Source organism: Epinephelus fuscoguttatus, linkage group LG1 (genome assembly GCF_011397635.1).
Source record: "Epinephelus fuscoguttatus linkage group LG1, E.fuscoguttatus.final_Chr_v1".
NCBI lineage: Eukaryota > Metazoa > Chordata > Actinopteri > Perciformes > Serranidae > Epinephelus > Epinephelus fuscoguttatus.
The window spans coordinates 18299154-18556403 of NC_064752.1; the positions used below are offsets into that span (position 1 = coordinate 18299154).

The 257250-nt window shown below is 41.3% G+C and overlaps 2 protein-coding genes across 5 annotated transcripts; both read left to right on the top strand.

Annotated features, from left to right (window-relative positions):
* The first annotated feature begins 25509 nt into the window (after positions 1-25509).
* Positions 25510-165835, top strand: LOC125894744 (potassium voltage-gated channel subfamily D member 3-like). 4 transcript variants are annotated; one of them, XM_049586362.1, is made up of 8 exons: positions 25510-25931; positions 26840-28006; positions 137303-137471; positions 151933-152034; positions 155397-155423; positions 161499-161591; positions 164004-164263; positions 164465-165835. In XM_049586362.1, exons 2-8 carry the CDS (start codon positions 26904-26906, stop codon positions 164700-164702), a joined length of 1992 nt encoding a protein of 663 aa, XP_049442319.1. In that variant the 5' UTR covers positions 25510-25931; positions 26840-26903; the 3' UTR covers positions 164703-165835. The 4 variants fall into 4 exon arrangements, with proteins under 4 accessions (XP_049442319.1, XP_049442403.1, XP_049442470.1 ...); XM_049586446.1 differs by having other exon boundaries at positions 137303-137465; XM_049586513.1 differs by lacking the exon at positions 155397-155423.
* A 17443-nt stretch (positions 165836-183278) lies between these two features.
* inka2 (inka box actin regulator 2) lies at positions 183279-204603 on the top strand. The gene is made up of 2 exons (XM_049588166.1): positions 183279-183687; positions 201390-204603. Exons 1-2 carry the CDS (start codon positions 183616-183618, stop codon positions 202620-202622), a joined length of 1305 nt encoding a protein of 434 aa, XP_049444123.1. The 5' UTR covers positions 183279-183615; the 3' UTR covers positions 202623-204603.
* Positions 204604-257250: the final 52647 nt, after the last annotated feature.

Consider the following 257250-nt stretch of genomic DNA (forward strand, 5'->3'; position numbering starts at 1 on the left):
GGTTCTGTGTAAAAATGCAAGGGCAGCTTGAATAAGGGACTTCATAGCAGCCTTATAGCGCAATCTCTGTGCAAAAAGGGCTAGAGTTACATGCACACATGTCCACTGTGGACAATATGACATCAAGGAAACAGAACAGCAAAAGAACAGGGAGGGCACAGCAGAAAAGTTGGACTGTATTAATGGTTTAATTAGTTAATGACTGAACTGATAAATTAATTAACCTTTCAAAAAACAAACAGACATGACTGTTCCATTTTTACCTGAACACGTCACTGGAGTGAGCTTGGAGTTCTTGTTGAGTTTGAAGGCCCAAAGTTTCTGAAGTGTTTCACTTGGCAACATATTTTCTTTGAAGAAACATAACAGAGATACATGATGATACAACACTCAAGGTAGTTATTTGAATTTTTGGTGGTTGTCTTGGTAACTACCAAAAAGTGTCCTACATTACCTGACTTCACCCAATGTTAAATTATAATACATTAGTATGGTTCAGGGTTGTACTGTTATGTCTGGGTAGCATCCTTCAACATGCAATGAACAGGATGCAATAGGAAAAATACTTTTGTGCTTTTACTTATTGCATAACTTTCACTTAAGTATTGGTAGCAAAATATACCTCAAAGTATTTTTTAGCACAATGAAGAAAAAAAAATGGCAATGAACAATGCATTGAATGTTATAAATGTCACCATATAAAACCATCTGATCACTTTTATCTAAATCATTCCAACATTATTAATTATTCCAGCAAAAGCATCCCTTGCATTGATTCCTGGCTTTGTGGGATTACAGTATTATTGACTGCCATCTGGTGGCACAGTCACTGTAAGAGCCAGATTATTGTTGTCTGCAGGGCTATGCGAAGGCTGTGTGCTGTTGGAGAAATGTCAGCGGGTTTCTGAGTTCACCTGGGAAATCAGGAGGTTTACAGACTGTAGACGAAGCCAATATAACAGCCAGCTCCAAACTAAAAGCACTGACAGCTCTCCGAACAGGAACAGTTGGAGGTATTACGGTAACACACCCCGTGCTTCTGAAATCACAGAAACAGACTTCCCACCATTCCTGTCTCTTATTAGCAGCACTCAGGAAAAACACAAAGTTAACTGTGGAGGTCTACCTCTATAGGAGGTGGAGGGGGTGGGGGTACAGCTGTGTTGCTGTTTTTGTTGTTGTTGTCAGCCGCGGGGCACAGAGCTCCAGATGCCATGTGACAAAAATCATATGTGGTATTCACTGTGTTGTAGACCTGAAAATGTAAAGCTGTCAAGGCCTGTAATACATAATAGTTGCCAGTAGAGTGCAACACTCACACAACTCAAGTCAAAGTTACAGAAAGTGGTTTTGACACAAAGTATACATGCAGAGAAAACAGGCTTTTCACCATAACTGTGGATGAACACACCGAGCACTACAGCACTTTTACTGTTACCGGTTGCATGTAATATTGGTGATAAAGATTATTCTACTGATTCACTCTCAGATCATGTCAGATATGATCATCAGCCAAATACTGAAACTGTGATAGAAAAATTTAGTCCCCCTGTTGGAGGAGAACAAAACACACGAGTGCACCCTGGTGTGTTAGACAGCAGTTTTTGCTTGAAGTTACAAGACATACCACCTTGTGTCAGCGCTAAATTGGCACAGTTTGCACAACAGAGAGCCTCCTATCTATGGCTATGCAGCATCTTTGTGCTATGTGATAACCGCATCCCTTTTTTTTCTGCTATCTTGAGGGTATACAGGGAGCAAAGTCAGAGAATTGTCGCTCCTGATAGGCCGCTGGTGCAGGGAGCCTCTTCAGCCCTAATAGAGAGTCTCTATTTCAGGCTCTTCAATTAAGCCACTCTGTTAAGCCTGCTGACTGGCTGCTGTGGAGATCTCTGTCCTCTGAGTCTTTGTCCTGTGTCCTCGTATCCCTTTGCAAAACAATTTACAGGGTTAAGTTTTCCATCTACTTTGGTTAAATGCTGGGGGGAAAAAAATGGGCACAAAGTTCAGCTGCTTCAAATTGTTCAATTTCGAAGGATTGCTACCCAGTGTTTGCCTCTCAAACTATAACATATGTAGAGGTTGGTGGAGAATTGAGTGGGCAAAAAATACTAGTTTTCCTGGAATCATTGAGAAATGAGGTAGAGGCACATTTATTTGACATTTACAATTGCAATTTAATGTAATCCAATAATATAATAGTATAGCTGTTCACATTATGAGTCATTTTCATACACTGGGTACATTTTGCTTTTAATACTTTTGTGATTTCACTTACACTTTCAAGGGGACCTTTATGTGTAATGAGGTATTTTTACATTGTGGTATTGCTGTTTTTACCGTGTAAAGGGTCTTAGAGAATCCATCTCTACTATATTAATATCAGCAAATCCTCCAACCTATTGGACCGCATAGTTCTTTGCTCCTACTTCCCAATATGACCTAGGAGTGATTCCAAAATTAGCCCCCAGATCTAATTTTTGAACCTAACCCAGGTTAGGTTTAGGAAAAGAATTATGGTTTGGCTTAAAATAAGTAACTTTGTTATGTAACTTGCATAAGCAGGCCTAAGTTGCATCACAAACATACTTATTTTAAGCCATGAGTTAAAATAACTCAGCGTTTACTTTTGTATTCACAATGGACTCAAGAAGCATTCTCCTGGTCGAAGTCCTTTGTTTGTTTGACCTAATCTGTACCTGAAACCCAATCTGTTCAGGTCCTGTCTCCTGCTCAATGGGCTGTCCTGAGTCTAACCATTCAAGCTCAATGCCCAAATCCCAACCATCTTGCGTTGAAAAGATCAGGCTTCCAGTACAGCGACTTGACCCATTCTTCCACTCCATGCCCCCAGTAACACTGTCTATCCTTGCTTCCACTTATTGTCCCGTGGCCACTCGTATTGCAGGGAAAAACATCACCTGCAGCCCAAAAAGCATTTTCCTCATAGACCACTACTATAAAAGAGACATCTGTTAGACTGTCAACAACATCGAACTGCAAACAAGGTCACTTATGTTTCTTTTTATTAGGATTTATTGATCCACAGAGGTTTTATATCTGTAAAACTTTCCTTGAGCAACAAAAGCAATTTCAAAATCTGTGGCAACATAACAATGTATAGTCTATAGAGGAAACGTGCAATGCGTCATACTCCGCAAACCACGTCCACTGGGGGAAACTTATTGTGCCCCAACATGCAACTAAGTGCTGAAACGGTTATTACATGCCTGTAGCTTGCTAAAAACATAGATATCAACATGTCAACAGATTATTTGGGACTTCGCGTTTATATTGGTGGTCTATCTCAGCGTCTGCTCTCTTACGTTGCTTATGTTTAACAAATGATCCCACTGACATACTTGGACATTCATAACTATTTGATTGAACCACCAGGTAAGATCATCATTTAGGTTAACAAAGATTAAAACCAGGCCTCACATAGCGTAGTTAGCTTCAATCCCTACAGTACATCTGGCACACTGAGTGTCAGGATCCCACAGTTTCTTAAACATTCCTGCCGATGCCTCACATTTAATTGCTTAAAAGCTCAGTTTTTTGGTTTGGCAGCTCATAAAAACCTGATTTTGGATATCTACCATGCTGATAGTGCATCCAAACACATAGCAGCTTTTAGGTGTTTTTGTGTTGCAGACGTAAATGACAAGGATGCACCTTACACTATACACAATCAATGGAGAGGGATGAACTGTTTTCCCCATGTGCTGGGTCAGGACTTCAAATGCGCTCTGTCTCTATGGGTTGAACGGGAACTCATTGGTGGCTCCAGCTGAAGTATGCGCCAGGTTAGCAGTTCTCATTGGGAGTGCACCATCTTGGGGTCCGGTATCCAAATCTAATAATACATCCATGATTCACCCCGACCACCTGGTCGTGTAGGCTTCACCTCCTCTCTTTATACATCACCTGACTTCTTTCTTGCTTCCATCACAATTACTACGGCCACTAGAGGTCGCCTTATACACCAAACATAAATATGGATCGTAAGCTGTCGATAAATAACCTATGGTATCATTTTTGGGGGGGGCAGTCTCATTAATATTGCTATATTTCGATGGATTTCCTTTTTCTGCTTTGTGTATTTCCTATAAATCATTTCTATTTTTAATATCGATAACAAAATAGTGTAATGCCTCAACCCTGCAGTTGTACAAATCCTGTTCAAAAGACCTACAAGTCAAAATTTTGTTGTGTCAGCACAACTTCTTTTTATTCCTTTGTACTCTTTTTCACACCAATCTTCCCCCACACTTTCTTTCTCATCTCTACTGACATAATTGCTGACTGGGGTGTTTTTGTCAAGTCAATAGTTCATTTTTCCAAAGGTGTCCCAGCTTTCAATGAGTTCCCAAATCCAAGTCTAAACAGAAAAATCAAATTTAGCTCAGCACAGGCAGAGAGCATCATGAAGAAAGTCTTTGACTTTCAAAACAACTACTTGGATGATGAAGAAATTTTTTCCCCAAAGGTCGCGATAAGCTCAGGTGGGGGCTCTGCAGCTGTGTGAAAGTTGTTCAAAGTTCCATCAAAAGAAAATGTTTCAAAAGTTCTCTTAAAACTGCAAAAGCTATATTTAACCCTCAACATCTGGGGCCCCAATCAAGCTTTGAATGAATTTACTACAAAACTTCAATGTCTCCTACTTGTGCCGCATCATTCCCTGCTTAAGTGAAAGTATTCTGGCATTCAGAATGAATACTTCATCTCCGTTTCACACCTGGCGCATCATAGATGCCAGACATAATGTGGAGATGACACACCACGGTGGCACAGACACGATCAGAGGAGGGATGGAGAGAGGGAGCGGTAAATATAGCATCAGAGTCTTGGCAGGAGCCGACGACAATCTAGGACCTAATCTGAGGCAGTTATCAGCATCTGTTGCCTGGCACCCAGTTCTGTGGGGGTTTTAGTTATTCATCTATTGCTCCATATCTGTCACTTTTTTTGCATCTGATTCCCCGTGCAGAGGATGCATTCAAGAGTGTGGGTGGATGTAACCTCTCAATACCCCCCAGTGAGTCAGTCTGTCAGTAATACACACATGGCTACTGTGCTCACCTGATTGCATGTGGAGCTGTGAAAGAGGTTAGGGCTGGGAAATTGATTTGTTTTGCCAGTGGCCATGTTAAATGTAAATTGCTCTAGTGGCTGACCTTGAAGCAGTCCTGATTAGTAATTTGCATATCTCTAGAGTGGTAATGTGTCTTGAAGCAGCAGACGGTGTCACTGTAACCAATGTATTTGTTTTCTAATCATTTGGCAGCATCTGGATGTGGAATTTAATATCGAACAGCGACTTAGTTATTCATGTATTCACTGTATATGAAGGCAAGTTTCTTACTTATATTGCTTTGATGTGAGGCACTGATTGGATCCTAAAAACTGCTGAAAACTTAACAAGTGCTCCCTGTTATCTCAGTTACTCTGTTGACTTCAGTCGTCAGAAGATGAACATGATCTCTGTGAGGATTAACTGAAAAAGACATGACCAGTCTAATTTATGGTTGAGACAACAAGAAGTCTCGGAGCTTAGACAAACTAGAGCCCTGTTAGGTATGAGCTGACAAAAATGGAGCCCACTACAAATCACTGGCTTACAAGAGAACAGAGACAAATGGAGGTTTGCCATGTTAGATGTGATTTATCAGCCCCCCGGGTGACATTTGAATCAACTTTTTTTTTTTTTTTTTTTTGACAAAGGTCTTTTCTCCCCAACTAGACAAACCAACCCCATCAATTTGGATGTCGGTCGCAGTCTGTGTTATCAAGGCTTGTGAGTTATAAATGCAAGAGTGTGTTGATCAGCATGGGGCTCGGAGAGTTTTATCACCCTGTCTGAGCTGAATACACCTCAGCTCATTTTCCTGAAGGTGAGCTGTTTTTGTAAACTATGCAGGGAGAAATACATTGACTGACTCTGATAGCTTCGAGGCACAATGAGGCCAACAGCGTTTGATTTAAGATGTCATTGCGACGAGAAAGGATTGCAATCTTAAACTCAAATACTCCTCAATGCAAGTGGCGTCAAAACCTTGAAATGTGACTTATTGAGTCCTTTATGATGTAGACACAAATGAAAAGGACAATTTCTTTCCCTTATGAAGTCAGCTGAGTGAAAACAAGTTTGCTGGACTCAGTATTTCAGTACTTGACCAGGGTCAGACGTCTCCTCTCTGCAGCTGGCAACAGAGATGGGACCAAATCAGTATTTTGCCAGTCACAAGAAAATCTTAAGTCGTTGCACTCGAATTTTAAGTAAAGACCATAGTCGCAAAGTTTGAGTTTCATGTCCTAAACAAGTCTTCACCAAATGTATTGCCATTTTAACCACAGATTAATATTATAATACATTTACAAAAGTCTTGAATTCTTCTTTCGAAATTTGTATTTGTATTTGTATTTTTGACGTTTTGCATACTCCAATTCAGTTTATGTTGACAACCGTAGTTTTTGTACACAAACAAAACTACCATGTCACCAATGACTCGTGACACCAATGTCACCAGTCATTTAAAGTCCAAGTTGTGTTGCAAGTCTTTTTTGATTTTGTCAAGCTGAGTCTTAAGTAGGGCGGCTCTCTAACAAGTCCACCAAATGTTAGACAACAAGGTCATTAGTTGGCAAGATTTAATTGGTTGCTTAGTTGCAGAAAAAAACAGACGACAACTATAAAACTCTATTAGGAACTGCGCCTTGTCAAAATAAATCAAAACCTGTATGACTGGACCATGTGGGAATTTAATTTGAAAGGACAGACACAGGAAGTGGCCACACTCAGCAGTCAGACAGGAGTCAGGTTACAAACCAATCACAGCTGACAGATATCTTTCCCTTCTTCTGTAAATATTCAGTTTGATAAATACGGAAAAGTTGATCATGTGAGTGCAGGGCTACCCAGAGCTTTACATCTGTCCCACGGATGATAGGTCTACACACTTAAAAACAGCACATGGAAGAAGATCAGCTCTGCACTCAGGATTTCAGCTAAATAGGCTATAGTGCTTGTTAAGGTTGCTTAGCAACCTCAGATGCAACCTGCCGCTGCACTCTTGAAAGCTGGCACAAAAAAGGCACAAAGGCCCATCGCCCGATCTCACATTTTCCAGGTGGATGAGGACGCAGCATGTGTACTGCCCCTAATTTCCAGGGCTGGTACCTGCGGTTATTCCACAGGCTAGTTAATAACATGTCGGGCAGGAAATCCAAAGTGTGGGATCATTTTGAGAAGGTGAAGGACGAACTCAAGGTGATATGTAAACTCATCTTCATTGGTCGACTACAAACATGACGTATCATCTGAAACATGGAAGTAGCTACATGCCCATTAGCCACTTAGCACAATCATTACTGCTTTGCCCACAGCGTCATTAACAGACGGCTCGCTCAGTGTGTGACGTGCACTTGTAGATAAAATATAGGCCTATATTAATGAAGGTTCATTAGTACGGTTTGGTATTTCTCTGTAATGTAGCACAGTGTTAACAATGTTACTGATACTATTCTTTCTCACAGCTTCAACTCAAACCATTGTGTTGCCCCGCCCAAAATATATCATTTGATAATTAAATTAATATTGTAAACATGCAGGCAACTAGTCGACTAATGGCCCTAAATGATGACTATTGGTCGACTAGGAAATTTTTAGTTGGGGGCAGCCCTAGTCTAAAGTCAACAAATCTGTGACTTGAGTCTGACTCGAGGCCAAGTCATGAGGCTCAAGTTCACACATCTGGCTGGCAATATAACATGATCAATAGCACACATACAGAAAACTAATAAAATCATCAAAGGCATAAACATTAGAAGGCGATGTGGCAGTCTGACGATATCATGACTCTCTCTTGCACCCAAATGATACTCAAAGCACTGTCTAAAAACCGCTATTTGAATAAATAATGGCAGAATACAGAACACACATATCTCTGTTGGAAGAGGCGGCCTGTTTATCCAGGCACCCATCCAGGCTAAAAGCACCAGATAGCAAAATTATGAATGGTAATTTAATCACATAATGGCTCCTACACTCTCCAAAAGTCTAATTCCTTGTGTCTGCTCCTCAGTAACAAGTATGCAGTGTGAATTTTAATGACGGGTATTGAGGACAATTGTTTTATTCCATTTTAGACAACTCTGTTCGTGACTGATGGAAAATGATCTCCAACAGATTCAATATAATAACTCAAAGGAGAGCGCATGGATGTGCGTGCCTGATATGAATACTGTTATAAAACTGAATTACATTATCTACTTCATAAGAAATATCTGAGCTATAAGCACTCAAAGGAGGCCCTTTATCATTTCTTCTCCCGCTTTACAATGCACATTTACGTATTTATCTGCACAGCGTATTCAAAGAGACAGCTGATAAGATTTTCTTACTTTTTTTATCTACATATAATGTTATTAACATGAAAAGAGTGCCACCAGAGGTGACAGGTGTTTCATGAGTCCATTCAGTTCTGGTTGTTGATGTAAAGCTTAATAAGAATTCAGCCCATCTGCGACACCCCTCATTCAGCAGCTGTCTGCACAGAAATACAAAATGAATTTTCATATTCAAAATGTTGGTGAAGATTCTCAGTTATCCAGTTTATGGGAATCCAAAGTGCTATATTGGAAGCAACTGGACTTGCTTGAGTTTCTTGAAGACGTTTCATCTCTCATCCAAGAGGCTTCCTCAGTTCTAACAGACTGGTGTGAAGTTGCAGGCTTTAAACCCTGTGTGGGTGTGAGCTCTTACAGACTCCACACCACTCCATTAGAACTGAAGTCATCGCAATGTAAAGTCTATGAGCCGAGCAGGAGAGCAGGAACTCATGAGTGGGGCCAGCAGAAGAAACACCACTGCTCAGATTCAGTGGGCCGTATATCGCGGGAGTCAACCTAGAAGGGAGACACCTTTCTGGCATATCAGCCAGGCGAGCAATTCCACAGCACTGAATAGGCGCCATCTTAGCATCCATTCATTCATTAATTCATTATCCATAACCGCTTATCCTATTAAGGGTCACAGGAAGGCTGGAGCCTATCCCAGCTGACACTACGTGGGAGGCAGGGTACACCCTAGAGAGGTCACCAGACTATCACAGGGCTGACACATAGAGACAGACAACCATTCACACTCACATTCACACCTACGAACAATTTAGAGTCACCAATTAACCTGCATGTCTTTGGACTGTGGGAGGAAGCTGGAGTACCCGGAGAAAACCCACGCTGACATGGGGAGAACATGCAAACTCCGCACAGAAGGGCTCCCCCACCCTGAATTTGAACCATAACAATGCAAACCAGTAAACCAGTGTCTACTTATTATTATACAGTACATCTATGGGCTCCACACACACACCTCATCATTATATCAGGATACGGATGAAGGAGAGATGAATGACATAGACTTATCTCGCACTGCTTTGGAAATGAAAACAAACATTTGCACACTGATATTCAAACACACATCTCTTCCTGTCTCTTTCCCTGTTGCTCCGTTACAATCCACAAACAGTGAAGTGTTTCATATGAACAGTTGGCAAACTAGTCGCCTGAAGTCGCCCCAAATCCCATTTCACTGGATGAACTTTTGTAAAAGCCCCTAACTGCAGGATGAGTCATCAGACATTGAAACTATTTTACCTGGTTTTACAGAAAGAGAAAAGACAGAAATTTTGATGTAAAAATACTCTTGTTATTTGCCAAATATGCCAGAAAATTAGTACCAGAGATAGATGATCAACTGATACAGGGACACAGGAACAAAATTGGGAACATGTATTTTTTATTTCATGTGGACTCCTGATCAGTCACTTTAAAATAGCATGTTCTCTTTAAAGTATATGTTTCTCACCCCTAAGAACATGAAATACACTAAGTACTCCTTTTCGGTTTCCCTCTCACCAATTTTGGCTGTAACCAATCAATAGTCAAAGGATAGATTGCTTTTTGGAGCAGGTGGAAGTCTCCCACAGGACAGAGCGTGGCAGGGTGTTATTCAGCTGGTGCTGTTCTGAAAGCAGGCACTTCTCACTTTCATGTTGAAATGGTGGCGCTATCGATTCACAGACACAAACGGTGAGGGCTTTCAAAGCGTCTCTCCGCCCCCCTCCTGTATCAAAGATCTGTTTGAGGGGATTTGCGAGTGTATTCCTGTAAGAAAACCAAAATCTGAGCAAATACTCCAAGATATCAATGAAGCAATTTTTCCAAGCAACTGTTTAGAGGAGGATGAGCAGCAGGTAGTAAACACTGTCTGAACAGACGACGAACGTTTGTGTGAGACAGAACGATGTATGCGTGTCCAGATGAATTAAGTTTGTTACTGTTGTTTTGAACTCATCAGGGTCCGTGTGCTCAGCGCAATCATGTTGATCTGCAGCTGGACTCGAGTAAACACCATTTGACTTTGCAGGTGAGTAAAGTAATTGTCTCTGTGATGTGAAATCGCAGGCTGTGACTGCTCATATAGTGCAGTGTTTACCTCCAGCTTTGTCATCATCGCTCACCAGACGGATTGATTCGAAGGCCCAATCAGACCGGTTGAAGGAGATTGTTTGTTTATACGTCTCTCTCTCGGCTTTGGGTATTCTCTGCGCCGTGTCCTCTTTCAGTCTTGGAAGAAGGCCACAATTTCTCACTGTGGCAAAGATCCTCAGAATAAGCACCACATTATGTCATTTTCATCAGTTAAAAAAAGAAGATTGGAAACTCTGGGATGACAGACAAATTGCAGAGTGCAGCATTTGGAACAGCTAGGAAGACGAAGGAGGAGAAAAAGTTTCTTTGCACAGATTTGAACTGAGTTTAAAAGAATCCAGGCATCATAGCAGAGGAGGGATAAGACGAGGCTTTAAAAAAAAATCAATCTTATACAGAAATGCCAAGCGTATGTAGGTATTTAGATAAGGTATTTCCCTCATATCACACACATACCACGCCAGGAAGGAAATTGGACACAGCCAAAAATGTCTGAATCCTGCTGCCCAAAAATTTTAAGTACTCAGTCATACTTCGCTCTAATCTAATTGAGTTGGAAATTAAAGCCCCAGAATAAGGTTAGTGACAGAGCTTTTATAAATGAGGTATAATAATAGCCAAAGAAAATTGGATGTAATGATATCATCAAGTCAGTTTTAGGATTACCAAGTCACACGGAAGGTAAAATACCTTGAGACAGAGGAATGTAAAGTGTAATGGTTTCTCTGAGAAACGACAATCAAATGGATGCCAGTAACACAATATGATAACTGTGTGTGTATATGTGTGTGTGAGCCATGTGTATATACATTCATATTTAAATGTGAAAGAATTTACTGCACATAAAAGTCAGAACAGAAATCCTCTTTACCATTAATGCTGCGACTCTTTGATACAGCGAAGTCTTTTATGTATAGTCCGTTGAATAAATTGCTCCATCAGTGATAGAAATGTAACAACTCAGCGGTATGTTGAGTAGACGATGTCCGATACTGCCCTGATCAAAGCAGCAGATTTAAATTGTTTTTGTGTTTATGACTTTTAAAGCCCATCAGGTTCAGAGCATGCATTTAGCTTTGAAGTTAAAATTAACTTTGTCCATGGAAATATCATCTAAATGTCATCACAACATCACACCTTACATCTCCTCGTGTGTGTGTGTGTGTGTGTGTGTGTGTGTGTGTGTGTGAGACCACTGACCCGTGAGTGATTGGCGACAGCGTTCACACCCTGGTGTCCCACTAGTTTCTTGTTTCTTTGATTTTTATGTTCTTTCATTTTTGAGTCTCCCCATCAACCACCCACACACACAAACACACATCTTCTATTTCTGAACCCTCAGCATCCCAGACCTTCAGAAGTGCTGACTGTCTCTTAAAAGTCAGAATGTCCACTGCCTACAAAAGTCATGTTTGTGTGTTGAGATTTCTTATATCTCATATATTTGTTGTTTACGCATCACCTCCTAGAGGACCCCAAAATATAATATTGCATCTGCAACTCAATTATTTGATTTGATTTCACTGTATTATCAGAAGATTTTCTGACATTTGTCTTGCCTCCTAGGACACTGTTTTACATAAATACACTTTAATAGGCCACAAAATAATTTAATCAAACAACAAACTCATACTACAAACACTACACATCACATCACATCACATGTTTTGAAAAATGGATGCAATGCAATTATTTTCAAGTTTCAGTTAATCTCACTTATTTTTTGAATATTAATTGACCATTCAGTTTTTAAAAATGTCTGAAAATAGCCTATGGAAACTTTCCATAGCTCAAATTAACATCCTTACTGTACATAATTAACAATACAAAACTCAGGATTATAATATTTCAAATGATGTAGATGAGCAGTTCATTACACTGGAGAGACTGGACATAGAGACTGTTTTGGCATTTTTGGCCACACTGGGCGTAATGTTAGGGATGGCAAGTCTGTCTGTTGACCAGTCGGCTCCCCACTTTGGTCCAGACTTGATTAACTCAACAACCACTGGATGGATTGCCATGACATTATGTTATAGTGTGATATCCATGGTGCCAAGGATAAATAATGATTACCCTGGAGATCCAGCCTGGTGTCACTCCCAGGGCTCCCAAAAGCAGTGCTTGGGCAGTGGCCCTTGGCGTCAGATACAGACACACAATGGACCCTTTAGCATCTGTATGACATACTTTCAACCAACTTCTCTGGAAGCCCATTTGTGTTATTACCAGATGCTCAGAGCAATGGACGTTAAATAGAGAGTGAGAATGTCTTCTGAGTTGGATGTGTTCAAGTACGAGACCTGCGTTTAGCCTCGTTTCCACCCAGTAGTACGGTGTGGCTCAGTTCAGTTCAGTGCACTTTTTTTTCCGTTTCCACTGTGAAAAGTTGTGGATGGTACCGATGGAACCATTCCTTTATGTCCCCGTTTTTGGTCCCCCCTCTGTTGGGGTACCTAGCACACAGATCTGGTACTACAAGGTGAAGCTGTGAACACTATTGATTGGTCAAGTTTTATTTCATTTTTATTTATTTAGTTTTTTTAACTGTAACTATAAAATGAAAGGATGTTTTGCTGCCTCTTGCAGCAACTGGAGTCTGACAAAAATAATTCACTGGGCCGACTGCCGGCTACTTTTAAGGTGGAACGTTAACTTGTAATGTTACTTAATGCATGAGCTGATGACGTGAATCCATCAGATCAACTTAAATTTCACTTTAACAACTTTGACCATTACTTTAGTTTTTATATGACATACACTTTTAGTAATAAGTGGATCTTCAAGTGTTTATGTATATTTATTTTGGCCGGGTTATGTGAATGGCATATATTCTAATCCTCACTTGAAGAAAAAAAAGTCTCGCCAGCGTCATTCCTGTGGGTTCCAGCAACACTAAACCCCTGAGCTTGCCTTAGAAGGACTAAATGCACAAACCCACCATTTTTAAATATCCCATGGAGAGACTCTCACTGCAGCCTGTTCTATTTTGTTCTGAAAATGTCCACATGCAACCTCGTTCTGTGGACAATAATCGAGGCGCAGACTTCCATCTATGTCACCGGTAATGAGGAAATACAGCGAGTGCTGGATGGAGCAGTGAGTGACAACAACCCCGCCCACATTTAAGACTACTGTTTGCAGTGGAAACCCTAGGGTCTAGGTACCATGTCTGAAGGGTTACTTTTGGTTCCAGACGTACTATACGGAAAGTGTTTGATGGAAACGGGGCTTTTGTGTCCTCTCTGAAACTTGAAGTCAAACGTTGAGTTCATTTTTTCATTTGTCAGTCACACCAGTCATTAGTCACTTACAGTATGACCAGTAGGAATGTGCTCATGTTGAGCGACCCCCTGACTTTTCCTCTGGCATCATCATTGGGTCAAAATTTCAGTTTTACCAGTACTTTGGTTTATGACCAAAGAAAAACCACTGACATTCCCATTTGCCTCAATTGTTCTTTCTGTTGAGTGCTAATTAGCAAATCTTGAACATGGTAAACATGCCAGCTAGTAGTATTGCCACAGTTAGCTCAAAGCACCACTGTGTCTCAGTGCAACCTCACAGAGACGCCACTGTGGCTATAGATCTGTAGTCTTGTTGCTCGTTAAACAAACCAAACATCTGATCAGTTATTAGAATCGTTGCCAATCAAGTTTCTATCATTCTACTAATAGGCTAATCAAGCCATTGTTTCAGCACAGTTTAATTTATTTAGATGTTGTTGTGGATTTCCTCAAACTTGTTCAGCCCGCCTCCCTCGGAGGACAATCTACTGGTTGTCTTGTGTCTGTTTAAAGCTTTGATGTCTCTGAATAACTGTGTAGCAGATAATGATGCAAACCATTATACAGTAACTAGGTCAAGACAGGAGAGACCCAGTTGGGCTTTTACACCCTCCTGTTGTCACATTGCCATCTATCAGAGCAGCATTGTGTTCATGTGTGTGGGGGTGTTGCTCATTTGCATGGGCACAGTACATGCAACTGTAAATAATGTAAGTATGAGAAGAAGAAAAAAACAAATAGAGGAAAACATCTCTGGCTCCCACATCAGATCCAAACTAATCTGTTACAGGATGGAGTTTGTCACATTTCAGCCCACTGAGGTAGATGATTTTGTCAGCCAGGACCTCTATAATTGAAAATATTCATTACTGAATGTAATTTATTACTTTGTCATAAATCAGGCTGGGAGTCCTTGGACCATTCACGGTGCTCATTAGACTTTTAATTAAAATGCTGAACTATGACAACGTTGCTATTTTCTGAAGGGCAATGAAAAAATATAACAGGGAAAGTTCTATCTCTTTTTTTGTATCGTATCACCACAATTGACAGAAATCATCATGTTGACATACGTTACATTTTCTCACATTTAGCCGTAATTACTCAAATTGCAAAGTTGATTTTGTCCTTTAAGTGATATAGCTGAATCATTTAGCACCCTATGTGTTATTACAGCTCAGGTAAATGTGTTTATACTCAGCAAAGGACGCTGTGGTGAGCATCTGAATCACTTATTTATTCATATTTTCTGTACGTTCTGTTCTTTAAAGGCATATGCAAATCTAAAACCTAAATGTAATGCACAGGCAATTATGTAAAAGAAGTCATAAATAAGCAGCTTCCAGAGAGAATCATTTACATTAGAGTGCTGTAACATCACTGCTTTAATGTGTAATTGGTTGGTTTAACACACCTGCATTTCCTGGATCCATTTACTGTTGACAAATGAGTTTTAAAACTCTGCCATAAAGCTTTCTATTCATCATTTCAGCGGCGAGTCTTACGGCAGTGTGTATATATGCTAATTCCTCATTCTACTCCCAGCTGACTTGAATGTGTTCTGCGAGTGTTGCTGGCTGTTATGAATTTCACATAGGATTCAGCGCGGTGTTTATTTGCTCTGCAGCTCAGTGTCCCAGAGTCTAAATCATTTCTCTCTAAGTGGTGGGCTTCCATGAGCAGCTGCTTAAAACAGCAACCAGACTGATGGTGTTGGTCAACACTGCAGTCAATTTGTCTTTTGTCTCCATCTTTGCACATTTTCCCCGCGTCGCCACAACAGGTCGGATCAACAGGATTCCGGCATGTTATGCTGTAGTGTGGTTTGTGTTTTGGATAATGAAGCTCGGGCTTTTTTTGTAAGTGAGTCACAAGATGAGTGCTCAAACACAATCAGTGCTACTGGCTTTCATCTGAACTCATTTATCCACACCCACACCATCTCTTTGGGTCTATAGTCTGTCAGAATGATGGGCTGACTTGCTTTTCCCTCTTTAAGATACACACTTGTGATTTTTCATTCTCACGATGATTCAGACACCACCTTCTTTCTATTAGCTTTCTCCTTTGTTATTCTCCCTGTAGCCTCACTGCTTCTCCAGCTGTTCAGGCTCTGTAATTGTCCAGAGGACACCTGTGGCCCTCATTCCCTCTACTTCCTTTTCTTGACCGCCATGTCCACCTCTTTCTCTATATATAATCTATCTTTCTATCTATATGGTTGCTAAAATGGCATGCATTTGGGACATCTGCCTTCATTCCCTATTGAATATCTATCTTGAATTGCAGCATTAAAGCATATTTTCCTGATGAATGGCTAATGGATAGTGCCTGTACACTGATTCTTAGCAGATAAAGACGAACATCAAACCCAAAGCCTTTTTAAAACATTCCTGCTCATGATGAATGCTCAATAGACCGGGGCTTGGCAGAAACATTACAGGATACTAAACCATTTACAGTCATCATGGGTCACATCGTGAGGGCTGTTTTATATACAAGTTATTCAGAGTGAGATGATGCAGAGTAATTTATGAAACTATAGGATGGTTTTCATCTGAGCATGAAAAGGGATTTTAAATAATGTGAAAAAAGGTGAGCTCAGTGGAGAAAAACAGAGGTTCACAGTAATGTTAAGATCAGCACAATGCAAGGCTAAGAGTACAGGACTGATTTAGCGTTGCATTCCTATAACACTGTTGGATTTACAATGGAGAGTTAAAAACAAAAAGAAAGCGAGACATTTTTGCTGTGTCTCAAATCACGTAATTCTGTACATACACTTAATATTTTGAGTGCATAAGTGCGTTCACACTGAGAAGTATGGAAAAATGCAGTGCACTATGAGTACCCGGATGGTGCACTAACAGTCACGAAGTTGAGTGTGGAACTATGGACACTTCTCACCCTCAATGGTCGCCATCTTGGCTACGTAGCGGAAGGGGAGGGACCACTTTTCAAACTGGAAATGGCGGCCAAGGACTGTGCGACCGTGACTGTCGCTGCATTGCACAAATATACATGTGTGTTTTGCACTAAGCACCACTATACTGTTGTTGGGTATAAGCCAGCAGTATGTTTATTGGGTTAATTTAGCAGTCTGTAATGATTTGGTAGCGCGAATGCTAATGCAAATGCTAATGCTAGTTTGCTAACTAGCTAACAGCTGTGGTTGTCATTTCCAGTAAGTGCACAAAGGCCGTGTTTACTTTGAGACAACACTACCCTGTCGAAATTTGCGCACTACGCCAATGAGTACACAGTGCACATTGTATACTACATAGAAGTGTATTAATGGAAGTATGTGATTTGAGACACAGCAATTGTCCTTTTATTCCATGCAGTCTTCTTCCCTGTCAAAAATTGGCACCTACATTACCCACAATGCAAGTAGATGAAGTACAGATAATGAGTGGGCTACAAAGGTTTGGTAAACTCACTTCTTTCTTGGGATGTCAGTGGCTAACGATTGGTTTACTGCCTGGAATATTTGCCAGGTTTGGATAACAAATCAGAAATTTTGCTCGTGTTCGGTTCGGGTCAGCCCACTTGACACGATGCTGTGTTGTGCTACAGCCTATTCAAGTGTTGGAATTTGTTATTTACGTGACAACGCCTGAGCGCAACACAGGCTCCGCTCCACGCCGTGTTTGACTGTGCCTAACAGCAGCCTTCTGATGGTCATTTACACACTGTCCACGTGTGATCACGGTAAACAGACAAGCTGTAATCATGGTAACAATAACTGTCAGGTGACAAACTGCGCTGGGCTGATGTCGGATTTGGACTTAAAAATCACAAAGTCTGGGCCGGGCTCGGTTTTAACTGTCTCGGACTTGGGTCAGGTTCAGTCAGGAAAATGCGGCCCGAGCTGCGCTCTAATCCCTTCCCTCTCATGCTCTAGAAAAATAATTGAAAATAGGAACTAGGGGCGCCTGGTGGCTAAGTGGGTAGAGCAGATGTCCCATATATGAAGGCAATATCAGAGTTCTCCTTTAATTAATAAGACATTAACCACTTCTGAGTAAATAAATAACTTAATGAATGACTGAGCAAAAACATTTTAGTAAGGGATGGATACAAATAGTCAGTGTTTTAATTATTAAGAGTCAGTTATTACGAAGTCTGTATGTAATAGTTCACTGAAGAAACCAACCACCGTTCATGCACCTATAGACTTGAGACTTCTAAACTGTCAAAACAGCAATGGCATATTATCAACAGTTGCTTACACATCCAGCAGACATGAGGCAACATCAGTATTTACTTCGAGTCGTCTATCTGCCAACCTGATTAATGTAAGACCAGTGTTTACTTTCCTTTTAGCTCTGTTTTGGTCTCTGCCAACTCTGATAAATATCGCCCTGTAGCAGCTCCTTCCTGCACTTGGTCACTAGCTAGTTGCCTGCTTTTTCTGTCTGCTAGCGTCAAAGAACATCTGACCAAAACAATAAGCTAAAAGACGCCAAAATGCTCTGTGCAGCTGAGTGAACCTCAGAGTCCAATGAAAATTTTCTTTGGATTCATCACTACAAGTGACACCTTTGTCATTATAGTCATTTCATCTATTGGTGTAAAAATATTGTTTTGTGCAGCTTTGTTCAGTTTGTTTTCATCAAACACAGCATTAAAGATGAAAGATGGAAATATACAGCTACAGCGAAATATTGAAGCATGCTTATAGACCCAAGATGTGTCGAATTCCATTCACATTACTTTGACTCTAAAGGCGAAGGTGACAGTTTGTAAAAGTTCTGAGCAGGGTTATTGTGAATTCAAGGTACTTTCCTATTCATTTCAGAACAAACCATCTCTTTGTGCTTTTAAGTCTTTGCAGAGTGTTTTCCCCGTGGACTCAACTCCACAAGTGCAGAGAAAAAAGTGTTTGTTCATAAGACCCTGAACTCATGAAGGATAGGAGACTGAACACAGAAATAACCCTGACACAGTAACTTTCTGACATAATGATGATCAAATATCTAAACAGAAGATGTTATTTTAGAGATCTAATCTAATTCGTATGTCTCAGTCCAAATGAGACACAGCAGATGAAGGCTGTATCAGGTCCTGTACCCTCGTGGAGTTGATCTGTGTGTAAGGGGCTATAATTCATAAGATCTGGCTTTCATCCAATCGGCATGCGGCGACCCCAGGTGCAGGACAGCCAGATGAAAAACAGCGTAAAATCTCAGCTGTTGCTTTGGCTCTGGTCAGCTGAAATTGGATGATGAACTGTTACAGAAATGACGCCAATTGCTGTGTAAGATTTAAATACCTGATAAACAGTGATGGATTATACCTGCATTTCTAAATGCCAGCTCCCTGCAAAGATTAAATTTAGCCTTATCAGTGCTTGTTTGGATGATGTATGATAGAATATAAGCTTTTTTAGTTTTATTTGCTTTCCTTTTTATCAGTGGAAATTAGAGTTAAATAAGTCTGAACAATTAAATGTACCGAAAAGCCATCCAAATGAGAATTTGTTGTAAATGAGCAGTAACTAACATCTTGTTTTTCCCTGTAGTTCAAGATAAAGTTTGGAACTTACTGTGAAACCCCCTGATGGATTAGCACGGGCTAAACATAATATGCTGCAATAAACAAATTGCATTACCTCAAAGTGCATTGCATTTGAAAAGGGGTTGACACAGTTATTCAGTTGCAAAGTTATTTGCATATCAGTTTCCGTCTCTAGAAAAAGCCGTTTATTTCGTCTTTTCTATTTTTTGTTTCAATATGTCCTTTTTTGAATATTTGAAAGCCTCTACTGTCATAATCTCATGCAAAGTACTGTGAAAAATTGCACGTAAGTGTTCTTCTCTAAAGTTCAACTGCCACCCCAGAGGTTTGAACGTGTCACAGAATGGAGTGAGAGTGGGAAAAATGATCCGCAGCGCAGGCAGGATTATATCGGCGTTTGGCAGATTGAGGTGATGCATTAAAAAAAAATCAGAGACTAAAAGACTGACTCTGCTGAAGACAATGAAGGCGGTCTCAAAAATCCAAACTGTATCGTTTAATCTTACTCCGAGCTGTATGCACTAATATTTCTTTTGAATGTGCGAATGCAGGGAAGGCAGTGATGTAACTGAAGATGTCTGTATGGTATGAATTTATGTCCTCAGATTCCTTCTTTAATGATATGATGTCAGAGGGTCCATGCATCAAGTGTACTCAGTGCTCACTGAAAAACAAGTGGTTACACTACAGAGAAAATCCACTGTTTTAAAGGGAAAAAAAGAACCTAAAAATATTTTCATTCTTCGACTCCACGGTGCTGAAAGACCACAGATGAAACAAAAGCAAGCTTCTTTGTGTGAGACTCCCTGCAACTTAAAAAATGTTCAAAGACGCGATTCATGAATATTTTACACGATGTGCCAGAACTTCAACTGAACATCTGAGTGTACTGGAGTCCATCAATAGCCTATCTGTCTTAACACCCAGGCCACACAGTCTCAGTCGCTCTCCCCCTTTATTTGCCTCTCCCTCTCCCCTAACCGCCACACACAAGGCCACCCATTCAAAGACCCTCCTCATCTAGCCGCAGCAGTCCCCCGAGGTGCCTATGTAGTATGTACAGACCATGCTGCCTGGGATTGAAGTGTGAGATAGGAGGGAGAGCCAGTGGGGCTTGTTGCGTCTTTCCCTCTGATGACGAGGCTCTATAGGGACTCCTTTGACACCCACTCTATGCTGTGCTCACAGTTTGATGATGAAGGCTTGTTTGAGAAAAATGATGGTGGATGGAGTTTTTTAGTACTGGTTTAATACTAATACTTAACTCTTGTATAACAGACTTTGGGGCCAGTTGTTGATACAAAAAAGTTGGAGAAGTATCTCTTAATAATTGGAATATTGCAGTATAGCTCAAACCCTGGAAAAGTTGATATGAATGTATTAAGTTTCCAAATAAACTTATATGGTTATGTAATTCTTAAACTTACAAGAAAATACCTAAATCACATAAATCCAATGGAATTTTAACGGGTGGTGTCACTTGCGGCGTCAGACACTGATGAAACCCAGATGCTGAAAGAGTCTATTTCAAAGCTGAGAACCATATTGGACTAGAAGATACACAGATAAGAAAACATTTTGCCCAAAGCAAATATGTGATACCAAATAGATTTCAGGGTTTAACAATAATGTTCTTTTTCACTTGCCTGGTTGGGCTAGTGGGTCAGAAATCTTCTTGCCCATAGTCAATTTGTACTTGCCCCTTTACGAATTGTTGTATTTATTAGTGGTTACCAATTAACAACAAAGATTAAAGTGAGGGTAATGTCATGAAAAATGGAAACTGTGCAATACTTAGTAGGAGTTTGCCTACATCCTCTTACAACCCAGTCCGAAGTCATCGAAATCCGGTGCTTGGGCAGTGATTTGCGACGTCAGACACCGACAAAAAAGCTGTCCTTTAACGTCGGCATGATACATGGCCAGTTGCCAGTATAGTTTTACAGCGCTTGGTGGCGTCAGGGGAAAACGCTGCATTACAAGATCAAAAGTTTAGACAGCGAAAGCCTGAGGAGGGGCGTGATGCATGGTGAATGGGTTCAACAAACACGGCCCTCACCTGAGAGAGCGGTGTTCGTGTCCTGTAAGATTATAAAGCCAAACCCTGTTCTTTTTTCCTAAACCTAACCACATGTATTTATTGTTGGAGGAAAAATAATGTCAATTTGTGTTGTTGTACTCATGTAGTGCTTTTATTTTGAAAGAGACTGTATGTAAATGTTAAATTTGCTGTGAAAACAGAAGTATATTTTGAAGGAAGACAATGCATGTAAAAGGCAGAACTTGACACGGCGTCCCTGAAGGTCACAACCAACGCTCCCAGGCTACCTTGCACATCATATCTGGATGTGGAAGGTCCATGACCAAATGTAGATATGTGACAAGGTTGGAGTGAGAATGTGTTGACCCAGCTATTACTCATCTTTATTATGCTGCAGTGCACAGAAAGATTAAACCCAAAGATGGACTACCAATCAGGAAGAGTAGGTGATTGCCTGTAGAAACTGGTTTGTACTAATTCAGCTAAAGATTTTCTGAGTGTGCACCACCCAAGTATGATGAATGAAATGAAAAGGGCCTTGATGTTGGCCTTGCTTTATTACCTGACGTTGATATGTTGAGACTTAGTTGTAAGACCTCATTTCTGTTTTATTCTCATTGTCTAAATACAAAACCACATATTATTTCTGAGTCTTATGGCTGAAAAAGGGAGACTTGTGTTAGGGCTAGGCCCATGGACGATGCCATTGCCAGTGGATGTTATATCTGCTCACATCCACTGGGCTGCTTTACTGGTAATAAGTTATTAATTACTTACAGAAACAAGTGTGCAACAATAGTTCACCTTCCACTTCCTCCTCCCCTCTCTCTGTCACTCTTTCTTAAACACACACACACACACACACACACACACACACACACACACACACACACACCTTTGAGAGGCTCGATGGGATTTTGCCAAGTAGGACATGCTCCTGGATCAACATGCCTCATTGCGTTCCTGGACCAAGGTTGCCATCAACCAATCACAGCCCTCTGACATCACCAGTGTGCTGCTCCTGCACTTTTTTCAAATTTACTTTGTGCGTCTTCAGAGCTAAGCTAGTTTTCCACATTGAACTTAACACAATTGAACAAGTAATCCTCAGTAACACTAAACAAAACCCTTGTTAGCTACTGCAGGGTTAGTGTGTTAGCTTGCTAACTAGGTTGGCTATGATAACAAGTAAGCTTGCCAATAAACTAGAATATTGTTCATTAACATTTCCTTCCTTTTTTCCATGTTGAGCCCAGATAGATTTGGTTAGGAATATCCAGAGCCATCATCATCATTATCGCACTGATACTGGATAATTTGTTTATGTCGACATCAACATAGCAATGATGCCCTGCATGTCCTACCTGGCAAAATCATGTCATGCACCTGGAGAGCGTCGTAGCACTCTGTTCTTGTGCCTGTCTATTGTGCTTCTGTAATACAGTTAACAGTGGTTTGCATGTTGAGTCGAGTGGTTGATGAACGCATATCTCTGTGTGCGGCTTGCCCCCCAACCAACAACAACTGCAATGTTGGTTGTAATATACTCAAGGTAAAGACATTTACATTTTCACAACTGTGAAAATTGTTTTTGAATGGCCTTCAAAACCATTAGCCTCCCTGCACCTGACCTCTCAGACCTCAACAACAGAGCCATCACACAGGACACGCACAGTAGCAAGAGACACTCATTACCCACTCAATCCACACTTCACATTACTTCAGTCTAGCCTCAGATACAGGACTTTAAAAATGGAGGAAGACCTGTTTCATCTCTTCTGCTACATCAGCCTTCATAAAATACCCCAATGAATTCTATGCGTGGATATGTGAGCGTGTGTACTCGTGAATGAGTGTGTATGTGTACATCTGGAGTATGTATTGCATGTATTTTAACGTTTCTCTTGAAAGACATGAACATGTGCAGACTGTGAAAAAAAATCTATGTAGATGAAAAGCAGAGCTTGACTTATAATCAGGGTTCTAACCCAGTGGTACTCAATCAGGAGTCTGGTAATCCCCAGGGGTCCTTGAAGTAGTTCCAGGGGTCTCCAGAAAAATTGCAAATCGTTTACTGTGTTTTCACTATTTAATTCACTATAGAACAGAGCCCAATGTGAGTTAGAGTCATAAGAGTGACTATTCTGATCAGAGGAAGGACAAGGACAGACACAGGAAGAGGCCACACTCAGCAGTCAGACAGGAGTCCCATTAATTTCCAGGGCTGGTACCTGCGGTTATTCCACAGGCTAGTTAATAACATGTCGGGCAGGAAATCCAAAGTGTGGGATCATTTTGGGAAGGTGAAGGACGAACCTAAGGTGATATGTAAACTCTAGCCTGGTTTCTATTCACTCTGAATTTTGTCTGGATTCTGGTTCCAGTCTAGAAAGCGGATCTGGAATTCACCAAATTCACCAAAGTAAAAGTGTTCATCAAAGTAAAACTTTAAATTCTGGCACACCATCAATTTGGGGTGATGAGGGGTGTAAGAAAATCGATTAACTTAATGGCTTGGGCCTTTCTTGTAAATTATATTCTTTAAATTAAAAAGTTTCACCGCATTTTTATTAGCTTGGTGCTTTTATTTTGACGGAAAGGCGCATCCGTCGAATTCCGGATCCTGTCTCTCTTGCCCTGGTTCCGGTTCCTTACCAAAACGGCCACTAAACGGCCCCAGACTATGTAAACTCATCTTCACTGGTCGACTACAAACATGACATATCATCTGAAACATGGAAGTAGCTACATGCCCATTAGCCACTTAGCACAATCATTACTGCTTTGCCGACAGCGTCATTAACAGGCGGCTCGCTCAGTGTGTGACGTGCACTTGTAGATAAAATATAGGCCTATATTAATGAAGGTTCATTAGTACGGTTTGGTATTTCTCTGTAATGTAGCACAGTGTTAACAATGTTACTGATACTATTGTTTCTCACACCTTCAACTCAAACCATTGTGTTGCCCCGCCCAAAATATATCATTTAATAATTACATTAATATTGTAAACATGCAGGTGAGTAGTCGACTAATGGCCCTAAATGATGACTGTTGGTCGACTAGGAAAATTCTTTGGGTGCTTTCACACCTGCCCTGTTTGGTTTGGTTCAATTGAACTCAAGTTCTTTTGCCCCCATAAGTGCGGTTCGTTTGGGCAGGTGTGAACACAGCAATCGCACTCAGCTGTGCACCACAACAACCATACCGAGGTGTTCTTGAAGAAGTGGTCTCAGTCCAGTTGCAAACAAACTCTGGTGCAGTTCCTTTGTGGTGAGAACATGTTCCGACCTCGATCCGAACTGACTGCAGCACATTCTGTGCATTCAGCTCATCCAATGCATCAAAACATTGTTTTCTAGTTGGAGCCGCGCCTCGTTATCAAACTGTATGGTGTGACTAAAATGAACAATGACAGCAATATAGTCCACGATGAGCAGCGCTAAAATCAACCTGTGTAGTTGTCCCTCCATTGTGACATTAGAAAGTGTCGCATTTATCTTGCAAGTGTACTCTTCTTCAACGTTTTCTTTACATCCTGGATTTTTCCCCCATGGAATCTCTGACCAGTCAAGAGCAGCTTTCTCGCACAAGGCATTTTATCTGGTCCGCTTGTAAATGCTGCCGTTAGAACACGAACCAACTCTAGGCAGTTATACAACTTGATAACAAAAATAATCCTTGATTCAGACAAAAGCGTCCGGACTCTAGGTCTGAAAGCACCCTTAGTCGGGGGCAGCCTAAGTATGGTATTCTAGCATTAAAAAAATTGTATGTTGTGGGAGGAGTGGGGGGTTATCGGGGCCCAGCAGCTCATTTTTGCCCCAGGCCCCTCAAAAAGTAATCTGTCCATGTTAAACCTCTTCTGGAACATGGGAATAATATTGTATGAGTAATAAAGTGTTCATATTATACATTAGTTTACAAGTCAGGGCGGTATCTGCTGCAACTGCAATGGCAGCATTTTGGTTAACTCACCATAATAGGTGCACTATAGTGACTTTTTTTAATCCCCCGTCATCACTATTACAATACAATGGTATGTAATGCTTGAGTAATGCAGCAGCACTGTACTGACTGCAGTCAAAGTGACAGGGTGAGTCTGTCACATATGATGGTAAAGTGAGGCAGAGGGAAGGAGGGCTGATCACGCAGAGCTGGCACAGTGAGAGGAGAGACGCACATTGTACTTTGTGCTGGAGAAAAAGGGGAAGCGCGCCGCTCCTCTCCATCACGTTTCACTTTTCAAACACTGACGGGGAAACAAAGGAGTCAGGATGTAAAAAAAAAAAAAAAAAAAAAAAAAATCCGTCAGAGGACGTCCACGAATCCCGCTGCAGACCGTTTCCTCTGAGTCTTGTGGTCCCACACACTCGTTCATCCTGCTCCATCAGCCGCGTTTTGGCGCTCTGCTCGGTGCCGGAGTCTGCCCACCGACCGACCGACAGGGAGAGGAGAGGAGAGGTGCTGCTCGCTGCTTCATCCCGCTGGATGGATCCTCTCACTTGTTAACTGAGGACTCGATCTTTAGGGAAACTCTGATTCTGTTTGGAAGAGTTGGGATTTTGTTCCCCCCTCCACTTTTACCGGTGAGGGCGTTTATGTGTTTCCCTCCATTCACTTAATATTCTAGAGTAGAATAAGAGCAGAGGTGCGTTTAGGTAGTGAGCCATGCACACTGGAAAGTACTTTCAGTGCACCAAACTGTATGTTACTATTAATTTAAAGGTATGTGTAAACATTCAAATGACTTTTAATGTATTTTTCCACTAGCCAATATAGGTCAGGTTATTTCTAATGATTAATATATTTGATTTTTAAATAAACCCAGTGATAATGTGTGTATTAACATTACAACATATATAAATCTGGAGCAGTTGCCTTCTTATTCCGGCGCAACAGGTTTGTTTCAGTCCCTGACAGTCAGTGCGTCTCCCTGTCGGTCACTTAATGATGCTGCTCAGGACAGAGACAGTGGGTCTGTACTTGTGTCTTCACTGATGCTGTTAGTGTAACTGAGTGATTGCACTGTATTCACTGCACGTGTAGCTGTAGTTTCTCATATCAGTGGCAAATGTGGGCTGAAGGTCGAAACAAAAGTAATTAGTTCACAAATGCAGCAAATTGGCAGCAGTCTCAGTGAAAATAAACTCTTAGATATCAGCTGAAATATATATTTCATATGATTTTTATGTTGAGGTTGTGGGCTCAAACCTGAGCTCCACCTTTACCTGTGTGCTGCCTAGGTTGGCTTGTAGGCAGTGTGCTTTTGTTGTTGACACATTTAAGCTTTCTCCCTCAAATTTGGATGACATTTTGGGTGGACTTGGACTGAAAGCAGGGGCGAGTGACTGGAGATTTAATAAGTAGGAAAACTCATTTGGAGCTCAAAATGTCATGAGCTTTTTCAGTGCTGTGATGTCAAACACTGATAATGTGGTTGATTATTTAGTGTGCTGCTGTTTTCAGCTTTATGTGTCCGTCTGTTGTCCCTCAGATGTCAGTTGATTTTGTGGAGAGTCGGCTCTGAAGGTGAGGAGGACTACTTTGAAGACTTCACGATGGCGGCAGGAGTAGCAGCGTGGCTCCCTTTTGCCAGGGCAGCAGCCATCGGCTGGATGCCCGTCGCCAACTGCCCCATGCCTGTTGCCCCGAAGGACAACAGTAAGAGACAGGACGAACTGATCATCCTCAATGTTAGCGGCCGTCGCTTTCAGACCTGGAGAACCACTCTGGACCGCTACCCCGACACCCTGCTGGGCAGCTCTGAAAAAGATTTCTTTTACAATGAGGAAATCAAGGAGTACTTCTTTGACCGGGACCCTGATGCCTTCAGAAGCATCCTCAACTTCTACCGGACAGGGAAGCTCCACTACCCTCGCCACGAGTGCATCTCAGCCTACGATGAAGAGTTGACCTTCTTCGGCATCATCCCCGAGATCATCGGCGACTGCTGCTATGAAGAGTACAAGGACAGGAAGAGGGAGAATATAGAGCGACTGCAGGATGATCAGGAGGAGAACAAGGACATGAAGCTGCCCAACATGAACTTCAGGGAGACCATGTGGCGGGCCTTTGAGAACCCCCACACCTCCACCATGGCCCTGGTCTTCTACTATGTCACTGGATTCTTCATCGCCATCTCGGTCATCACTAATGTGGTGGAGACGGTGCCCTGTGGTTCCACTGCCAACCAGAAGGACATGCCATGTGGTGAACGCTACACTGTGGCGTTCTTCTGCATGGACACCGCCTGCGTCATGATATTCACAGTGGAGTACCTGTTGCGCCTGTTTGCCGCGCCTAGCCGCTACCGTTTCATGCGCTCGGTGATGAGCATCATCGACGTGGTGGCCATCTTGCCGTACTACATCGGCCTGGTGATGACCAACAACGAGGACGTGAGCGGCGCCTTCGTGACGCTGCGCGTGTTTCGAGTGTTCCGCATCTTCAAGTTCTCCCGCCACTCGCAGGGCCTGCGGATCCTGGGTTATACACTCAAGAGTTGTGCTTCAGAGCTGGGCTTCCTCCTCTTCTCACTCACCATGGCCATCATCATCTTCGCCACGGTCATGTTCTACGCAGAGAAGGGCTCCAGCTCCAGCAAGTTCACCAGCATCCCAGCCTCCTTCTGGTACACTATTGTCACCATGACGACGCTGGGGTGAGTAACAGACATATGCACACCCACACACACAGGTAAATACAGTCACACACATGTACACACTATAAGCACCCTTCGTCCCTCATGCTGCTTTACTGTATTTGTATCTGTCTCAGAATTAAAACTATCGATTCTCATGTTAATAGATGCACTGGGTGGATTTTTTTTTTTTTTTTTTGGAAATTGAATAATTTATGAAAACCACTTTGAATTTCAAATGAGCATTAAGACAGCCTGTCCCCTTACTTCAGCACGCTACAGCTTATTTGAGGCTGCCAGTGTGAGTAATGGTGGGAAGTGTGGCATTTATCTACCAGCACAAACACTCGTGGCATTTTGTTTGCCTCACGTAGAAGTCGCCAAATAAGGAGACAGTGGCTGAATGCATACAATACATCTGAGTGCTGAAAAGATGCCCAGATACTACACAGATTTGTGTGTACACTAAGGACTCCACTGAGCTATATTTAGTGTTTCTGTCTTTTTCAAAAATGTATCTTTTGCTTCAGACACAGAGCAAAGCTGTGATTAAAATCATACTGATCAGATATGATTGGTCAGATCGTTCATAATTATCCAATAAACGAACAAATCTTAATCATATTTCCACCTCTGCACCCTTGTGACATTAAGCTGATGCGTCTCCTCATTATCTTTGGATGAACAGTGGTTTAGTTTATTTATTTATTTTTTTCTCGGTGCTGTACTCCTGTCCTCTGAATTGGGACCACACTAGAGGCAGGATTATTTATGGCCCAGGCATTCGGCGTGAAAATGCCTTGTGAGGAATTAATTTAACTGCATTATAAAATCGGATCTGTCTGCCGTGTGCCTGGAGGCGAGGTGTCCCATGAGAGCTCCTCTGTCACCTTTATTATGATTCCCCTCTGCTCTTAATCTTTCACACAAGCTCGCTGAGATTCGGCGCCATGAATGGCGGGGTGAACTTGAAAGTGTTCCCGAAGTTTGGCTGAGTGAAGTATTATGAAGGCACAGTGGAAGAATAGTTATGAGTTCCTAAAAATCAGTTTTTCTCCGTGGCTCTCTTTGTAGATAATGCAGTATATGTAAATGCAAAACTGCCGTTTGGAATAACGTGGCATGACAGTAAAAATGAAGCTGATGGCTTCAGTAATAGATATCCCTGATGATAAGTGACTGTCAGTATGATCAGGCAGGAAAAGCATTAAAATGATAGGTTCACTTTTTTTCAAGTCTGTCTGAAAATTAAAAGCACTCATTCTCATTCCAAGGGTGTCGTCTTGGTCAGTGGCCATCAGAGTCTGATACTGATGCACAAGGCACCCTTTAGCATTTATAAGAGAGGCAAGGGGTTTTCAGATAACTCCAATGTAAAGTCATTTGCGGTGTAGTATAAAGAGCAAGGAAGTCCGAGTAGGGTCAGAGGGCAGGTGGTGGATAGATCAAACAAACACAGGACTTTCACTGAGGAGGCCGCTATTCTTGTAATGGATGAAACTGACTGGTTACTACTATGTTACGTAGTTATCATGTGACACATGTTGTTACTTTACTTAAGTTACATAACAAATGTACTTATTTTAATTCAAGCCATAATCTTTTTTCTAAACCTAACTAAGTCGTTTTGTCGCCTAAACCTAAAGTAGTTTTGGTGATGAAACCTACGTTTCCTGTGGACATGGATGTTAATTTTGAAAACAAATGATGCCTAATGCGGCACAGTGATGTAGTGGTTAGCATTGTTGCCTCACAGCAAGAGGGTTCCTGGTCGAACCCAGTGTGGGGAATTCGAACCCCTGGGTGGCGGAGCCCTTCTGTGTGGAGCTTGCATGTTCTCCCTGTGTCAGCACGGGTTTTCTGGGGGGTACTCTGGCTTCCTCTCAGAGTCCAAGGACATGCAGGTTAATTGGTGACTCTAACTTCTGGCAGCCTGTCCAGGGTGTACCCCGTCTCTCACCCAGTGTCAGCTGGGATAGGCTCCAGCCCACCCACAACCCCTTACAGGATAAGTTGTTATGGAAAATGAAAAGGATGATTAAATAATGCATGTAACGAGTGGAAATCGACATGCCACCCTTGAGCATCCAAAATTGACTATAGAGGGCTGCCTAGAGCCTCATAGTTTGGAGCACACTGGCCCCTGATGACGTTGCCGGGTTTGACAAATTGGGAGTGAGGTGTTGCCATGACATGATTCCAAAGTTTGTGATGAGTGACAAAATCCACTGTTCTTTTTTTGTCAAAACATTCTTTTTTAAGGTATTATGAGGCTTCAGCAGTTCAGTTAGACAAGATATATGGATGTCTTCCAAAGGCACAGTCTCCAGCTGTAACTAATGATTATTAACACCACAGAGGAATCTGTTTGTATGATTGATTGGTACATTAAATTTTAGAAAATAGTGAAAAATGCTCATCACCATTCCCCAGAGCTGAAGTTGCTGTCCTTGCATTGCTTCTTTTTTTGTCCAAAACAAAATGATATTCAGTTTTTAATTCTACACAACAGAGAAAAGCAGCATTTTAGAAGCTGGAACCACTGGGGCATCGGTGGCTTAGTGGTAGAGCAGGCACCCCATATACAAGGCTGTTGCCGCAGCGGCACGGGTTCGAATCCAGCCTGTGGCCCTTTGCTGCATGTCATCCCCCCTTGTCCACTGAAGGCAAAATGCCCAAAAAAAATAACTTTGAAGAAGCTGGAACCACTGAATATCAGGGTTTGTCCTTGATGAATGACTCACTGGTACAGTCAGCGATTCTAATCCAATACACTTTTTGTCACATTCAGTGAAAAGCTGTCCACTCTGTGCCGTCAATACAGCAACAGGGGGCATTAGTGCTTGTGCACAGTATAGAGGAAAGGAAAGGAAATGATATGCACAAGAGGGATGGTAAATGCCATAAATTAGCAGAAGGGTACCATAAAACTTCAATTAATAGCCCAGGCTATTATTTGCTTAAATCACTGAACTCAACGGCTTATATTTGAGACAGGCCTCTATATGGGGCGACCTTTAATTCCTTTACCACAAAACTGTTGCTCAGCAAACATAGGAAATAAGATCAAATTGTTTATTTTAAATATTATGAATATTACTTGTGTAAAAATTAGACTTTGATTACCATTAACTATCTATCATTAATTTGATGTAGCTCCAACAGACAAGGCATCGAAGAGAGAGGGAGTTACGACACCCATCATACCAACACAACACCACTTTATCCTGTTAAAACAATATTCATAACTTGCATTACTTTTTATGATAAAACCTTTTTGATTCTTTTGATCTGAGAACCCTTACAGACGAAAGAAGTATAAATAACATACCAGGTAATCGGGGAATGGACACAAAATCTGACTCTATGACCACTTTAGAGGTAGGGAGTCACCACTAATGGAATCTAACCGAGCTAACATTATGTAGCATCTCCATACTGACAAAATAATAATATTTGTATGTGCAATCTAAACAGCTATCTAATGCTGGCTCAAGTGGGTAGCCAACAACCTGATTTTATAGATCCAAAGAACTGCGATAAAAATTAACTGCTTGGCAACCAGACCAGGCCTCTAATTGAGACAGACCTTTATTTGTCAAACGTGTAGCTACACCAGGCTAGTGAAAGGGACTGGGTGTTTAATTGAGACTAGGCCTTTAATTGAGGCTTTATGGTATATAAGTTTGGGTGTGGAGTTTAAATATCAACAGCCTTCACACACTCCACCTTAAGATGATTTATCGGTTATCCATTATAATAGCTATAGATAACAGCTATAAATAAACCAATTAAACCAAACAAAATACAAAAGGTAGGTGTGTAACTGCTGCTGCAGGCACAGGTGAAAGAGCGCATTCCTCACCAGATGGCACCTCCGTTCAACAAGGCGTAACACACCTTCATATTCGATAATATATTCCTGTCAGTTCATCAACAAATCATATCAGCTCTGCAGATTTTAGTACAGATTCTGTCTTTGTTTTCTCTCTGCAGCTCTGAGAGGAAACACTGTGGAAACACAAACAGAATTCAAACCAAAAAGTCTGTAACTCTGGAAGATGTCCATTCAGTTCATCCAACTCACATTGATATTGTGTTGGGAAGGAATCTCCTCGCAGCCACTATGGACAGTAGGAACAATTATGGCAGCAAATAACTCCATGCATATGATCATTTGGGTATTGATTTAAAGTTAAAAGCCTTAAGTTTCTGTAATTACCTCTCTGTATAGCACTTTTCATAGCCAGTGGCAGAGTCCGCTATTCCCACGCTGGATTTGAATTGCAAACCAGGACTGGAGTATTAAGGATTATAATAGACTTTTAAAATGTGGGCCTATCCATTAACTATTAACAAGGCTCCACATTGCCAAAAAAAAAAAAGTGTTTTACAGATATACTTCTCCAGAATGGACCACAGACTGAGAGCTTTAAAACCTGTTAATATTGTTTCAGAAGCGCTCTATTTTCTGCTGTGTTCATTACTGAGAGTGATCTGCTCAGAGGCTAAGAATACTGAATAGGCGTATGTGTGGGCTGTCATGTTGCACCTCGTTTGACCTTTAAGAAGATACCTGGTGATGTGACCATGTGGCTTTTTTTTTTTTTTTTTTTTTTACGAAGTGTGCTTACTTTCCCTGTTGAGGAGCGACTTGTGCGGCTGGCAGACCTGAAACTTTGCATCCTTTTTAAGGTCACTTACGACAGTTACTGCACTGAGTGTCAAAGATTGGTCTTTTTCACAAATGAAGACATGGAAACTAAAGTCAAGTGTGGATCTCCAGACCAGAATAGCTCTATTAGTCTTTCTATAGCATAAGGGCTTAAAAGGCTGCATGACCTTACCTGTGCTACAGTATTTGTTTGTGTGTGTGTGTATGAGTGTGTGTTTGTGTGTGTTTGGTGTGTTATAAGAGGATCTTTTGTATCACATATACAAAAGGATAGAAATGCCAAGGTGAAAGCATTATGTAAATTGTGAACCCTGCACAGCGTGTTTGAGTGTGAAGCCATTATGTCCGACACACAATGGGCAGCAGCACTGTGACTCTATATACAGCTGTAACAATAGCGATCCTCATAGCTAACCAAGGACAGTCATTTAAAATGCTCAGATTCAACATGTTCTCTCTACACAGCCTCACACTAGCATTTCTTAACATGTTTCTGTATCAGATCAAACACCTAAAATCCAGAACAAAACCTAAACGAATACAATATTGTATGTTCAGACTTTCTGTGCTCCTCAGGGACAAAAATCTGTTCATTTTGTGCTTTTCCAAACAAGACGTGACCACATTTCTTTGCTGATAAACGAGAGGAAAGCTTAATTTCTTACTGGAAAAATTCAGAATGTTTGGGATTCTCAACACAGGCAAAAATCTAAATTTTAAATTGACAGTATCCAGCTGTTTGCAGCACCATGCACTGTAACCTGCTTTGATCGAAAAAACCAAATCACAAGCTTTTCCCCCCGTGAACATAGAATAAATATGTATAACAGGGTACAGTACAGTCTTTGTCACGTAGAACTGCAACCCACGCAAACTTAACAAAAGCAAATAAAATATATTCAAATACTGGTGCTTAGTACACTATGTGCCCCCCTGACCTCGTCCTGTTTCGTTAATGTGCAGCGAGAGAGGCTAATCTGGTCATAATTACAACTGAACAGTGAACAGCCAGCAGCTTTTCATAAGGCTCAGTGTTCCCTCCTGCCTGTCGCCTGTCGATCTGCTCACCTGCTGAAGGGACATATGCCGAGGTGATGAGGTCACCAATAACCCATCTGTCAATGCACATAAAACACCATGGGGGAGAAATATCAAAACTGCAGTACATGCAGTACAGTGCATGAAACAAATCCCAGTGTACATTTCCATCAGTTTTTACTTCCATGTCACAAAACAAGCTGCAAGCTTTCATCGGATGTTGTGTTGATATACACAAGATACTAGAATATGTTTTTGGCTCACTATATTGTTAATATTAATTTTCAGCAAATCCAAAGCATTTGGAGACAAACACATACATGCACACCAATCTGCAGTCTGCATTATCTATCCAATATTCAAACCCTCCACCAGCTGATACATCACTAAACTTAATGGGAAACTTCAGTATCGTTTAACCTGGACCATTTTGTCCCATGCTGTTGTGTCTAAAGCTGGATTTAAACTTGTGGAGAGCCCATGCCGTAGCTTACGCAGTTGTGAGCATTTATACTTGTGCAGTGGTGTGTCTTTTCTCACTCTATAGTTACACCTCCAAAAAAATTAGTCGGCAGTGGGGTTTCTGTGAAGTGCTGTAAAGATAAGTTGCTTCAAAACACACATTAAACACAAGACAAACACTTGTCTTTATCTGGACACATTTTCTCCACAAATGCAACATGCTAAATGTTTATTAGCACAAGCCTATGGAATTTTACATTGTATAAATTAGCCTAACGACTATTAACTATACTCATGTGAAGCCAGGGACAACAGCAGCATTTAACATTGCAAAATTCGGCTCCATTACAACTCACAAAGTTCACTGACAAAACAACTGTCTTATATTAAACACGTTTTCCAAACAAATACAACATGCTAACGCCATTAGCACAAGCCTATGGCATTTTACATTGTATAAATTAGCCTAGCAGGAGCGGAGATTTCCTCTGCTCATATGAAGCCAGGGTAAATCATACACAAGACTTAAAATGCTTATCGTTACGTATGACGTATAGTTACATGTCTGGAGAGGTGCACGTCAGGCTACGGTGTAGGATACAGCGTAGGCTCTACGTCAACGCAGAGCCTAAGCTGAAGGTACGGTGTTGATTTGACGCAGAAGTGTAAATCCCACTTACGGCTACATTCAGACTGCAGGCAAAGGTTCCCAAATCTGATTTTTGTGTGACTCAGGTCTGTTTTTTTTCTCACAACACTGGGAACAGTACAAATCACACATCAAAATTTGTTCTGATTTTGGCCACTTTCGTATGTGGTCCTTCAACAGATACACATGTCTGAGTTTTTGCAGTGGAACCTCAGTCTGAGCAGTCATATTGGAATTCAGTAACTTTTCCATTACTTGCAGAAATTGAGTGTCTTACTGCCACAGTCTGGAGGAGAGGTGCTGACAGATACAGTTAAAAGTAACTCTTAACATCCTGAATTTTTGACTAAGATCTGTTAAAGTGAAGCCATTCACAACTCGAGCCCATCACTCCCAGCTTCACATCCACGCACACTTCCAGACTGAGGTAGCAGCCGTTGCTCCACAGAAAGCCATAATGGAACATTTGGCTCTCTTTCTCCTCATCTTCATCTTTGTTACCATCTGCTCACGCTGGCCTCCACTGCACAGCCACTTATAAATGAAACTGTAAACGCTGACTTTAGTGGCCTCCATGTTTACTTCTGTGCAACAGCGTGCTGCATGTGACGTTTTTGTTATTGTTCTTTTGCACATGTGGGTCAGTTCTGGATCAAGACCAATTCCCACTGGAATCTGATATTGGCCACATTTAAAAAATACTGTGAACAGCCAAACAAAAAAGGGATCTGAGCAATAAATCCAAATTTAGCTCTAAGGCAAAGTGACTAATGGAAGGAGGGACCAAGTGTGTGCACCTCAAGATAAAAATACACAGGTGCAAGACAAAGTATACCTCACTGCAGGTCACAGAGGAGACCTGCACACTGTAGGCTACCTCAAGAAGATGAAGGTGAGGAAGATCCTGTGGATCTAAACATTGCCTTAAAAGAAAAGAGAAAGAAAAGACTATTCAGAGCCGACAGTGTGCAGATCCCAAGTGACTAATGGGAAGAGCAGTTTTTGAAATTGGTCCAGTATGAGCGCTGCAGCCACAGACAAAGGCTGCAATGTAATCTTTGGGGCTATCAACACCGTCACTGTATGCTCACTAAAAGTGCCCTTTTTTTGCTACTACGTTCAGATTGTTATCATAAGAGTCTGGCAGCATTATGGAAAGGACCAAGCAGCAACCTCCCAGGCTGAAAAATGAAGCCAGTGCAGTTCATCAAATGTAGGGATGCACTGAAACGAAAATTTGTGGTCGAAGCCGAAGCCGAATATTATTAAATGCTTGGCCGAATACCGAGTACCGAATACCGAATATCGTTGTTTAGTTTTTCATTAGTTTTTGCAGATGAACCCCCTCCAGATTAGTGTTGTCACGGTACCAAAATTGGGACCCACTGTATGATACCAGTGAAAATATCATGGTTCTGAGTAGTATCACGATATCACAGTGAAAATGAGGCAGATGTGCCTTTTGTCATTTATAAAAAGATTAATGACTTTTCTATAATACATCAATGATATTTCAATGGAATAAATGACTTATTGACTTATTCATACTTCAAAAACAGTATCAATAAGTGATTAACATAGGGGGATCAAAATAAAATAAATAAATGAAATAAGAATCAACCAGCCATCCTCCTCCCCTGACAAGTAAAGAACAGTCCCTAAAGTGTGGTGAGGTTTGTGGACCGTAGGTACGTCGTAGGTACGCTGCAGGACCATAAATCAGGCTTTACTGCCACAAAGAGTAATGTGATCGGCCCGTTTCTCCTCTGACACATCACATACCTGTGTACCGCCATGGCTCAGCTGTTCAGGTAGTTCTGGGCAGTCATGACGCCAAGAAGAGGATATTATTGGAGCCGACTTCTCTGTCGCCGATAAGCCAATGGCCGCCGTATTTGACAGGGATACATTACTGTCTGTGTCTGTGACCCCCGTTCAACCCACAACCAGTGTGATTTGCCTTTCATTTCTGCTGCTGGTTGAAATCTGTAGGCTGCCCGCACAGCGTGTTGAATGATTTAAGCCTATTTTGCTCGCTCAAAACTATTTTTAGTCGCAAATGTGAGTGCCGACATTTTACTCCGCCCGTCACGGCATGCTGTTTGATTGCGTTATCAAAACATGTCACTATTATTCGACCTTGCTTTTAACTTATTCCACCGAATACCGAATGTGGTTTTTTTTTTGCAATATTCGGCCGAATATATTCAGTTACCGAATATTTGGTGCATCCCTAATCAAATGACCACTTGAGGCTGGCTCCAAAACAGACTAAATCCCCATAAGCTTAAACAAACATGTTTACAGCCTGGTACAAAAAAGGGAATTGGTCTCTATAGCTAATTCTAACATTCATGACAACTGTACACAGGATGAGTCTTTTTTTTCTATAACTCACCTGTTTACATTTTATTAAGTCCCAAAGTTAATATTAGGGCCATATTTAAGGGCGGGCCACTTGAGTGACAGGCTGTCTGTGAAGCATTGCAGCACTCTGTCAGTCACATCCAGCCCTCGCTCCTCCACAGCTCCTCTGTCTTGTCCAACTATGGTCAGCTCTGGTTCCAAAAAAACAAGATGGCAACGGCCGAAATGCTGAACTTAACGCTTCCAAACGAAATGGGTGGATGGGTGACATCACTGTAGCTACGCCCGTTATTACATACAGTCTATGGAAAGGACTTGAAAGAGAAATTAAACATTTTTCCTCACTTTTCACTTGATGCGGTCTATTTGTTATTGTGTCCGAGCCTGTGAGTGGCAAAAATAAGCACTGACGGTGCATAATTGCCCCAAAAATAACATTGCAGCCTGTTTTGCGGCTGCTGGCTGCAGCGCTCTCACTTAATACTAGATCACTTTCAAAGATTGTTGCTCCCATTAGACATTTAGACACAGAACATTTAAAAATAGGGTCCATGCTGAAAAATACCAAAGTTCCATTTAAATGCTGCTCTAACCTTTGTCTAGCACAATTATAGCAACCAGTAACTCTGTGTGCATATGGCCATATTAGTATTGATTTAAAGTTAAATTCCTTAAGATTTTTGATGTAACAAGCCCTATTTCTCCTGGCAAAACATGAGGTGGCTTTTTTTTTTAAAGCAATCACGGGATTTGCAATGTTTTTGCCACAATAGCCAGTTCTTAAAAATGCATTCAGAAAACAAGATGTGTCATTTTTGACAGTGGATTGAGTTTAAATATAGCAAAAAATACTGGAACAAGAAGAAAAAGCCACAGTGAGCTATTGGATGAAGAGTTACAGGCGACAGGCGGCACACCTTCAACTCCTCAGCAAGGTAGTTAGAGAAGACGTCCTCACTGAACGGGTGTGTAGTCCACAATCTGTGTTCAAAAATGTGGCCTCTGGCAAAACCACACACATTCACAAACAAACAGACACATTAATAACCGTGTAAACAATTTATTAACCTGACAACAGATTAAATTTAAAACCAATATACTGCATTTGAGATGACGGTCTGCATCAATAGGAGAATTGCCAGCTGACAGTCAAGTCTTTAACAGTTTGATCATATTCCCAAAGAGCACATACACATTCATATGCTGATTAATTCACACACACACACACACACACACACACACACACACACACATACATAGGTATTGCCTTTGATCTTGTCTTGCCTTTATGACCTGCCTCCCTGCGTCCTCTCCGTGTCTGCATGAGCCCAGACAGCGCAGCGCAGCAGTTCTGGATAATGTGCTGGAGCTGAGGGAGATGAGGGGGGGAAAGGGACTGACTGGCTGTATAATCAGCCACTTTCACTGTCCAGGAACAGGGGTGTTAAATCAACCTCAGGTGGCTGATAAAAGGATCTGGATTGAATCTCAGCGAGGTGCGCTCCCTGCGGCTGCCTGCCGGCTCCTCGCCGCTGTTGGAGCCGGCCGGATACACGGTCATTGGCATCAGTGGGACAGGATCCAAAAGATTGATGAGGAAGGAGAAAGCCCTCTCTCTCCGTCTCTTTCTTTCTCTACCTTTCTTGCTCTTCCTCCCCTCATCCCCCCCGAGTCTCCCAGGGGAATGGCTATTTTGAGAACAGGCTCAGTGTGTTAAAGGGAGTTATCTGTTTTAACTATAATCTGATACACGATACAGACACAGTGGACGAGAGCAGCCGTTTTTTACCTGCGTGACAGGTGCACTGGAGGCGAAGGTTCGCTGGCACGCCACCGGCTCTCCCAAGTCTCCCACGCCTCTAAAAACATTATTAACCCAATAATGAGAGAAATATTAATGAGGTGTGCATTGAAATCTGACTCTGGTGTTATAATTAGAGTGATTCTCCCAGTTGTAGAGTCCTGGTCCTGGACGGAGGCTTGTTCTGTAGCAGAAAGTGAGAGAAAATGTTGTTATGCATGTAGGTCATGTTCCCATCTCTGCCTTAATCAGTGGCTATATATAATCTGCTTCTTTCTTCAGAGAGACTTTTAGCTCACTCCCCTCTGCGCTCTCTGCTCAACATCTCTATTAGACGATGTGGACTGGGCCTAGGGGCCGAAGGCAAGAAGAGGGAGGTCAGACGAGTCAGGCCTCGGGTTCACAAGAACTCTACCGTGCAGGGTTGATCCAAACGAGATGGAAGTGGCAAAGTGAAGCGAGAAAGGCCAAACTTTCCTTTTTTGACTGTCACTTTAGTTTTGTTACAGTGTCCACATTCATGAGCTACTCTGTCATACATACGCACAGTGTACGGAGCACATGCTGCAGCTAATGATTATTGTAATAATTGATTAATAATGCAATGACATTTCTCAGTGAATCCATTGAGACCAATTAACTTTCCATGTCTATGTCTGTGTAGCCACAAGCGTCCTCAGGATGCAGAGTCCGTCATCTGCCCCCGTCTGCTAGGGTCATATACTGTCTGAGTAAACACGTCATCAGAAGAGGAAAAACAAAAGCATCAGTTATTTCAGCACAAAACTGACATGTTTTACATTTACGTGACAACAGAGGAGACAGTTGTGATTCTTTTCATCGGGGGTGAAGCAGGAAGTAATGGGATGTTGTAGTAATTAGTTTGGAGGTTTGGACATATGATGCTGTCCTGCTGATCGAGGTCTCAGTCCAGAAAACGCGTGGAGTTATAACCATTCAATCAATCTTCATAAAATAGAAAAAAAGTTCCAAAATTGTGGAAAATGCCCATCACAAGTTCCCCAAGCATAGGTAGATTCTTTAAAGTGCTTGTTTTATTCAATCTAGGGATGTCGGTATCAGTTAATGTTGCTGTCGATAGTCCGACACCCAGTAACTGATAACTGGTTTATTTTTGAGAAAGAAAAAGCAAAATGACACGAGGTACAAGGGGCCTTGCTTTTAGTGGAGCAGTCCACTTACTCAGTGTGCTTCTGCTTCTTAAAAGTGTTAGCTTTGCTGACAGACAGGTAGCCGTGTTATCATATGTCTCGGTCTCCACTGGTTAGCTAACTTTAGCCTTGGCCAGGTAGGAGCTTACTAGCGGTCCCACTCACTTTATTATTTTATTTTTTGTGTTAGCTTTGCTGACAGACAGTAGCTGTGTTTTCATATGTCTCGGTCTCCACTGGTTAGCTAATCTCTCAAGACAGATTCTGCAATCTACATTGTAGAATCTGTCGGCAGCCCTGTGTGAAAGATGACTAGAGAGGGAGGGAGGGCGTGGCTTTGAGTTTGAACAATGCTGCGCTTTAGCCAATCACAATGGAGGGGGCGTGGCCGAGACATGCAGGTGTCCCCAGGAAATGTGTACCTACAGAAACAGCAAGCTCCACGTTCATAGCGACCGCTCCACCCAAAACGCCGTCTCGTCAACGTGAAAAATTTTTTTTTTTCCAGCAGATGTCTTAGTTACAACATGGTTCATCTAACTGGAGTAGTTTCATGTCGTATCCAGCAACGGGAGGCTTTTAACAGATGATGTCCTGATGTTAGCTTTGCTGCTGCTGTTAGCTGAAGTCTCATGCTTTCTAGACATCGTGATTTCCCATAACTGATTAAATACCACACATAGCAACACAAAACTGCTTTGCTAGCTCAATCATGATGTAACTAAGATATCTGCTGGAAAAAATATTTTATTCACGGACTGTTTATTGAGTTATTACCTTATTTTTATACAGTCTATGGTTATTACAGACACCTCTAACGGCTAACGTTAACAGCCAACGGTTAGCCCAGCTAATCTACGATGTTATTATTGTTATTATTTACAAAACGTGCACACAGAAATAGTAACGTTTGTTCAGTCATTGTGTTTATAGACTTAACAAACATCAGATTAGTCTACACGGTGATATGGTGACGTGAAAAATTGTGATATATAGCTAAACTCTGCTGGTTTTCTACCCGAAGTATTTGTAAACAACACGGCGATTCCCTGGGGGCACCACTGGAAGTGAAGGGCGTGAGGCCCCTGCACTTCCGTTAGTCGAAAAACTCCGGGCTGTGCCTCCAGAGGTAAAGGAAGAATTTTTTTTTTTTTTTTTTTTTTTTTTACCGATGGATTTCCAGATTGCTGGTTAGCTAACTTAGCCTTGGCCAGGTGGGAGCTAACTAGCCGTACCACTCACTTTATTATTTTATTTTTTGTGTTAGCTTTGCTGACAGACAGGTAGCTGTGTTATTATATGTCTCAGTCTCCACTGGTTAGCTAACTTTAGCCTTGGCCAGGTGGGAGCTAACTAGCAGTACCACTCATTTGGTGATTACTGCTTGTAACACTGTCCCGACCCAACAGCATTGCTGCTGAAACATAGTGGCCAACTTCTGGTCTCCCCCCAGGCCGCCCCCTTGTAAGCAGCTTTCTTTTTTGTTTTTGTGCCTCAAAGCCCCCTTAGCATTGATAACTATGTTAGCACCACCAGTTGTGCTGACACTGCTAACAGAGCTAACGAAACTAACAGTGATAACATAGTTAACAATGCCAAAGGGATTTTTTGGCTCGAAATCAAGGCGCTAAAGATGCTTATTTAATAGAGCGGCCTGGGAGACCGGAGGGTGGGCACAGTGTTTCAACAGCAACACTGTTGGGTCGGCACGATGTTACTAGCGGAAATCGCTGAATGAGCAGTGCCGCTAGCCTTCTCCCAGCAGACTTGGGTGGTGCACAGTGCAGTAAATTCAAGGAGTAGCAAAACTGACCTACAGACCAACATACGTAACTGGTCAAAAGTATTCTCAGTGGTTAACCTATAACCGTAAACTGCTGACATCCCCTAATTCAACAACAAACAACAATCCAAACCAAAAAGTACGTAGTTACCATCCATCCATTTTCAACTGTTTATCGAAGCTGGGTCGTGGGGGCAGCTTCGAAGCAAAGTATTCCACACATCCCTCTCCCCAGCAACGCTTTCCAGCTCCTCCTGGGGGACCCCAAGGTGTTCCCAGGCCAGACGAGATATGTAATCCCTCCAGTGTGTTCTGGGTCTGCCCCAGGGTCTCCTACCAATGGGACGTGCCCGGAACACCTCCGGATGTCCAAGCTCCTCACCCTATCTTTAAGGCTGAGCCCTAGTCACCCTTCTGAGAAAACTCATTTCCGCCACTTGTATCCACGACCTCATTCTTTCGGTCATTACCCAGAGCTCATGACCATAGGTGAGGGTTGGGACGTAGATGGACCAATATATCGAAACCTTTGCCTTCACAGTGATATGATATTTGAATAAACAGCAGTCAAACTTTACACAGGCTTGAGTGACAAATCAACTACCAAATTTTATAGAAAATACATTTTGTGGTTTCATTTTCTGTTAACTGACAAACCATTTTAGCACAATGCACCGACTTTTTTTTCCCATCATGTGCATCAACATTTCTCTTGTTCAGCCCGACCGTTTTGAAACTGGCATCTTTCAACAACTGATAAGCCGAGTTCTTTGTTTTGAAGAAGTTTTGTGTGTTCCTCATTAATATTTTGGTAAACAAGGTTAATTGTGTAACCTGACCACTGATCTCCGTGGCACTGTGAAACTACAATAAGAGAGTCTGGAGCATTGAGTTTGGTGACAACAAAGGAAGCAGTAATCTCAGGCCTGGTTCTGATGAAAGATATTCTTAACTGTATTCTTAGCTTGTTACCCGGCTCTGTGTAAAGGGATTAATTAACACTGGGTAGAACAAAGCATCTCATGTTGGGGAGTTAATCAGGAGTCTGTTTGAGTATTTTTTAGTTTTTAAAGCATACATGTAATACATAAAGTACTCTTTAACTTCTGTGATTAAAATACAGTTCATCAATACAGTATGTGGTGTTTGGGAAAATTGGATGGGGGTGTGTGTGTGTGTGTGTGTGTGTGTGTGTGTGTGTGTGTGTGTGTTGCCTTTTGATTTATTTGATATGTAAATGATTCTGTGAGTATTTGTGTGATGTGTTTACAGATAATAATGGATAATTGGTGAAAGGATTGTGGAGTTTTTATGGGCAATTAATTCTGGAATGACATACATTGTTTTGTTAATAATTCAGGATCTTTGCAGCACGCTGAAACAGAACTGGAATGTTGAGCTGCGTCGCTTGTAAGTGGGAATGTTCCCTCACACAAATCATCAGAGGTTGCATATTGCTGGTGGTTTTCTATCGCAGCCTGCTTGCAGATAGGATTAATGGGCTATTTCGCTGCCTTGCTGAACCCCTGGGGTCAAAACGAGTGCAGCTTGTAGGAAATTAGAAATATTCCTGCCTTTATCGGGCCAAGATGCTCTTGGAGCCAATTTCCCAACACAAGGCTCTTTAATAGAAACCTTTCTAATGATAGCTGTGGAATTTAATTTAGCTCCAACACGGGTTCATTTAACACCTAAACTCATTTAAAAAGAATTAAACTTGCAAAGGATAGTGGTGTCTGGGAAGCTTAATGACCTCTGGTCTTTCTCTCTATTCCCCTCTGTCTCTCTTCCTGGTACGGTAAAATGACCAGAGCTTTTTCCCGGTTCACCATGTGCTCTCTATCACACACTACCTTCAGCATACACACATGCACATTCACATCTAGTCTGACGGCAGCAACGAAGAAACTGGCTGATAAGGCTGCAGTGCCTTTTTTTTTTTTTCTTTTTACAGTAACCTGCATCAGTCCCTCCATCAGTCACCTTTTGGGATCAGCAGCAGCACAACATGCACAAAAATCACCTGTCAAATAATCAAATCAGGTGCTCCTGCATGAACTATGATGCTGGCACAATAGTAGCAGTCACACTGACACAGCAGCAGCTCAGGTAACGCCAAACAAGTTTTTCTCAGAGCACCATACAAGCGTTATCATCATCTTTCTGTAGTGATGAAGCAGTTTTCCCAGGTGTGTATTAGAAGCAGCAGTACTGTAGTCAAGACCACCTAAACTGAGACCTGACCAAGTTCTGAGTGGATCAAGTAGGCGTGTGCCATGTATTATACCAGTTTGATTTTTAATATCATATGAAAACCTCATATTGTGATATTTGCAATATTTCAACTTGTTGACCTTAATGTCATACCGTTACCCATGGCAACAGCAAGCATGGCTGAAAGTGAAATTATTACCGACTCCACGGTGGTTCCAAAAAGAGGAGCAGCTTCAGTAGTGTGGAATAAACTGTGGCGTCCTGAATGTTTTATGAACAGCCGCGGACTTCTCAGACTCTTTTAGCGAGTTACCGCTCATAGGGAACTCATTCAGCGGCTCCTCCGGCAGCAGCACAGCGTCTGTCCCTCTGTTCTCTTGCCGTGCGCACATGGGAGTGGATGTCGCCCAGTGATTTTGTCATAAACCTCTGGTAATGTAAACCTACATGACACTCGCAGCTCGACAAAAACCTATATATACGTGTGAATGTGCGATAGTTGTGGTATCAGAACAGCCTGTCACAGGTTACAGCGTGATGATTAGAGGAGAAATGGCAGAGCATAAAGGTCCAGGTGGGAAAAAAATAATTTTGGATTTTGCAAAAAGAAGGAAATCACCTGTTGATTTATATTTATAGATTCCAGGGTACATTTTTGTATTTGGGAGCTGTTTAATTGTGTAATCTGTGGTAGATTTTATTTTGTTGAACTATTAATATTGTATACAGAATCTGAATCTCACTCTGAGTTACTGTTGTTGTTGTTGTTTATAAACTAAAATTTTACTGAATATTTGAAGGCAAACCGTGAAACTATATCACTTATTTTGCTGCAATTCTCTTTTCTTACATTAATAATATTTTTTTTTCACTAATTTGTCATATTGTTAAGAATATCGTTATTGCAAAAATACCCTGAAATATCATGATATTATTTTAGGGCCATAACATCCATCCCTAATATGGAGCCTAAGACAAGACCAAGACTTTGAGGGGTTGAGACCAAGTCAAGACTAAGACCAGACCAGTGGGAGTCCCACACTGCATGACACACTTACAATAATGTAGAACATGCAAATAAAAAAAAACATAAAAACAATCACAGAAAACATATGATTCCTCTTCATTCACCTCTTTTATTGCCATACTTTACAAATATGTCTGCGTTCGTGTATAAGTGTACCATGAGACATGTCTTGATAAAATAATGAGAAGGCATTGTAGAGGTGAATTTTTATGTTGGTTTATTTGTTTTCTATGAGAAACCGAAGACAAACAAACACTAAGGAGCTTTATTCAACACTCTTTTTTTGTGCAGGCAGTTGTGGTCTTGAAATAAAACCCTGAGTCCTCTTTGTCTGAGAGCGAGACAAGGCCGAGTAAAAATGCTATCGAGTCTGAGATGAGACAAAGAACTTCAAAAAGTGGTCATAACATCAAGACTAATTGAGCGGAGGTGTTAACTCAGTTAAATACCACACACACATTTCATAAAAGCTAAATAAAAGAGCATCTCAACATGAAGTCTGATTCCATAAAATAAGAAGTATTCACTGTATGCAGAGTTCAGATGTAGACATATGATCAGTGCCTTGAGGTCTCCGTCAGAGCTGCTTGTCAGATGGTGAACTAGCTTGTGAATCTCCCTCCCCAACCTGGGATTGGGGCGGGGGGTCTGTGTCCAACCATTTCTGTAACTTTCCAAAGCCGACCATTTGATATTCACATCCACTTCACTTTGTGATTGGCCAGCTGTGCAGCGCTGAGACAGGAGCCAGGGTTTTAACCAAGTGGCAACCTCTGAGGCTGAAAAATGAAGCCAGCGTGAAAGTGCCAAAAACTTGAGGCTGGCTCCAGAAGCCAGTCGATCCCCAAAGACCCCCATGTTAAAATGCCCAACTTTACAGCAGAAATAGATAAACATGTTTACAGCCTGGTACAAAAAGCAGTTTTGTTCCCTATAGCTAGTTTATAGCTAATGTCTCAAAAGTATTCATATTTATAGGTAGAGCCACTTCCAGTGACAGGCTGTCTGCGAGGTGTCACCACAGTCAAATCCAGCCCTCGCTCTTCCACCAAATATGGTCTGGCTCCAAAAACCAAGATGGCAACAGCCAAAATGCCAAACTCAAGGCTTCACATTTGAGTCCACAAACCAATAGGTGATGTCACGGTGGCTATATCTATTTTCTTGTATGGTCGATGGTTTTAACTTCTCTCTCAAGCTCTTTTTCTTATTTTTTCCACACTTAATTTTTCACTGTGACTCTACCCGTAGTGTAAGCAGTAGCTTTTTCTCAAAGACAAACAACATACAGAACCTCATGATTGACGGGTGCAATAGAGTGTGCCAGGGCTGACGTCAAAACCTGGAAGCTTAGCATCGCACTGATGACGTTTAATGTCCCTGACAGGGTTTGGAGTCGTATTGAGCAACTTGTTAGCAACCGCCTTTTTTACGACACGTAAAAGCTATAAAATTCACAAGTCGAGAACAAAACCTGAAACTCGCTTCAGCTTTTGTTAACCACAGACCTTATTTGAGGCATTTTACCAAAATCCCATTCAAAAAACGTACTGACTTTTAGACGAGAGAACCGGAAGTGCTAAAAGCGCTAACGGAGTTCCGGGTTTACTGGCACACTCTATAGGCTTCATTAAACTTCCATCTCCTTTAAAGCAGTAATTTATTTATTTTTCACCAGTTTGGGCCAGCAGAAAAAGCTCAAAAAACCAAACTAACATCATTACGTTATCAAGTTGTCTTGGCGAACATGTTGGCATGGGATGGGTACTGAAACTCGGTAAATTATCAAAGACAATTGTATTGATAAGCTCCGACGTTATCAGTTCTTTTATCTGTACATTTTGGTTAAAAGACCGCAGTGGAAACAAGGTGAAGATAACTCAAATTACCTGAGTTGACGGCAGCTACACTCGTTTCTGCACATCAGTGGAGAGGGAGCAGGACAGAGGACAGGAGGAATGATTTACACTTTAAAAAAGAATCCACTGGTTCAACTTAAAAAGATTAAGGTAACACTTTGCATGCATCTTTTAAAGTAGTTCCAACTCCGGCCTTATAGACCAGCCAACATAATTTGCTCTAACATCAAAAAGCTTAATTAAGTTGAACCAACTTAATATTTATCCAAAAGTTGTGTTGATATTTAGTGGTCAAATTAATTTATTTATTTGAATTGAATGCTACACAAAAATATCATTTAAAAAAAAAAAATCAACCAGCTTCTTAAAATAAGTTGTCACCTAACAAAAACACTTATATAACACTATAGAGTGTACCGTGACTGATAAAAACCAAACCTTACTCAGGAGTGTCATGTCAGGAATGTTATTAATATAATGACGTTGCTGTTGTAAAAACTACTGTTGCTGCTCTAGAAACAACATTTAGTTTTATTTAGAATATCAAATACTCTTGTTGTGAATTTATTTTTTATTAAGTTCATAAATTTTCTATCGAAATGAACAAGTGAACAAGAACCAATAAGAGTATCGATAAAGTACCAAAGGAGCATCGATGAGAGTAGTGGTATGGATAAATTCTTAACGATACTCATCCCTGTGCTGGCAATCAGTTGCTTGTTTACATATTTAACAGACATTTCTGCAACATCATCATTATTGAAGTATTTCTGGCCACCATGCAACTTTTCTTATAGCTCTGTTTTGGCCTCCACCATCTCCTGAGGGGAATGTTTGACTCCTTAGCTATTAAATGCTCCACTTTGCTCACAAACTAGTCGTTAATTTTATCTATACAGTGAATTTATCAGAGCTTTTTTTTGCTGCAGACAGCTGCCTGCTATGGCTGGAGACAGTGCTGATGAGAATTTGAGTCTGAACAAGAACAATAAAGTTGTTGGGCATAAAATGAAAATAATGAGCTGAAGACCCAAAAATAGTTTCCTTGAACTAAGAGAACTGTGGAGTGATAATTTGTTCTCAGGGGTTTATCACCATGAGTGATACCTTAAACATAACCACAGTCAGATAATCTATTGTTAATATAAAAGACTATGTATTAGCACAGCTTTAAAACTATTGTGGCATTTATAGAAAATGAAATCACAGCTTAACTTGAGCACTAATTGATTTCCCCCGTGGATCTTTTCTGAAGGCTTTTCCTCAGTCGATGTTTCACACCATCAGCGTAATAACTTGTGAAGTTTCTAATTCATTTAGTGAATTCTTTAATGTTCACATTCATCTGAAAACAAGCAATTTCGGCACCTCTGAACAATCCTTTATCCTTCTTCAGAGTGATCCAGCTTGAAAAGGCCGAACTGTTCACTTCTCTTTCTCTGCTGTCACTGGACTCCAATTTTTTTTCCTTTCATCTCTTTTCTTTCATCTCTTCTTCTCTTTCTAGCTGGAATTGTTTAGGACTCTCCTTTTGCCAGTAAGGTATAATGATTGTTTTTCATACTTGACTTGAGATAACAAAGCACAGAACTCACCACAGACTGTACAGTAAACACCAGCAGCTCTAACCGGTACATTATGTGCAGATATTCTCCTCACACAGTCAGAGCTTTCAGACAGCAGGACCTGTGCTTTGTTTTATAAAGAAGCTTATTTTAAACCTGTTAAAGTATCTTTTCTTTCTTTAACAAATCTCTTAGTGGTCCCTTAATTGTGATTCTGTTGTCTAAACAAAACTAATAGCGGCGTGAAAAGTAGCCGCCTCTACATTTTTGCAACTGGGTTGGATTTTGTTTCATGTCAGCTTACTCGCAGAAGTCTTTCTGCGGCAATCAAGAGCTGTTACCGACTTTGATCTCTCTTCTTGCTTTCCACATCAAACACGGAGACAGGGCTCCTGGTGCGTGTTTGGCGGAGGATGCCAACTTTTTTTTTGTGACAAGAAACAGCAGGAAATTGTATTATAAGGCACCACAAATTAACACATATAGCACCTTTCAAACATGCTGCTTTTTAAGTTGTTTTTTTGTAACATGAAGTGAAAGCTGTTTGCTTGCCTGCTTTACAGACATCTGAAATCGTCCGTGACATTTTTTCCTTAGTCTCATGTTTGATCTCACCCTTAGAGGCAGTAGTAGCGGGCTGTTAGCAAAGTGGCCTTGGAGCGGAGGCACCGAGTCTCAGATGAGTGTGTGTGGGTGCTTTTGTGTGATTGAATGAGGAGCGCTGAGGTCGACGAAAAGAGGAGAAGTGAGGGGAGATGATTTGAAATGTAGGTTAAGGGAAAGTCAAGAAGAAGGAAAGCACAGAAGAGGAACATGATACACGATATAAAAATATCTTAACAATGTGATAGTGGGAGGAAATGGGAGGAGAGGGAGGAGAATGAAGAAAAGCAAGCGAGTAGTAGGAGGAAGGCGAACAGGAAGTGAGGGAACGTCAATTTAAAAAGAAAAGGAAGGAAGCCAGTGAGGAAGACAGACGACATGATGCTATCTAACACAGTTTCCAGCATGGTATCTCTGGATGTATGTATCGGGGCACAAAGGAGAACCTTGAATGACACGGCGTGCTCTGTACCCCGATTGAGCGGGTTATTTTTAGATACTTGGCCCTTATCTCACTACACAGCCGGCGAGAGTTTAGCTCAGAGAAAGGTAAAGAAAATGTACTAATAACCTTCACTGTGCTGTGAAGGAGGATACAGACAAGCGGAACGGTTACAGTTTCTGAGAGGACGGTCAAGGTTAATTTGACCGTGCGGTGAAAATGAAATGAAGTGCATAAAACAGCCAGAGAATCAAAGAAACTTTTGATTGTTCAAATAAAACTGATATCAAGCAACATGTAAGCGCAAGTTTCACTGCCTATGTGTGAGTGTGTGTCTTCTACCTATCTTGCCTTAAGGGTGCATATGCCCACCTGACATTATGAATAATACCAGCATGTTTATGTTTTCCATTACGGACTCAAACGCCGCTCTAGGGTATAGTCTCATGCCGCCCGTTTCACCTCACCTTTAAATATCAATTTATATGCAGTCAGAGTTCCACAGATGAAAAAAGTGTGGGTTTTCTTACATTTATTTGAATCAAGATTTTTTTTTTTTTTTTTTTTGAGATACAGAAAGTGATGATGTGGTCGTGTTCATTCAAACATTCATGAAGCAAGAGATGAGATCCATTAACCAAAATGAGCTTTCTGATTGGACGGCAAAAGCAATCAACATTTGTGAGTTTGTTGTAATAAAGGTGCACGGTGCATTCATATTAGAGGGGGAGTGACATTTATATTGTGTCATCATCGGGGAATGACATACAACAGAAAGGTTACTGTGATTGTTTGACCGACTCGAGTGGCAGTTTGGAGCGATAAGAGGGGTGAGGATCTCTGGGCACTTGATTCAGAGGGTTACAATGTGATGATAAAATGATTATCAATGCATCTTGATGCGTGAAAGGTTCTGATATCTATACAGGATTTATTTTTTCTCACTGTGTGACTGCTTGCTTCTTTTGAAACGTGTATTTGTAATGCTTAATGTTAAAAAAAGTATTTCACTGCTGGGGAGATGGACTTTTAATAAAACTAGGCTGTCTATGCAATAGAAAGCTATTGGAGGCAACTGGACTTTGTTGAGTTTCTTGAAGAGGTTTCACCTGTCATCCAGAACTGAAGAGCGTGATGTAACATTTCGGATTATGACCAGAGAAAACAGATATAAAGGGCTGTGGCATTTGCTTTTGCTGGAGAGGTAAAAAAAACCTACAACTATCAGAATGCACTGCGCCGCCACCATGGACCAATAAATGCTCCCGCTGGCGGGTGACAATTTCGAGTTGGTTTTGGGCGGCCTGTCTGAAAACAATATGGCAACCGGCTAGTTACAAAAAATCTTGTATTATAGTTAAACTGTGAGCTAAAATTTTTTTTTTCAAAACATTTAAGGTGACAGGCAACTCAGTAACAAAATCTTGGTTTTTATATGATCTAGTAACCTGGAAATCCAGATGCCCCGCCCCTAGCAAATTCAAATTTGCTCTACACGGGGATCTGGCCCTGATGAGCAGAGCCCAGTGAATCGCCATCGGACCAATCAAATCAGTCTATCTGACAGAGGCGGGCTCTGGGTGGGCGTAACATGCTGAGGACAGCGCTGCGCCGCAAGAGTCTAAAAGTAAACAGCCAAGATGGCAGCTGCCGAAGGACCACGTCCATTCAATTTAGCTTTGGAAGAAACGCTAAGCCAACTACACTTATCTTTGTCCTTGAGAGAGGAACAGAAGACTGCCCTAGAAGCCTTTGCTTCCAGGAAGGACGTTTTTGCTGTTTGCCGACGGGGTACAGCAAAAGCATAATACATCAGTTAGCCCCACTGTTCAGCAAACAAATGGAGCTTACTGCAATGAATATGTCACCTTGTTTTTTGGTCTGATTGGCTATCTTGCTATCCAATTGTGTGCAGCGGCATTTAGTATGCCTCAGTTAGTGCCGCCCCTTGGGTAGGAAGGGTGTATCGGTGAGGGCCAGACTCAAATCTTTCTAGATTTGTGTCTGGATTTCCAGGCTAATGATCTAGGGGGCCGTTTATACGACAATGACTTCAGTAAAAATGGAAAAGTCTGTCCTTTGAGTTTTAAAAAACTTCTGTGTTTATATGACGACGTTATTGAAACGATCCCCATTCACACAGAGCCGCAAAATCTACTGGAAACGCTGTAGTATGCACGCTAGGTCAATGGGTGGCAGTGTAAATTTGCAAAGCAACACCACAGCATGACGCCATGTGCCTACGCTGAAGCGCCTTCCTCTCCAACGCCGTGATTACAAACCAAAACAAAGAAGACACACTGGTGAAAGCATGCACAGATAACTTTGTCTGGATGGATGACGAGGTGGAGTTGCTACAGTAACAGATCTACACTTCAAATCAACAGGGTGAGCAGCGCAAGCAGAGCTCAGCATTGTTGTTGTGACGGTCGGCATGCCTAGTGACTGGAACCATAATGTGCATGTGCGAAAAGTCTCTGTTTTCAGTGGAACTGCATATTGCACGTTTACATGGCAACGGAGACGCTGCCGTTTCCAAAACGTTGCACTCTGGAACCCGTTTTCAAATCGTTGCGTTTTCAGGCACCCAAAATGCCGCTGTCATGTAAACGATGGGCCAAAACGCAACTAAAGTTTACCGTTTTCAGTTGAAATAGTTGTCGTCTAAACGGGGCCTAGGGCTGCCTTGACTAAGAATTTTCCTGGCCGACCAATAGTCATCATTTAGAGCCATTAGTCGACTAGTCGCCTGCACGTTCATGATATTAATGTAATTATTAAATGATATATCTGTGCTACATTACAGAGAAATACCAAACCGTACTAATGAACTTTCATTAATATAGGCCTATATTTTATCTACAAGTGCACGTCACACACTGAGCGAGCCGCCTGTTAATGATGTTGTCAGCAAAGCAGTAATGATTGTGCTAAGTGGCTAATGGGCATGTAGCTACTTCCATGTTTCAGATGATACGTCATGTTTGTAGTCGACCAATGAAGATGAGTTTACATATCACCTTGGGTTCGTCCTTCACATTTCTCAAAATGATCCCACACTTTGGATTTCCTGCCCGACACGTTATTAACTAGCCTGTGGAATAACCGCAGGTACCAGCCCTGGAAATTAACATGACTTTTTTTTTTTTTTTTTTTTTGTGACTAAGCGACCAATGAAATCTTGCTGACCAGTGACCTTTGTGGTCAACTAACGTTTGGTCGACTATTAGGGGCAGCCCTAATTTGATCAGCACTGTCTTGTTTTACAACCCCTCTCATTCCAAAGTCGTCAAATACTGCAGCTTGGTCAGTGATTTCTGCGTCAGACACCAACGAGCTGTGTTTCTTGAAAGTAGGTGCCAGAAATGCCTAATCTGCAACAGTTTAGAGTCATGACAAACTTGCAAATGTCATAAATAGAATATCATAAGGGATCCTTCACCGACAGGTTTGCTATGGCATGCAAAGTGCTTCTGCATGGCGCGACAGTGGTGGATAAGGCTATATGATGACATGTGTGCAGCATACTTGGGTTAAGTCACTGAGATACCCAGTACCTGCCCCGCAAAGATTTCTTAAGATCAATGATGGTGAGACAATCATGTTTAGCTTCAAGTATGCAATCCTATCTACCATGTATATCTTACTCAAGGTAAAGTGATATTATAATGTGTAAGGCACCAAGAGATGTGAATGTTGACATACTGTGGTAGAGCAGCGGTGTAATGATTGCCCTAAGTGCTGGAAAGTGACAGCTCTCATCTAAACAAAAACCAACATGTCACTTCGTCTAACAGGAGAAAGCATTCATTTACAAACTCTTCAATAAGTCTAATAATGGAAACGACGACGTGCGCTGTTTAAACACACAGTTACAGAAGCCGAACTGTCCGAGGCACTGTGCTGATGTAACAATTAACGTCATCAACAAGCTTTTTCACACACAAGCTGCACTCGTTTACAGTTGCCATAAAAGGTATGTAAGATGACTGCCCGACTGCCTGACCTGAATTTGATGTTTGATGCCTCCAGCTGTGCTGTGTATTAAAAAAAAGAACTCTATGAGCCAAATTGGAGTGAACAATGGCTCTGCTTTTTCACCATGAAAAGCACTGACGAAGTGAGAAGGTACTGAGGAATGAAACAGATGCGTCTCTTGATGTGCTGCTGTTGAAGGTGCTCGGACCAGTGCATGAGTTGAATTACAGCTTCTTTGATAAGATTCAGAGATGATGTTGGAGTCGTTTAGCAATAACCCATCGCTGTGTTCTTTGTGGTTCAGCTGAGTATATTGGTTGTGGTCGTGGATGGACTGCTATATGAGCAGCAGTAATGTAACTAAACAGGACCATATTACAGAGAACATCTCAGCACCTGTTTAGTCCCATGTGGCCTTCAGCCTTATAAAAGTCTGTGGTTGCAGTTTAAAAACATGATGAAAAATAGATTCTTTTCTGTACTTCAGTGGCAGGTAACCTTCACTTTTTTATACTACATTGCTTTCAGACATGATGCGCAAGACAGGAATGCAATGCACTCTGGTATGAAGCACCCACATAACACACACACAACAATGCAATCTTTTAAATGTATCCGTTTTATCAGTATATTGATTTATTTTCTTGTGTCAGCGGCTCATTTGTGTTTTCTTTCGATTTTTCTATAGAAGCATCTTAATGTGGTCTTCATAAGAGGACTTATTTAATGTTAAACACATTGAACATTATCTTCTTACAGCAGGAAACAACTTTTGGAGGCATGGGTACAAAAATTCTGGGTTAAAAAGCTAAAACTGATCTGCGTTCTTTAAAAAAGGAATACCAGGTAAAGCCTGGCAGCACAGTGGTACAATGGTTAGCATTGTCACCTCACAGCAAGAGTGTGTTGAGCCCTTCTGTTTGGAGTTTGCATGTTCTCCCTGTGCTTGGGTTTTGGGTTCATGCATAGGTTTTCTGCGGGTACTCTGACTTCCTCCAACAGTCCAGAGACATGCAGGCTAATTGGTGTGAATCTGAGTGTGAATGGTTGTCTGTCTCTGTAGCCCCGTTTCCACCAAACACTTTCGGTATGGTACCTTTGGAACCAAAAGTAACCCTTCAGACATGGTACCTAGACCACTGGTCCACTTAGCGTTTCCACCACAAACAGTAGTCTTAAATGTGGGCGGGGTTGTTGTCACTCACTGCTCCATCCAGCACTCACTGTATTTCCTCCTTTATCAGTCTGCACCTCGCTTATCGTCCACAGAACAAGGCTGCACGCTGACATTTTCAGAACAAAATAAAACAGGCTGCAGTGAGAGTCTCTCTCTACATGGGATATTTAAAAGTAGCGGGTTTGTGCATTTAGTCCTTCTCAGGCAAGCTCAGGGGTTTAGTGTCACTAACACTAACAACGCTCTGCTGTGCTTTTTTTCTCCAAGTTAGTTATTTTTTTTCTCAGACTGTAGCTGCTGCGAGAGGCAGCAAAACATCCTTTCATTTTATAGTTACAGTGTACTAATAAAACTCTCCACGGTATCAACAGAGGTTACATGAGGCTCAAAACCAGCCACAACTCAGCCCTGAGCAACCAACATAAGGGGGACCACAAATGGGGACGGTACGGAATGGTTCCATTGGTACCATCCACAATTTTTCACAGTGGAAAAGGAAAAAATGGGTACCAAACTGAACTGTACTGAACTTCCTGGTGGAAACATGGCTTATGCGTCAGCCCTGTGATAGTCTGGCGACTTGTCCAGGTTGAAACCCGCTTCTTGCCTGATGTCAGCTGGGATAGGCTTCAGCCCCCCCTCCAGCCGACCCCTAATACGATAAGCAGTTATGGAAAAAATGAATGAAAGGTAAAAACCTAGAAACCTTGCGTTGGTATGGTTAGGTAAATCAATCTCAGTATTTTGACATCAACATGTTTTTTGTCTCTATTTCTGAGGCATGGTGCTGTATAGACCAAACTACCGTAACGTCCTGCTATCGGCAATAGTCACTTCCAGGTGGACGGGTGTTAATTGATTTCAATTGTGAAAACAGGTGAAGTCAGAAATAGGTGAAAATGAAATCAAACTCGTTAAACACGGTGGTCCAACCTATCTCAAGTTTCTGCTGTGCTTATTTTATGTACTGTGTTGTGTTGCTAGCATCGTTGACAAACCTAATCTACTGGCACAGAAGCTAAGCAGTGTACTGCTGTGGACAGGGCTGCAGCAAATTGTGTTTTAGCTACCTGAAAAGAGCTACCTAAAAGAATCAATATTGGTTTAAGTGTACGCTACTTTTGGAATATTTTCTCTGCTCTACTCTGCACAGTAACTGACAGAGGCAGCGGTAGATCAGCAACTCCCACATTCTGCAAAATGAAATTACTGTTTTTGTCAGTGGAGTGTGGTGGCTTTGAGATAACGGCTTCAGTTCCTCGTTGTAAAGGGCTGTCTGACAGAGAGGTAAAGCAGAGAAATATTCTAAATTTAGCTCATACTTAAACTGATATTAATTTTTTTAGGTGGCCAGACCAACTGAGGCAGTGTTTCCTCTGTTTCATTTTATTTATGTGACACAGGGGGGTTATACCCATAAGTTATTGTAAACAAACATTGTGATTTTGTCTATAAAAACAATATACAGTCCATGATTATGAAGTTTGGGGTGTCGTGATTTGCTCACAAACTTCTGGATACCCTGTTGCCGAGCGTTCTTTTGCAGCGCACTGATAATAAAATTCAAAGCAGAGCTAAACAACCACCTCACTTTCACTGATTACTGTTCAAACAGACCCAAAACCTCCACGACAGGCTTCATTCAGAGTCGTTATCCCCCATCAAACAGGCCTGCAGCCCCGTTCTCGACCACGTCAACATGACACATCTCTCTCGAAGTGAATCAACGGCTCTGCACTGCCAATTATGTTGACATCTCAGGGCTGCGATGACCTCTCTGTGTATTCGCAGAATAAGAATCCTCTCCCATGCTTGTTATCCTCACGAGCACCGTTACTTTGCTCACAGATGCTTTTGTGTTCTGAGTTCAGGTGCTGGGTGCTGGTGAAGCACAACCATTGTTACTGAATAGAGAAACTGTCAGAGAGGCTGTCTCTCTAGATGAATGTTTTTGTTTAGCTTTTATTAGACTTCACCATAAAGATGAAGTGCTGCAGAGGATATAATGTGTCAGATTTAAATAAGAAACTGTATTAATCTTGATTACTCTTTTCTTTCTTTTTCAGTTGGAAAGCATTTAGTCATGTGGGTTAGGGTTCATATGTGCTTCACAGATTAATATTTGATTTTAGATTTTTCATATGTGAGATTTAGCTCTTTGCCTGCTTTCATGATAAATTTACTTTAGGATTGAATTGCCAAAATGTATTTGCTATAGTGGGTAAAACCTCTTGCAGTATTTAAAAGTCGTGATGCTCAGCATGTTGAAGTCCTTTTATTTGAGCTTCATGTAAATTGCTTGTGTCCTGTGATTTTTGCCTTCATCTTTATGAATTTGTGCTGCCGTTCATGCACATTTTTAAGCGCTGTATTTATGTTTTCATTTTAGCCGACAGCCTGGTCAAAAAAACCCAGGTAATTTATAGAGAGGCTGGAAAAGAGTAATCACAGCTCTTGCTGTGGCTGTTAAAGATGAAAACCCTCTGTAAACAGACACTCAATACAGCAGGTGACCATATGTTTATTTAGACGATGATGGCTCAGACAGTGTTATGTCAGAATATAGACATCCATCATTTTCATTTCATTCCTCATTGTCCTCTGCATACACTACGTGCATGTTGATTTGAACAGCCATTAATCTCTTTCTAGAAGCCACGACAACATTGTGATGACTGACATTGTTTTCACAATGTGAGTCTGTGTGTGTGTGTGTGTGTGTGTGTGTGTGTGTGTGTGTGTGTGTGTGTGTGATCATGGCAAAATCTGGTCCTGGTGACACCTATTGTGGCAGGAACTACCACAGAAGCTGTTTTGAGTTCTTCTCCAGGTGTTTGTGTCTGTCTGTTTAGTCGAAGTGTCACAACTGTGCAAGATGCAGTCATAAAACTTGATAGGTGTGTAGTTAATAGGGATGGTTGCTGCTTAGCAGGAACAATATATATATATATATATATATATATATATATATATAATATAAATGATAATAATAATAATGATACTATAACTTAAAGGTTGCGGGCCTCATTGCAAACATTATTAGATAGGGCACCCAGACTAGAGGAGAGCTTATTTACACTAGCAGTGCTGGGGTCAGAAGGAGTAATTATGATCTCTTCTGATTTGGAGTCATTCAGCTGTAGAAAATTTTGGACATCCAATTTTTAATTTCAGTCAGGTAGGATAAAATGTATGAAACATCCATGGTACCAGGTATCAGAGGGACATACAGTTCGGTGTCATCCATGTAGCAGTGAAAATCAATGTCAAATCTACGAAGGATTTGCCCCAGGGGTAGCATGTATATAGTAAACAAGAGGGGACCCAAGATAGACCCCTGGGACACACCACAAAAGAGAGGAGCACAGGAGGAGGAAGCATCTCCCAGCATTACGGAAAATTACCTGTTAGACAGATATGAAATAAACCAGTCCAGCGCCACATCACTGATGCCCACACTGTTTCTCAGACGGCTGATCAAAACATTGTGATCCACAGTATCAAAGGCTGAGCTCAGGTCAAGAAGAATTAAAATGTATTCCTGACATGATAATACTAAGTGACGTGGAGGCTAGTTTTTACCGGTCACGTAAGTCATTACTCCTGTCCTCCTGTCCTCTCTCCTGCTCCCTCTCTGCTGATGTGACTCACTGTGAGCAGGTAACATTAGTGCTGGTAGAGAGAGGAGGGGCTGTTTGTCTCAGCCAGCAGTTAATTTTAAATACTCTGCTGTTGGGCACCAGTCAAGACAATAACCAGAATCCCACACTGCCCTTTTTTTTGTTAAATATTAATTTAAATTAGTAGATAGCTAGTTTCCACTGCTACAAAATATGAAGGAAAAATCACAAATCATTGTTTCATTCTTCAATTAAACCTTTTTATATTTACCCAAAACAAACTCAAATGAACTGATTAGGTTAATAATCAAATTTTATTTTTATTTGTGTTTCGCTATTAGCCAAACTGGTGTGCTGTCCCTGTGTAAACCATAATTTTAGCGGCAGTGGGTGGGACAGAGCAGTGGACAGAGCATATTGAATATCACCGTCTACATGTTTATGCTTGTGGAACACATGTATAAATAAAGCGTTGGCTTCTTCTCGCAAAGGTTTAATTGGACTTACAGTCACGAGCGTAGCTGCCGTCAACTCGAGAAATTTTCAAGTTATCTTCACTTTGTTTCCACCACGGCCTCTCTGCTGTTCACTGACTTTACTCTGTGTCGTGTGTGGATGTGTGTGTATGTGTGTGTATGTGGAGGAGTTCAGCCCCAGCACAGAGCTCAGGTGAGAGGCCGCAGGATGATAATTAATTAAACCAAAATATTAAAAATTATGATAATGTCAGAGCTTATCAGTACTGCGGTCTTTGATAATTTAGCCCCGGGGCTCATTTAATACCAGGTTTTGGTACCCAGCCTTTGTAGTTAAGATCATAATGGTCGAGTTCAGAGATGGGTGTGGTCTGAACAAGGATGTTGGAAGTATTGGGGGGTGGAAGTAGCACCCATGGCTCATGAAACTTTACCAGTATGTGGTTGTGGTTACAATGAAGGCTGAGTTTGGAGATGGGTGTGGTATGATGTGTTTGAACCAGTCTGAGCTAACTTTGTTTTATCATTTAAAACACCACCATCTCCTGCGTGCGAGCACAGTCTTACACCAGGTTGTTTTAGGTCCAGGAAGTAGTTCTGATTCAGTGTTGGAAGGCAGTGGCCATGCAGTGGTACAATTGCTGGCACCCCTACACCCTGAGATTTTTTTGAGTGGCCCCGTCTGGCCACCTCTATGAAAGATTTCTGTGGATGCCACCGTTTGAAAGGTGTGTGCCAAAGCTGTACGACCATGTGACAAGCACTTCTGAAGATGCATACTGACCACTTGAGAAAGTGTCTGTGGTGAATGCTGTCATGTTATGTGTAATTGAAGGTGTCTTTTGCCTTTATCTTTACTGTCTCTCATGTCAGTCAGATGATGACTTGAGTTTGTTGTTGGCCCTAGAGATATTAGGAAAAAATTAATAGGGCCTCTCAGGAGATGATGGATAGCGGTGCCAGCGTGCTTAAATTCCTCCTATGACCAAACTTTTGACAAGTATTGAATTGCATCTATTGAATACAGCCTGGTGACTTTATTAAATCCATTTAGATAGTTTAAATGTCAAGCTGAAAAGCTGGGGAAAAAAAGGTAGCTAGAAGGATATTAAATCTCCCACAGGCAGTGAGCGTCCTGCCCCAGCGCGGACTGCAGATGAAACCAAATGGCACATCTTTACAGCGGGAAAATGTGTTTTATGCTGCACTGTGAGCCACCTTCATTCCTCATCTGTGCTGAATTCCCACACTGGGTTGAATTTGGGTTTACTTGTGGAAATCTAAAAATACTGTCCCATGAGAGCTGTTCACTTTCTCATGCCTTTTAGCTTTGCTGCTGTCTCTTCTGTTGTTTAAAGGGTTTTGGTTTTACCCCACCAACACACAGCCATGCAAACTTAATTCAGTTTGCCCATCAAAGAAACAGTTTTGTTACTGTTTCAATAGGTTTGGCCTTATGTTTTCTATCACCATTACCTTGCATGTGGAGATAAATTTGACAAAAATAAGTCCATCCACAGAAATTATGACAACCCTTTCAAAGCCATTAAAATATAACTGTGCAGTCGACAGGAGATAATGACGAACCAACTGGAGGAGTAAATTGACCGAGTGAAGTGCATATCAACTTTGGATTTAAAAGAGCTCCCTCCATTTCTGAGCATTTGATAATAAATAGCAGCTTGGGCCGGCAGATTGGTTCTCCTGTGAGCAGCAGAATAACCATGTGCCATGACTGTCCAGTGCATTAATTCACTGACACTGATGGACTCCTGTTTGGCTGCAGAGAGCTGCGTCATGATGGACATGTAACAGAATGTCTCAAATGTTCCATGAAAATAATAAATGATTGCACATTAAAAGCAGCCAGGGTTAACCTCTGATATATTTATTTATTATGTTTTATGGGGACTTTGTTTTGTCAGAAACTACCTTTCATTTTGATTTTATCATTTTGGCTTAACATTACTCATTATTCGAGAGATGCTGTAACAGATTCTAAATCACAGCAACAGATTAAAGTATTTTCCAAATAATTTAACCTATAGATGTGACAACCAATCATTCATATGCTAATTTCCAGTAATTAATAATGCTAAATTATACCACCTTTCAATAATTAAATCTATATACAGACTGTAATGTGGGATTTATACTGCATTGAATCAACGCCGTAGCCTACGCCATAGCCTGACCTGCACAGTCCTAGAAATGTAACTAGACATCACAGCGACGCAGACCTCCTGTCTACTTTTGTAAGCTGAAACCATGTCCCTCAGTGGAAACATAGATAAGAAACAATAAATTGTAAAGACAATAAAGCCTCCACTAAAATAACATTTTAAGTCTTGTGTGTGATTTATCTTGGCTTCATATGAGCAGAGGAAATCTTCGCTGTTCATTTGGCCAAATGAACAGCGAAGATTTCCTCTGCTCAATGCAAAATGCCATAGGCTTGTGCTAATAACGTTAGCATGTTGTATTTGTTTGGAAAATGTGTTTAGTGTAACACAGTTGTTTTGTCAGTGAACCTTGTGAGTTGTAATGGAGCCAAATTATGTATGATTACCTTTGTTACATGTTGCTGTTGTCACTGGTTTCACATGAGTAGAGGAAATGTCAGCTAGCTGCTAAGTTAATTTATATAATGTAAAATCCCATAGGCTTGTGCTTATAACGTTAGCATGTTGTATTTGTTTGGAAAACATGTTTAGGATAAGACAGTTGTTTTGTCAGTGAACCTTGTGAGCTGTATTGGAGCTGAATTTTGTAACGTTACCTTTGTTAAATGCTGCTGTTGTTGCTGGCTTCATATGAGTAGTGGAAAAGTCCGCTAGCTGCTAGGCTAATTCATACAATGTAAAATACCATAGGCTTGTGCTAAAAACATTAGCATGTTGCATTTGTGGGGAATATGTGTCCAGATGAAGACAAGTGCTTTGTTTGTGAATGCTGCAAGTTACAGTGAAGCTGATTTGTGTACTATTAAGCCGTGTTTAGTGTGTGTTTTGAATCAACTAAACTTTACAGCACTTCACAGAAGGAGCACTTCACAGAGCACAAGAGCTGCTGGTCTACCGCTGCCTCCATTGGTTATTTTGTGTTATTGTGTGACTTTGGTGTTTTAAAGGGTTAGTTAGGATTCATCACAGTCACACAAACACAAACAAACAAATCAATCAAAGCAGCAGCAGTAGACCAGCAGCTCCCGTCTTCCCATCATTACTGTTTTTGTCAAAGGAGTGTGGTGGCTTTGAAGAGCGGACAGATGGATATAATGGCTTCAGTTTCCCATCTGAAAGGGCTGTCTGATGGCAAGGTAGAGTGCTGAAAATATTCTCAATATAATGTACATTTAAACTGATATTGATTTTTTTTTAGGTGGCTAAAATATGTTTTGCTGTTGGCTCCATCCAAAGCAGTACATTACTTTGCTTCTGTACTCCTGTCTGCTTCTCCAAAATGGGGGCGTGCCAACTGCCACCTACTGTATGTAATACTGTACATGAATTATGGACAAGTACTTCACACAACCCCACTTAAAAAAACGTAACTATTCATTTAAGGTGCTGTCTGATATACTGATGGCCGAAATACATTGAGCACAAATGCAGGCATCATGTAGGTGCAGTGGAGCTGCTCCATAGACTCTGTCATTGTAGCATGTGGTTGCTGTCAGCTTCACTGTGTGAGTATTGACTTTTACCAAGTGACATTTCAGTTGGTTATGGAGGATTTGCAATTGGCCTATGTTAGCTGGTACTAAATTAAATAACTGGATCGTTACAACAGGAGGATGCATTGATTTGATTGAGTTACTTTAATGATAAATGTAAAAATACCCACAAGGTTGTCTTGCTGTTTTGCCTGGCCGCTGGTACAGTGTGGTGTTCATTTTTATAATTTTGAACGGATTGAACTTGTTTGTTTATACAGTTCTATGTAGTTCTTATCTGTTGAAAGCCCGCAGAGCCGCACACAGAGAAAGAAATATAGGCTAGCCAGGTAAAATTATTGTTGTGCAGCGATATTAGCGATATTATCACAATACCTATGTCACAATTAGGGTTGGGAATCGCTCTGTGATAGATGATTCGATACGTATCTAGATACACGGGTTACGATACGATTCAAAAACGATATATTTTTAATACAGAACAATTAGATACGATGCGATACAGTGTATGAACGATACGATTCGATATGATACGATTCGATACAGTGTAGGAACATTACGATTCGATATGATTTGATACAATTCTATGGTTAACATTTGTTGATGTAGACATTAATCATATATTATAAAATAAAGAAGCCAATTCTATAAAAGTGACATTCTTACAGTATTTTCAAATTTGTAAAAGACCACATCCCCAAGCATTGTTGCTGTGTGGCACTGGCAAAAACAAAATAAAAAGACAAACAAAATCACACATTGTCTGTGTTTTTGTATGTATCTTATATGGACCTGAGTCTAGAATAAAGTTTATCGTAACGCTGTACAATATAAACATAAAGCAGAATAAAATAATAACATGCAATGTAGGGGCAGAATCTGACATCTCCTGTTATTAGTTGATATCATGGACTGTGATGACTAGCAGCTTATCACTGACAGCATGTCAGACTATTTCTCTGTGTTTGCTACACTCTGTGTTTGTCATTTATAAAAAGATAAATCACTTTTCTATAATACATCAATGATATTTCAATGGAATAAATTACTTATTGACTTATTCATACTTCAAAACAGCATCAATAAGTGATTAACATAGGGGGGATCAAAATAAAATAAATAAATAAAATAAAAATCAACCAGCCACCCTCCTCCCCTGACAAGTAAAGAACAGTCCCTAAAGTGCGGTGAGGTTTGTGGAAATGTGAACGGCTCGTTTCTCCTCTGACACGTCACATACCTGTATGCTGCCACGGCTCGGCTGTTCAGGTATTTTTGGGCAGTCATGACACCGACGAAGACTTCTTGGACCTGGAGCCGGTAAGCCGTTATCTTGCGCGGCGGAGCACTATGGCCGCCGTATTTGACAGGAATACGTATTTCTGTCTGTGTCTGTGACCCTCCGTTCAACCCACAACCGGCAGGATTCGCCTTTAGTTTCTGCTGCGGCTTGGCTGCTCCCTGGTTTATCAAACCAGCATTAGCTTCTGTTCCTCAGCTCCACCGGTCAAGCTGGCCCTGATGTTTACATCCATTATCTTTGTCAGTAATGCCTGCTACGGAGCATGCCGCTGGCTCTCGCATTGTTTTAGAGATGCAAACTGTTAAAGCCAATCAACCGATTGCTAGTCTCACGATACCCGATCCATGACTCTACAGTCGATTCATCTAAGGATTCATGGCTGATTCGTATTGATTGAGGAGGCTGCTACCGACGCAGCCGTATCTCTCTCTTGTCAACCGGATATCCGGTTGTATCGGTTAATCGTTCCCAACCCTAGTCACAATACAATATTATTGTGATTTTAAATATGTTGCAACATCCTAAGTAATTCAATAAAATATATTGCAATATATTACATTTATATTATTTTACTAAAACCTTGTCAACATCTGTTTTATCTAAACGAGAAAGTTTTCAGTCTGTTCATCTCACTTTTTTTTTGCAGCAAAATGTGTCTAGTGGACTGAAAAGGCAATTAATTATATTATTCTAGCAGGCTACCTAAAGTTTAATTTGTATTTATCATATTAATCATTTATATAATAATTTAAAAAAAAAAAAAAATACTTGACACTGTGTGATGATACAATATTGACACACAAAAATTTTGCAATACTACGCTGTATTGATTTTTTCTGCTACCCCTACTCTGCTGTCTGCACCGTATCCCATGTATTTTAGCCGTAAGGCATCACATTTAAAAATTCAGTTGGCTTCCCTTTGCATCAGTTGTTAGCACATATTTAACACATTTACACACAAAGTTGTTTTATTACATTATTTGGATTAATTCATTACAAGAGCAAATATTTTTTGTTCAGATGTTCCTCTTTAGTTTCAACACTGTGGTGAGATTTGTTAGAGGTGCATGCTGCTGTAGATTATGTTATGCTGTTCCACTTCTGTCTGTCTGAGCTGTTTTTAATGCTAACGACGACATCAGGTCAGTTCATCTTCAGGGGTTGAAAGTTGAGAAGCAGTCTTTCTCTTTTATCATATCCATCAAATAACTTGTTTTCTGTTTTCTTGAATAGTTCTGTTTCGTCTTATGACATGTTGGCTTAGGGGAAGTTTAGGTTTCATTGCTGGCTCCTTCTCTTCAACCAATGTGCTCACGTAACACTTTAAACACAGTTTCTTTGCTGTGCCAATAAGTCACAGCTGTTTTTGCCTCTGAAATCCAGCATTAGAAATAGACTTGACTTGGATTTAGGTCACAATAAAATGAAAAATAGCTTCCTGGTAATTCCCTGTGTCATTATATTACATACACATTTAACTTTTTAACCCACTTTTCTTGTATTTTTAGATCAGTGTCCCAGTACAAAACCATGATATTTACGTCATGGTGTACCAGTGGGCATACATAAAACTAGGGCTGCCCCCTAATAGTCGACCGAACGTTAATCGACCAGACAGGTCATTAGTCAGCAAGATTTCATTGGTTGCTGAGTTGCAAAAAAACCCAAACAAATAAGCAAACATGAAACAAAATCAAAACCTATATGACTGGACCATGTAGGAGTTAGATTTGAAAGGACAGACACAGGAAGTGTCCACACTCAGCAGGCAGACAGGAGTCATGCTGATTTACATGTCTGGTACCTGTGGTTATTCCACAGGCTAGTTAATAACATGTCGGGCAGGAAATCCAAAGTGTGGGATCATTTTGAGAAGGTGAAGGACGAACCCAAGGTGATATGTAAACTCATCTTCATTGGTCGACTACAAACATGACGTATCATCTGAAACATGGAAGTAGCTACATGCCCATTAGCCACTTAGCACAATCATTACTGCTTTGCTGACAGCATCATTAACAGGCGGCTCGCTCAGTGTGTGACGTGCACTTGTAGATAAAATATAGGCCTATATTAATGAAGGTTCATTAGTACGGTTTGGTATTTCTCTGTAATGTAGCACAGATATATCATTTAATAATTACATTAATATCGTAAACATGCAGGCGACTAGTCGACTAATGGCTCTAAATGATGACTATTGGTCAACTAGGAAAATTCTTCATCAGGGGCAGCCCTACATAAAAATTTACACCAGATATTTCAGTGCCTCTTCCACAACTTGCTTTGTGTAACTGTACTCTCGCTGTACACTTCTGTTTCATCAGCATACAGAAGTTCAGCATTGAACTGGAATTTAAAGTCGAGACCATTTGACACCCACATTAGTCTCAGGCTTTTGCTTTCAGGGCCATTAAACTTATTATTGGTCTCATTATATTATTGTGTGTTCTTGATTTGCTTGTTTGGACACCACTGTGGTTTCTGAATTTTTCTAAGTGGCCCATAACGAGGCACCAATGTCAGCTGCACTTTTGGCTTAATTTAATGGCACTTCTTAGTGGCAAAGGGTCAAATATAAAAAGCCCACAGAGTGCCCCGCTGCTGCTCATGACATTGTGTTTGTGCAAGCTCATTTTACTTCCATTTATTCTGCACAGGGGAATTACTGTTTGTCAATTCCTCATAAAACTCTTCAGGAGATTGCATAGATTTGTTTTCCACACAGGCATCACCTCACATCTAACAGTGATTGCCACTATTGATTTCTGGCGTTTCCATCCTCAGGAGAGCTCATCTCTGCTTGTTTTATCTCAACCTTTTTTTCTTTTAATAATTTAAAACAAGGGTTAGACAATGGGAGTTTTACTGAGGGGTAAAAATCACAGTGTAGGGTAGATGTCACTCAGTTACATGAAATAGTATCAAATAAAGTTTTGAGTGCAAAAAGTTAAATCATTTTTGTTGTCCTACATATTAATGTTGAAATCCTTGTTGGTTGTCAGTCGTAATTACACTGAATGGCAACTGGGGACCTTCTGTAGACACAGTTATCTTTAATGCCACATGTTACTGTATGTCATGTTAGTCAGTGGAGTCAGATCACAGACTCCGCTCAGCAGGCCTGTGACATGAAAGTTTCTTGGCACTGGACGACAGATTAGACACGCACCAATTACTCACTCATAAGCAAATATAAGTAAAGTGCTAATCATTGTGGAATTAGCCTGGGAGATATGTTCAAAACACACAACAGTTCATCTGATTTATTTCCCCCCTGCATACCTGCATAGTTTTTTCCACCTTCCAGCAAGCACTAAATGAACTGAGGAAGTGTTTCGACACACATGGTCCCAGGTATGACAACATCAGTCCGTCCACCACTTTGGTCCAGACTGAAATATTGCCATTTACATTTTGTACAGACATTCATGTTCGCCAGAGCATGAACCGTGCAGACTTCCGTGATCGCCTGATTTAAGTGCCACCAAGCACATTTTTTTTACTGCAGTATCTGAGGCCATTAAATCACCATTATCAGTGGTAATGAGCGTCATAGATATGGATTAGGGTCATGCCACACCTACTATTAGGTTAAGTAGGCCATTATCATGCCATGAATGAAACCTTCTGCCAGGAAGGGACTTTCATGGGACTTTCAGAGTTCTATGTTTGAATGAGTCAAACACAAGACGCTCACTCAGGAGACTGAGGTTCGAGTCTCATGTGAAACCAATATTTATGCCCAAAGATAATGTTTTCTCAACCTAAACATGCCGTTTTGGCATCAAAAGCCCTGTTTCCACCAAATACTCTCAGTATGGTACCTTTGGCACCAACAGTAACCCTTCAGACATGGTACCTAGACCCTAGCGTTTCCACTGCAAACTGCTCCCTTAAATGTAGGCAGGGTTGTCATCACTCGCTGCTCTGTCCAGCACTCACTGTATTTCCTCATTACCAGTCACACAGATGGAAGTCTGCACTTTGTACATTGACCACAGAATGAAGTTGCACGGTGACGTTTTCAGAACAAAATAGAACAGGCTGCAGTGAGAGTCTCTCTCCATGAGATATTTAAAAATTGCGGGGTTTTGCATTTGGTCCTTCTCAGGCAAGCTCAGGTGTTTACTGTTGCAGGAGCACACAGGAACGACACTCCACAACGCGCTTTTTGTTTTTTCTCTGAGTGAGGATTAGGGCTGACACTAACGATTATTTTCATTGTCGACTAATCTGTCAATTATTTCTTCGATTAGTCGACTAATCATTTCATCAAAAAATGTGTTAAAATGTTGGAAAATGTCGGTCTGTCTCGCCCAAACCCCAAAATTATGTCATCTAATGTCTAGTTTCATACTCACACCAAAGGGTTTTAGTTCACCATCATGGGAGAATGTGTAAAGCTGCCAATATTTGAGCGTAAGAAGCTGCAGTAAGAGTATTTTGGGTACTTTTATAGTACTTTTCTATGAAAAATGACTCAAACCAATTAGTCGACTACTAAAATAGTCACCGATTATTTTAATAGTCGATTAGTCATCGATTAGTCGACTAATCATGGCAACCCTAGTGAGAATTAGAATATATAAGAGATGCGCGGATGGCGTTTGAGCGCACCCGAATCCTCATGCACTCATCAATCATCTACCCGCCACCCACCCGACATAATTATCTTCTAAAATTTAGAGACCCACACCCACAACCAACCCGCGCCAAACATTAAGTTATTGTATTTACATTTAAATTATGTCCAGCTGTTCGTGCTCATTCACTTTTCACATAGGCGCATTTTCTTGGCTTAAATAATTAAAATATTATAGGCTACTTTCAAATTTGGTCACATTTCTAATGTAAAAATTACCCTAGCCTAATATTGTTTGCTCTGTTGCCTTGTTTTTTGAAAAGTGCTATATAAGTAAAGGTTGTTAAATACGAATATAACTGACAAATCCACCCACAATCCACCCGAAATTAATTACAATGTTAATTTTTATTGGCCCACCCACCCGCGGATGTTGCGGATATATCCGCAAGATTTGCATCTCTAGAATATATGCAGTTCGCATATCCCGTTTGAAATTAATATATATAAATGCTTGGAGATCCACTCATTACTAAAAGTGTATGTCATAAAAACTAAAGTAATGGTCAAAATTTTAAGGTGTGTTGATGGATTCTGACGTCAGCTTGTGCACTGAGTAATATAACAAGTTAATGTTCCACCTTAAAAGTTGCTGGCAGTCAGCTCAGTGAATTAAGTTATTTTTCTCCGACTGCAGCTGCTACTCATGTAAAACCAGCCCTGAGCAGAGTGACCATCCTCTGTTGACCAATCAACGGACTGCAGTGTTCACAGCTCCACCTTTTAGTACCAGATCTGTGTGCTAGGTACCCCAACAGAGGGGGGACCAAAAATGTGGACCGTATGGAACGGTTCCATTGGTACCATCCACAACTTTTCACGGTGGAAACGGGAAAAAAGCATACCGAACTGAACTGTACTGCTAGGTGGATCCGGGTCTTAAGGAAAGTGAAAGTAAGAACTAACAAACTGGTAACCGCCGTTAAATGGGCTGATAAAGGCCTACCACTAGGTGTAGCAGACCTATTGACCCATACCTATGAGACTTGAGCACAAATAATAGACATTTAATGGGCTTCTAACAGTCCATTTTGGTGCTACAAGGATAAATCCTAATGATATTGGTGATCTCCACAATTTTTCCTCTACTGCCATTAGTCAGTCAATTTTTTGTCCAGTATTTCGGTTTTTGACCAAATAGGCACGTTCATTTATAAAGCACATTTCAGCAACAAAGCAATTCAAAATGCTCTCCATGCAACACTGACAGCATCAAGACAACGTGCTAAAGGAAACATTATAAAAGGACATTTAAAAGCAATTTAGTAGAGGGCCAGAGAATAGAAAATAAAGAGTTGAAATATACTAACACAGGTATGAAATACAAGAATACAATTTCCAGTGCAGTGTAAAAAAATGAACAAATATTTGATTTAATAAAAGGCAGCAGCAAACGAAAAGAAATTTTCAACCTTGATTTAAAAGAAGTGAAAGTTGGTGCAGACCTGCAGTTTTCTGAGAGGTTGTTCAAGATATGTGTTGCATAGAAACTAAACGCTGCTTCTCCATGTTTGGTCTTGACTCTAGGGACATACCTGCACAATGAATGATGCTTCGATCAGACTGTGTTGTTCGTGTTTATTGCTCAGTAGCAACAGTTAGTATTGTCATTTTGAGCATGTTACCAACTGACATTAGCATTTAGCTTCAAGTACAGCCTCACTGTGCTGCTGGCGAAGCTGCAGATCTAATATTTAGAGAGACTAAATGTTTATTTTTCTTGTTAAGAACAGGGTATTATTTCCATAAAATAGAGATTAAACAAACGTCTCTTTTACACGAGAGACTTCCTTTAATGTCGCTTCACAAACTTGTGCTTGTTTTTTGGAGGTGGAGAATTTTTCCTGCAAAACTGAACTTTGCATACTGAGTGATCATTAATAAATCTAGTGGACTGTGTGATTAAATGTGCTCATTGTATATCCTCTCCTGTTATTTGCACAACCTTCTCTTAAATGCATATGCATAAAGGACATCTGTGCACCTCACCGATAGCACACAAAGTGCACCTCAGATGTCTCGCCAACTGCGCTTCCAGGCTGGTGTGTCTGTTAGATAAGTAACACACACAGAAGGAGCAGAACACATCTAAAAGAAGCTGCACAAGATGGAGTCAGTCTGGTCTTTACTGGGCAAATAAGGTAAAACTAAACTGTGAGAGGGTTTAGGATGCAGCAGCCCGCTGAGATGATGCAATGATGATCTAAACAAATAAACGGCACTCAGATGGGACGTTTTTTAAATAACATGCAAGCCAATTCATGTCATTTAAACAATCTGCTGAACCCTCTTCACATGTCACAGCAAAAGGTATGCTTAATATGCATCATTTAAAGGGCCCCCACCTGTTGAAACACTGACCTGTAAGGATTTCTTTTTCTCGTTTCTGGAAATATCTCCCTCCTCCTCCTCATCCTGTTCTCCTCAGTGGCTTTGCTTCTTCATCCTGGAAATCCTTGACATCCTTTTTATGAGGTTACATGAGAGCTTCACTCACCTATATTTAGCTGATGCCATAATGACAAATCTGTTGGGCTGACAGAATTCAATTACATAAACATAGCATTTTCATAAGCACCATAATCTCCAAATGACTCCTCCGGCTGTGGGGACATGGAGCTCTTATTACTGATAAATACTGTAAGGACCCTGAGGATTGAAAGTTTGTTGTGGCCACACCGTTAATCACTCACTAGTTTGATTTTTTGTTGAAGCAGCCCAGCTTAAGCGTATCCATTGTCCTCTCTGTCCCTACATTTGTTGCCATAACTCTGAATGTAACTTAAATGAGGCTGTACACTAGTTAGCACATAAATGCACCAAGTAATTTAACAGAACATATTGTTGTTTGCTTTGTCCTGGCACTGGTAGGACTATGCACCAGTGAAGCTGTCTCTCTGAGCCAGACTCACTCACTGGTCCAAAAGCTGAGGGTTATTAGAAATCTTCACCATTGGGCAGAGTGTGTGCTGACTGAGTCCAACGACAAAAAGAGCCAACATCCCAGGAAAGCTTTAAAAGCTTGTAGCTACCCAAACTGTGCTTTTATAGAGACCTGCTTCATGCTTTAAAACAGCACGAAGATCCAGCAGAATTACCAGAAAGAGAGGCAGCGATATAAAGAGCATTGTCATACTATACTGAGCCGGAGAGTTAAACAAGGCCGACAGTCTGCAGCAAGCAGCACCTTAAAAAATGAAGCCAACATGGAAGTGTCAAAAACTGCAGTTCTTTAATTGATCACTCGAGGCCAGCTCCAGATTTAGGTCAGTTCCCACAGACCCTCATGTTAAAATGCCCAACTGTACAGCACAAATAAACATGTTTACAGCCTGGTACAATTGGTCTTGGTCTCTATAGGTAATTTCACCTTTCAGCTTAAAATTCCATATAAGTAAGGGCAGGTCACATTGAGTGACAGGCCAATAGTGATAGAGTTCTCAGCTTCTTAATTAGAGCCACCTCTGGCTCCTCCACAGCTCCAGCCTCCCGAGCTGTGGGGGTTCACAAACCAGTGGGTGACGTCATGTTAGCTTTGTCCATTGTTTTACAGTCTATGTTCTAGAGCTGTGGTTTGAACTAAATGCTAACGCTAACATAGCAGCATGACCAAAATAAGTAAGCTAACATGCTGATGATGGGACACCCTAAAAATTTGTCTTAAACCCAGGGGTGGTCCCCTATATCCTGCATCACACAGTGTTGTGTGCCTGATGCACGTTTTTGTCGGCTTGCACTGGGTTGTCTCGTCAATTTTCGGATGAACTAGCAAATATAAAAAGTTGATTACTGACCAAATCTTTGCCTTAACTTTAAGATTCTCCTTTTTCTGATCATTGATTTACTGCTGATAGATTCTCAAACTGACCATCTTAATGCTACTCTGGAAAACATGTACAACTATAAAGTGGTAAAATAGATATGCCATTTAAATGGACTAAATTATGTCCAACAACAAAAATCTGCTCAGTAATCTGATATCAGTGATTTATCTTGCATCAATAGATGTCAAACGCAAATGGGCTAACAAAGCAGACTTATTTCCATGTAGGCAATGTAGGTGTGAGACAAATACACAAATTATAGGAGAGGTTGAATAATATATTTATATTTCTTCATACTTGTAGCATGTATTATTTAGTCTAGTTTGCCTAATTTCCCAAGCTTTAGAAATAAAACTATCCCATACTTAGCTTCTCAGATGGCCTCTGAGCTCACCTGCATCCTGCAAAACCACACCCGTTTTTAGGGAGTCCCTGCTGCTACAGTATGTCTTCCATGCTCACCATCTTAGTTTAGCATGTTAGCATTAGCATTTTCTAATTAGCATTAACCTGAAGTACTGCTGAGGCTGATAGTAATGTTGTTACATCTGTAACAAGTATTTTGTCATAAACAAAAGTATTAGACAAACTGAAATTTTGTCCTGATGATGGTGAGGGATAAAAAGTGTGGTGATCTCCAAAGTTATTATATTTCATACTGTAGGAATTATAAATATCTGTACAAATGTTCTCAGCAATCCATCCAAATGATTTCAAGACATTTCGCTGAAACCAAAAATGTCAGAGGATCGCGAAAGTAGGATTTATCCTTAGTGGACGATGAATCCAGTAGTTGTTGGGATATCTTTATTTATATCTTTGGACTTAAGAGATGGACTAACAGAACACCATTACCATCCACACAGCCACACCACAAGCCCAGCCCTACACATCGTATTTCTAAACATATTAACTCAGCGCTGCCTAAATGTTATGGATAGGAGATGCTTCTTTGAGAACGGACTTGTACACATTTTGGACGGAGAGTCAGTGGGAACACATGAACAAAGAGCTGTCAGCGTGAATGTTAACTGTACCTGTAGGCTGCTGCTACAACACTGAACCATCTCTTTCTCTGGGCAATGACTCTCCCAGGACCACAGTAACAAGGTAACCAAGGGTGTTATTTCCTCCCCAAGGTCATTTCATTCAAGGTGTACATGGGGAAAACGACCTCATGTACAAGGACATTACTTTCATCCAGGGAGAACTCACAGAGAGCACTGCACTTAAAGAGAGCAGTGTTCACGACTAACACTCTGACAGTGTATTCCTCCCAATGCCACGCGTCTTTATCGACAGTCCTTCGCAAAATTCCCTGCGGTTGATTCATGCGAAGAGTGCCATGAAAGTTTAGCATCTTTCAAAGATCTCCGTCATTTTCAGCTGCTGTGACAAACTGTACAGCAGCTGATGGTGTCGTGTTTGTCACAGCTGCCACAGTCGCAGAGGAAAAAAATTCACACAAAAAGAAAACTCACATCAAACATTCAAAGACTACAATAACTGCATTTACAGTCTCTCACATGCTTCCTCTCTGGAGCTGAGGTCAAATCTGAATCACTATGCAACTTGACTGTGAGTGCATATACCTGCTGTGTGTGCTACCGTCCTCAATCTTCTGTCAAATATCTCTTTGGAAAATGTAGCCATGGCTATAATTTTAGCTCTGACAGCAATGGCAGCATCTGTGTTGCTATTTCAGCATACAGTACGTAAAACATCAGAATAGACACATACTGTCACATAGTGATGAATCGCTGCCATGTATTCTAGTCTACAGTCGTTATTTTTACTTTATCACAAGTAGAATAAGAATGCTTCGTGGCCAGATTGTCTCTGTATCATGTACAGAAGTATCTTCAATTTTTGAAAGTGTCTCAAAATGTTTAGTCTATTGTAAATGTTAATCTGATGCCAGTGAAAGCTGTAATGTTGTCTTTGGGGATGCATGATATTGGATATGTTGCCGATATGCGATATCCAATATGCCAATATATAACAACTAATTTGGCTGATAGCCGATACCGATATCGATATACCAACTTTTGTCCCCACCTAATTTTAGTGATCATCCAGTCTCTTCTGTAGTGGGATTAACATCATATTATGCATGCATACACTTAACGTGACGGCCCACCAGCAGATGGAGACATGAAATATAATACTTTTCAATGATTGTAATACCCATTTAGTAAAATGAGGAAGAGCATGTTGGCCGATGGTGGCACAGTGGTGCAGTGCAGTGGTTAGCGTTGTCGCCTCGCAATAAGAAGGTGTCTGGTTTTGAAACACGGGATGGGGGAGCTGGAGTTTGCATGTTCTCCCCGTGTCAGTGTGGGTTTTCTCCGGGTACTCCGGCTTCCTCCCATAGTGTATAGACATGCAGGTTAATTGGTGACTCTAAATTGTCCGTAGGTGTGGATGTGAGTGTGAATGGTTGTCTGTCTCTATGTGTCAGCCCTGTGATAGTCTGGCGACCTGTCCAGGGTGTACCCCGCCTCTCACCCAATGTCAGCTGGGATAGCAACAGGATAAGCAGTTACAAAAAATGAATGAATGAATATATATATATATATATATATATATATATATAGCGTCTGCTTGTTAGATGCATATTCTTTTTCAAAATAAGCTGAAAATGGTGGTAAAACACTTAATGCTGGTTTCCTTGTGCAAAAAAAGCACATGGTTAGGTTTAAAAAAAACCATCATGGTTTGGCTCGATATTCATATGGAATGTAACACCAGGCTCCTGGGTAAAAGTCTTTGTTGGACCCATCCACCAATGTTCCCGCCCATCTTATAGGGATTTTCCAGGTCCTTATGTTCCATTGTTTTCCAGCGGCATCTGGCAGTGTTATGAACTTATCATACCACCGAAAAAGGATGGCTTTTCTTCTCGGCAACTGACATGGAAATCACTGACCAAGCGGCAATATTTGACAATTTCAGAATGAGAGCAGGTTACTTTTTTCAGGAAATTTTTAATTTTGGACTGTGCAACACCTAGTTACTGGAAATGTTTAGCTCCCACGAGTAGGAAACAGTCCTACACAGCCTAATCTTCATCTACAACTGTGCAGAAATACCGTGTTGAAACAGAATGAATAGACATACAACCAAAAAAAAGCATGTCAACTTCATTAATAAAGCTTCAAAGCTTCAAATTACCCAACACACCCCTACCAGCAACATTAATGGCCAATTAAAAAGAGAAGTAATACGAGAGGTAAATCTGCATATGTGCAGTGCTGCATTGGTAAACTTGACAGACGTAGCAATAGTAACTAATAATGAACGGTCACTTATGAGGATGCCAAACTTTGTGTACTATTTAGACTGACAAAGATATAAGTTGAATAAAATGATACAGTCAAGCACAGCCTGTACACGCCCACAACGAGAGGAAGAAGTCTATAGGGTTGGGCAATATGACGGTATAAATGTGTCCATGAGTTGAGATTTGGCAATACCGTTTATACCCCAGGAACTATTCAAGGCAGACTACAAAGCAAATCAGGGCTGGATACTCACATGATCTTGCCATTCTTGTGGGATCTTGCAAATCCAGATGGTGACATGATTTGGGTAGACACAGAGGAGAGTATAACTTAAACGCAGAAACCTGTAACCTGAAATATTGTTTTGTGGAACCTTGCAGCTTTCATTTTGATTTTTGTTTTACTTTTTTGAGTCTTTTGTTTTTAACTCAAGTGTTCTTCAACCACTTCTTAATTGAATGTAAAGAAAAATTACAGTATCCTGATGTATACGGTTACCTTGATATAGATTTACATATACCGTGATAGAAGATTTTGGCCTCATTGCCTACCCTTAGCAATGGTGGGCGGTATACTTTGGGTGTGTGAGGCCTTTAAGTGTAAAGTACCAGTAACTCATTGTGATCCCAGTAAAACCTCATCATTGTTGTCTGTGGTTAGACTGTGGAAAACCTTGTTAGCACCAAGTCAGACCCCAAGAACCAGGGCAGATCTTCAAAGTGAAGAGTCACCATGGCGACGAACCGACTCAGTCTAGATTGTCTCCTGTGGCCTTTTCTCTTCTGTCATTGTCTCTTCAGAGGGAGCGGCAGCACAATGCTTCATTCCCTTGAGCTGTCAGCAATGTGTTCCTCTACTGTCCTCAACACAATAGACAGGCTGTCTTGTTTGGTGCTCGTCCTGGAAAACCATGTGTCTGTGGGAGCTTTGGCTCAGAAACAGGATTACCATTGCCATAAGAAATGTTCCTCGAAGCATCCATTTTTAACAGAAAACTGGCAATTATCTGGCAAATCTGACAGGAAGGGATTCATCCAAACATGTAATGTCTATACTTTGCCATATGAATATGGTCAGCCTCAGGGCTAACAGTTTAAGAAACAACGTCTGGCTTGATCCTGTCGATGTATCAAGCCAATAATGTTGACAGTACCTCACCAAGAGTGAGCTGCAAATGAGCCATCTTTTCTCTGCACAGTGTTTCACCATTAATTAAACCAGGAGGATACATAAAAGGCTTCTCTTTGTGCCGTTTTCTTGTGTTGATAGCCATCCATGAGACTCTGGGGGATATGTAGCAAGCCTGACGCAAATTAGTGTCAGGGGTGCAAAGTTTTGTCAATGAAACTGTTCAATTTAGCAGGTTTTTTTTTTACCAAGACTACAAATGTAAGTGAGTCCAGCAGCAGTTCATGTGGAGGATAAAATAATTGGAATATTGGCTTTTCAGATGCTTTTATTCGTGGAACTGACAGCAGGTATTCATCTTGGGAGAGGAGGGCTATTTGCAGTGTTTAGGAGGTGTACTTTAAAAACACGGTCTACTACAGATCACTGGATACATGCCCTAAATTAAAATATATAACATATTTCATTAGATTAGTCAAACTATGTCACGTGTTCCTAATACTGTGGATTACTTTTTGAATGCTTCAAAATTATATTCCTCATTTGCCTGGGTCCTTTATTTCCATGGCAACAACACCAGTGTCCTGGCTGTTCATCTCCTCTGCCATTGTCATAGGAAAGGTAGACTGCACACACTTTTTAAAATCTGCTTTACTTTGGTTGTAACCAGTGGTTATTTGAGTTACTGTTGCCTTTCTATCATCTTGAACCAGCCTGACCATTCTTCTCTGACCTCTGACATTAACAAGGCATTGTTGCCCTGCCGCTCACTGGATATTTTCTCTTTTAGGGAACATCCTCTGGAAACCCAGTAGATCAGTAGTTCCTGAAATACTAAGACCAGTCCGTCTGGCACCAACAACCATGCCACATTCAAAGTCACTTAAATCACCTCTCTTACTCATTCTGATGCTCGGTTTGAACTTCAGCAGGTCGTCTTGACCATGCCTACATGCCTAATGGTACTGAGTTGCTGCCACGTGATTAGTTGATTAGCTTTTTGCGTTAACAAGCAGTTGAACAGGTGTACCTGATAAAGTGGCTGGTGAGTGTAGATAGCCTATGATATTTATAGTAGAAAAATGGCAGCCACTTTTGATAATCTTGTCAATACATTATTTTAACACACAGCGTGCCCACTGGACAGTAAAACATCTTCAGGTCATTATTGACATGAGTGAATACAGTATCGATCACATTATCATACTGTAGCATTATCAGGGAGAGCAAAAACACAGCGTATCCCCTGGGCAGTAAAACATCATTATCAACGCAGCAGACGCTGCACTGAAAGATTACAGGAATGTCTGTCGTGATATCCTACACATACATGAATTGGGGTTCATTTTATGAATCTAAAAAAGCAAGGTTATTGTCCACCGGCTGTCCCCAGGAACTCCATGTTGTGCCACCAACACCATCGCCTCAGGCCACTGAGCAGGGAGCTGGGCATGATGGCGGACAGTCAGGTGTCAGATCTGTGCAGAGCACCAGGAGCAAAAACACCAACACATCAAAGACAGTATGATACTAACATCCAAAACAAAAGTTTCACTCTCAGTGGTTTCTGTGACTGAGAAAAACTTTCAGAATAAGTAAATTCAACGGCAGTCAGCATTATATCAAGGAATACGAATGACAAACATTCAACTAGATATGTTGAGGTTAAATGTGAGAAAGAACTCAGTGTAGAAATTTCAGATGAAGATTGGCCTAATATGTGGAGGATACACCATGGTCCGAATTCTTGGAAGAATCACATTTGTTTCTTTGTTACACCAGAACTGAAAAGTAAGTTGTCAGAGATATTGGCGAGAATGTGGGTCTTTGATGCAGACCACTCTCTTGTTTTTTGGAAATGTGAGAAAAAAACTGTATTGTGGGAAATGGTATGTAAAGAGATTAAGCACATACTAGGAAATAAGATTCCTAACAGATGTTTAGTGCTTTATCTATGTAATCATTCTGAAGAAGATGTTAGTGCGAGTGACAGATGTTTGATCCAAATATTGCTAGTAGCAAACAAGAGAGCTATCACTGGGAACTGGGGTAAAGGAACACCACCAACGAAGAAATCTTTGTAATGGAGAAACTGACACATACTGAGACTACAAGAAGCACAACTTGAAAGAAAATGGAAAAAGTGGACTCTATACAGGACTCAGAACGACGACACTGGACTGGAATAATAATTAATAGAATCGCCAATCTTATTTACCCATTTATCTAAGCAGTTTTTTGTTTGTTGGCCCTTATTATTTTTCGACTATTTTGATATTTCATTATGCTGTTAGCACAAGAATTGTTTCAATAAAGATTTAAGTAAAAAAGAAAAGTCAATGCCAGTAATTTCAATACGGTTTGATTGTTCACAGTGCAGCTTTCAGGCATATATTCTGTTTCTTCCCTTGGAGAAAAAATGTGGCGGACCATTGTTCCTGCGTGCTGCGGCAGCACTACACCCCTGGGTCTTTGCCAGACAAGGTCTCAATGCACAAACCCACTATTTTTAAATATGCCATCAAGAGAGACTCCATTCCAGTTTGCTCTTTTTTTGTATTGAAAATGTTGCCATGCGACAGTATTCTCTAGATGTTCCTCTGTATTACCGCTAAAGAGGTCCGCTGGAAAACCGAAGATCAAGGATGCAGCGACGTGGCCCTGCCACGGCAGCCGCCCGTGGGCAAACAAATCAGTCTCCAGTGTGCCGCTGTCCAGCAACCTTGAATTTGTAGGGGAGGCGGGGCAGACACGACTCGCGGCAGTATTTTGAATTTGAGTGCAGTAACCGTTTTGGCCACAGTCTTACATACGGCTCCTTTAAGTGGTGTCCCATTTCTTAGGGAAAGATCTCAACCCTAGTATTTCTCACTTCCCTCATCAAGGGTTATCTCGCAAACAAGGGCACTCAATACAAAGTGGAAGCTTTAAGGGGTAGAAATGGGACAGGCCCTTACTCTCACCTCAGCCTTACAGTAAAATATATAGGCAGACATTTTACCTACACAAAACTCCTTGCAGTCCTTAAGCAATTATGGACAACCGTAGTTTAACCGTTTACCACCTAAAGAAAGGATGTCAAACCCTGTCGTTCATCTCCTATAATTACAGTAGTACATATTTACAGCACTCGATGTTTGAGGTTTGCAGCATTCAGGCCACTTCACTAGAGCCACACATGATGTTTGTTAACAGAGTGACACTTTTAGCTTTCATCCGATTTATGTCCTTCATTGTGCAGTCTCATCTGATACAGTAGACCCGCAGTATCTGGTACTTAAATGTTTAATTTTTGAGTGTTTGATGATGATGGCTCGGCCCTTTTATAGCCACAAGATGACCACTCGAGCACAATGAATGTTCCTGGCTTTCAAATGAACTTGTTGAGCCCACTAACTCCAACTCTTCAAGCATCTTGGTCTGTCTCGCTTCTCTGTCCGTCTCCCTCCCTCCTGCTCCCTCCACTCCTAATTCTGCAATTAGACCCAATTTACTCCCAAATAATGTATCATCATGATGAGCCGGCGGTGCAACACACTCCCACAGCAAACAGGCGAGGAGATTAAGCAGCTGATGTTCAGAAACACATTAGATCTGACACTTGGCCTTTCGTGAGATAACAGAGGTCCAGTTTAACACAGCAGTGATGTTAGCTGCTCCGACTTTCAGGACTCCTGTAGTAGCAGCTGTGGATCAAAGTGATTGTTGCTGAATTTATTTCCGCTCAAGACGATTTAATATGTGAAGCAGGGATGAGGCAGACAGCCAATACTCCCTCGAGCCTCGAGTGCGTACTGTATGTCACGAAATGCAAATGTGAGTCTACTTTTGGGAAGAGTTAAACTTAAGAGCGCCTGATGTCGTTACATTAAAACATCTGGAGGAGGGAGAGGAGCACTTTAATGATAATGATTCTGAACGTCGACATCGCTGATGGATGTCCACCCACACCCAAACAGGTGGCCTCCTGCAGGCACAGCTATCATAAACTCATCAATAACACGATTGCGCACTAATATTCTGTTTGCAGACTATGAAAAAGTCATTCCTATGAAATTAGACAGATAGATGGATGTACTGTGTATAAAAAAAAATCATCATAAATCAACAGTACAGCCTCGATACTAAACTTCCATCCACACAACACAAACACGAATCAGGACCTCAGTCAGACATCACCGTTTTTAAGATGCCACAAAGGCTGAGATGCTAAAGAGCACCAGAGGTTGTTAAGGCCAACAGAAGTAATTAATTCTGTGACCTTCAGGTAGTCGTGTTGTGTTGCATTCGAAGACTTGTGTAGATGAGCTGATGAGAGCTCTGCTAAATATGTGTGTGTGGTTTGCTGCTGCACTGTTGTTTCATTTGATTTTAGAGTGAATATACGTCTGTTAATTGGAGATGTAAGTTAGAAGTTATAATTAGTTGTGTAGAGTATAAAGTGCACAGCAGTGTTTTTAACCTCGAGGTGCACATTTCTCCCCAATCATCAAGGTCCACATATAGGCAGACTTTACACCCAGTCGGTTTTATTTCACGAAATGAAAAAAATAAAGAAATTAGCGGTGCATTTGGGGTTTAAAACCTAATGAAATAAAACAAGGAATCAAGTGCAATCGGGGCTTAAAACTAATGACAGTAAAATCACTGCAACAGCAATTTGAACTAATCCAAGCTTCCGAAATGCCTTTTTTTTTTTTTTTTTCACAGCACAACAACTTAATTGGCCCAATAATAACAGAGCAAATGGAACAATTGCTTTGCTGAAAATAATAAACAGAAGGAGAAGTTGTTTTGGAGCCGGGCTGATTACGTACTCCTGTTGTTGAGATAGCTGGCCTCCTCTTGAGCTGCATTTCCACCAAGCAGTCCTCTTCAGTTCAGTTCAGCTAGGTACACGTTGGACCATTTATTTTTCTGTTTCCATTGTGAAACAATGTGGATGGTACCAATGGAGCTGTTCCTTAGTGTCTCCACTTTTCATCACCCCTCTGTTGGGGTACCTAGCACACAGATATGGTACTAAAAGGTGGAGCTATGAACACTGCAGTCCATTCATTGGTCAATAAAGAACTGTCACTCTGCTCAGGGCTGAGCTGTGGCTGGTTTTGACAGTCATATAACCACTGTTCATACTGTGGCAGTTTTTCATACATTAGTAAACTATTACTATAAAATAAAATGATGTTTTGCTGCCTCTTCATCTTTAGCAGCTGTAGACTGAGAAAAAATAATTTAATTCACTCTGCTGTTCCAAGGCTACTGTCCCCAGCTGCCAGCAACTTTTAAGGTTAAACATTTACTTGCAATGTTACTCAGTGCATAAGTTGACCATATGAATCAATCAACACACCTTAAACGTCAATATGACAACTCTGACCATTTCATTTGTTTTTATTGTCTCTCTTGACTGACACACACTTTAGTATTGATTGGATCTTTAAGCGTTTAAAAAATGTATTTGAATTTTAACCATCATGTATTCTCTTTCTTTGCTTGGAGAAAAAAAACGTCTGTTGTTCTTGTGTGCTCCGGCAGCACTATACCCCTCAATCAATCAATCAATTTTATTTATAAAGCCCAATATCACAAATCACAATTTGCCTCACAGGGCTTTACAGCATACGACATCCCTCTGTCCTTTGGACCCTCACAGCGGATAAGGAAAAACTCCCCAAAAAACCCTTTAACGGGGAAAAAAAATGGTAGAAACCTCAGGAAGAGCAACTGAGGAGGGATCCCTCTTCCAGGACGGACAGACGTGCAATAGATGTCGTACAGAACAGATCAGCATAATAAATTAACAGTAAAACAGTAATCCGTATGACACAATGAGACAGAGAGAGAGAGAGAGAGAGAGAGAGAGAGGGAGAGAGAGAGATGCAGGACAGACAGTAATGACAGTAGCTTACAACAGTATTAATGAAAGTAATAATATTATAGTTATAGTTCTGGCTACTGTGGTACAATATGTTTAAAGTATATATTAATATCTGGCAGTATACATGTGTGATAATAATCATATGTGTATAATAACAGAAGAAGTATGACTAACGACTAATGATGGCAGCAGCAGCAGGAGGCATCTGGCAGGACCACGGCAGCAGCACAACCACACACGTCACGCTGTCCAGGCACTGCTGCGATATGAGTTAATCTGAGAGACAGTGGAGCACAAAGGCTCCGGAGAAGAAGCCGAGTTAGTGACATCCAGAATGGCCAAGTTAGCAAGATGCAGTAACAGGATACGAGAGAGAGAGAGAGAGAGAGAGAGAGAGAGAGAGAGAAGGAGAGAAGGTGCCCGGTGTATTATAGAGGGGTCCTCCGGCAGACTAGGCCTAAGTCAGCCTAACTAGGGGCTGGTACAGGGCAAGCCTGAGCCAGCCCTGACTATAAGCTTTATCAAAGAGGAAAGTCTTAAGTCCCCTGCATCTTGCTTGACAAGAACTCAATGCACAAGCCCGTATATTTTTAAATATACCATCAAGAGAGGCTCCATTCCAGTTTGCTCTTTTTTGTTCGGAAAAGTTGGCGTGCAGCCCTGTTCTGTAGATGTTCCTCTGTATCACCAGAGACGGAGGAAATACAGCGAGAGCTGGACGGAGCTGTAAGTAATAAACCTACCTAAACGGATCTATGGTCTAGGTCAGTGGTTTTAAAATGTTTTGTGTCTAAGACACACCAAAGGGCAAGCCAAAATCTCAAGGCACTCCTGTATTTATATCTCTGCATAGTAGCTTCTATAACGTGTGTTATCACTCTTATCACAACATAAGACAATGAAAATAAGAAAAAATAAGACCGGTATCTTTCTTCATTCTGTCTACTGACTTTCTTGACTCATCTTTACGGGTGCTTTGTTGTAATTGCTCCATTGTCCCATTCACGGCTTTCTCCTTTTAAATGTTATCATCCCTCACACTGGCTGTCAATCACACTGGCTTTTGATGTGTTGCATGAATTCTTATGCGCAAACGTTGACAAATAGGGTACTCGTGAAGGTTTTTAAATTAAATTAAATCATATTTTTTAGCTAGAGTTTGCCTCTTTATTGGGAAAATGGGTGCACACAACATGCTGATACAGTCAATCAAAAATTCATTCATAACTTTTTGTAAAGGCCCAGGTGAATATTGACATAATAATGTGTGGTTATCACAAAATCCTACAGCACATCAGTGCACTGCGACCCAACATTAAAGAACCACTGGTCTAAGTCCATATCTGTAAGGGTTACTTTTGGTTCTAAAGGTACTATACTAAATGATTTTGGTGGAAACAGGGCTTTAGTCTCTGGAACCAGCAGAATAAAATCAGGCTTGTCACTGTTTCTCATAGAAAATCAATGGGAGTTGGTGGGTTGGGCCATATCACCACTTGCTTTTCATGCACTTTCTCCACTTATAACAGACCAGTGTAGACCACTGGTATTTACAGTAGCACACAGAAGACAGAACCAATATCACTGTTGTAGATACAGTCGGTATTTGTGGGGACGCACACAAAACGTCACATCCTTTCACACTGAAGGGGAAAATCAAAGGATTTGGAACCATGCGAAAGAGTTGCTGTGTGGCTTCCTGCACGTCAGATAAACTGAAAAGTCCAATCTTAAACAGTATTTTTCAACCTGGACTCTCATTTCCCATGTTTTTCATCTGAGTGATTTATGAGAGCAGCATTTTTTGAAATTGGTTCAGTGTTAGGCGAGAGCAGTGGCCAGGCTGCTCTGTGTTTGGGAACGTCCTGAACACAACAAAACAGGAAGAAAGTAAGAGAATGCAGAGGGCAGAGTCTCTGCAGGGAAATACACCGCCACACTCTTCCAGTAGGTTGTAGTGATGATTGAGAGGGACTACTTTTTGTTGAGTTCATACATTGTTTTTAAAGGTAATCCTGCGTAGTGTGCCTTTAATTTACTATTTTTTTCTTTTGTACAGAGGGAGTCAGATATATTTCAAAACTATCACCACAGGAAGTGGGTCTTTGGGATTAGGGAGACTTTGTTATCAGTTTGATTGCCTGATATGCAGTCTAAGGACGTCTGCAGCGATGCTGAATATCTAATGCTTTGAACAGAAAACTGAATATCAGTGACTGTCTGGAGAATGTAGATTAATCTGTTGATGACAGGTGAAAAACATGATCTGCTTGAATACAAATGTTAGCAAAAACTAACTAACTAAAATATACAGTCATTATAATTTAATAAGAGTTTTCCAAAGATGTGAGGAGTTGCAGATGAAGTAATCACTTCAGAAGTTTGCCTTTTTTTGTTGGTGGTGTTTTTTTAAATTGGGCAATTTGCAAAAGGCTGACTTAAAATAATCTGCTCATAATAATAACAGGTCATATTGTGAGAAACTGCACTGATTTTTATATAAACACAGTTGAAATTATCATAAGGATTTTGGTTCAAAGTTAACATGTAGTGTGGCAGATCGTACTTCAGTTATATGCTTTACTTGTAGTTATGTAATTGCTCTTCTGCCCTGTTTCCATTAAATGAAATAATAACACGCCATATGTGCCCTAAATTTCGTTATGACATGGCTGTGCAGTTGCAGCCAATCAAAGCTCATCTTGAATTCCATCAGGTCAAAGGGAGAAGTACAATCTCAGGGGCCGTGTTTGGAATCGACCTTAAGCAGCTGCAGAACAACCGTCCATATGACAACAAAAGACCCTGAAATTCAGTTCATGGAGTGATTATAGAACATCAAACTCAATGGAAACCGAAAGCCTCATTGGTGTTAATTAAAGAGCTGCAGCCAAATAGGCCATCTGTTATTGTGATTTTAACTCTGTGGTGGTGGAGTGTACATACGCTATCATGGTGTTAACACAATGCTCGGGTCCCCTGGGCTGCAGGCAGCCAGATGAGTGCCTGATCACACTGCTCAGCGGTCCTCCAGAGACCTCCATGAGCACTTGAGTTCAAATAAGTTCAACGTGGTCTGAGTTTCAGTGTGCAGCCACCCGTGACTGCTTAGACTGAGTGCCTCGACTTCTCTCAAACTACATGAGGTTCCTCAACAAATGGGATGTTTCATTTAAAAGAAATTAGGTTTTTAATCCTGCGTTGTTGTAGCTGCTATCACAGCAGCTGCACATGCTGCAGACAATAAAGACAGATGTAACCGCTCCCATAAGGCTTCTGGCTGTAAATGAAAGACTTGAACAGTCTCAGATATGCTGTGTAATCTGATGTGGAATATACTGTACGCTGCAGGCTAGTGCAAGTTATGCCCAGCCTTTGAATAATGAATTTACCAGGCTAAACTCAGAAACCTAAATCTTTGTTTTTGCTCTGTGTGTGAGCGAACAGCAGACTGCTCTGTAATGACTATTAAAAGACAAAATTCAGCTTGACCCCAGCCAAACTGGCTGGCTAATTACTTCCAAGCATTATGTATTCACAGTATTTATTGCAAAGGGACAAATGTCAGAGTAGTAATGCAGAAGGTGAGTGCAGATTCTAAACAACCACTGAGGGCTTGTACCTTTCATTTAAACCTCTCTGTCTTGAGAATAAATACGACAGAATATCTTATCTGTGGTTGCTTGCATCAGCGCAGTGACAATTAATACTTGAAGAAAACTTGGTGATGAACTGAGAGACACTGGAGAGTACAGCTCTTATAGAACAGAAAATGAGTGATACATTTATAGTATAACTACTCCCTTGATTCTTGACCAAGGTGTCAAGTAAGGACATTTTTAATTGATTGATTCCTGAACATTACTATGGTCATAAATTACTGTACTGCTGTTGAAAGCCTTAAAGTGATGGCTTCCTTCCATGGAAAGTGCTTAGTCCATTTTAGACAGTTATGAAGTAATATCTGGAGTGTGCATTTATGTGAGTAAGTATTTGTTTAGTCAACGCAGCGCCTTGCCTAATGACATCACATTGCAGTCTGACCAAAGTTGGGGTGAGCTCTACTTTTTCCCGAAATGACCCTCCATTTTTTTTGGCATTGGCATTTCTGCTGTGTCAACAGAGTGGCAAGGTTCAAACAGAAGAGTGGGCTTTGTTTTTCATGAGAACTAAATTAATCCCGAATGCAGGTAAATATTGGACTTTGAAGCCATTTTGACATCAGATTTTCTATAGTACTATCCTCCATTCAGAAAGTTTCAAGACAGATAGTGGCCAAACTGTGTAACTACAACTTCCCATGGACTTAAGACCTTTGAACACTGAGTCTTTTTTTTTTTTTTTTTGTCTGGAATTGTCGCACATATAAAAATAAATACGACCTCACATTGTGTAAATCACGTTTGCACACTGAGTCCGAAACTATTGTCAGTCATTAAAATTTTTGGAACAGGTTTGATTTTCTACGGTGTGACCACACACAGAATATGAGAGGAGACTGAGATGAAGGACGGCTCAGCCTCTTCCTGCAGCTGTGGTGCCAAATGAAACAGGGAGGGAGTAACTCCAGTGGAGAGAGGCAAAGGAGAGAATGTGTCTTGTATTTTGTCACATATTGCGAATTTTCACAATGAACAGAACAATAAAACACATCAGAATCAGTGAGCAAAGTTTCTGTACGGAAAGATTTTTTTGGATGAAAAAGGGCATCCGGAAAAAACGGACTCAGTGTGCAAAGACCTTAACACTGTGAAAGAAACTTCTGTAAATCAGTGGATACAATTTTCTGAGCATCACAACCACCGCAAAATGACTTGTTTCACACTTTAGATAAGAACTGTTCAGTCCCAGAACATTTCAAAAGCCTAGAGCAGCATGATTAACTCAGTTTATATCGACTGAAGTCAGCAGAGGAGGGTTAAACAGGAAGTTAAAACAAGAAAAAGCCAGCAACACTCGGTGTAGGCTACTGACCCCCTATAGACTTCAATTGTATTCGCTAAGCTAAGCTGCAATGCTAACCGCTGAGGCCTAGCCACTGGACGTACAGACACAAAAAAGATATCAATCATGTTGTCTCAATATGAAAATGATAGAGAAAGGGCATAACTCCCAAATCGTCGGCGTATTCCTTTAAGAGCAATTTCTGTTTATTGTCCCCCTACAATGAAATGGAATTTCCGCCCTTGGCTCTGCTGTCTGCACACGGTGCACCACACCTCAGTGTGAGGCCACATAACCAGCCGTGATACAGACTTGAACCTCTCTCCATATACTTCAGTGCTACAATACACAAACCAGGTTTTATCTCTTGGACTTGTTTTTCTGTTACTTTTATAATAGAGCTGTCTGAATTTGCGGTATGTAGAATGTAGAGCTGTGTGGATCTTTTGCCCTCGCACACAGAATACGCTCTGGAAACCACAGACATTGGACAAAGAAGAGTTTCAGAAAGTTAATAATTTTGACCACCACATTCCACAGGGGCATGTCTTGTATTAAAAGAAAGAATGAAGTGAATTCTGAGAAGAGATATGCTGGTGAAAAAAATGGAAAGATTATTTCCCCTATGACTTCTACCTTCACTGTACACTGTGTCCTGAGACTAATTTCACTTTCCCTGTGTATACAACAACAAATAAGTTATTAATTTCCCGTCCTCCACATTCACTAGAGCCTTGATCTCAGTGTGCCATGTTGAGTTTTTCACCTGCCCAGTGGAGAGAGAAGTGTAGCTAAGTGGCTGGATGTAATTTGTGGAATCTGCAGTGCTTCTGCTCGCTCTGTTTGATTGCGGTAAACAAACGTCTCTTTCAGTCGCTGACAGCTGGACACCAAAGACGCCCCCAGACAGCAAAACAAAGGTGATTTGTAAATTACAGGGCCTTGTTCTAGGTGAAATGCACTGTTTTTTGATTTCGGTAGTAGCTGCTTGCTTCTCGATAGAGCGCAAGAGAACAGGCTTAAAGTTCAAATGCTTTTATTGGATGCCATTGCCTGTGTTACAACAACGCTGAGCCCTTTGTATTGTGTTATTACTACTGGCTGAAGTGGTGTCTGTGTTTGTGTGTTTGTGGAAAGACAATTATCCACTCATGGAAGCCTTCATTTAACAGCAAAATTGACACGTTCAACCTGAAATAACAGTTGGGTTACTTAGATACTTACATTGACAGGGTCCGTGACAACCTCAGACCACCATTTTGGTCTAGACTGAAATATCCCAATGACTGGGTAAACTGTCATGAAATTTTGTACAGACATTTGCTGATCCCAGACCTCACTGATTTAGGTGATTCCCTGAATTTTCCTTTAGTACCACCGTGAGGTTTTTGGTTGGTTAGTGAAATATCTTGACAACTCATTTATATGTATTGCTGTCAAATTTGGTACAAATATCAATTGTGCCAAAATAATTAATCCTAATGACTTACATGATCCCAACTTTTTTATCTGGCACCACAATGAGGTTCACTTTTGTGTTGTTGGGTTTTTTTTTTGAGAAAATGTGTCAACAATTACTGGATGAATTGCCGTCAAACTGAACACAGATTTTCATGTAACTACTAGTGTTAATTGTAATATGTTTGGTGATCTCTTCACATTTCATCTAGCATTATTGTCTGGTCAAATTTCTATTTGTCCAACACTTTGGTTTATGACTAAATACCTGCAAAACTAATGACATTCATATGAGCCATAGCTGTACTTTGTGTTTATCATTTATCGTGCTAACTAAGGCTGTTCCAAATACCTTTTTGTTTTGGACTCCAGAGCTTTGGTTGCAATCATACAGTGAATATTAAAAGTTTCTGGTCTCGGGAGTCGCTATTCTCTTGGTCAGCTCAAGGTCTGCCTGGTTAACACAAGCTAATACAGCAGTAGCTAACATGTAACAATGAGCTGTTAACAGTCCCAACAGAATCGCACTGACACCGAAATGGTTTGTGTTTGTCTATAAACTTATCAACAACAGTTGGGTGACTTTAGCTATGTGATGCTAACAGTTAGCCCTGTCACTGTGTGGTGTAGACAGGTGGACTCTAATCAACTGTTCCCTGGCAGGGAGCTCATATTCCCACAGCAGTAGTCATGTGATTAACACAGAGATAGCAACAGAGGTGCGAGGAGGCGCTAAACCAAGCAAAACACTGCACACAATGAAATAAGATTTTACCCACTTTCAATAGTAACAAAAAATGTATATATATAAAAGTCATGATCACATGTGAGAGGTTTGGGCCAATTACTCTTTACATTGAAGGAATACTGAAGTACAAATTGCGTTGCGGAACGGCAGCGCTGGTTATCCGCTGCGTGCTCCGCCGTCCGGCAACACCCACCGGCTGCGTTTGCTGTGCGGAGCGGTGCAGCTCCGCCAGAAGACATCTCAGTGCACTGCCATGATTAATATCTCCTCGTCCATGGTGTCAACAGGGTGAAATGACGTCTGAAAACCTCTGACCTGTTGACTTCAGGCCTGCCTCTGCCCATTATGTAGTTTTCAAGGTGTAGTGCAGGGAAATATGATCCACTGTAAACACTGTTAATTTTATTTTGAAAATTACCCGGGATGTTTTATTGTGTTTTTGTGCATGACTTCGTGTCCCGCACGATCTGCTATGTGCTGAATTGCTGCGTTGTGCTCCGGCATCCGGCAAAAATAGAAGTCCTGCGTATCTGTTGCAGAGGGCTCCGGAGTGCCGGAGCTGTGAGCTGTGACGGAGCTGGAACGCAGCACAGCTGCAGCCGGTGGAAACACACACACTGACTAGAATTGAATCCTACCGGCACCGCTGCCGTGCCAGAGCGCAGACGCAACCAACACGCATCTGGTGGAAATAGTCCGTAAGTGCAGTGAAACAGAAGCACAGAACAGCCTACTGCCTCCAACAAATTTAAGATTTGAGATGTATATTTAAGATATACAGTGTTTCTGTTACTCAGCTTAGATGATGGACTTCCTCCCAGCATACACTCAGTCAAACGTCTGCCTGGTTAACACAAGCTAACACAGCAGCAGCGGCTAGCATCCAAAACCGGATCGTTTAATAGTCTCAAAAAATCTCACCCCAAAACCCAACAAAGGAATATCCGAAAAGTCGAATATTTGGGTCTAGCCCTAATGCTAACATACTAACCTAAGATGTTAATCATGGTAAACGTTATGCTTGCTAATCATCAGCATGTTAACCTGTCATTATGGACATGTAGCAGGCTAACATTAGCACTAAGCTCAAAGCCCAGCTGTGCCTAACTACATTCTCACAGAGCTGCAAGCATGGCTGTACTGTACATGCAGACTCTTAGCTCTGTTTTACTTGCCATTGTGGTCAATATGCAAAGTGCTTGCTGACCAGGACTGACCCCCAGCTTTTAATGACTTCACTGGAAAAAGTTTTAGAGACAGAGGCTTCAGAAAAAGTGCAGAGAAACAGGGAGCTGGCCTCCTCGTGCTTTTCTGCTGGCTTCTAAAGGTTGAGGTCAGTTTGAAAGGTCATTAGGTGAATCCTCAAAGTCTGAGAGGGACTGTGGGGGTAAGATGGCCTGTTGACTTCCCTGCTGAGGACCACAGTGGGTGGAGAGCTCTGAATAGCTCGAACATATTCTGTTCTCTCTCTCCAACCCCAGCCTCTATGAGATGAAAGCAGGGGGATGATGGGAGAGAGACGTGGTGTGAGGGGGAGTATGGAGCTTTAGAAGAATCGATAACGGTATATTTCTGACTGTTGTGCTGAAATGTGTGTGATTTTTGTTTCCTTTTGTTTTATTCTTAGCAGTCAGTCAGGGCCATGCATGCACACGTGTAACCTTTTCCCTTTTTCTGTTATACATTGAAATGTGTAGATGTTCCACTTATCTTTTTCCTGGCTTGTCATTTCTATCATCTCATCTCCTCATGCCTCCAGCTATTGTGGAACAGATTTGATCAAATCCAGTCTTCGACTCACTTTTTCATTTAGCCCCACCTCTTCATAAATTATCACCTGCGTTGCCCTCCAGTTCCCAACTTGTCAGCGAGTTAGGACTGATCTCAAGAGACAAGAACAGACCCCTTGTTCCCTGTCACACTTCAAACCAGGAGCCTGGCAGGGTGCCAACTAACTTTTTTTTTTTTCTTCTTCTCCACCTCAGAACTATAGAGTTAGACTGGAGGCTGTTTCAAGGATCAGCCTATCCATATTTGAATGACTTGGTGCAGACTAGAGAGCGTGTGGGTTTTCATTCTCTCATCTCAACCTGGGACCATCATTATCTGACCATTGCTCTGTCACTACAGAAAAGAGCAACTACTAAGTGACCAGCACTGCTGTTCCTGTAGGCAAGTAAATGCATGTGTTTACCATCAAGATCCGCTTGGAGACGAGGATGGCGTAAAACATCCATATTTTTATGGATGGATCTTTTATACGTGTTGTATATGAATTCTGGATGCCTCTGGTTCCAGAAGTAAAAGTCCCTTCCATTTTCCGCATAGACAATGTGAGGTGACTGACAGTTGGAGCATGAATGATGTAGTGTTGCCGAATAAGTTCAGTTTTTATCTCGTCTGACTGCACTCCATGCTCCCAGTAATCAGGCTTCTCCAAATGTTGTGTTACAAACTTTTCCACAACAATACGATGCACCATCTTTAGCGGAGAAATGGCTCCAATGTAACTCTAAAAATACTATACCTACAGTTAACTTTAGAGCAGTGGTTCCCAACTGGTCCAGCCATGGGTTCCAGATTTCTCCTTGGTCATTAGTTCAAGGTCCACACAGTTTAATACATTCATACTTGCATTTGGCCGTGTTGTCCAGCTAGTTTGCAAACTCTGTCAAGTAGCTGTCCATTATGCACTCACTCTATAGCAGGAAACTTCACTGGACTTCAAAATAAAGTGTGTTTTTTTTTACAAACTTGACATGTTCATGGGTCACCTGTGGTTCATCCAGAATGGACCCACGACCCACCAGTTGAGAACCACTGGTTTAGCGGATGACGCATCATGGTATGTGGCTTTTTCTGTTCTCATGATACCAGCTAGGGTCATGGACCACTGACCCCGACTTCGTGACAATTAATGCCATTAGCTGTGGTGCTAATGGTATTAATTGAAAAGTAACAATTCTGAACTATTTACTAGTTCAGGTACCAGGTTACCAGATAGGCAAAGTGGTACCTTGTAGTGACCAAGTTTGTTGCTGCCATCTTAAGGATTTGCAACCATCACCAGAGTTGGGTATAACGCGTTAGAGTACTTTGATTACTTTTTGCAGTAACGAGTAACCTAATGCGTTAGTTTGCTGTTTGAGTAATCAAATACTTAAGTACATTTTCAAACAAGACATCAGTTACTTCCGTTACTTTTAGAACGCTGGTCCTTCAGCTCCGAAACAGCAACGGCTGTCGTTTGGTTCTAATAACGGAGATAACGCCTATAACCTATCAGTCTGAAAGAAGCCACGGAGCTTGTGGCTCGCTACGTGGTCAGAGAAACGCTGCCGTTGCCGTTGTCTACGGTGGAGTAGGACTCGCTGACAGACATATTTCAGACTCAGGACTTGCATTATGCCTGGTACACGCTACACGCTGGTACTCACCAATTATCCCCGGTCGTCTTTCACGGCGTGTGTGATGTCATCGGGTTATTCTTGTCCTATTTTGATCACTTTCACTATTATTTGTGTCTGTTCATGTGCCAGCCAACATGTTGTTGTAGTCACCTAAAAGCGTCAGCAGACGGCAGGAGCTACATTTGAAGCGCCATACATAAACTGTCAAGCTACTGTATCTTCCACAGGAAGTTCTGACAAATGTTTCAGAATAAAAGCCTATTGAGAAAATGGAGGGATTCTCTCAGCCGAGATTATAAGGAGCTTTTAATTTGAAACAAGTGTTGAGTTTGAAATGACGGTGCGATATGTTAACTTTACAAAGACAACGGAGCGGTAAAAAGTAAATATATAAACGCACAGAGGGATTAATAAATAACGGACCGTCTATAATGTAGTTTGTTTCAAATGAAGCTGGGAGCCTCTGCAGTTGTGGTGAGTAAAAGCCCCGCCGCTATTTGTTAATGTTATTACTTAATGTCCGACCGTGACCATGTGCCATTGTTTGCTAGCTTGATGCTAATGACAGTAACGTTAACTCAGCGGGTTGACAAAGTGCCTCTGCTGTTTCACACCATCATTTCCCCCTTTTACTCTGTGTGGTAACATCCCTGGAGGAAATATTAAAAACGCTGGGGTGTTGTTGTCATACAGTTGTCTACGGCAGCAGATCGTTCTGTGTTTCTACTGGTCAAAGTGACGGCTGTGATCGGAGAACTGGATCTCAGTGAAGGGCAAGTGGTCCATAACTTTAATTTTTGAGACAAAAAAATGTAGGCTTAGCGCTCTGTGGTCCATTGCCCAATAGGAAATGTAGAATACTCAAAAGTACTTTAAAAGTTCTTGAGTTACTTTTCTCAGGGAGTAACGCAGTAAAGTAACTGGTTACTTTTTTTAAAAAGTAATGCAGTAATGTACTTTGATTACTTTTAAAGTAACCCTCACCCAACACTGACCATCACTGATCAATATCTGCCGAACAGAAACCACTGGGGCTTAAATATGCAAGGCCGAAAGCTGTAGTTTTTTGAATGGCCACTTGAGGCTGGCTCCAAAGCAAGTCAATCCCAATAGAACCCCATGTTAAAATATCCATCTTTGCAGCAGAATAAACATGTTTACAACCTTGTACAAAATATGGTTTTGGTACCCCGGTAGGTAGAGCATGGGCCCCAATGTACTAAGGCTGTGTCTTTACAGCAGCTGCCCGGGGTCTATTCCAACCTAGGGTCCTTTGCTGCATATGAGCCCTCTCTCTTCTCCCCCCTTTCCTGTCATTGTTCATCTGTGCTATCAATAAATACAAAAAGATTTTTAAAAAAGTAATTCTTAAAAATTAGGGGTTTAAGATACAGCTGACCTGGAGGGCGAAGCTTTTGATTTACTGGTCCATCTACGTCCCAACCCTCACCTATGGTCATGAGCTCTGGGTAGTGACCGAAAGAATGAGATTATGGATACAAGCTGCCGAAATGAGTGTCGTTGGAAGGGTGTCTGGGCTCAGCCTTAGAGATAGGGTAAGGAGCTCAGACATCCGGAGGGAGCTCAGACTAGAGCCGCTGCTCCTTTGCGTCGAAAGGGTCAGTTGAGGTGGTTTGGGCATCTGATCAGGATGCCTCCTGGGCGCCTCCCTTTGCAGATTTTCGGGACACGTCCCACTGGTAGGAGGCCCCGGGGCAGACCCAGACCACACGGGAGAGATTACATATCTCATCTGGCCTTGGAACACCTTGGGGTCCCCCAAGGAGGAGCTCGAAGGCATTGTTGGGGAAGAGGATGTCTGGGGTGCTTTGCTTGGCCTGCTGCCCCCACGACCCAGCCCCGGATAAGGATGAAAATGGATGAATGGACAATCATACAGGAGATGAATTTAATATATCTCAACCATTTCAATTTAACTAAGGCTTAAAGGAATGTATCATGAAGGATGCGGCCGCTTTGAGTGACCATCTGCAAAGCGTTGCTACAGTCTGTAAGTCAGATCCTTCCCTCACTCCTCCACAACTCCACCCTCTCATGCAAGTATGGTCATTGCTTAGTCCACAAACCAGTGAGTGACATCACGGTGGCTATGTCTATTATTATAATACAGTCTTTGTTATCTACTCACGTCCAGCCAGCTGCCTTTATTCACTGTTTTGTTTTGTTTTTTTCTTTTAATTCACTGTTGACATTAGATAAATATCACAGGTTCCAGCGGGCAGGTCAAAAAGCGACTAAGCAGCAATCCAAAGATGTTGTCAATACTTAGGCCTAAAAAACACTGTGTGCAGTCATCCACCTTGTACCGATTCTTTCCCTCTCTCAAACACACACACCACGGAGAGCATCATGGCACTCAGTCCTTGTCTTTGTCCTTGTCTCAGTCCTCAGTCCTGACAATTACTCTATTATGATGCATAAAGTTGGCAGTTAGCGGGCTAGGTTGGTGTCCGGTTTTGGTGGTTGATTGAGACATATTTATGTGTCGTTGCCTCAGCCCCTCTGCACAGCTGCGTCAGAAATATGTTGTCTAAAAAAAAATGTTGAATACTTATTTCCCCCATTGTATCTCAGTTCATAACAACACATTTGAAAGCATCAGGCAGGTCTTATCCACCCCCATGCCCTTCATTGTTTATGGCTCCCACTCTCATTTTACCCTTCATCCTGTTTGTATCTGCCTCTCCTTGCCTGCATTCCTCCAGGTGCCCAGACCATAACAGCAGCCTGCAAAACAAATCAGGATGTGTGACCTCTACATGATGACATTATTGGATATAATCAGCGCCAGGCTGTGCAAGCATGACTCACGGTTGCACAGGTGCACATTCACACAGTGTATCTTCCACAGGGCTTTAAAATTACTGCATTGGCCGATAGCAAAGGGGTAATTTATTTAAGAGCTGTGACAGTGTGTTGTATGATAGACCTCATTTATCATGTGTAGAGGTTCTTCTGAGGATGCTCCCTGATGCTGTTTGTTTGTCATACTAAGTAGGCCTATAAGTGAATATATTTTGGGATGTCACAGTAAGTGCTTTGTCTCAACTCAGGAGAAACTGTTGACTGGTTTGTTTCTAACAGACGACACACATGCTGATGTGGTTTGATCTAATCCATTGTGAAATATCAGTCGTTAAAATCTAGTGAAATGATAAATTAAGTTATTTGTTGTTGGACTTCATCTGAATGAAATTTGAAAAGAAAAGATCAAATGAGCGGTATTTTTGATTGGAAGAGGCAGAGGATGATCTGAGACTATTAACTTCATTAAAATTCACAGTCGGATTATTACTGATAACAGGAACTACTTTTTATTTGATGGGGTGGATAAAAATTGTTTTTGGTGGCTTGTAAAAATTTGGGCTACTGTTTTGTACTATTTAGATGGTATCATTGCAACACTGCATGTGATGGCTATAGCAGTGAATTGGTCATCTCTCTAGTTAGTACAACTAAAGCCTGGTCCAATTTTGAGCTGTCCTAGACGAAAGTGAATCATCTAATTATCACGCTGTAATATGTGACAGGCTGTTGCTACAATAACTATCACACATTCACATATTTGTAGTTTTTTGTCGAGCCACGAGTGTAATGTAGGTTTACATTACGAAAGGTTATGACAAATCACTTGACGACATTGACTTCCATGTGTGCATGGCAAGAGAGGAGAGGGAGAGATGCTGGGCTGCTGCCAGAGGAGCTGCTAAATGAGTTCATATTACCAAGGTCCACTGTCTGAAATGCAATTCTGGGACATGTTGACAGTTTGCACCGTCCAAAAAGAATCACATTACTGCCCAAGGCAGCGTCGGTGCTGCAAGCTGAGGCGAGAGGGGCCGATGCCAGTAGATGGTGCCCCTCTAAAATGTCCAGTAACTACATTTCAAACAGCAGACCATGGCAAAATATCTATCCTTCCCTCGATGAACTCTGGTAACTGTGCAGCTTCCTGCTGCTGCAGCAGCAAAACAGCGCCTCATAACTATAACAACCAACAGCTGCAGAGGGAGGAGATGGTAAAAATGAAAGCGAGTGAAAGAGAGAGCCATGTTTTGCTAACTGTTGTCTCATCTGTTCTCTGATAAACAGTAAACCCATCAAAATAAGTGCCATGTTGCTGGTTTCCAAACTACTTCAGCTGCAAACTTGTTGTTATAGTTATGGATTAATGTTACGTCCAATGTAAAGCCCAGTTTAGACCAAAGATTTGCAACGAGACACAACCATTTTAGAACGTTGCGGAGAAAATTGCAGCAGTGTGAACTGGCTGGTCTGAGCTCAACTCAAGCTGGCTGACGGTGTCACCTGCAACTCAGCTGGTTAAATCACCGGCGGCTGGTTTTAGAACTTAAAGCACGTCACCTGTTTCAACGGTCAGTCGGCTTGTAGTAAAGTCCACTCGTCAAGTCAAAATAACCGTTTTTCATCACTACCACAAATGCAGCTGTAGCCAGTATCTCACTATCACTATCCTCATTCATATTTTAAGAAGCTACAAATTATATTCAGCCACAAAATAAACCTGAAAAGCTGGAAAACAGAACAGAAGTACAGAGAGTTGTTGCATAGAGACGATACACCATCTTATCTAGTTGCATTGCAAGTAGTTGCCTGTTTCAACTTATTCCGTTGCAAATCTTTGGTCTGACCTGGGCTTAAGAAGGAATGTTAACCATTAAACAGGAGGTAAATCTGATTGGAGGTGAGCTTTACCATGGTAAGGCATAGTGTGTTAGCATGCTGACAAGACATTATTTACATTAGCAGTAAAAGTATATCAGCAAATTATATATTACAGCTATCTGTTATGTATGTACATAAAAAGAAAGATAGATGCATTAGGTAAAACCAGAGAGGCAGGAGGCCATCTTTATTCTACACATGTACAAGATAAAATTACAACCTTGTTCCTTGTTGGGTAGCTCAAATTTCCATGCTATTACATACTGCTCACACTTCCGCTCGCAGTTGGAGGGACTCGTAGGGAGAGAGTGATTGGGAGATGAAGAGAGTGAAATGAAACACAAGGTGAGAGACAAAGTCAAGAGAAAATCACAGGAACGCCGACAGGAAACCCACAAGACTGTATTTATATTTCGTGTTCATTCATTCAGCATTGAGTTGTAAGACGAACATATCACGTATATAGCTGAGCAAAAAAGGGAATCAACCAGTATGCAAATAACACAAGAAAATAAACAATGTTCTCCGCTGGCGCAGAATCCCTGTATTATCACCCCCATGGAAAATGTCAAATATAATTTATTCTGCCACTTCCAGGTAGCTTGGGGAAGCTTTGCTGCCTAATATTTAAAACCTATCGCAGCTGAGCAGATGTTTGCCCAGGGAAACAGCAGAGTAAATATTGTTTGTTTAAAGGCCTAGTACATGAAGAGACAAGCACAAACAGATGGTAATAGTCTTGGAATTACCTAGGCGTACGCTTAAAACTGACATCATAACAAAATCCTTGTCTGGGGTGCAATTGTTCTGCCTCACATTTAGCTGGCTAATGCTTTTGTTACTGATTTGAAATGTCGGCTGCTATCACTGCCAGCTGACCTCATCTGACAGCGCAGGTTGAGCTGAGTATCTGTGAAACATAAACTGCAATCATGAGAATCTTATTTCTGAGTGTTAATTAACAGATAGTGGATTTCAGATGGTCTAATCTGATATATTTCAATGTTTTATTGCAGTTATTCATTTTGAGAACAGGCTCCAACTTCTGGAAAATCAATTTTGTCTTCTTAGGCTTCTTGACTGTCAGCATCGTTGTTTGCAAGTTATCAGATCAGATTAAGGCATCAGACATAATTAACCTGCACTGTCTGCATTGATTGCTCTGGTTATGATGTAGGTTTATGCACATAGAACTCAATAAGACTCTTAGATGAGAGGTGAAAAGTGTTGAAGAAACTCAAGCAAGTCCAGTTGCCAATGATGTACTACTTAGGTTTATGTACATACTTAAACTAGTGATGAGTTCTCCCACTATAAGTGCTTTGGGGTTGCATTTTTGATGTATGAAAGGCGCTATATAAATAAAGTTTGATTGATTGATTGATATAGAACAAAAACAGTATGATCCAGACCCCAAGAAAAATGGAGAGGTGGACATGTAACACATATCTAGTTTACTTATCGAACTGCATCACACATCAGTTAACAAAGGTAAGGGTTTTGCAATAGGATGGAAATGAATATCACAATATTATATGACAGGACAAACGGGGTGACCACTAGCTCACCTGGTGGAGCAGGCGCCCTATGTACAAAGGCTGTGTCTTAGCCGCAGCTGCCACAGCCCTTTGCTGCATGTCATCCCTATCCACTCCCTCCCCCTTCCACGTTAGGCTATATCCGTCCTATCAAATTAAAGCAAAAGGCCCCCCAGAAAATATCTTTGAAAATATTCAAACACATGATAATTAACTATTATGACACGCACCCAAACTGTGCATATTTGTCAAAGATGCCATTAACTTCATTTGTTAGATTTTAGTTGCTCTAGAATCATTTATGTTGACAATTAAAGGCTGGATCCATCAAAGTTCTTCTTTGTGGTTTTCACCTACTCATCCATTAGCAAAAGGCGGTTATGTAGGTTACAGCCCTTCCCTTTCCGACAGCGATGGTCCACCAGGCTGTCAGAGCTACTATGGATACCACACTAACTAACCTACTGCACACCCTGAAGAAGTATTATCTTATTTTTGTTAAAATGAAACAGTGATTCCAGAGAGAAGCAGACAGAGGGGTCTACAGTCTGTGTTTGAAGGATATATCCAGGATGTCAAACTGACTCAGCAGCAACAACAGGTTAAAAAGACAAAGATAGTTAGAAGCTAAAGCCGAACTATAGGCTACAGATCACAGTGTAAAAGTGAACTACCACATCACTGCTGATCGCCACACAAGACAATGAATATAAAGGGAAACTTTGCTGATATTGAACCAGCTGTGTGGCATCACAGTGTGTGCAGATGAATGGTGTTTGGCTTCACCCCACTACTGCTGCCAGCTGCTGGACCTCTGCTACCAGACGGGTGAGGAGCTCAAGGGGAAGCTTACCAACGCCCATCTGTGCACACTGTGATGACACAGAGCTGGTTGAATATGAGCAAAGTTTCCCTGCTTCCCTTCACTGGTTCCTGTACAGCAGGGTCGGCCTTTGTTTCACTGTTATAATCATTAAACAGCAAAAGCAGCATGTGTATACATTCAGTAGGCTATATCTTCAGTAGCTAGCTAGCTACCCTACACTTTTCAGGGTTTGAGTTTGGTTTTGGAACAGGGAAGAAACGTTTATCTTTTTCCAACCTCTCCAGGTAACGAGTATCATTAATACACGATGTGCCCCAGGCACAACATTTAGCTCCAAATCCACAAAACCAGCCTGAAAATGATGAAAATCTCAAACGATTGCATTAGAGTCAATGGAGCTCAGCTGTGTTGTTGTTGGACCCTTGTTGAGCCTGCCTATGTGACGCTATAATTTGCCAGTCTGCGATCAAGGGGCAGGACATAGCAAAGGGTCAATTGACCATTACGTTGAATCAACAAACACCTCTCTAAAACAATTTCATCAAAAAGTTGATTCTATCTACCTTTCATCAAGGTTGGATTTACAGCAGGTTGTTGTAGTAGACAGTGTTTGTTTTGCAGGGACATAAAATGGCAGCTGAGTGTTTGTGCAGCTCTAAATTAGTGAAAATCCTGGCTGTAGTTTTCTGTCTGACTGCAACATGCTCCCATTGACAGACTTCAGCCAGATTCACCATCGTACTCTAAGCATGAGAGGAAGTCAGCCACTCCCGTGTGAGCCCTGGCATATAGACCACCTTTACGCTAAAGGGCTGACACCCCAAGGCTTAACAGCAAACACCAGTTCAAACAGACAAAATCCTGTGGGAGGCCAGGGAAACCCGGGCATCTACTGCAGCTCATTCTCTTTTATCCTCACGCACAAACATAATAATCAGTTACTACTGCACTACATGTCCAGATAATTAACATTAATTATTAAATGTCCTGTACAACAGTTTATGTTTGTAAACTGGCCACACCTTTTCTGTCATGTCCCCCTTTGGAAGCCACAGAATTTCATGCAGGATTGAAGCACCAGATTTCAATCCCATAATTTTGTTTTTTGCATATGTAAGGTGCCTCACCCGCCACTAGTTCAGCTGTAGACTGTTAGCTGTGTTAATTACTGTTGATGATGTGATTCTAGGATAAGGTGGGACTTAATTGATACCTGTGGGGCAGATAATATTGCATCAGGACAAATATAACACTTACAGCAAAATGAAACAGTAGAAAGAAAAAGAGAATAAAATAATCAAATAATAAATATGAATCAGCCGATAGTGTAGGATTTATAATGGTTAAGCTGGTTAAGATATTCAACAGCAGGGGTACCCCAGTAGCTCAGCTGGTGGATTATGCAACCCACATAGGAAGGCCATGTCCTTACTGCAGCAGCCAGAACACTCTGTAAATGATTAAATTGCATTCTTGAAAAAAGAAAAATGTTCCCAAAACTGTAAAGTGTTAAATAGTCAACTGAACCCATTAAGAAGAGCAATGTATTCAGACAGAGTTTTTGTGAATTTGATAGTACGATTGCTTTATTGAAAGTACAGTAGTACCATTGCCAATAGTGGGATAGTTAGTGGGCTAAAACTGTAGCGATCAATATTGATCGCCTTCAATATGATGTGATGGCCTTCTAAAAGGCGGTGTAAAATTTCCCCGACCCATCCAGAGCTCAGGTCATTTTGACCCTCAATCAGAGACCTGTAATTGCCGTGTTCCTGGTCATCGGAGGCCAGGTGATCAGTAAAATATTCTTGAATACCTAAAACAAAACACAAACACGTGTTGTTGTTTTTAGTCACGTAGCCTGTCCATAATGATTAAATGTCACGCTGCTAGCTTACGTAACGTATGCTAACGTTATATTTCACAGTGTTTAATGATACAGTCTATTATCTCCCTATTACTCTAATCTTTCCTGCTTATCGCTCAAACAAATGATTAATTTCTATATTAATATCGGTGCTCATTTAAGATACCTTCATCAGTTACCGGAGGCCACTGTCTAACATCATCAATCCAGCTATTCATGATGCTGTCATTGTAGAGAGTCAGTTCACAATGACAGTATAATGAACTGATGACTGACACATGTCACCGCAGCAATGGCGCCGCCGCAATGGCAGCATACACAAATCGCTCGCCAAATTCGTCTATAGAAGCTCAGTTTTAGCAAGTTTTCCAACTTTTGCCAAGAGGGAACTTTAGATATTGGTCCCTAGATTATGTTCACAGAGTTTCATGCAGATCGGTCAAACTTCCTAGGAAGAGATCGGTTTTAAGTGTTTTTCAAAAAATTCAAAATGGCGGGAAATCTATATAACCAGAAGTTATGGGTTCTTGAGGCAAATTTGTTCTTCATGAGGAGAGGCATCTCTGTGCAAAGTTTCATGTCTCTACGACATACGGGGCATGAGATATGCCCATTCAAAGTTTTCCAATTTCAATCGGTTGCTATAGCGCCCCCTTTGGCCAATTGATGTAATATTTCTTCATTCACATCCTCCCATGACCCTCTACCACTGTGCCAAATTTCACATGGATTGACCAAGTCAGTGAGGAGAAAAGCATGGAACAGACACACCCACAGACAGACAGAGTTGTCGTCATTATATAGTAAGATAATATTATACACACAGATATATATACAGACTAAGGATAGAATAAATAAAAATGTATGGGGACCAACCCATGGCACACAGTAATGATGCTGTTAAATCAGCATCTTGATAGCCACACCTGTCAAGTGGATGGAATTTGCGACCAAAATTTGAGAGAAATATATATTTTGAGTAAATAGGAAAAGTCTTAGATCTTTAACTTAAAGCCGTGAAAAATGGGAGCAAAAGCAATGTGGAAATGTCAAAAAAAAAATACAGGTTGTTAAAGTGAAGAGGCATGCATACTTGTCCTTATCTGGTCAGCTCTGTCTTCTAAAAAATATGTTTATATACAACTAATTATACACAGCAAATAGTTTCGAGGGCAACGTAATGCAGGTCAAATAATATTTTTATATATTTTCTATAAGCATTATTGCCCTTGTGCAACACAAGCATGTGGTTAGGTTTAGAAAAAACACATCATGGTTTGGCTCTACATTCAAATGGTTTAGCAAACACTGGGAAAGGCAGTGAAAGTCCAGGATTTGTTGGACCCATCCACCATTCCCCCCACTTACCCTATGGGATATTTTCAGCTCTTTATATACCACCGCAACAGGTGCCATTGGGCCACAATATTAACTGATGCCGCCTGTCTGCATATCATAATGCTGAGACAGGTGCCTTCTGACTGCAAAAGCTTCCATCCAGCCTTGTTACAAACTGATGCCACCCGGTGGCATATCATACCACCCTGAAAGCTGGCTTTTGGAATCGGTTGCTCATGCCAAAATCACTGACAAAGCAGCAGCATTTGACGAGTTCAATAGGAGAACACCCTGTTACTGATTGTTTAATTTTATCCTGAAAAGTATTTTGTAAAGTCAGTCTCCACATGAGTGTTATAAATGAATCATTGATCATCCTTTGTAACGTTATATAATAATGATGATTGAGATTTTGCAGTGATGACCTGATGAGTCAGTGGTACAGAGGCTACAAATGTCCACAGCTATATAGTGACGGTTGCTCCAGCACCATCTGAAGACCTCGCCAATGTGACACAGTCGGTGAAATTGCTCTTTCTTTGCTGTATTTCTCATTGCCAGGTCTAATAAGTGGTGTAAAGGCTGTTGAAAGGTGTTTCTACATCCATTTATGGCGAGTGTGGAAATTAGGCTCTTGCCTGTGCACTGAGTGCCATAATGATCAAGATTTATAAAACAGAGTGAGGCGCACTCACACCTTTATGAATCTGACGAAAAGACAGTGTATGCACATTTCTGTCTTTGTTTGAGACACAGTTTAGTCGTGAGTTTTATAGGGCTGCCCCTGAATAAGAATATTCCTAGTCGACCAACATTTACTGTAGGGCCATTAGTCGACTAGTAACCCTCATGTTTAGGATATTAATTCATTCATTCATTCATTCATCTTCTAACCAATACAATCCTTTTGAGTTGAAGGTGTGAGGGCTGGAGTATCAGCTACATTCGGGTTGAGAGGCAGGTACACATTACAGAGTCGCCAGACTATCGCAGGGCTGACACATAGAGACAAACAACCATTCACGCTCACATTCACACCTACGGACAATTTAGAGTTACCAGTTAACCTAGTCCCCAATCTGCATGTCTTTGGACTGTGGGAGGAAGCCGGAGTGCCCGGAGAGAACCCACGCTGACACGGGGAGAACATGCAAACTCCACACAGAAGGGCTCCCACGCCTGGGATTGAAGCAGCAACCCTCTTGCTGTGAGGCGAGAGTGCTAACCACCACACCACCGTGCTGCCCGATATTAATTCAATTATTATATATTTTGGGCGGGGCAACACAATGGTTTGAGTTGAAGGTGTGAGAAACAATAGTATCAGCAACATTGTTAACACTGTGCTACATTACAGAGAAATACCAAACCGTACTAATGCACCTTCATTAATATTTTTATCTATGGTTTTGTTCTCCAAATGGAAGGTCAGTAAATGAAGGTTTTTTATTTGTCTCATAGAGTACCTTGTCAGAAAAGAAGAGAAATCTCTTTTGTAACAAACCAGAGAGGCGGCATGAGTGTCATATGCAGCGTGTCGGAGAGGCAGTATCTTTATTTTGTTTGCTAGTCCTGATTCTCCTACCACTTTTGTCTTCATGTTCAAAAGAACTATACAAGAAGTGGATGAGACCTTGTGTTGTGTTTTTTTCATCTTGGTATGAATTCAATCAGCCCGGGGGCACGATTTACTGAACCAACAAGGGAAAACAAAGATGCCTTAATTAGGAACATCAGAGGAGAGAAAGTCATCGCTGTTGTGAATGAGCTGAATGGATGCCTGTGGGTGGGATACACGTCTTTATTAAGCTACAGGGATGAAAAAACGGATTTGTTCCACACACATCAGAAAAGACTGTGTTCATATTCTGGCTAATTATGCATGTGCGTTGCCCAAATATATAATAAAACATTAGAATATGCCGTTATTTGAATATATCTTTGATAGACTCGTTTAATATGTCCGTGCACAGTATTTGTGAGTCATTCTGTGGAAAATTATTTGACAGTCCTTTGTGGCGTTTGAAGCGAGCTGGTTTTCTAATATTGAATCAAAAAGCATTGAAATACTGCATATCTCGGAAAGTATGCTCGAGCTTGACTCTATGATGAAATTTCCAGCAACATTTTTTCATGCATATTTGACCCCTGTGGAAGAAACTCACTTTGTGATATTTTGCATTCATGCCTGAAAAAAACGATACTTCCTTTTCTTCCCTTTTCTCACTGCATTAGCGGACCCAAAGGCCAGCTCATTTTTTTTCTATCTTTCAAGCTAGTTTGTTGCTTTTTGGTGTCATTATATTCTAGTAGAACAGTGAGTAGAACATAAGTAGTAGCAGAGTTGAAATAATTCAGTTCTCTTCTATAAAGCCACCATTGTTTGTGCCATTTGAGCATGATGCTCTCATTTCTTTGTGGACTTGTAGTTCTGTTCTCTCATTAGTTTTATCCCTCGTGAAAAAAAACAACTAAACAACTTGTACTGTTATCATTTAATTAGATCCTATCTTAGTCTCCAGACTTTAATTAAGATATCTTATTAAAGAAGCACTTCTCTGTTTTGCTGAATTTTGTTTGGGTGCCTAGTAAAGTGAAATAGAGGGATCCTAAACAATCTTGTCGGTGAGTCCAGGCTGTCAGCACTTATTTTCTGTCTGGATTAATGGCTTTATAAGCTTTACTCTTAAATGTTAGCTTGTTCAAGTGTTCTGTCTAATGACACCTTTACTAGGGCTTAATTTATGCTTAGTCACCGCACGCTCTCAACCGGCTGTCTCTCAACAAAAAGATGATTCGTCATCCCTCGCCCCACATTTATAGCACGGAGGGAGATAGTACGGAGACGGAGCAGTGATGACACAGAGTGATCAAACAATTAACCTTTCCCGCTGCGCCACTTCTGACAAGGCGTGTGTAGCTTCAGCCATGGATGAGCACAGAAATAGATAAAAATGAATTCATATTTATTTGGGTGAGTCATAGTTTTCAAGCACTTTTTTACCAGCATTGTTTGGGGAGGTGACGAATGATACCATGGCAACAACACATCCATTTATGATGCGCAGAACTTTTTGTTACCCATGTCAACATGTACACAACAACAGCCGTGTCACAGATTATTTTCCTAACAGTGCTGAATTTCTGTCAACAGTCGACTGAGACTTAATTCACGTCACGTCTCCAGGCTGCTGGACTGTGAAATGTTTAGCTCTTCTTTAGGTCAGCTGATTTTTAGTTTCACTTGAAACAGAAGTGTCAACTGGTTTAATGCTAATATTCAACATCAGCTGAAATTACTGTATATATTGATGTTGAATCAGTGTTTATACCTCAAATACATAGCTAGGACAATATAATTTGTCTGCACCTTCTGAAATCGTTACACATCAACAATGAAAAATAAATTGGATTTACAGTGTGGTAACACTAGGCTATGGATAAGGTTAGATAGGTGTAAGCACAACAACTTGGTCAGGTTTGTAAATGTTCGGGAAACATCAAGTCAGGCAGCTTCCAGATGTCGCCAAACAGATGTAACCTGAAACACACAGCCTACTCACCACCCAACACTGTGGTTTGTGCTAAAATGACTACTACATTAAGGTTGGAGCAATTTTGTCGTCATGGTGACAATACAGCCCATTCTCATTACATCCTTTTTCATCCACTTATCTGAGGCCAGGTCCCAGTCACAATAGGCTGAGCAAGGTATTCTGGACATCCCTCTTCCCATCAATGTTTTCCAGATCCTTCTGGGGGATCTTGAGACATAATAATAGGATGTATAATCCCTCTAGCATGTTCTGGGTGTGCCAACTGATTCCAATGTACAAGGCACATTTAATCACCTGTGAGATGTACATGGCTTTCAACTAACTCCAGTGTAAACCCATCCACAGCAATGATGTAGTAGAAAGAGGGAGAAAGTCTGAGTATGGTGGGGGAGATTGGTTTGGATGGATGGGTCAAACAAACACAGGACTGTCCACTGTACATTTCTCACATCAAACTTTTTTCTTTTCTTTTTTTTCACATTACGTTATGTAATGAGAATATGTGATGTGTGTCATTAACTTTGGTAACAAACATGCTTATTTTAACTCAAACTATGATCTTTGTTCTAAACCTAACCAAGTAGTTCCGTGGCCTAAACCTAAAGTAGTTTTGATGAAGAAACCTAGGTTTCCTGTAAACACAGTGGTTTATTTTGAAAAAACACCATGCATATAATGAGCTGAAATTGACACGCCATCCCTGAGCGTCCAAAACTGATGCTAGAGGGGTACGTACAGTGTCATAGTTTAAAGCAAGGGACAACTTTACAAGCTGCTGTATTTAAGGAGCTGGAGGTGAGAACAATATTAGGGCTGTCTGCCAGTTGGAAATGAATGGAAATGTCTCTCATTTTAAAGTCGACTAGCCATCCAAGCAGACCCCCTCCCAACGTAAACTTTCTGGATGCATTATGTCCCTGATTTCCTCCTTTGCTCCTGTCATTATCAGTCACTACAGGTCTTTGTCACCTGTACATAAACATATCTCATTTTTGGGCACTTGCTGAAACAGCTTATGGTCTCATCCTCCTTGGTAGAGTCTATTTGTTGCATGTCTTACCTCTATCTGGCTTTCCACTTTTCCTGTCTGTACTGTCAAAGAAATAAAGCCACAGTTTCATGAGATTGCAGTGATACAGGACATATTTATTACTTACTATTAGTAGTTTCTGAAAAATCCCATCTTCCCACCCTGGATGGATGCTAATCAAATAATGAGAAGTCTGTGATTACAGCTATGGGTTACTGATAAGTGAAATTACATTTTTCATGCAATCCTGCTACATAACAGCATGCATCTGCTGCCCCACACAGAAATATGATTGTCTATTACAAATTCCATGCTTAATTATAATTTAATTAGTGAGGATCACTTCCTCTTATATGATGAGGGAATTTAATTGGGCAAATCAGCCACAGCAGGAATAGAATGCTGGAAATGTAAAGGTGTCTGAGAGATGTTTGTTTTTAAGATAGAGAAAAAGAAGGATAGAGGAGATTTATAAGCAGTGGCTTCTCCCACTTAACGAAGTATTAAATGACTGTTAGCCATAAAGGCTGGCAAAAATGGTGCAAAAAATAGTTTCTATGTTAGGTATCACCCCAAAATTAACCTTAAAGGTACAGTGTGTTGGATTTAGTAGGATATATTGGCAGACATGGAATATGGTATAATAAGTATGTTTTCTTTAGTGTATAATCACTTAAAAAAAAGTATTGTGTTTCCGTGACCTTAGAATGAGCTATTTATCTCTACATAGTAGGGGTGTAACAATCTATCAGTTTGGATCGATATATCATTCAGTGATCAACGATCCAGTGCCTTTGATGCAAAGTGAAAACATCGATCCATATCATCATCTCTAGGTTACGCTTTTTTTTTCCCCCTTCAATTATTTACATTATTTCTGTGTTGCTTTTTATAGCCAAAAGCAAAAAAGAAAGGGGTGGCAGCTTCTTCTTTAAAGCCCACTTCAGACCAAGGATTCACGACAAGATGAGTTGAAACAGGGAACTTTTTGTGATGCTTCGTTCTGCAATGTTGTGAAATCCTGTCGGTTCACGCCAATGCAACTAGATGAGACTGTGTATCATCTCTATGCAACAGCTCTCTGTACTTCTGCTCTGATTTGCAGCTTTTCAGGCTTATTTTGTGGCTGAATATAATTTGTAGCTTCTTATAATATGAATGAGGATAGTGATAGTAAGATACTGGCTACAGATGCATTTGTAGTAGTGATGGAATGACGAAAAAAACGAGCATCAGGTGGACTGTATTCATAATAAATACGCCACAATATTATAAGTAAGCAGCACCAATTACTCAGTCAATGAGAATGTGTGTGTGGGGGGGACATAAGCATGTACAGTGAGCAGCAACAGCGACCCACTGCCCAACACTGGCACAACAATGGCTGTTGAAACAGGTGAAATTCTTTAAGTTCTAAAACCAGCCTCTGGCGATTTGAGGGGCAGAGTTGCAGGTGACCCCATCAGCCGGCTTGAGTCTAGCTCAGACTAGCCAGTTCACACCACTGCAACTTTTCTCAGCAACGTTCTAAAAAGGTTTCATGTCTTGTCGTAATCACTGGTCTGAACTGGGCTTAACAGATCTCTAGTTTCACAAACCGGGCGCGGCGGAGGCGCAGCGCACCTGCGCTTCGCCAACTGGGTGTGGCCAGGCGGATTTTGCAAGTTTGGCACACCTTGCGCTCTGGCGCAGCTACTCCTCTTTCCCACCTCCGTCCCTCCTACCTGCACAAGTCAGAAAGAGGGAGGAGAGAAGGCGTGGAGTGGGTTTTACACACATCACACCAATCAAATGAGCCCCTCTCCTCGCCCTTAAATGCGCCGCGCGAAGGCGTAATGAGAGTTTACTCAATTCGCCATGGCAGAAGAGAGCAGCAGTGTCAGACGGCCAAACTTCTCCCAGGAGGAAATTGATGTTTTGGTCCGGGAGGTCCAAGCTCACAGTGTCCGAATATACGGAACTGCGAGCAGACCTCCACGGGCTGATGATGCAAAGGTAGCCTGGGAGGAGATCCCTACAATCGTAAATCAATGTTGTTTCTCTCGTGTGCCCGCTCTCTCTTTCTCTCTCGCAGTGTCATTCTGTTTCTTTTCTTCTGACTTTTCTAAGATGACAGATGCTGAATATATACTCCCTATCTGATGCTGTGGCTGTTTGTGGTTGGCTGAGAGGGATGTGAACTCATTAGTTTGCAGCTGTGTTAATCAAATCAGGTTGGGTTTCCATTACGCATGCCAAATGGTGCCAGTCCCCTTTGATCTGACATCAGATGTGACGGGACAGTCGATATAGAGATACATTTATGTGCTGATTGCAGATAGTTGCATTGAATAGTGTTTTTGTGGCTATTCATTGCATTGTTAATGTGCCTGACATTCTGGAAACCTGCCTGTGAGGTTTTGGTGACATGTGCGCACTGTCCGCCGGTCAGCCAAACTTATATTGTCTCATCAATGGCAGGCCCCTGAATCAAATCAAAATTATATCGTGGCAGACTTTGTAATATCGGCAAATATGTTGTTGTCCAAAGAATTGATGTTATATCGTATCGCAATGAAACTAGTGATTTACACCTTTAGTACATAGCGAGTGGGTCCTCATCCACGAAATCCATCATGTTGCACCACCTTGTTTCTACAGTAGCCCAAAACAGACAAACCCAACATCCGCTCTAGATAGGGCCATTCCTGTTTTTGCATCAGCCACTCCATGACAAGAGCTTTGGAAAAACAGTGATTTTTTTTAACATGAAACTGCTGTCTTTACCAGTTTAAATCATCAGGTCTGTTTGTTTTGAAGAGGAAAAGACCTGTGCAGATAATTCAGCCCCTGGAAAAATCCCTCTATAAATATGGATCTCAAGTTATCAGAGAAAATAGGTGAGCACACATTTATTTGGTGTTTTTACCAGTTTTTGTCACCTGCTCCATCTGTTTTAGAGAGGAAGAGACCTCTGTGGGTAATTCAGCCCCTGGTAAAAACCTCCTGAACAATGAACACTGAAAGAATCCTAACCAAGAGTTCACGATTGGCACATGGGAGAAGATTCAGCTTGTTGCAATCTGCAGTCTTCACTTCTAGATGCCACTGCTCCTTTAAGAAACAATAATCAGTGCCCATGATATATTTGAAATATCCACTCCAACTAAGAAATGTACAACCAAACAAGTGTTGGAGGTGTTGTATTCGTCTATCCACACAGGTACAGTCTAAAAGTGTGTCATCTAAGGCTTTGCTTTGGCCATCACCCCACTGTGAATGATCCTTGTGCTCCAGGACACATTTGAAGCCAATTATGCTTTACCTGCTGCATCACAAATACCACATTTGTATCTGTCTCTTCATGTGGACTCCCGAAGTGGGATGCCACTCCTCTTGAGTGATACAACAGTAGCTCCTTGGGTCTCCGGAGCCTTTCTGGCAGCCTACTTTCTCCTGTAACCTACTTAGGAGGCTTTTTAAAAAGATCCCAAAGAAAGCTTTTTCATTTCTGTTCTCATCTCACACTCTCTAATGGAGCCGGATGGAGACACAGCTGATTGGAGGTGAGGAGGGATATACCGTAAGAGAAGGTAGACACGTGGGAAGGTGGTTAGTGGAGTTATGTGATTGGACAGTAATGTAAATGCAGCAGCGGTGGCTCACCGCTAGGAATCTTGTCCGCCAACTAGAGGTCAACTGAAGTGTGAAGTAAACTGTGTCTTATTATGCATTAAGCATACTTTGTGAAACTAAATCACTGTGCAGATGCTGCCTCATGTTGCTATCAGTAATAGTAACATTAATTTACACCTCTGCAACAAACAAGACCTTCTTCTTGCTCACTAAACCAGATGTCTCATCTCCTGTAATGCCACTTTCTATCGTTAAATCTTGGCACTTCCTTTTGCCGCATTATTGGTTTTAATCAGCCAGTAGACTTGTTCATATCTCACAGTGATTATTGTGCTCCTTTATTGCCTGCAACTCTACAACTGTATACTATCACAATAGACAAACAATGTCATAACTTTTATTTTTAAATCCCCTGTTTAGGTTTGTTCAAACGGCCCCACAGCGTCCTTGGTTATGTTCTGCATTCTGTATTTTAAAGATGAAATGTACTTGAGCAGCTGTTTGGAGAGACTTGTCCAGAAGGGTGGCTCTACTCCAGTAAACCACTTCTTACTCACTAGTGATCAGCTGCGTCTGGTTGACCATCTGTGGTGGATAACAGGTCTCTACTCTCTGACTGGCATCATCTCATCTTTTTTTAGTCTTTCCTGCCAGCGCTTCTCTACCCTATGAGATCGTCTGTGTTGTGCTTATCTCGTATTAATGCAGCTACAGTGGCACAACAGTAGTATTTTGAAGGAGAAGCTTCATAATTGAAAATTGAAACTGCACACCACAATAAAGTTTTACCTTGAGGCCCATAGACAGTCGCTAATGGCAAGTTCTTTTGAGGACTACCATTGCAGCTTGGTTAAAAGAGAAGTGGAGGGTTGCTGGTTTAAATTTTTAGATTGGCTCAGAAATGAAGTGTATGAATAACCCACCCCCAACAAGGTACTGAACCCACAGCTGTGCTCCTGGAGCAGCTTCTGTCCAAACAGTCCTAGTTGTGTGCAGGACGGTCTCTTGTATACTCAAATAAATAAAACAGATAAAGGGGGATGCTCACTGGCCACTCTCCACCGTAACAAGGAAACATCACTATGTTAGCAGTTGGGGCCCATTGCAGCAATCATCAGACATTTCCACTTTTTATGTGTAAATTGAATATGTGCAGTGTTTTCAGGTAAGACAGCTGATCACACAGTCCTGTCGATTGTACTAGTCTATAGTTGGGTTTCCATCCAAGTTTTCAGAATATCAGCAAAAGAAAATGTGAATGTATGCACCTTTCCATCCACTATTGTTGCGAACTATTGTGAATAATGAGAGTTGGTTTACTGAGATAAGCATTTGGTGGTGTTAACTCTCCAGACAGGTGCCTTGAGACATGTATAACTGCAGACACATTATGTTTGCAGCATACACGATTTGCCCCTACAAACCACTCTGACCACTCGTATGAGACAAACCCACAAACGCGTCGACTTTCTGAATAACTCCTGACAGGGGAATAGAACCCCGATGCGCAGCGGAGGGGTTCTATTCCCCTGAAGGGAGTTATTTTCCCAGTATTCACCGGCTCATTATACATTATCCCGCTTATTACACGGCTAATTATCAGTTAAATAAATAAAGTTGTCTACCTCCGCGAAGTGCATTAAAACCGACCGGATTCAACAACTTTTGGTGAAAGTTTTGTACTCACCCAGGCTTAGCGGACTGAACCGAGGCATAAAACTCGCGTAAAATGTCATTAAGCATGACTGCCGTGTGTATTCAAATCCGTGTTATTTTGTTTTTGGCAGAGAAAGTCCGTCAGTATAGTAGTAGTAGTAGTAGTAGTAGTACAATACAGTATAGTACAGTAGCCCATTTTGTTGTCTTTTTTGTATTTATCTCATCTTTCTCCTGCTCTATCACTTGAAGCTCTTCAGGTGTCAGTTTCTTGTGCCGTTTTTTGCTTGATTTTTTTCTTTCCTTCTCAATTTCTTTTTCTTCAGCAGCATCCCATTCCTCAAAATCCTTGTAGCTACTCTCCAAATAAGTTAAAAGAAATGTTAAAATCAGCCATTTCTGTTTGTTTTTTTTCCCTCGGAAGTTGTTAGACAGCTGCAGTGTTGCAGGGCAGCATCCCTAGCAACGCTGGGCTACATAGCAACTGTGTAATATCAGACCGCTGAATGCCGCGACTGACCAATCAGAATGCTGCATTTAATAGAGCCGTGTAATAATTGCTGATATCACAATGTCTGCCACAGTTCAGCTTCAGTTTGATCCAATTCAGGTCCTGCAATCGATATGAGCCAATGTCAGTAAATATCCTCATTGTCTTTTTCTTAGTGCTAGGCTGCTGGCACTGTTGTTACAGTAGCTGTTTGTATCGGTTTTCACTTTGCATTGCTAATGTTGTATCGTTGATCATTGAATCGATATATCGATCCAGATCAAAGTAGTGCAACTCTGCTTCTGTGCAGGGTCACAGGGACTCCCAGTCATGTATTTTAATTGACTGATGCGTACATAAACTACAGTATGGGTTAACTGTGATTTTAAACCCACCATGAAAAGGCAGTGTCAGGAAAGTGTACAAAGTGTTTTGGCTTTCTGCGTGACCCACATAATATTCGTGAGGCTAAACCTAAAATTTATATAACATTTTCTCAATTACCCAGTCCCTGTGCTTCTGATTAGGGGCAGTAGAGGATAATGAGTCAGCATTGCTGGAGCCACACTTTTGTGGGGTGTTATTGTCCATTTCCACTCCACAAGAGCCCATTTTGGATGGCCCTTAATATGACAAATGCTCCATGCAAACACATAAACAGAGACGGAGTTGATTGAGCTATGTCACATTCACAGTCATTCTGCTGGCATTAAATTTTCCCTCAAAACACAATTGCTTATGCAAAATACTTGCATATCAAAGCAATTTGTAGGACAGTGGGTTGGCATTTCATATCCAGCTGTCCTTTGATATTATGTCAATTTAATCTGGTTCCTGCACAGTCAGTGCAGAGTTTGTTATTGCTCCAGTGACGGAGCTCAATCACAGAATTACCAGATTGGCCCATTAGGGAGGGAAGGACGGGACAGCACTTCCTGCTTATTAATTGCCACATTTTCATTTCCTTGCCCCCAATACGACACAGGAGGCAAGTTCCCCAGATCCACTGCTAATTGTGTTGCATTCCATCACATCATGGTAGAGGAAATTTAAGAACCATTGATCAAGAGTTACAGCTCCTTCCACTGGATACACCCCTGGTGACGGAGATTGAGGCCAGGAGGAAGAGAAGCAGAACTCAAGCAGAGATGAGAAACTAATTGGTTGCGGGTTAAATCTTTGGCTGATATTATGACTTCTCTTGTCCAACATTAGACTCACCAGATGTCACATATTCTTGTGTTGGAAAAGTTCACAGTGAACATCAATTAGAATCCAGACTCCACAGTAATGTAGCAGTGTGAGTACTTATTCACTGTAAGGACATTTAAGGTGGAACAGGCCCCTGAGTGTGCGCACTGTATACAAGATGGATCACTGGAAACCAGACATTCTTAAAATGTTGTTTATGCGTCCTTGTCTGTGACAGCCGCAGCTGGAGGTGATGTTTTTTTTAGGTTGTCTGTACATCTGTCTGTCCTTACTATTCTCAGAAACACAACATCTCAAGAACACCTTGAGGGAATTTCTTCAACTTTGGCACAAACATCTAGTTGGACTCAACAATGAACTGATTAGATTTTGGAAGTCAAAGATAAACGTCACTGTGACCTTGCGTATGTCTCATTTTTGTGGATGCATTATCTCAAGAATGCCTCTAGTGAATTTCTTCAAATTTAGCACAAATGTCCACTTGGACTCAAATATTGAAGTGATTAGATTTTGGTAGTCAAAGATTAAGGTCACTGTGTTCTTGCTTATGTCTTATTTTCTATATCTCAAGAATGCCTCTAAGGAATTTCTTCAAATTTAGTATAAATGGCCATTTGGACTCAAAGATGAACCTATTACAGTTTAATGGGCATGGGTCAAAGGTCAAGGTTACTGTGACCCTCTAATTTTTGTGGACGCAATACTTCAAGAATGTCTTGAAAGAGTTTCTTCAAATGCGGCAGAAATGGCCACATGGACTTGAAGGTGAACCAATTAGAGTTTGGTGGTCATGGGTCAAAGGTCAAGGCCACTGTTACCTTGTGGATGTCTCATGATATGTCAAGAAGGGCTTGAGGGAATTTCTTCAGATGTGGCACAAACATCCACTTGGACTCAACAGTGATTATATTTTGCTTGTCATATGTCACTGTGAGAACATAAAACATGTTTTTGGATGGCATTTTATATCCAGAAGGTCAAAGGTCAGCTTCAATGTAATATCACATTTTTTTTTTTTTTTTTACAAAAAACAAAACACTTTTCTGGGCATTATTCAACGTCATAACTCAGGAACAGAAGGGGAGACATTTGATCATATACTTGAATTAGTGACACTGATCTTGGGTGTTCATCTCAACACTGTGCTGATCGTGTAGATCTTCTGTGCTGCCAAGTCTGAAGATATGTGTGAAGCATCCGTGTTTTAGAATAAGTAGCTTCTTTGCAGCGACATCCATATTTGAACCATTGTCAACAGTCTTGGCTTTGAATGAGTCTAGACAGACATAAATGTCAACTGCAATGGCAACTAGACTGGTTAGTGGATGCATACAATCCCAAGGAGGTAATTCGGGTTTTATTGTTGTTGCTGTTTTATGATGTTTTTATTGAGGAAAAATATGTGTAGACTAAACAACAGGACAGTTTGTTTCACAGTGACAGAAAGATATTTACACTGAAGCCAAATTACAGGCTTTACTCTGACAATACTCAGGGTTTCATGGATAAACATGCCTAATATAGGCTATCAAGTCCCCAGCTATTGAGCCTAGTAAGATGGGTAATTCTTATGAGGTGGGTACTGCAGTGTATTTGAATTGAACAAGACAGTACAGTACAGAAGAGACCACTAACAATGGTGATGGTGGGGTTTTTTTGCAGAAAAGATTTTCTCTCAAACACATCAGTTCCTGATTAAAACATTTACTGAGTCTTTGCAAACATTTGGTCAGTTTTTACTCAGTATTTCATCATTTTGAAACCAAACATGCAGAAATGTTAATTATTCAGCCCGGATAAGTCCGTCTGCCACTCACTGCGGTCATATAGTGCAACACTGCAAATCCTCTCTTCACCTTGAGGAAGAATGCGATTTAGAACAAAGCCTATTGGGCGATGCTGAATTTTATAGCTGTGTTTATAATTGACTCTGGCAATAATCTGTTATTGTCCACATCCATTGAAATGCAAGGTTTAGCAGGCTTAATGTTTCATTGTGGCCTTTTTTTTTTAATCACAATAAAAAAAGTCGATACCAATTCTGTTGCCTGGCTCAGTGCTGATACACAATTGTTCCTGAGTGTTCTGCTGCACCAGCATTTCTCTGAGCTGCAAACGTTGCTACATCCCTGCAGATGAGTGAAACACAAAAGACAAATATGAATTTCCTGTCACATCCTCGGAACACTATGCTTCATTACTTCTGATGATTGTGTAGCTGAAATTGTCAATGAAACCTGTGTGACAGCATAGAGAGAAACTCAGTGAAGAAGCCCGGGCTGCGTTGACAAACAAGAGCGGAGAATGGGGAGCAACAGGGAGAGGAATAATCCACAAGGCTGGAGGGGGGATGGAAATACATGCAGCATTATACCGATTTAAAGGTGCCGGACTGATCATTTGATTAACAGATTATCTTTGCTCATGTGTCTGATTCAGCAAACCGTGACCATAACTGTGCAGGATTGCTTTTCACGCCACTATACTTATTTGACATATGCAGTAGTTACTTTGCAAACTGAGATTTTACATTTAAAAAAACATGATAAACTTATAAATCACAGCACATTATCAAAGATTAAACCAGTGGTTTCCAAGCTTTTTGGCTTGTTAACTCTTAAATTAAATGTAGCTTCTAGATGGGGTCATTGCATCGTTTCAGGTATCTATGAGTTGTTAGCAGTTCCCCTCTAAACTTCTCAGGCTACTAAACGTTAATAACATTTTGAGGCCCACAGTGGTCAAATCATTAAGTATTTCACAAAAAGGCCAAAAAATGAATATGAAATGTGTCACAGATCATTATTTTTCGTCTCTTCTTCATGAAGAAAAAAGTCACGGCTGCACACTCCATACCACAAAATTTTAATCAAGACAACATGTTGATGCAGTGGTTATTACTGTCGCCTCACAGCAAGAAGGTTCCCAGGGTGTGGGAGCCCTTCTGTTTGGAATTGCATGTTCTCCTTGTGTCAGTGTGGCTTTTCTCTGGGTACTCTGGCTTCCTCCCACAGTCCAAAGACATGCAGGTTAATTGGTGACTCTAAATTGCCCCTACATGTGAATGCGAGCGTGAATAGTTGTCTGTTTCTATGTGTCAGCCCTGTGATAGTCTGGCAACCTGTCCAGGGCTTACCCCGCCTCTCGCCCAGTGTCAGCTGGGATAGGCTCCAGCCCCCTGCGACCCCTGACAGGATGAGCGGTTATGGAAAATGATGTGAAAATGCACGTCATGTGCATATAATTACTCTCCCTTTTCCTCTTTTGTTCCGTTACTCATCTCATAACCCCCCAAAATTTATTTTGTGAGCCTTTGGAGGGGCTTGACCCGTCGGTTGGGAACATTTTCTTTGAAATTAGTACTTTTACTCTTCACACTTTAGTATATTTAACTGATAATACTGATTATATTACTTATGTAAGACTTTGAATGCAGGACTTTTTCTCATTCTGGAGTATTTTTACTCATTTTATTGGTACTTCTACTTGTGTAAAAGAGAAGCTACTTTTCCCCCCATTGGCAAGATCGCCAATTCATAAGCAGGTACTCTTATATGACATTTCATCATTTCTATATCAACATCCCTGAAATTACTTTGTGAGGCTTCCTGTTCATATCATGCATCTGTTCTTAACATTTGTAGGTAACATTAATTCATAAAAATGTCACCCGAACATTAAAAAAAAAATCATACTGCAGAGCTAAAGGTCCCGTTGCTGGAAATCAGCAGATGAAATCATAACAAATTTAGCGGTGTCAGAACTCGCATTAGGGGGTCGGAAAAAATTTGAAACAATTACCACAGCTGTCAGCGCTGTCGCCACAGAGCCGCACTGTGACAGAAATAAAGACGGAATAGTTTAATATGAAGTAAGATGCCAAAAATGTCTTGCAAAAGCAAAATGGTCCACAACTGAAACATGAGGCGGTGGATGGACAAGAGAATATATTTCATGATGTTACAATGTTGGTGCAATGAGGACTTGTATTAAGACCCAGAGGCAACTGCTGGAGTGTGACAACTTCTGAATTATTCCCATGCTTAAAATACCCCTGCCATTAAGATCTGAAAAAACCCCACTGTTGAATCGCTCAGTAAATTGGTTTCAGAAACGTTTAAATTCCAAATGAATTTAAATTAAGGCAAGATAATTCTCAACTCAAGTGTTTCCCCCCTGGCAGCCTTCTTTGGACATGACTCATATGGTACAGACTTGATCACCTGGACCACTTGTGAATGTCATTGTACTTAAGAGAAAATTCTAAATTGTTGAATGTGACGAGCGATTTTAAATCTCTCTAGATGCCACTTCAGACCATTAAACCATGGCAGACAATACAAAACAGGACATCACACTGATTGGCCCACAAGCCCTCAATCATTAGGTAGTGACAATTTATTTTGGCCCTTGTTAACAATTTCCAAGAAGAATGCACATAGTAAAGAATAAATAACATCAAGGTATTAAATCAAAAGAAAAACAAAGGAAAAACAAAAGGTGAAGGCTTTAGTTTAAAGCAGGATTTATACTTGTGCGTCAAATCAACACTGTAGCCTGACGTGCTCCTCCCCAGAAATGTAACTACAATTTACGGTGAGGCAGACCTGTCTATTTTTGTAAGCTGAAACCATTTCCCTCAGTGGAAACAAAGCTTTTATTTACTTTTATTTCACAGATAAGAAACTGACTGACTTCATATGGGTAGAGGAAATCTGCTCTATTCGCTAGGCTAATTTATACAATGTAAAATGCCATAGGCTTGTGCTAATCGCGTTAGGATGTTGAGTTGTTTTGTCATTGAACATTTGGAGCTGTATGGAGCCAAATTTTGTTAACTTTACCTTGCGTAAAGGCAATGTCTACTAGCTGCTGAGTTAATTTATACCATGTAAAATGCCATAGGCTTGTGCTAATAACGTTAACATTTGTATGGAAACGTGTTTAGTATAAGACAGTTGTTTTGACAGTGAACCTTGTGAGCTGTAATGGAGCCGAACTTTGTAACGTTACCTTTGTTAAATGTTGCTGTTGTCCCAGGCTTCATATGAGTAGAGGAAATGTCCGCTAGCAGCTAGGCTAATTTATACAATGTAAAATGCCATAGGCTTGTGCTAAAAACATTAGCATGTTGTATTTGTGGGGAAAATGTGTCCAGATAAAGACAGGTGTTTGACTGTGAATGCTGCGAGTTATAGTGAAGCAGATTTGTGTATTTGTGTTTAAAAATGTCGCTATTAAGCCATGTTTAATGTGTGTTTTGGGTGTGTTTTGAGTCAACTTAACTTTACAGCACTTCACAGAAACCGCAATGCCAACTACTGTTGTGGAGGTGTAACTGCAGAGCGACACACCACCGCACACCACACCCTTATTGTAGCATTGGTACACTTCAACACACATCAGCATGATAAGAACTGTCCAAAATTAAAGAAACCATCTTCGCTGTTCGGAGGGGAAAACCGTTTAAGTTATTGGCAGATCACATTGTGTTAACAAACGTAAGACAAGCAGAGAAAACCTAATGGAACAAAATGAATCACCCAAAAGAAGCTGTACTGGCATCATGAGTAGCTGAATATTAAGCAGGGAGTTGAAAAGGACAAAGCATGTTTGCAGAAACCTTCCCAGGGTACATAAAGGTTAAGAAAAATAGCCTTCATTCACTGTTTTTATTTCTTGCTATTGTGCAGCTGTTGGTCTCTCATACATCATCCTTTGGCCAACAATTAACCTAGTTGAACCAGCTTTATTCATGCCTTTAAATAAGCTCACTGTTGTTCAGGTCATGTTCTGGCCCGCTCTCTGTAGCACGTTCGTTTCTTCATGTTAACTCTCCCCGTTGAGATACAGACCAGCCTCTCATTTAAACAGGAGCTCACACAGGTCATGATGGATGGCGCTTTTTTTCCAGTGGCAGCAGATCACACGAACTAATATCCCCCATCCCTCACGTGCCTCTGTGTGTAATAACAGACATCAGGTTGTTTCTTTTCCTTTTGTGTAGTCCAAACCCACCTTGTCGTCCTTTCCTCCCTCTTCATTCTGTTGTTATTCTCCCTGTCCTGCTTCCCCTTAGTAGAAAACAGAATGGTGAGATTGTGTGTAAATATCAATACGGCAGGTTGTGTACCCTCACAGTCCCCCTGGAAAGATGGTCAGGTCAGCCATCGCTCATGTTCACTTTCTCCGTGTGTAGAGCAGATTGGTTTCTGTATCGGCTCTGTGCGGATGTGAGGAAAAGAAAGGGTCATAAATGTGTCCTGGAGTGTGAATGAGAGCAACAAACAAGACCACAGTGGTCCTGCTGGGAGATGTTTGACCTGTGGATGCTTCTTTACCTGCAGGGAAGTGTAAGGAGTGATGGTACTCAAATCCAAAATTAGGCAGCAGCTTTGTGTGACTTTGCACTTTGACAGGACTTAGTCACTACTGTTAAACAAACAGTGAGAAGAATCAAGAATTCAAAATGTTTGGCTCTCGTGTCATCTTAGCGAATACGAGTCTGTGTGTTCTTGTGTAGCTACTGATCGTAAGCAGCTTTGGCTTCATAATGCAACTGTAGCTTGTGTTTTTATAAGATATTTTCAGTTTATTTGCACAATACTCTAATTACAACTAATGTAAAAGAGAGCATTTTAAAAGGACAGTTCACCCCAAAATCAAAAATACACATTTTTCCTTTTACCTGTAGTGCTGTTATCAATCTAGGTTATTTTGGTGTGAGTTTCCAAGTGGTTTAGGTATCAGCCATAGAGATGTCTGCCTTCCTTCACAGTGTTTGCCACAGAATTAAAGTCAAACTGTGCATTCCAATACCCATACTACCATACTGTATAGTATGCCAGAAAAAATATTTAGTACGTCCCAATACATAGTATGTCGATTGCGGTATGCCAAAAATACCAGGATGTTCTATTACATCTGGTCTGATTTTGCAGTATGCAAGCCAGCATGCTTTTCTGCCCATTCTGACCCACAGTCCTCTGCACAGTGAAAGATGCATCACATTGACTGAGCTGCAAACAGATGACAGCTTGATAACTCATTGACAGCTGTTTTATAGTTGTCAGAAATTGCAGTGATGGATGACAGCGCATTCAAGTTACTGAATACCAGCTGAACAGTAGTAATAGGAATAGTAAACAAAATAATTATAGATATCACACACCAAAATAAACTAGACTGATAAACAGCACTACAGGTAAGAGGAAAAATATGCAGTTTTGATTTTAGGGTGAACTGTACCTTTTCCATCTTTCTGCGCATTGTTGATGAGTTGGTTGATTCACTCTCTCAGCTCTCGTTAACCTCATTTTCAGATGGGTAGCTGTTTTCTGTTTAAAAAAATCACTCTAATTAACCTGCTGCACATCACCTACCCTGCACCGAACAGCAGACAGTGTTGGTTATTAGCTGGTAAACATTGTGGAGTGTTTAGCAGCTAAAGAGCCGAACATTTCCCTCAGGAGTTGAGACCAAAACCAGAGCTGAAATGAATGTGATTACTGGACTAGCATTTGCCAGGTGGCCAGAAACACAACTTCAAATAAATACTTGTGTTGCTCTGTTTTTATTGAATGTGTAGAGACATGACATTTACCATATCAACATTATACAGTGGCAACATGTCAATTTTGTGTTTGCCGGTTGTTCCATTGCCCCAAAATGGCCCAAAAAAATCAATCAATAGGATTATCAAAAATTTATTTGGAAGCAAAAAATAAAGGTGAAGGGTAAAATTACCACCCAAACTGTTTATTGTTAACAGGATGATTTACAGACAACCTTGATCCACTGTGATCAAAGTTACGTTGCCGCTCAGTTAACACAGGCAGTAAGGGATTATTACAAATATTATGGTTCATGTAGCTTCAAGTCAGGTGGTTTGGTGAGAGGCTGTGTTTCTTGCCCTATTGAACTTTATCGTAGCAATGTTTTAATTATCCCAGTACCTTGTTCTCATAATACTGTCGTAGGGCCGGGTGATATGCCTTGAAAATTATATCATGATTTTTTTTAAGGCTATATTTTGATATACAATATATGTCTTTATATTTTTGAATCTCCTCAAAAGCACTTCATTAATGCTAGGACTGGGAGACAATATTATATCCATCAATAATGTGGATATAATGACTAATTAAATTATAGTTGTTGTTATTAAAATGATAAAAACAATTTGATTTAATCACATCGAAAAGTCTGGTAAGTTGATACATTTATATCACTTTGCTGTAATGCAGCCTTAAAACAAGGGGGGAGAAACACCATTTATGCCATATCATTATACAACATGAAATGTAATGTAAGACGATAGTCTGATGTCTCAACAACGATATAATATCTTCATATAGGAAGAAATTATTGCACAAACTGCAAAAATGAGACCTGTTATGTGATTAACTGAAATCACATTATCTTTGTAATCTCGAACACTCCTTACTAACTGCATTTGATTAAAAAGAAAACAAGTAAAGTAAGACAATTAACAGCTAAACTAAATCTGACACAATCAATACTGATAATAATTATAATCTTATATTTAATTAAACATCAGTTTTGATCATTTCTGTGTGTTTTAAATGGTTCCAAATGTCATCTTGTTGTCTCTTTGTTTGGGTGATTGTTTGAGCACCTGGCAAAGTGGATTGACATTCTCCAAACTCTGCACTTGTATCTACAATGGGATTATCCAACACTGATCTGATTGTGGCAGCGTACTCTCACAGCCAATCAGATTCAGAGGCAGATTATGTAAACACCATGCAAAGAGATGTCCTGTTTAACCTGCAGTGTCACACAGCAAATGTGTGTCTGTGACAAAAAGCAATCAGGGTCTGGCAGCTTACCACCTATTCAGAAGATTCATATGAATGTGTTATAGTTAATCCTTTAAAGACGTGAAAGGATCATCCATCGTTCGGCTAATAGCTATTTTCAATACTTAAACGTTACATGTTTCCTTGTCTATGATGTTCTTTTTAATTTGATGAATAAATAACCAATCGACGTAGCTTTTCCACATCAAGTTATCCTCATTTGAGCCAATGCTTGTTCGTCCAAATGTCCTTTGTTGGACTTGTTTGTTGAGACCGCTCTTTATTCAGCAAAATGCAGCTGGAAAACAGTCCATGAGTCAGTAGAGTCCCAGGTGACTTAAAGCAATAAATCCATCATGCTGTTTGTCAGCTTCAAATCAGCTACATCAGATGGACACCAGAATCATTTGACTGTTTAGAAAGTGTAATGACGTCTTGTCGAAGAGTAATGAACTCAAAATGGTACATAATAAACATGGACTTGCTCGTAACATTCCTTCTGAAAGTCCTGTCTTGTACCGTACACAGTTGTGTAAATTATTTTCAGGGGGGTCTAAGAGACTTCATAGCTCATAACTGGATGTAAAACACTATTAACTTACACTCTTTCTCTGTTTTCTTTATCTTTTTTTCTCTCTTCACACCTCTTTTCAAAATGCTCAGCTTTCACGCCAGTGTCAGTGTGTATTTTATTCATTCTCATTATCTCTAAATGCTAAATAATGGTTCCAATAGTCCATTAAATCAGCTCTGGGACCCACTTTAGCTGTAGCATTAGCAGCTGGCAGTGACCCTCCTTTTTTCAATCACAGCACCTGCTGTGCTGCTTTCTCCACTGCCTCATGTTATCCGTTGATTTTATCCAGCTGTGACTAAAAACGTCACATTTTTTGTGCGTTTTCTGGCTGCATCTGTCATTAACGCTGAAGGGCTATTAGTTGACCCCACTTATCCCGGCTTCCTTTGGCAGCAGCAATGATTGGGACTGGTAATCGTTCATTAAAAGTAGCAGCCGGAAGGGCAAATTAAAACGTGTTTACACAGAGTTAAGTAATGTTAAAAAGTCACTAAACAACACTAATGTAGTTTGACTGTCTAATACGATGTACTGCAGTAAATTTATGCACAAGATTATGACATTAATTATTTCAAATAGGGTTTCACTCAGATTATCATCCTCATGGCTACGCCTATGACTGCAGCCAGGGGTCTTTACTGCGGAAGACTCATCACAATCATACTGTTTAAATAAAAACAGTAAAAGACAGCACAGTTCGTAGATGTTTTAACTGAATGAAGACATTTTGATCCTTTTCTTGCACAGCTGAAAATTCCTCCTGTAATTGGAGCTCATATTCAAAACTGTCACACAGAACTAGTCACATAAAATCCAACCAGCTCCTTAAACATCGTCTCCATTTTATTTGAGTGTGTTTCTTTTTGTGTGTACTTGTACATACCTGAATGAGAACCAAGTTGAGTTTTAGACCTTGAGAGTGAGGACATCTTTTGACGAGTGTAGACACTTTGGCCGGTCTTCACCTTCACACAAACTCTCAAAAGCTTGTTTGTGGGGTTTAGACTTGGTTTCAAGGTTCAGGTTATAAATAGGTGGAGGTAAGAGTGTGGTTGGGGTTAGGCATTTAGTTGTGATGGTTAAGGTTAGAATAAAGGGCTTGGTGGGTTTACATGGACATGAATAACCTGTTTATGAACAGGTTTTTGTATGTAAGTGTGCCATCTTGTGCAATATTTTCTCAACACCATGCGCAACAGTATTCTTCAATATCATGGTCACTTGTCAATGTAGTGCAATATCATTTTCTCAGTCATTCGCAATGCTACTTATTATTGTTGTATCATATTCCATATAACATTGATTATCAGGTGCAGTCTGTTTTTTCTACCATTTTAGTTTATTTTTACTAACTCTTGTACTAATCATACTCCTATTGTTACTCTATTAGGCACTGGTTTTGCTTTTGCTCCTAGAAAACACTTCTATCTTGTATATTTGTATATTCTGCCAAATATTTGATACTCTATTGTTATAAAACTGGACCCAGCAAGTGATCTTGACCCAGGAAACCCACTGGTTGTTCTGGTTGTTACTAGTTATCAACGTTAAATTGTGGTTACTGTACTTAGTGTTACTGTAATTTGAAGCATCTCTGGCACAAGAATTTCCCTCAGGATAAATAAAGTTGCATTGAATTGAATTATGTTTGAGTTTGTAAACACTGTGTCCCGTTTATGACACCAAACCCAAATATGCTAGCTGTACTCCGCTCCGAAAGAAAGCAGGGTACTGTTGCAGGTATACACTACATCTCAGATAGTGAGCGCTGCAGACTACCTCTGCACTAGGCACTGCTTTAGCCAAGTAGCGTAACAGAAACAACAAACAATGTCAGCAATGAAAGCGTCTCACTCCTGGTGCAGTGTGTGTGTGTGTGTGTGTGTGTGTGGGGTTGAGAGAGAGAGGGTGGTCGGCATCAGAGCAGAGAAGAAACTAGCAGTTAGGCTGTCGAGTGGTGGTAAATGCACAGTGTAATGTTTAGGGAGTGGAATTGATAAAAAAAATTGTATTGATACCAATGTCATCATCGGGTCTGCTTATCTGATTCTTCATGTATTCCCTTGTTGATTCCTGCTCAGTTTTCCTTGTGGGGTGGGGAGAATGTAGGTCTACACAAGTTTTTAGCGTCAACACAAAGTTTTATTATGTGTCTGAACACAGTGTGGATGAAATGAGAAAATATTTGACTTAAAAAAACAAAATGGAAATGAATGTACAAAGAAAAAACTGCTAAGCCTGCCCACAGGGTGTGAATGTTATTATAAAGTCAGAAACATGGCATCTCTGGAATTTAAGCTCATATTGTGTCGAAAAATGTTTCAGGATGTTTCCACCCTTACTTAAAACTATCATTTTACAGACATCACAGCAGCACTGTTGTGAGTTTACTTTGTGAAATGATGCCATGCTTTGGACCGTTTTTTCCTCTCTGCCATGACTCCTTCTTGTAGCATATTTTCAGCAGTGCAGATGCAGACATGTAAACATGCTGGTATCAATAAAAGAAACTGATGACCTCAAAGCCATCCAGTTCTGATGGATTAGATCAGGGGCGAGCAACCTTTACTACCAACAGAGCCATTTTTGGTCCAAAAATATTAACCAAATCTGACAGGAGCCGCAAATATATTTGAGCCTCATAAAAAAGGTAACACAGCCTTATTAAGTCTAAATTAGCATATTGACATTACTAATAGGTCTAATCATTAATATGTTTTACCATAAGGTGGCCACTCTGCTGTAAGGTATTTAGGAATATTTGTTACCCTGCAGAAAAAGTAAACAAACTTGTCTTTGCAATGTGAAATTCAAGATTTTCCTCCAGGATTTCTCCTTTCTGGGTTTTTGGAATCAACAGCTAGCTTTACTAAGGAGACTCAAGACAGGTCACCGCTCTTGATGTTCAGCAAACTTTAGAGAAAAGGTGGCGGGCTGTAGACATAGCTGTGACTCACACTTCAGTTGATGAAATGTTAAAACATTTTTTAATTTGTTGCAGGCCTAAAGGTTACACAATTTTACCACTGGATACTGCAAGAATCATTGTAGGCCTACAACAATCAACCATGAAAATTAAAATATTCAAAAATAACCCTAAATGTTTGGTCAAAGCCAAAGCCATTGGAGAGGGGCTAAAGAGCTGCATGTGGCTCCGGAGCTGCAGGACTGGAACTGGTTCTCGATCCCCATCCCTACCAGTGTTTAATATTTCCTTCCCTCCCTGCTGTGAGGGTCCAAAGGACAGAGGGATGTTGTACGCTGTAAAGCCCTGTGAGGCAAATTGTGATTTGTGATATTGGGCTTTATAAATAAAATTGATTGATTGAATTGATTGATCTACTATTGCTAGTTTGTTTTTGTAAAAACCACAGATGCCTGCGTAAATAGACTGCAGTAATCACTAACTCGGCTGCTAGTATTTTTCCTGTATACGGGGAGTATGAATAACCCGACTCCTCTGTGCTCATGTAAACACCATATCCCAAATATGATCACGACTGGGATAAGACTCATAAACAGGTTTTTCATGTCTATCTCAATTCGTGTCCGCACAAGGATAGAAGTAAGGGGTTTTGTGTGTGTGTGTGTGTGTGTGTGTGTGTGTTGATTTATGACTCACATGTCCAATAGCTCTGTTCAGTTACGGTTTTTCTTTCAGGTCACGCAGGTGATCAATCTTAAAGAAATAAGTAAAACTGACAAATTACAGTGTGAGCTCTTAACGCCTGTCAGAGTGAGAATAACACAGGTCCCCCCTGTGATTAAAAAACTAGTTTTGTCCTTTAGCTGTACATACCTGTGATAACAGATTTTAATGTTCTTCATCACAGCTGTAACGTTTGACTTGGTTTAACTCTGCTGCTTTCAATTCTATCTCCCATAATCAGAAATCATTCAACCAGATTGATTGCTTTGGTTTCATAGTGCCTTTTTGATGCAGCACGTCCAATCCAATTCTGTTTTATTTGATGCCCATCGCAGATCTATCAGCAGCACGCTGCTCCTTCCACGTGTCGTGGGAGTGACAGCGGAGTTTCTTTTAATGAAGAGCAAAACAAGCAAGAGATTGGAAAGGATAAAACACATGACTGAATAAAGTCCCTCACAATTGATTTTTCCACCCGCTTAGGCCTCTGTTTCAAGCTGTGGCAGATGGAAAAGGCAAAGTAATGAATCCCTGTAGAAGACCATTTACCGGGGAAATAGCCCCGCTGCTGCTTTCGTACCTTGTTGCATCGTTTAACTACTCTTTCAGGCTTTTCCTGAATAATTCATTGTTTACTTAATTTACTCTATACTGGCCTGTTTCTCATGGTAGCATGTATCAGTATGTCGATTTGGAAAGGTTAACAGCTGTTGTCCTGTCATCAAGAGAAACCATAAATTCACCATATTTGCTTATCTGGGAGACAAGCACCTTCCTGACCTGCAGTGTGTTGCATTATTTATACACAAATATTTACATTTCCCCAACTCTCACCCACTCATTGACTCTCTAATTAATCCCAAATATTTGAATGGGCGTAGTTTCTTACTCTTGACATTTCATTCTGCAGCTGTTCACTGCTGTGTGATGCAAATTTATATTTATCTGTTTATGCAAAATACAGCCATGGGATTAACGGAAATGCCTCGCAAAACAATACAATGCTTTGAATAAATAAAAGGCACATTGGTGTTTTAAGTGGCCTGGGGAAACAATTACATACACTACATACCGAACAGTTATAAAGGGCATGAAACGCAAGTCACAAAAAAAAGAAAGAAACCTTTATATTGGAGTATTGAGGAAATGCATGTAAACAGATGAGTCATGTGTGTATTTTTGGCAGCAGAGAGCCCATATGGACGCCACCAGCCATTAGTAGTTGTTCATTAAACCATTTATCACCCAGCTTCTTTTGGGGCTGATCCACCTAATGTACAAAACACAAGGACCATTTTTCAAGTCAAACTGATTTCTAAAACATGTTAAAAACAACATGAGCTGACCAAAGTGCCTCACGAACATAGGCAGCATAATAACAGGTCAACAGAACAGTTAACAAAATCATGCATAAACCAGGAAAAGACAGAGATCAAATCAATGAGTAATGAACACCTAGTAAACAACCATTGTAAGAGGCCAATTAGTATTGGCAAGTACATTGAAAGGCCAAAGAAAAGAGGTGGGCCTTGAGCTGTGCTTTCAACGACTCAGTGGAGGGGGCACATCTGCACTATTTTTTATCCCTAGATCCTAGCAACAAATTTTGACATGAGGTTTTCAAGGATTTATTACATTGTTAAACTGTCCCACTGCTTTGAGCATAGCGAGACACCATCATTTTAAGATTTCAGTTTAATTCTGCTCTTTATTGCTCTTTAATTATTTCTTACAAAAAGGGGCAGTCTTTCTTTTAAATCACCACAATGACTGAAATAAGATGAGGGTAATCATTCAATTATAATATATATTCATGAGCTGTTTATAATACTCACAGTCTATGCAACTTCTACAGTGCAAACACAGTTGGTTATATAAATGCATGCAACCTACCTGTTTTTGGTTTCATACTCTTAATTTGTCTTTATGCTTTTCAGTGATGGTGATAGGTTTTCAGTGTAGTGAGTCACCAAGACCCACAGACGATCATTTGTGTGGGTCCCTAATAAAATTTGTGGGGTTTTTTTACAGATTAGCATTGAATTAATTTTTGATGTTACATGGTTCTAATCACTGAGGGGGAGTCTCCGAAGGGTGGCAGGGCTTAGACATCCAGGGTAAGGAGCTTGGACAGCCAGAGGGAGCTCAGATAAGAGCCGTTGTTTCTTTGCATCGAAAGAGGTCAGTTGAGGTGGTGTGGGCAACTGATCAAGATGCCTCCTGGGCGCCTAGTATTAGAGGTGTTCGGGGCACGTCCAACTGGTAGGAGGCCCGGGGCAGACCCAGACAAACAGTTGAAATGGATGGAAGCTGAATCTGACTGTAAATGTATCTTTATATACAGTCTATAAAAAAAACCTAAACATATTTTTGACATATGGTGCATTGCCTGGATGGTACAGTATAATGGGTTATCATCGACATAAGTGAATACAATACTTGCTGTCACAGCAGATGTTGCAACGTAACATTACAAGACTGTTTGTAGTAGTATCTTACATATTAGTAAATTTGGGTTCATTTTATGAACATAGAAAATAAAGTTATTGTTTACCTGCAGCCCCGGGACACCTCCGTGCTCTGCTGCCAACACCGCCGCTTTGCCAAGCAACAGAGGCATACTGAGCTTCAGAGAGCGGGTATAAGTGCAGATCATATATGAGATAATAGCATCCAAAACACAGGTTTCACTCTCAGTGGTTTCTGTAGCATGAGAAATACTTGCCTTGCTTTAGTTCATGCAGAGCACGGAAGTCATACGCCCCAGCTGTAATCAGCTGACAGCCAGGTGAATGGATCATTGTTTCTTATCAGTCACACACCAATCACAGCCCATTCCCACATCATGGTGAAGCTCTACCTCTACCACCCCAGCCTCCACCTTTCTAATTCATCCAAGTCCAAACATGGCTCTAAGGTCAGAATGGTATTTAATGTCTTGCTTGGGCCCACTCTTGTATACCTGGGGGGTTTCTGCTCTTGCTGTTTTGGCTTGGCATCTTGCTTGTGTAATCCAGGGAGCATCCCAAGAGTGGGGCCCTCAGCGCCAAACATAACTATATTTTCATTTGTTGCAATGAATGGTTAAATCTGTGGCGGGAGTGTTCCTGACTGAAGTAACTTTATGCAAAGTCGCTGTTTCCATGGTTTCAACACAGACTTGTTCACAAAGTAGCATTGTTGGTGGTTCCTGTAGACACATCGATAGTGAGTTTACTGCATCCTTTCAGATTTTAATGTGTCAAGGACACTGGGCGCGTACCTAGCATCATCACTGCTGACCTTAGAGCTGATGACTGATTATAAAGCTGTAAACTTATTGACTGGTGTGCTACAATGTTTATATGCTATGAGACTACTCTAACTTTATCTTTCGTCCCAGCCATTGCCAGGTAAACAGCAGAAATACTGCACTCACTTTACAAAGTAATCTACCAGGACTGTCGACTTGCACATACTTGACTGGCTGGTGCAGTGTCTAGTAGAATAGTGTTGCATCTGTGTGGGGTGGTACAAAGGTTCAGGCAGCAGCAGATTATTTTTCACCAGCAGAATGATCATCAGCAATTATGTGGAAACAGTGGATGATAATATTAAAACTATTTTAAAGCACTGTTAAAAAAAAGAACCCGTCTGGTCTGTGTTAGTAGACCTTTTGATTACAAGGTGCATTTACATTTTGTAATGAGACAAAGTCACAGCGGGTGATCACGGCTGTGAATGAAGCGACAGCTCCAAAATGAAACAGAGGTCGACCTGTTCTGTTTACATAAAAACAATCACAACTAACTATTCACCATTTAAGTGTTTTGCCATCCATGTGTTTATAATGTGACACCCCGTTGTGAACTAAATCACTGCAGAGAGCAAAGTTTTGAATATTTCCACCGTATCGCAGTTGTAATGATGTTTGACACATCGTATTGGGTATGAAGTGTCAAACATTATTACAACAAAGCAGTCAGACACACAGCCAGGAGAATGTCATCTCTCATCGGCTGACAGACAGTGAGCGGAGCAAACTGTGAAATCATTTGTCTGATTGTCTGGCAGCCAGGAGCAGGACTCGGCAACAATAACAACAAGCCCTGTGGTCAAATCTCCATTGCTTGTTAATAATCCGTCATATTTCTGACTCTCTGCCTTCTGTGCTTGCAGTTCACATCAGCCTGCCTGCTATGGGTTTTCAAACAAGGTGAGAAGTTAAACTCAGGAAAATAAAGGAGTCTGAGTTTAGTGGATGAAGAGAAACAAGGATATATTTTTCCATTACCGCACACATGATTAATAACTGAGAGCCATCGTAATTATCAGTGCTTTACTACTTCATTTAAAGGGACAGTGTGTAAGATTTAGGGTCATTTAGTGGTATCTATGGTTGAGGACTGCAGAATGCAATCAGCTGAAACCTTGTTATAATTCCTTCAGGACTCCTTTTTCATTAAAACTGTTACAACACGGAGTAAACTTTTTTCTGATAACTTAATATCCAGGATCCATATTCACAAACATTCTGAGAATACTTTTAGAGAGCTCCTAACTGAGCCTAAAAACTTTTAGTAAGAAGTCCTAATTTAAGAGTGATTTGGGAAAGTTCTCAGAGCAAGTCTGAGCAAGGAAGAGACAGAAACTTTTACCATAATGGGGGGATGTGGTTGACCCCATTGCTCGGTGTAATGCATTCTTTTAACAGATGTGATTGGTTGTCACAGACACGCCCTTTTGTGAGCTTGCAAGGTGTGGACACCCAGTGGAAATGAAATGAACTGCTGACTTTGAAAGTGTTGTCAGTGTTAGTGTGATCACTCTGCTGATGGAAGATTGAGACAGACTCAAGTCATCACTGCTGCTCTGCTGCATTTTTCCAGTTTTCCAAATGTCTTTGTTTTTTGATCATTATATTTCTGGCGTTTAGTGTTAGGTGGGATATGTGTGCAAATCCCTTTACTCACTGTCATCCAACGTTTGGAGAATATCTCTACGAACTCTTTGTGTTTCCACCTTTTTCTCTTCTGCTTAAGAAACTCTTAAAACTCCTTCACCCTGCTCCTAACAGTTTTTCAATTTAGGAGCTCTTTTAAGGTCTAAGATGCACTGTGAATAACTTTTATCTTTACAAGGACCTAGCCTTAACTTTAAGGGGAAATTCTAAGAAAACATCACAATTCAAAGAATTTCGTCCCTGGAGCAACTCTTAGTACGAGGAAGCTTTGTGAATAAGGCCCCAGATGTTGAAGAGGTTCATTCTAGGAGCCAAATTATCTCCAAAACAAACAGGCAGATGTTAAACCAGCAAAAACACTTAATAAAGCAGTTTCACCTAAAAAAAAATCAGTGTTTTTCTGATAGTCGTCACAGAGAGGCGAACTACGATTTCAGACGCAAAAACCCTAATGGCCAGTGTTTGGTTTGTCTTTTCTGGGCTACTGTAGAAACATGATGGTGCAACATGGTGTAGATATATACGACTCATAGGTAACGAAAACACAGCAATTCATATTTTCAGGTGATTACACTCTCAAGAAAACGTATTTGTCATATTCCATTTCTGCCAATATGTCCCCCTAAATCCCACACTGGACTCTTGATGTTCATTTTTGCTTGACTTTGACCAGATGATTTCATCAGGATCGGTTGATGCAGGTCAATTCTTTGTAAGACATAGGAAAAAGAAGTTGGAACAGCATGTCAATCAATTGTCTGTTCAACTCATTGTGCCTTTAATTGCGGTCTGCATCGTCTGTGCTCCTCTCTACTTTGCAAGATAAAAAAATTATAGAAAAAGTAATTTTCAAAGAGGATTTGAGCAACATCACGTCGTTCCCTCTCGCACGTATTTGTTCAGGCAGAGCAGAAGGCTGGGTTTGTGATAATCCCCCGGCTCTTCAGTTTGTGGGTAGTAAGCAGGAGGTAAGTCTAGTGATTATAGCACTTTTCAGCATGGAGAGTGGGAGCTTTGGGCCTAAAAAATAAAAAAAAAACAACAGTCAGAAGAGTGGAAAGCCAGCACCCACCCACGTCTGAGCAGAGAGCGGCCCTCAAGAGGCACAGTGGTCAACAGTGCATGGGGCTTACCTGTCAAGAGTCTCGTTGTGTCGAGAATGCAGTGGAGAGGAAAGTCAGAGGAGCCAAAGAGGCCAGAGAGGAAGCTAAAAAAAGGCCCTTTTGACAAGTGCAAATGTTTTAGTGAAACTTTGAGGATCAGAATCAAACCCCCGTGCTCAATCCGTTTTTTAAAGTGGCCCTTGAGAAAATCTGTCCGTCGAGGACTTTGGTAACAAGAACAGTCCCTTATGCAGAATATGCAATTGTCTTTCCTCCCCCCTGTTGTCTTCCTCGTTTTCTAATTACGCTGTTTTTCTCTAAGAATGGTACCTATCATGCACCAGCAAACAATGTTTCCCATTGCTTCACATCACACTACTTTAATCTGAAGTCAGCCGCCTCTCCAGGAGACAATTTTAGTCTTTTCCCACCCGCTTACAAGCTCGTCCTAGAAGCCTGTATTTTAAAATCAATTTGTTCCACTACACGCCATCATGGCCCACAGCTTTGGCCAGCAAGTCAACCTTGGCTTCTTCTTGGCCCTGGATCCCAGTGGCATGGCTTTGTTGTGCCCAGTCTGAGCTGCATAGATAGCAGTGGTCCTATCTCTCTACGTTTGTCCACCTGTTACAGCCGGCAGTCACCTGTGTAGTCAAATTAGCTGAGGCCCAAAAGAAGCTGAGAACAACCAGCCTGAGATAACCAGACCAAATCACACATGCAAGTTAGTCTCAAGCCTCCCATTACATTGTTGTTTCCAAGGAGCATTTTTAATGGCCATAGATCAAAATGCCTCTGGATGCAATCAGATTGGCCTATAACGAATCAGAGCAATGAAACATGGGACGTAGCGCTGAGTGACGAACAAGTGTTAACAGACTTCTGGGTGCAGAGATGAGCTGTGATGGTGTAGCATTCATTTCAATAAACAGATATCCGCATTAGTGAGGAGAAGCTGTAGGTGACAGGAAGTCTAAGTTGTTTTGGTCAATAACGTCTGAGCTGGCTTTAGTTCCCTGCAGGTAAACCGTCTGTGTGGAGAGCAAAAGAGGCAGGACGCATTGGCCAGAGTACAGTCTCAGAACCCACTGGCTATTGTCAGATGACAAGTTAGCTTATTATTGGCTTTTTACTCTTTTATCTGATTTCATATGCAGATATCGCTTCATAGAGTTTAGTCAAAATGTTGGCTGGATGTGTCAGTTGCTAATTGAACTGTTGACATTGATTGGCGCACAGAAGAGGAAGTCTCAGCCTGGATATCCGCCGGCTACACCATCACCCCAAAAATATTGCCCCCGCACCCCCCACCCACCGCTCCACCATCCACAGCCAGACACACAGAGCTGATTTACTGCTGAATTACAGCTCGCAACTTACACCAGAGGCTGACACTGCTTCGCTGTGAGTGTTTTGCTGGCTAGCAAAACATCCTGGCACAGTCTATTTGCTGGATTTTGCCAGCCTGTCGCTCATGTGGCATGTAAAGATAATTACAAGCACAGCTGCTCTCGGCTTTCAGTGTCTGATAGTCCACCACTAACATTTTTGTCACATCTTGTCTCCTTAACGAAAATGAAACATAGATTTCATCTTAGTTTTTATTATCAAGATCTACTGTTATCTTTTGTCTCGTTTTTATCATGGAAAAAAGGTTGTTGGCAATTTTTTTTTACATAGTTTTCATCAACAGAACTAACACTGATCACAACATAAAATTAGTCTTGCATAGCCAGACCCAGCTCTGTATTTTGTTTAGCACTGTGCATTAAACACCAACAACTTATGAGCTAGCATTGTAGATACTAAAACGTATTTTGGGGGAGATTTAGGAACTTAAGCCAGCACTTGCTTATCACCAAAACAATTTCCCTCCCAACAATATTTTGTAAGGGCATTGTTTCCGCATTGTGGGCTTAGCACTGCCCAGACACCTATGATTGGTTTGAAGAAATATAAACAACCCAGAGCGTTTTCCCCCTTAGTGCAGGAGTTATGTTTGGTTCAGCCAAACTTTTCTCCAGTGATGGCACAGTGCGAGAAAGGTCTGGCTATGCAAGATTAAATGCAGGTTTAACTCTATAGTGAGCATATATATTCCATTCATCCATTTTTGTAACTGCTTACCCTCTTGAGGGTCGCGGGGGGGCTGGAGCCTATCCCAGCTGACACTGGGTGAGAGGCAGGGTACACCCTGGACAGGTCACCAGACTATCACAGGGCTGACACATAGAGACAGACAACCATTCACACTCACATTCACACCTACGGACAATTTAGAGTTATCAATTAACCTGCATGTCTTTGGACTGTGGGAGGAAGCTGGAGTACCCGGAGAAAACCCACGCTGACACGAGGAGAACATGCAAACTCTGCACAGAAGGGCTCCTTCCTGGGATTGAACCAGGAACCCTCTTGCTGTGAGGCTACAATGCTAACCACTACATCACTGTGCTGCCCCGAGCAGTATATTGATACTGGTATTTTGCGTCCTCACTGACAGGTATAGTGTTTTATCAAATAAGTAATTTTCACATTTATTAAATGCAGTCCAATGTCCAGTGGGATTGTTGGCAGAATACCTTAAAATAAAATGACACAAAGTACATGTAGGACACAGCCAACGTCAGATCAGGGAACTTCCCAGACCTGCTAGATTGATTCAGCCTTGCTAGTTGTGTATCACCACATAGAGCTGGAAATTATGTTAACGTTAAATTTGAATAATGGTATGTTTTTAAGTGAATTTCTTATATTTTAATAAATATAATTAGTGGATGTTTTCTTTAACTCCCTCTTAAAGAAACTCATTTGTCATCACGTTCCTAGAAGTCGATGTGTCAAGGTGACGTAATTATTGAGCACCTGTAGCTTTGCTACATGATGGTAATTAATTAGTCTCTTCTGATCCATGTGGACCCTGTGGTGTTTTTTCTTAAGAACCCCTGCCTGTCTTGGAGTGGGGGCTCCCACTGTCAAAGCCACTGTTTTTATTTATTTCTGGCACCACAATGTCAAGGTGTTTTCAAAAACTCTATCCTATCTTTTGATAGGCCGGTTTCTCTGCCTCCTCCAATGGGCAAAGACCTTTTTGTTACCTTACCTAGTGTATCCTGAGTCTGAACCCTGTATCTGTGTCAGCACTTTGTCTAAACTCTCCATCTGTCTCTTTCATAGGTATGGAGACATGGTGCCAAAGACGATCGCCGGGAAGATCTTCGGCTCCATCTGCTCCCTAAGCGGTGTGCTGGTGATTGCTCTGCCCGTCCCCGTTATTGTCTCCAACTTCAGTCGCATCTACCACCAGAACCAGAGAGCGGACAAACGGCGGGCTCAGAAGGTAAAAGTCAGTGTCTTTATTTTATTCCATCTGCCCCAACAGGCAGATTAGAGAGTTATGTGTGGATTCAATAAGTGTGTTTGTGTTGGAGCGTGTGTATGTACATATTACCTGACCAGTAGTAGTGCAGGCTGCTGCTTTTCAAAAGGTGAACGCACCACAGGATTATTAGGTGTCATTATGTTCATAACAATGAATGGGAGATTGAAGTGTTGAGTAAAAACACAGAGTGGGTGGATACTGATGATTATTCCTGGAAACCTCTTGAAGGTCTTTTTTTTAAATTTATATAATTCAGATCATTAAAATAATGACAGACGGTGAACAGATCTTCATGACTGATAACTTTCTTTTCATGAAAAAGACAGATGACACATTTTACAAACTTGAAAAAAGGTGATGGTGAAAAGGATTGACCCCAATTAAGAATCGTAGGTCTGCACTGCAATTTGCCGTCCCTCAACCTACATCATCCCACATTTTTCAGTGCTATTACACACACACAAAGGAGATGTTTTGCCCTTCAGACCCACATTATTCAACGTCCTTCCACACATGCACACACACACTCCCTATCTCTCTGTCTCTAACACACACACTTTAAATCCAAGTACTAAATGTTAGCTATCCACTCACTACACTCACCCAGTGGGCTTGACCTTTTCTACCGTGCGAGATAAGAGCGCTATTAAGTTAGAGAGCAGCTGCTGATAGCTAATTGAGGAGGGAAAAGTCTGGTTTGAATCCATAGTGATATAAGAATCCTGTGTGGCTGGTTTTCTCATTAATATATTGCCTTGAATCAGCATAAGTAAAATGGGATTTATTCCCAGTTCAGACAGTGAAGTGAACTCCTTTACACCTTCATGTGGCTCAGTCTGGCTCCTTGTGACCAGGGAGTGGGGGGTAAAAAGGTAGACACACACCAGTTTCTCTTATATTGCATATAGCCGCTGCAGCTTTTCAGAGGAAATGAAATAAATCAAAGTATGTTTACCATGAAAACAGTTTGACAATAGGCTACACAGCTGCACGTGATGGATAATGCGCTGAAATCATGTTACTAAATATTTTCTGCAATCAGAGTGTTTACTGCTTTTAAAGTATGACACTTACTAATATTTTTTAAGTAATCACTTAAAAACAACAAATGAAAATGTTGGTGCTCTCGTTGCAAATAAGATTTCTTCATAAATTGTTGTCATGATTTTTCAGCTTAGCTTAACTAGCTGGAAGGAGAGGGAATAGCAGCCCTCCGAGACCCCACTGTCGGCGGTCACAGGGGGCTGGTTGCCAGTGGCAGCGCTTGGTCGAACTAGCAATAAACAGTTGCCGGTCTGGCTGACAGGGAATCATTACAGTCCAGGATTAGACCCCTGAAGCTGGGGTTTGCTTTGGCTGAATTCTAGCTGCTACAGTGGCGTACTGAAGGCTAACTGACAGCCCATGTCTCTCTGCTACTACCACAAATAGAAACTAATTCTGTGGAAAACACTGAAATAATGTCGGATATATTACTTCGCAAACTTGGTACAAGAAAAACAAAAAAAAACCTCACATTATTTCCCATGGAATTTCACGTTTTCGCCTGTGTAACGTTACTTGATTGATTGATTTCACCCTCGGGCAGCAGATGCTGTGTTCTATCATATCTACTTCTGATCAGATGGCTGTCCAGCTGTTACTGTCGTTGCCATGGCAAAGCCCATTTGTGTGTGTTTTGGTTTTGAGTTCTATTGACATGAGTCTTTCTCAAGAATCATGAGCTATGTCTCAATTCAGGGGCTGCAGCCTTTGAAGACCGCGGCCTTTGCAGTCGACATCGGCCATGTTCTCTGAAGACCGCATCAGCCAAACCGGTCTAATCTGTAGAGGATTTCCTGGTTGCGTCACCAGTTGTCCTCGCCCCGACCAGTTGGCGTTGCTGTTACCTAGCAACCAGCTGTGCTTGACAAAAGAAGGAGTAAGCTAGTAAATAAGTTAGCCCCAAATCATGGACCCAGAGATTGTTCTTATATTTTTTTTTTTTTAATGTAATACTTAATTCAATTCACTGACACCGCCGTTGAGATATATATATATATATATATATATATATATATATATATATATATATGTGTGTGTAGTTTCAGGCTGATGAACCGTTTTCAGGTAAACTTATTAAATAAGATTGTTTACGCTGTGTGCTTTTAGCTCATAGTAATGTTAACAACAGTTAGCCGTTAGCTAGTCAACAACCATAGTTAACTTACCTTAATATATAATCGTCACTGGCGCACAGTGCATCTTGGGATAGGCTGGGCCAGGAAGAATTCATCCGTTGCGTCCTCCAAATGCTGGGAAAGAAGGCTGCATTTCTCAGCCAAATTTGAAAGAAGCTTTCGAAATAGGACATCCTTGGTCGCTCTGATGTGACACAATCTCTCTTCAAATGCAGCTTTCGAAGGCTGCAGCCGCTGAATTGAGACACAGCTGTAGACTCCACCTTTACAGTATGTTTTGACATCAATAGGTGTATATGGGCATGAATGAATTGTTGCCTAGCAACAGACAGACTGTCATAGACAATGTAGTTCAAGAACGGCAAGGCAGACTTTATCACCTATAATTTAAAGAAGCAACAGACAGCATTTTTGCCTATATATATCATTATGAAAATAATGTGGGTTGCACAGGGTAGTATACACAGTAAAATCAGACTGTCAGCGTTTACATAGGTTACTTAATGGCTTTGCAATCTTTGCAATAAGCTTCTGCCACTGGGGACGAATTTTCGCGGAAAAAAATCTGCTTTACGGCAGGAAATGCGTCATGTATTGCCAAACTGGTCGGTCAGCCAATCAGGGACTGGAGCTGGTCCTTATGAGGAACTGGCCAGGGCATGAGATAGTTGAGTCAGGAGCACAATGGCAGACGGACAAAGTTTGGAGATAAGTGAAAAACGGCCTTCCAAAAGAAAACAATTGTTTTCTTTTGGAAGAAAATTTATTTAGTATAGTGTCCACACACCGTCTCATTCTTCATTCTACTCTGCTTTACGGCCTACATTTTACAGCCTACAAGACATGATTATCTCTGATCCCCACGGTCAATTTGGTGTTTGCGACAGTGCGAGCAACACTGCTGACGCTAGGTGGCGCCAAGCTAACAAAACCCAAATCCTATCTGTTGCCTCTTTAAATTAGCAGAATAATACATATTTAGAAAAATGCTCCATTATTGGCCGATATATATCGTGCACTCATAGTTTCTCATCAGGTGCTGGATGGAAAGGTGGATGGCATAACGCCTACATGAGATGGCAGCAGCAGACTACTGTTTAAGACCAACAAAAGCAAGTATTTTTTAATGCAGGTTTTGGTCATGTATAGCTGTGTTTGTAGCTATCAAACAGGGTATTTTAAGCCAAAATACGATGTTGTTACAGCTGCTGGTGCCACTGGCTTGAATATTCAAACACAGATACAAACTCTTAAGTTAAAGTTCAGAGCATCAAAAACAGCCTTGTTCCAAACTGTTGCACCCAGCAGCATTTCTGTTGGTCATTTAGTACTCTGCACCACAAACTGTTGTTTATATGGATTCTGAGGATTTCCCCTGAAAGAAATTTTCATTTTCCTAATTTCTAGCAGTGGTTGTAAAATGTGTTTTAGACCACGACGGGACAGTAAAACTCTTCAGTAGAAATCCGTCTTTGTTTTGAGTAAGCGTCTTCTCTGGTTCATCTGCCCCATTAAATGAGCGAGGAGAAACTCTGGGATACACAACCCACTGTAAATGAGGAATTAATTTATAAAGCATTATTGAGCTGTTAAATGAAAATTAAAAAGAAATTACATTTTAATGCAGCTTTTTTTTTTTGCTGCAGTCAAGAGGGACCACAAATGGAAAACGCTGCCACACCAGTATCGACATTTTAAAGACCAACGCTTGCCTGGTGTGTTTCCAAAACTTACATATTGGACTAACATTAATCTGTCGTAATGTTCTTTGAATCAGTAAAGTAAACAGATGGGGCAGTGAGTAGGTCAGACTGTAGCATTTACTCCAACAGATTAGTAAACATCGTCAGTCTGTTGGTGTTGGGCAGGTAGAGTGGGTTTTTAGGCATCTGTGAAAAGTTCTGTTTATGCAGATAACAACACTGATAAGAGCAGTGAGAGTGAACCAGGAGAGTTCAGCTGTGGGCTGTAATATGAAAACAATAAGCTGAGAGAGTCTATAAAGCTCAGGAAACTGCGGAGTCTGGTGACATGCGTCATCACTACCAGCGCCCCCCCCTTCACATACAAGTACCATTGTTTATATAAAATATTTATTATAGTTTTAGATGCTGAAATTTAAAGTTAATTCTTGCTCTTGGAAACAGCAGGTGGAGCAACAGCTTTTAGACCAGTATGTTCGAGAAGTTCTGAAAGAGATCATCAGGATAATGAAAAACTGAACTGAGAGCTTTTTGTGAGATTGTTTTTCTCAGCTGCTGCTGAAGTTAAAAATTAAGTTTGAAGCACATTACTAGAATTGGAAAATTGCTAAGCATTCACATAGTGAGTAGTTAGTTAAAAGAAAAATATGATTGAAATGTATTTATCCCAAAGTAAACATTTCATGTAAATTATTATAAGAATGAATTAATCAGGCAATAAGTCACGACAGGCCACAGTTCACACTGATTTTAGATCAGCTAAGGGGCGTTGTTAGGAGTGACGTGGAGCAGAGTTATTGCTTTTATGAAATGGTTACTACATAAATTTGCCAATGTTTCATAGAATAAACACAGCAACAAAAAATTGAATAATTTATGGATAACAATTAAGAATAACAATAAGGCCAAGAAATGTAGTTTTTCAGCAACATTTAGTAGAATGGGTGCCAAACAACACACAGACGCAGATGAAAAGATGCCACAGTATACCTAATGTTAGGCAACACTCACTATGCCAGGTTCACACTACACGATATCAGCCCGATCGTTGCACTACACAGTGTTGTACAGTGTCGGCATGGATCATGAATGACAACGAGTGTCATACGCGATAATCCATCTCATGTAGTGTGTAAACGACAACCGACGCCACGTGTGGGATGCCTCACATCGTTCCGACAGAAAGTCTAGCATGTTTGATTTTCTGTTTGTCGTTCCCGACTTCTCCCGTCACAGCTGCCACTTTGAACAATAGGAACACAGTGCACAAAAACACCCCAGCCTTTTTGATACTTCCTCTAGGGATGTTACCACGACAGAGTAAAAAGCGAAAAATGATGGTGTGAAATAGCAGAGGCACATTAGCAACCTGGTGAATACTGCCATTAGCATCAAGATAGCAAAGAATGTTATTTCTTTATAATGGAGACGGACATAAAGTAAGAAAATTTAAGAATAGTGGCGGGGCTTTTACTCACCACAACACCAGAGGCTACCAGTTTCATTTGACACAGACTACATTATAAATGGTCTGTTATTTATTATTCCCTCTGTATTTTTATATTTTTTACTTTTTATCTGCTCCCATTTGCCTTGATAAAGGTACTGCATCGCGCCGTCATTTTAAACTCAACACTTCCCGTTCTGTTTCAAATTAAAAGCCCCTTATATCCTCGGCTGCAAGAATCCCTCCATTTTCTAAATAGGTTTTTATTGTTAAACATTTGCAGGAACTTGTTGTGGAGGATTCAGTGACTTGCATGTTTGCATATGGTACTCCAGATGTAGATGTAGATGTAGCTCCTGCCATCTGGTGGTGCATTTTACGTTACTACAACATTTCGGCTGGGACATGAACAGACACAGTGACTGAAATAACAGTAAAACTAATAAAAATAGGACAAGAATAACCCGATGACATCACACACGTCGTGAACGACAACCACGGATGATTGGTCATAGACCAACATGTGGTCATGTCTGTCGGCCACGTCGCGGCACAATTTTATGACAATGCAATCGTGTAATCTGACATAGTGACTGTCGGGGCAGACAAAAATGTTACAGTATGTAGTGTGAACCCAGCATTATACCTAACCAACAGAATAGGTTGATTTTCACTAACTTCCAAAATGGCTTACATGACCGGCCCCAAAATGATAATTCTAAAGGTCGCGGTTTTAAACACATCCTCAACGTCATGAAACGGTCACAGTTCTACGTCAGAATTTCATGGTTAGGTTTAGGCAACACAATCATGTGGTTAGGTCTGGGAAACACATCATGGTTTGGCATTAAATAAGTAGTTTTGTCACTTACGTCACTAATGTAGCCCGCCACACATACTAGCATACATTGACTTCGGGATGTGAACAACAGTCTCCTCTGCTATCTCAAGTTACATCGATAACTTACCATAGATCGTTGGTGTAGTTTATCCTGTTTGAAAGTGACTGGACACAGTGGGGTCCCTGGCTGCTCAAACTTAAATCCCCATAAGTCTCTTGGTTTCTTTCACTGGTATATTTGTAGGTTTTTGTGCATTTATTGAATGACAGTGTTGTGTGCTTGTCCAAGAGGATGATAAATGATTCTGGCTTCAGTTGGTGGTTGCCCTCGGTCACAGCTGTGTGTTTATAGAGTATTTTACAACCGCTTTGGATGTGTGTCTCACCCAATCATAATCAAGCACCGGAGCTATCCATTTCATAAATATAAATTGACAAAACACATGCAGTAAAAGCTACAGAAAGGTTCATCTTTGTTCTCTTGTTTCTTTGTGATCTTCTTACACTGAGAAAATCTTTTACCAACCCAGTAAAGTACATTTTGTAGGTACATTAGAAACCTTGAGCTCAGTGTGCAGGAGTTGCTTTGTTGGATTTGTCAGTGTGATTTTCTGTTCTTACCTTGTGTTCATCTGGAAAAGGCCAACAATTTTTAAAGGTTAGCAAGTCACCAACACATTTACCCTGCACCTGTGAGCTATTTTTACTCACTAATGTACAGAAAAAAAAACATTAAAAAAAAAAGCCATATACGCCCCATTGTTTCCCTATAGTAGGAGTTTAAGACTGGAGAGAGCAGGAAAGTAGAGAAGATTGCATCCATTCTTCCTCCCTCTATTACTCCTGGCCTTCCCTCCCTCTCCAGGTCTCATTCGTCTTCATTCTTCTCTAACAACAGGCTGCTCCAGGCTCCCATTACAATTATGTAGTCAACTGGGGATTTGACTTTACAAAAAGGTCCTCTCATGTACCCATTGTAGCTTCACAGTCAGAAAATAGAATGTAGAGAATCTAAATTGGATTTAATGATAGTCGTTCCCTACCAAGTTCTGTGCAGAGCGTGTGTGGGCCTCAGTGTAGAGAGCAGTGTCGCCGCTTCTTCATTCCGTCACCCACAGATGACATAACTAGCAAGAGAGACAACCCCTGATAATGCTCCGGATTTCCTGATATGTGGAAAAGAAAACTTCCCTGAAAGAAGAAGACAGGTTTTTTTTGTTACTGCACAACAAAGCGGTGCAGGGTAGCCGCCATCAGAGTGTCTGTGAGTGTCGAGGCAGTAAATGGACTGAGGTCACACCGGTAATGGGACAGCAAAGTCAAGTGGAGCCGCACTGAGAGATGGCAGGTTGTTGAGGAAGTTAAAAAAAAAAAAAAAAGACACAGGAGACGTGAGGGCAAAACAAGACGATGGGACCAAGAGAGGAAGGAGAGAAGGAGGTCGGGCTTGAGAGGGAAAGAGAGAAAGAGAAACCAAAGGAGACGGTCTTAGAAAGTAGAGAGTGAAAGTATGAAGGAGGCTGATTGGGGTAAAGGAAAAAAGGAAAAGGTCTCTATATGCGGTGGTTTCAAGGCTCACTTGTCTTAGAGGTGAACATTTCGTGCCTTTTTCACTGGACTGCTGCAGTCTGGCTGTCTGCCTGTCGGACTGTGGGTGGTAATGCTGGAGCATATAGGCTTGATTTGCTCGATCAACCAAGACTGTAGATAAAAAAAAAAAAAAGAAAGGAAAGGAAAATCACGAGAATCCATCATCACCTGGCTTTGGACAGAGCGTTGAGGAGGCCATTAGGCCTGTCTCTGAACAGACCGTAATTGTAGAGTAAAGTTCTCCAGCCAGGAAATACTTCCTCATCACCCTCAATTGTTGTCCAGAAACTTTTAAAAGACGCATCAGTGAGACACACAAGTGGAGCTGATGACATGGTATTTCAATACTATGATCACTCAATAAATGATTTAGCCTTTTTGTGACCTGTTTTAAAAAGGGATTTCCACCAAATTTACACAGAGGTCAATTTACTCATCTATTTAACCTATGAAGAACGTTGCATAATGTCTGTTGGTGCTGAAGGGAAAGCGGAAAAACAGAAAGCCTGCATTTAAAAGATGAGGAACAGTACCAGGCAGGAAGAGGCTAACTTAAAGATGGTATTGGTTGGCCAGCCAGCAGACATAATACATGTTCTGGTTACGTCCAAACCTCTCCACCTTTTGGATGAGTATTTTTTTTTCCAATATTATTTTTATTAACAGATTTGTGGTAACAAAAAGGAAAACAATCATATCTCCAACCCCATTCTCATAGCTTCCACTGCTCTCCTTGCAAGATGTTTGATCCTCCTAAATTGGAAGCAACACGTTCCCCCATCCTTTTCTCATTGGGTCAGATAAGTTATGTACTTCTTAAAGTTAGAATACATCAAATACACACTCAAAGGGTCCTCTCAAACCTTTATTAAGATATGGACTTTGGACTTTTTGGATACAGGAACACCTCAATGTCGCACAACGGCAGAGAGCAATCCACCTTTACCTGAATGTATGTTGTAACCTGTAATCCTATGGATGGGTGGGCAGGGTGGTAGTGATTCTGCTTTCAAGTTGTCTGTATATATGATGAGCAGTGTGTCTTTATAGTCAGGGGAGGAATGGTTGGATTGATGTTAAATATACATGTTTTGTATCTTTGTGGGATAAAGACATTGAAAATCAGTAAAAGATATTTACAAAAAAAGATGCTATTGGTTGCATAATGGGAAATGTTTGATCCAGCATCTTTGCAGCTTAATATTACAGAATAGTTCACCTAAAAACAATATAGATTGTATATATATTTAGTACTCACCCCCTGGTCCCAGAAAAAGTGGTGTTCAGGAGAGCAGAAAACCCCAAAAATTGAATATCAGTGCGATCAGACTTCGACAGATGTTTAAAGACAATAGAAAACATCTGACAAAATTTTTAGAAGATTCCTGTGCAGCATTATCCCAATGTCTTGCATCCATTCATGGGCTCATGGAAATCCAAACACAACATGTGCTGTATCATGGGCAACTGGACTTGCTTGAGTTTCTTGAAGAAACTCAAGCAAGTCCTATGATAGAGCACTTACAATTACCATGCCCTGGATGACTGAGAATCTTTACCAACACTTGTACATGCATGCATAATCTGTGAATGCTTTGTTTTGATTTCCATGTGCCCACAAGTTCCTATTCATGGATACACAATATAAAATCAACAGACTATCCCTTTAAAAATGCCCCTCTTGAGTAGGAATGGATGGGCTCAAGGTTGAGAGCCACAGGAGAGACAAAGAGACAAACTAACCCATTGTTGCTTTAATTTTTTATCCATGTGGTTTTTTTGACAAAAAGATTACAGATTAAACATCAGCCTTATCCTTATAATACTGACCTGACACTTGGTTGTATTTACCTGGACTTTACTTGGCATTAAGCCCAGTTCAGACCAAAGATTCATGATGAGCAGGTTCAGATTTTCAAGAACTTTCAATGCGTCGGTCTGCAGTGTTCTGAAAAACCTGCCGGTTTACTCTTATGCAACTAGAAGAGACAGTGCATTGCTTCTGTATCAATGACTCACTTTACTTTTGTTCTAACTTTAGCTTTCCAGGCTTTTTTTTTGTTTGCAGCTGGATATACATGTAATTCGTAGTGTTTTAAAATATGAATGACAAAGATACTTGCTACAGTTGCATTTTTTAGCACTCATGAAACTGCTAAAAGACTTGAGAAAAAAAACAAGAGGACTGAGAATTTGGAGCCGTCCGTTGGTGCTTCAGCAGAATACCCAGGGGGCTTCAGCAAATTAATGCTGAGACAGGAGATCTCCGCTCCTCTATCAGTTTCTCCCATGTATTCCCGGAGTGGTTCTGTCGTTTAGAGGAGTTGGTATCATCTTTAATCAGCAGTGAAAGCTCTGACTATTGAGACAGCATTTCACAAGGCGAATGGCTAATAACACTGTGCTTCTCCTTCCTTCTAAAAACTTGTGACGTGCCTCACGTTCTAAAACCACCCACTGGTGACTTGGCAAGCTGAGTCGCAGGCACAGACTGTATATAAAGATGGACAACTGTCCCCAGCTGTCTGCACTGTACAAGAAATATAGCTTAAGTATCCCAGACATGGCCACTGCCATCTTGCTCTGTTGATGTCATTTGGAGCCAGAGTGTGCGTAGTCGTAGTGTCGAGTAACGAGTTCCCACAAGTGCATCTGTCCAACCAATCCCGAGCAGCGCCTCTGATGGAGAGCACAGCAATTGGCACACACAGCTGTCAACCATGACATCAAAGCCCATTTTTATAGCATCAAATAACTAATTAAAACCAAACTTATAAGAAAGTGACCATTGATCAAACATCAGTGTGGTAAGAACTACTTAAAATGACAGAAAACAATGTTGGGAAAAATTTATTTGACACGTACTTTGATTTTTTTAAGTTTGACCCATGTCTCACCTGCTAATGTGGGATTTATACATACCTACAGTGTAGGCTCTGTGTCAGCATTTGACAGACAGTTGTTTTGTCGGTGAACATTGTGAGTTGTAATGGAGCTGAATTTTGTAAAATTATGTTTGTTAAATGTTGCTGTTTTCCCTGGCTTCATATGAGTAGAAGAAAAGTCTGTTAGCCACTAGGCTAATTTATACAATGTAAAATGCCATAGACTTGTGCTAAAAACATTAGCATGTTGTATTTGTGGGGAAAATGTGTCCAGCAAAAGACAAATGCTTTGTCTGTGAATGCTGCTAGTTATAGTGAAGCTGATTAGTGTACTTGTGTTTGAAACTGTCTCTATTAAGCCATGTTTAATGTGTGTTTTAGGTGTGTTTTGAATCAACTAAACTTTGCAGCACTTCACAGGAACCCTGTTGCCACTTAGTGTTTTGGCACCACACAACTATAAATGCTAACAGTGGCGTAGGCCACATGTGTAGGCTACAGCGTAGGTTTTTAATAGAGCTGATGCACAAGTATAAATCCCACTTAACATGGAGAGGGCGGGAACTGCCCATTGGTTCGACAGCCCATTGGTTTGACATCCCATTGTTCCGACCATATTAAACTAATTGTTCCGAAGTCCGTTCTGAAATCATCATGATGCCCTGTGGTTAAGGTCTGGTTAGGTTTAGGCACAAAAACCACTTGGTTAGGGTCAGGAAAAGATCATGGTGTGGGTTAAAATGAAAAAGAAAGTGACAAACTCATAAGCCGTGAGCCTGCTCCGCCTCAAGCCGGTCGCGGTGCACCATACGCCCGCCGCGAGCCGTTCAGCACTGCGGACAGTCGGACTAATGGGATGTCGAACCAATGGGCTGTCGAACCAATGACATGGACCCGAGAGGGCAGGGTTTATGACCAATACTGCAGCCATCTACCAGGGGCAATTGAGATGTTTTGTCTTCACTTCTGTGAAACTGGAATGTTGTCCATTTTAATATAGCCAGTTTATGTTGAAACATTCTTAAAACAGTTTCATCTCGTTGCAAATCTTTGGTCTAAAGTGGGCTTCAGACTTGTGATTCACTTAACACGTCTGGGCTCCAAAATCAAATTCAGAATTTCATCAGCTCAGAGTGGAGAGTCCTTAGACAACCATTTGGACTCAATAGACCATCATAGAAGAAGGAGCACTCATCACCACATCAGTAGGATCAGAGTTAGTTATTCTTTCATATTTTTTCTTTCCGTGTCAAGTCGAGCTTTTGATCAATAAGAGAAGCAGGCGGCCCTCGACAGCACTTTCCCTTTCAAATCCATTCACACTTTAGTTGAAGCAACGCAGAAAGGAGCAGTCGGCGGTTGTCTCCTCTTCTCCCTCCTTGTCCTCTCCATTTCACATCCTGTGCACGTACATACACAGTCATTATTATTACATCTCAGTCTCTAGCATTCCTCAAACCTTCACAGGTATCTACAGTCTGACGGACAATTTCTGAAGCATCCAAACTAATTCCATTACTTTTGATTCGCGTCTGGGAAGCAGATATTGCTCTGCCTGTCTCCTGTTTCTGAAATGCACTTATCAGGGAGAGAGAGAGAGAGAGAGAGAGAGGAGTGGGACAAGGTTGAAGAAATCGCTCACCTTACGTGTCCAGAAGCACTTCAGGCAGAGGTATATAACAGAGTCGTCCTAATATCCTCTTCATTTTAAGAAATTCCCAGTACGGTTTCTCTCTCATTTCCTGTCTGTCTCCCTTGCTGTGTTCAGTTATCACAGTCAGTCTATCTGTTGGAGTAGTTATCACTTTTATCTTTTTGCTTCCCGTCATTGTAGGCAAACTGGCTTTGAACACTTTATATTCAGCAGACAGCTGCATTGTTGTAAATTCTTCTCTTATGGGCAGAATCTGCACTTAGGCTTTAAACTGTCCATTAGATGTGTCTCAGTTACTGACGACGACATCAGTGGGTTGGCTTTGCTTTATATTGCTGTTATATATTTCATAGCTTTAGTATTTTTGTTTTTAAATTGTTTTTTTTTTCTGCTTAATTTTCCTATTTGGAAAGGATCAAACTGAAATATTTTAGACAAAGGACTCACAAAAAATACAGCTTCAAAGACACATTCTTCATAGTTTATTTGGATCCTTATTGAGTTGACAGAAATTTTTTCAAGAAACAAACAGCAATTTATAAAAACAAAGTATCAATGGAACAAGACAAGGCAGAATAAATCAAATAACAGCATCACAAAACAGGAAGACTGATTTTACAGATGTAAGGGTAAACAAAAAAATTAAATCACATCTAATGACATCTATGTGAGATTCATCTGCTTTTGTTTCAGTGAGTTTTTTGAAGAAAAATCTACTTTTGATCTGTTTTATTCCGTATCTAGCATGTGGACACCCGTCTCCTCATTCGGGCTACAACTGGCAATTATTTTGGCAATCAATTAATCTTTATTCCACTTGTTTTGTCTTTGACGATTAATCAGTTGGTTGTTTTGTGTCAATCACAAGTTCATAAATCCCACGGTGATGTATTCAAATGTCTTGTTTTATGCAACCAATAGTCCAAAAGCCACAGAGATTAAGTTTCCTGAAACATAAGACAATAAAAAAGCAACAAATATTCACATTGGTAAAGTTGGAACCAGAGAATGTTAATATATTATGATTATCCTTTTGCTGCGTGTTTTGTGTGGTATCTTGACACAGAAGGGGTCTGTAGTTAAGTTTATGCAACAAAACATTATGGTTATGGTAAGGAAAAGACTGCGGTTAATGCGGCGAGTCGATTCACGTGACTAACGACACCTGACAAAATAACTCAACACTGACTTTTAGTTTGAACCAGGAGACTGCTGTTAGTGTCCTGTATGAAAGTCCTGTGCCTGTTGGACCCTTCCATCACCCCTTTTCCAAGGCAGACCTTCTCACTCTTTACGCTACATCTGCTGCTCTGAACATGTGATAATGACGTGGAGGGTTTCCATTGAAGTTAGCTGGAGGGGTGCATGGTGCATCCGTATGTGATGCCAAGGGGGACTGACCAAGCAGCAGATTTATTCTTGTGTACCTTTTGGTCTGGGGCTGTTTGTCATGGGTTAGGCTTGGCCATTTAATAACAAATAATAAAAAATACTTTAATATAGATATTTAGACAGTAGTGTGCTTCCACCTTCCTGGCAAAAGTTTGTGGAAGGCGCTTTTCTGTTTTAACATGACAAAGCTCACGCTTACAAACAAGTAGATACAGGTTAGGATTTAATATAGTGTGATATTGCAATTGTTTTAAAAAAGCAAGCAGTGTGCCCTTTATGACCCTGCATGTTTCATAGGCCTGTGTTATTTGTGTTTATGCTAGCGATATGTTGTTACATCAAGTGATAGTGTTTTTGAGAAGTGATTCAGTGTTACAAAACATAATACTGTGATATTCAAATGTTTCTCACACCCCTACAAACAAGTCCCATGAAAAACATTATCTTCTGAGTTTGGTTTGGAATAACATTTGCACAGAGCTCTGTGTGTCCACATAATTTTGGCCATGTAGTGTATCTACAGAGTTCTGTACTCATGCTTAGAGACAGTCTTGGTGTAAAAATCTAAAATTGTGGGGGTAAAAGCAGTACAGTAGAAGCTGTGAAAATTACTACAGAGTCTGGATGATGAGTTGGCAGATTCTCACCATTAAATACTGTGTTAGTCATCTTCTCTGACCTCCCGCCCACCCTGTCTGATGATGTGACCTCTTCTTCTTCTTCCCACGCCCAGAAAGCCAGACTGGCCAGGATAAGAATATCCAAGTCCGGCAGCGCCAACGCCTTCCTCCAGAGCAAACGCAACGGACTGCTCAACGAGCTGCTGGAGCTGACGGTGAGAACGACCTCTGACCCTCTGAACACTCAGAACCGCCACCGGCAAAGTGGGCGTGATGATTACTGAGAAGTAATTTCAAATGTGTTCATTAAAAGTGACATGAATGTCAGCAGATTATGAGACCGTATGAGAGATTAATCATATTGTTCCTTGTCAAACACCCATCTACTAATTATTTCAGTTCACTGCAACTCAATAGCTTGGAAGCAGCAACGTCACATCTGCAGTATAAACACACACAAACATCTACACACACAAAATGACAAACAATTACTGCTATAATTAAGCAAAGGACAATTTAGAAGTCATTTAGAGGCTATAAAAGAGCGGCAGAAGTTGGAGTCATTACACTCTGGTTGTTATACAGGGCAGGAGTGATAGCAGAGGAGTTATGCCAATAATCCCCCATGCTGGCGATATCAGTGTAATCACACAAAGTACTTTTCTTAGTTGTCTTTCAGTCCTAGACTCGATTTAATCCACGTCTGTAAAACTGGCAAAGTCAGACAACAGAGGTTGTTTTTACTTTGCTTGCTTGTTGTGTCGCTCTTGGTGATAATTAGATGGTTAGTGCATTAAAAAAAGAGGCTGCAGCAAACTTCAAAACTGCAGCAGTGAACAATGAGGCAGCGGAGGACACTTAAATCCCACACTCCACATTCCTACAAAAGGTACAAAATGTTTCTGTCTTTCCTCCTCTCTGTGATTACAGACAGCTGCAGTGTTGTTATGTCCTCATCTGTTGTCATCCCCATACCTTAAACCTGAGATAAGTGTTTTTTTGTAGTAGCTCAGGGCCATCAAGAAAAAACTGAAAACTGTACAGAGAGCAACATTAGCATGTATTGTTAGTCATGTTTCAGGCCACTTGGCAAATTTTGGTCTCTACTCCTGAGAGAAATATTGAGCTCTAAATGCTTGACTTTCTTCACCAGCTAGTTTTGCACAGCAGGTATCATAAATGTATTGTAGCTGCTTTAAAGAAATCGTGAAACATTTTGAGAAGGGTGCTTATTCTCTTTCTTGCTGAGAATTAGATGAGATTGATAACACTCTCATGTTTGTGCACTACGTTTAGAACCAAAACCAGGTAATTAGCTGAGTATACAGACTGGACACGGGGACACAGCCTGGTTCTCTGCAGAGTTCAAAAACATGCAGACCAGCAGCCTGGTGCACCAGCTACACCAAGTTGTTTCAAATTTCCTTCATTTTCAGGCTGGTTTTGTGGATTTGGAGCTAAATGTTGTGCCTGGGGCACATCGTGTATTAATGATACTTGTTACCTGGAGAGGATGGAAAAAGATAAACGTTTCTTCCCTGTTCCAAAACCAAAATCAAACCCTGAAAAGTGTAGGGTTAGCTAGCTAGCTACTGAAGATATAGCCTACTGAATGTATACACATGCTGCTTTTGCTTTTTAATGATTATAACAGTGAAACAAAGACCAACCCTGCTGTACAGGAACCAGTGAAGGGAAGCAGGGAAACTTTGCTGACATTCAACCAGCTCTGTGTCATCACAGTGTGCACAGATGAACATTGTTTGACTTCCCCCGGAGATCCCTGCCTGTCCGGCGGTGGAGGTCCAAGTCTCGCAGTGGCGAGAAGCTAAACACCGATCATCTGCACACACTGCAATGCCACACAGCTGGTTCAATATCAGCAAAGTCTCCCTTTATATTCATTGTCTTGTGTGGCTATCAGCAGTGATGTGGTGGTTCACTTTTACACTGTGATCTGTAGCCTATAGTTCGGCTTTAGCTTCTAACTATCTTTGTCTTTTTAACCTGTTGTTGCTGCTGAGTCAGTCTGACATCCTGGATATATCCTTCAAACACAGACTGTAGACCCCTCTGTCTGCTTCTCTCTGGAATCACTGTTTCACTTTTCCAAAAATGTGATATTATGTCTTCAGGGAGTGCAGTTAGTTACAGTGTGGGCTCCATGCTTACTCTGACAGCTTGTCGGACCATCACAAAGGGGCGGGGCTTAGCAAAAGGTCAATTAAGGAAAAGCATTTTTCTGTGTAACAGCAAAAAACAGCCAACAAAATTCACCAAACAATGACAAAAATGTACGCAAACTAGAACACATAGTGATAGCCTGCACTGGCAAAATTAGTAGTTTTCCAGTGTGTCACAGAGGTTATTTATTTACATGCATTACTTTTGTGTGTTATTTTCTATCTATGCACTTTATGTTACATGTCAGCAGACATCCTGATTCAGTTTAAAGCATTTCTGTTTTAAGTATAAAAAACTGAAGGTCATCTGTGAGTATAATCTATTACAGAGAATACATTGCAGACACAAAACAGCCAGTATAGTTTGTTTGTTCCTCCATGGCCGATATTTTACAGAGGACTCTATGCCGACGAAGAGCTAAGTGTAAGACTTTTAAAGGGATAGTGCACCCAAAAATGAAAATTCAGCCATTATCTACTCACCCATATGCCGAGGGAGGCTCAGGTGAAGTTTTAGAGTCCTCACATCCCTTGCGGAGAGAGGGCGAGCAACAAAACTCCATCTAATGGAGGCTGGGCGCCCCAGATTAAAACGTCTGAAAAACACATAATTGAAAGAACAGAATATCTTACATAGGTTACAATGAGGCTAAAAACAGAGTTCAAATGACATTTTTCCCAAACAACTTTTTATGTCGGGCTTCAGGACACTTGGATCACTATGGACGAGCAGTATGGAGATATTTTGTGGTTTCACATGTATGTGTGCAAGATGAATCACAGCGTCACTCAACCATTATGAGGCTGCTACCCACTTCTCACGGATCTCCACGTGCTTCTGCCTACGTTGGAGCTATTTCAGCTGGTGCATCCTTTAAAATATTAGTAGCTCAAAAACTCCAACCTAAGTTAGAAATTATGTTCAAACTAGCCCAGGCTTTACCTTACACTTAGCACCTAACACCTTTTACTAGATTACCAAATAAATCATTATATCTTATTTCTTTAATTTGTACATAAACGTAAAAAATGACATTGTTGTTTCACAGGGAGTTATTGGGGTTACGATGAAGTTGCCAAGCAAACAGTGGGTCAGAAAATATAGCATGTAATTTAGCATAAAACCAAAAGTTGTCATTGTTATATTTCTGTGTGATTGTGGGTTTAAAAAAAATACATAAAATGTGTAAATTTAGGATATTTTTGATCTTTGGTCTCTAGCCAGGCTAGCCATTTCTCATGCTTTCAGTCTTTCTGCTAAGCGAAGCTAATTACCTCTTGGCTCTAGCTGCATACTGAGACAGGTATAAATCCAAGAAAGCAATAACTGTATTTCTTAACATGTCTAACTATTCGATTAAATTACATGTCCTTCTCTTTATCTCCACTTGCAGACATCAACCAACTTTCTACTTTATAAAGTAAGCATCCTCCACCATGTTGTCCTCCCCGTTTTACTCGTCCCTTCTTTTTTTTCTTTTTTTAAACTCCTCACCACACCATGGAAAAATGCATTTGGTAATGCATGAGCAAATTGCCTATATCCTTCCCATCCAGTCCATCACTCTTGCTTTCAGTGACACACTCCCCTCCTTGCAGATGGTTACTAAAATGCATTTGGATCTAATCGAGTCCAGTGTGAAAGCTCATGGGTGTCTGGAAGTGGTTAGAATTATCATATAAATGCCATCTGTGAGTGCTGAGCGACCAACATCCCTCTGCGTGCGTGCGATGAGGCTGCCAGAGTCCTGCCGCATCAAATTACGGTGGTGTCACTGCTGTCAGTCAGTCAGTGGCGCTGCGTAGGTCTGGGGTGAGAGTGAGTGGCGATATATGACAAAATGACTGCTTCTCTCACAACCTATACTTAGATGAGAAGTTATGGTCTGTTGGTCTTTTTCAGTTTCCCCCAAAGGCTTTTTAATTTTCTGACAGCCGTTTATTTGTTACCCAGATCACAGCGCTCATTATCATACAGGGTGATTTATTGATAATCCTGTCAAGTTTTATTACAACCTTGCATTGAAAGACCTTACAGCTTCATCCCTTTAGGTGCTGTTAACTTAATTTTCTATTTTCACCTTAGATTGACAGGATTTGTTCCGATTCGCCCCTGTGGTTAACACCCAATCATTTCCCACATCGCTTTTTTTTCCTCCAGTAATTCAAAAAGGTCTGGGCTGTGTTCATCCCTGACAAAATGTTGTATAGCATTTATTAAAACAGAAATGGTGGTGTGTTGAACACCCTGACGCACTGCCTTTTTATATGGCAGGGTTTAATTTAATTCAATTCAAATGGGCTTTATTGACATGGGAAGCATATGTTTACATTGTCAAAGCAAGTGTGAAATAAAAACAGAACTTGTATGTACCATTATTAAGGATCTATTAGAATCTGGTTTATATACATGTTGCTGCTGACTGGGTAAAACCTCTGACACACCCACCAATTCAGAGAACACATACTTCAAAGCCCATTTCACGTTTGGAGGAAACATGTCATTCAACCTGAAAACTGTGGCAAAACATTGCACACTGTTCTCAGATCGAACGTGCCACGCTTCTTGACAACTGACTCATTCAGATCTTTATAGGGAAGGAGCAAAGGATTCACAATCATGCTATGTTCCTGTGCCAATAAGGAATGGGAATTGCATTCTGTACAGTAACATCGCAATCTTTGAAGAAGCTGTAGCTACGCTATCTGCCGGTCCAATCACCTGTCAGTTGTTCATCATCAGAAATGTAAAACTATGTGCAAAAGACAAATGCTGATATAAAGAGAGGATCTGGACAGAGGCAAAAGAGCTTAATCTTACGCAACTAATGTCAGTTGATGATATCGATGCTTACAAACTAGGAGATATAGAATGGTCAAAGGACGTTGATAGCTTGCCTACTAACCTTACTCTTACTGATGTCATCTGGTGTTTGGTGTTAGCACCTACACCTGTCAGCAACTCAGAAACTTTAAATCTGGATGCCCATGTCCCATTTACAAAAGGGTGGGTACAGGACCTTCAGATCTATAAACCAAATGTCAACTGCACAATCATCCAGACAAAGACAACCTAATGCTGTGCTAACTGAATGCTAACAAAACATCTGCTAATCCTGCATGATTAATCTTTCAATAGTTAGCAAAATGAAACACATAAATCTACCTCTGTGTCTGATTTGATACTATATACTAAATTTGGTGATTTGTACCTTAATTACTGTGTTCAGCAGTTCTTTTTGACACTTAAACAGCCAGCCTATGGCACTCTTACCCTTATCTTTCAGAAATGACCGACTCACTGTTGATTAATAACATAATTCCATTTCCCATACCTGAAAAGTGGAGAGAAGCAAATTGGCACAAAAAGGCAACAAATGTAGATGAGATTAACACAGCTACTTGTTCTAGAAAATCAACTGTTGGTGGATAAAACAGCCCACGGGAATGTCTGCTTTTGACTGATAAAGCTAATTAAATGATTGACAAATATGTTATTTATTACATTAATGCAGAAATCTTCTAAAAAAAAAACAAAAAAAACAATATAACCAATTGCAACATTGCCACAATGGTCTAAATATAAGATATAAGATATAACCACAGTACCACATTATGACACAGTACAGTATGACCAAAAATCCAAATATCATCTAACAATATATATTGTCAAATCACCCAGCCCTAATGGATTGTTATAAGTTCACACAGAAACTACAGCTCCTGAATTGGAACATTTTCTTGTTCTTTTGTAACAGCAGCATCTTTCCAGAACATAGAGCCAAAAACTGCAGTTCCTCTAATGGCCACTTGAGGCTGGCTCCAAAAATGAGTCAATCCTCATAGACTCCCATGTTAAAATGCCCAACTGTACATTAGAAATAAACATATTACAGCCAAAACCAAAAACAGTTTTGGTCTCTATAGCTAATTTCAACATTCATGACAACTCTACAGGGGGTGTATTCTTTTTATCACTCACCTGTTTACATTTTATTAAGGCGTAAGGGTACGCATAATTAAGCGCAGGCCACTTGAGTGACAGTCCGTTGCTATAGTCTATGCATCCCATCCACCTCTCATGGTCTTTTCTGGCTACAAAAACTCAAGATGTTGACAGCCAAAATGCCAAACATGTACGGTCAGTGGTACCACCTCAGAAAATATTAGGCTCTCCAAGTACCACACAGTAGCAAAGGCCTACCCTATTCTGCTATGAACAGTTCATTCAGGAAGCATGTTTACTCCTAATCAGAAGATTATTTGTTGTTGACTGTTGTCAGCCACAGCCTCACTGTAAACAGGGGTAGAACTGGAACTGGCACAACTCTTCTTCTTCTACACAACTCTCATACAACATAAGCCCCTCATCAGGTGCTGTGGAGACATCACTGCTGCTGCTGAAGTAGCCACTAGCTCTTATACTCGGTTGATTGTTGTCAACTTTGTGCCAAATTTGAGGAAACTCCTTCCAGGCCTTCAGGAGATACTGCGTTCACAAGTTTGAGACAGATGCAAGGTCACCGTGACTTTGACCTTTGATTACCAAATTCTAATCAATTCACTGATAAGTCCAAGTGAAAATTTGTACTGAATTTAAGGATATTCCCTTAAGGTGTTCTTGAGATATCATTTTCTCAGGAATAAGATGGATGCAAGGTCACAGTGACCTTGACCTTTGACCAACAAAATCTAGTCCCTTCATTGTTAAAGGGACAGTGCACCCAAAAATGAAAATTCAGCCATTATCTACTCACCCATATGCCGATGGAGGCCCTGGTGAAGTTTTAGAGTCCTCACATCCCTTGCGGAGCTCGGCGGGTGGAGCAGCCAGCACACCTAATGGCTGACCCACCCCAGACTAATGTCCAGAAACACAAAATTGAATCCACAAAGTATCTCCATACTGCTCATCCGTAGTGATCCAAGTGTGCTGCAGCCCCGACATAAAAAGTGGTTTCGAAAAACGTCATACGAACTCCCCTGCCCTGACTGCTTCTCTGTGCTCCGCGTTCATGTGTGCACGCTCAGGGTGATCGGTCTCTGAAGAGCAGCAGTCTCGTCAGTACTGATGTCCAGATTCTCAAGTGCAGGCATCGCCAATTCCCAGTCTGAGCAGCAAAGACTTTCCTCATCCGTTGGCATTGCTTTGCATTTGAAACAAATACACCACCAGGTTTCCAGTGCTCGACTCCGGTATTCTGCGGCTGGCTGAGGGTTAGGCTCATGAGCTGCGGCGGCTGCTTCGTCCAGTAGCCTGAGTTCCATGCGTATACTCGGGCTCAAACAAATACGGCTCAACAAAGAAATGCTGTTCCTCCTCAGTTTCAAAGTCTTCAGACATGTTGGGCTGTCCTTTGCTAAAAGACCGAAGTGCAAATTATCTTTTAGCTACTGTGGTTACCGTTGTCTCCCCCTGCGGTGCACGTGTCACAAGATGTAAGCATGGGTAAGCAAAGCTCATGCTTTCGCTGGTCTCACGCAGGTGCACACATGTGAACGCGGAGCACAGAGAAGCAGTCAGAGCTACAGGCTACAGTGAGGCTAAAAACAGAGTTCATATGACGTTTTTCAAAACAACTTTTTACGTCGGGGCTGCAGCACACTTGGATCACTACGGATGAGCAGTATGGAGATACTTTGTGGATTCAATTTTGTGTTCTTGGACGTTAGTCTGGGGCGCCGTCTGCCATTAGGTGTGCTGGCGCTCCCCCTGCCGATCTCCGCAAGGGATGTGAGGACTCTAAAACTTTACCAGGGCCTCCATCGGCATATGGGTGAGTAGATAATGGCTGAATTTTCATTTTTGGGTGCACTATCCCTTTAAGTCCAAGTAAAAGTTGGTGCCAATTTTTTTTTTAAATCCTCTGAGTCTTTGTGAGAGATCATGTTCACAAAAATGAGACAGATGAAGTCACAGCGATCTTGACCTTTGACAACAAGTCGATGTTTGTGCCAAATTTGAACAAATTCTCCCTAGCCATTCTTGAGATATCATGTTTACAAGAAAGGGACAGACGGACAACCCAAAAACATAACGCCTCGTCATGGCTATCACCGGGACAGAAGCATAAAATGTCTAATGAAATGTATAGAAAATTTGCTTGACAGGTTCTGACAACTGCTCGAACTGGTTTGCATGTAATAACTTATGCAGTGGACTAAAGCCTTGATGTTTTGTGGGGTAAGTCTATTCAGCAGAGAACCAGTATAATACATTTCGATCAACTTGACATAAGCACTTGATAATGCAGGACACAGCAGACAATTGCTCATTATCATTTGCATGGATGTGCCGAAGCATTTTCACTTTCTTCAAAAGACTGAGAAATTGCTTATGATGTGCACAATTCACCAGATAATCTGGAGGTTTAAAAGTAGTTTAGAGAATTTCAGTTCTGATTTGAGAGATGTCCAAAACGACTGTGAAGAAAAACTTCTTCTGTGAGGTTAGCGCGTTCAGGGTCGCATTCCAGATGGACTACATCAAATCAGATTCTCTCCTTACATGAAAATAACCTTGAGCCAGCACACAAGTTTCAGTCTGTGGCTATACAAGTCTTTATTATAGGGCCTGTGCCACAGGGCAGATCCACACATTGAGACATCAGAAGGCGTAGTTTTCTCCTGCCCACATCACTGTATTGTTCATGTGTCTGGAATCTGAATGAGAGTCCTTGGGCTGGATCGCCACCCACCCAAATCCTTTGAGTAACAATGTGCGCTGTGGGGAGGGAATTAATTTGTTTTCAGTTTTCATGTTTTTTGGCAATTGTGATTACTTTGAGACTAAGCTATATTGGAGCCGGAGCTTTGAAACCAAGTCCCGTTTGGAGAAATACCAAAAAAAGGGTTCCATAAGTTTTTCTGTTTCTGTTTTTCTCAGCTCTTCTGTTTTTCCTCTTTCTGAAGCTTCATACATCAGTAACTGTTAGGCTGCCTGGAGCCTCGCATGACGCTCAGTGGTACCTACTTAGATAATTAAGTAAGAGAGCTGGCAACAGCACAGTTTTTATTAGTTCAATAAACTGAAAAGGGGAGTTATTTTGCAGCATGCTTACACAAGGAAGCAAACTAAAGGCAATTACAGTATTAACGACACAAACCATGCACAATAGAGACAATTAATTATAAACAAACCACTTGCCAAGACTGTGGGATCAATTCACACAGAGCAGAAATGTGGTCCACTATGTAACTAATTGGCTAGCAAGTTATTTGAAAGCAAACAGCAGGAGTTGCTGGCTACCTGCTCATAATGGAAATGAGAGTGAAATCAACAAGCACAAACCAAAATAGTCCAGTTTAAAATGGGAGACACGAAGCAGAACCAAAGAGTCACGTCTGACTTTTCATTACTGACGACCGAGTTTATATCAAAGAGTAATTTCGTGCACAGAGTGAGAGACTTTAATGAGTGACGAGGATACACCAACAGTGTCATTTGTCAACATTCATCAATTCTGTGTGTTTTTGTGTTTTTGTGTCTTACTAAGGATACAGAAGAGGATGAGCAGAAGCTGACTAAGTCCACCTCTCTGTTAGAGAGTCAACACCACCACCTACTGCACTGTCTGGAGAAAACCACTGTGGGTACACTCAAACTTTTCTCCGTCTCTGATACAAACACTCACAGATTTAAAAATCTACCTTCATCAGTGAGGTTAACGAGATGTGTTCACTGTGATTGAAGTATTGAATTATGATAATAATGTTTTTATCAGTGAAAAAGACAAAAAGGAGCTCTGAACACAGCATGTACTTCAGGGATGGAGATAAACAGATAAACACATAATTAGAAAGAAAAAATATCCACAAGGGTTTCTGATATTAAAACTGCCAGTGGTAAAAGAAGTATTTAGATCCTTTACTTAATTAAAAGCACTGATACCACACTGTAAAAGTACTTTGTTACTGCGATTAAAAATTGGTTAAGTTTAGGCACAAAAACACATGGTTATGTGTTATGTTAACATCATCTCTTGGCTTGAAATACCCGATTTTTGTGGCACTGTCCGCGCTGCAAACATAGGGCCAGGTTAGGGTTGGGTATCATTGGGGGTTTTTCCATACCGGTGCCTAAACAGTGCCCAAACCAATACTAGATAGAGCACAAAGCAGTCAATAATGTTAAAGAATAGCTTTTTTTTAATTGAAAGGCAAATTTGAACTTGAAATTGAATCATATATCAATCAATCAGTATATCAATTTAAAGTATACCTAAACATATATAAATAAAAGGGCTGTACCTTACTCAGAATTTTGTCAGTCGAATCAGATTTGACTGTTTAATACAAATATTTGACTCTTTTTTGTGTCATATAAAGTTTTAAAGTTTGAATGGGGCTCTGCAGCACATTCAGTTTTACAGTGGCATTCATATATTATAGTAAACAAGCTAACTGTGCTAACGCCAGCTCAGAAATGTGTAACTTTTTTATTTTTTTTAGACACTGGATATCAAACAAAAGCCAGAGACTGTGTCATGTTAAGTATCTGTGAGCTGTAATTTCACCAAGCTGAAGAGAGAAGATAATGTTATCTCTGAGATGCTGGTGAAGATTCTCAGTCATCCAGGTCATGGTGACCTTAAGTGTAGGCAACTTGTACTTGCTTGAGTTCTCTTGAAGAAGTTTCACCTCTCCTCCAATAGGCTCTTCTTCCAGAACTGAAGAAGCCTCTTGTGTGAGAGGTGAAACTTCTTCAAGAGAATTCAAGCAAGATACTCAAGCAAGTCCAGTTGCCTACGATATAAGACTTAAGGTTATCTCAGAGCCTTACGGTGGAAAGTTACCCTCCTACAGTATGCGCTGCAGTATCATGTCCGCGGCTGTCTGTACCAAAGAGTGGCGTGAAAGTCAAGAGTGCCCCATCCACAGCAAAATCTGGGAACCAAAACGTCCCCATAAGTACACTGCACAGCACACTGAATAGGAGAAATAAAAACAAAAACAACAGTTCGACTTGAAGCAATCTCAGTCAACTGAGAGGTCTCCGACTGACCAAAGGGGCAAACAAAATCCTGACCACTACAAAATGCCGACTACAATAATTTGCGACTAAATAACATCTACAATACAAATAACAGTAAAATAAATTGAGTTGAAATCAAAAATTGTCTCCCTAAATTGGGAGAGACATCAGCCGGACATTTTTCAATTATCTTTTTGTTACTACAAAGAGAATAGGTGGTCCACCTTAACAGTCCACCTTAAGTGATCCTGGTCAGGTTCCAATGGGAGGCTAACTTTGGAGCTTTCACTATAATCAGCTTATCTAACAAACCTGTATGCCACAGTTGATTACTACACACGAACAATGGGTGTGTATTTAAACCTTTGACCTACTGCACAACACTTTCTGCTCTCGTCAGTGTCAATTAAAGAATTTATTTTTTTGGGTTGAGTAAATTTCTGTACGGCTTCCCAAAGCTGCCATATCAAATGCTCGTACTTGACACTAACTTAACCGGTAGCTCCCAAATCCTTCAGAGCAAATCTGAAAGAGCCTCCGGAGAGTTTTACTGCTGTCAAAGACGTTGAAGGCAATGACAGTAATGTTTTCCCTCCTTGCGTCTAATCTGTGCCTCAACATCAGTTGGAATCAAGAAACGAATTATTGGCAAAAAAAAAAAGGCTAAAATGTCTATTTGCCAGCTTTACACTTTCCACCAGACATTTGTGTTGATCCCAAGTCAAAGTCTTTAAAGTGTAGGATTTTGATTTGTGTCAAAACCATAGATTAGTATTAAACAGTGACATCGGATCTGCTCTCAAGTCTGCAAATATGCTAAGTGAGGCTGTAAATGGTAGTTTTCCTATTAGTTTATTATTATAATCAGTATTAATTATCTTTCTTTGGTGTATTTATTTGTAAAATCAGTAATTATATATCACTCACGTCCCATGAGTCTGTCTTTTATTTACTCTACATTCTGTTTTCCTCTCTGCACCGACCCCTCCCCGTGTGTTTAAACCACCATCCTGTTCCTTCTCTCCAGGCTCATGAGTTTGTCGACGAGCAGATGTTCGAGCAGAACTGTTTAGAGACGGCGCTGCAGACCTACCCGTCACGCAGCCCCTCTATATCCAGCCACGACAGCTCTGTGGGTACCTGCTGTGGCCGCAGGGTGAAGAGAAACACTCCTCTGCCCAACGCCAGCCTGTCCTCCACCCACCCTGTCCCAACACACCAGAGCCCCCTGCAGGAGCTCAGTGCCATCCACATACAGTGTGGTGATCCACCGTCACACACCGCCAGGTAAAAGGAAAGGACAGCTGATACGCACAGCAGCATCAGAGGGGGGGCAGAGGCTTGGTATCCTGGTTGTTTGCAGAATTCTGTCAACTTAATGAGAGGGAAATAGCTTACAATTTAGCTGCTCGCAACACACTACCTAAAGGCAAGCAAGGCGAGAGGCAACAACTACTTGTTTACCTGTCTATTTTTCTCTTTCTCTAGTCGTTCGAACCTCAACCTGAAAACTGATGAAAGCGGCAGAATCAATTGCAAAAGCAGCCGAATCACCACAGCGATCATCAGCCTGCCTTCACCCCCCGCTCTGACCCCTGATGCCGATGGCCTCCGCGGACCCCTACAGAGGAGGCCGCCCCCACCGCCGGGTCACCCAGCAGCACCGAGCATCCAGACCACAACAAGCTCAGCTGGCACCAACATCGTCAAAGTCTCTGCTCTGTGACTCTCCGGCTGACAGAGGCATCTCAGCTCAGCAGGAGGAAAGCAACCAGGAAGAAGAAGAGGAGGAGGAGGAGGAGGAGGCGAAGCAGGTTACACTACCTTTATGGACGCACCATGTCCCGTCTCACAGGGTCAACAGGAAGAGAGCGCTGTACTCCAGAGGAGTTTTGGAGAAGACAGATGATGGAGACATTTCTGAGGTAGAGGACTGTAGATATGTGAAGCGAGAGTCAGGCACTCGTCATGTCGTGTATGTACTGTAGATACGGACAGAGTCGCTGCATTTCTAATAGTTTCTAACAGCAGTACAGATGTTTTACAGCGAGTACTGTGGAAAAGATTCAAAGACAATGTGCAATTAATATATCTGTACATCAGCAGAAGCTGTCGACATACCACAAATTCACAGTAAGTTAAAGTGAATTCACAGTGAAATAGTGAAAAGGAGATTTTGTTGACTTTAAATGTGTTGAAGAAAGACGAAGAAAGTATTGACCGTGTTTACTTGAATTTGATTGGTCTCGTTTGTGTTACGTGTTGTTTGTCTGAAGTATTTTGAGGGAAAAAAAAACTACTTTAGTTTTCTTCACAGCATCATTTGAAAAGTCACGAAACATACGATGCTGCTAATATCATATCGCTGAAATGTGATGTGTCGGAGATGGAAAACACTGTATTTTTTGTTTAAAACTGTATCTATTCATCGTGTCAAAGACTCAAAACAAGCAGTGCTTTTTAGTTGTTTCATGTTTAAAGTAGAAACTGACAACTTTTCAACTTCTTACCCCCCCTAGTGTTTCCAAGTGAGATTATTGTTGGTGTCACTGTCGCGAAGACAACCAGATCACTTTCTGTTTCTCAGAGCTTAGCAAATAATCAAGACTGTCCTCATCCAAAATACGACCACACAAGTCGTTTGTATAAGCAGCAAATACGACCCATATTTACATTTGTTGTAAGGCAGCGACCTCTAGTGGCCACAGCAGGAGCAAGTGAGGTGAGATAGTATAAGGAGCAGAGAGTCTGAATAACGTGGGTCAAACAAACACAGGATTTTAATCTAGATGACCGGTGTTAGTGTCTGGTGTGATGAATGTCATGTGACTTTGGATACGGTTATGTTAGTAACAAACTATTAACAACAACCATGATCATTTTTCTAAAGCTCAATGAGTTTAGTTCTCTAAACCCAATCATATAACTGTGGCTGTTTTCGACTTTAACCACGTTTAAATTTGCAGCTGTGAACAGTATACAGTTTATTCAGTCATCCACAGGTAGGGGCGCTAACGTGGGAACCACTCCCATGGGTTGTATTGGAGGGTAGGAACATACGACCTATGTGGTCATATGGAGGACTTGTTAAAATAATCACACTAGGCTTGGGCAGTATCTATTCTCTCATTCTGTCCTGAAACTTCTCAGAGGTTTATACAGAGCCCCTAAAGTCCCCAAAAAAAGACAAAAAACTATCTTGAGCGTACCAGATAAGCTAAATCGAGCGCATGAGATACTAAAACGTGTGCTCGACATACAATTATTTCCCACGCTGAAAGCTCAGACAGGTCACTGTCTGAGTCAGTACCATGGCTGTGTACTATTTATAGATGAGGTTACGTTACAGCGCAGCCAGGCAGCATTGGCTCTCTGACAAGTTTTCCAGCGCATCCGCTTGAATATCAAACTGTATTTTGTGAATACAAACTATATGCTGATGTTGTGAATAGTACAGTCTATAAACAGTAAGCAACATCTAAAATGATCCTCACTAATAACAAATAATGAATTATAATGTAGCCTAATAAATCTATACAGTGCGACCACTAGATGACTGCCGGCTGCTGTCCAGTCCAGTACACAAGACACACTGGTCTCTGTGAGCTCGTACATCATCTCCAGTAGAACAATTACTGTAAAACACTTGTGGATATTTTAGTCTTGTGTCCATGGACAGCCGGCAGTCATCTAGTTAGTCTAGAGAGCCAATGCTGCCTGGCTGCGCTGTAACGTAACCTCGTCTATAAATAGTATAGACGCCCATTCAGTCATCCCCTACCTGTGGATGACTGAATAAACTATATACTGTTCACAGCTGCAAATTTAAGCGTGGTTAAAGTCGAAAACAGCCACAGTTATATGATTGGGTTTAGAGAATTAAACTCATTGAGCTTTAGAAAAATGATCATGGTTGTTGTTAGTAGTTTGCAATGCTGCCTGGCTGCGCTGTAACCTAACCTCGTCTATAAATAGTACACAGCCATGGTACTGACTCAGATAGTGACCTGTCTGAGTTTTCTGCGTGGGAAATAATTGTATGTCGAGTGCACGTTTTAGTATCTCGTGCACACAAAATACTATCTCGTGCGCTCGAGTTAGCTTATCGTGCTCTCGAGTTAGTATCTTGTGCGTACAAGATAGTTTTCTTTTTTCTTTTTTGGGGACTATAGGGGCTCCGTAGGTTTACAGTATATGACGGTATTTTTGTGCATCGCTTACCAAGACACTGACCTCTGGTGGTGCGTGATGTGCATTACATAAATATTTAATACAGCATCTCTGTATGAGTTTACTAGAAGAGGAGCATCTGTATTTTTGATGATGTTGAAAATCATCCTGTTATACTGTAATACCATGATACCGTCCAAGCCTAATAGCTACCGGGTTTCACAATAGTTTACTATCTTTTTTTGTGCTGTAAATCGAGCCTTCATTTTGCGGAGGGAGATCATACCAACAGCAGACAGTTTCTGACTAGTGTGGCTGACCTGACACTGTCGCCATGACTCACAGGTGGTGAGTCGTGGCTGATCACAAAATTACTTTTTAATTTAAGCTTTTTCAAATTTTGTCAAAATCCAGCTTGTCCAGCTTTATTCTCTGTTTTTTTCATACTGTTAACACATTACATGAAAAGACCAAAACCAACAGTGTTAGTCCGCCTCTTGAAACTTTCCGACCCTAAGACACAAATGGCATCACAAATATACTTGTTTTTAAAAAGTAGTAGTTATTTTCTTGGGCATTTCAGTTTCTAGCAAACGTTACTCTGAGAGGATTAAATAGTGCAGTCATTTGGGACTATTTTCACCTGTGGATGGACACATGTTAAGAGTGACAGCAGCAGGATGGTGAATAATGGAAAGAAACTACAGTGCCCATTTTCACTTTTTATCGTTTAAAAACGTTCATTTTTAGTTCAGTTTTTGTTAGTTTCAGTATTAGTTTAAGGTTTTTTATCAGTACTATTTTTGTTATAATATGGGGGGTATTTAAACTGTTTTTTCACACATAGTTTTGGTTTTTAGTTATGTTTTAGTTACCTTAAATTAGTCTGTAGCTCCAAGGAAAAAGTTATAGCAAGCTTTAGCTGCACAGAGAGTACTTGTTAGCAGGATCAATGCATTGTTGAGTTTGGTCTTTTCATTTGATTAGAGAAATATAGAATGTTTCCAGCCTTATCCCTTAAATATGATTGCTGCTTTTTGTCCTGTGGAATATTTAAAAGCTCCAGCTGTTCGGCTGCCAAGTGTTGCAGGCTGAGAGGGAGTTGAGAAAATGATGATGTGCATATTTATCATGAGCACGAGAGGCATTTTAGGTATTGAATGCCAAAAAGGTTGAGCACCGCCATCATATCAAACAACCACCAGAGAGCATCACAGGAACGGGGCCAATTCATGTTCAGTCCAGCTTTTTCAAACTGAAGCTAAAAAAAGCTTCATGAAACCCTGATAATTATTTGTAGAGTTTAAAAAAGAGAGAAAATGGATAAAATATGCAAAAATGTAAAAATGGTTCTGGGGCAGAATGTTTTGTCGTCTTCTTTCTTTCTGTCTTTGTCTAAATTCTAACAAAGTGGAAGAAAATAAATGCCCAGATTGGCTGCCTTTGGTCGGTCCATTTTATGTCTTAGGATAAAGCGTCAATGAAAAGACATTATTTCTACATCAGTGAGTTGATGATGGCACTGTAGGTTGAAAATGTGTTTTTCCTGTGAAATTATGACAGTCTCTAACAGCAGCACAATTTTTAAATGTGTTTTAAAACTTTAAATTCATTTGAAAAGAAGGAAAAGGCTCGTTTGACAGAATAATCCTAATTTTAAGTTCTCTTACCACCTTTTAAAAGCTTTCAACCATATCACACAGTCTTACATGAGCGGGCAAGTCAGAAAAGGCAATGAGTGGACTGTCTGTCAAACTATTTCCAAGGTCTATAAAGAATTTTGAAGCTTAAAGTAATAATCTTGAAGATTTTCATTTAAAAAATGTCTTTTAAATCACTATCGATCGACAGATGAGGTATTGGAGCCCCCTGATGAAAGCCCTCGCATTTGCATTATTACGAACTGGGTGTCTGAAAAATCAGAAGCAGAACACAGTTACTGACGCATTTTCCGTCACCCAGCAGTGGTCGGTCTCGCTCTTAAACTCACATGGGTAAAGCGGCATACTGTTTTGTTCTGGTCTCTGCTCTTGTCGCAAGTAGAAGTTTGCTATGGGAAGTTAGATCCAAAAACATACCCGCAATTACAGCTAATAGCCATTGGTGCCGTCAAAGAGAAAAAAACAGATCTTTTAAACAATAGGTTCAGCTCAGTCATGAAAATTTCGACTGAATAGTCTCAGATGGTCACAAGATGGCAGCCATGATGCATCCTGACGTTGCAACTAAATGATTGAAAATGAATTAAACATGATTTGTTCTGGTTTATGGCCTCACTCCTGCATTAATATTAGTTCTCTACCTACCTGCTGCACATTGTCGTTCATTTGAAGTTGATAGACGCCTGGTTTTTGGAATAGTTTGTGACTACTTGCCAAGTGTGCTATGGTTATCTGTATCAAATAAACAGTGTGTTTATTTGTCTTTATTGTTTTGATGAAGTGGAAACTTTTCAACCATGAAGCACCAAGTGAAATTGTTTTGGCTGTATCGGTATACTTTGTGTTGCATTCCTGTATTTTGTCATGTTTTGAAACTGAGGTGAACGTATTTGTGCCAAAAGGGTCACTTCTCCATCCTCTGTAAGAACAACAAAGTAGTAGTACGCTTTATGCTGCTATATGAAACATTACAAACCCTTTAGATAATTTTTCCTCTCAATGTTCATGCTGAAAATACCGAGTGTCTGCTCCGTGGTGGTGTTTGTATCTTGGGTCTTGGTTGACACAGTATCTACACATTAGGGCTTCTCGCAGTATCATAGATCACCACCATGCTTCAACGACAGACAGCACTTCTCTCACACTGTATGATGATTACTTGTTGTCATTATATGATGGATTTGACGTGAAAAGGCATTGTGAGGGTCACTTTTTTAAAAGTCTTGGCATTGCTGTTTGTGTTGTTTCTTATCTTTTTATCCTTTTGAACTGAGCTTTTCTGTCTGTTTGCTGTGTTTACAGTATTCTGTCAGTTTATTTGTTATAACAGCTATGAAGTGTCAGATGAGAATTAAAATCTGCCACAACAACTGAGTGCCGTCTTTATTCTCGCTCCTGTCACCAACGTGAAATGGTATATTTACCTCAGTTATTTTCTGTTTCAGACATGTTTTTTTAATAATTCAACACAGTTTAAAGATGAGTGTTGAAGTATTCAGATCTTTTAATAAATAAGATTTTCACTGAAATAAATGTCTGTTATACAACACAGTGGTGACTGAACTGAAGCTATGGCCCACTGACGACAGCCCTAACATTTGCAGTAACACAAACTGGGTGTCTGTGGCTAGGTTGCTGGGGAAAATCACAAGCAGTGCATAGTCATTATCAATTTGCTCTCACACACTGAAAAATACACATACACAGTCTATGCTGTTGAAACTCCATATCACCCACTGCACAGCTCACAAAATGAGGTGATATACACTCACTGGACACTTTATTAAATCCACCTGTTCAGCTGCTTGTTCAATGCATATAGCTAGTCAACAGTAACTCAAATAACCACTGGTTACAACCAAGGTCTGCAGAAGACCATCTCTGAACCAACAACACGTCCAACCTTGAAGCAGCTGGGCTACAGCAGCAGAAGACCACACCAGGTGCCACTCCTGTCAGCTAACAACAGGAAACTGAGGCTATAATTTGCACAGGCTCACTAAAATTAGACAACAGAAGACTGGACAAACATTATTCAGATGGTAGGGTCAGAATTTGGCGTAAACAACATTATAGCCTGGATCTGTCCTGCCTCGTATCAATAGTTCAGGTAAGTTCTAGTGGTGTAATGGTGTGGGGGATATTTTCTTGGCACACTTTGGGCCCCTTAGTACCAACTGAGCATGGTTTAAACACCACAGCCTACCTGAGTATTGCTGCTGACTGTGTCCATCCCTTTATGACCACAGTGTACCCATCTTCTGATGGCTACTTAAAATGTGCGTCATGAATTACTTTTTTGACATACTATATCATGACTTTTTTAACAACCTATAAGATGACATTTTTGGCATACTATACTATGATGTTTTTTATGACATACTATACTATGACTTTTTTTTGACATGCTATACTATGATTTTTTTTTTTACATACTATACTATGACCTTTTTTAACATACTACACAATAAAATGGCTTCTCATGACCAGAAAATTGTTTGCCTGTTACATGCTTTTATGACATACTATACTATGACAGTTTTATGACATACTATACTATGACTTTTTTGACATACTATACTATACTATGACTTTTTTAAGATATTATATGCCTTTTTTTACTTACTATACTATGACATAAAAAACATCATTGTACAGTATGCCATAAAAAAGTCATAGTATACTGTAGCATGTCATAAAAACGTCTATACTGACATTTTTTGACATACTATACGATTTTTTTAATATACTATACTATTACATTTCTATGACATACTATACTATGACATAAAAAAACGTCATAGTACAGTATGTCATAAAAAACATCATTTTACAATATGTCATAAAAAAGTCATAGTAAAGCATGTCATAAAAAAACGTCATTGTACAGTATGTCATAAAAAAGTCATAGTAAAGCACGTCTTGAAAAACGTCATAGTATAGCATGTCATAAAAAATGTCATAGTATAGTATGTCATGACAAAATTAAAGCATAGCATATAATAAAAAAGCCATAGTATAGCAGGTCATAAAAAATGTCATAGTATAATATGTCATAAAAATGTCATAGTATAGTATGTCATAAAAATGTCATAGTATAGTATGTCATAAAAAAGTATAGTATCTGTATTTGTTTGGGTGATGAGCAATCTTTTTCCAGAATGGCTGACTCTTCCTTTGAGTAAATCTATAAGTAAAAGTATCAGCAGCTAAATGTACAGAGGGCAAGAAGTAGTAGTAGTCTTAACACTGCCTATCTTTACACGGAATACACGAAAATCAGACTCAACATCTCAGTTGGAAAACACAGCTGGGGTCATGAAGTGGGATAGCCAGCTCAGCAAACTACTACAAACTACTCAGTCCAGCATGATGGGGTTGCTACAGTGTTTTGTATTAATTTGAATCTGCAAAGTTACCAAAGGTGTCCGATAAATGTACTGGAGTACAAGTGTAGTATTTGCTGTTGAAGTATAAAGTAGCAGGAAATTTAAATACTCAAGTACAGTACAAGTACCTCTTCAGAACTGTACATGATAGAAGGCATTGATACGGCCACTTTAGGACCGCCAAATTTGGATAGCTCCAGAATCAGAGAAGATGGGGGTACAACGTTAGGTCAACATTTATGAAAGTGAAAATAAAAGCAATAAATTAATTAAATCAAAAAAAATTTCAGGTGTTAACCCTGCATAAAAGTCTACAATTCTTGGAGGAACTACAGTATATATACTATGTATCTTCTTAGCATATATGTGTCCCTACATTACTTATTCAGAGAAACATATTTTTAAGCGTTTCATTTCAGCATTACAGCATCACAGTCACAAATATTTACAGTACTGTATGCGCTGATCTGCACATGTGCACTCGTCTCACTAGATGGCAGCATAACACACTGTTCATCTTGTGTTGAGAGTTTAAGGCAACATTAACTTAACACACTTTCTATATTTCATCATCATTACGGAATTTAAAGGTCTAACTAAGTGGAGCACCCATTAGCTCACCTGGCAGAGCAAGCACCTCATGTACAAAGGCTTTGGTCTTGCCGCATCGGCCACAGGCTCGACTCAAACCTAAAGCCCTTTGCTGCCTGTCGTCCCCCCTCTGTCTCCCCCAGGACAACGGTCCTGTCAATTCAGGGCAAAAAAAGCCCTAAAAATTTCTTTTAACAAAGGTCTAACAATCAAAGTTGTAGTTCAACAGGAGAGTTATTCAGTGAATACATCCAACACCAATGTGTCAAGATAATTAACAGGCTGGAACGGAGCTTCTTTCAAGATAAATTTCTACTTAAATGCATCTCTGACTTCAGTATCATTCATCACATCTGAACATCTACAGTAACATTTAAAACTTAAACAGGGAGTTTGAAGATAAAAAAAGAATTCTGAGGGACATCAGAAAATATAATCTGTTTCACGACCTGCTGTTTTTTTAACTTTACATTTTCCCATCATAAATAATGTTGTGTACTCAAATTTCTTCCTACACTTAGGCAAAGGTTATTAACACCTTGAAATACAATACTTACTTTTTTAAAGGGACAGTTCACCCCAAAATCAAAAATACATATTTTTCCTCTTACCTGTAGTGCTGCTTATCAATCTAGATTGTTTTGGTGTGAGTTGCAGAGTGTTGGAGATATCGGTTGTAGAGATGTCTGCCTTCTCTCCAATATAATGGAACTAGATGGCACTCAGCTTGTGGTGCTCGAAGCGCCAAAAACAACATCTGAAAAACTCAACAGCAATGTGTCTTTCCAGAAATTCTGACCTGGTTACTCAAGATAATCCACAGACCTTGTTGTGAGCAGTTTCATGTAGGAACTACTTTCATTTAAACCCGCCAACTGTGTCATCTCTCAGAAAGAAGCACCACAAAGCTGGCCCTTAATGTTTATATCTTGCACTGTAACAGGTCTCTCATCCATCAGTAGATGCACACTTCCTTCTGCGCAGTGATACAGGTGGCAGGTGTAGTTCAGTAGAAAGAAAATAGTTCCTACCTGAAACTGTTCACAACAAGGTCTGTGGATTATCTTGAGTAACCAGGTCATGATTTCTGCAAAGAGACATTGCTGTTGAGCTTTTTAAATGTAATTTTTTGGCGCTTTGAGCACCACAAGCTGAGTGACATCTAGTTCCATTATATTCGAGAGAAGGCAGACATCTCTACAGCTGATATCTCCAACACTCAGCAACTCACACCAAAACAATCTAGACTGATAAACAGCACTACAGGTAAGAGGGAAAATATGTATTTTTGATTTTGGGGTGAACTGTCTCTTTAAAATTGTCTTAAGTATTTAACATAATCCAAACTGTAACCACTAAATGACATAATATCATGAACGCAAAGGGCCAAGACACAGAATTGAAACACAGAGAAAGCACAACATCTACATGCTGTAACACAATATGATGCACACAGTCATGGTCCTGCCACACCTCTAAACACCACTTTCATGTGTTTCACCAGGTGTTTTCACTGTCAGCTCATTCCCAGCCACGAAACTTATCTGATCTTTCATCGCGTATTACCCATCATTAGTGGTTGTCTGGCTCATGTTGTTAGTCACACTGAAGGACAGGATGACTCAAACAGACTGTGACTCAGTTTGGAGATAGAAACCCACACATCCAACTCCATCACAGATCAGTGTCATTGTTGGAGAAATTATTGAAGCATGGCATCAAATACAATCAGACTGTTTGCTCACAAGATTTCACTCACAAGGTACACTAAATATGTATAATTAGACTGACCTGTGCTCTAAAGGAACTCTGTTAATCTGCCCCTACATGTAAGAATATATTACACTGTAAACCATGCTTATTAAACTGCTGCTAAATTGTGTCACAATGCATTAAAGAGGCAACTTTTCATACCTTTATGTGAAACTTGACAGGAAATGAGGGGCGAGAGAGGGTGGAGAATGAATCCTAAATCCTGTGGTGACACATCGTGACCTCTGGATGGCAGTGTACTAACATCTTTGGCAGACAAAGGCTATCAAGTCTGCTCCAAAGAACAAACTGCCAGCAAGATATGTTTGTAGCAAGGGTCAATAATCAATACATATTGGCTGTATGCACATTGAGCCACATTATGTTCTTTACAGTGAGAACAGTTCAGCACATGTAGTTACTGTACAGCTTCTATCAACTGGTATTGGTATTAAGTAATGTGATTCCTAATTGCAAAGATAAAATAATTGTAACAGAGTTCAACACATCCATGACTTTCCAGACTCATATGAAGCCATGACAGAAGACAGTGCTTCACACATGTATGCTGCTGCAAAGAAGCTACATATACTAAAACACAGATGCTTCACACACATCTTCACCTCGGCAGCACAGAAGATCTATACCAGGGGTGTCGAACTCACTTTAGTTCAAGTGCCACTTGCAGCCCAATTTGATCTCAGATGGGCCGGACCAATGAAACCATTGAACAGTAACCTATAGCTACCATCAGCTCCAATATTGTCCCTTTTCTGTGTAAAGAATTACAAGTACATTCTGTAGACGTTCATCCTTTTACAAACGGATGAACAGCACAAGATGTCTTTCAGTTTCAACAGTATGTCTCAGTTTTACCACATTCAGTCACTGTCATTACACGTGCATTTATCCACACATTTCCTGATACAGATTCTTTTGAACTGAAGCTGCTGATTGACAATATTTAGCACAATGTTCAGTATCTTTAAACACAGTCACAGTAAGTATTTATTGTTATATCAGAGAACTGTATTCTGGTCAGGGTAGGAAAGCCTTTGAAGTAAAATTTTACATGAAGACAGCATTGTTTAAAGGGATAGTGCACCCAAAAATTTTTAGAGTCCTCACATCCCTTGCGGAGATGGGGCTAGCAACAAAACTCCACCTAATGGAGGCTGGGCACCCCAGATTAAAATGTCCAAAAAACACATAATTGTAGCTCTAACTACAGGCTACAATGAGGCTAAAAACAGAGTTTAAATGACGTTTTTCCAAACAACTTTTTATGTCGGGGCTTCAGGACACTTGGATCACTACGGACGAGCAGTATGGAGATATTCTGTTGTTTCAATTATGTGTTTTTGGACGTTTTAATCTGGGGTGCCCAGCCTGCATTATTTTGTTGCTAGCCTCATCTCTGCAAGGGATGTGAGGACTCTAAAACTTCACCTGAGCCTCCCTCGGCATATGGGTGAGTAGATAATGGCTGAATTTTCATTTTTGGGTGCACTATCCTTTTAACTTGCTCCTGAAACCATGCAACTCTTATGGCCGGTATACACTGTGCGATTTTGGGCTGTCCCAGACAAAAGATGACCATTGTGGGAGAAACGTGGCGATATCTTTGGTCGTGGCTCTAAAACGGTGGTCTTATGTCGCATTGTGAGACAGGTTCAAAGACAGCCGTTGTCAACGTCTTGCAACCAAAGATAACCTGAGATAAAATTGTGACGGTGTCAGAAATTTAGGTTGACTATCTCACAGTGTGACAGCTGCTACAACCTACGTCTACTAATCAACCAAGAGAAAAGCAGCACGAAATGACGCAGTGGTCACCGTGACACTGGCGCTAAACCGAAACAAATGATCACTTGCCATGGAGGTAAAACGAACAAAAAGAAGTCGGTGGAACTCCCAGAAAGAGGAAAGTTTGGTGGAGCTGTGGCAGCAGAAGCCTTGTTTATTTGATGTTTCCTCCTGCTGCTATCATGACCGCGAGAAAAAAGACGCTGCATGGAAGGAAATTGCGGACGAACTGCAACTTCCAGGTGAGCAAGCTACCTATGGTGGCGCAGATGGATGACATACGCTGATGCGGTGCGCGATGATGCCGTTGCATATTGACGTACGTCGTAACCTGCGATTCAGTAGTAAACAGCTATTGTACAATCTGCACACATCAAACTTGATGTTGTACCAAAGTTAATTAGATCCACGTCTCACAGTGTGTCATGCAATGGTCTTATAAGACTGCTAAAATCGCATGGTGTATAGAGGGCATTAGTCTTGTCATCTAGTGGGCTGGATTGGACCCTTTGGCGGGCCGGTTCTGGCCCATGGGCTGTAAGTTTGACACCCCGGATCTATCCAATCAGTTTCAAGATGAACAGCCAAGACTTAAGTCACCAATTCAATATTGGTGGTATCAGCGTTTGACCATGCAGTCGAGCTAGTTCGTTGTCTCTGTCAAGGAGCTGTTGGTTAGTCACTGACTCTCCAACAGGTCACGCCACTGCAAAATAAAATCTATGTGCCAGAAATTCACTGTACTTAAAAATAAAGTGTATTTTTTACAAACTTGACATGTTTGTGAGTCACTTGCAGTCAACAGAATGGACCCATGACCAACTTTTGGACTACGACCAATCAGTTGGGAACCACTGGTCTATAAAATGTCAGAATGAACAGTGAAGTCGTCAGATGTCGATTGTCCTACCAAGAGTCAAGAACCTACAATATTCCCAAGATAATCACTTTACTAAAATAGAAGACTGTAAGAAATCAAGCAAAGTCACAAATCTGAGGAGCTGGAACCAGTAAATTATTGCCAATACTCCCTCAAAAAAAACAATTAATCAATTACTAAAATATCATCAACTAACATTCTGCTGTACAAATAATGAGTCTTCTCTAGTAATGAATATAATATCTTTGAAAAAAGATGTAGAAACCTGTTACATTCCAGACTTTATTCCTAACAATCACCACCTCATAAGAAATCTAATATGTTTGATTGATGATGTAATAACAAGTAATGAAGTCATAACTCAAGTTCTGGGATTCTTATTCTTCTCATTATCATATTGTTTATTTGTCTTTTTGTGTGAACAGTTTCTGGTTTATGTAAGAGGATCATATAAAGACAGTACCTGTCAGCTCAGGACGTTGATGTGGTTTTATGACAGTTAATACATTAACTGGCAGACATTACATCATCACAGCGCCTGGTCGTGTTTCTTTTACATCTAAATCTTCTTCTATTCAATTATTCTCACTACTGCAGCACGGCAAAGTGACACAACACGGAGAGAAAACTACTCTCACATGTTCAGTGAGACCATTAATACTGTAGACCTGATGAATAATTCAGATGAACTTTAAACAGGGTTGACTCGTCCTCGAGTCACAATTACTTCTCAGTTCACGCTGAGTGACTTCGGCTGGTGAACTCACATATTACTTTGTGACAACGCAGGGTTGTGAATCTGAGGAAGGATTCTTATAATGACTCGAACACTCAGAGGTATTTTTCAATGTCTTCGCACAGAACGTAAAGGGTGGCAGCATTAGGTTTCAAAACCGACTGCCACTTCTTAATTTGTGAGTCCCAGAGGGCTCCTGCATGTTTTTTTTAATTCTATTAGTGTAACTTGTCAAAATGAATGGGAGAGGAAATCATCTCAAATTATAAATCACAGCTAACATGGTGCAAAGAGCCCCATGTGCACAACTAAGGGTGGCAGTGTACAACATTTCTTTAGTTTTCCAGCCCAGAGTATCAGTCTTAAGTCATAATATCACAAAGTGGTTTCACTGCAAGGACAATTATGTTTTATATTTCTGAGTCGTCTGATTCCATTTTGGCCCGAACATAAAAACATAAAGACAACCAAACAAGTCGTAACACTGAGTGAGTCTCATAAACAGTGATACACAGTTAGACAGTTGCTGCTGCTACATGTGCTGCCTGTGTGTTTCAGCACTGAGTGATCTGAGGAGACATTTCCTCCATATCCTTTATGTATGCACGCTGACAGCTGGGAGGAAGTGGACACATGCAGGAGAAGCAGCTGCAGGTTGGAGGTCACATTTGGGATGAAACTGTTCCGAATCATAAAGCAGCTCGCTGAAGGCTAAATTAGACCCATGTGTCATCATCTCACTCCTGAATGGTAAAGATATTAAATACAGTGTCCTCACACTCAGATGAGCTGATTTAAATCTAGATGTGCATTTATATTATAAGTGGTTGTGGCTCAGAAGGTAGAGAGCGGATCACCAATCGGAAGATCAGTGGTTTGATCCCCGGCTCTTCCAGTCTGCATGCTGAAGTATCCTTGAGCAAGATACTGAACCCCAAATTGCTCCCAATGGCTGTTCCATCAGTGTGTGAGTGTGATAAAAACTGAGTACCAGGTGGCACCTTGTATGGTAGTCTTTGTAGTGTAAAAGTGCTTTGAATGGTTAGGAGACTAAAAAGGTGCTTAACAAGTGCAGGTCCATCCATTTATATCCACAAACAATACATGAAATATCTGCATGAATCTGCCTGTTTTGAGACATATGCAATTTTTTGAAATGTGTTATTGTGTTAGTTAATTGTTAGTTAACATGTTAGTAAGTAGTCAGAGGGGCACGTTGCCCATTTTCAGCCAGGTCTGTGTCACCATGGTGAGGGGAGTATGTGCAGATGAACGAGTCTGGCTTCCCCTCGCGCTGGCAAACACGTCATTTGGCGTCATCCAGTGGATTTTGGCTAGCACACAGGCAGGAACCTTCAAGGGCTGGCAGCACGGTGGCACCTTAACACAATTTATCTGTACACACTGTCCACACCGCGGTGACAAAGACCCCGTTGAAAATCTGCAAAGTATGCCTTTAATAATTCCTTGACTAGATAGATAATTACCACAAAACCTCAATTAAACACCCAGTCCCTTTTACTAGCCCAGTGTGGCTATACATTTTGACAAATAAACGTTCGTCTCTATTAGATGCCTGGGGTCTCTTTTATGCAGTGCATAGCATCCATACTAAAAATGTACATACTGACAAAAGTCAAAAATGGCGTGCGCCAAAAAATATTTGCCAATTTCTACAATCAGGCTTCCATCTCACCATCTGCGCCATCAATTTCTCATCTCTAAAATGTTCGTAAGTGTGGGTCAAAGTTTCGCCAATCAAGTCTGTTTTTACAGATCACAAATTTTGCGTGGAAAGTGCCGTACACCTCTTTCAGTTCTTGTTCTGTGTGTACACAATGTTTAGAAATGAGTCCCTGGTCTGATTGCCAAGTAGTTTCATTTTTTCATAGAGGTTCTTTGGATGTATAACCCTATCGATTTCAGTGATTTATAGGACAACTTTGGTATTTTTCAACCTGGGCTCTATTTCCCCATGTGTATGTGTGCGTATGATTCATGGGTACCACTCGTTCTAAAATTGGTTCAGTATTGAGCTGGGAAATGAGCTAAAACGGTAATGGGGGCAAATGCGTCCCGTATAAAAGTACTTTTTTTCGCCACTGACCGGTTCAGATCGCCAGTGCTATCTCTGTAAATAGCATGCTAACTTAGCCTTTCCCTTACCTCTGGGCTGTGTGATGTCACAAGCTTTGCTCCACTGTGTCTGTAGCTCTCTCTACTCGTGGGACAGCCATTTTCTTGAGGAAGAGGTGTTGCGGGATTGGATATCTTCTCTTCTTCGGCTGGCAGTAGTCATCTTGGGAGAAGTGAGCACTGCAGACCCGAAGGTCTGCAATGCGCAGTGTCTGCAGAGGAGTGTTAGCATCCATTTGTAGCACAACTAGCCACAACTTCAGCATCTCGCCGTCCGACAAGGGCAGCCTGTGAAAGCTGTACGGGGTGTTGCGCGACATCCTGTTCTTGCGTTCGGGAAAAAGGCCCGTTTATTTGAGCACTCCAAAAACTCCGGTAACACTCCAGAGGGTAGCATGTAAAAGACTCCGTCCTCTGACTCTTCTAGCGTAACACACACTTCACACACACATACTCATTTACAATACCAAGCAGGGACGCCATCCACCTCTCTGCCCCAACACTGACTGACAGCTGACTCCACTCATTCACAGTCACCACTGCCCCAGGGCCGCTACAATATGCTATCTACAGAGATAGCACTGGCAATCTGAACCGGTCAGTGGCGAAAAAAAGCACTTTTATACGGGACGCATTTGCCCCCATTACTGTTTTCGCTCGTTTCGCGGCTCAATACTGAACCAATTTTAGAACGAGTGGTACCCATGAATCATACGCACACATACACATGGGGAAATAGGGCCCAGGTTGAAAAATACCGAAGTTGTCCTTTAAGCAAATAATAGCTTGGGCTACTAATTGAAGTTTTACGGTAGTTTCCTACTTAGATTCACGACACTGCTTTGAAAAGGAGTCTTTAGAGATGGTTTAATGTCCACCAGCTGGTCAGCTCAATATGCTGCTGTGTTTCATGTGTTAAATTTGGTTGTTCAGTTAGTTGGTTGGTTGGTTGGTTGGTTGGTTGGTTGGTTGATGGGCTGGTTGCTCTTTTGGTTGGTCGGTCAATCTGTTGGTCGTTTTGTTGGTTGGTCGGTTGGGTAAGAGCTCAAAGGGTGAGAAAGACCACTTCCTGTATCTGAAAAGCTTTTCTCTTTCTTTTATTAATAAAACAACCAAAGCCAAGAAGTTTTTAAGCTGCAGTCAATGTGACACAGAAGAGACAGAAAGAGTTATAAATCTGCTTTATGAACACAACAGAGAACTCTATAAATATTCAAAGTGCTGATGTGACAATAAAGAATACACGGATAAAACATACAAGTCTATAAAGTCTCTTTGGCTCTATCAGAAGTTCAGATATGCAGAGATGATTTATTCACTATCCCTGTTTCATTGCTTTTGAATTCTGAGTTATAACTTCCTTCTCTTTCTCTCTTAGCGTTCGTCCATCCATCTGGGACGCATCACCAACATCAGGCCTGATATTAAAACTTCCAGATGACAGAAGCAGATCAGAGGGCACCGAGTTTCCTGACAGTCAGCTACATATCTTTTCTGGACACGGAGAACTGAAGGAAGAGGACGGAAAAATAGATTTGGATTTTATCTTATAAAAAAGTTTAAGTTTAATATTTCTGCAGATGACACGTATGTTACATTTGTGCCTTTCATACCTATCAAATCATCCTAGTACATGAGCTTACTGTGTTACCATGTGTTGGAGGGGGCGGTGGATGGCGTGTCACCTCGGCAAGATGCCTGCCAAGCTGCAGACCAACAACCAAACCAGCTGTGTGTTTTAGCAACCCGTCACTGTTTTTCCAGCTGCTTTCCAGTCACCAAATGTGGGTGTGTTTTAGCGACCCATCGTTTTTTACCAAAACAGTATATTTCCTAACCATAGCCAGGTGGTTTTTGTGCCTAAACCTATCCACATGTTGACCACAGCGTCCACTACACAGCAATATACAAATGGAACATATCAGTGGTTTGCAGATGCATACAGTGCCAACATTTATCTGACACTTGGGTACATTCAATGCTCAGTCAATGCTTGGCGCCTTGTTGGGCTTTTCTATAAATTAACCTAATGCTAAGGACAGTGTTTGGAGTTCATTTTTTCCCGTAACCGCTTATCCTGCTGGGTGTCGCGGGGGGCTGGAGCCTATCCCAGCTGACATTGGGTGAGAGGCAGGGTACACCCTGGACAGGTCACCAGACTATCGCAGGGCTGACACATAGAGACAGACAACCATTCACACTCACATTCACACCTATGGACAATTTAGAGTCACCAATTAACCTGCATGTCTTTGGACTGTGGGAGGAAGCTGGAGTACCTGGAGAAAACCCACGCTGACACGGGGAGAACATGCAAACTCTCACAGAAGGGCTCCCCCACTCTGGGTTCAAACCAGGAACCCTCTTGCTGTGAGGCGACAATACTAATGACTGCACCACCGTGCTGCTGATTGGACTTGTTTACATTATTTGGGTAGTTCCTCTCAAACATCCTTCCTTCCTTTTCCTTTCACTAACACAACAAGTATAACACACGTATAGTTTCCCTGACATCTCCAGACTGAGACTTAACGGTCTGCATTCTGTATATCAGAAATGTCAAATCTATAACATGATGGAGGGAGTGATAAACAACTTCCAGATTGTGTTCCTTGTATATGCACCTCTTCCTTCCCTCGCCAATAAAGCACTATATCCAGGTCACGCAACCAAAGCCCGTGGCTCAGGTGTTTCCTCTCTGACCGCAGCGAAGGTGGCCAGGAAACTGTCCCTATGGCTCGTTTCATGACACATATGGTTTCTTTTAGACACATCCTCCGTAAACTTCCTCCTTCAGTCCAACAGTGGCTGCAGGATCTCTTTTACTAGTCTGTCAGTGTTGTGGGAGAGAGATATTTACTTTATTTTTTCATGCTCTTTTTTGATCTTGCAGCCTTGATTTAAATATTTCCAGATGTTTTATTCTCTCTTTTCATATCTGTGTGGACTTATTACAAGCTGCAGTGGACTAATCTGCTCTTCCCTAATAAATGACGGATCCCAGTTTGAATGAGATTTAGCCCGTCCTGAGAGGCTCACTCATTGGAGGAAATTGGATGGGCAACGTAAGCGCTCCTCTTGAATGGGAAAACAGCAGAGGGAGAAAAAACGGGCAGAGCAACACACACACACACACACACACACACACACACACACACACACACACACAGGAGGGTGACAGTAGCCAAGCAGCAGCCACTGAGACACACACACACGGACTGGGTGTCTTCATGCAGCCACAAGAAGGACCTCATTATCATTTCTTGGAGTAAACACATTTTCGTCATCGGGAGTTGTTGGGTGTTTTTTTTTTTTTTTTTTTTTAATTACAGGATCCGCGTCATTGCGAGCCGCGCGCGCATTCCTCAGCAGGATTTGCGCATCTCCAATTGCAAATTGTTTGGTGCTCTCCAAGAGAGCGTTGTTTTAATTTTTCCTGCCCGGCAGAAAGCTCTCATAGTCATGCTCCAGAGGCGACTGGCGACGCGTTTCATCTGAAATCCTCGCCTCTCATAAACATGGAACAGCAGCTCTCCAAACCGGAATGCAAAAACATGGATGCGTGTCTGAGGCGACTGAAGCAAGAACTGGTATGTTGTGTTGTGCACTTCTACTCCTGCAATCAGCTCTCATAATGTTCCTCTACTTTATCAATGTGCATATTAAACAAGTGGCATTTTAAATGTGCAAGGTGGCGCGCCAACAACTAAATATTTAAATTTCTTATAATAAAAAATCAAAATATCATCGCTCTGTGTGTCCTGACGGCTCCTCTCATATTCTAGTTTGTTCTTTTCAGTTGGGGGTGCATGTGTGTATTTTTTAAATCGCATTAATCTGTGTAGGCTTAAAGCTTTGAGCACACCAGAGGCATGTGTACATATCCTCCTCCTCTCTGTCCACGCATCTGGGACAGATGTTTTAAGCTTAATGAGCTCAAGACAGTTTCTCCTCCTCTCTTAAGGAGGCGGATTTTAGTCGGAAACAGCTGGAAGATTCACAGTATTTTGATCTGTTGTAGTAAATTGAAATGTGTGTTGCAAGAGACTGGAGCTGTAAAAGAGTAGTCGATTATAAAAGGACGGAAAATTATTCACCAGCTGTTTTGATAGTCAAATAATCGTTTGGTTTTGCTGGTTTTTGCTCCTTAAATGCGATGATCTGATGCTTTTGTCTGTTTAATATCATTGGAAACTGAGTAACTTTGGGTATTTGGAGTGTTGATGGAAAAAAAAGATGGGAAGACTTGAGCTTTAGGGCATTTTATACAAAAATAAATAATCGTTTGATTTATTTTTAAAGCTTGAATGCCTGATTTCCTGGTATTTGTTCTTTTAATGTGACGATTTGCTGCTTTTGTCTGTTTTGGAGTGTTGATGAAAACAAGGCATTTAAAGACTTGAGCTTTAGGGCATTTTATACACAAAACAATTTATTGTTTAATGAAGACATTAATCAACAGATCACCCCATAAAGAAAGTAATCAATTGCAGTTAGAGCTGGGCAATATGGAGAAAATTAAATGTAAAAAAAAAAAAAAAAAAAAGGCTTTTCAATTTAGCATGAACATGACAACCTATTCCCTCCAAAAAAGATAAAGAAAAGCATAGAGCCAAAAACAAAACAAAACAAAAAAACCAACCATTGTACCTGGACGTTACTATTAACTTACAATGGAGCCAGTCAGCCATTAAAGAGAGTCTATAGTCAATAAAGGTAATGTTTCTGTGTATATATATTCAATGAAAGGCTGCCAAACCTTTAAAAATGAGTCATATCTGTATTTCAGGACATGGGTGATCTCCTCTAGAGGCATATAAATCATCATTTCTGAGTCCACTTTGATATAGAGAAGAGGGGATCTGACGTCCAGGTTAATGCAATACACTCCCTGGAGACAGCAAGAGCTGTATCGATAGATTTCTTGGAGCTTTGATGTAGTTTAAAATTTGTAACATTTCCTTGGATAAAAAGTCCTGGATCTAATGGATTTGGATCCAACAAATATTTTTGACCAAATACCTCAATATTGATATTACATAGGGTTACCTATTGGTGCTTTCACAAAATGTTTACCTACAAAGTGAGTAAAGGCAAATAATAGATCAGTAAGTTACATCACTTTAAGACTTTAGATATTACAATCCAAAATCTAAGACGATATCTAGTCTCATATCATGAATATGATATAATATCAATATACAGCCCAGCTCTAGTTCCAGCCCTGCAACAGACCGATGTAGGGTTTTGCTTTCACAGCAAAGTGAGTGAAATTGGCAGTCAATCCGAGTTTCAGCACATCATTACGCCCTGAATTAATTTTTCAGTCTCCTGTATTTAATATGTTCACGTCTCCTCTCCTCTAACAAACAAATCTGTTTGATGGTGGCGAATCCAGAGCGCTATCTCTTACCCCGTCCTTGAAATGTAAAAACAAAATCTGTAAGCTGCACCCTCACACCCAAATCATTTGGCAGTGACACAGTGTAGACCCATTTTTCAAAGGAGCCTTAACTGGCACAGATTTCATTTGGAATCATCTTCAAAGCAGGCGCAGATTTTTTTTTTCTTTCTTTCTTTCAATCCAGCCACTGGCCCACAGAAAAGCCTCGCATGGCTGCGTGTTTTGCAACATGATCCGCTCTGTGACTTCTGTGAATTCGCGTCTCCGAATTACCCACACGTCTGTGAAGTGGCACTTGAGATTTCAGGGGAGTTAGACGTCCGTGCCAGGAGGACATGTAGCGTCATAGCTGCCATATCGCAGTTTGGTAACATAATAGAAAAAAGTGTCGCGCCGTGCCGAGGATCAAACGGGAGAACAGAGAGCAGATGCCGGTTAAAAAGCCGAGGCAGTCTCCCCCCTGTAAAGGACCATGTGGGATGCAATCTGTTGTTCAGAGAACGAGGGGTGTCTGTGCCAAGGTTGTCACTTTTCTTTCCACTGTGACGGATTTTCATCCAGAGCTCGCTGAAGAGCGGCAAACCGGCTCCATCTGCAACGCAGAGATCACAAACATCTAACAACTGACTTACACCTGCTGCAGAGTTGAGAAGTTCTCCAGTATCACTTCAAAGACTAGTTTACAAAGGGCAGTCCCAGTTGTTTTGCGTATTTTAGTCCAATTAAATCACTTCTAATCACAGATAACCATCCTGCTGCGTTCTAGACATTCTTCAGTTTCAGAAAGCCATCTGTATCATATAAAAATCAGTTAGTAGACTGCTGGAACTCACTTGAGTTACAATCCATCACACTCAGTATCAAGTCTCAGTTCATTTTGTTGGAGATACATCATCATGTTGATGCAGCTTAATTGCAGACTGCACTACATTAACCATGCAACTTTGACAGTAATTAATGCAGAGTTGATGTTCAGAGTAATAACCGCACAACTCAGGCACGTTTCAAGGAGCCTGTTAATTTGCCATCTCATTTCACTTTATTATTCAGTGTGACGCCGTGTTTACGTTTGCTGTTTTCTGTTTATGAGGGGGGTCGTTATTTCGCCCTAATCAGTAGTGAGTGACGTATCCATCCAGTCAGTGCCATCTCCACTCACTGCAGGGAAGCTACAGTAGTGTTCCCTAGGCAGAGTTAGCAGCTTTTCACATCAATCAAAAAAATATGCAGCTTTTAAAAGTTGTGTGAGTTCAAAGACCTGTACAGCTGCGTCGATTTCATCCGAGCTTGTCATCTTCTCATGAACATTTTTCTGTCTCTTTATTTCCTGCTGTTTGCAAGATGATGTCTTAAATTCATCTTTAAACCAGTGACACATTAATGAGCACATCGCCAGACCTCTTTGAAACACTTAAATGCCTACTCAGAGATGTGGGCAGCGATTCAAAGATCTGGAACCAGTCTGTTAATTGGTTTTCATACCGTATGGAAATGGTTGGATACTAATGGCTGCCAGGAACAGGTGGTTAAATGCATCTGAAGACCTAAAACTGTGCAGCATGCATTTAAAAATGGTTACCAGCTTTATAAAGCAAAGATTTAAAGTCCTCCTCCAGAGTTTTATGTCACTAAAACTGAGAATTTTTAAAACTCCAGTTCATCTTCTCATTTCACACATTTCGATTGTTGCTTAGAGAATCAGCATGCTTAAAACAACATCAATGACGGACTACTAGCTTGCTAACATTTTGTTCACGCAGCTTGGTCTTATGACTTCTTAGTATTGTTGCACCACTTCACGGACAAACGGAGGTGTCCGCTGCACCCAGTGTTATTGCTTCACCTCAGCATCCACGGTTTAAAGTCTGCCAGAAATTCAGCATAGTGTTAGTTCCTGCAGGACACTATAGGCCCGTTTCCACTGAAGAAGTTCCTGGTACTATTTGGGGGGCAGGAACTACTACAGGAACGTCCTCTCGCTCGGCCCCCTCAACCACCGTGTCTCCACTGAGAGAGCGGAGTCAGAGGAAGGTTCCTGTAAAGTTACCGGGCTCTGTATGTGACGTAATCGTTGCGCAACCATTTTGACCGGGATGACATAGGGGTGTAGGGACGCTGTTAGCCGTTAGCGGTGTCTGTAAAAAAATACTTTTTCCAGCGGATGTCTTGGTTACAACATGATTGAGCTAACTGGAGTAGTTTCATGTTGTATCCGACAACAGGAGGCTTTTAAGAGATGACGTGCTGATGTTAGCTTTGCTGCTTCTGTTAGCTGTCCCTGTCAGCTGATGCTTTCTAGACATCGTGATTTCCCAAAATTGAATAAATACCACACATAAACACAAAACTGCTTTGCTAGCTCAATCATGTTATAACTAAGATATCCGCTGAAAAAATATTTTTTTCACAGTCCGTTTATTGAGTTATTACAGACACTGCTTACAGCTAACGGTTAGCCTAGCTAAACTACGATAACCATGTTGTTATTTACAAAACGTCACATCCCGCCTTGAGTATATCCAATCAGCACCAAGTAATCCCCAAGCCCCAGCCAGGAGTTTCACGGGGCCGTTCTGAGTACCTACTCCGAGGCAGGGACTTGTTTAGCCCCTGTAAAAGTTCCGGAACTCTGTCCTTCGGGGGTGGTTCCTGCGGTGGAGACATGCACCAATGGCCCTGGCCCCATAAAAATTATCCCGACGTTCCTGCGGTGGAAACGGGCCTTATGTCAAGCTCAGCTCACATCCCAGCTACATCAGCTGATCTCAAACAGCCCAATCAATCGATGGAGCAGCTGACTGATGGAAGGGAGTCAGCTGATAGATCACATGATTCCTTTCTATGCAGCTATTGGTGAATCTCATTCAGGGTGCCCTATTTAAACTGCTCTGGCCTGCCTACTGTTGCTGCTTCCTCTGCAAGCTGCTTTGCAACCTGCCTCCACCCCAGCTCCTCCTCTTCATGCTGTTTGACTTATCAGTGTCAATTCTGTTTGGCATTGGCTCTGTTCTCAGGAGGTCTTTGCTGCTGCTCTCTCTGCCTTAGGCTTTCCATGTATGCGCATGGAAGGGCAGATAGGTGTGCTCTCTCTGCCTCAGGCTTTCCACTTAGGCAAGTGGAGGGGCAGAGAGGTTCGCTCTCTCCACCTTAGGCTTTCTGTGAAGGCCTAGGAAAGGCAGAGAGGCCCCAGAACAGAGCCATACCGCCAAATATAATACTGCAAATGGAAATAAAATAACTTTGACTAAAGTTGACGTGACTGAAACAGTGGTTTTGGATCAGGCCTGGTTGAACCAGCAGAGGGTGAGACACTTTCTAGAGTGGCATTGTTGTTGATGAGGAGTGGAAGGGAAACTTTCTCATGTCCAGAGCGTCACACGTATGTTAGTGTGAGCGCCTTCATCCTTAAATTGAATGGGAACCAACAGTGATGAGAAAAAGGTAACGTTAGCTTATAATCATTCCTACCTTTATGACAAGGTAGAGTGCTGAAGACAACTAACACTGGGGGGTGTTGGAGTCGTTTTTGCAATCTAGCCACAACAGAGATAATTTGTAAAATGAAGGTTATGGGAGGTTGTGAGAGGTAAAAAAAAATCTGTTTTCAAATATATCTGTAGACTTGTACAGAGGGTCTAAATGAGGAGCTGAAAAAAAATAGTATTGTCCTTTAGATGTTCACCTTGTAGTTTAGTTTGCAGTGTCTACAGCACTGAGCATGGCATTCAAAGCCTGTGTACAAGTCATGTATATAACAACTGTGACCTCATTGCTCCACAGTAGACCCGCTGAAACCCAATGCACCATCAGCTCTAAAAGAAGAAGAGTGTCATACGAAAGTGTGAACACTGTGTCAGGGGTCGGGGGAGTCAGTCTGTGTGGGGTAGTGTCAGGTCACGCTTTAACATCCGACCCTTGACCCGACAAGGTCTGGGGCTGTTCCTCCTAACTGCTGACCACATCCAACACACCAGTGTCAATAAAACTCAAAGCTGATAGATCAGTTTTCAAGTCAGGAATGTATCGCCGTTTTTCATCTTTCTACTAACTGAAAACAGAGTTAGTAAACAGGCTGTTAGCTCCCATTTGTTCCTATAAAAAGCACTGCGAGGCTCCATAGAAATCCCGAGGATATAATGGTAACAATGAAATATTTTTAAGCTCATGCATGAGTCATTATTCACACAACAGACAAAGAGTCATGAAAAAAACAACATAAGCCCTTCCTGCCTGCTTAGAGTCCAAGATTCAACTGCTGACGTGCCTTTGAGTCATCTTGTCTAAATGTTGGGTTCACACCTGCATTTCAGACGCTAAAGCATAAGTCAAACCTCGTGGTGTCATCGCTTCTGAAGCTGATTTCATATGCATCATACTCCTTTATCCCTCTCACACCTGAGGCACATTTCAAAACATGACTGTCAGCCTGGAATTCAGATCCAAAGCCAGCGAGCATGAGGTCATGAAATCTGAGAAAAATAGCGCAGTGTGTTCTGGAAAGCTCGTGTGCCTCATGGCCGCTTGTTCTTTGTTACCTTTTGGGTGTGGGATCAGAAAACTGCTTGCAACACAAAGAAGTGTAGTGGTTTGACTTTAAGTTCATTTGTTCAGAGCCTCCCTCCTGGCTCCTGTTCTCCAACCTGCCCTTCCTTCCCCTCTGCTATAATTGGCCCGGCTCTTGGTGGCAGCTGTAGGGTTTTGCATGGGTGATCATTGTGTTTGAAATAGAACCTTTATTTACAAAGCCAGTTTATCATTATGAGACCGAGCGCACATAACCCGCGTTATCACGGTTCACAGAATGGAAATCACCACTAACGACGTTTAGGATTTACTGTATCAAGAGACAGTCGAGTGGTTAATTATGCTGCTGCTGTAACCACATGTGACCCCACTGGTCTGAGATCGAGTTGTGTCTTTCCTCCGCTCTGTTTGCTTTCATTTGAAGAAAAATATGTGGATTATTTCTCATGGGTGTTGCTCTCACTGAGGTCTAGGTCAATATTGTGCTCTCTCTCATGTTATTGTGTCTTTGGGGCCTTGAAATGACATTTTGTCTGGCATTATTGCTTTATCTGGTGCCAACGAAATTGGATTTTTGGAACTGTTCTGCTACTAAAATGGAAGATATGTTGTACAATGCATTAAAGCAGAAATAATTGATTTTTCTGGCCACTCGGGGAAACAAGCTGTAAACACAGCATTGAAAGATTAGCACCATATATAGTTGAAATGTTGAAAAATAAACTTGTTATCCTGCAGAAGTCTATTTACACACCCAGCAGACGGAGAAAAACATTAGCATTTATCTGAAGTTGTGTTTCTGGACACCTGACAAATATAAGTCCAGTGTTCACTCTCCTTTTAGCTCCGCTTTGATCTCCAGCAACTCCTAGGGAAAATATTGCTTTTCCTACTGGACAAAAAAAAATAGTAATGCATGATATGCAAAACAAAATCATATTATGTTAAGTTTTATAGATATTGTGATTGGGATATGAGTCATGATTTCAGTGGAAATGGTAAATATTATTATTGCTTTTCATTTTCACTAAGAAAATATAAAAATGACGATGTAAATTTTGTTGGGGTCTGTACCGAACAAGCTTGTTCCTTTACATCTGGAATATGATTTGTAGGCTGTGGCATCTCTGCAGCGCCACAATGCTTCATTTATAATGGTACGTTGTGACACGTTTTTCCTCAAACAACTGCAGCTCTTGCGATTTGGATATTACCCAGGGCCATATTGCAATTTCGATAATGTTCGATTAATTGTGCAGCCCTACAAAAAACCCTCTGACACCCACTAACATCAGGCTTTTGTCTTAAGTGGGAAAGGTTTATCAGCTCCACCTCCGATTGGCTCCAGTTGGCAGAGATGGAAGTATGACACCCAGGTTAACGCACAAATTTTAGCCCCTTTTCCACTGCAATGTAATGATGCTCACTTCATATTCTGTCTGTCTTTGTCCAGGCAGTGCTAGGACATTGTTCCAAATTAGTGGGCTTGAAAAAGGGACTGAATAAGTAACAGATTCAATAAAGTAATAACCATCGTAATATTTTCCCTGGCCTCCATGCTGCTTTTTACTGTTTACTAACCTGTTTTCTGGCACGTTCAGGATGTTGAACATGACACACCAGGAAAAAACAGAAAGGCATTCTCATACACTGACAATGGGAAAGAAGTCTATCACCTATGTATTGCTGGTTTTCCCGCTTTTTTAAACCGTATATACGCACAAATTTTAGACCTGAAAGACACTAAAATGCTCTGTAGAGCTGAGGGAAGCTGCAGATTTGGTTGATAATTCCCTGTGTTCATCACAAGCAGTCATTTAATCCACTGTTAATGCAAAACTATTAATGAATGCAGCTTTAAAGTATTTAAAGAGGCCCATTTGCTCCCTGTATTATATATAACTCAGCACCTGCATACAGTGCAAACTTCACATTCCACAACGCTCTGTATCCCACCCTGAACAACTGAGCACATTGTGATGGCATGTGCAGTATATACATGTCACAGTACTATGGGTTTGATAATGTAATGCATTAACGGAGGACCATTCACTCCCAATAAATCACTGAACTCAATGAGCTTTTAAATGCTGCACAGAAATCAGAGCACCCGCCATGAAAGCTTTTGATGTTAGACTAAGAGGGGGCAGGATCTGGAGTCTCTGCAACATTAACGTCACACTTGATGTTACAACTGTGGGCTGGAGAATTGGCCGTGCACTTTCGCTGCCCACACACAAGGTGCTGACGTCAACTGCGGTGCTTATCAAGCATCTGTCTAACGATCCTCACGTCCACTGAAGACTTTCAGCCGGGAAGACAACAGATTGGCTCCCAGATTTTTCTCCAAAGATAATCTGCCAAAGATGATGATATGGATCCTAATCATCCTGTGTCCCCCACGGCAGCATCATTTTTGTGATGGAGTAAATTAGCTCGAGCAGGAAACAAGCTATTAAACCACCTCCCGTCTCTGAAAGGGCCGTCGGGGAGTCTTTTGCTGGGCAGCAGGTCATTTGGTTTAAATGAGTCTGTCTTAAAAAGGGACAGTTCACCAGATTCTCCATTCCCACTCACCTCTTGCTGATTGTTTGGGTTTTATTTCCCAAGCTTTGGAGATATCTGTCTCTGATATTTCTGCTGCTACCTTAATACAACAGGAGGCGAATGCAATTTTAAAAATGCATGAGCATCATCGCTTTCCAGAAACATTGTCCCCATTGCTCTGATTAACAGACTGTCAGGAGTTTTCACAGGAGCTGCTTTTCAAGTAGTAATTGCAACAAAGTGATCACAGTGAGGTCTATCAATTATCCAACAAGTCCTCCAAAATTAAAAACAACTTACGCTGTGTCTTGCCTTTAAAACTGACCTATATAAGCATTCTTTAAATGTATGCCCCTTTCAGCAGGATGGCATATTGTTAGCCAGTGCCTCTGTTTGTGTCAAAAATGACTCGCACTGCTTTTTTGACCTGAAAGGTTCGGTTAGATTGATGTATTTATAATGAAGCTACACGCTCAGTCACAGAATGTTTAGAAGGAGTTGAAGGTGTGTGCATAAAAAATACATGGATCATGGTTTATGGCTTACGTAAGGGACAGATTTAGGTTCAGGATAAAAAGAAAATGTCCTCAATATGGAAATAGCTGCATCCTGTGTCCTGGTCTGACACTTGTCATTCAGTAATGCTGTGTTCACACGACGAGAGAGAAAGCAATGAGCTACAAGTCATTTCTAATGAAGGTTGCTGACATGAAGCTGAAGCTGACGCCCAACGCATGTCACTGCAGACGGGTGTGACGCACTACAAATAAACTTTTTCAGCGCTCCAATGATGCAATAAAGTTAACCAATCACATGTTTTTGTTGGTAGCTTTGGTGCTGTGGTATTTAGCTAAGTTAGCCAACGTGCTCACTTTTTTCGGATGCAATGCCGCAGCGAAATGTAATGCTAAAATTGGGCTCAGATGTTGACCAAAAGCAGAAATATTTCTTGACCAGATACAAACTTTAGATGACTGTCACACAAGGTTTTGTTCTAAGTACCAGGCACACACATAAGCCCAAGACGATACAACTGCGTCAAGGAGTGCTCGAGCAACACTTCAACAATGACTCAGCGACAGTGTAACTGGCCATGTTGGAGCTTTGTCTGTCGCAGTGTGAACAGGGCATTATGTACACAACCACAAGAGCAGCTTTGTAAGTTCAACATTGTATCCAGGCATTTGCACAGACAACAGGTGCTGTCATTTTTCTCGGGAGGGCGGTCAGGACAACCAGGACACAGTTTCTGAAAGGAGATGTCTCTGTTGAATGTTTTAGCACGAGCATCACCAAAGAAATTCTGTTTATCTCAGCTGTACTGGAGTGGAGGCAGAAATCTGAGAGATGAATCTCAAAATCTGAGCAAATAAAATTTAAAAATATCTGCTTGACTTTTTTTGTAGTTTAGGTGAACCAGCACTTTGAAGTCTTGCCTTATATGAGCACTCATTAGTGCGAAATTTAGGAATAAACTAACACTTTAAATAAAACACATACATAAAAAAATGCCTTAAAACATCGATATCTCCACTTAAGGGACAGTTTCGATGTTTTTGAAGTGGGGTTGTATGGGGTAGTTAGCCGTAGTCAGTGTATTACATACAGTAGATGTCAGCCAGCACGCCTCCGGTTTGGAGAAGCAGACTGGAGTACCGACATGGAAGCTAAGGAATGTACTGCTGTGGATGTGCCTTCTAAAAAATCCATTGGTTGAAGTGGACACTATATCTAGACTATTTTCACTGCTTTATCTTACAGTCAGACAGTGATTTCCAACAGGTAAATGTAGTAGTTACATCGTCCTCTTCAAAGCCAGACTTCACTGAGAAAAACAGTAATTTAACATTGCTGAACACAGGAGCTGCTGGCCTACCTTTGTCTCGATCAGTTGGTTTGTTTGTGTAATTGTGTAACTTTGGCATTAAAAACAGTTGGTTAGGATCCACCAAAGTCACAAAATAACACTTACAAATTAACTGATTGATGCAGTGGTAGACCAGCAGCTCTTGTGCTCAGCAAGCTAAAATTGCTGTATTTGTCAATGGAGTCTGGTGACTCTGCAGAGAGCATAGACGGGGGAACTAGAGGGCTGTCTGAGTCAAGATAAATAGCTAAATATAGAGTACACTTGAACTGATATTGATTTTCTTTTAGGTGGCTAAAATTTGTTTTGTTGCTGCCCTTGTCTACAGCAGAACATTGCTGAGCTCCTGTGCTGGTGCTCCTGCCTGTGCCTCCAAACATGCTGACTGACATCTGCTGTGTGTAATACTCCGACTATGTATAAGTACCTCACACAACCCCACTTCAAAAGATCCAAACTATCCCTTTAACGACCAATTTGTCATGACATCATACACGAGTGCCCCACACCCTTTTGTTGAACATTATTCACACTTCTTCCTCTCCTGAACATGACCCAGAGGACACATGGACCAAACAGAGTCACCATGTAACCCATTTCGTCAAAGAGGCATTCATTGCCACAGTAATTTATTTCTTTCAGTGAATTCTCCACAGCTTTTATTGCCCTCTTAATCGCGACCTCGGGGCAGCGGTTTGTGGCGTGTCCAGCAGCACCGTCACAGAGGCTCTCTCTGTATCCCGCGGACAGAGACCCCCATTCCTGTCCTTGACCCACACAGCCCACCATTCATTTTTAATTAGGGGTGGAGGTGGAGGGAGGGTGGAGTACACTAGCTGCTGCTGCCACTGGCCAGCTCCTTCTAAACAGGAAGACCTTTTGGGCCTGATAACCTTGGCCTCGCTGTTTCCTCCCCCCTCCAGCCAATAACAAATAAACAACAACACTGAATAGCCTGTATTTTACAGCCGGAATAGAGCGCCGGTTTGTTTTTGAGTTTGTGTTTTTATTTCTCACCCAACAATCCAGTTAATGTATATCAGTGAACGCAGCATGCAAGCACACACTTATAAAAAGACACTGACTTCATTCAAGCGAGGCGTGTGTGGACATGTGTAAGCTCAGTGTGTTTGCACAGTGATTTATTTTTTCCTTCCATAACTGAAGGAGGTAATATCGAGGCAGAGAGCTCGATCTCAACAGACGGCAGAGGAGGAGCATTGATTTATTTATACTTTGTGGTATTTAATTCAGTCACATGCATATTGAATGGTTTCTGGATGCATCTCCTGAGTAGACGGACCCTGACGTGGGAATATGAAATAAAGAAACCCCAATCAACTGATTTATTTTTTTTTTATTACAATGCCAGAACTTTTAATAAGCCTCCATTCAACATTAATTCAAGACTGCCAGCCATTGTTCTTAAACTTTGAAGCATTCAGCCTTTAATTGGCAATTATGTATGGTTGGCTGGCGTCACCGCAGCCAAAGAAGAAGAAGTAGTGGGGGGTGAAGGGGGAGAATCTGGACAGCTCCTGTTTGTCTCTTCCATTCATTCAGCACGTTTTCACTCGGCTTGCTTCTTTTTTAAAATGATCTTTTTATAGAAATACACGCTTGATGGATTAAATGGCCGAGGCAGTTTGGAGTCTTGAGTTCAAAAAGAAGATTTAACTAAAGTTAACAAGACTGGGTTAATGATGCCAGTGTTTCTGGACAGTACAGAAATTCCCCGCAGCCCCAATTTCATCCCAGTTTTCTTATTAAATTAGATTAGACAGACATTTTTCTCCTCGTCTCTATTTTTCAGGGGAAAGTCCCGAAGGTGGTTCGAGGTCCTGTCAGGTCTGCGTCCTCTGTCTTTGTCCTAATGAGGCCCTGAGCTGATTCACACATTGTAAAAGTGACACATCCCAGGTTGAACATCTGTGTTTGAAGTAGAAACTGCCGCAGGACGTTATTTTAAAAGTCGCTTTTAGCATCGTGAGCAGACGGCAGAATGAAGGTTGAAAAGGCTGACATATTTGGGCCACAAAGTTCAGCCTTGAAATGGCAGCGCCTGGAGTTAGCTGGCATGGTAAAGGTGGAATAATGGGGTTTGGTTTACTACTGTTGTTCTGTTTGTTCCGCAGGGCACAGTGTGAATTATTAATGTAGCCTTAGAATAGAAATGGCAGCAAACAACTCAGTGTGTTGTAAATAACCAGGGAAAACGCCTGCGTCTTGGGGACAAGGAGAAAGTTGCATGCGAGTGTTAAATTAGGGTGTTTTTAGTTAGCGTGTGCAAACAGGTGCGGCCCTTACAGCCTGCATGAGAACGGTGTGCTTAGCAGATAATATTTCAAAAACAGATTTTAATACATTTAAGTGGTCCAGATTTCAGCAGCAGCTCAGAGTGCAGTAATCCCTCAGCTGATCCCTGCATAAACTTCGCCGCAGCCACGTCTGCCTCCGAAGATGTAAGGACAACGCATAACTCCGCACGTCATCTTGTCTTCAGACTTGTTGACCTTTGATGTGGAGGAAAGTAAACCGTAATTATGCGCTCTCTCCCAGCCTCTCCCAGGACACAGACAATTACGGCTAATGAAGTCAGCCATATGTGGAAGACGGGAGGACAAGAGACAACCTGATTGTGCTAATTACACGTACCTTCGCTGCCTAATTTAGCGAGCCAACGGGAAGCTCAGAGGCTTTTGTTCCCAGCATGTGCATTGATAGGCTTATTATCTGATCTTAGAGGCTGTTCAGGCCCCCGTGCACCTACTCAGCCATATGTTAGTGATGAGCAGAGTGTTTTAACCCAGAGGTTTAATGCTAATGGTGCATGGTATTGGGTAAGTGTCAAGGCACAGACAGCGCTGGATTGATGCACAGACAACAAATCAACAACCGTTCTGATGATCAATTTAGTAATTTATCTAGAAGGAAAGCAAAACATTCTCTGGCATCAGCTTCTCAACTTTAATTATTCTCTGCTTTTTCTCTAATAAATAGAATATCTTTGGTTTTAGACTGCTTGTCAGACAAAAAAGCAACTTGTAGACATTGTAGATTACCTTGGATTCAGAGGACCTATGATGGGGAATGCAATTTTCCCTTATAGATGAAATGATTAATCAAATGATTTATATAATGAATCATTAGTTGTGGCTCTAGTATACAATAAGGTGTCACTGTTCTAAAGTGTTTTGTCAAGAAGGTCAAATGTCATTAATTCATTTAAGAACAAGATTTAGGGGCTTTCACATCATCAGCACTTGCTCTCTAAATCCAGTTGTTTGGTGTGTACTGTGTCCGGGCATGGATCGCACTAGAAAAAGTGGTCTCGAGTACAGTTCATGTGTACTCTGGCACGCTACACATCAGATGTACTGTAAACCAACTATAATGCAACTACCATGAGTTTTTAACCAGTTATTAAACAGTCTCAATTTAATAGTGATGTCTCTATATCAGACGGCAGCGCTGTCCGATTCGGAGACAGACCCACATCCGGCTTGACCTGCAGTTGAAGCTCCTGGGCGTGGCCTGCTCAGCATCTTGGCTTTTCTGGGAGCTAACGTGTAGCAGAGACATTAAAACAACACAGCAGAGCATGCCGCCTCCCCCTTTTTTGTTACTGTTATACAGGCAAAAGTCAGTAAGGTGCTTTCAAATGAATTCATTCATTAATGAATAATGTTAACTTTTAAAATAGAAAGGCTGAGCAACATTTACTATTCAACAGTTTGTGAACTGCACACTACTTCCAGTGAAAAATTATAGTATGTAGACATCGGACACTACGCCAACATAAATAAGTAGCACACAATGGGTTACCATGAGCAACCGCAGATGGATCTGATTAGTTTAAAGCTCGGGTATGGAAGCATTTTGGTTATAAGGTTGAAGTTAAAAGGGAATTGGACAAGAGCCAGATTGTATGCAAGTAAATTCATCTGTTAATTTGATTATCACTACAATCATATTTGTGGACAGTATGAATTAGGGCTGCCTGATATGGAGAAAATCAAATATCACAATATTTTTTACCAAATACCTCGATATATCAATATTGCAAAAACACTGTAGGGTTGACTATTGGTGCTTTCATAAAATATATCCATAACAATCAAAAAGCAAAACAGTGATCAGTAATGTGAATATAATGACTATGGTTTAAGACAAACAATAGAACAGTCGGGTAAATTCGGAAAATTACATCACTTTACTGTAATGCTGCCTTTGAAACCAGGAAAAGACAACACGTATGATACTCTGATATATAAAATCTAAGACAATATCTCGTCTCATTTCACAATAGATGAAATATCGATATATTGCTCAGCCCTTATTCAAACCAATCGTACCTGTCACGTAAACAGAATACGCTGTTTGGATTCCGAATTAGGCCTTTTTACGAATGATGCATCTTCCGATTTAGACACGTGGAATACGCTGGCATCATTCAGGTTTTAGGAGCATTCTTCAGTTCGCGACACACACCATCTTGGCTGTTTAAGGTCAGCTCTTTGCATTGTCATGGATATGCTGTACACAAACCACCTCGTTAACAGTTTGCAAGGCTAGGATAGCGATGCATCCCCCAAAGAAAAACCCATTTTACTGGTCAGAAGGAGAAACACACCTGCCTTTTACACATTATAAAAGACCCTGATATTAACAGGTTTTTCAATATGCTCGAATATCTCAATGCTGACTTAAGAAGGTGGCTGAAGGAATGAAATAGTGAGGCTGTGTCCACACGGTTCAACAAGTCTGCAACCAGTGGAAAACTGAAAAAAAACTATTTGATGCGAAGTAGCAGAACGACACAAGCAGCTCCAGCTGTTCCACTTTTCCTTTGCTTTAACGAGATTAATGACATGTTAGAGCACGTTAATTGGAGTATGCACGGCTGCATGTAAACGGGAATATTAGTGGAATATTCATTTTCATTAGCCATGTAAACAGCCTATTAGGAATATTGTCTTTTTCATACTAAGGGAAAAAACTGGATTATTTTGTGGATGTAAATGTAGTCAATGAGGCTAATGTATTGAAGTTTGGGGATTTTTGTTCATTTACTTATGGCTACAATTTAATTTTTTAATCCAAATGTTCAATAAGAATTTTTGTTATTGAACATTTGTCAGTTTCCCATGAAAGTTTCAGCAACAGTCCCGTCTCTCACGGTGCTTATAGGTTGCATTGTTTACGATGCTGTACTGTCAGTTGTCCTACGCAGCTTCTTTTCCCACCCGGGGGATCAACACAATCACTGCTCCCTCCAGATTAAGTATCACAGTCTGGTGATGTTACACCTACAACCAACAACCCCCCCCTCCCCCCCCCATGTGTTCTTATGGAGTCATCCATAATTAAATCCATCAACAGTTTCTCTTCGACATCTAAACATATGGCGAGGGATCTGTCCCATCCCTCCGCCCCTCCTTCCATCCCTGCTCACCCGGCTGACTCTCACCATCCCTCTCACTCGCCTCTCGCTCCTCTCATTGTCAGTCCGTTTCCGCCTGAGTGACCCCACCTCCCCCCTCCCCCCTCCCCACCAGCACCATTTGGGGATTATAGTCTAGACGGGCAGCGCTGATTGGCTGTCACGCCCAGCGGTGTCCCCTGATTGGAGAGAGATACATATAGGGGCCGTCAGACAGATCTGTTTGAAAGGTGAGAGACGGTGACAGAGGTGCAGACTAACAACAGGGAGACAGACAGGGATATGTGTACCTCCTGGTTTGTGACACTTTGTAGAAGGTAAGGTTTCGATTTCTTAGATTTGGAATATTTGTTTTATAGAATCAGAAGTTATTTAATTTCAGATATTTCATCTTAAACAGTGGCTGTTTGTTGTCACGCTAGAGGCCCTTTTATGTTCAATAATGGCATTTATCTTCAGTTGACAGTTACCTGTGTTGTTTTAGTTTAACTGGCAGATCCTGACAAGCAGCTTGTTGATCAGCGTTGTCTGCTGTAGGTGCTCTTCAGAAGTTTCTAGCCAACATTTTCCCACAGACGCCGGCACGTTTTTCAAAATTCATTGCATGCTTCCTCTTGTCTTCCCACAGATCTTTATAGTGGGAGGGTTCCCGGCAGGTTTAGTCTTAAATCGCTTTGCTACATTTGCCAATGTGAGCGTGTTCTTAGATGAAGATAAACCTGTTGTTACATCAAGAGAATGATCTAAAGGTCTGGGTCAAATGATTCAAGCTACAAGTTAAGACACAGGTCAGGATGCTGCCTCTGGGCTTTCTGTCTGCCTTCAGGAAGGAGAAGACGGTTAGTCCTGATCACATGACGCAGGCTCTTAAACAGATGAGAGCAGAGAGAGAAAAGGAGGAGGAGGAGGAGGAGGAGGATAAAAGCTGAGTGTATGATTACTGCTGCACACAGGGAAGTAAGAGTGAAGACAAAGAGCTCGGAGGAGGGAGCAGCAGATATGGATTAAAGTAAATGGATGGAAAACGGAGATAGAGAGAGTAAAAGAGAACTGAGGAAAAAAAAATAGAAAGCTCTGTTTTACAGCTGTCGTGGGTTGGATCCCGTCTCGTACGCAGGCCATATGGGACCCTGGCCTGTCATCCAAAACTAGGTCACATGACCCATAATTAAACAAGGTGCACAGCCTGAAAAACACAAGAGAGTGTAACTGACACAGAGACTAAAAGCAGGGCTGTGATTTTTACTCATGAATACATGTATTTAATGGCTTTGATACAGCCAGTTGATGGTGTGTAATTGGATTTGTGCTGGTGCTGAGATAAATGATGATCAAGAGGGCGTGCAGTGAGGACATCAGTCTTTGATGGATGAGACGGGTCCAGCAGGAGGCCGAGGAGTCAACTGATTGGATTTATGACCTCTACAAGGTCTTTAGCTGTTAAACCAAAGTGGACATTTTAGATTTTTGTCTCTCATCATGTCTTTATCTCTCTGTCTCCCTGCAGCTGTGTATGAAAGAAGCCGGAGATGGCCTCCACGCTCAGATGAATTCAATGATGGGAGCCCTCCAGGAACTCAAGCTCCTTCAGGTCCAGACAGCACTAGAGAACCTCGACATTTCGGGTCGTCCCATTAACCGAGGATTCCCACATCCAGCTCCTCCTGAAGCTACAGCGGCTTCCACTTCAGGCAAGGATTGCAGCTTTAGCCAAACCATGCCTGAGGAGCCTAGACCGAGTCCGATGCCAAGTCCCAGGCCGTCGCTGGAGAGCAGAAACACCTTCAGCCGAGACGACAGGAGCCTGTCTCGAAACAGAAGCAGCCTGGGAACCTCGTCTTCATCGGCATCCAGCCTTGAGAGCGAAAGCGAGGGAAGTGAAAGAAGTGGAAGAAGCGTGAGAAGTGAGAATGACCTTGAGTCCATACCCAAGAGGTGGTCAGGATACTCCGCCCCTCAGGTGGATTTCTACGGACCAATGGTGGGAAACCCTCCACCGGAGCCCTACCCTCAGCCACAGGCTCCCCGCCGCGCTCAGCCGGTGGACCTGCCCGGGATCCTGTACAGCCTCTCCAAAGAGGGCCCTTCACTGGACAGCGACTACTCCCAGGACAGCACAGACGACGCCAGCGACTGGACTTCTTCGCTCATGAGCCGCAGTCGCAACCGCCAGCCCTTAGTGCTGGGAGACAACGTCTTCGCCGACCTCGTGGGCAACTGGCTGGACCTGCCCGAGGTGGAGAGGGAAGAGGGGGAGGAAGAGGAAAGGAGAAAGAGCAGAGAGGAGAGGATAGCGGACGGAGGAGCAGACAGACCAGACACCCCAGCTCACCCTCTTCGCCTCAGCCGCTCGCAGGAGATCTGCAGGAAGTTCTCGTTAACCACAAACATCTTCAAGAAGTTCCTGCGCAGCGTCCGGCCCGACAGGGACAAGCTGCTGAAGGAGAGGCCCGGCTGGATGGCTCCTGAGCTGCAAGAGGGCGACCTTTTCAAAAGGCCAAAGAAAGTGGCACCTAAAAGTTCAAAAGGCAGCTTTTACCTGCCATTCTGGGCAAACGGACAGCAGGGCAAAGGCAGGCCGTGTCCTCATCTAACTGACACAGAGGGGACCCACCAACACCACTTCCCCCAGGTCCACCAGCAGCCATTTGCTGGGATTTATTTAGACAAGAGACAGCCTGAGACTGGTCTGGAGAAAATGCAGCCCTTGTTTGACTACAACACAGCTGTGTGGGTCTGACAGCGAGTCTCACGCCAACAGACTGCTGGCGATGCCAAACTGAGTGAGTGGCAGGTGCTGGGGGGATTTCAGGCTGTGTGACTGAACGTGGATACAGTTATCTTCCAAAAACGAACCCATGAACTTCACACCCACAACGAGATTATCAGGGCAACAGTTTGTCTGACAATCCTAAAAACCTAAACCTTGTTTGCTGTGTGTGTGTGGCTGTGTGAGTGTGTGCTGGAGATGGAGTTAGAGAGATTTTTTTGAGGACTTATGCTGCAAGTTTTGTATTATTCAAATGTCTTCTTATGCCTGTGTGCATGTATGACTGAGTCTCTGGATGTCTTAAAAGACGGTACATTGAAACGGACTTTCTCTTTCTCAGAATGTCACCACCATTACAGATCTTTGTAAAATAGTCCACTGACACTATAGGACTCTCACTTCTTTGCATCTATGAATGGAAACACCAACTGTTGGATTGCATGGTTACCGTTTTTATAAGCGATAGTACAAACAGCTGTTACTGAACGCACTGCCACTGAACATAAGCTCACTTTTGTTTCCAGCAGGCCTCCACTGAGCGCCTTGGAAACTCAGGTTTAACCGAACCCGTCCGTCTCATTCACTTTGCTCAGGGAATGAATGATACACAGGAGTAAACTATGAGACACTGCCGCATTTAAATGGGTTTCAAACACAGTTTAGAGATGTCTTGCCTCATTTCGTCTTGCCTAGAAAAAGACATAACAGCAATACAGTGCGTGACTAGTTCAAAGACTGCACATTAAACTCTGTCCCTCGTAATCAGCGATGTCGTGCTTGTCAGAAATGCCCCTTTTCCCTCTCTGCCGTGTAGACATGGCACATGTTGAGTTAACTGTCAGTCCGCAGAGAGAGGAGGGGGTAGAGATGGCACAGCCAACCACGAGTGCTGACTGACTGACTGCCATCTGGTACCCGGTTGTTATGTAAAGCTCATTCGCCACAGCCTTGAAGAAGATGCAAAACGGGCTCGTTTAATCCTAAAGCTTTGGGGATGAACTGAATTATGATGATGGTGTTACATACTGTATATACGCAGGTGAACGCATCACAGGGCTGTAACAGCGATGAGACGGTTGAGAGAGTGGAGGTAGAGACCCGTAATCTAGGATCAGGATCAATGTACAGAGCATTGTACATATTTGCCATCAACCAAACAGCAGCAATAATTTACAGTAATATCCCATCGCATGGTTTTCATTATTCTGCACAGGTAAATATGTCACCGTATAATTACAGTGAGCATCATCACACGTGTATTTAAACCACAGACTGATGATTAATCTTACAGTATCTATTCTCTTGTATCATAATAAACAGTTTCAGTGTTTTTCTCATTTCAACCAGCGTCACAACAGTTAAAAACAAACTGCAGCTTCCTTCGCAAACTCACACAAATATCAGGATTCCCTCAGGATTATAGATGACACTGCCCGCTCTGACGCAAATACTTTGTCTTTAAAGAGGACCACTGTTATGCAAGGACAATCCGATACTTTAACTTATTATTATAACAGAAAAAAAACCCCAGTTAATTTCACTCAATTTTAAACAGGATCCCAGACCAATCAACTTAGCCAGCAGGGATTAGGCCTGAGGTCTTTTGAGTGTCTTGGCCAGTCGATCCATATGGTGTCGTCTCAGTATTCAGGTCAATACATACTGTACATTCAGAGGGTCCAACACACACACACACACACACACACACACACACACACACACACACACAGATTCAAGGCAGGCACAGTCTGAGATGTCATATCATACAGTATGTGTATGTAAATGTAACATTTATTTCTTCCTATTTACGAGTCATCTACGTGTCATTTTTCAGCACTGTCGTTGATATTTTTCATCGGGGTTCTGCGAACCTTCAGTAGTGATTTTGTGTCATGTGCACTGTAAAACTGTCACTGACTCTTTGTAAATTAAATCTGTTTTCAGAAAGAAATGTCACTCTGTGTCTTGACTGTAGTTGTGTGGATCAAATGATGAATCTGTTACTGCTGCTGCTGTGAGATGTATTAGTGCAGAGCTGAAACCTTTCAGCAAGCATTAGACAAACGGCACCCTGATAAATGATGTTGGTCAAAGAGTCGAAATCAATATCATCAATCATTATTTTTCTTTTTCAATTTCAAGGCATATCATGGTATACAAGAACAATCACATATATAACAGTTGCATGCTTGGCTTTGAAATAGTAGCTAACAAAACAATACAACATCAAACCTTAAAGGGTAACTTCAGTCATTTTCAACATGGTCATGTTTTTGTGTCTGAGTGACAAATGGGAACAACAATTAATGATATTTACCAGTATTGAACAACAGAGCTGCAGCCAGCACAAGTGAAACAGGCAGCAATGTAACCACCTGGGGCAATTGTGCTTGGGTCAATTAACGTCCACTAAATGTTTGCTACTGTTACAGACTGTTATTATAGGTGTCTGACAACATTATGTAAAGGATCCTTTTAGAGGTTGACCTTTTAATTAGAGTAAGATCCTTTTTGTTTAACCTGAAACAGCCCTAAAACAGTATCGCCAAACCCACCGGCTCCATTTAAATAAACAGTAATTTTCTAATCATAGCACACACTTCATTCAGGGTGCTTTCACACCTGCCCTGTTTAGTTCAGTTCTTTCCATCTCAAGTTTGTTAGCAGTTCATTTGGGCAGGTGTGAACACAGCAATCACATTCAGGTGCACACCTTCTTGAAGAGGTGGTCTCACGCCAGGGCCACACCGCCCGCGGAAGTGCTGCGAAGCGCAGCGCACCGAAATTCTCGTGCAAGCTGGAGCACTTCCGTTCACATCAGACGCACATTTCTCCACGCTGGTCGATAAGCGGTTTTGCTCCCAGCTGTTGTCTCCGTCACCCGGCTCGACACATTCGCTCGCGGCTCGTGCAGAAAATAGACCAGGCGCTGAAACGATCGCTGCAGGGCGCGAGCCAACCACAGAGCTGCGCAGCGCAGCCAGTGTGGATGACACAATCGGTTAACATGGGCGCCAAAAGGAAACTGGCTTCGAGGCGCTTCGAGGCTATTCACAGCGCTTTCGCGGGCGGTGTGGCCCTGGCGTTAGTCCGGTTACAGAGGAATTCTGGTGTGGTTCGTTTGTGGTGAGAACGTTGTTCTGACCTCGATCTGAACCAACTGCAGTCACATGACACATTGTTTGGGTTAAACATGAGCATGTTACAGTCCTGGAGGATTATTAATGTGCACCTCCTCCTGTACTGCCTTAATATGCACATTCAGCACATCCAATGCATCAAAACATTGTTTTCTAGTTGGAGCCGCGCCTCGTTTTCAAACTGTATGGTTTGACTAAAATGAACAATGACAGCAATATAGTCCACGATGAGCAGCGCTAAAATCAACCTGTGTAGTTGTCCCTCCATTGTGACATTAGAAAGTGTCACATTTATCTTGCAAGTGTACTCTTCTTCAATGTTTTGTTTACTTCCTGGATTTTTCCTGCATGGAAATTCTGACCAATCAAGAGCAGGTTTCTCACTCAAGGTATTTTATCTGGTCCTCTTGTAAATGCTGCCGTGAGAACATGAACCAACTCTAGGCAATTATGGAACTTTGTAACAAAACTAGTCCCTGATTCAGACCAAAGCAAGACAACTCTAGGTCTGAAAGCACCCTCAACGTTAACAGAAACAAATTAAAACTCAAAAAACATCTTGGTTCATCTTTTTACTGTTCCAACAATCACTATTATCTCTGGTTTGCATGAAATAAACCCTGAATTCATCCGGTCATCTGGTGGGTGTGGTGACATTGACTTCGGGGCTATTTCTGGTTAAACAAAAAGGATCTTACTCTTTAACAAAAAGGTCTTTCTGTGTAGGGATCCTTTCTATAATGTTATCAGACACTTAGAATAACAATCTGAGCCTGACAGTGGCAACAACAAGCACTATTAGTGGACACACATTGACAGGAGGAACATGCCCTGAGTGGTTACCAGCTGCAGCGCTCTCACTCAATACTGGACCAATTTAAAAAATCGTTCTTCCCATTAGTCACTTAGACATAAAAACATGGAAAACTCGGGTCCAGGATGAGAAATACTAAAGTTACCCTCTATGTTGTTTGTCTGGATTGTATCACGCTATCTTCTTCAGCAGATGACATTTGAAAGGCTGTTGAAATATTCTGAAATTCCAACACATTATCACCACATTTAAAACAGCACCACATTCATACACAGTTGTAACTTAGCATACAAAATGAAATTTAAAAAAAAACACTAAAAGGAAAAACAAGAAATGAAGTCAAATATAAGACTCCAGCAGCAGTCAGCTTTTGCTCTCAGCCGAAGCTCTCAGCCTGATTTGTTTCTGCCCCGCTCTGCATCCTCACCACGGTAAAGTGCTGCTGCACGACTAACAGGTTCAGTGAGGCTGATGCCAGCAAGTCACTCACTGCCTGTGCATCAACTGTGCACTAAATTGATTCTAAATCTGTACAACAACTCCATCAGCCTCTTCAATAAATAAACAAAGAGCAACATGAACTCTGCAGCCCTGCAGTTCATCACAGACTCTTCGTGACACTCAATCCCTGAGATGCTTTTTATGAGATACACATCAAACCACATCAGTCAGTTCATCTTTCTGTCCCCGGGCACTTCGTCCAAGGAAAGGCAAGTAATACCTACTGCAGAGGTCCTGGGCTGCTGTCAAACATATCTGCTCTGCAGTGTAGAAATACCTCCGACATGATACACTGTGGTTCTTTCAGAGCTGAAACAATTAATCTATACATTGATTTAATCTTTTGTTTTTAGTCCAGTCAGTCAAAGTCATTTTTATCTGGCAAAAAAACCCAGTTATACATCAATTACAGCATCTCAATTGTGTGGATATTCTGGTTTTATCTGTTTTATATTATTGTAAACTGCATATCTCTGGGTTTTGATTGACTGAAGACATCATCTTGGACTGTGGGGAATTGACCATTTGCTATGCCCCGCCCCCGGACGTAGACTGACTAATCATAACGCAGCATCAGGCCAGCTCAGACCACAGTCCAACAACAACACAGCTGTGCTCCATTGACTCTAATGCAGTCGTTTCAGATTTCCTTCATTTTCAGGCTGGTTTTGTGGATTTGGAGCTAAATGTTGTGCCTGGGGCACGTCGTGTATTAATGATACTCGTTACCTGGAGAGGTTGGAAAAAGATACGTTTCTTCCCTGTTCCAAAACCAAACTCAAACCCTGAAATGTGTAGGGTTAGCTAGCTAGCTACTGAAGATATAGCCTACTGAATTTATACACAGGCTGCTTTACTGTTTAATGATTATAACAGTGAAACAAAGACCGACCCTGCTGTACAGGAACCAGCGAAGGGAAGCAGGGAAACTTTGCTCATATTCAACCAGCTCTGTGTCATCGCATTGTGTGCAGATGAACGTTCAACTTTCCCTGGAGGTCTGGGTGCTGGCAGCGTAATGGGGGTGAAGCCAAACACCGATCATCTGCACACACTGCGATGCCACACAGCTGGTTCAATATCAGCAAAGTCTCCCTTTATATTCATTGTCTTGTGTGGCTATCAGCAGTGATGTGGTGGTTCACTTTTACACTGTGATCTGTAGCCTATAGTTCGGCTTTAGCTTCTAACTATCTTTGTCTTTTTAACCTGTTGTTGCTGCTGAGTCAGTTTGACATCCTGGATATATCCTTCAAACACAGACTGTAGACCCCTCTGTCTGCTTCTCTCTGGAATCACACTTTCATTTTTCCATAAATATGATATTTCTTCAGGGTGTGCAGTTAGTTACAGTGTGTGCTCCATGCTTACTCTGACAGCTTGAGGGACCGTCACAAAGGGGCGGGGCTTAGTGAAAGGTCAATTGTGGCAGGTATTTTACTATTCAATAGTGAAAACAATCATTAGTTGCAGCCCAAGACTAGTTTCTGCTGTTGCATACATTACATGATTTTATCATATGATTGGTAGTAAGACATAAGTATGCTTTTCTTTCTGTGTGGAGTCATTTGAGGCACTTGAGGTAAAGGGATACATAAACAAATGAATTTGAATTTTGAAATAAAGAGGCTTAAAACACCAAACACCAAGGCCTCCCTGTTATGGTTTGCAAGGTTTGCAGAAACTGGTGTCACTGTGACATCACTATTCTTAACTTACCGAAATTCATCATCAGAGGATTAATTAGTCTATTCTACAGCAATTCGATGCTGACAATCATAATATCTATCAGTTTTAATCAGTTCCAACTTCCCAAATATGATAATTTGTTGTCAACCATGACTCAAAAACAACAATATGCATATTAAATTGATATTGTTAAAAGGCTAATCGTTAGCTGGAGCCGTGATTCAAAGATGAAAAGCCAAAACTTGCCTCCTCTGTGATACTCTAAAGTGAAGTCGAACATTTACCCCACTGTGTAATACAATTTATCCGGTGCTAAATGTGTTTGGATCGATACTCTCTCCGCTTTAACACCATCTCACAGGAACACATTTTAACTTTACATAACGCTCCACGAACAGGTCAGTGAGCATTCAAGATTAAAAAAAGACCCCAAGTTCATTTAGAGATGGGCTAAGAATAATCTGTGTGTGTGTGTGTGTGTGTGTGTGTGTGTGTGTGTGTGTGTGTGTGTGTGTGTAACAACAGCTGCAACTGTAGTCCCTTCTCTTCTGGCTCAGTTTCTCCCGGGATCCCAGCAGTGGACGCTGACTGCTGTCTGACCACAGCCTCCTCCCTCCTCCTCCCTCCTCTCTGGTCCCGGCTAGTCAGCTGTCGCTCTCTCACAGCCTCACAACACTCCCACCCCAAATCTGGGGCACGCAATGCCTGAGTGCAGCACAGTTGTACAACTTTACAAGTCAGAGAGTCTGCAGAGCGCAGATTCAGACGAGGACTGAACCCAAGGACTGGGTCATGTAACGATTCAGCAGTCAACTGTGACTTATTGCCTGAGCATGATAATGAGGATGTGTGTGATGATCATGTATAAAGAAGGGCTCATCATCAGTGGGGGGAGGTGAAAAGGGAATGCAGTGTGTGCATTAATGTGTGTGCATGTACAGTATGTTTCTGTGACCCCACTGTGGGCTGATTTCCTGCTAAGCGCTCATCTTTCAATGAGCCCTCAGCTGTGTAGCCACACGGCTCTACCTTGGCCCTCAGGAATGCGCTCACGTTTCACTTTTTATAATCGTCAGCAACTAAAAGTCCAGAATCGTCACTCAGTGCGGCTCTCTGGGAAGGAGTTCCCACAAGAAACATGAGAGCTTTTCACATACACACACTTAAACACACACATGCTAAAGCTAGCAAAACCAGAGGTCATTTGTAGTAGCACATAAACGCCCTCACTTTTTGGAAATGAGAGACTACATCTTAAAGCCACAAAGCGGAGGCAGATTTGGCAGAGAGATAAACGCAAGAGTTAAATCTAGGGCGAATTATTTGGGATTTAACATCTGGACGCTTTGCAGTGCAATGCTTATCGTACAGGATAAGTCTCACACTCTCTTGTTCTGCTAATGCATGCAAAGTGGAACTTCACAGGCATGAAATGATGTTGCATTAAGCATTATTAACCCAGGCTTGTAATGAGGTGAAAGGAGCGCAGCTTTACACCAGAAATGCATTAATGAGGCTTCAAAGGTTCGTCGCGTGAGCGTATGCTCTTATTTCATTTTTTACAATGAGCAGTTAAAATGTTCAGTGTTTACACAACGTGAAATTCTTGTGCAAGAATGTAAAACATGGGAGTGTAATATCATCCATAAGACTAACAATTGTGTGTGAATTTGGAGATGAACAAGGACATATTTGAGATTTCACATAAAATGCACAGGAAACAGCAGTTTGTTCGTACAGATGTTAATTTGAATGTTCTCTCACTAAGCACACAATATAAACCTGTGCAGGTGTTAATGACACGTATATAACTGAGCTGCACACAGACTGGTGTCGACGCTGATTTCAGGCAGGAGGTACCACGTAATTAGTGTGAACATTTACACTGTGTTATGGTAGGTTTACTTTAAAGAGGTGAAACATGTTGAAGATAGAGCTGGGAAGACTGAAATAAATATCACGTACTAATGAGACTGTTCTCCTGTGATCACCAAATGGGAAATTTATGCAAAAATGCGAAATAAAAGAAAACAATAAAATGATGTTTAAACCATTGAACTGTGTTCCTGTGTTCTGCATTACATCCCGCAATGAAGGTCAATTAGTCGATGATTGACTTTTAGTGATTAGTGTTTTAGTGATTTGTCAAGCAAATATATCAATTAGTGGTTCATTAATACATGACGTGCCCCAGCAACAGAACATCTTTGGGTTTTAGACTGTTGGTCGAATAAAAACTGCAATATGAATACATCGCCTTTGGCCGCAGGAAATTAAACCAGGTGTTTTTCTCCTTTTTTTTATTTTTTTTTTTAAAGATAAAATGATCAGTCAATAGTGAAAATAATCGTTAGGTCTAGCCCAGTAGTCATATCATCATGATAGTTCAAGATAAATGTAACTCAATTCATTTTTCTTTTGCTTTTTAATGATTACAACAGTGAAACAAAGACCAACCCTGCTGTACAGGAACCAGTGAAGGGAAGCAGGGAAACTTGATTTTCAACCAGCTGTGTGTCACCGCCTTGTTGTTTGACTTCCCCCGGAGATCCCTGCCTGTTCAGCGGCGGAGGTCTGAGTGCTGGCAGCAGTAGTGGCGAGAAGCTAAACACTATTCATTTGCACACACTGCGATGCCACACAGCTGGTTCAATATCAGCAAAGTTTCCCTTTATATTCATTGTCTTGTGTGGCGATCAGCAGTGATGTGGTGGTTCACTTTTACACTGTGATCTGTAGCCTATAGTTCGGCTTTAGCTTCTAACTATCTTTGTCTTTTTAACCTGCTGTTGCTGCTGAGTCAGTTTGACATCCTGGATATATCCTTCAAACACAGACTGTAGACCCCTCTGTCTGCTTCTCTCTGGAATCACACTTTCATTTTTCCATAAATATGATAATATTTCTTCAGGGAGTGCAGTTAGTTACAGTGTGGGCTCCATGCTTACTGCGACAGCTTGTTGAACCATCACAAAGGGGCAGCGCTGAGCAAAAGGTCAAGAATGCACAAGCTCCAGTTTTAACACTTAAAAAAAGTATTTCACTAGTGGAAAGATGGGTCTTTTCATAAAACCAGACTGTCTATGCAGCTGAAAAACAAAAACACTCTAGTAACTGGTGCTACATGACCAGAGAAAACAGAGACAGAGGGCTATAGCATGTACTTGTGCTCCAGAGGTAGAAAACCTACAGAATACGTTGTGCCACACTGGAACAACAACAAGCTCCTGCTGGTGGGTGACATAATGCAAGCCTGTCTGTGTTGACACAGAAAACAGTATGGCAACCAGCTGGCAACAAACAATATCGTATTTCAGTTAAATGGTAAGATATGTTTCTGAAAATCTTTGAGGCCAGAGGTATTCAACGCAGTAACAGAATCTTGGTTCATATTTGATCAGCGCTGCTTCGTTTTACACTTTGATCTGAGTTTGGTCTGCAAGTGGCAGGTCTCTCTCTGTCAATATACTTTTATACTCTTTCTGTCCATGGTGGGGGGGGTGTATAAAAATCCCAAAGTACAATCTGCAGTTTGAGCAACAGCCCAGGAGCCAGTGAAAATCAATTGGATGAGGTGTTTCGTGTCATTAAGGAGATGTGAGCTGAGAAATGAGCAGAGAAATCTGGGTGCTGGTAAGACGGAGGGAAGTCTAACAGTTAATTTGCACATACTACCAACATTGTTATGACACAAAGCTGGTTGAAAATCAGCAAAGTATCCTTTAAAACATGGCTCAAGACAAACCAATCATGTGATCACTGATCTAAACCTTTGTATGGGACATATACTGAGAGACAATATATGATAATACTGGATTATGGTGCAGCCCTAGTTGATATTCTGATATCATAATGTGACCAGCATTGTTTTTACCACTTACATTAACACATTATACACACAGCACTGCGAGCAGTGGTACAGTAGATCTACAGTAAGCCTTGCTGGTCTGCCGCTGAGAGCAAAATGAACCCGTTGACCCTCAATCAATATGATAAAATGCACCAGTGCTGTTCTCTAATTTTCTCCATGAGTGGGAAACTTTCTGAGCACAGACCTCGTGTTTAAAGATGGATCCCAACAGTGCTGAATATTTCAACCTGACACAAAACAGTACAAATTTTTTTTTGGTCAGACTGCAACATGAAGCTCCCCGCAGACCACCCTCCTCTGAAGCCATGATTGATGTCTTTAGGTGCTCTGACAGGTGAACCCAATACACAGGAATGTGTCCACGCTTTGATCTCCTTCCTGCCTGCCAGTCTTTTGCGAATCTGAGGAATTCACTGTGTATTTGTACAAATGTAGTCTGACGTCGCTCTGACTCCGCCGCAGACCGGCAGAAGTGCTGTCGGTGCTGTTGTTTCAGGGCTCTCTGACTCCTGCTGGGTCCTGCCCGTGTCGTAATCTTCTTGGGGGGTGAAATGAGACACAGGGATGGTTTGCAGTTTGGGTTCATTCTAGATAAATGGTTGATTAATTGTTCAGTGGATAAACTGTAAATGATTTGACAACTATTTGATCAATAAAGATATGATGACAATAACTGATTACAGCTCGTCACGTCTGAGGATTTTCTGCTTTTCTCTGTTTCATTTTATTTTATCATCGCACTTTAAACTGTTGGTACAAAATAAGCACCTCATGTGGGAAATTACGACATGCACTTTTCACCATTTTCTATTTTGAACTATTAATATTATTTGATTTATCGTCCTGAGCAGAGAATGAACTCGCCCTCTGAGTGTGTTTTGATCCAAGCTTCTTTTTTCCTTGTTGTGATAGACGGTCCGGCCCGGTGTGTGTGTGTGTGTGTCCCACTGACTTGCTCATTGCCGCCACTGTGCTCATACAGCTGTTACTGCTGATCACTAGGGGTATAAATCACAAGTTTCATCACAATATGATATTCATTCTTTGGACAACAATCTGATATCTGCTGATTTGACAAAGCCTGCCACAGAATGATTTAGATTTGTTTCAATACAGGGGCCTGTGATCGATATAGGATGATATCAGTAAATTTTAGGGCTGCCCCCTGAAAGTCAGAGATTCAGAGCATCAGTCAGGGACCCCTCAGTTGACTGAGATTCCTTCAAGTCGGGCAGTTGAGGTTTTTTTAAGTGTGTAGTGTACTTCTGGAGACATTTTAGTCCACAGATTTTGCTGCAGAGTGAGCGCTCCTTGCTTTCACACTGCTCTTCGGTACAGGTAGCTGAGGTCCCAGAGGCAGCTTCGCTTAAGGCCCTGACACACCAAGCTGATGGTTGACAGTTGGTCAATGCTGGGCCATCAATCAGTCCTTGTTGCTGCGGTGTGTCCCGCACCGTTGGCCCTCATTAGCACTAGTCTGCTTTTTTTCTACCAATTCAACACGTTGAATCAGCGTCTGCAACTGCAGGGCCAGCTATGAATTAAATTACTGTGATTGGATCTGAAGTGAGGAAAGTAAACAAAGAGCTAAAGTCAAGGGAGAGTGAGACCAAAGCAAACCATTTACATAAGGTCAGATTATTTTTCTTTAGCCACTGAGCTCATTAGCAGAAATGTTCTGTGATGGTTTGTGTCATTGTTCACTGGCGCACAGTAAATATTCTTTCTTCGCTCCACATTGAGTTTTGTTGTTAATGTGCAGACTGGCTGACTAGCATCAAGACGATTCTCCGGATTCCATTTTTGAATGACACTTGCAGACTGCGGAGAGTTATTTCCTCTCATGCAAGTGCAGAACTTAAATGGTGGTTAGCTGCCAGTCGAAGACTTTGAGGTGTACTTGTGCAACTTTTTGGCTGTGACATGGTGATGTGACGCAGCAAGGGGCCTTTGTTGCTGCCAATTCTCTGAAGTCGATTTGGTGTCTCTGGGCCTTTAGGAGCAGAGGCTTTGCCAGGTCAGGCTCCAAGATATCGTTACCTTCTTCCTTTTGCTTTATAGTGGTGAATTTACATCTCAGAGCTACTTGATATGGTACAGTCTCTGACTTTGTTTGATACCTTGTGTGAGCAAAAGACTTTGTTGCACAATTCTGATCCATCATCAGTGCAGTTAGCTTGTTTCCCTGAATGTAACTGTCACACCTAACATCCAGCCGAACCCAATACAAACTCTCAAAGTCTATGTGGGGGGAAAAAAGGAAAGAATTGTTGGATATTCACACTGAACAGCTCAATCTAATCTGATCATTCTGAGTCAAGACCAGCCTGAAGTAAATATCCTCATTGTCTTTTCTTAGCTGCTTGCCATTACCTGCCTGGCGCTAGGTCTCTAGCACTGTTTGAAGGTTCAACAAGACGAAGGTGTGCTTGAATGGAAAAAATAATTGCTGGTTGCAGACCTACAATTATGCTGTGTACACTAGCTCAGTTTCTTCAATTATGTCAATCATCTCAATAAACATTGTTAAAGGAAGTGTATTTCAGAACGACTTATTCCAAAAGGAAGTCCGAGTTGTTCTAGATACACACGAAGTCAACAATAATGGGTTTCTTTATTTATGTTTAAGTATGAATTTTATATTATTAATAGGTTCTCAGATGTGAGGATTTGCTTTGACTTCTATGATAATGAATTAAATTTGTGATTTGATATTTCAAGGAAATAATCAACATATCAATTAATGATCACTAGTTGCAGCTCTGCAAGATAAAAAGCACAGCTACCATCTGACTTCACATCAGCTGCATGTGACAATGTGGGAAAAGACGGCGACTAATTTGTCCCTGTTTATTCCATCTCTGTCAACACAAGCAGCACGAAGCCTGCCGCCTCCCACACTGACAACATCACAACATATCATTAAGTGCTGTTTGCATTCACTGCTTCTCAGCGATAATTTAAGAGATCATCTCCTCGCAGCAGCTTCAGATCCGAGCGCCTGCAGAGCTGCAGCGTGGAGCTTTTTTCCCCCCTCAACAGCGTCAGATCGTTCGTCATCATTAAACTGGAGCAGGTTTCCTGCTGCCAGTCGTGGCAGCCACCCCAGTCAGAGGGGAAGACTCTGCCACCACCACCAACATGACCAACATGCTCTCTGATTAGAGGTGACCCCCCCGCTAATGGCTCAGCGGCCGCCGTTTAAACTTCACCAGCCCCTCAACAACAAAAGCATCAATTTTCATGAAGCCCCTTCAATCCCCTCCAATTCTCTTAAACCCTTCAAACAGTAAATAATTGAGCCTTGTACTCAGCCGGTCTTATCTCTGCAGGGTGTTCCTCTCGTGAAGTGGCTGTTTGCACCCACACTCTTTAAAGCACCAATGGATAGGCTACACACACAGTCTCACACACACACACACACACACACACACCCTCCCTCCATTCTCCACCCCTTGCTCTATTAATTTCTTCCCCTCTCTCGGTATTTCTGTCATTCCTCCACACACACACACACACACACACACACGCAGATAACACACACACGCACATCACCCCAGGGGGTCTGCCTCCTCCCTGCTTTCATTAAATCATAAACTGCAGGCCAATCGGGGCTCTTCGTCATCATTAATCCAGATTAAACACAAATCTCCCGTTCTGACTCACACCCCCACACAGTTATTTAATGCTGCATCCTGTTACTCAACATAAGTCATTGTCAACAGCTATTCTGTATACATCTGTTATTGGGACATCTTTTTATAAATATGTTTTTAACACAACTCAGTGTTTTCAGAGTCTGTTCTTCTCAACCATTTGCTCATGAATTCATCTGTCTGACATTTGAAACAGTCGCTCCAAACCCAACTAACCAGTCTGTCCCTGCTGTCTCCCCGTATTTTCCTCCACGTCTGTCTCAATGCCAGAGAATTTTTTTTTTAAGGACAGGAATGTATAGTGTGGGAGAGAGAGATGCCTGAATATGACTCCTCAAGTGAATGTATTTCTAGGCTGCTGCAAAGTCTCCTTGGGTGTATCAACAACAGAAATCTGCTCCATCGATTCTTTATCAGGTTGTAGCAACCTAATCGCCAAAATAAATGTTGGAGTTCTACATTTATACATTATTATGTGACAGATATGTAGGAAATGTATGTTTGGATAATGTGTGGTTATGTTTAGGCACAAAAGCCACTTGGTTATGGTTAGGAAAAGATCATGTTTTGGCTTAAAATACCCAGTTTTGGTGCCGTAATCACAGCTGGAAATGCCGCTCATTCATTCATTCATTTTCCGTAACCGCTTATCCTGTTAGGGATCGCAGGGGGGCTGGAGCCTATCTCAGCTGACATTGGTCGAGAGGCAGGGTACACCCTGGACAGGTCACCAGACTATCACAGGGCTGACACATAGAGACAGACAACCATTCACACTCACATTCACACCTACAGCCAATTTAGAGTCACCAATTAACCTGCATGTCTTTGGACTGTGGGAGGAAGCCGGAGTACCTGGAGAAAACCCACGCTGACACGGGAAGAACATGCAAACTCTGCACAGAAGCTTTGTTTCCCAGGGGGAAGGAAAAACTGAGGCACACTGATCAGTTTACAGCCTTTGCACTATTAAATGCTGTAAATTCATCAGTGTGTTCAAGTCCTTCATCCCCCTTTGGAAAGTCTCTGTACCTGAACTAAGAGGCACGTCATTTGGCCACATGCTGTTGGATGATGTGTGGAGAACCTTGTTTCAACCAGTTTTGTTGTTTATTGGTGTCGTTCAGTTGTCTGCAGCTTGGCAGCCATCTTGCCCAAGTGTCACGCCAACTACCATCCCTTCCACCTCCTGATGACAAAGTCAGCTAACATACTGCACATGTCATAAGAACTATGTCACTTTAGAGACGCTGATATGATAAGTATGAAACCTACAACTGTAACATATCTGTGGTTATAGAGATTGAAAATCTAACATTTTCTTCTGGTGACTGAGCTGGTTTTGGGGGCTGGAATTGGAAACTTAGAAATGTGATAACAGGCATATAGATACACATATGGATATGTAGGGCTCATCTCTCCCCTGTGTGACCCAACAAAACACTTGCAATCATTCCAAGAAACAAACTATCTGTGGATACATAAATCTAAACCCAGAGCTCTACCTGATGTGCAGCAACAGAGTGTGACACTAAAGTTGTGCAGCACACAATTTTTAACTTTAAGACCAAGGTGGAAGTAACTGTCCATATGCACAACTCCACAAGTGCGCACTTAGATTCAACTACCACTGCAGTACTCACTATACAGGAAATTTAAATTGTGTTCCTGTGTTCCTTCAGTGCTACTGCATACACAATAAAAACGAACAGAAGTTAGGGCGAAATAAACAAAACAAGACAGAAAGAGTATAAAAATGGAAAACAAAACAAGAATACATTTTTTCTTCCCTTTTTTTTTTTTTTTTTTTACAACCACCTGACATTTTTTCCCAGTTTATGGATCGCCAAGAAGACTTCCCACTATCCACTGAGTTCAGCTCTTCATGAACACACTAAATCAAGCATTCAGACAAACTTATAGCCTTTGAGTTGAGACTACTGATATGGTTTGTGACAAAATCAAATGGAGTGTCTCATGTGGCCAATGTCACAGAAAAATAAGAATGCAAATAAATAATGTGCAAGACGAAGTTAATGGTTTTCTTCCCTTAAGCAGATTAACAATATTTCCCTCTGACACCTGGTTTACAATGTGACAGCAGAAAACCTCCCAAAAACATCAGGAGCAGTCCACAAAACACTCAGACATGAGCATTCATATTTCACCACTGTGTAAAACCAGCAGCATCATAACTCACTGTGCCATGAACCAAAACATTAAACACTGACGCATCTGCACGTGCCAATATACAAAAGCAGAACAAAGCAAAGAGGAGCAGAATTTAGCAGCCAAAACATCAGCTTCAGCAGCCTCACACAGCAGCTGTGATATCATGCAGCACATCAACAACTCATGACATGCGCATTAGCTCAACAAGCAGCTGGTCCTTACCTTTGAGATGTGATTCAGGTGATACATGGAGGTCCAAGAAAACTCCACTTCCGGTTTAAAATGACAACAGCTGATGCACAAACAAGCAGCCACATGTCCACAGACACAGTTATTCCTGCACAACATCATCCTGTAGCTACGTTATCATAACGTTAGCATGTTAGCTCCATGAGCAGCAGGTGTCCTCAGGTGTGTTACAGCAGAGCCAAACAGCTGCGGTGGGCGGAGTCAGGTTGAATACCCCGCTCTAAGATAACAGGGTGCGTTTGATTTGTGTCACAGCAGGTAGGGGGTACCTGTGTCATTCTGCACATTTCAAGGTGTCTGCCAGAAGAAGTACTGAGTTTAAGTAAAAGTAGTGTAACCATAATTACTGCACATATTATATGTTTGGGTTATTTTCATTAGTTAAGTTACTGTGTTATTAAATAATGGGTACATTATTTATATTATTGACTTACTGGTAAATTATGATTTCATTGTCATTTATAGTGCTTTGCATATTGTTTAATATGTATTTTCATGTGCAGTGTTTAAGTGGAGTCACTATAACTCTTAAAGGAACCTGCAGGATTTGTCGGCTACTGTTTGTAATCAGTGGTTAGTATTGTTGCCTCACAGCAAGAGGGTTCCTGGTTCGAAGGGGTGGGGGAACCTTTCTGTGCAGAGTTTGCATGTTCTTCCCGTGTCAGCGTGGGTTTCCTCCAGGTACTCCAGCTTCCTCCCACAGTCCAAAGACATGCAGGTTAATTGGTGACTCTAAATTGTCCGTAGGTGTGAATGTGAGCATGAGTGGTTGTCTGTCTCTATGTGTCAGCCCTGTGATAGTCTGGTGACCTGTCCAGGGTGTACCCTGCCTCTCACCCAATGTCAGCTGGGATAGGCTCCAGCCCCCCCACGACCCCCAACAGGATAAGCGGTTACAGAATATTAATAAATGAATGTTTGTAATCAGTATTACCAGCAAAAGCGAAATTGAAAGCCAGCCGCTGCTTTGTCCTCCTGGGATTTCACCTCACAATATTTGTGTTGTTTCGGTGCTGTGGACTCAACTTTCATAGTTTGCTCTTCTGGTCCTGGACCTGGTTCCTACCTTTTCATGAAGTCCCGACCTCACCTGTGGGCTGTGCCCAGGAATGTCTCAACCACAGTAAAATAACAAGAAAATAAGAAAATACAGGGAGAGGGCAGAGTCTGCAGATAAATACACTGCAGCACACCTCTAGTGGGTCATAAGTGATGATTGAGAGGGATTATTTTGGATGAGTCTCAACATTGTATTTTAGGAAAATCCCACATAGTATACCTTTAAATAAATTTAGTGAAAAGTACAATATTTCTCCCTGAAATGTTGTGAAGTAGAAGTAGTAAAGTAGCATAAAATGTAAAGTCATTTTTAGTTACTACTGCAGATTAGTTACATATAAGCGTACTCTGTAGAGCTAAGACAACATCATTCTTTGGACTGCTTCTCTGTCTCCTCCCGTCCTCTCCTCTCCTCTCTCACCCTTCATGTGGCCTCAAGGGAAGGACTCACTAATCATGGCCCCAATTCTGTCTTGTATCACAACCGTATCCTATTCCCTGGGATTGTGTGGCCCACAAAATCCAAAGTCTTCCTCATCATGCATGCTGGAACGTTGGTTCTGCATCACTGACTCTCCTCAGAGAGTCAGTGATGAGGAGCAGAGAGGGAAAGAGGAAGAAGGGAGTGAGAGCAGGGAGAGACTCCATGGAGATCCCAGATGTTTAAGAAAGGGTGTCTGTAAGAGCACAGGGCTTATTATACACAAGCACATACAGATTAGTTCTGGGAGCAGAGGCCAAGACATCCAGAGTTTTAAAGGGACAGTTCACCCAAAAATCAAAAATACATGTTTTCCCTCTGACCTGTAGTGATGTTTATCAATCTGAGTTGCAGAGTGTTGGAGATATCAGCTGTAGAGATGTCTGCCTTCTCTCCTATATAATGGAACCAGATGGCACTCAGCTTGTGGCGCTCAAAGTGCCAAAAACACATTTGAAAAACTCAACAGCAATGTCTCTTTACAGAAATCATGACCTGGTTACTCAAGATAATTCACAGACCTTGTTGTGAGCAGTTTCATGTAGGAATGGTAAATGGACTGCACTTGTATAGCCCCTTTCTAGTCACCCATTCACACACACATTCACACACACATTCACACACTGATGGTTGAAGCGATCCTACAAGGTGCCACCTGCTACTCGGTAACCATTCACAAGCGCTCACACACTGATGGAACAGCCATCCAGATACCAAGGATACTTCAACACACAACTGGAGGAGCCAGGGATCAAACCCTTGACATTCTGGTTAGTGGACAACCCATTGTACCTCCTGAGCCACTGTCTACCGAACAACACCTATCATCTGTATCATAGCGCAGAAGGAAGCTTATACTAATAGCTCACAATTTTTGGCTAAATCGCTGTGCAGCATCTATCCACCCAACAGATTCTCACTCTGACCTCGTCACATATTGATGTTTGGTTATGGATTTTTCACGTTGAGATACAACGTGAAAGGTACCCTGGGTGCGTTGGTTGTTGACGGTCTGGGACATTTTCACAGGAAATGTACAGTTTGCATACAGTCTCTTTCAAAATAAATGCACTACATCCGGACAACACCACAAATTGATGTTTTTTTTCCCTCAAACAGTGATTAAGAATAAGAACAGGGTTTGGCTTTACAGTCGTGGGGGAAGCGAACACTGGCCTCCTGGGTGAAGGTCGGTGGTTGTTAGACCCATCCACCATCCCTCCCACCCGCCCTACTTGGACTTCCACCACCTTAACTTTCGTTGTTGCCCTGCCAGATTTCTCCCTGACACCGCTGGGCATCATTGAACAATAACGGCGATCGGCTGCGTATCATGCCAACGTAAAAGGATGTCTTTTTTCATTGGTGTCTGACGCCAGTCACCGACCAAGCGCAGGATTTCAACGACTTCGGTGTGAGACCAGGTTGATCCATAACAGCAGGATGAACTACTGAGCCAGTAGTTGAGAACTATTGAAACCAATTAGTGTCATTGTTTTAAGCGTACAGAGAGTCTTGTGAGCCACAGCGGATCGTTTTGTAACTTTTTATGCATGAAATATGCATATGGGTGTGAATTCATAAAAATAATATGAAAATTCTCCTAAAACTCTGTTTCTTACCACCGCTGTGACTCAGCAGTTTTCCTAACCTTTTGTATCCAGTTAATTTTTTCTCTGCACCCTCCGGTCCATGGCCAAATGTGAAGTTAATTATTCATAGAAGCGGAAGACTGAATCAGAGTTTTAAAATTCAAACTCTTACCTGGCTAAATAATGAACGGGTGGCCCCATTTTAAAAGCACCCTGAGACAAGACAAAATCCATTTTGGGGGGCTTTTCTCCTAAATTCACCTTTCCCTGCTCTTAAGCCCTGCAGCTGACCCACCTACAATATGAACACCTCCATCCCATTTCTGTCATCACCCATGTTTTACTCTCTCCTGCCCTCCTCTTTCAGCTCATCCTCTTTTCCCTTCATCTCCTCCCTGTTCAATTTCCTCCTGTAGTTACTCCTCCTTTCTGTTTCTCCTTTCCTTCAACATCTCCTCCGTTCTTCATCTCAGTGACAGACCACTGTGCTTGGTAAGACGGTTGCCTCGAGTCAAAACAACACACACAAAATGTCTCTGCTGCAGTTTGATCCACACTGATAGTCACAGCTGAAATGTCACGGGTGTAGTCTGCTACTAACTCCCAGAACATCTCATCCTCCACACTCCACGCTGGATGGAAAATAAAAATGAGCTTAGAGTATCAATCCACTGCTGCACAGCGAAGTGCGAGCAGTGCCGTGTCAAGTTCTGGGTCTGTTACATCCAAGTATTTTCATGCAAATGATGATGTACCAAATTAGAACGGCTTAGTGGAAACTGCAGAGTTTGATAAAAAAAAAAAAAAGTCTTTTATATTCCCAAGAAGTATTTTTTCGCATGCTTAATGCTGAAGCAGACGTCTTTGTCTGCATATGGTGATGAGTGCACATTAGTGGAATTAAAATAGAAAGTTCTTCATGTTGTCTGTCGGGGGAGCTGCTGCAAATACACATAAGCCCATAAATATGCTGATAATGGAATTACATCTGCGTTTCTGTACGCAGTTGGATAAACATTTTTGGCCTGGAGGCTTTATATGGCGCAATTATACCCTGTCAAGTAAGCTAAAGTGAAAGCCTATCCCAGCTGACATTCGGCGAGAGGCAGGGTCCACCCTGGACAGGTTGCCAGACTATCACAGGGCTGACACATAGAGACAGACAACCATTCACACTCACATCCACACCTACGGACAATTTAGAGTCACCAATTAACCTGTATGTCTTTGGACTGTGGGAGGAAGCCGGAGTACCTGGAGAAAACCCACGCTGACACGGGGAGAACATGCAGGCTCTGCACAGGAGCGCTCCCCCACCCTGGGGTTCAAGATCCCCCCCTCATCCCTGGGTTCGAACCAGGAACCCTCTTGCTGTGAGGGAACAACATCAACCACTGCCCCACCATGCTGCCCTGGTCTTACCAGGCTATATGCACCTTACTGTCATGCTATTTCAATCTTTTTGTAGATGGCACTCCTCCAACTTTGTATTGCAACAGCTGAATGTTATCATCTGTTAAATCTTGGCTACTGAAAATTGTAGATTCTTATTGGCTGAGAGGTGTGGATTCATCTTTAGCAGTCACACATGATGTATGTGTTTGTTTACAGTCTGTGTCAGTATTAAACTCTGCAACAGAGGCTCAGCTGAAGAGTTTGGAGATAAAGGGTTATTTGTGTAAAACTGACAAACAGATGTTCAGTGAGAGCCGCACAGGTTTATTTCAAACATGTTAAATATTTGAGTCTGAGACGTTCAAATCGACTACAAAAAGAGGAGGTTTGGAAATAGCTACAGTGGATCTTATGCAGGTCTGAGGGACAACTGCAGGGCAAAGAAATGTGGTCAGACCTGCACAGAAATAAAATAAAGACTCTCAGGTAAGAGAGGGAAAGAGTCAGAGATGGGGAGCTGACATGTTTGTGTATGTGTGTGACAGAGGGAGGGCCAAATGTGACGACTTTAATCGACCTGAGAGAAGTCACACTAGGACATGCTTGAAACACACGTTCAGTAAATAATGAACTATATAGAAAATCAGCATCAGTAACCCTAAAAACTCCTATAAGCCAGCGTGTGTGTGATTGTTAGAGAATGGCTGTAAATCCTAATTTCTCTCAGAGGAAACACACACACACACACACACACACACACACACACACCAGCAGTCACTGTGTGCAGGCGGTCTGGGTGTGATAGACATATTGCTAACACAACTCTGGTGTTGCATCAGTTCAGAAGGTGAGAAATCGTTTGCAATAATGTTGTGAACTTTAGACTCTTTTTAAAAATGAAAACCAGTTTTTGTGACCGACTGTAGTTTTTAGCAAGGAGTATAAGCAGGAGTGAAGGAGTAAAGCCTCTCTGCCCTTTATTTTAGTCTGCATATGAGGAGGAGGAGGAGGAGGAGGAGGGTGATGGGACGAGATGAGACATTCAGCACTGCCCCTGAGGAGGAACAGCAGCACTGGGGAAGCCTGATGAGAAGCATCAGCAGGGCAGAGTGTGTGAGCATGTGTGTCACTGAATGTGTGTATAAAACATCTTATCCTAAATTTCACGCACGCTAATGACATTAATGAGACCAACTAAAACATTTAACATTAAGTGTGCACATGTGAGTTTCCACATACTTAAGCACCTGAGTGCAAAATGTAGGATATCTGCACATACATGCAGGCACATGAGTGTGTGTTTGTGTGTGGCTGTGTGTGTGTAGAGAGCAGTGTAATGAATGGCCCTCACTTTACCTCAGTTTCTCTCAGCTCTGTGATTAACAAGCCCAGATATATCCCAAATTAAAGATGTGGGTTTCAACTTGAACCCCCGTGGAGCGGATCGGCACGGCACAGCCTCTCCCAGAGCCTGTGCAGCTGTTGCGGCTTGGCGATTAGAGAGCACTTTGATTTGGTCCAAAACAAACCCAGTGTGGTGAGGCTGAGCCTGAAGCAGGATACAGCTGGTCAAGACCCCCAAAATACCCATGTACAGTCATAAAACAGGGCTGCTGAGAATCCAGTACACATCTGGAGGGATGTGATCATGAAGATTCTCAGCCATCCAGGTCATGGTAATCCTGAGGGTGCTTTCAGACCTAGAGTTGTCTTGCTTTGGTCTGAATCAGGGACTAGTTTTGTTACAAAGGTTTTGTTAGGAACTTAGAGTTGGTTCGTGTTCTCACGGCAGCATTTTCAAGCAGACCAGATCAAATGCCTTGAGCAAGAAACCTGCTCTTGATTGGTCAGAATTTCCATGCAGGAAAAATCCAGGAAGTAAACAAAGCGTTGAAGAAGAGTACACTTGCAAGATAAATGTGACACTTTCTAATGTCACAATGGAGGGACAACTACGCAGGTTGATTTTAGCGCTGCTCATCATGGACTATATTGCTGTCATTGTTCATTTTAGTCACACCATACAGTTTGAAAACGAGGCGCGGCTCCAACTAGAAAACAATGTTTTGATGCATTGGATGTGCTGAATGTGCATATTAAGGCAGTACAGGAGGAGGTGCACATTAATAATCCTCCAGGACTGTAACATGCTCATGTTTAACCCAAACAATGTGTCATTTGACTGCAGTTGGTTCAGATCGAGGTCGGAACATGTTGTCACCACAAACGAACCGCACCAGAGTTCGTTTGAAACCAGACTGAGACCACCTCTTTAAGAAGGTCTCAGCCAGGTTGTTTTGGTGCACACCTGAGTGTGATTGCTGTGTTCACACCTGCCCAAACGAACCACACTTAGGGGGCAAACGAACTTGAGTTTGATTGAACTGAACCAAAAAGGGCAGGTGTGAAAACACCCTTAGCGCTATATTGTGGGCAACTGGACTTGAACTTGGACCGGTCTTCAGTTCAGAACTGGCAATGCCTCTTGGATGAGAGGTGAAATGTCTTCAAGAAACTCAAGCAAGTGCAGTTGCCTACGATATAGCGCTTTGGATTTGGAGGGATGCAGAAGTTTGTCATAAAATTAAGCGCCATATTTGCTCATCTAATATTATCTACTTTACCCACAGAGCTGAAATGAGGTTGTTTTTTTTTCCAGATGGTTTTGTCCTTCGTTTGCAAAACTTACAAAGTTAAATCAGCTGGATGGAAACTCTGGTGACTGTTGCAGGTTTTGATCTGGGTATTGGATTTCTGCCATCTGATGACTTCAGGGGTTTGGGGAGCGTAACTATCTATTAGACTTTCTTTATGGTGAAGTCTAATATTTTAAGTTGGCTGGTCACATTGTAGTTCTGTGCCATGCTGAGTCAAAGTCAAACCCTCAAAACACAGATTCTGCAGCTTTTGAAGTTGAAAAATGTTTGTGGAGGGTTTCTTGTGTATGTCAGTAGTGACTGTTGTCAGACTGCAGAGAGGAGCTGCGTCTTTGTAAGAGGATTCTACTGGATGCTGTTCTGAGCAGAGCTGTGGTTGATTATCACGTGGTCGAAATGCTGTTTTACAGACTTCCATGTGGTCAGAAACTTTTTCTGGACTGAAATACTCGACTTAATATACACTGTCTGCCTGAGACGAGCATTATAAAGTCAAACTATGAAGTCCTGTAAATCCAAACAGCTCTGACTTATAGTGTGAGCTGTAATAATTAGGTTCTGATCCGGATTTGGGATTTCTGTCATTCAGTGACTTTTGGGGGGTTTGGGGGCATAAAGTCATGGAAAAGTTTTAACATTTTGGATTTCCAAGTTGGCTGGTAAAGCTAACTGTATTATAAGCTACTCTGTACTGTAGTTTCTCAAAGTGAGGTCCAAGTGGTGGCCCTTAGTCCCAGGTGCTAAGCTCACACTACTGCAGCAGTGGTCACATGATAAACTAAGCGAAAGGGGCGGGGCATGGAGGGGCTGAGCGAAGCAATACGCTGTGCACATCTCTACAATGAAATTAGATTTTACTTTTAAATAGTCAATGATGTGGTGAATAGGTGTATTTGACAAAATGGCAAGGTCACCCCAGAATGCACGCGGATTGTTTTCACTTGCATTAACTGCTGCAAGCACAACATCCTGGTTAAGTTTGACAACTTGGTTGCATGGCAACTAGTGGCAACTCGTGTTGTTTCATAATCAGTGATTTTGGTGGATCACTCTGCAGTTTAATGTGGAAGTGAGATGGAAAATAAATGCTGTATCACTGAGGACAAAAAGAGGTTTCACTAAAAACTGGTCAACTCGTACTTGGTCGGACCTCAGGAGACAAAATGATCTGCCTTACTTACCTGCAAACAGCTGAATTCAGTGCTCAAGGAATTTATTGTTAAACACCATTATGGGACCAATCACAAATCCTGTGACTTCCTGTGCAGCCCTCAATCATATGTTGGCTCCCTATATTGGCACATATTCATCAAACCTTTGAGAATCTTCTGCGTAAGCTCTTACAGAAGCTTCAGCTCTGAAGATAATACATGGTAATTTAGAAATGAATTAAACAACAACCTCATAACTGAAACACTGAAATGCTACATTTCAAATGTTTAGAGTGCATTACTAAATTCATGGCAAACTAACTTTTGTCATCACGCAGTAACACTAAGACGACATTGTAGTTCTTTTTTAATAATTTACACTTACTATTCAGTGATATAATTATTTTAAGGAGTTATGCATGACTGATAAATTAGCATCATCATTTCCATGCAAGCATGTGTGTCAACTCAAAGGAATATGTTCCGGCAGAGTAAAAAAAACATGCAGCTCACTGTAAGATGATAAAAGCCGCAGCTATATGCTCCAACAAATGCATGAATACACGTCTAGATTTAAAATGTTTAATTTTAAGAAAATGTGCATTTATCCCTCATAAAAAAGATGTGAAAATAAGACTTTTATTTTGACAGAATTAAAGACATTCACACCATAAATTCCTGCAGAAAAGGAACAAATTGTTGCATAACAATTCACCAGAATTCAGGAAATTCAGTGTTTAATGCTGTGTACTCAAAGAATAAACAACTAAATATCACCAGTATCCATTTAATAAGATATACAAGTTTGACTGAATTGTTTGATTATTAACTGTTTAAATCAAGGCAAGTTTATTTATATGCAGTGGTTTATCCTGTAATTTTAGACTCATCATTTCCATCTCGACAACAGCAAGCATGTGTGTCAACTCAAAGGAATATGTTCCGGCAGAGTAAAAAAAACATGCAGCTCACTGTAAGATGATAAAAGCCGCAGCTATATGCTCCAACAAATGCATGAATACAGGTCTAGATTTAAAATGTTTAATTTTAAGAAAATGTGCATTTATCCCTCATAAAAAAGATGTGAAAATAAGACTTTTATTTTGACAGAATTAAAGACATTCACACCATAAATTCCTGCAGAAAAGGAACAAATTGTTGCATAACAATTCACCAGAATTCAGGAAATTCAGTGTTTAATGCTCAAATTTTTCGGCAGAGGACCGTAATTTGTGTGCACAGTTAATGTAGGCTATATAAATCAACCCACTATCATACAACAGTACCCGCTTTCTGAATAAACCAACTCATATCACCAGTTTTCAGCACCTCAGGTACAATGACTGAATTGTTTCCCAGATTATTAATTGTTTAAATCAAGGCAAGTTTATTTATATGATCTCAAATTCTAATTTTGTTTCAGTGGGCTTTACAATCTATGCAACGTACAGTCGGACCTGTAATTCAGACCAGGAAAAACACCACATAAAAGCACAATGAAACTTTGCACTCTTGCAGCCCAAAGTTGTAGCAGCATGTAACTTTAAAATCTGTAAATGTTTGATGGACTTAATTACCCAGAAATCACGTAACATGACATCAGTAAAGAGCTCAATGCTTCAGGAAGCACTCACAGCGAGAATATTATAGTTTTGCTGATTAGCTTTAACACATCACTGCCTATAGACACAGAAGATTCAACGCTAATAACCACACACGCTCAAGTCTCACTTTAGACAACTGGGCAAGCTCGTCATGTCTCAGATGGACTTCTCTGTTGCAGCCCCAAACTTCAGATTTAGCCATATGTGCAGCCTTATTCTTCTATGTCTATTCTGTATGCATTTGTGGTGGAGCTGAGCAGCTTAAGAAAAGCTGCAGAGACCATTTATGTCATGTAAATGTTCGACCGTGTCTCTTCTTTTGCTTCTTCCATCCTGCCCTTCATCCATCCCTTCATCCTGAAAGTTCAGCACAGCAGCGGCCATTAAACATTTAACTGCTGACTTTTACTAGTTTCTCAGAGCAACAAAATCCTTTTCCCTCAGCACATGAATATGCAAGGAGACTCTGTCAATGCCTGAGCGGTATGAAGGCAGACCAGGGCACAGTTACACTGCTGGCTGAAAGCCGCTGTTGTGTAGCCTTACATCACATCATCTCCTGGTGCAGAAAAGCACACTACTGGAACACTAACCCATTAGGCTACAATCTCTGCTGGCTTTTTTTCTGTGTCACGGCTTCCTTTTCTGTGTCATCACAGCTGGAATGCATGTGGCGGTCCCCAGATGGGTGACTCTCTCGACTGGGATCCAGAGAAGTTCATATTTCTGTCACTGCAGTAGGAATCCAACACTCTGCAACAGTGACAGGATTCTCCAAACAGTTCTTGGTGAAGTAGTGATGACCTACTGAACACTGGATGTCCTTTTCTTTCACATCAGTGCTGTGGCTCCCGGTTTGGTGCAATCTGACAGGACATACTGTAGCTCAAGATAAAGACGTCACGACAAATATTTCACTTTAAACTTGATGTAGCCTCATTTTAACCTACATGCCTAAAACCATTTAAATCTTGTTTAAATAGTTAATCTACATTGCCCAGTAGTGCAGTGAGCATGTAGCAACACGAAGAGTCTGCAGTCATGAGCTACTTTCACACATGCAATCTATCCCGGGATGTTCCTGAACACTTCCTGCATGGGTATATTGTGTGTGTGAAAAGGATCAGGGATCATTATCCAGGGAAATCTGTACCACCAGTTTCCTGCCTCAAGACCTATCGTCACAGTGGGCACTTTTGACCTGCCATACATGCCATCTTCTCAGTTCATTCAGTAGCTGTCCACTCTCCCTGTCTTGCCAGCACACCTACCTGGAAGCCTATCACCTGTCCACACATTTCCCACTCCTGTCAATACACCACACGAGTCTGGTTTCACTCCAGTCATCGAAATCAGGCGCTCGGGCAGTGAGTTGTGGCATCAGAAACCAACAAAAAAGGCATCCTTTAATGTCAGCATGATACGCGGCTGGTTGCTGTTATAGTTTAATGGCACCCAGCGGCATCATGGGGAAACGCAGCAGGACAAGAACGAAAGTTAAGGTGGTGAAAGTCCAGCTGGGGCAGGTGAGATAGGTGGTGGATGGGTCCAACAAACACCGACTTTCATCTGAGGGAGCGGTGTTCGCATCTCGCAAGATTCTAAAGCCAAACCCTGTTCTTTTTTCCTAAACCTAACAACGTGTTTGTTGTTGAAGGAAAAAAAAAAGTCAATTCGCGGTGTTGTACTGTCGTAGAGTGTTTATTTTGAAAGTGACCGTATGTAAACAGTAAATTTCCTGTGAAGATGGAAGTGTACTTTGAAAGAAGGCAACGCATGTTCTGTCCCAGAGCATCAACAACCAACGCAACCAGGGTACCTTTCATGTCCTATGTGGATGTGGAAAATTCATGACCAAACGTAAATATGTGACGAGGTCAGAGTGAGAATGTTGACCACACCCTCCTGCCACTATAAAACCTCAGCTTCACAGCCTCTCCTTGCGAGATTGTTCTTTGCCACTCCCATGCAAGACTTTCCAGTGTTTGCTCCCAGACTGCTTCCTCTGCGTGCCCCTGACTGTCCTGTTTCATCTGCTCCCCAGTAAACCACTCAGCCTTCTCTTGCTGACCAAGAGCTTTCCTTCAGCCTCCCTGGTTTCTGTTTGCCTGCTCCCCGTGGCTGAACTGTTTGCTGTGTGTGCGAATGCCGGCTACTAACCTGTTTTTGGCTTTGGCATTCCATGCTAAGAGCTTTAGACTGAACCAGCTTCTCGGAAAGCTCTGAACCTCGACACTGACTCTCTCAGTTGTTTCACCAGTTTGCTCTCTCTGTACTTATCTAAGCAGTGCATTAAAGCTCATTATAAACTGTTCCACCTGTCTATGGTGCTGCTTTTGGGTCCAACACTCACCTGTTACACCTAGCAGCATTTCAGGGAAAATGCCGGTACGGTACGGCTGTGTTGTAAATGAAAGTAGCAACATTGCAGGGACAAGCATGTGAAAGAGTTACCTTTCTTGAGGAGTGAGGGAACCAATCACAAGATTCCACTGATGACTAGAGTTGGGTTGATTTGCTGTTTTGGCAGTCCTGTCACAGACGATGCTTGTTTACGACAAAGTTCATGTGTTTTGGGATGACAAGAGGAGACATGGCAAGAAAGCTAAAACTGCACCAATATGGCAACAATTTGGATTTGAAGCCAACATAAGAGGTGTCCTAAAACACCAGGCGACGCAGTGCTGCCATTGTGAGCTGAACTTTTGTTGGATGGCATGTTTTATATCTGTAGCTTGCTTTGAGAGCACCACAGTGAACATGGAAAGGCTGATCCCACCACCCCCAAAATCTGCGATCCATTTAGCCATACCTTGCATGGCTAAAAAATTCAAAGAAAAGTGGATTTCATGCTTATGTCCAGTGATTTATCTTTTGACCTCTGACATTCAGGCAGTCAAAAACCCAATCAATACATTTACAGTACCAAAGACTCTTGGGATCAATAAGGACTAATGGCGCTTCACAAACATACCAATGAATAAGTTAATCCATCATCCACGAGCTATCACGAGAGTCAAATAAGCTTCATGGAGCCACAGATGCAAAAAAAAAAAAAATGCAGAGAGGCAGAAATCACATGAAACCACAGGACAAATTAAGGTCACTTACAAACATTCCCCAATGTGAGCTGCCCAGCAACATCATAGTGCTCTACTGTTGTGTGACTTGCTCACAGGCACAACAGTAGTATTCCCTTTGGGAGAGTATTGCTCATTCATACACTCCCCCAGTTTTTGCCACTTGGTATATAAATCTCCGTCACACACCCTCTTTTCTAACCTGTAGGCTAATGTTGCCCTATTTGCATGAGAAAATGAGTCAGGACATTTGTGTTCTTGCTTGTAGCTGAATTTAATTAAATATGTGAAATATGAAGGGCTGTGTGTGTGTGTGTGTGTGTGTGTGTGTGTGTGTGTGTGTGTGTGTGTAGTTGCCACCAGCACAGAGCCACATGACAACACGGCCAATGCTCAGTGCCACACATAAATTAAATCACAGTGCAAAATTTGAAGGGGGCTCTTTGTGAAATACACATGAGTTGTGTGGACACTGGGGGTGAAATGGTTCACAACATTCACGGTTCAGTTTGATACAATACAGTGGTGTCACGTTTAAGTATGTTTTTGATACAACAAAAATGTAGAAATGCCAGAGAACTTTCCTTGATTTCTAAATTTCTTAATTAATTCATTTATTGAAACTAACACCATAAAGTACTTTGACAAGGAACAATGATGGAGCCATATCTGATTGACCCATCTTTTGGGGGTATTTTCTAACCAGCATATAAAACAAAAGCAAAAGTCTTTTTAATGTATATAATACATCATAATTCCCTCTATCATATCTATTTCATAATACTGTGAAACATTAACAAATTTCTCTTCAAACAGCTATTTATTCAAGTCTCTCACCACCATTTTAACACAGATTCGTTGTTTATGATGATGTACCATTAACAGGGAAACAAAAGGGGAGTTTACTGCGTCAATCTCTGTTTGTCCAAAACACGTTTTACCAGGACGTCGGCTGCTATTCGCCATCTTGTCACACAACAATGAGATCACAGAGCTTATTTGCCTTAGCCATCCACTGCCATCTTACGAACCATCTTGTAACGAGCTAGCTTAGCATAGCTGCCTCCCAGCGCACTGAGAACATAATATTTAACACAGTTTAAGCTGTTTGTGTTTCGCAAATGAGATAGATATCATTTGGTTGGTAATGTGTACCCAACAGAAAGCCTCGTACCAAACAGTTCGATACAAAAACATGTACTGTTACAGCGATAAAGGGCCACGGTTCTCAACATGGAGGTGGCTGAGCCGGCAGCTAGCAGCTAATGTGGAAAACTCCCCTAAATAATGGCATCAGTGCTGACAGAGCTAACAGGGTTAACAAGGGGAAAACCACAAGATGGGCGATACGCTGACAATTCTGGTGGTAACTGCCATATGGGCACCGTGCCAGGCAGCAGCAATTAAATTAGAACGAGAGTCCTAAAACCCGGAAATGAGTTAGCGTTGTAGAACTCCTGTGTCCCACATTTAAAATTCAATTGAATGGATTTTTGGTTAGTTGCCTGAAATAAGGTCTGTGATTAACTCAAGCTTAATCAACTTCCATGTTTTGTTTTACGACATAAAATATGTCAAATACTACCGTTGAGAATTTTGAAGCCTTTAGGTGTCTTACAAAGGGTGGTTGCTAACAAGTGGCTAATTGAGACTTCCGAAGGTGCCTGCAAAGCTAATGACACTCCCATCAGTCTCTCTGTTTGGTGCTAGCTGGTGTTAGCATGCTCATGTGCTAAACTGAGATCTTAGCGTTTAACTCAAAGCACAAAGTTTCGAATTAAAGGAATTCTACATTTTCAGAAGGAAATTTTGTGCTGCATTAAGACTCTTAAAAATAGCAGCATCAGGCTCCCATGAAACCGAAGCTGGCTATCTTTGGATAAAAATGCCTCGCAGGCATTTTTGTTTCTCTGCAGCTGGAGACAGTCATTGCGAGGTTAAACACTTCAAACTGATTTCCAAGTTAAAATCCCTCACAGGTCTCCTTTTCTCTCTACATCACTGTAAGCAGGTTTTTGTCTGCATCCGAGATAGAGATTTACCAAGTGGATGTCCATGTCTTATGAATGTGCAAGTACACGACCGTGTGTGTGTGTGTGTGTGTGTGTGTGTGTTGGCAGTGGCAGCCGGCCCCCAGGGGACTCATGGTGTTACAGACTGCCCTGCTGCTTTTATTAACCAGTTGCTCCTCGGGGCCAAATGAAAGACACAGTTCAGCTTGTTTTCAGGAGACAGAGCGTCACACAGTCGCTGATGTCGGACTCTCTTGGGTATCACTGCCTCAAATCATCTGTCCCCAGAGTCACGTATTCAAACTGTCATTGTATTTTATCAGAGATATCAGAGACATACAGTAGCTTTAAACACAGGCCCATTCCTTTATCAAGCGCCAGCTGTAGGAAATGTATTTAAGTAGATATTTTACTTTTTACTCCAATGAATTTATTTGATAGCTAAAGTTACTGGTTGGGTAACTAATCAAAATTTTATACACGAAACATTGAATCAGCTTAGTAGTAAGTATGATAAACTGTTAAATATTATACTACCCAACAATATGTACAGTAGACCTGATTCAAATCTGAAAACTTATACACATAATTGATTAATCATTTAGTCAGTTGGTCTCATCTACATAACATAAATAATTTTTCCGTCCCACCAGCTCCAGCACTGCACACAGCAAATGCTGCTTACATGTTGCGGCATCACTGAGAATAAAACAATATAAGTATAATGTCCAGCATGAAAGGGACTGTTCTGCAAAATCGTACTTGACCTTAAATTACATTGATAATATGAATAATAATTATCCATAACAACTGCAACAGTGCTGACAGAGCTAAAGATGGCAATAAGCTAGCCAGTCGGACACACTTGCAGGGACTCACATGCACGAACTTGCTTGCACAGTCGGACTGTCCACCATAGCAACATACAGAGAAGCTTGGATCACAACCAGGAAGTTGATGCCGATTTTTATAGTGGCCCAACAATGGAATTAGGTCCCTCACATTGTTGGCATGTGACCCAAAAAGACTTTTTCCCATAGACTTAAATGGCAAAAGAGATTTCTGTAAATCAGTTGCTAATTGTTTCTGAGCATCATAATCCCCATGAAGTGACTTGTTTTACTATCAGAATTCAATCCATTTGATGATTGACTGATAACATTTGGAATGTCTAGTCCCCGTATAGGTTAGCGGAGCACTCAACCAGTGGAGGTCTCTAGTTCATCTGTGGGCCACACAGCAGAACAGCGCCATTTATTGAGGCTTTGTGCACCGCTGAGCAACTTTCAAACGAGTAAGCCCAGCCTCCAAAGCCTCTTTATACATCCATGATTGGACTACAACACACACTGATTTCATTCCCTTTTTTTTTTTTTTTTAATTTTTTTGGGCATTTTGCCTTTAATGGACAGGACAGGTAAGCGTGAAGGGGGGGAGAGAGAGAAGGGGGGGATGACATGCAGCAAAGGGCCACAGGCTGGATTCGAACCCGGGCCGCTGCGGCAACAGCCTTGTACATGGGGCGCCTGCTCTACCACTAAGCCACCGACGTCCCACGCTGATTTCATTCCCAGCTGAAGATGCCATTACTCCACCATATCTTTACATAGCAAATAGCAAATGTTTGCTGCTACCTTTAAATGCAGGACTTGGAGTAAAGAAAATGGAGTATTGGAGTATATTTTACATTGTAGTATTTTTGCTACCACTCTAGTAAAGGATCTCACTAATCTCTACTGTCAGCCTCATGTTTTTTAACATCTACTAAATTCAACACCTGAGAGCTAAAAACAGAGCCGTCCTGGTCTTTGATTGTTGATGCTTCTGTTTGTTATCCTTCCTCGTGCCTTGCTGTGTTTCCATCATGAAACCATGAAACCATTTGAGGTTCATATCTGGATGTGGTGGCAGACGAGGTGTTTTCAGTGCTCGTCATGTCTCCAGCAACACTGGAGGAGAGAGAGGCGATTGCAGCACAAGGTGCAGGGAGGACATGTGACAGAGTGTAAAAAAAAAAAAACCCCTGTGGCTGCTCCCTTCCCCCCTCATCGCTCCTTCAGCCTCTCTGTCTGAATTAAATGGGGCCTGTCTTCGTCCTCACAGCTGTAGCTGAGCTGTAACACTGTAAAACGAATGACAGACACACGCATTGTTCCTCACCCAGAGTGCTCCCCGTTGTGCCGACAACTCTTGGAAAAATGTTGTGTCATTTTGTCATTTTCGGTCCTAAAACAATTACTTAGCGGGAACATACATGTTAATAATAACAGCGGGCTGACACGTGTAATTGTTGCTATTAACATTTCTTGTTTTGAAAAGGAGGCGCAGGGTGTGTTAAACATGACAAGTCCTCTTTGACTGGATACACTGAAGCTATTTCGGTGCCTGTCTGCGAAATGATTTCCATTATGTTGCAAAGAAACCACACACACACACACACACACACAGAAAGCAAACCCGAAATGCTTACATGTACACAAACACACTAATAGACACATACATCAACTAAAACATTAATTAGACCCACCAAAAAGTCCCAAACTCCTCTCACATGCAGATGCACAAGCACAGATTCACATTCATTAAACACACACGCTGAAATATTCCCTTTGGTGAAGTAAAAGCAGAGCAGCGGCTGTTTGGTGTTTATTTACAAAGCAGGAACTCGGGCCATAAACTCAAAGCCCAGAGGCCCAGAGAAAATGACGCGGGGTCTGTGTACCTCTTTGTTTTTCATCTAAACCTCTTTCAAGTTCATTTGTATTCATCTTTAACGAGGCAAATACCAAAAGACGGTGGTAATTCAGGCAAAGACTCAATTCTCTCTCTTTTTTTTTTTTTTTTTTTTTTTTAGGAGGAACTGGATGGTGCGCTGTTCTCTCTTTCAGGCGATGAGTTTGTGTTTGGGGATGGTCCCGGCGGCGTTTCGCTGTGCTCTGATGATTTTACCAGATGACACAATTTGAAACATCAGTGCATCTTCAGCAGAGACACACGTGCACGCACTGAAAGGCGGGGAAGCATTCATATGCTTATGTGTGCCACTAAAGCCAGAGAAAGAGGAAAGAAAATCAAGTTTCTTCTTTCATGCCCATCGAAGCCAATTTGCATTTGTGAACATGAACAAACCCGGCTCGTGAAACCAGAGAACACAGACACCAATCGAGGATCTCCCCCAGCAGAGCCAGGGCTTCTTCATGCTTTAACATTCAAATGAGTTTACAACTGAACTGTCTGCACCAGAAAATGTCTGTTTCCCCTTAAAATTGCCCCCAGCATGTCCAGCGTGCTCCCAATTCCCTCTAACATTTACTGTCTGTGGATGAGCAGCAGGGTTTGCCTCTTGATTTTACATTATTAAGTGAGCCTCACTTTCGCCTTAAGGAGAAATGTGCTCACAGTTGCACAGACTGAAATGCAATTTGTTTTGCATGAAAGTGTTTTTTAAAGTCTTAAAGTCAATCTCAAAACAAGATACAAGTTATGAATGAGCTGTTTGGGGGTTTGATGCTACATTACGTGCACAGTAGTAACTTTTTTTGAACAGTTTTTTCAGTCGGTCACATTGACACAGATCAAAATATCTCAACAACAAGCTTATCCTCATTCTCAGGTTGCATATACCAAGGCTTTGTCACACCCCGTTGGTGTTTGATACAGACGTCCAGGGCACCCCTGAGATGCACCGGGCTTTTAACTAACCCCAGTGTAAACCCATCTGCAACATTAACTGACGCTCAGAGCAACTGATGAAGTATAAGGAACAAGAAACTCCTGGGTCAGTAGATAGGTCAAACAATCGCAGACTTTCACCCACGAGATCACTGTTTGTGTCCTGTGTGCAAGCAAAAGTCCATATTGTTTCAACACAGCATGTTGTAACACACCCAGGGACATGATGTACTTACTCACTCACTCATGTTACATACTTATTATGTTTTTTCTTATCCAAACCAAGCAGTTTCATTGTCTAACCACAAGTGTTTGACAACATCAGCCACATGTTACTACATGTTCCACCCAGGACACAGCTGCTCATCATATACAGATCCTAAAGGATGCCTTGTGCATTGGTATGTGATGCAGACGGAAACAAAGCATTGGTTTGTTTATCATCCTTGGAATGTGGTTGCGCCATGACTTTTCAGAATAAAAAAAGGAAAGGCTGGAGTGAGAGTCTCTCTCGATGGGATATTATAAAATAGCAGGTTTGTGCATTGAGTCCTTGTCAGGCAAGAGCAGGGGTTTGGTACTGACAAGTGAGGATTAGAGTATGTGCTGGTTGAAACTCAGAGTCATGTTTTTAAATGCTTAAAGATCCAATCACCATCATAGCATATGTCATTCAAGAGAGGCAATGAAAACAAAACATCTTTTTACTTTATACGTATAGTTACTAATGTATGAAATATCTGCCACAGTATGAACAGTGGCTACAAAACCAGCCACAACTCACCCCTGAGCAAAAGGGATGGTTCTATTGACCAATCAACGTACTGCCGAGTGTCTGTAGCTCCTTCTAACCCCAACAGAGGGGTGACGAAAAATGGGGACAGATCTATTGGTACCGTCCACAACTTTCACAATGGAAACAAAAAAATAACCATTTTAATTATATGTCCTTGGTCCTAAAGACCCACTTAAGTATGTGGACCCTGTGTTTAGATTATTCACCAGGTGTCCCCAAGGTTAAAAAAAATAATGTCCACACTCAACCAATTAATGCTGTTCAAAAATAAGCTCATCCCGCAGCGAGAATCGATACAAGGGGCTACTCAAACACGGCAAAGCAAAGAATGCCGCATGCAGCTGGTCCTGTATGTGTGTACAGGTGTGTGTGTGCACGAGTCAATGTCTGCCTGCCAGAGCGAGCGAATGCATTAGAGTACCCTCAGCCCGCACAGAGCCCGTATCTCATCATTATAAAGATAAAGATGTGATAGGAGCAGACAGATTGACAGGAAGCCCTGGAGGCTCAAACCAGCGTCGATTGACCTTCAAGCCACCGAGGAGGAGCAGCGAGCTCACCTGAACCCACACACTGTCTGTCTATCTATCTATCTATCTATCTATCTAAGAAGTGATTCATGAGAGTCAGACATCATATATCCCAAGCTGTTCAATGTTAATAGCAGGTTCAGCAGTCGTTAAACACACACACACACATCACGCTCATCAGTATTCATGAGCGCACACTGCAAGCATTTATGCTATTGTACAGACACACACAGACATGGCCACACACTCTCCACAGCAGGGATCAGCACAGTGATTACACACTCAGAGAGGGGGGCCTGCCTGATGTTGGCAGGTTGGCTCCAATGGAAGCAGATTTGCTGCACCTCGATGCAACATGTCCAAACATTCAGACAACACGCCGGGCTCTGATATCAAAGCCGGGCCTCTATTAGTAACTGAGCACTACAGCGGGACAGCGGGACACCATAAAAACATCAACAGCGTTACGCAATCCAGTGTAACAGCCCTGCAACAAGTACTTCAGCTGTGAGGTTTATCATGAATATGTTTTGTGTCAGAGAGGATTTGATTCTACTCTGTGGTGATGTCTGAGACAGAGACTGGTGGTCTTGTTGTGCTGGAGAATTGGTTTTCCTTTTATCTAGTCCATCCTTTATGTGAGCCATGAATGAAAGCAGCATCTCTGCTATATCTGGAGAAACAGGTGGGAAACAAAAAATTGCTATTTATTTGATTCAGTTTCAATTTAAATTCACACGCTGTTGAGACACAAAGTGATTTGAGGTTTGTTTTTTATCCAGTGAGTCAAACCAGTGATTACTTTTCCAGGTGTTGAGATTTCCAGTTTTCAAAAATTCATTTCCATCCCACCTTAAATTTTCTTTTCCCAGCTGTATACAGTACAGTGATTGTTATATGCGTTGTTAGCTGCTCACAAACAGTCCCACACCATGAGCGAAGGACCAGCATAACACATGATTTTATCACACTGAAGTTCATCATGGTCTCAGGCAGCTCTTACATCAGCTGCAGTGCCGTGTGAAAGTATTTACCCCAGTTGGTATTCTTTCTATTTTGTTTCCTTACAACCTGGAATTTCAATGGGTTTTATGATTTTACGTAATGGACCTGCACAAAATACTCCAAATTAATGAAGTTAAATGGAATTTTTTGGAAATTTTCCTCAAGAATACAGAACTGAAAAGTGGTGCATGCATATGTACTCACCCCCTTTGCTATGAAGCCCCATCCTTAACCTTCAGAGGCCACATAATTAGTTAAATAAGATCCACCTGTGGGCAATCTAAGTGTCACATGATCTCAGTATATATATACACCTGTTCTGACAGGCCCCAAGTCAAACCAGTGCAACACTATGACCACGAAGGGGTTCTCCAAACAAGTCAGAGACAAAGTTGTAGGGAAGTACAGATCAGGGTTGGGTTATAAAAAAATATCCCAAACTTTAAGCATCCCACGGAGTACCATTAAATCCATAATTAGAAAATGGAAATATTATACCACCCATCAAAACTGAAAGACCAGGGAAGGAGGGTATTTATCAGAGAAGCAACCAAGAGGCCAAAGATAACCCTGAAGGAGCTGGGCAGCTCTACTGTGGAGATTGGGGTATCTGTCTATAGGGCAGCTATATAAGCTGTACACTCCACAGAGTTGGGCTTTACGGAAGAGGCCAGGAACAAGCCATGCAGAACTCCTGAAACATATGGAAGAAGGTACTCTGGTCAGACGAGACTAAAACTGAACTTGGACAACACTATGTCTGGTGCAAACCAAACACCTCTCATCACACTGAGAACACCATCCCGACAGTGAAGCAGGTTGGTGGCAGCATCATGCTGTGGGGATGTTTTTCATCGGCAGGGACTGGGAAACTGGTCAGAATTGAAGGAAAGATGTATGGTGCTAAACACGGAGAATTTTTTGAGGGAAACCTGTTTGAGTCTTCCGGAGATTTGAGACCGAGATTGAGGTTCACCTTCCAGCAGGACAATGACCCTTAACATACTGCTAAAGCTAATGGTAAATGGACCTGCACTCGTATAGCACCTTTCTAGTCATCTGACCACTCAAAATGGTTTTTACACTATGACTGACATTCACCCATTCACACACACATTCATTCACTGGTGGCCGAGGCTACCATACAAGGTGCCACCTGCTTCTCAGTTGTTTACACACTCACACACTGATGGAGCAGCCATCAGGAGCAATTTGGGGTTAAGTTTCTTGCTTAAGGGTGCTTCGACATGTAGGCTGAAGGAGCCAGGGATCGAGTCGCCGATCTTCCGATTGGTGGACAACCCGCCCTACCTACCTCTGAGCCACAGCCGCCCAGAGAGTGGCAACGCTCCAGTGGTTGAAGGAGAAACAGTACTTACGTGTGAAATGTTTCCGACAATGTTTAAACTCAGAGAAATCTTTAACCTCTCTAGTTGCTCCAGGGGAAACATGGGAAACACCAGATGATACGTCAGAGAGAGAGAGGAGGGAAGTTGTTGAGCCATCAGTACGTTAGCTAACTTTACTTGCTTACAGCTGTTTCATTAGAATGAAATGACATAACGTGAATAAAACTTTAATACATCTGAACATGACTTTTGTCGAAACATGTCACATAGATTTCATCGGCAGTGGAGGTTGTTTAATATTGGTCCATGAACCTACACTACTTCATGATGTCATCAAAGTCTGCAGCAGAAATGACATACTGTGCATTTAAATCTGCACATTCCCATGATAGGAAACAAATACTTACCAAATAATGTTGTCATTTTGGACATTTGGGTTTTGAATGCAGCACTCATGCTGTGTGCTTTGTGCAAACAGTGTTGTGTATCCTTGAGATCTGACTCTGCAGGATCGTCCATCAAAATCGTTCCCACTCCACAGCTCCTAAGTGACTATCCAGCAGTATTTTATCCAGTCTTTGTTACACTGCAGGAAATTAGGGCCACTCAGGCCACTTAACGCAGACAGCAGCTGTGGATACTCACTTCTTGAGTCCTTTTTGGAAGAAATATCAACCTGCACCATTTCAATAGGCTGCAACACAGCCTTTGAGAGGCAGGGCGCTGTGTTCAATTAGCTATTGTTGTGGGGAAATGGCTGTTCATCTGGGTGATATTTAGCTGTGGGTCCTTTGGTGTGTAATCATGCTCCAATAAGCAGCTCAGTATTCAGTTCACTCATCTCTGGCTGTGTAGTAGAGAACCACATGGGGACGAGGAGACGATTATTCTGTGTGTGTGTGTGTGTGTGTGTGTGTGTGTGTGTGTGTGGAGGAGTGGTGATGAAGACCGAGCTCTGTGATGAGAAGCCAATTGGCTGAAACCTTCCTCTTCCTCCCACCCTCCGACACACATGTTAGAGACACGAGAGTCCAGTGACGGATAAACGGATTTCCTCAGTCTGATTTTGACAAAAAAGAAACACAAAAAAAGTTCCCTTTGTTTTACTGTTCTATTGTCCGTTTAATGTGTTATGAAATTCAGCTGTTCTGAACTGTGTCTAGCCCCGTCGCCACAAGAAAATATTGGCATTGTGCATTTCTGCAGACTGCAGATATGTTACATTTGTACAGTTCATATCAGTATTTCTAAAAAGCCACCATGGCGAGACAGCTGCCAAGCTGCAGACCACTGTTCCACACCAGCACACAGCAGAACAGGATGTTTTTTAGCGGGACGTCAGCCGCGTTTCCGGCTGTGATTGTGCCACCAAAAGCAAATATTCTGAGCCAAAACATGATCTCTAATTAGAAACACTTATATCCATCGATGAATTTAAGGGCATCATCGAGAATGTGGTGACAGAGACATGTGCTTGTTTTTCTTGAGAGGCCACTATGTTTGAATAGTTGTTGCTTTACTATGAATTGTTGTTGCATCTTAAATGTGCTCTGACTGGCTGCTATCTCGGCCAGGTCTCTCTTGTAAAAGAGATTTTAAATCTCAACGGGACTTCCTCGTTAAATAAAAGTTAAATAAATATTTTCCCAACCATTACCGAGTGGTTTTTCTGCCTAAACATAACCACAGGCATTGTTGAAATGTAAAGAACAGAGAGTTTCAGCATATCCGCAACATAATAATGAATCTGTGGTTGCAGAAACGTAAGCACTATTTGGACGGGATTAGTTTTACATAGAGATGTGGACTAATGTCAGTTTACCACAGGATGTCTGTAATAAAAATGTCCGATTCGCACGGGACAAGAAATCTCCGTAATTCTACCAGAGATGGAAGGGGCAGCTCGGTTTGCGCCCTGGTGTCACCTCCCTGTCGGCGTGGTGGTGCTACGTTGCTTCCTGTAAGCATCAGCTGAAGGATAATAATAATAATTAATGATTAGCTCAATATGAAATATTGCCCATGATCAGGATTGTGTGTACACAACGATTAGCAATATGGATTTATATTAGGCCTACCTAACACAACCAGAAGTCTCGTGGCTCTGATGAGTGCTTTCTTCTCGACCTTTTTGATTGGTCTCCCACGTAGGGCTATGCGAGCATTAGAAGAATGTCCACTATCACAACTGCCGACAACACAGAATGCTTCTTCAAGCGCCTCCACCATCGAAAAAAACCACGGAAAACTAGTTACAAACTTTACCGAAGGTAAAAGTTGCCGTAATTTTTACTGACTTTACTGACTATCTGTAATGATTACAGACATGGCGCACTCGGATGGGACTAAAATCCCTGTTAATAATTACTTTACCCCACGTCTCCACGTTAAACTAATCCTGTCCAAATAGAGCTTTACTCTACCAACATTTACTCTGTCGATTCGGTTGCTATGTCACATTGATATTGCTGTTTTGAAAAGGTGTCTGCACCTCACTGTCTGAAATTTTTTTCCCCCAGAAATGGAAAATCTGGCATTTTATTTATGGCAACAAACAGAACATAATTTTACAGAAACACTGGGGATTGTAGTGAATTATTGCAACATGTCCAACTTCAGTACTCAAAACTGACAGTTCACAAAGATCCCTCCCCTTACTGTTGCTACACCTTGAAGCTTTTCGTTCTCGTACAGCCAACTGACCATCAAACTTTGTAGTATTTTTTTAAACAGTATATGTTTTACTTTTAAATTTAGATGAGAAAAGTCTTTTAGAGGATGGATTAACTAATTTGTGTGGCAAAGGTAATGCTATTTGACTGTGGTTGCTGCTAATGCTGCTAACATTAGCTATGCTAATTTCTGATGTAGTAGTATCCAGTCAGCTTTCATACAGTGAGGAAATACTACACAATGGATTTGAGCTGCAACTCCACAAAATAACATTAAATCCTCCTTGGCTGAATAACAGTTAGGTTTTGGTACGGAAACCCATATTAAACAAGCCCCAGGGCTAATCAATCAAAGACCATAGTATCGATACGATCGGCTATCAGTTCTTAGTTTACTGATTGATTGATTGATTGATACTTTCAATCTAAGCTGCTGGATGAGACAAACAGCCCCTCCTCTCTCTACCAGCACTAATGTTACCTGCACATCAGGAAAGAGGGAGCAGGACAGAGGACAGGAGGACAAGAGGACAAGAGGAATGACTTACAGTCACTAATAAAAACTAAACTTGTGATGTCAGTAATATTATTTATATAGTGATTTTGCTGTTGTAAAAATTACTGTTGCTGCTCTGGAAACAATATTTAGTTACATTAAAAATGTTCAATAACTTGGCTCTGAATTTATTCATTTTCAAATTAATATATATAGTATCGAAAAAATCTTAACTATACCCATCCCTACTAACAGTCAGTTACAACTGTAAGTAGGCAGGTAAAGCTCGTTAGCTGGACATGCTAATGTTTGCAAATCAGGTTAGAGAAGACAAAAGGACACATTCCTTGCACTTTTGCTTTGTTTTTGGAAATCTAACAGCCACCACTCTCCAGACTAACTACAAAGGCTCAGCTAACTGTCAATTTACAATTTTAATAAGCTATATTAGCACGTGACATTGAGATATGTGGTGGCTCGTGACAAAAAAGGGCAAATACCTGAAAATAATCAGAATACAATTAGCAATTACAAAACAGCTTCTCATTGAGGAATATTTTCATGAAAAGCCTTTAATGTTGAACGAGGACCTTACACCCTGAAGGGCAAACACTCCTGAATAAATTTCCCCTTAATGTAAATAGATATTTTTTTCATGCAGCGCACATTTTCTGGTGTTTTGTTCTTATTTCACCGAAGGCACAGTGTGACTAAATGGCAAACCCCAGGTGAGGACTGAATGTGTAAGCAATTATACCTCAAAATGACTTTCTGGGGGCTGATTTATCTCCACTGTGCACGGAGAGTGTATTATGAAACCCAGTCAGCGCACAATAAAACCCTTATTACACAAGCAATGAATTTCATCAAGGAGTAGAGCAGAAGAGAAAAAAAAAAAGATCCAACCATCCATCCATCTGTAGAGTCACTGAGTCTACCTTGTGTTGAGCTGCAGCTGAATACAGAGCAGCCCAGGGAAGCCTCCACAATCCCTGGCAAGATATTCATTACAGCCACAAACCTCCAACTCAGCAGAACAGGAGAGCAGGATTCAGTCAGAGCAGCCATCTCCAGTGGCTCTGATTTCATGCTCCAAGCCGCATTTCCCCCGTTGCGGAAAACCATCCCCCCCCCCCAAACACCCCCCACCCTTGTTTTTCCATTGTTCCAGCCGTTTTTCCGCTCAATGTCGGCCCACAAACGTGACTGCACGCAAAAAGTGGCCATCACGCTCAGGAGGGTGAAGCGCTCCTCCATGAGCTGCCAAGAGGAGAGGGATTGGATTTCATCACCTGACAAGAGCTCTATTTACCTGTGTGTGTGTGTGTGTGTGTGTGTGTGTGTGTGTGTGTGTGTGTGTGTGTGTGTGTGTGGTGCATGTGTGTGTGCCCTTAATGTGGCTTCATCCATGAGGAAAAAAAACCGCTCCTGCATTTCTGTAATATAAAGCCGTGTAATAATACGAGGTCCTTTCTGCTCCGTTGTCGGGGTTTTAAATCAATGGCGGAGGCTCTGCAGCCCTGACTCCAGTTCAGGGTGGATAATCACACAGAGATCCAGCACACACACACACACACACACACACACACAGTCCCTATCAGTTTTCATGCAACACACATTGTTCTGTTGTCACCAATTATTTTTTTTATGTTCTTATTTTTAAATCTCACAAAGGTTTAATAGCTGAGTTCTTCACATAATGTTCTTCACAAATGACTAATAGGAGGGAAGCATGTAAAAAATCTAACGGCAGGTTGACTCAGTGTTCAGACTCTCTGACTGCAAATGGCCAGATGTCAGCAGCTGCCTCATGAAGAATGTGTTTCTCTCTTTGAGGATCACCTCAGGGTCAAAGCTCATCTACCGCAGAAGCCCGCTGGTGATACACGTGATCTGCAAGACAAATGCAAAAAGACGACATCAAGGAGGGTCAACCCTGTCCCTTAGAAATCATGTTTGTATGTTACTAAACTGCGTTCTTCATTATGTCGCTTGTGGAGGTGAAATCTCTGCCTGGATTATGATCAGAGTCAGCATGTCTTTCAGGTAATGAAACATTACATTCATGTATTGTGAAGGCTTCACAAGGAGGTGGCTGGGGAGGATGGCGGGGGTACAAATGCGTAGGACCATGACACCAGAACCTCAGGGTTTGGCTCAGGACTCTGGTCATAGGTTTAGGCAACAAAAGCACCTTGGTTACAGTCAGGGAAAGATCATGATTTTGGTTAAATGTTAATAAAAAAGGTAATAAAATAATATCGCTGCAGTCAAAAGTGGACACTGTATGGCAAGATTGCTTGGGGTTTTCTTGGTGTTTTTTTACTAAACATCTGATTTAGCTCTCTCAGACAAAATGTACAAAGCACACCTATACAGGAAGAGGTGATTACAGACAATCACGAATATACTGTTAAGCATCTATGTATCATATGTACTGTATATGGAAACACTCCATCCCATTACAGTAGACACTGATGCAGCAACTAAACATTTAAGTAAGAGAAAAGACAATAAATACCAATTAAAAGACATAGTATGACAGAATAATAAAAAGAAATAAAAAAAACTTGGGCAGTGACTTATGGCATCAGACACTGACGAAAAAACTTGTCTTTTAATGTGGGCATGGTATGGAGCCAGTCACCACTGACGGCATCAGGGTGAAACACGTTGGGACAAGAATGAAAGTTAAGGTGCAAAAGTTTGAGTAAGGCGGGTGGGAGGGGTGGTGGATGGGTCCAGCAAACACAGACTTTCACCTGGGAGAGCAGTGTTTGTGTCCCGTAAGATTCTAAAGCCAAACCCTGTTCTTTTTTCCTAAACCTAACCACATGCGTTTGTTGATGGAGGGAAAAAAAGTCAATTTGTGGTGTTGAACCGATGCAGTGTGTTTATTTTGAAAGAGACTGTATGTAAGTGGTAAATTTCCTGTAAAAACAACAGTGTATTTTAAAAGAAGACAATGCATGTAACAGGCAGAACTTGACACGGTGTCCCAGAACGTCCACAGCCAACACACCCAGGGTACCTTGCACGGAGTATGTGGACGTGCAGAGTCCATGACCAAACGTCGAAATGTGACGAGGTCGGAGTGAGAATGTGTTGAAACAGGACACATCAGTCAGAGAAGGAAAAAAGTTAAATAAATAATAATAAAATAACCCACTTCATCATCCGAAACTGTCACTTTGCCAATTTTCAGTACTGCAGTTTATCAATCCCCGTATGTTAGATATTCCATTGGTATAAGATTATCTGTTTTAGTAGAAAACTATTTCAAATTAAGATTGTACAGATGACTAAAATATGTTTTCAGTGAACGTTTTGTTCAGTATAAACAGATTTGCAGTTTGCCAGATATGTAATTATGTTAACAGAAAACGTCATTTGCTCCGCCTTTAGGTTTCCCCTTAAAAAACATATTTGCTGTTTCAAATTAGTTGTACATTTCTAGGAGACAGGGCTGTGAGGGCAGCACCATAAAATAATCTAATAACATAATTGCAAAACGTTTTGCCTTGATATGATTTAATATGGCATGTGATGGTGACAGCAACCGATTTTTATTTGCAATAAAGGCAACCCCCATCCATTATACAATAAAGAATACAGGAAACTACAGATAAGGGAAGGCATTATTAATATAGATAAAAAAGATTATAGTATCATAAGATAAATCTGAACCCAATTAAACCCACTGACTCATTAAGATACACAACAACTAGAAAAAGACAGATACAAAGAAAGGAAAATGCTACTGAATAAATCTCTGAATAAATGTGGTGACAGAGGATAAGCATTAAGTCTCCCCTCCTCCTCCACTGCCATGAATAACTATGCAGGCCAATGACCTGGTGCTATATCACAGGGGGGACAAGGTTAGATTAGCAGAGAGGGGAGCAGCAGAGAGTCAAGGCGCTGGAGTGAATTGATATTGAAACATCACTAACACCGCTGCAGCCATCGCCTCCTCTCTAATGACCAGGCTCGTACACACACACACACACACACACACACACAGTGGTTGTTGTGTGTAATAGTCCTGTGGGAGCTGGTGTCCAGGAGGGAGAATGAGGTAATGATGAAAAAAGCCTGTGACAACAAGAGAGGAGCCGTCGTCTAATGAGCTATTGACATTTTCAGAGGATGAGTTCGAGGAGACACGCTCAGCAGCTGGATTTAGAAAACATGAATGAAAACAGCAGAAACAAATTGAGAGGCATTAAAGACGACTGACACTGACATGAGAAATTAAAAGCATCGCAAAAACAGAAGATCAGGTTGCAAAAATTCAATGGTGAATGCATCAATAGTGAATTCATGCATGATGGAGGAGGCTCGATGTGAGATATGATTTGAATCCCAAATCTTTTCAAAACACATAACAAACATCAGAAATAACTGCACAGTGCTCAGAACTCCCATTAGAGCCATTTTTATGCCTCTACAGTACAAGCATGGTGATGTCTTGAATAATCATACAAAACACTGCACATACTGTATAATCAACACCAGTAATGATGTTGTGTTTTGAAGTGCTCTAATTTAAAGAAGAAGAAAGAGATGTGCACACACTGTGCAGCACGGAGCCTGAGCCGTATTTTCCTGTAATTATCACAACAATTTGTGTCGTCTGTGTGAAGTTAAGACTGATTACAAAAATATTAATTAGTGTATGAATTGATTTTCCTTCTTTTTAAAGCACTTGGGGAGTTTTAGCTGTGTATTTTCACATGTGTGAGTCGCAGAGCAAAACATGTTTGTTTGTGCCGTATGTTAGTCAGGTCACAATTTCGATGACTTCGGAGTGAGACCAGGTTGTGAAAAACTACATTCATGTATCGCGTATGATTTTACAAGGATGTTAGACCAGGCTACAAGGGGTTGCGATGTCTGTCGGTCCAACGCATTCTCACTCCGACCCTGTCACATATTGACATTTTGGTTGAGACTTTCTGCATCCACATATGACATGTAAAGTACCCTGGGTGCATCGGTTGTTGACGTTCTGGGACACTGTACCAACTTAACATTTACATACAGTCTCTTTCAAAATAAACTACGTCGGTACGACACTACAAATTGATGTTTTTCACCTTCAACAACAAATACACATGGTTGGGTTTAGCGAAAAGATCAGGGTTTGGCTTTAGAATCTTACAGGACACAAACACCACTCTCGGGTGAAAGTCGATGTTTGTTGGACCCATCCACCACCCCTCCCTTCCACCCCAGTCGTACTTTTGCTGCCTTAACTTTGGTCCTTGTCCCACCATGTTTCCCCCTGACACCAATGGGTGCGTTAATCTATAGCTGCAACCGGCCGCGTATCATGTCGACATTAAAGGATGGCATTTTTCGTTGGTTTCGTTGGTTGCTTAAGTGTTACCACAGTACAGAGGAAAAGGGGCGGGACTCAGGAAGGGTCAATTGTAGAAACTTAAAAGATCCATTCATTGTCATCAGGTCAAAATTTGAATTTGTCCAGTACTTTGGTTCATGACCAAATACCTGCAAGACTAATGACATTCCCATCAGCCACAGCTGCAACATTAGTAAGCAACCACATTAAACTGAGATGGTGAAACACTGTAAATATTATGCCTGCTAAACATCAGCACACTAACATGCTGACATTAGCATTCTGCTCAAAGCCTCAGAGAGATGGTGGCATGGCTTTGGACTCCTTTAGTCTTGTTATGGGTTGAGTGTGCAGTCACGACCACAGACATTTGTGGTTAGTTTTTCTTTCTGTCCTGTGCTGTAATTTAATCTTTTTGTACATCCAAATGCTTGTATTTGTGAGTAATCGACCACATTTCCTGGAATAGCTGCCAGAGAAAACTATGTCACATGGTCTTCATCTCTGTAATTACTACCTACTTCCTAAAAGTCCTAAAAATGTGCCACAGATGGAATAATGACAGCTATTGAACTCAGCATGCAACAGATCCATTTCAGCGACAACTCTGCAAACTCAATCAGCTGATGAAGACTGTGTGATATGATTAAAAGCTCTGGAAAGAAAAATCATCACATGAATCATGGGTTTGGATTGTTTGGTTAAACTGCAATTTTCAAGGTCAAGAATAAATTTGTGCTTTCCAAACTGGAATTACCACCTTGTGGTTGCATCCCTCTGTGAACCACTCAAGTTGCAGTTACTAAATACATCCATATCTGTCCAGACACATATGTCGCCATGACAGTCGACACTTTTCAAATATGGATGCTGCTGCAAAGAAGCCACAAATCCTAAAACATGGATGCTTCACACACATCCTCAACCCAGCAGCACAGAAGATCTATACAGTCACCGCAGTTTCAAGATGGTACCTGTGATTAGTGTCACCAGTATCCGACCAAATGTTTCCCCTTCTGTTCCTCAGTTATGGCCTGTGTCCGAAATCATTCACTCATTCACTGCTCCATAGTCACTATAAAGGGAGTTAAATGTAAAGGACTATATAGTGAGCTCATCTGCAACATGGACAAACACTTTCGGACTCTACTCAGGTCATTTTCTAGGTGTCATTAATTACGCCATTGCTGTCACACAATTGAAACATGTCATATCAACTTTGGCTGGTGAACCATCCATAACAAATACTGACATGTGTATGTGTGATAAAAACATGTAATTATATTTAGCATACAAAGTACTTTGTGGCCATTTGTATTGTGTTGTGTTGTGTTGTGTTGTGTTGTGAGATGCTGCTCTGCTCACATTAAACATGTTAACCCTCTGCAGTCCACTCTATCTTAATAATGTTACCATGGCAGACAAACAAGAGGAGAGAGAGCAACACGATTGCAACCTGTCCTACTAAAATAATTATTTACTCTGTAACCTTTGTTGTGTTGAAGTTTGTTTTACCAGTCAGTCATGTAATTACTTGTGAATTCAATGGATAACGTTATGCATTTTGACATTATGGCACAAATCAGAGCTAATAGCGACCCAGGTTGCTAACATTAGCTAGCATTATTAGCCCTACTCTGTACAGTAACTGTTAACCTCTACAGAAGATCAGTTGCCATTTTTATTTTTATCTCTTCAGAGACTGATGGTTACACATTAAATTTAAAGTTTATTACATGGCAAAGAAAAACTGGTGAAACAAACTTCAACATGTCAGTATAAGTTAAACATGTACAGAAGGTTGTACAAGAGTTGCTCTTTCTCTTCTCGTCTGTCTTGGTGTCCGTCCCATACAGTCCTGCTGTTCCATACAGTCCGTCCGTTCCTTTGGCTCAATGAATGATGGGATTTATTGCTTGGTTAGTGACCATCAGTTGTACACTACTTTTCACTGTGCATTGTGGGATACTTTGAGTCCACAGTGTGGTTCCAACTATACTTTAATTCCCACTATACATTCGGACAGCACAACAAAATGTCTAACTCACTTTATAGTGGACTATATAGTGAGTAGTGAGTGATTTTGGACACAGCCATGGTTCTACAGTATGTACAAGTACATTATGATGTCATAGTGAAGTTAACCTTTGATCTTTTGAATAAAAAATGTCACCACTTAATCATTATATCCTATCAGACATTTGTGTGATTTTTTTTCATAATTAGCGTATGATTTCTTTATGGCCAAAAACATGTTTTGTGAATTCAAAGTGACCTCTGACCACCAAATTGTAACCAGTTTATTGTTGAGTCCAAGGGACGTTTGTGCCAAATTGGAAGAAATTCCTTTAAGGTGATGGAAAATCCCAAAACATAATTCCTCCAGCCACAGCTATCGCCTGCGCAGAGGCATGAAAAGTTGCCTAAACTTGTTTCAGTCATGTTGGAAGGAAGCTACAGTGATGACAATCTGGAAATCCATCAGTAAAAAAAACCCTCTTTACCTCTGGAGACACTGCTCGCAGTTTTTCGACTAACGGAAGTGCAGGGGCCTCGGGGATCGCTCAACCCCTTCACTTCCGGTGGTGCCCCCAGGGAATTGCCTTGTTGTTTACAAATACTTCCAGGTAGAAAACCAGCAGAGTTTAGCTATATATATATATATATATATATATATATATATATATATATATATATCTCACATTTTTCACCTCACTATATCACCGTGTAGACTAATCTGATGTTTGTAAAGTCTATAAACACAATGATTGAACAATAATATAATTAATAACATGGTTATCGTACGTAGATTAGCTGGGCTAACTGTTAGCTGTTAGCCCTGTTAGCGGTGTCTGTAGTAACTCAGTAACTCAATAAACGGTCCATGAAAAAGATATTTTTTCCAGCAGATATCTTAGTTGCAACATGATTGAGCTAGCAAAGCAGTTTTGTGTTACTATGTGTGGTATTTATTCAGTTTTGGGAAATCACAATGTCTAGAAAGCATCAGCTGACAGGGACAGCTAACAGCAGCAGCAAAGCTAACATCAGCATGTCATCTGTTAAAAGCCTCCTGTTGTCGGATACGACGTGAAATTACTCCAGTTAGTCCAATCATGTTGTAACTAAGACATCCGCTGGAAAAAATATTTTTTTCACGTTGACGAGACGTTGTTTTGGGTGCAGCAGTCACCATGGGCGCGGAGCTTGCTGTGTCTGTAGGTACACATTTCCTGGGGACACCTGCACGTCTTGGCCCCACCCCCTCCATTGTGATTGGCTAAAATCTGTCTTGAGAAATTACAGTGATAATGAAAATGTGATAGTGTGAGTTAGAGGAGTGGTTCCCAGCTGGTGGGTCATGGGTCCATTCTGAATGGACTGCAAGAGACTTGCAAATGTGTCAAGTTTGTAAAAAACATACTTGACATGTTAAGTACAGTGAATTTCCTGCACAGCACTTTTACTCTGAAGTGCTGTTTCCTGCTGTAGAGTGAGTGACTAACAGACAGCAAAGTAGTTCGACAACATGGCCAAACACAAGTATGACACTGCATATATTACATTGTATGGACCTTGAACTAATGACTGAGGATAAATTTGGACCCCGTGACTAGACTAGTTGCAAACCACTGAGTTAGAGCATTATCATTATAAAGTCAAAGGCTTTGCTCCAAATTCAGGAGGTTTAAAGGTTTAATAGGATTGTATTACATTGCTGTTGGTGGAAAACAAGATGTCCTCTTTTGTGACTGATGTCAGTCTTTATGTTAGTTGAATATCTGTACAAAACAGAAAGCCTTGGAAGAAAGATATTACTCTTGAGAAAGCGTGACAAATATTTTGAATATTTTTACATTTTTCCTCAGACTGTCAGCTGTTTCAGGGGAAGCATCTCAACACAAATACATCATTTTTAAAGCGGCTTTCACCCTAAAAAATAGCTGCATCTGTCCGATGATCCTGATGAAACCACTTCATGAGGGTGAGATGATGGGAGCCATTTTTCTTGTACTATCAGAGGTTGTGATGCATTAGTACAATCTCGAGACAGACACACAGTGTTGCAGAGACGTATCACTAAGAGTAACTGACTGGAACCCGAGCCAACAGACACAGGGAGGTCTCAGTAGAGTGGCTGCCACTTTGGGTTTTAAACACATTAACATTGATTTTTCAATGTTCTCTTGTCATCACAAACCGTACAGGCCGAGAATCAGGAAACCATATTGGATCAAGCTTCTTTTACAGGTGAAATACTCTGTGATGTGTCATAAATCTGAAATGTGCAACATTTCAAAGGGCAGAGGTGGTACTGACCAAATTAACACAGTCAAGTTCAATAATGAAAAAAGTAATTATAGTGGCTTTTAATTAATTAAGCATTCTTCTGCCAAGGTTAGTACATACATATGTAATATTGTACTAGAGTTATGAGTTTCAATAAGAGGAAAGATGTGAGATAGTTAGAGGCTTTAACAGCAGAACTTTATAGATGAATATCAGGAAATGATTATTCTGTCTTGTCATAAAAGAAGTCCATCCAACTTTGTGATTCAGAGAGCAATAATGAGCTCAAAATGAACCATTAGTGATAAAGTGTCACACACACTGAAGTAATAATGGAGCACTACAAAATCAAGTACAGACTTTAAAATGGACTGTTTTACAATTAGAATGGACCAACAGCCTCTAATTTATATACAGAAATTTGGTAGTATTTGACACCATGGGAATGAGAACAGGCTGAAAGCAGACTGAGGAGGGGTCAAGGTCTTAGTTGGAGTGGAGCCAGAGTCAAATAAAATTGTCCATCTGCATATAAAATAATTTTGAGGTACATGTTATTTTTGTAAGAATATTATTTATATATAATCTGAACAGTAATAGACCAAGATTAGAGCCCTGTGGCACTCCATCACTGATGATGCTGATTCAGCACCATCACTCATAACAGTGTGAGCTCTCCCTGTAACAACCAACTGAGCGTAATATCAACTAAATATTGTAGTTTGTTAAGAATAGTTTAATGATCAACAGTATTGAATGCTTTTGAGAGGCCACTAAAGACAGAAGCTCAAGAACGGAGACAGTGTCAGTAGTTAATGAAACTGCAGCTGTTATAAAAGATTAGTTAATTTAGTTTAGTTTAGTTTAGTTTAGTTTATTTACTTTATTAATCCCCCTGAGGGGAAATTCAATGTTTTCATTCTTGCTTGTCAATTACACACAGGTCTGAAAGACACATACATGCACAAACAGGACCTATACAATTATTACTACTGTATATAAAAGTACAACAGGTTATAGTGTTGCTGTTGCCTGACAGATTTGAAATATTTAAGACTGAGCCACATTGCCTCCAGTTTTCCATACACCAACTGTCACAACCAAAGAGTCACTGCTGTCTAAACAGTCAGGCCACAAACCTGTGCAGCTATATATGTGAGTGTAAACAAAGACACAGACTGTGCTGCACGGCTGCCTGTGTAAATACAGGTGGGATTTGCTGTGGACAAATTGCCTCTTATTCCTAATGCAAACATAAAAGAATACCAGAGGGGGAAAAAAAACATCATCCATTTTCAATTAGGTGTCACTGCTAATGAGATCTGAAGCCCTTCATTTTAATTACAAAACTGTGCGATCGTAATCACGGGCAGGCTGGAATATCCATGTTAATAGAAAATTATACATTCAGCAATGTGCGGAAGGAAAAAAACTAAGATATGGAAAGTATTTGGAAAAGATATTGTGTTAATATAGTTAAGATATATATGGGATAGTGTATTTGTTTAAGTCCAGAAGTAGCACCATCTTGTACAAAAATTGCCTTTAAATCTTCATCTAATTGAGACAATTATAAATATATAGAACGCATTTTCTTTGAATCACCGAAAGTAATATTACAGTCATGTAACAAATGAACAGACAAACACTAGAAATGGTTGAGAAACCTGGGGAACCAGGCATTGAAATATATGGAGTATTAGACAATTACCTGGGCATCAATACAGCATCAGTGTACATCATCAAAATAAATAAATTACAGACAGGAAATGGCAGATGATGAATCCTGGGAGGGCAAACGTAACCTTGCACTCCAAACTGCCAATATTCCCCTGACACTGAAGCTCATGTTCACTCCCTCTCCAGAAAATGCATTAGACGCAGATGATATCCCGAGCCCGGGCCTTCAATCTATCCCACACAACCACTAATCTGTTAATTGATCTGGCGAGGGGAAGGAGAGAAAGGGTGTGTGTGTGTGTGTGTGTGTGTGTGTGTGTGTGTAGGGGATGGGGGGATGACATTACAGATGAAATATATAATCTTTTATAATAGGTTCAGGGACCTTGAGTGCAATGAAAGCTGGCTGTTGTTTGGAGGCCCTCTTTAAGAATTCATCCATCCCAGTTTATTGTTGCGATCTCTGAGAGCAGTTTATGCTGCCATTGTTCAATAGAGACTTCAAACTGTGTTGAAGATGTAATTCAGACACTTAAATGGGACATTTTTTGACAGATGGCACCACCCACAAAACAATATATTTTCCAACTGAGAAAAGGTGTCAGATTTCAGAAGATACTGTGTACATCAAAGTGGGACCACTGGCATGATGATAATAAATATGAAAATGTCAAATGAGATGCTAAATGGGATGTTTTACTCAATAAAATCAAATTACAAGTTACGTTCCTGCCTTGTCTTCCATTTTCAGTGTGGAAACAAGACTAAGGGCCCTATATGAATAATTTATATAGGACAAGTTCACTAAGGGCACATCCAGCCACTTTTGCTTGTACAACAGCACATAATCTGGGCATAAAGTAAGGTGCATGGGGCAAAGGAGTTATATTCAGCCCCTTAATTTATCATAGGTTTGTGTTTTTTGCCTCAAAATAGAAATACACTAACAAACTGGGAAACTGAGAGGCATAAAAATGGAAGCCATACTGTATGTCAACACAAGTATGGCTTCCATTTGTATGCCTCTCAATTTGCCTTTCACTATTTAAAAAAAAAAACAACACCTCCCAGGAGGTGGAGCTCCTACCACCACGGTTGCACACAGGTGTATTGTATACAGCCAGTTAGACTGAAAATGGTTACTTTTTAACATCCTGTCCATTGTTGCCTTATGTATGCCCTGATAAAGGTAGAGCAGATAGAGGCATCAGGAAACAGCAGCTAATAAACATCAGGTTGCAACAATTAAGTGATGCTTAGTGTTACTGCTTGTAAGATAAAACATCCACACGTATCAGCACCTATGGTCATGAACTCTGGGTAGTGACCAAAAGAATGAGATCGCGGATACAAGCAGTGGAAATGAGTTTCTTCCATGGGGTAGCAGGGCTCAGCCTCGGACATCTGGAGGAAGCTCAGAGTAGAGCCGCTGCTCCTTTACGTCGAAAGGGGTCAGTTGAGGTGGTTCGGGCATCTGACTAGGATGCCTCATGGGCGCCTCCTGCCCGCTGGAGGTGTCCCGGGCACGTTCCACTGGTAGGAGGCCAGAACACGCTGGAGGGATTACATATCTCGTCTGGCCTTGGGGTCCACCAGGAGGAGCTGGAAAGCATTGCTGGG

Excerpts from the sequence above, each read along its gene's own strand:
- inka2 (XM_049588166.1), top strand. The coding sequence starts at position 183,616 with ATGGAACAGCAGCTCTCCAAACCGGAATGCAAAAACATGGATGCGTGT. Across the intron at positions 183,688-201,389 it reads GGCGACTGAAGCAAGAACTG|CTGTGTATGAAAGAAGCCGG; the intron begins GTATGTTGTGTT and ends GTCTCCCTGCAG.
- LOC125894744 (XM_049586362.1), top strand. The coding sequence starts at position 26,904 with ATGGCGGCAGGAGTAGCAGCGTGGCTCCCTTTTGCCAGGGCAGCAGCC. Across the intron at positions 28,007-137,302 it reads GTCACCATGACGACGCTGGG|GTATGGAGACATGGTGCCAA; the intron begins GTGAGTAACAGA and ends TCTCTTTCATAG. Across the intron at positions 161,592-164,003 it reads ACTGTCTGGAGAAAACCACT|GCTCATGAGTTTGTCGACGA; the intron begins GTGGGTACACTC and ends CCTTCTCTCCAG.